The sequence below is a fragment of the Schistocerca serialis genome, chromosome 3 (assembly GCF_023864345.2).
Source record: "Schistocerca serialis cubense isolate TAMUIC-IGC-003099 chromosome 3, iqSchSeri2.2, whole genome shotgun sequence".
Classification (NCBI taxonomy): Eukaryota; Metazoa; Arthropoda; class Insecta; order Orthoptera; family Acrididae; genus Schistocerca; species Schistocerca serialis.
Genome location: NC_064640.1, coordinates 457,620,793 through 457,897,935, shown reverse-complemented (window position 1 = coordinate 457,897,935; position 277,143 = coordinate 457,620,793). Strand labels below are relative to the sequence as shown.

The 277,143-nt window shown below is 42.8% G+C and overlaps 1 protein-coding gene across 1 annotated transcript; it reads left to right on the top strand.

Annotated features, from left to right (window-relative positions):
* The first annotated feature begins 52,295 nt into the window (after window positions 1-52,295).
* On the top strand, window positions 52,296-212,136 carry LOC126470921 (collagen alpha-3(IX) chain-like). The gene is made up of 7 exons (XM_050098952.1): window positions 52,296-52,335; window positions 98,180-98,224; window positions 109,278-109,388; window positions 173,844-173,954; window positions 184,497-184,607; window positions 195,139-195,249; window positions 212,036-212,136. Exons 1-7 carry the CDS (start codon window positions 52,296-52,298, stop codon window positions 212,134-212,136), a joined length of 630 nt encoding a protein of 209 aa, XP_049954909.1.
* Window positions 212,137-277,143: the final 65,007 nt, after the last annotated feature.

The following is a 277,143-nucleotide window of genomic DNA, read 5'->3' as shown; positions in this document are numbered from 1 at the left end:
AAATAAATATTGTTGTATTAGCTATATGTGTCCGTTACATGTTGTGGCAGGGAATATTGTGATTCCCTACTTCTATGAGAATTTGCTTACAATAGAATGCTGAAAGGTTTTCTTCAAATTTCAGTCCGTTGTTAACGGATAACTGCACTCGGAGCAGGTATGGGTGTCGCTCTTCGTGGTCACACCTGATGTTTGCGCTCAAATAACGTCTGATAAAAACCGAGGGTCTGGATCCATTAAGGCTGCGAAGAATTTGTGCTACTTTTCCGTGCTGTATTAACGGCTGCTTTAAGGATATCAATAAGATTTTTCACGATACGTGACCGTGTCATATGTGCTGTGGAACAACGTGGTAGTTTTATCACATAGGACGCGTACACAGCCAGAAAAAAATTATGCAGATATACTCGGGCCGCACTAATCATGCACGTAATGCTTATAACCGAACTGGTCTTTATTGATAAACAGAAACTAACTCTTTTAAAAGTTTGTGAGACTCTGTAACTGACTTTGCTTTAATGTTTCTAGCCCGAAAGTGCAAATTTGTATCTGAATACTGCTTTTGTGGCGTAATTCACCGGATCAAGAAACGGCCGCTAAGCATTTCTTTCTCAAATAGTGCTGTGTTCATTGCTCAGTCAAAATTATGAGAATGGCTCCTAGCGATTCAGGAATTTCTGGGTGAGTATTTAGCAGTGAGACAGGTTTTTCAAAATGATCCTCTTTAGTACTTGAGAGGCGTGGGAAGTAGTAATAACATTGTAGTTTGTGGATTGTGCAGGTTCTGGCTCGCTACTGCTTCATTATTACAGGAAAATTTGGGAAAATCTCACTGCAGTCCGTTTCATTTACCCTCGTTGATACTGAAGTGGTACGTCTGAACTCAGCCTTTCTTACCCTCTACGGCACCTCAGGTCATGGGAGGTCGCATTTGCTTTGTATCCGACAAATGCGCTCATTGTGTTCGTAAATGGATCAGATTACAGTTTACGACAGAAATCTTGTGAGGTTACACATCCTCTTACGGTGACGCTTCTGCAGCTGGCCCAGCGCATCTCGGGATTTGCCAACTAAATAAGAAGCGGAATAGTGAACAAAGGAATCAGGCATTCCGCTTTCAAACAACTATTTAAAACAGCTCGTGTCAATCCTTCTACATCTACATCTACATCTACATCCATACTCCGTAAGCCACCTCACGGTGTGTGGCGGAGGGTACCTTGAGTACCTCTATCGGCTCTCCCTTCTATTCCAGTCTCGTATTATTCGTGGAAAAAAGGATTGCCGGTATGTTTCTGTGTGGGCTCTAATCTCTCTGATTTTATCCTCATGGTCTCTTCGCGAGATATACGTAGGAGGGAGCCATATACTGCTTGACTCTTCGGTGAAAGTATGTTCTCGAAACTTTAACAAAAGCCCGTCCCGAGCTACTGAGCGTCTCTCCTGCAGAGTCTTCCACTGGAGTTTATCAATCATCTCCTTAACGCTTTCGCAATTACTAAACGATCCTGTAACGAAGCGCTCTGCTCTCCGTTGGATCTTCTCTATCTCCTCTATCAACCCTATCTGGTACGGATCCCACACTGTTGAGCAGTATTCAAGCAGTGGGCGAACAAGGGTACTGTAACCCACTTCCTTTGCTTTCGGATTGCATTTCCTTAGGATTCTTCCAATGAATCTCAGTCTAGCATCTGCTTTACCAACGATCAACTTTATATGATCATTCCATTTTAAATCACTCCTAATGTGTACTCCCAGATAATTTATGGAATTAGCTGCTTCCAGTTGCTGACCTGCTATTTTGTAGCTAAATGATAAGGGATCTATCTTTCTATGTATTCGCAGCACATTACACTTGTCTACATTGAGATTCAATTGCCATTCCCTGCACCATGCGTCAATTCGCTGCAGATCCTCCTGCATTTCAGTACAATTTTCCATTGTCACAACCTCTCGATATACCACAGCATCATCCGCAAAAAGCCTCAGTGAACTTCCGATGTCATCCACAAGGTCATTTATGTATATTGTGAATAGCAACGGTCCTACGACACTCCCCTGCGGCACACCTGAAATCACTCTTACTTCGGAAGACTTCTCTCCATTGAGAATGACATGCTGCGTTCTATTATCTAGGAACTCTTGAATCCAATCACACAATTGGTCTGATAGTCCATATGCTCTTACTTTGTTCATTAAACGACTGTGGGGAACTGTTTCGAACGCCTTGCGGAAGTCAAGAAACACGGCTTCTAACTGTGAATCCGTGTCTATGGCCCTCTGAGTATCGTGGACGAATAGCGCGAGCTGGGTTTCACACGACCGTCTTTTTCGAAACCCATGCTGATTCCTACAGAGTAGACTTCTAGTCTCCAGAAAAGTCGTTATACTCGAACATAATACGTGTTCCAAAATTATACAACTGATAAAACTCATTAATACGATTTTTTTGAATGTTGTCTAGCGATCGGAGAAAGCAGGTTTCCTTCGCGTAATCATGCGATCATACGACCATACTCGCTTCATAAACGTATTACCTTCATCCTTTCTCTGCTGTTTCTAGTTCCCTTAACACAATAACAAGGCTGTACGACTGTCACTTACCAGTTGGGATAGAACCCACTTACCAAAGCTGTGTCGGCCACTTGTGCGCTAGCAACAAAAACTTAAAGCTAACAATGTCGTTACAACTATACTATGGGGATACTGTATACATTTTTAAGAGGATATTCTTTTTGTCCTAGTAATTACTTTACCAAACTGGAGGGGTCGCCATTATCTAACACGTGTGAGACTGGTTCTGATCTATCTTCCTACCACAGTTGTGCAAGGACGCTCTGTGAGTGTGTTACGGATTTGGAGTTGAACCTACGGCCTATAAGGTAGGAAGATACCATCTCACGCATGCGGAGTTCAGAAGAGTGCAGCAGTATGGACAGTGATGTCATCAGGCAATAATTTCAATGTCGACCCCACTACTCCGCCCGTAAAGGAAACGTTATCGCTAACAGAAATTAGTGTACGGGTTCAGGCATAACTGTATGTTAGCGAAAATGAAAATCTTAGATTTTCGTTATTGAGTTTTATTTTTATTCTAAGTATGACTTCATGAAATAACAATGATAGCAAAATTACGTACAGGATGGTAAGATATTGCGGTTGACATCTGTGAAGCGAAGTTCCTAACTGTTATAAGGTTCTTTAATGGTAAGATGATTCATGACAGTGTTTGGGGGTCGATACAATACGAGCAAATGAAATACAATTGGGGCCACAGATTTCAATTATGCTAAAATGCACAACGGAAATACCCAAAATTGAATGGGGGTCGGTAAAGAGCAATCAAAAAGAAGTACACAGTTAAAAAAATTCCATTACTTAAGAGTATAAAGCACTCTACCATGGTTGATAAATTCTTTTTGTTAAACTGGGTATGTTGCTCTTCCGCTTCATTTAAGCCCTACAGTCGTGAATATATTTAACTACAGGCCATGGATGAATGTACTAAAATTAGGAAAGACGGAGACGATCGCAGAACTGAGTGTCAATTGAATATCATTTGCTGACGTAGCGCAAGCACTCATGTTTACCTTCCTTCAGTGGTGACAGTGGCTGCTGTTGGAACGAGCTGTGAACCTGTCCTGTCGACTGTTCAACGCCATTTGGATACATTTCCTACATCTTTGGTGAAGCCCAGACTCCTAATTATTTCCTAGCTAAATTAATTGGCATGGTACACGCTATTTGGCTGGAATAGTGCATACGTCGTTGCCCTCAAATCGTTAGCAAGCGTTAACTGTCAAGGCTCAGTGCGATTCTCCATACTAGGAGACTTTGGAGTCTAACTCCTTATGAGTTAAGACGAGGCTGTGAGCAAGTGTTCACATAATGACTCTCGTAATCGTCTCAGGATGGCGCGAGTCATCTTGCACAAATACTGCAAGAGAAGAAGCCAATTAATCTGTCTGCAATTTGCCTATATCAAAGCTGGTGGCCACGCATTTTCTTTCTTGCCAATCAGAGCATTTGTACTTGCTATGACTCCACCCACTAGAGTTTTGTAGCCTATCATAGGCGTCGTTTCTTCTGTAGGGCAGAGTTTAACTTCTGCTACATAATACTGAGATAAGCAGCCTTTTCTTTCATGTGAGTTTAAACACAGATGGCTACAGTGAGTCACCAATGTTTTTGAGTTGGGTTTCTCCGCACGTTTATCTGGCATTTCCCGCTGTGTTCCTGTAGACAGGTTTCCCGAAGTCTCATCGTTAAAAGCAGGGACCATGGATGCTTTTGCTGGCGGCCTACACAGTGGCTCCAGCATCTCATTGTATACGCTAGGTGTCATGCTGTGAAAGTTTCAGCTGAATGTGGGACGGGCATTCACTTGTAACACTTCTCCTTCCCTCAGAAATGCGTCTCATAGCTTGGGACTGGGAAATTACTTGCATGATATTACTTGTATGTGTGTTAGTGGTTTATACTCATGAAATGTCAATTTGTTTATTTGCTTCACTTATCAATAAAATTGACACATTTTCACGTAACTATGTCATGTGACATATCGAGTTAACTGGAACAGTTTCACGAATTCAGTGTAAGGTGTATTACTTGTTTGACACCTTACACAGTTTCAGTCTCTCTAAACTATCGCCTCATCCGGGAAAGAACAGAAAAATTCACGTTAAGTCATCAGGCCCCAAGAGTTTTCGACTCCTCCTTCCATTCTTCCTATGGCCCTTGACCTCAGATTGTCTGGTAGACATCTTATCTGTGCCGTATTGCACCATCTGTGACTGTGTACACAGCGATTGTGGATGTGGGACTACCTGGCAAACAGCACTCCGTTTGACAGGTGCCCCGATATCATCATTGGCGTTGTTTCCCGTTGACTGAAATGCCATTTTCCATGTAGAACACGATCGTACAGACATCTGTTGACAGTTTGTGTGATTGTATCGTGAATTAGACACAGGACGGGGAAACAGCTGTTTGTTACTTTAATTTTTGACTCTAGTGCACGTAAATAGTGCCACTCATATTGCATACTGCACTTTAGCACCAGCGTTTTGAGCGCTTTCAGATTCCGTTATTACATCAGTCACCATCTGGTTCTAAGTCTAAGTTCACACACTTTCGACTTGCTGGAAGGCATGTTGTAAGTATTGGCAAAGAGCAATACTCTGGAACCACTTAATTACACCTTGGCATGTTGAGGAAAAACTGATGGTTGCTGTGGATATTCCTGCCGCGTTTCCTGAACAGACAGTTCAGGTATCTGCTGCTGCTGCTGGTATGAAGGAGACTCGAATGGTAGGTACGATAAATCTGGTGGGCTACTGTGGGATGCTGCTATTGTGGTGGTGCAGACAATAGAAACTCAAACACTTGCTTGTCGTCGTCCACTATTTCTGGTGGTGTCGTGTTAAAGGGCATTGGTCTTTTAAAAACAAAAATATTAAGTAAAGACACATGGAAAAACCTTTCACTAAGACGTACAAACCACCAATGATGAAACTCTCAGAATTGCAATAGTGATAAAAGGGGCGAGGGGGAGGTGGAACTTGACTGTAGTTTTTTTTTACTGCTCTCGAGAAAAAAGCGGAGTTTTCCCGCCATTTTTAAGGCATGCAATTGGCCTGTATGCATGAGTGGACACGTGACAGGTTAAATACTGACCCTGAATGAATTTCCTCCTCTCCTTCTCTTTGTCCATTTTATCCACCCTCCTCTCATTCACCAGCTCCTCCTTTCCACCCCTCTATGTCCATTTCATCCCTCTCGCCTCTGTCCATCAACTCCTCCCACTCTCTCTGACCTTGAGCCTTGTTCTTGCAAATTCAGATTCCGTAATAGTATTCTAATAATGAGCTGATAAGCCATAAATACAATTTTCCTCTTATCTTGCAAACCGTATGTATGGAAGAAACGATTTCTCTAATGGTTTAAATGCCCCACAGTTTTGGTTAAAAAAAAAAAAAAAGCACATATTCACAGCAGAGCACAGCGCGCCACTTCCTTTCTCGCAGTCGGTTTAACGGAAGACGCGTACATTGCTGTTTAAAAAGTGTAACCTATCTGTGTATGAATGTTTATCAGAGTACTTTGTGAAAATTTGAAGAAAATCGGTCATGCAGTTTTCGATACTCGTGGTAAGAAAGCGTCCTCTCTTCATATTACACATTTATTTATATAATAATCATATTAAAAATATATATATAGACTCTGTCTGTCCCAATGTTCATTGGAGTATTGCGTGTATAATCGAAGTAAATTGGTTAAGTACTTTACGAGATTTTTGGTAACAATGTTAAACAACGACTTTTCTTTATATATCAGTACTGTAAATTGTAGCATATAACGTCTTGAACTGTAATTGTGTTTGTTGTTACGGTAGCCTTTGGGTGAAATTAAAGTCCAGTTTGATGGATAAATTTATATTTGAAATACATTTCTACTCATTTGGACAATTTTTGTTACTGATGTCAGTGGCGGTTTGCAACAACACATTCGCAGTTAACTTTGAAACGTCTTGTTTATGGAGATATGTTTACTAGAACGTATTTAATTCTGTTATCGTATACTTTCACTCGGGTCACTTCTCGCAACGAATTATGAAACGCCCTGTATACAGGTTGCCTCTGATGTCCCCCCCCCCCCCCCCTTCCTCAACAACTAGGCATCCCAAGGGCCCGATTGTGTCACTTGAGCCGTATATCAGCCGTTTCTACTATTTATCTCCAGGTGTGCACAAAGGAACTAAAAAATCCGTGTAACCGTAAATATTGTAAAAACAGATGTATGGGTATACGGATTACAAAAGTGCAATCTTCTTCTTAAACGCTTTCATTTGTTAATGGCAGATGGTCTCTTGTAACCAGTCTCTCTGTGTATCTGGTGATTAACTATGCCAAACATGAGCTTATTACATACTGTTACGTTATAACTACCTTTATTTTCAGGTCCAATTGAAGCTGCACAGCCAGCCAGTGGAGGTAATGAAGAAAATCAGGCAGATACAAAACCCATTATCAAAATTGAGCCTGGTAAGTACTGACGATAATTAAATGTGATTTGATAACTCTTATATATATGTTGGTGCAGGGAGTATGAATTAAAATCAGAGCACTGCTGTTCATCAGTTCCTAAAAGTGTAATATTTCGAAGACGGTTGGGATGTAAGGACGGCGGGCTCTTGTGTATGTTAAGAAAATTTATGACATATGGTTGTAGGACCATGCAAAACTAGTAGCCTTCCTTTAAGTTCTGTAGTAAGTTGCATGTTCCTAAATAGTATCAGTTGCATTCTGCTAATGACTGTTTTGATTAATATCTGCGAACAAAAATTACTGAATATCGGAACCATTCTTAGAATCCACTGTATACTGAAGTGATAAATGTCATGGCATGCTTTCTAAAATCTTCTCGGACCTCCTTTCTACTGGCGTAATGGAGCAAGTCCACGTGGCATGACTCAACAAGTCGTTGGGAGTTCCCTGCAGAAGTACTGATCCAAGCTGACTCTAAAGCTGTCCATAATTGCAAAAGTGTTCTCGCTGCACAATTTTGTGCACGAATTGCCCTCTGGATTATGTCTCGCTGCGCAGAGTTGCCATGTGGTTTGAGGCGCCGTGTCACGGACTGTGTGGTCCCTCTCGCCGGAGGTTGAAGTCCTCCCTCGGGCATGGGTGTGTGTGTTGTTCGTAACATAAGTTAGTTTAAGTAGTGTGTAAATCTAGGGACCGATGACCTCAACAGTTTGTCCCTTAGGAATTCACACACATTTGAAGATTCGATTATGTGCCATAACTGGTCAATGCGATTCATGCCGCTCGATTTGGTTGACCAAATCATTCCCTCCAATTTTCCAGAATGCTCTTCAAACCAATAGCGAGCAGTTGTGGCACAGTGAAATGGCCCATTGTCATCCATAAAAAGTGCGTCTTTGACAACATGAAGTCCACGAATGGCTTCAAATGTTCTCCAAGCAGCCAAACATAGCCATTTCCAGTCAGTGATCGTTTCAGTTGGACCAGAGCACTATGTCCACTCCATGTAATCACAACCAACACTGTTACGGAGCCACCATCAGCTTCCACAATGCCATGTTGATGACTTGGGTTCTTGGCATTGGGAGGGGTCAAGAGTTCTACTATCAATACTGAACAACTGGAATCAGGACTCATCTGATCAGGCCACGGTTTTCCAGAAGTCTGGGATCCAACCGATATCATCACAAGCCCAGGAGAGACGCTGCCGGTGATGTCATGCTGTTAGTGAAGGCACTCGCGTTAGGCGATTACTGCGATAGCTCTTGAACGCCAAATTACGCCACACTGACCTAACGGATACGTTCATCGCACCACCAGCATTGGTTTCTGAGGTTATTTCACGCAGTGTTTCCTGTGTGTTAGCACTGGCATCTCTACGCAACTATCGCTTCTCTCAGTCGTTAAAGGAATGCCGTCAGTCACAACATTGTCCATCGTGAGAGGTAATGCCGGAATTGTGGTATTCGCAGCACACTGTTGACTCTGTGGATTTCAGAATATTGAAATCGCTAATAATTTCCGGAACTGAATGTCCCATGCGTCTAGCCCCAGCCACCATTCCGCGTTCCAAGTCTGTTAATGACCTTCGTGCGTCCGTAATCACGTCGAAAACTGTTTTACAAAAAAAAAAAAAAAAAAAAAAAAAGTGGTTCAAATGGCTCTGGGCACTATGGGACTTAACATCTTAGGTCATCAGTCCACTAGAACTTAGAACTACTTAAACCTAACTAACCTAAGGACATCACACACATCCATGCCCGAGGCAGGATTCGAACCTGCGACCATAGCAGTCCCAAGTTCCAATGACTTTTTTCCCCACAGTGTATGTGTTCCTACTCTTCCTAACTTACTGGATCTGAAATACACGCCCATCAGTCCACAAAGTTTAGAGACTGACTTAATAAAAGCTACAGAAAAGTTAAAATGGTGGCTTTGTGCTTCAGGTATTATTCACAGTATCTCGTCACTTGAGTACAACGCACAGAACGTTCATACAGCCATCTGAAACTGTTGTTCAGCTCGCACGTCACATTAAATTATCTGTCGCTTAGCAGTGACCCTTTATGAGAAATTCTATACTTCATCGTTTTGTGGTATGTTCGTATTAACATCATCTAGTCTCTGCTCCCGAGATGATGTTTTTCCAGCAATGAAGTGTCCGTGTTCTGCTTTTGAATCAAATCACGGCGGGCGTCCACGCCTCTTTTTTTCTGCCAGGACTCCATATGAGTCCTGCCATGGTCATAACAGTCTGCATAATGTCTTCAACTCTTGAATTAGAGATACTGAATCGTTCTGATTTGTGACAAAACAATGTTGAGACACTACGGCCTTACGAACGCTGCTTAACAATGAGTGTTCACAATGCTGCATCGCATGCGCATCTGGTGTTTACAGTTGTTAGTTCAAACTGCCACCCTAATTACTGCACGGATGCCACCTATACTCCAGGAATGGAATCACTCTCGGAATTTTTTGGCTGGACGGTGTAAGATGTGTAAAGCTGATGCTTACGGTTTAGCAAAATACAAGTACAGAATGGTTCAAATGGCTCTGAGCACTATGGGCCTTAACTTCTGAGGTCATCAGTCCCCTAGAACGTAGAACTACTTAAACCTAACCAACCTAAGGACATCGCACACATGCAAGCCCGAAGCAGGATTCGAACCTGCGAGCTTAGCGGTCGCGCGGTTCCAGACTGTAGCGCCTAGAACCGCTCGGTCACTCCGGCCGGCCGAAAAGTACATTTTAATATTCGTTATCCACTCTTGTTACCGTCGTGTTCTGTCTTGGATAGCTTAACTGAGGTGTTATATTTTGTTGATACTATCATTGGAACGTTGTGAGCGTAACCGAACCGACTCGGCGTTCTGGGTTTCCCCAGCAGTGCTCTATTCCGATCAGGTGTGTGAGAAGGCAATGTCTCGAAGGCTGCACACGCGCGAAACTTAGGAAGACGTGTTTGTATTACAGTGCAACTACTTCTAAGAGGCAAATACTGCAGCATGTATTATAAGGAAGAGTATATCACTTGTGTTTATTTTCAACTTTTTATTTTTCTACCAAAGCAGTAAGTTTTATAACTTGATTAAATAAATACATTAGATGCGAGGAGAGCTACAAAAATCTTACATCCGGGTATTTGACATCAAGTTATTATGTGTATACTAGTATTTGTTTTAGAGTATGTAATGTAGCTGTAACTGTGGTTCGTGGTATAGTCAAAAGCATGGAGCTACGCAGACTAAAATCTGTTGAATTTGAACGTTGGTGGGACTTCGTCAATTTCGCAACAAGAAAAAAGAAAAAGCGGCTTCTCTGTGCAGTCGAAAATATTGCTCTTAGGGTAACATCTAATACAAATCTTGTAAATTCGTGGATTGGACAAACAGGTCGTTGATCAGGGTGCTACACTATACATCATTCAGCCAAAGTGGGAAGTAATGAGATACATAAGCAGCCAAAAGCTAGAATATTAGACAATAAATCAAAATCCGTCTTCTAATGCTTTAGAATCTGTTTGAGGATTCATCAGGAAATGTTTCAGTTACTGTATCGTAGTCAGTCATGTCTGGTCCACAAATGACTGCATTAAGTTACAGCAAATGTTCCATGTCATGGACTTCAAAGTGAGTTTTCCAGAGGACTGCTTTATATTTGATAGCATCAGTGTTGTCCTCCATATCTGTTTCTAAATGATTCTCCCCTTTGCATTAGGACAGTTAATGAATTCAAATAATTGGTGATGCAGAACATCAAAGATTTCGTCACCACTCAAATTAGCCATAACTCAGTTTTTTCTCCTAATGGGCGCCTTCAGTTCAACCAGCATTCACTGTCATTCGTCAGAAGACAACTACATGATATCGTCTTTCTTCCTGGTGTCGTAATGACACTCCAGTCAGTGTTTTTTCCAGTCGTGGTGTCTGAGCCGTTTACTCTTCGCTATTTGTGGGTGGTGCAAAGGATGTTCACAGGTCCTGTTGCTGTCTGAATGAAAAGAGACAGTCTAGCGAACTATCGAATCCTTTAAAATGGATGAGAATGAGAGAACGAGAGATGAATGAGAATTGTCACTTCTCATAAGGGGCGGGTGCTGCATATTTGCTATGAAATGACATTATAGTACGATGCAGAAGGAATTAAAAGTTTTAGGTTATGTTGAAAGAGCAGAAAATAACAACGATCGACAGACGGGAGTCATAGTTCTGTACATCAAAAAAACACTTTGTGCTGAATCGACAGTCATAGAGCGCGTGAAGAAATTGGTGGTACGAATAGTAAAACTTCTGAATTTGCACGCATTATGCCATTGTCAGTTGCAACCGTTTTCAGTGGAACTGAACGAAGCGTATGGAGACGTCATATATCACTGCAAAATACGATGGTTTAGCCAAGGGGCATGTAAGGAACGATTTTTCTATTTAAAACTCGCTATTGCTGAATTTATGAAGGAAAAAGGAGTGCAAGAACGAAAATCAGAACTCCCGGAATGGATTGCAAATTTCGCATTTTAAGTGGACTTGATTGCCCAGTGCCGAAAGGAAGACATGGCAAGATACTGTAATTTATTTCTAATTTGATGGGGATGCATTTAGAAAGAAACTCGCGTTGTAGAAGTGACACATTCTGACAAAGGCAGTCCAGTTACCTTAGCTCAGTGGTGTCAAAGAAAATGCTTGTTTTGAAGAATTCTTTGCGGCCTCTAACGAATTACAAGGATAATTTTTATAAAGGTTTTGAGAACAGTGTGAGCCTTTAATCTTTTTTCGAGACCGTTTGCCGATTTAGTTGAAGGCGGTGCAATTTCGAGTGGAAAAGTGGTGCAATATTTGTGTGAAAGATCTTTTTTCCATTATGAAACTAAACAAGTCACGATTACGTGAAACCTGAATGCGAAACTCTATGAAATTGTCTGTGTCTGTCCATGAGCCGACAGTTCGTACCAGATAAAAATTATACTATGTCCTTAGCGTGCCAATAATAATTGAATAATAGAGAAAAATTGTTTAGTTTGTTATCTATGTTATTGACAGATGTTAAATATAAAACCAAGTCGTGCGCAGTATGACTGCTGTGCCATTTAAACGCTACGTGTTCGCAGTTCTCCCTTCTTCCCCCTCCACGAGCTCAGATGGTAGGGCTTGTCGTTGAGGGAGATACGTGACGAAATCGTGCAAGCAGGAACGCAATTATCAGGCAGATGCACGGTACTGGCTATGCACTGGATTCACTTTCCAACATCGCGAAAGTAAGAAAGAATGAGAATTTATTCTGGTATAATCAGCGAATGCTGTTAGGTGAACTGATTAATTTGCTTTGAATGCTGAAAGTTGCTTTGTAGCAACGACTATTAGGCTATAAAGCATGTGCTACGCTGAGGGCGTCAACACGTGGTCGATCATATGAGATCAAAGAAACTACCTCAAATTCGTAAAATATTTAGTTAAAAGCACAGTAGCACACTAATAACGGTTAAATATGTCACTGAAAACAACTGTAAGCATACTGAAAACTCGAGAACTGACCGCTTTATCGGATTTTGTACCATTGGCGCCAAAATGAAATGCGAACTAAACTCACAGAGAAAGTACCAAAAGTAATTAAATTTCGCGATAGAGATTTCTCGATCTACCATATGATACGCAAACTGCACTCATTGAGCTAAAAGTGAAGCTTAAAACTTGGGAAATAGCTACATGAACTGATGGTTCCTGTTGCATGCTCACTACCAAAAAGCAAATTTTACAAACACATTTCCGAGAGAACTATTGCAAATAAATTAAAACCGTAACCTGTACCGATGAAGATATGTTGAATGCGTACTATGAGCATACCATGTCGTGAATTTTTTTTAGCCATATTACCTCAGTTTTATCTCACCAAATCTGCGAGCTGTTGTGCTCCCGCGTCCGGTCCGTCTCATGGCTAGCCCCACAGTGCTCTCCACGCGCCGAAATCCGCCCAACGTTCCTATTCAAACGCGGTGGTGGGGAGACTCACCTCACCCCCGCACCAACTTTATAACCTCCCCTCGTGCCTGTTATCATCTTTGCTTGCTGCGCTGGCCTACCTGCCGTTATTCTTGTTGGCACTGACTGCTATTCCCCTAAACTGTTCCCTTTGGTCCATGCTCCCGCTACATTTGACTTCCATTTATCCCCATTCACACTCGTACAGGATAGAATAAGGAGTATACATATAAACGGCGTGTGACTTCTTTGTGAAATGATAAAAAGAAATAAACAAATGCGTTAAATATTCCTTTCGCCCAGCGAAATATTGAAGCTGCTAGCAATCAAAGAATAACTTTTATCTCGATATAGAAAACATAATTACTTCGTACTGTAACTTAAGGCAAAACGAAAGTAACGCGCCGGCCGGAGTGGCCGTGCGGTTCTAGGCGATACAGTCTGGAGCCGAGCGACTGCTACGGTCGCAGGTTCGAATCCTGCCTCTGGCATGGATATGTGTGATGTTCTTAGGTTAGTTAGGTTTAATTAGTTCTAAGTTCTAGGCGATTGAAAACCTCAGCAGTTAAGTCGCATAGTGCTCAGAGCCATTTGAACCATTTATTCTCCAACGCTCCATGCTTGTCAGAACTGTGCTGGTCCCGAGAGGGCATCTGGAGAGGTCTGCACATTGGTTCATACCGATGCTATCGGTGAATGGATTGCTCGTCGTAGCTATTGGAGGCAATAACGATGCAAGTGCAAATGACTTCAGCGATTACCATTTGCAACGTTTGCCTACCTTCATCCAAGCCATTTACTTATGTTTAATTGACCACATTAATTCACCAACGCCCACACCCTTCCTTTCCTCCTTCTTGGGGACTTCAATGCGCACCACCCCTGGGAGGGGTGCTGGAGGACTACCACTTCAGCTTGTAGGGATCTTGGAAACGACCAGCTTTTTGCAGATCATGGTCTGTGCCTCTTCAATGATGATTCTCCGAACCACTTCAGTGCCAATCATGGCACCTTTTCAGATATTGGTCTAACTGTCTCTTCCCCTAATTTTGTGGCTTCGCTGTATTAGTCACTGCACAATGAGTTTTGTGACAGTGACCACTTTCCAGTGACCCTTCGTTTCTTTGCCACTGCCAAACAGACGACTATCACATTTTCCAGAGCCAGTTGGCCTTTGTATGCCTCTGCTGTTACATGAGCTACCACTCTGTCCGATTGCTGTTTAGGAGCCTATAACGTGGGGTGCAGATCGTGCTGTTCTTAGCTGTATTTATTGGGCCTTGCTTTCGCCCCAGTTCGTGTACGGTTGTCGGGTTTGTGGTGTGGCAGCTCCTTCAGCTTTAAAAATGTTAGACCCAGTTCATCATTGTGGCGTGTGTCGGTCCACCAGTGCCTTTCGCACTTGTCTTGTAGACAGTCTCCTTGCTAAAGTGGCGATCTTCTGCCATCATGTTCTTGGTCTCCTATGCAATCGTCATTCGACAGTGCCCTGTTCATCCGATGTATCCCATTCTCGTTACATACAGTGGGTATGGTATTCCTCATTCCTGCCCTTGGGTAAGATTGCCAGTGGGAAATCACCTTGTTCTCCTCTGCCAAGATGTGCTCCCAGTGTTTTCTAGTGCACTCCTCCGTGGATGGTGCTCAGGCCACGCATTAGCACGCTGATGTTGTCGCCTCCTATCTAGCTGACTTTCTACTGCAGAAGCATAAGCTGAGGCGTCCCCTTCTGTTTCACTCCCTACCAACCTGAATCCTACAGTGACCCCCTCACGTGCTGGGAGCAACTTCAGGCTCATGCCTCGTTCTATGACAAAGCCCCAGACCCTGATTCAGTTCACTATCAGGTAATCCAACACCTGAATGTCCTCCAAAGGCAACATCTGTTCAGGGCCTTCAGCCATCTTTGGCTCTGAGGTGTTTTCCCATTGCAATGGCGAGATGTCATAGATGTCCCAATCCTTAAGCCAGGCAAGAACCCAACTGCTCTCGATAATTACCAGCCGATTAGCCCGACCAACATACTCTGTAAACTGCTTGAAAGGATGGTTGTCTGCAGATTATGCTGGAAGAACTGATGAATCAGTAAAGAGACTAACCTGTAGGACAAGACACGGAACAGCTGTTGAACACTGGTGGCACACAAGACCACGGAGATTAGACCACGCCAGAGATTAAGAGGTATACACCTGCAGGGAGGGGACATAGCACTTCCTACATTTCTTCTTTTGGTCCTCCGTGCTCAGTATGGATTTTCGGTTCAATATGGTTCAAATGGCTCTGTGCCCTATGGAACTTAGCATCTGAGGTCATCAGTCCCCCAGAACTTAGAACTAATTAAACCTAACTAACCTAAGAATATCACACACATCCATGACCGAGGCAGGATTCGAACCTGCGACCGTAGCGGTCACGCGGTTCCAGACTGAAGCGCCTAGCACCGCTCGGACACAGCGGCCGGCTGGATTTCCCGACTCGTTGGCTCTAATACTGCGAACGATTCACGAATGGTTCAAGTAGTTCTCAGTGTTCTCCTTGAAAGTGGTTTTAATTCTCAGTTATAAGGTTTTAATCTACCTCGGGAGCAGGAGCAGGGTGGCTGGTGATGGGGCGCCTCCCGCCATATGCTAGGTCCGTGGGATCCCCGACCCTACTACCAGGCTACTTCTTCATCCCTCTTTTACTCTGTTTTAATCGCTGTTAGATTCCGTTTGCCTATTTTCTGCTGGACCCAGTTTTTTATTCTGGGTGTCGAAGTTTGCTGAATAGTTGTCACACTTGACTGTAGTGGATGTGGCTTCCCTATCTCCTTCATCTTGTTTCTTTTATCGAAGGTACACAAGCTATCCATTACGTTTTTAGACTTACCTCCTTTACTGTTACGAATCTCCCGACTAGATCAGAAAATGTTCTCAGTGAACGTCTCTTCTTCCGGTTGCACCACTCTTGTATCGAGGGACTGGTGACCTCATTTTTTTCCCCGTACCTCTCCTACCTGCCCCCCCCCCCCCTCCGCCGGTCAGTCAACCACCCGAAAAGAATAACTAGTAAGTCATATAGTATAACAAGAGGCATATTTATCCTTAAAACATTTTTTTTTCTAAGTTACCCAACACTTTTACCTTTTTTTCCTTTCTCCATGAAATGAAATTACAGTCCACGTAGATCGTTCATCTTTCCTACATTTTACATATAGCAGCATCGTTAGTTTTCGCTATCTTTTGTTGAGAAATGTATCCTTCCTCGTCGCATCAGCATATTTAGTCTTCTTCCCGCCTTGGTTTACGGTATCCGTAATCCTCTGTTTTCATACATTAATTTTCGCAGTTACTTTCAAATGAGAATCTTTGTACTTTCATATTCGCAGATTGTAATATACCTTTCCACAAATTATCCACGAGTAGCAGTGACTAGGCCGGCAGGAGTGGCCGAGCGGTTTTAAGCGCTACAGTCTGGAACCGCGCGACCGCTTCGGTCGCAGGTTCGAATCCTGCCTCGGGCATGGATGTGTGTGATGTCCTTAGGTTAGTTAGGTTTAAGTAGTTCTAAGTTCTACTATGAAAGTACAAAGATGTTGCGACTGAAGAGGACAGGGACAAAATATTAAAACATGAAAAACTCAAAAAGGTTGTCAAGTGTGAACCGCCCAAAAAGCGGAATCCCTTAGTAATCCTATACGACGTACCCACTGCAATAAACGAAAACGACATCTATGAGACAATAAATCAACAAAATTTTGAGAACATGAGTCTGGACAATTTCAAAAAAGAGTTCAAATTACGATTTAGAACTGGACCCAGAGAGCGCGATGTTGTACACCATGTAGCTGAAGTTTCGGGGAATATGTGGCGTAAGCTCACTACTATGGGCAGAATCTACATGGGGTTCCACTCGATAAACGTTAGGGACTACCTTGTAGTTCCCCGGTGTCATAATTGTGGAGACCTCGATCATGTTCACAAACACTGTGAGCGAAAGCCGGCTTGCTCCAGGTGTGGTGCAGAAGATCACACCAGGAAAACGTGTGGCAAAACAGGGATATGTATCCCTTGTACAAGACGAGGAAAAAAGAACTGTAATGCCACGGGAAGAAATTGCCCCACATATAGGTTATTAGAACAAAGACTTATCTCGAGAACTGATTATGGCTGAGTCCATATCAGGCGGCAGGAAGCCTAAGAGAAAGTCTCCGAGTAAAAGGGCGAGGGATGCACTAAGGGCCAGCAGATTTAGGGAGTTCTTACAAGGAGTTACCAATATCCGAATCATGAAAGTAGACACGAAAGATGCTGGTGTACAAACGGACCCCTGTGGTTACATTGGTGCTTCCTCTCCCCCAAGACGGGGACTAGGGTCGCTTAAAGAGCTAGAACGACCAAAAGGGCATCCTGTGGCAAAACCACAGACGAACGTACCAGAGAAACAAGACATACAAGTCAATATAATAAACAGTACATTTTCCTCTACCAACTCTGGCATACAAAAAGGTTTGGGCGTAGATCCCAAAAGGGTATACCCCAACCTAGAACACGCATTACAATTAGCACGCCTGGAGGAGCCGGCGGTCCTCACCACAGCCCTGAGGCATGTGGTACGTGTCGGTCATGAATACGGCAGAGACGTCACCTTCTCGGTGATGGAGGCTGTCGACAGAATACAGCTGAAGACAATGAATCTCCCCACCGACTTTGGAGCCCTGCGTGACCTGATCAAAAAAGTATTTGACAGACGAAATGAGAAATTTGATCTAGATGAACTTTACAATCAATCTGTCATAACAAATGGAAGAATAGCCCACGACTGGAACAAGAACTGGCCCGAATCACATATAAGAACATATTATGCACGAGACCCATTTAAACGTAGGACAGATTAACTCACATAACAGCAAATTAGTCATGCAGGAACTCCGCAGAGTCGTGGAGGAGAGGAGTCTGGATGTGCTCTGTTTGCAGGAACCATACTCCCTGGCTGGGCGAATCCCATTTGCGGCAGCAAGTTGGCAGGTCATTCACAGTGGAGCAGAACCCAGAGCAGCTATAATGATCATCAACAAAGCGCTAAGAGCCACGGTTCTCTCCCAGTTTTCCGACGATCACTGCAACGTCGTGGAACTACAAACACCAGCTGGAGTACTATACATCATAAACATGTATTTCCAGTACGGCCGGACAATAGATGAATTCCTTGACAAGCTTACACAAGTAACCACGGCGTTGCGGGGACGTCGATGTGTTATTACAGCAGACATAAATGCCAAGTCCCCCCTGTGGTTCAGCGGCACACGAGATGACCGAGGAGAAAAGGCTGAAGAGACCATCATGGCGCTACAGCTAATGGTCGCCAATAAGCAAGGAAACCCGCCCACCTACAGAGGAGGTGGGGGCGAGGGCACTAACATTGACGTTACATTGGTCACGCCCAATCTCGCCACCAAAGTAACAAACTGGATGGTCTGGGACCAGGTAACAACCAGTGACCACAATCTCATCACATTCTCATTGGGAGACGAAGAATGCCGCTGGGACATGGGGTGGGAGACACAGCTAAACTACAACAGAGCTGACTGGGATCGCCTGGCAAGGGAGTGTGAAATACCGACATTGCCCGACGGTGACGAAAATGTCGAGGGATACGCAGAGGAGCTGGTGAAAGCAGTCGTAAGGGCGGTAAAGGCCGCTGTACCAACCAGGAGGAGAGCCGTAGCGGCCTCTCCGTCACCATGGTCAACCGAGCTGGGACAGATGCGCCAGTCTGTCAGGAGGGCCAGGAGGTACTACCAGCGAAGTGTCGTCTGGGAAGAAAAGCAACGTTGGCTGCTGAGATATAGAGAGGCCAAGGAGCACTTCCAGCAAGAGCTCAAAGCCGTGAGGCTACAGAGTTGGGAAAAATATGTACAAACGCAACTAGCTACAGACCCATGGGGTGTACCATATAAGTTGGTGCGGGAAAAGATCAGGTCACCCATGGTGTTGTCCACCGTCAGGGATCAGGGCAGGATGACGGAAACCTGGCAGGAGACTGCTGAGGTCCTCCTCCGTGTCCTGCTGCCAGACGATGGCGAAAATGAGGACTCTGAGGCACAACAGCAGATTCGGAGACAAGATCTAGAGGAATACCGAAACAACAATATGGTATATCCCTTCTCCGAGGAAGAAGTAGCTACACAAATAAAAGCCCTTAAAAGAGGCAAGGCTCCAGGCCCAGACGGCATCACCGCAGAGGTGGTGCAATTCCTGGCTCCCCAATTGGTGGCACCTCTCACAAAGTTGTACAACGAGTGTCTGCGGCTCGGGAAATTCCCCCAAATATGGAAAAGGGCTACAGTTGTAATAATCAAGAAAAGTCGAGACAAAGATCCACGAGAACCCAAATCCTACAGGCCCATATGTCTATTAGACACACTGGGGAAACTTTTTGAGAGGTTGCTGGCAGACAGACTGGCAGCACATCGAGTGTTGTGCGGGATGAGTAACAGACAATTCGGTTTCAGGACGGGGAGATCGGCGTCTGACGCCATCGCCCTGGCTGCTGAGGTCTGCGCCTCTACCCCGCACAAATACGTGGTCGGCATCATGGTGGATATCAGTGGCGCCTTTGACAGCCTGTGGTGGCCCTCGCTCTTCTCTCGATTGCGAGAGAAGGAGTGCCCAGCGTCGCTATATGGCTGTCTCAGGAGCTATTGTGAGAATAGGGAGGTCTGGCTATCGTCCCCTAGCGGAAGAGTAAGCAAAAAGATCACCAAGGGGTGTCCACAGGGGTCAGTCCTGGGGCCACTCTTTTGGGATGTTAATATGGAACCTCTTTTGGACAACCTTCAGAACAGCGACGATGTGCTAGAGGGCATAGCCTACGCGGACGACCTCCTTCTGCTGGTTGGTGGCCGTAGCCGCGAAGACTTAGAGCCGAAAATTGAAAGGGCCATAACAATCCTAAGTACATGGTGCCACCTGTCCAAAATGAAGATTTCTCCAACAAAATCTACATATCTACTCTTAAAAGGACAACTAGTTAGAAATCCAACTGTGAGGATAGACGGCTCACCAGTTCTTCGACGCCATGAAGCGCGATACCTGGGCGTAGTCGTCGATGAGAGGTGGACATATACATCACACATAGATACCGTTACACAAAAATCCTTGGAAACATTAAATCATCTCATTGCAATTGGACACAAGCGATTTCACCTACCACCAGAACTAATCAAATTATATCATAATAGCATATTGACTTCAATTGTAGGATATGGATCAGGAATCTGGGCCCACAGACTCACGAGGGTTATGCCTGCCATGGCTGTGAGAAGAGTGCAGCGGAGCATGTTACTAAGATCAGTGGGAGCATACAGAACTACACCTGGAGGAGCCCTAACAGTACTGATGGGGCTCTGCCCGCTCGACATTAAAATCCGGGAACAGGCAGCATGGTACTGGATAAAAAAGGGAAACAGGGACAAAGTAGTTGAATTGATGGGGATATACGTGGGGAACAAAATTGAAATCAAACGAAGGGGGGAAGAACTTTGGCAAGAACAATGGGATAACGAGGAAACCGGTCGGCGAACACATGAACTGCTGCCCAATATTAGGGAAAGGTTACAACTAAAGCACTTCACACCATCACGAGGACTGCTGCACTTCCTCACAGGTCATGGACCCTACCCGGCATATCTATGCCGGTTTGGGAAACAGGCGACACCAGCGTGTGACTGTGGGGCCACACCAGGCACCCCGGAACACGTGGTGTATGAGTGCCACCTCTTCGACGATGTAGCCGCGCAACTTCGTCAGCAATTACCAAATCACGACACGTATCACCTGCTCAGGCATGAGGACCACTTTACAATCTTGAATAAATTATCTAACGAAATATCACTCAAAGTGATAAGGGACTATTTAAGGAACAACAATTAAGACCTAACTATTCCCAAATCAGACTCTGCGCATTCTGACCTGTTCCGCCGAGGCGAGGACTTGGCCAGCCGCTTTACGGCTGGAATCCGCCATGCCTGGGATTAGGAGGTAGGGTGCGCCCAACTACCGATTTGAGACACTCACCAACTTTGACACTAGGTTAAGATAGAGTAGACGTAGGATAAGCTAGGATAGAAACCATTAGTATAGTACTGCAGCGTATCGAAACTCCGGCCAGCCTGGTGCCAGGGGCACGTTCACCGGGATTAGCTCGGTGAACAAGGCCAACAATGTAGGTTTATACTATTCTGGCACAAATGTAAACGCTGCAGGTAGAAGTAGCTTAGCATAAGTAGAATATAACAATGTAGGAAAATAGACAGAAGTGCCCATAGTGTGAGCAACAGAAAAGTAACAAATTGTGTTAGCTGTAGTACTAATATAAAATACAAATGTATCAAATAGGACCCACTAATTGTATAAGGTGGTGGGTTGTTTGTATGATATAAGAATATTGAGAATAAAGAATTTTTTTTTTTAAAAAAAAAAAGTTCTAGGGGACTGATGACCTCAGAAGTTAATTCCCATAGTGCTCAGAGCCATTTGAAACATTTTCAGTAGTAGTGACTACGAGATTCACAGTAGGTAGATGCATGGGATAAGATTTTCGTTTCGTGAAACATAATCGTATGTTTGTTTATCATGCTAACAAACTGGTTCAAATGGCTCTGAGCACTATGGGACTTAACTTCTGAAGTCATCAGTCCCCTAGAACTTAGAACTACTTAAACCAAACTAGCCTAAGGACATCACACACATCCATGCCCGAGGCAGGATTCGAACCAGCGACCGTAGCGGTCGCGCGGTTCTAGACTGTAGTGCCTAGAACCGCTCGGCCACACCGGCCGGCTATCATGCTATCTTCTGAAGCAGCAGAATTATATAAACTGGGATATTTAATGTCGCGTCGGTGCTGTGTGCAGGCCACTGAAGTCGTACGCATAGACTGCCCAATTTTATAAATACCAGGAACACTTAGACCAAGCCTTTATTGGGTGCAACATATCTTTAATATTCTTCGGTGGTCAGAAAAATGATGGAGTTCCTTGTCCGTCCTGGAATCTTCCTGTTTTAATTATTGCTGCTCTGGAGAAAGGATGGAGTGCTGTAGGCTGATAATCTTACGATGTCTACTTCTGTTTTTTCGTTTCTTAGAGATTGTCAACTTAATATTTCGTTCAGTATAGCCGTTCTTCTGGGACACCTTTCCCAGATACATGAACTCGGAATGCAGGTCGTCGTTCTTGTCCGAAACAGTATTAGTTCTATGTATTCAAGTCATTTTTCGAAGACCCAAGAAAATCAGAGACTCTGCATTCGATAAAAGACAGCTTTGCCGTTACCAACTAGCTTAGTAATAAGACAAAGAGTATATTGTACCACTTCTCATGGAGGATAGCCAGAACAATTTCCACTGAACGTCACTATGTAGAGTGCTTCATATTGATTGTTTTGATGATTTTCGCTTTAATGGCTTATTCATCACAAAGGTCCGTAAATTACAGTATATATTCATTTTCGATATGCATTACATTAGCTTGCAAATTGCATTATACTGCTGATGTGTTTCGTGTAACAGTGCTTGCCACTGTCTTGTCGGATTGAGGTATTAAGCAAATTTGCTCTTTGCTATAGCCAACGGTGGGAACAACAACAACAACGACAACAACAACGACAACAACAACGACAACAACAACAACGACAACAACAACAACTGGATTCCCATGCAAGAGATTACCGTGGTGGCACACCGCGCCAACGGCCCTGAAGTCGTAGGGGCTCTCCTTGTACCACAAGGACCTGGTGAGTAACTATCACACTTCTGTCGCTTATATCCGACATAAGGTGAACACGATTTAACTCGGTTTCTTGGTAGAAACAGTTAAGTCGTGGAATCGAATCACACTAGCTTTGAATGTGTTCTTGAGAAGAATCACAGCAAGTAACGGAACCCAGCATGTTTTCCTCGACGGTGAGTGTTCCTCGCAGACAAGGGTATCGGCAGGAGTGCCCCAGGGAAGTATGACAGGACTGCTGTCTACTGCATACACATAAATGACCCGGCGGACAGAGTAATCAGCAGTCTGTGGTTGTTTGCTGATGATATTGTGGTGTATTGAAGGTGCCTGGAGGAGGAGGCAAGGCGGGTTAGACAAAATTTCAGGTTGGTGTGATGAACGGCAGCTAGCTCTGAATGTCGAAAAATGTAAGTTAATGCAGATGAGTAGGAAAAACAAAGCCATAATGTTCGAATACCGTATTAGTAGTGAGATACTTTACACAGTCAGTTAAATATCTAGGCGTAACGTTACAAAGTAGTAGGAAGTGGAATGATCATGTAAGAACTGTAGTAGGGAGGACGAATGATAAATTTTGGTTTATTGGGAGAATTTTAGCGAAGTGTGGTTCGCCTGTAAAGGAGACGGCATATGGATGACTACGGTGACCCAATGTTAAGTAGTCTTCGACTGACTGGGATCTGCACCAGGTCGGATTAAAGGAAGATATCGAAGCAATTCAGTGGCGGGTTGCTAGACTTGTTACCTGTAGGTAGGAACAACACGCAGGTATTACGGAGATGATTTGAGAACTCAAGCAGAAATCGCTGGCTGGAGGGCAACATTCTTTTCGAGAAGCAGTGTTGAGACTGCAGAACGCTTCCACTTCTGCCAACGTACATTTCGCATAAGGACCATGAAAATAAGATTAGAGAGATTAGGGCTGGTACGGAGCCACACACACACACACACACACACACACACACACACACACACACACACACACACAGTCGTTTTTCCCTCCACTATTTGCGGATGAAACAGAAAAGAAAATGACTATAAGTAATACAGGGTATCCTCCGCCACGCACCATACGGTTTCTGAAGCGTTACGTGTGTAGATATAGAAATGGCTGTATGTAGCTATGTAGCTGCTATACATCTTCACGGAACTTTTCGCTGGTCGATATAGCCCTAGTTGTGTTCAGTTGCTGAACTGTTAGTTAAGTGAGGAGCCCAGGGAGGAAGTAATAGCCGTCGTGCTGTGTAATACGTGGGTGAGCATTGCTCTGTACGAATACCGCTCCTGAAATGCATTGAAGGTACGATACGAAGTAATGCTTTACAACATTTCTGATGTAGCGACTGCAGCCGAGAGCACTTGAAACATGATGGAGCCCGAATTGTCCATGATATCCAGTGGCACCCGAAGGCACTTACGCCACTAGCTCGAATAAATCATACTCAGAAGCACTGCGTTAATCATATGCTGTACGAGGCTGTCATAAAGCTTTAATTATCCCCTCGACAAAATCAAGCTGCGACCATGAAACTTAATGATAGTGATATTCTTCTATATATATTCACTCTTCATTAAACACATTTACCGAACGATTAATGGGTTAGTGCACTCCTTAGTTGTAGAAGCCTGCATTTTGACTGTTCAAGAAATGTTCCCCCTGAAAGATCATCTCGTCGCCGTTCTAGGAATCACTGCCACGCAGTTGTTGTTTCTTCATGCCAGGAAAGAGGAAGACGTCACTGAGTGCCGTGTCAGCAGAACGCGGGGTGTGAGGCAAAATTTTATAGTCCAAGGAAACAGCGTGGGTGACTGCGTCCTGCGCGGAATGAGCCGGCGTTGCCATGGAGCAAAAACGTCCCCTTAGATTTCGGTAGTATGTTCTCTAACGATTTACCCCTTAAAACCATAATTCATCAGCATCACGCTATGGCAGTTCCAAAAAAAAAAAAAAAAAAAAAAAAAGCAATTCCAAGCCTAATTAGTCAGGCGAACGAGAGAAAACTGGGGGGAAACATCGCGTAACCCCAAATTTTTGTACAGGGATAGGAGGGGGAGTCATGAAAAACTTATTAAAATCCCTACTGGTGGTGTGTATGCGGAGGGAGGAATTTAAAGTTTTACTTTGTTGTTGTGGTCTTCAGTCCAGAGACTGGTTTGATGCAGCTCTCCATGCTACTCTATCCTGTGCAAGCTTCTTCATCTCCCAGTACCTACTGTAACTTACATCTTTCTGAATCTGCTTAGTGTATTCATCTCTTGGTCTGCCTCTACAATTTTTACCCTCCACGCTGCCCTCCAATACTAAATTGGTGATCCCTTGATGCCTCAGAACATGTCCTACCAACCGATCCCTTCTTCTTGTCAAGTTGTGCCACAAACTTCTCTTCTCCCCAATTCTGTTCAATACCTCTCATTAGTTATGTGGTCTACCCATCTAATATTCAACATTGTTCTGTAGCACCACATTTCGAAAGCTTCTACTCTTTTCTTGTTTAAAATGTTTATCGTCCATGTTTCACTTCCATACATGGCTACACTCCACACAAATACTTTCAGAAACGGCTTCCTGACATTTAAATCTATACTCGATGTTAACAAATTTCTCTTCTTCAGAAATGCTTTCCTTGCCATCGGCAGTCTGCATTTTATATCCTCTCTACTTCGACCATCATCAATTATTTTGCTCCCCAAATAGCAAAATTCATCTACTACTTTAAGTATCTCATTTCTTAATCTAATTCCCTCAGCATCACCTGATTTAATTCGACTACATTCCATTATCCTCGTTTTGCTTTTGTTGATGTTCATCTTATATCATCCTTTCAAGACTGTCTATTCCGTTCAACTGCCCTTCCAGGCCCTGTCTCTGACAGAATTACAATGTCATCGGCAAACCTCAAAGTTTTTATTTCTTCTCCATGGATTTTAATTCATACTCCGAATTTTTCTTTTGTTTCCTTTACGTTTGTAGCTCGAAAACCGCAACTCCTAGCGAAAATTATTCCCACTACAAAATTAAACAACATTAAATTTCCTACAAATGAAAGTCAAATTCATTTCTTCGCTACGATTAATGCACTGACGGGGAAAATAATCGCAACACTAAAAAATAATTATTGTAGAGGAATAGAATTTTGAGAATACATTTGTCCAGGTAACATATTTAAGTGATTAACATTGCAAACGCACAGGTTAATTAAACGCGAGAATGTCATTGCAAATGTGAAATTCTGGTATACTAATAACTGGTATAATCGACAGAATGTTGAATGCAAGAGTGCAAACGTGCATGCATTATGTTTTACTGGTGACGGATGTCAGTTTGTGGGATGGAGTTACATGCCTGTTGCACTTGCCCGGTCAATACAGGGACGGTTAACGCTGTTTGTGGATGACGCTGGTGTTGGCGTCTAGTTATGTCCAATATGTGCTTGGTTAGAGTCACGTTTGGTAATCGAGCAGGCCAAAGCAACATGTTGACACTCTGTAGAGAGCATGGTGGGTTACTACAGCGATATGTGGGCGAGCGTTATCCTGTTGGGAACCACCCCTGGAATGCTGTTTATGAATGGCAGCACAACAGGTCGAATCATCAGACTGACGTACAGTTTTGCAGTCAGAATACGTGGGATAACCACGCGACTGGTTCTGCCGTCATACGAAATCGCACCCCGTAACTCCCGGTGTAGGTCCAGTGTGTCTAGTACGCAGACAGGTTGGGTACATGCTTTCAACGGGCCTCCTCCTAACCAACATACGGCCGTCACCGGAAGAGAGGCAGAACGAGCTTTCGGCAGAAAACACAACAGACCTTCACCCTGCCCTCCAATGAGCTCTCGTTTGACACCATTGAAGTCGCAAATGCAGGTGGATTACGGCCAGTGGAATGGTCACTAAAAGGCGTCTGGCTCGGAGCTGCCCTTGAAGTAACCATTCTGTAACGGTTTGTTGTCACTGTGGTGCCGACTGCGTAGATGTCTCGGTAGTGCCACGCGGCCGTCCGGAGCCCGGTCTTCCTGTGACCGTGCATTCTCGCGACAGCTGCTGCCAGCAGTCATGTGCAATAGATACATTTCTGGCAAGTCCTGCAATATGACAGACAGAAGGAACATCCAGCTTCTCGTCTCCCTATTACACGACGTCGTTCAAACTCAGTGTGGCGCGGATAATGACGTATTTGCTGACTTAAAGGTAGCAACTCACCCCGTCCAACCGCAGAGATAACTAACGCTCACCACTGTTACACCACGTATTTAAAGCAAACGTGATTAACACACTCATAGTGGCGCTACCATCGCCACTCTTTAGCGACTTGCGCGAAATTATGATGGACATCATCTTTCAGATGTCGAAACACGCCTACCAACTTTCGTTAATGTCGCACAACTCCTTCTTGGTGTTGCGATTTTTTTCCCGTCAGTATAGTTTCCGTGTTGCACCGGATTGAAAACTCACAGAATAATAAAAATAGTGTGTCAGTTGTATAAAATTCTTGACAACCCACACAAAAGCCATAAAATCCATCTGGGAAAGGCAACTTTCTGCGCCACAAGTGCTGCTCGCATTTCGTTTTGCAGACACACTACTTTGCTATATGGTTCCTTTGCAGCAATGCCTGTCCAATTCTCTTATGTTAGTAGACAAAACAACTTCACTGAGCTCGTGTTTGTATAGTGGAGTTATTTTCACTTTTTTAAATGAGTACTTATTAGCAGTTGTTAAGTGAACTTTTATGTAAAATCGTTCCGCTAAACAGTGACTGACGTGTGTATAATTCGTAAGTTTGACGTTATCAGTTACCTTTATAGTGTTGGTGGAAAAGAGATGGGATTGGCAAATTTGGCATCTTGCTTCTATGTACAGCTGAAAGCGTATTGTGTAGTTGTGACTCAATGAATAACCAGAGAATTACTGCACTTCTCGTATATTTTATTCTGGTACTGACTGACAGCATAAATCTCTTCCATTCACCAACTGCTGCCATTTGTATAGTGGGCAGTACTGAGTGGAGGAACTTACCACACGTCCGCAGTATATCTTCCAAGGTGGGTGTGGTGTGACTATAGCTGACGGAATGGGACTGATCATGTTCAAGTCCAGAACAGTAGACTTCTGGGATACATTGTTTGAATTTTGTTGAAATATCTGAAGTTCCAAAACACTATGGTGACCTACTCCTGTTGCAGGGGGAAGACATAATCTACGGAAACCTCTGCACAGTCTTCTACATTGCTAGCAGGAAAATTGATTCTTGTCAACCCACACAACAGCCATAAAATTCTTCTGGGAAAGGTAACTTTCTGCACCACAGGTGCTGCTCGAACATATGTTGACAGGACTTTACATTTGGGAGTCTATTCACTGCAGTGCACAGTTGACAGCTCCCACTGTTGAACGTTTTTGCATAATAGCTCAATTAACAGACTGCAAATAAGTACTCATTTAATAAACTGAAAATAACTCCGCTATATAAACACGACACGAGTGGAGCTTTTTGTCTGCTCACGCATGACAACGGGGCAGGAAATGCTGGGGAGGTATCAACTGTCTGCCAAATGAAAAGCCAACTGCGCCTGTGGTGGGGGCCCGGAAGGACGCTAAAGCTGTCGTACAGGATGACTGAGACTCAACTTCCCCTTTAGCACTGTAGAATAGTGTGTAGAGACTTACGTAGATTTTTCCCATATACGTTTCTTATGTTGGCATTGGTAGTAATTCATAACTGTATTCCAATGGGCGGGTCCACATGTTGCCAAGGTTGTGTCGACAATGCTGCAGAAATTTCGCTGCGAAGCTCTTATACATCCTCCATTCAGTCCCGATCTCTCTCTTTGTTTTTGGAGCCCTGATGAACGTCATTCGTTGCCGTCGATTTTCTTCGGAAGAAGTAGTGCACGCCTGGTTACAATCATGGTTCTACAGGCAACCGCAGACAGTTTCCCATGAACACACAGACCGTCTTGTCTCACGTGGGATAAATGTTTTAACAGTTGTGGCGATTACTTCTGAAATAATCAACAGTTTACTTATTTTTTCTACCTGTCTCATTTTCATTTGACTGCTCTTTATTTTTACAACTTTCACTAATTTTGTCTCTCTGGTAGGTCTGAATACAGTTGCGATAACGGGCCTTCAATTTATTGTATTTAATAGATTAAAATACAAGTTCTGTTCAATAAAGAATGATCATACTTTTTTTGGTCAGAATTTCTCGCGCTAAAATTTAGTCTTGTGATATTCTGTTAGCTTAATGTGCAGCAAACACGCAATAGTAGTTTCATTGTTTGGACTCATGGTTCTCGCCTGTGTGAGGCAGGCAACGTCAGACATGTGCAGTATCGCCTACCGCTGCAATGGAGGTAACACGCGAGGAACAATAAGCGGCTTTGAAATTCTGCTTCCGTCTCAACAAATCTTCAGCTGAGGCTTATACAATGTTACAGGAGGCCTATGGAGAGTCTATTCTTCCATACAGCACAGCTCGAAGGCGGTTTACAGCGTTTAAAGAGGGGAGACAATCAATTTCAAAGGGAAGTCTATCCGGTGCTCCGGTTACGGAAGAAAACATCAACACTGCTGCTGTCATTGTGAGAGAGGTTCGACGAATTATCTTAAGATCACTTTCCGAAATACTGAACATTTCATTGGGTGTCACCCACACGTTGGTGACAGAAAAATTACACATGACATGTGTTTGTGCGCAATGGGTTCCAAGACTACTCACTGCCGAACAAAAGGACATACAGGTGCAGGTTTGCATGCAGTTAAAGTTGATGTTAGAGGAAGATCCGCAGTTTCTTTAAAATGTAATCGCTGCTGATGAATCTTGGCTACATCATTTTGATCCTGACAGAAAACAGCAAAGCTCAGTGTGGAAATCTCCTTCATCACCAACCCCCAGATTACAAAATTGGTTGCTTCTGCTGGGAAAGTTATGGTCATCTCATTCTTTGATATTCATGGAATGGTTTATCAGCATGTGCCTGCACACACATCAGTAACTGGACAATATTACAGGGATGTCCTGGAAACATTGCAAGTCCGTATCAGGCGCAAAAGACCATAATTCCGTGAAGCAGGCTGGATGCTGCACCACAATAATGAGCGGCCGCTTATTGCCATTGCTTTTGTTGAATATCTTTCAAAAATCAACGTGAAGTGCATCCCTCACCCTCCCTATAGTCCGGATTTAGCCCCATGTAACTTTTTTCTATTCCCTAACATGAAGAGACGCTCTCGTGGGAGGCATTATCAATTATCAGAAGCAACTGTGAAGGCTGCGACGATTTTGAAGGTCCTCTAAAAAAATGGTTTCCAGCATGTATTTGAAGACTGGCAGAGGTTCTGGGACAAGTGCATCGCATTAATTAGAGACTACTTTGAGAAGAACCATTAGAATCATGAGGATGAGTAAAGGTATGTTGTCAAAAAAATTATGATCATTCTTTATTGAAAAGCTTTGCTTGCCTTAAGATCGCAGTTCTGATACAATATTGGACTGCATTAACTCAAAGATGGGAGGTATTAGACGCCAAGAACTATTTTGGTGTCATAAAACTAATCATTATTACGTTCGTTTCAGTATTTCGTTTCTAATGGATGACCAGAGAATATCAGAGCTGAAGAAATCAGGGAACTAACTATCGACTAACTAAACAAACAGCAATAATTGCGTCGAGTAAATTGCTGCAGCAGGGGTAGTCGTTAAGGCACTGGACTCATATTGCGATTCGAAACCCCATCTAGCTATCCACATTTAAATTTTTACGTGGTCGCCTAAACTGCTGAAGGAAAGCTCCGGAATGGTCACTTTAATATAGACATAGTCGAGTTCTTGCCTCATCTTTCCCCAGTCCAAGTCTGTGCTCCGTCGCCAACAACAACCAAGACCTGATTAATAGAAGCTGTACTGTGTTATAAGAATATTCATGGACCAATAATAAACTCTGAAACACTATATGACTGAGAATTAATCAAAGAAGTGAACACCACAGCACACAAAAATTCTGCTCAATGGAAAACTAACTTGACTAGCATAGCTTTTATAAATGTAAAGTAAAAGCTGCATTGTCACCCTTAAAAGCGTCTGAAAATTACAGGATGTAATGTAGTTAGCTAGTAGCTAAGCACTGTGCTGTGGGATAATTTCACTTGACTGTAGTAACTATACTATAATCCAGAAATGATACTGTGGTATCAACGTTAGATACCACACTTGTTAGGGGTTGCAGTTACCGCCCGCGGTCCGTACTGGTATCGCTGGACACGCGAGTCGAGACTAGCGCCGTTCCGCGGCTTGCAACAAGTCTCTAGCGTCCGCTCTGGCACTCTTACTCGGGACGTCAAGTAGGAAAGTAGTATAGCCTTCAGATAATAGGAAGCAACCTCTATCAAGGCGCTTAGTTAAAGTATGGCCTATGTGATGCCTCTATAGCTCTCTGTTTCTAATTATATTCCTCCTGACTATGAAGACTCCTGTACCACCTGTTATGTACAATATATTATTTTTTACCAACGACTTCTAATTATTTTAGTCGTTGTAGACCCAGACCATGCAGCCAACTCCTTATCGACTGCTGTATATGCAAAGAAGAGATTTGTATGTTTAGATTTAGCATTGGCCACCAGTCATTCATGTTGGAGATTATTCGTTCGTCGTCGTCATAACATGTACAGCATAAAAAACAGTTCACTAAAGTGAATGAATAATGACATCGTCATGGAACAAAATCTACACAGACTACAGCAAAAGCTGAAGGCTTTTCCACTACGTTGTTGTTGTAGTCACCAGTTTGAAGGCTGGTTTAATGCAGCTCTCTACGCTACTCCATCTCGAGCAAGAATCGTCATTTCTGAATAACTACTGCATCCTCTTCGATTTGCTTACTGTATTCATCCCTTCCTCTATAATTAACCCCCCCCCCCCGCACGCACGCACACACACACACACACACACACACACACACACACACACACACACACACACACTCTTCCCTCCAGTACTAATTTTGATGATCCTGAATGCGTCCTATCAACCGATCCTTTCTTTCAGTCAAGTTGTGCCACAAATATCTTTTCTCTGAAGTTCTGCACAGTACCTCCATACATGACCTACACATCTAATTTTAAGCAATCTTCTACAGAAACATATTTCAAAAGCTTCTATTCTCTTCTTGTCAGAGCTGTTTATCGTCCAATTTTCATTCCCAAGGCTACATTCCAGACAAATACCTTGAAAAAAGGCAGCCTAACATTAAAATATATATTAGTCATCATCAAATTTCCCTTCTTCAGAAACGCTATTCTTGCCATCTAACTTATTATGTACACATTATTGGATGAAAATGATCAACATACATTTTATAAAAATCTGCAACAGAAAAGTTCCGTCCCAGCATTCTCGGCGAAACCCACCTTCCGAAGCCTGGAAATTACATATGCAGAGAGCGGGATGTTTATTACTAACTAGCTGAGTAGAAGGCGTTGCTCGGATATGTATTTCTTCCACTCTGCTATTAGTCCATATCCTGTTGCCCCTCCTCTCTGGCCATCTCCTCCTACCCCTCGCTGTGTCCATATCCTCTTCTCTCCATGTTATGACACCCACTGAAATTGGAGGTTGCCAGTTTTTACCCCCAGATAGTAAGTAATATGCGTACCAAGTGTGACTGAAATCGATCCAGGGGTTTACGAGGAGCTCTTCAGCCGTGGATTTGCCCGCGTATGCACATGTCGCATCTATTTCACACATATTTAACATGTTTCACACGCATTTCTACTCGTATTTCACCTGTATCTCTGGCGAATTTCACCCTACAGTTACGTTTTCACACAGCTCATTGATTTATCAAATATCTTGTGAACTACGTGTCGTATAATATTTTTTTGCAAATGTAGTCAGTGGCATATGTGAATCTTGTCTGCAAATGTGTGTAGTATAGAAGTAATAAATTAAAAGTGCAGTTTTACTGCATGAACAGCGAAAATGTAGTAATATACAAACTTTTTTCTTTTCATCATTTTGTGGGCGTATCAGCGAGAGAAATTCTCGTAAGTGTTTGAAATTATGTATAAAGGTAGCTGTAGGTAACTTAAGCGCTCTCATTCTCAAATACTGGTTGGATATAGCCTGGTTACTTGCGTGTCCATTGGGTTAGGAGACGTGGAACGTACATACGTCCATGCACCTTTACAATATACACGGTGTTCGGAAATTCCCGCAACAGACTTCTAGGACTTGTAGAGTGGAGTGAATACATCGTATTTTGAGTAGGAACCCATCTCCGGAAACGTCATCCAACGAGACTACAGAGCGCCAAAGTTACAGGCTCGGGCGTCTGTAAATGTATTTATACACTGGGTGATTCCGTGATGATGATTAAGGCTTTTTCGGATGATGGAGAACGACAAATGTATTAATTTGAAGTAGGGATCCCTGTACCGGAAACGAACGAGTCGAAAGTTATAAACGAAAACCGTTCTGATACCTCTGAAAGTTGAATACATGTACCGGTTCTTGTGTTGCGAAGAGTGTGGTGGTAGTGTGGACAAAAACGAGAAAAAATGTCCAGTAAACGTGGGCTCTAAAGTGCGTACCTTGCTCAGTAAAAAAAATGGTTCAAATGGCTCTGAGCACTATGGGACTCAACATCTAAGGTCATCAGTCCCCTAGAACTTAGAACTACTTAAACCTAACTAACCTAAGGACATCACACACATCCATGCCCGAGGCAGGATTCGAACCTGCGACCGTGGCGGTCGGGCGATTCCAGACTGAAGCGCCTAGAACCGCTCGGCTACACCGGCCGGCCCTTGCTCAGTAGAGGAGATGTGTTTCACATTAGCAAAGATGAACGAATGGTCATAGGTCCTCACGGTGTACTCACTCTCATCTAAAAGTCGTAGAACTCTGGTACGGGAATTTCCGACCACCGTGTATATGGATGTACGAGTTCATGGGAGAAACTGACTGAACTGCAGTGGCCGGGAAAAAATCGCAACACTAATAAATAATAAACGTAGAGTAATGAAATTTCGGGATTACATTAGAGTAGGTAACATATGTAAGTGATTAACATTGCAAGATCGCAGATAATAATGAGCGCGAGATACGCCATTGGAAATGTGAATTGGTGTTACATTAATAACCGGTGTAATCGCCAGAATGCAAGCAGGCAAACGTGCATGCACTGTGTTGTATAGGTGCCGGATGTCAGTTTGTGGGGTGGGGTTCCATGACTGTTGCACATGGTCAGTCAGTTCTGGGACGGTTAATGCTTTTTGTGCATGACTCTGGAGTTGTCGTCCTATGCTGTCCCATATGTGCTCGATTGGAGACAAGTGTGGTGATATAGCGGGCCAAGAAACATGTCGACACCCTTTAGATCATGTTGAGTTAGAACAGCGGTATGAGGGCGAGCGTTATCCAGTTGGAAAACACCTCATGGAGCGCTGTTTATGAATGGCAGCACAGCAGGTCGAATCATCAGATTGACGTATAAATTTGCAGTCTGGGTGTATGGGATAACCACGAGGGTGCTCCTGCTGTCATACGAAATCACACCCCAGGCCGTAACTCCCGGTGTAGGTCCAATGTGTGTAGGACGCAGGCACGTTTGGTTGCTGGCCCTCACCTCCTCCTACCAATACACACTCATCATTGGCGCCGAGACACAACTATCTTTCATCATAAAACGCAACAGACCTCCTTCCTGCCCTCCAATGAGCTCTCGCTTGACACCACTGAAGTCGCAATTGGCGGTTGTTGGGGGTTAGCGGAATGCACGCTACAGGGCATATGACTCGGAGCTGCCCTTGTAGCAACCGCTTTGTAACATAATAAAAGAATAAACTGTCCATTGTAGGCTGTATTGTGCTTTATTAAAATCGTGCTATTAGATAATTTCGACCATGAGCCACTATTAGCTAATAGCACGATTTTAATAAAGCATAGTACAGTCTACAACGGACATGTATTCTTTTATTAAACGCTTAGAGATTGTGGATCGCGACGGAAGAAGAATCTTAACGATTTGTAAGAGTTCGTTGTGTCACTGTGATGCCAACTGCTTCTCAGATTACTGCTGCAGATGTAGTACGATGCCCCAGTGCCATACGCCGGGCGGGATGGTCTTCACTCTCGCTACATCCCTGCCGAGTCTCTGCGAAATATCTCAGAAGATACATTCACCTTCTTGTAGCAGTTTTACACAATCTCGTCGAAACTGAACGTAGTGTTGACTATGGCGTGTTTGTTGCCTTATCGGCATTCTTGACTAACATCAACTCATCACGTCCAATTTCAAAGGTATCTAATGCTCACGGCCGTTTCAGGGTGCTTTTAAAGCAAATCTGATTTGCATCATCATATGCTTATGCGACTGGAACAAAATTTGAAAAGACATCATCTTTGAGTTTTAGAAGAACGGCTGCCAACTTTCGTTTATGTCGCGTAACGCCTCCTTGGTGTCGCGATTTTTTGTTTCCTTCAGTATATTTTAATGTCTGTTTCACGGATTATCAATTCAATGATTAAGGGAATATTTGAAACAGTTATCACCAAGATGGCGTGTGAAACATGTGCTTCAGTGTTATGAGCGAAAATTAATTACGTGACTGAAAAGTGCATAAATGTATAGCCACAATGCTGAATTGGCCCTTTATTAATCTCAAAAGAATCAAACAATAGATGTACCCACGTGTGCTTTATAACACACATGAACATCAGTCGATCTTTCAGCTATCGCATAATTGCAAGTTACTTATACATCTATTCCAACAGTGGACTAAATAAGCTGAAATGCAGGAGAGGATAATTAAACAAATATAATCAGCTTCTAGCTTATGAAAATCAATCGATCTCTGAGTCTTTGTATAAGGGGCGATAAAAAAGTTTCCGTACGAAGGCTGCACAGCTCGCTATCACTAAGCCAATCAGGCAGAATCGCCGTGAGCATTGAGGAAATGCATAATGTTGAAGATACTCGTTTGGTGAAGAAGTCCGTAACTGCCTGCAGTGCATCCTTGTTCGACAGAAATTGCCAGCCCTTCAAGGCCTCTTTCAAGGGACCAAAGTTGTGATAATCGCATGGGGGAGTGATCAGGACTGGAGAGCGGGTGCTCGAGTGTCTCCCACTTAAGTTAGCGTAACTTATGCGTTATGAAATTTGCCATATGAGGACGGAACTTGGCGCACTATTCGGTTTTCGACAGAAATGCTGCCTCATACACATTCTTCATTCTCCGATGGCTGTATACCTGTGTTTGTCCTTCGGCATCCAAGAAAAGTATAACAGCACGTTGGTCCTGTTTGGACACCTTTGGTAGTAATGTCGCCATAATTCACGTTTCCGCTTTTAGCCTATAGCACCTACGCGGGAAAGAAGCGAATGCCACACTAATAGCTAGCCTGCGTGTTGGTGCTTATCTCCCGCATCGGAGTCGCATTAAGTTGCATGTACGCTGCAGCAAGGCCCTCAGACTGAAACTATTTGATCGCCTCTTATATACCACGCGACTGAATAAAAGTCCAAGCGACACAGTTCGTCATTAAACTAGCAGGCGAAATGATAGCTACTTTAGTGTGCACTAATAGCTCTGGATTGAAACATCTCGATTGAAACATCATCTTGAAATAACATTAATAATCCCTGCAAGCAACTATAACGATCTCTCCAAATCTCAAACTGCAGGCAGCTTACGTACAACTCAAGGTCACCGAGTTCAGAACATCTTCCGGTCTATTCAAACTTTATCTACTTCGTAGCCCACACAACAGCTCTCGCGCACGACTGGCCAAACAAAGCTGAACTCGAAAAAGGTGAAAAGCTTAGATACAGCGGTATTTTACGCAGAGATGCCTCAAAGGGCTTGCGTGACCCATCGGTACCGATTAGAGGATCGCTCCGCGAAATGTTCTCAAATATGATTTCACGATTTAAAGAAAACAAAAGTGCGAATGAAATGAAAATGCTGTTTAGCACGAAACTTTCAGTCTTACTTTTTCGTAATAATGTCTTCTTTCCAGCGTTGTGTTATTACAGTTACTTACGGGGAAACTTTAAGAGTTAATGCCCAGTGAAGAATTTAACAATCTCAAAATGACTGAGACGGTTAAAGAAGTGGAAAATATGAAACTGCAATGTGTGACGGTAATTTGCTTTCTTTGAGGGTGTTACATACAACAGAAAAATAATCCAACACACTCAAGGACAAGGTCAATTTATTAACAGGTGGGGTGACAGGTAGTTCAAAAAATGGTTCAAATGGCTCTGAGCACTATGGGACTTAACTTCTGTGGTCATCAGTCCCCTAGAACTTAGAACTACTTAAACCTAACTAACCTAAGGACATCACACACATCCATGCCCGAGGCAGGATTCGAACCTGCGACCGTAGCAGTCGCGCGGTTCCGGACTGAGCGCCTTAACCGTGAGACCACCGCGGCCGGCCGACAGGTAGTTCATCATAGTAGGAGTATACAGGGTGAGTCATCTAACATTACAACTGGAAACACACCCCAAACCACAACAAACACAGAATAACCAATTCCGCAGATCGGAAGTGAGGAGAAGGGCTGGTGTAATTGGTTAATACAAACCACTAACAAATGCACAGAAGTATGATTTTCAACTCATACTTCACGTTTTTTTAAATGGAAACCGCCGGCCGTGGTGGCAGAGTGGTTCTAGGCGCTACAGCTGGAACCGCGAGACCGCTACGGTCGCAGGTTCGAATCGTGCCTCGGGCATGGGTGTGTGTAATGTCCTTAGGTTAGTTAGGTTTAAGTAGTTCTATGTTCTAGGGGACTGATGACCTCAGCAGTTAAGTCCCATAGTGCACAGAGCCATTTGAACCATTTTTAAATGGAAACCTGTTATTACTTTTAGCACAGCTGAAAACATAAAATAAATACTTATTCAGTGCCGTATCTTACTTTGTAAAATGTTAATTACATCCAGAGTGATTTGTTATGTAAAGTTGAAAATGGTTCAAATGGCTCTAAGCACTATGGGACTTAACATCTGAGGTCATCAGTACCCTAGACTTAGAACTACTTAAACCTAACTAACCTAAGGACATCACACACATCCATGCCCGAGGCAGGATTCGAACCTGCGATCGTAGCAGCAGCGCGGTTCCGGACTGAAGCGCCTAGAACCGCTCGGACACAGCGGTCGACATAACGTAAAGTTGACGCTTTAGTAACTTCTCAGCAGTTCAATCGTGTGTATCGGAGAGAACTGAATGAATTAGGGATACAAAAAGAAAGTAGGTACAGAAGAGACTTGAACAGCACGTTACGTCCACATGCAAACATTTTGATTAGTCTTTTTGTCTGAAGAATACAGTACAGTACTGGTTTGTTAGAGAAAAATGAACATTATCATGAGAATTTATTTAAACTTACAAACCTGTTTTTTTTTCAATTACAGAATGTAAAAGAGTGTGTTCTGACATTTCAGGCCAGTAAATATTCAAAGTGGTGACCATCAGGGCTGCACACATTTGCAATCTACCGCGTAATGACTGTCTTACAAGACGCAGTACATCTGGTGTACTGTCGCCACAGCCTGCCTCAATACGATGTTTCATATCCTCTGGGGTTGTAGGCACATCACGATACACATTATCTTTTAACGTACCCCACAGAAAGAAGTCTAAAGGTGTAAGATCTGGAGAACGGGCTGGCCAAATTATGCGTCCGCCACGACCTATGAAACGCCCGTCGAACATTCTGTCAAGGGTCAGCCTAGTGTTCATGTCAGAATGTGCAGGATCACCATCATCTTGATACCACATACGTCTACGCGTTTCCAGCGGGACCTTTTTGTAGCATTGTTGGCAGATCATTTTGTAGAAAGTCGATGTATTTTGCAGCTGTTTAGGTGCCTTCAATGAAGTGAGGACCAATGAGATGGTCGCCAATTACTCCACACCATACATTTACATTCCACGGTCGCTGTCGGTCTAGCTATCGAAGAAAGCGAGGGTTGTCCACGGAACAGAAAATCATGTTTCGTAAATTCACTGCACCGTGGTTTGTGAAACGTGCTTCGTCGGTAAACGGGTAGAACTGCAACACATTCTCTGTTAATGCCCATTGACAGAAATTCACTAGATTATTAAAGTCATCTCCATGTCATTGCTGATGCAGCGACACATGATACAGGTGAAATTTGTGACGATGAAGTATGCGCATTACATTACTTTGACTCATTGCACTGCCTGTAGCGATGCCACATGAACTCATGTGTGAGTTCACGGCATCAGCTGCTAACACACGAACTGCATCTGCTTCTCCTGTGATGGGTTTGTTACGGACCCGTTTGCATGTTACGACCATACCTGTTGCATACAGTTGTTTCTAGATGTTTCCAAATGTGCTGCGCGTTGGATGATCTCTGTCCGGATACATTTCTGTATACAACCTGCAGGATGCAGCTGCGTTTTGTCTACACTCGCCATCGATGAGTGTAATCTCTGCCTTTGCAGAGTTAGAATACACCATTTTCACAGTTCTTACAACACTGTATACCTTTCCACGTTCCTACTATGCGTACTTCCATTCTTACTTGCGTACAGTAAAATACCACAGACGTCCGGTAACACAGTGTACTACAGTTATTCTGAGTACAAGGACTTATTCAGCAAGCGCTACATGCAGACACGGAGACAGCCAAACTCGTAAACATCGTAGCCTTCGTAAACATACCCCTAAAGATCTTGTTCGTTACAACACGCGACTGAACACCTGAGGTTTCAAGCGTCAACTTTACGTCTACATCATACTCCACAAGCCACCTAATGGTCTGTGGTGGAGGGTACTTTCGGTACCACTATCTGATCCCTCCAACCCTCTTCCACTCGCGAATAGTGCGTGGGAAGAATTATTGTCGGTAAGCCTTTGTATTGTCTCTAATTTTTCGAATTTTCTCCTCGTCGTCAATACGCGAGATGTATGTGGGGCGGAACTAATATGTTGTCTGACTTCTCCTGAAAATTGCTGTCCCGAAATTTCAATAGTAAATCTCTCCGTGATGCACAACGTCTCTCTTGTAACGTTCGCGAGTGGAGTTCGTTTAGCATCTCCACAACGCTCTCTCTCCAGCTAAACGATCCAGGGCCGAGCGGTTCTAGGCGCTACAGTCTGGAACCGCGTGGTCGCTTCGGTCGTAGGTTCGAATCCTGCCTCGGGCATGTATGTGTGTGATGTCCTTAGGTTAGTTAGGTTTAAGTAGTTCTAAGTTCTAGGAGACTGATGACCTCAGAAGTTAAGTCCCATAGTGCTCAGAGCCATTTGAACCATAAACGAACCAGTGATGAAACGCGCCGCTCTTCGTTGGATCTTCTCTATCTCCTGTATCAGTCCTACCTGATAGGGATCGCAGATAGATGGACAATACTCAAGTATAGGGCGAACAAGCGCCTCATAAGCCACTTCTTTCGTGGATTAGTTACATTTCCTTAAGATTCTTCCGATGAATCTGAGTCTTGTGTCTGCTTTTCCCACTATCTGTTTTATATAGTCATTCCACTTAAGGACGCTCTGGATAGTTCCGCCAAGATATTTTACGGCAGACGCTGTCTCCAGCTGTTTGTCATCAATAGTGCAGCTGTACAGTAGTGGATTTCTTTTCCTATGTATGCGCAGTGTGTTACATTTATTTACGTTCAGGATCAACTGCCAGAGTCTGCACCATTCATCAATTCTCTGCAGGTCGTTCTGCAAATTCTTACCATCTTCTGGCATTGCTACTTCGGTATAAACAACTGCATCATCTGCGGATAGCCTTAAAGAGCATCCGACGCTTTCTACTAGATCATTTATATATATTGTGAACAACAACGGCCCTATCACACTTCCCTGTGGTACTCCGGATATTACCTTTACCTCTGTCGATTTAGTTCCGTTAAGAGCGACGTGTTGAGTTCTATCTGCAAGGAAGTGTTGAATCCAATCGCAGGTCTGCTCCGATACTCCGTAAGCTCGTGGTGGTGGTGGTTAGTATTTAACGACCCGTCGACAACGAGGTCATTAGAGACGGAGCGCAAGCTCGGGTTAGGGAAGGATTGGGAAGGAAATCGGCCGTGCCCTTTCAAAGGAACTATCCCGGCATTTGCCTGAAACGATTTAGGGAAATCACGGAAAACCAAATAAGGATGGCCGGAGACCGTAAGCTCGTATTTTTTTCATTAAATGGCAGTGCGGGACGTTGTCAAATGCCTTACTGAAGTCAAGGAACACGGGATCAGCCTGAGCGCCGTTGTCCACTGCGTTTTGGATCTCATGGAGGAACAGAGAGAGCTGAGTTTCATAGGATCTCTGTTTGCGGAATCCATGTTGATTTTTATAGAGGGGCTGTTCATTTTCCCAAAACGTCATAACTCTTGAGCATAAAACATCTTCCATAATTCTGCAACAGGTTGACGTCAACGATATAGGCTATAATTGTGTGGATTAGTAATACGGCCTTTCTTAAAAACGAGAATGACGTGCGCTTTTTTCCAGTCGTCAGGTACCTTTCGTTGCTCAAGTGATCTACGATAAATTACTGCTAGAAAGGGAGCAAGCTTTTTCGCATAATCTTTATAGAATCTTATAGGTATCTCATCTAGTCCTATAGCCTTTCCACTACCAAGCGATTGTAGTTGCTTTTCAATTCTGCGATCGTTTATCTCAATATCTGCCATTTCGACGTTCGCACGACGATTGAAAGGAGGGACAGTATTACGGTCTTCCACGATGAAACAACTTCGGGAGACCGAATTCAGTATTCCGGCCCTCTCTTTGTTACCTTCCGTTTCGGTGCCGGTGTGGTCGCTGAGAGAATGAGTAGATTCTTTTGGCCTACTTACTCGCTGAGAGAATGAGTAGATTCTTTTGGCCTACTTACTGATTTTACATGCGGCCAAAATCTCTTACGGTTTTTACTCAGGTTGGCTGACAACGTCTTGCTTTCGAAATCATTGAACGCTTCTCTCATTGCTCGTTTTCGCTTCGTTCAGCTTTAGTTTGTCAGTTAGGTTTTAGTTCTCTTGAAACTGTGATGAAGTGCTCTTTGTTTACTTAGCGCTTTTCTAACACGGCTATTAAACCATGGCGAATCTTTCCCATCCCTTAAAACCTTACCCGGAACATACTTGTCTAGGGCATATTGAACGATGCCTTTGATTTTTTTCTATTTGTTCTCAACATCTTCATCCTCATCACCGAATATTTGATGCTGACTGCTGAGATATTCTGAAGTTTGTATCCCGTCAGCCTTGTTGAGAAAATATATCTTCCTACCTTTCTTAGCATTCCTTGTAGGACCCGTCGTCATAGATGCTGTCACAGCCTTGTGATCACTGATACCTTCCTCTACGTTAACTGATTCGATACGTTCAGGTTTGTTTGTTGCCAGGAGGTCTAAGACGTTACCTTCACGAGTTGGTTCTCTAAGTATCTGCTAAAGGTAATTTTCGGATAAGACATCCAGAACAATGCCCTGTATCTGGCACCAATTTTTATGGCATAGCACTCCCCATCTATACCTGGCATGATCACGAAAATTACTAATGATATTCGCAAACTCTGTCTGAAACGCTCTACAACTACAGATCCTGACCCAGGTGGTCTATAAAAGCATCCTATCACCATTTTTGACTGTTCATCTATACTCAATTTCACCCAGATTAATTCACATTCGGAATCCGTGATAACCTCGCTAGATTTTATCGAATTTTTTACTGCATTAAATACGCCACCACCATTGGTGACCAACCTATCCTTATGATAAACATTCCAGTCTGAACTTACGATTTCGTTGTCATTGACGTCTGGCTCCAACCAGATTTCTATTCCCAATACTATCTGTGCATTATAACCTTCGATAAGCGATACTAATTCTGGGACCTTATGTTACAAATTACTCTGGATGTACTTAACATTTTACAATGGAACAAATGGCATTGATTAAGTAATTGTTTCTGTTTTCGGTTGTGCTAAAAATAATAACAAGTTTCCGTTAAAAAACAAAGGTATGTGTTGAAAATCAAACTTCCGTGCATTTCTCAATGGTTTGTATTAACCAGTTATAACAGCCCCCTCCCCACTTTCGGTCTGCGGAATTGGTTACTCTGTGTTTGATGTGGTTTGGGAGGTGTTTCCAGTGGTAATGTTAGGTGACTCACCTTGTATACTAACAAATTCAGATCAAATGAAAGACGTGTCACAGTAAAGGATGACCAAACAGTCGCATCAGCACACAGTGTACCCCCTCGGGCGTTAACGCAGGCGTGTATTCTCGCATGCAAGCGATCGTAAAGGTGCCGAATGGCACTCGGAGATAGATTGTTCCAAGCATCTTACTCGTTTTGTTGCAGTTCGGTAATGATTTTTGCAGGCCCTGGAGAACGAGTCAGTTCCCACTTCATCATGTCCAATACATGTTCAATTGGCGAGAACTCTGGTTCTTGCTGGCAATCCTATTTGCTGCATATGCGTCGCAGCAGCCGCATGTGGATGTTCTTTGTTCAGCTGAAAAAGGGAGTCACCGTCCTGTCGAAGGAATGGCAGTAGCACGGGTGTAGCAGCCTTTGCAATGCAGCCTTATCCCCTGCGCCACCGCACTTGATGAATCAGTTACAAAGCTTTCGAAGAGATTTATCATTGTGCAATTTGTCTTTAATTGAAGTTTATCGCGTACCCTTGCGTTGTGCTTCTTGACTCATATTTCTACGGTTTTAATCCTGTTCCTGGAGGAAACTTCCATTGCCATCATTTAGCAGCAAGAAGCGGAGAATTGCGGTAGAATAAATTTAAATCGCTGGTCTATGCCCTGTGTTAAAGTAAAAGAATTTATGGATGTGTTTCATTGAGTTAGACCATATGAGATTGCTTGTAATTATGCGTTCTTCAGGACATCACGTTAAGCCGTGCAGCATCGCTGGTCCTCTTGCAGTGGTATAGACCATGTAGTGACACCGGATTACACCCTATCCCTTCATTTTTTATATAACAGCCCAAACGCAACCACACCCAGTAAACCTCTCATCACAGTTGTCTTGCGCAGTTCATATCAGGTTGGGTAGAGATACTGGCGGATCATCCCGCGAAGAAGAGCCAAGCTGAATGAGAGTGCCTTTGACTTTCACCATCATGCGACAAACGACAGATTAATACGTATAGTGAATTTCCTGCCGTTTGGTCTGTTCTGGAATAACAGTCGCTAGATTCTAAGGCTCTGAGGCTCTATGTACAGGGGAAGATTCTGCTAGACGAAAAGGACCATAGTTACCTGGCAATAATAAACAGAATTCCTAGTACGATGCCAACCAATATTTCGTACCTTACTAGACTTAGAGAAAGCTTTTGACAATGTTGACTGAAATACTCTCTTTCAAATTCTGAAAGTGGCAGGGATCAAATACAGGGAGCGAAAGGCTGTTTACAATTTGTACACAAACCAGATGGCAAGTATAAGAGTCGAGGGGTATGAAAGGGATGCAATGGTTGAGAAGGGAGTGAGACAGGGTTGTAGCCTATCCACGATGCTATTCAACCTGTATTTTGAGGAAACAGTAAAGCAAACAAAAGAAAAATTTAGAGTAGGAATTAGAACCCATGGAGAAGAAATAAAAACTTTGGGGTTGGCCGATGAAATTGTAATTCTGTCAGTGGCCTTGGAAATGCAGTTGAACGGAATGGACAGTGCCTTGAAAGGAGGATATAAGATTAACAACAACAATGAATGTAGTCGAATTAAATCAGGTGATGCTGAGGGAATTAGATTAGTAAATGAGACACGTAAAGTAGTAAATGAATTTTACTATTTGGGGAGCAAAATAACTGATGATGGTCGAAGTAGAGAGGATATGAAGTATAGACTGACAATGGCAAGGAAAGCGTTTCTGAAGCAGGGAAAAACATCGAGTATAGATTTAAGTGTCAGGAAGTCCTTTCTGAAAGTATTTGTATGGAGTGTAGCCATGTATAGAACGACATATGGGCGATAAATAGTTTAGACAAGAAGAGGCTAGAAGGTTTCGAAACGATGCTACAGAAGAATGCTGAAGATTTGGTAGGTAGCTCATGTAACTAATGAGGAGGCACGAACAGAATTGGAGAGAAGAGGAATTTGTAGGGAAACGTGACTAGAAGAAGGGTTCAGTTGGTAGGACACGTTCTAGGGCATCACCAATTTAGTTTTGGAGGGAAGCGCCGAGGCTAAATATCGTAGAGGGAGACCAAGGGGTGAATACACGAAGCAGATTCAGAAGAATGTAGGTTGCAGTGGTTACTCGGAGGTGAAGAAGCTTGCGCAGGATTGAGTAGCATGGAGAGCAGCATCAAACTTGTTTCTGGACTAAAGATGACAACAACCAGAACAACAACAACAACTAGAACATCAGAATTCTACGTCGGTCTCTATGGTAGTCATGCAGGGTGCAGGTTTCAGCATACGTCTGGCTCCGTGCCACGTCCCTCACACAGGCACGTCTGTCTGGCCCTTGAGACTTACGGCTGCAGTTATAGCGGACGGCGCGGTACGATCAGAGCAGCGCGGCGCGGCGAGCAGATCAGTGGCGGCGAAACCAACTATTGCTACTCACAAGGGAAACTTCCCGTCGGACCCCCTCAAATTTAGTGGTAAGATGGCCCAGTAGATAGGACGTCAAAAACTGAACGAAGATCAAATTTGAAAACAGGAAGGAGTGGTATTGAACTATGAAAAACCAAAATAGAAACATTGGAGGGCTCAAGCTTAACAAGTACACCATCGAGTGAAGTAAAACGGCTACAGCGTCGTGGTTAAATGGTCACTGTGCTGGACTACAAAGCGGACGGGCTGGGTTGTTGACTCCCCTGCGCCATTTATTTTTATTTTCTTTCCCCAGCATTATGAAATGTCCGTCCACTCACTGAAATGTTTGTTACCTTTCTGTAGTCTTGGCAGTTGTCATACTATGCACTGGTTATAGAATATGAGTCATGTGGTGAGCATACATTACCATCGCAAGTAAATGTGATGAATAGTGAAATTAGGCGAGATACCATATAGACGTCTCACAGAAATGAAAACAACAAATAAATGGGTGTGAATTATGTTACAACAAATGAATTCAAGACTGAAAGCTACCAAAACTGAACGCAACTTCAAAAATGTTAGAACGTTTGTTTTGACAGAGCACAGAGAAACTGTGAAATTGTGAAACTGTTGCGTTTATTTGTTGCAGATTATGTGACAAACATTTCCTTGGGAGTGAGCACATTCACATTAACACCTAAATGTGGCAAGGAGGCATCTCCCACTCACCCGGCGTGCAAATTAGTTGGGTAGATAAGAAATTCCTATCATATGACACATGTACGATCACTAATGCCGTGTATGACATACAAGACGCACTTTCCGGTGGAGGATTTGGTTAACTGGTGGCCTTATCATTAAAGGTTTGCGGTACCCATTCGAAAGCCACTTCCTTTCGGCTGCTAATAGAGTAGTTGGGGAGAATCAGATTTCATTATAGGTTCTTTCCTTACACCTCGCTGCTGCAAACAGACGTTACACCACTACACAGACACCAATTTGAATACAGCAACAGCATGAAAAAAGTTAATACGAGGATGCTTTGAACATGGCTCACCTGCGTTGCAGTCCAACACCGTGACCACTCTACCACGACGCCATCGGTGTTTGATTGCTCTAGGCTACTCTTCTTATACTTGGACCGTTCACTCTTTCTATTTTGCATTTTTTTCCCCACAGTTGAGTACACCTCCTTCCTGTTTTTACGCTTCATCTGCGTTCAGTTTTCGACGGGCTGCCCACTGGGCCCTCTTCACCATTAAATCTGAGAGGGGTACGGTGGGGGGTTTCCCTTGTCAGTATGCGACTGGCGCTGCAAGCAGAGCGGCACAGAGAGCAGCCGAGCGAATGAAACGTGTTTGTTTCTGAGAGCGGTGACCAAAGCGTTCGAGTGACTCCGGCAGCATTCGGTTGTTTCTGCAGTACTGCTGCTGGCGCTTGTGTTTGTTTTGATGCACGGCTGAGAAAATGGCGTCAGCGGAAGCCTCATTTATGGGAGCAGCGAAACAACTGTTATCACAATAGACCATTTTGAGCAAGTTATATGATGATTGGCAGCAGAATTACAAACTACAAGCATATGCATTTTCTTAATTTCTTATTTCTTGAATTGTTTCAAAACGGGAGGCTATAATAAAGTTGAAGTAGCATAGTTCATAAACACATGAAAATAATGTTTTGTTTTGTGAGAAAATGTTTTCAAAACCGTCTCATTTGGACAGCTGCATTTGAAGCTCTATTAGTTTCGCCCTGCCTGATAAGCGCCGTGTACAGAACGGTAGATTTCGACTGTATGTTCTTGATCGACACTGAGGGATCCATCTAGGACAATGACAGTGTTGTGGAGAACACGTACATTCCACAATATAATCAGCAAATTCTAGTAATATTTTAATGGCTTCCAAGATTTGGCCCCAATTAGTGCTCATTAATCCAAAAAGACATTTAATTAATATTTGTGGTCTGGAGAAGCGTTTGTCTGAATGTCCTTTTCCTGTATCTAAAACCAATCGACTGTAAGAGTTGATTTAATACCTCAACAATGGATATGCCTCATCTCCAATGAACACAACAGGCAACCCACGTGATGTCTTTGGTAGTGGGGTATCTGACGGTATATTAAGCTCTCCTTCTTGCAGCAAGCGAAATACACTAGAAGAACGAAATCTGCCACATTCACTTTCTTTCACATATCACGGAATATCGATTACAACGGATTTCTGTGAGGATCTGAAACTGTTTGTCGGATGATTGATTGAAAATATTTTGTAGTAGTAAACATTGTACCACAATTTTCTGAGCATTGTAGACAAATGTGTTTTCTGTCGACGTAACCGACTGCATTTGGAAAGGTCTGTATGTTGTATAAATCATCTGCAGTACTTGGGAAATCATCTTCAGAAGACACTCATATGGGTGGAGGCAATCCCACAACACTTTGGTTGGTGACACCGAATTCTTACAATGGTTATGAATCCTGTTGTGATTGTCTGAGCCCTGTCTCGAAAACATCTTGTGGTTTCGGAGAACCTGTAATTGTCGTTTGATCAGCTGCCGATGACCCTTAGAGAATTGCATTATTCCATGAAAAAAAAAACATGTAGTTACTTGTATATTGCGCTACATAAGGAAGTTACTTGCGGTAACCATATGGAAACATACTCTCGTCTTTGTGTGCTACCATTTGCCAAAATATTGTTTTAAGATATCAAACTGTTTGTGAGATAAAAAAATGTTACGAATATTTCGTTCTCGCTTTATCGTCTGGGCACGCGATCGGAACGGAGTGCGTTATATACGACCCTTTTTCTTGAGAATGGAGTGAGTTACAGATCCCATCCCAAGCTTAAAGACTAGTTCAATATGTTAACTACATTTGATACGCAGCACCATATGGCCTAACATGCACCAAACACAAATTCATAGTGAAATCTATTTTTCGTTGCAATCTATTCGATTTTCTTGCAGTAGCTTGCTTAATTTTGAAATATCTCAATAACTGTGACGACAATTAACGAAATGAGAAGCACTTCATCATGAAGCTGACAAAGCTATGAGATACGCGAGAAGGATGTTTTTAGCGAGTAGTTTCTTGAAAATCTTTCGAGAAAGACTGCAGACTGGCCGGCTTGTGCATTTTCCGTCCATGCAGTGAAGCGAGCCTGCTGGCTGCCGTGCCGCTCCCTGGCCAGGGACCGTAGGCGACTGGAAAACCGTGGCCTGGTCAGACGAGTCACGATTTAAGTTGGTAAGACCTCATGGTAGGATTGGAGTGTGGAGCACACCCCACGAAGCCATGGACCCAAGTTGTCAACAAGGCTGTGTACAAGCTTTTTGTGGCTCCATAATGGTGTGGTCTGTGTTTAAATGGTATGGACTGCGTCCTCTGGCCCAACTGAACCAATCATTGACTCTGTTCGGCTACATGGAGACCATTTTCAGCCATTCATAGACTTAATGTTCTGAAACCAAGATGGAATTTTAATGGATGACACTACGCCATGTCACCAGGCCAGAGTTGTTCGCGATTGCTTTGAAGAACATTTTGGATAGTTCGAGTGAATGATTTAGCCACCCACATCTCCCAACATGAATCCCATCGAACTTCTACGAGCTGTAAAATCTTCCACCGGCAACACGTTCGCAGTTACGGACGGCTGGAGAGGCAACATGGTTCAGTATTTCCGCAGGGGACTTCCAACGACGTGTTGAGTCCGTGCGACGCCTAGTTGCTGCACTACGCCGGGCTGTCTCCCCATGACGTTTGTCACTTCAGTGTATGTTCAAGAATGCGTTTGTCACACACTTCCCATTTTTTTGTCTAACAACTATTTGTAAAAGCATGTGGGCGGCGATTTCAGTTAACGTTTGAACTTGCATGCTTAATCATAGTGCCACTTTATACTTTCTTACCTCGTATCACTTACTGTATTGTTTAGATCAATCTAACAGTGACTAAATTAATGGCCCTGTATTCTGTTAAGTTGAAACGACTGATGATGACAATGTAAGAATCCATTGACACATACTGAACATCAAGTTATACACGACATCAGTGTTATATTTTCTCCGAGAATGTTGCAGACAGGCGACAGTCACGTTAGTCTACAGGCAACGAGCTGGAGCTATGAATCCGTAAGCAGAGTGAACAGAACACTCTTTGGTGAGCTGACAGGCTCACATGCAGCCCACTGTCTGTAGCACGGGGACCAACTTGCGGCTCAACCACGCCAGCGTGCGACACACGTGCTTAGCAGTCTCAAACTTGTACCGTGCACTACTGCAACATTCATTTAGAAGCTTGTGCGGTTATTTATTAAAATTACCTTCCAAATAAATCAGAAAGCTTACCCTTTGTTAAGTGTCTGCACAGGTGCAGGACCATGAAACGAGAGAAGGCCTTGACTAATGGTTGGCTCACCTTTTTGTGTCAAAGGAACTGGTCGCACTCACGTATTGTAATGACCTTACATATTTACAAACTGATCTGTCGGTATAATACTGTATAAACATGTTAGCAATTAATTAGTGATAAAATGAATGGATAAATTCTATCGAATTAATCATGGTAACCATCACAGTAGAATTATAATTTAATTGAAATAAATGTTTGCTATAATCAACAAGTAATAATTGATTGATGACCTTACAACACTGCGGATTCCAAGTAAATATTAAATAATCCGATAATAAAGCACTGGAGTGCATTAATGTATACAAATATGGAACACATCAGTGCAGAATTTATTTATCAAAGGATTAACCTGTGTAAACCAATGTGCAAATATTTGAAGTTTGGAAGCAGTGTTTCCTCACTAGCCATAACGTGGAATACTGTTCATTATTTCAGGTAATCACAGGAAATAAAAAAAGAATCATGTCTACCACGTGCGACAATAAACACAACCAGCAGTAAAATAATCTCTAATGCACTGGTGCTTCGACTCTCATACACGCGAAATTATACGCACAAGCGTTCCATATACAGTCATGAGAACTGTGTTCAGGGTATGGTAAATCCCGCACGCTGTTAATATACCCTGACGGAAAAATCTCTACACTAAGGAATAATTAATATACAGTAATGAAATTTCGGGAATAAATTGGCCAAGATAAGATACAGGGGATAGGCGAAATAATGTGAACAGTGGTAGAAATGGGATGGCTGTGTTTGACGGTCAACAACGCTGGTAAGTCACATGTCGTGTTGGACTGTGCGTGTTCAGTGCGGACTAGGTATCAGTGCAGGTTGTTTACTATTGGTGCACACTTCTTATTTGCATTCAGAGGCCGAGGCCGACGTGCACTGAAAGACCTAACAGAGTTCCAAAGAGGGCAGTGTGTGGGGGCCCGATTAGCTGGAGTTTCAGTAACCAAGACAACCAACTTATTGAATGTTTCAAGAGCAACTGTTTCAACAGTCATGACAGCCAAAGCAAAACATGGAAACACATCATCGTGTAAACGTAATAGTGGGCGTAAATCAAAACTAAATCACAGAGATCGTCGTACGCTAACACGAATTGTGTCAAAACAACACGAAACTACGGTGGCTAAAGTGACTGCAGAGATCAATAGCCATCTTCGAGACCCCGTATCTATCGATACTGTCTGCCGAGAACTCCATAAAGCGAATATTCATGGACGAGCTGCTATACCGACATCATTAGCGTAAAACATGCTGTCAGGAGCATAAATCCGGACGGCTGATCAGTAGAAACACGTCATATGGTCCGACGAGTCAACGTTTTCGTCAGTACCAATTCTGGCTGTTATAGGCTCTTTGCTGTTCCTTATCTATATAAACGATTTGGGAGACGATCTGAGCAGCCGTCTTAGGTTGTTTGCAGATGACGCTGTCGTTTATCGACTAATAAAGCCATCAGAAGATCAAAACAAATTGCAAAACTTTTTATAAAAGATATCAGAATGTTGCGAAAATTGGCAGTTGACCCTAAATAACGAGAAGTGTGAGGTCATCCACATGAGCGCCAAAAAGAATTCGTTAACCTTCGTTTACACGATAAATCAGTCTAATCTAAAATCCGTAAATTCGGCTAAATACCTACGTATTACAATTACGAACAACTTATGTTGGAAAGAACACACAGAAAATGTTGTGGGGAAGGCTAACCAAAGACTGCGTTTTATTGGCAGGACACTTAGAAAATGTAACAGATCTACTAAGGATACTGCCTACACTACGCTTGTCCGTCCTCTTTTAGAATACTGCTGCGCGGTGTGGGATCCTTACCAGATAGGACTGACGGAGTATATCGAAAAAGTTCACAGAAGGGCAGCACGTTTTGTATTATTGCGAAATATGGGAGAGTGTGTCACAGAAATGATACAGGATTTGGGCTGGACATCATTAAAAGCAAGGCGTTTTTCGTTGCGACGGAATATTCTCACGAAATTCCAATCACTAACTTTCTCCTCCGAACGGAAAAATATTTTGTTGACACCGACCTACATAGGGAGGAACGATCACCACCATAAAGTAAGGGAAATCAGAGTTCGTACGGAAAGATATAGGTGTTCATTCTTTCCGCTCGCAATACGAGATTGGAATAATAGGGAATTGTGAAGATGGTTCGATGAACCCTCTGCCAGGCACTTGAATGTGATTTGTAGAGTATCCATGTAGAGGTAGATGTAGATGTACGTCTGAAGAACGCCAAAAGAAGTCTACAATCCTGATTGCTTGATTTTCAACGGTTAAGTATGGAGGTGGAAGTGGGATGGTGTGGGCACCCATATCATGGTATTCTGCTGGTCCCGTCATTACTCACAGCCAACAATTATGAGAACATTTTAGGTGATGAGGTGCACCCCATGATTCAAATGTTGTTCTCCAACGATGATGCCATATTTCAGGACGATAATGCACCCATTCACACAGCCAGGAAAGTGCAATCGTGGTATAAGGGGCATGCAACTCATCTGCAGCGTCTTCCATAAACCATTCCCAAGTAAGTACAGGTGTTCACATTATTTTGCCTATCCCCTGTATTTAAGTAATGTACGGTACAAGTTCACTGGTTAATGTAAGCTTGAGAAAAGCCATTGCAAATGTGAAATGATTGTACATTAATAACTGCCAGAATGTTGAATGCAAGCATGTAAACATGTATGCATTGTGCCGTATAGGTACCGGACGTCAGTTCATGAGACAGCGTTCCATGTCTGTTGCACTTGATCGATCCATACAGGGACGATTAAAGCTGGTTCTGGATGACACTGGAGTTATCGTCCGATGGTGTCTGATACATGCTCGATTGGAGACCAACCTGGTGATCGAGCAGGCCAAGGCAACACTCTGTAGAGCATGTTGGGTTACAACAGCGGTATGTGGGCGAACGTTATCCTGTTGGAAAACAATCATGGGAATGAAGTTCATGAATAGCAGCACAACAGGTAGAATCACCAGACTGACGTACAAATTTGCGGTCAGGGTGCATGGGATAACCACGAGAGTCTCCTGCTGTCATACCAAACTGCAGCTCAGATCATAACCCCAGGTGTAAGTCCAATGTGCCTAAGCCGCAGACATGATGGTTGCAGGTGCTTACCTGACGTCCTCCTAACCAGCACACTTGACTCGCATTCGGAAGGACGACGGTTCAATCCCGCGTCCGGCCATCCTGATTTGGGTTTTCCGTGATTTCCCTGTATCACTTCAGGCAAATGCCGGGATGGTTCCTTTGAAAGGGCACGGCCGATTTCCTTCCCCATCCTTCCCTAACCCGAGCTTGTGCTCCGTCTCTAATGACCTCGTTGTCGATGGGACGTTGAACACTAATCTCCTCCTCCTCCCTAACCAGCACACCACCATCATTAGCAACGAGGCAGAACCAGCTGCTACCAGCGAACAAAACAGACCTCCATTCCACCCTCCAACGAACTGGCGCTTGAAACTACTGAAGCCGCAAATGGCGGTGGATTAAGGTCATTGTAATGCGCGCTACAGGGCGCGTGGCTCGATACTGTCCTTGAATTATCGATTTGTACCACTTCGTTGTGTCACTTTGGTGCCAACTGCTGCAGACGCAGTACGATGTTCCAGAGCCATATGCCGAACACGACGCTCATCCCTCTCGGTGGTGTGCCACGTGGCCACCCGGAGCCCGTCTTCTTGAGTGCATATCTTCCCGTGACCATCGCTATCAGCAATCATATACAGTGGCTACATTCCTGCCAAGTCTTTCTGCGGTATTGCGGATGGAAAATCCAGCTTCTCGTAGCTGTATTACGCGACCTCATTTAAACGCAGTGAGCTTTTGATAATGGCGTCTCCGTTCTCTTGAAGTCATTGTTGACTAACATCAACTCATTACGCCCAATCTCAAAGGTAGCTAACGCTCACGACCTTTACAGAACTAACTTAAAGCAAACCTGATTTGCATCCTCATGGTAGCACTACTAGCGCCGCTCTTATGCGTCTGGCGCTAAATGTGAATAGACATTATGTTGTGTTGGCAGAAGAGCCAACACGGTGTTACGAGAGGAGGCCGAAATACACGCACCTTAGCTCACGCAGGCTGGCGTGAGGAGGGAAGAACTATACTGACGTGAGGTCTGGAACATGACAAGGAATTAGAATTCAGAAAGCGGACGTAATTAGTTTGATACTTAACTTTAATCCATTAATGATGAACGTCGCTCTTGACGGTACGTGATTCATAATATTATCTGTCAGAATACATTCTTCAAGATATGACTTCTAGTAACTGAATATGGCGCCCTGCTAGGTCGTAGCAAATGACGTAGCTGAAGGCTATGCTAAACTGTCGTCTCTGCAAATGAGAGCGTATGTAGACAGTGAACCATCGCTAGCAAAGTCGGCTGTCCAATTGGGGCGAGTGGTATGGAGTCTCTCTAGACCTGCCGTGTGGCGGCGCTCGGTCTGCAATCACTGGTAGTGGCGACACGCGGGCCCGACTTATACTAACGGACCGCGGCCGATTTAAAGGCTACCACCTAGCAAGTGTGGTGTCTGGCGGTGACACCACACATTATCCTTCAGATGCAGAAACATGCCTACCAGCACTTGTTTATCTCGCACAGCTCCTCCTTGGTGTTGGGAATTTTTTTCCGCCATTGTATAACTCCGAGCACTTCAAATCACTCTGAGTCCAGCGGTCTGTACATTCTAACTCACGTGACTGACTTACCTCCCGAGTTTATCTCCACATATTACTTCCTTCGACTAGCGCCTCCTGCGAACTCACCAGAATGACCACGAGAGACTGACCAGAAACTAGTGACGAAGTACCATGAGCGCATGATCCCGAGCTTTTATGTTGTCTCTGTGATATTACAGTGTGTGCCATTGAATCCAAGTTTAATAACGATCGTCTTTCAAAATGGGAGCTATTAACACGTTACATTAAAATAATCTATCTTCAGCAGCCATTTAGCGAGCTCTCTAGACATTAAATGTGCAGCGTAACATAAAATGTTAATCAGAATGTTAATCATACACGTTTGTGCTTTACCTATCACAAAATAAGTATCTAAAATAAACTTATGAAAGTAAAGGTGACCATCTTAAAAGCGGAACCCTTTTTGCCTTCTAGCCATTGGTACATTCAGAATGTAAGTAGCTTTCGTCGTTTTTAAAAAACATCGATATGGCTATTTGCGTCAATATTAAATTATCTATTGATTAAACTTCAAATATTAATAATTCGAGAGTATTTAAAGAATGGGTTGTGGGTAACACACGTTGCTTTATAGGACGTATAACTGTGGAAAACTCACAGTAATGGTACATTTGCATAATCATAATGTTGTAAAACTGAGTTTAACTTTTGCTACGAGTGGAATATTTGAAGCGTGTCTCTTTGTGCTGCTGACAATCATCTTCAGCTTTAATCTGCCACTTCATATGCTATGGTAACTTAAAATATTTGTGGATTATTAATTTTACAGTGCATATCGTAATATTCATTACTAGCTGTGGTACCCGGCTTCGCTCAGGGAGTTGATACGAGATTGTGTGGTAGCTGGAATAAGAGGATAAATTTTAAAGTGTAATAGGTAAAAAGTTTTATTGAAAACATTCTAACTACTTACAATACTTGGGGTAGGAAGAACCGTAGATAGAAACGTTTGACGTTGTTCGGATGTACGGTGTATACTCGGCCTAGTCCGCCAGTTTTCATGATTCCTGGATGATCTTATACTGGAATTCCTTACTTTCGTCGCTGAAAGATTTTTCTTGTTGTGTTCCACGCATAATAGATAGGAACGTCGACATACAGTAATATTTTCGCGAATGTATCCGTTTGACGGAGTTGGTAAAAAGCTGTTGATGTGTTCTGAAGTGGTTCGCTTGCTGGTGTTCCAGCTGTGTCTTTCGTGAAGTAAACTCTCTGTCCATTCTCCACTGCTAGATGTTGCACGGTTGGTTCGCGTTCGTGTATGGAAAAACCGAAAATCCACCACGCTGCTTCGTTACCGCTGATCTATTTCCAAGTTTGGTACATGAGGATCGCGTCGTTTCTGTTTTGTTGTCCGCTGTCTTTGGCTATTTGAAATACTGTCACGTCACTGCCTTTGTTCACAAGCTTACAGATACATTTGTGGATTTCACTGAATTGCAGTATTATACGTTTTACGTGCGCTTGGAACATTTTAGAAAGTGGTGTGTTACATGGTAATATCCACCGATTACCTATTTCCAGTTCCTAGCTGCCTCGTAATCGTACTTTTGCTGTGAAATCACCGGTTTTGGGTGATCGTCTTCTGTATTTGGGACAGCTATCAACTACGGTTTGTGTGATGTTCAAGTATGGTTTTGGGTATTGTTTTGCACATTTTCCATCACTCATACACGGCAAATTGGCGTTTAATGGCCCGCATGATCGCGAATCACGTTTTGCACTACTATGACATACAGTTCTGGATCATCTTGTGGAATGGGAAATCCAACTTGGATGATTTTGTCGATATCCGTTGGATAAATTCTGTCGTGTAGCTATACAAGATTGGGTGAGTGAGGCAGTCCTCGATTTTGCCAGTCGATTGTGTACATCCAGCGTCTAACGGTTCCAAAGATGTGGTATTTTGCGATGACTTCAATAAATCTTATTTGTTTTTGTCGAAAAGCTCAGGCGTCGTGTCGACGCAAGGGGGCTTTTCCATATCTCAGTTGTTCTTTGATTTCTCGCCAGCACGAGCTGCATGCGAAAGTTAAGAAGAAGTCAGGTCGCCTATATTTTCTTATGTAGATCATGGCATTTTGAGTGCATTCGTGCATGTTTCTCAGACTTCCTACACTGAAGCGCCAAAGAAACTGGTATTCAAATACAGGCAGAATACGGCGCTGCGGTCGGTAACGCCTATGTAAGACAACAAGTGTCTGGAGCAGTTGTTAGATCAGTACTGCTGCTACAATGGCAGGTTATTAAGATTTAAGTGAATTTGAACGTGGTGTTACAGTCGGCGCACGAGCGATCAGGCACAGCATCGCCGAGGTAGCGATGACGAGGGAATTTTCCCGTACGACCATTTCACGAGTGTACCGCGAATATCAGGAATCCGGTAAAACATCAGATCTCCAACATCGCTGCGGCCGGAAAAAGATTCTACAAGAACGGGACCTACGACGACTCAAGAGAATCGTTCAATGTGACAGAAGTGCAACCCTTCCGCAAATTGCTGCAGACTTCAATGCTGGGCCATTAACAAGTATCGGCGTGCGAACTGTTCAACGAAACATAATCGATATGAACTTCCGAAGCCGAAGGCCCACTCGTGTACCCTTGATGACTGCACGACACAAATCTTTACGGCTCGCCTGGACCTGTCAACAAAAAAATGGTTCAAATGGCTCTGAGCACTATGGGACTCAACTGCTGAGGTTATTAGTCCCCTAGAACTTAGAACTAGTTAAACCTGACTAACCTAAGGACATCACAAACATCCATGCCCGAGGCAGGATTCGAACCTGCGACCGTAGCGGTCTTGCGGTTCCAGACTGCAGCGCCTTTAACCGCACGGCCACTTCGGCCGGCTACCTGTCAACACCAACATTGGACTGTTGATGACCACAAGCATGTTGCCTGGTCGGACGAGTCTCGTTTCAGATTGTATCGAGCGGATGGACGTGTGCGGGTGTGGAGACAACCTCAAGAATCCATGGACTCACCATATCAGCAGGAGACTGTTCAAGCTGGTAGAGGCTCTGTAATGGTGTGGGAAATGTGCAGTTGGAGTGATATGGGACCCCTGATACGTCTAGGTACGACTGACAGTTAACACGTACTTCAGATCCTGTCTGATCACATGCATCCATTCATGTCCACTGTGCACTCCGACGGACTAGGGCAATTCCAGCAGAACAATGCGACACCCAACACGTCCAGAATTGCTACAGAGTGGCTCCAGAAACACTCTTCTGAGATTAAACACATCCGCTTGCCACCAAACTCCCCAGACATGAACATTATTGAGCATATCTGGGATCCCTCTCTACGAGCCGTTCATTTTCCTCGAGCACTACTCCAGACATTGTGTATTTAAAGCGGGGACCTAGAAACGACGGAGAGGTTTCGTTCCGCCGTAGCCCTCAGTGGTTCACAACCCCACAACAGGCCATAGCAGTCCATCCACCTCACTGCCGCCCCACACCGAATCCAGGGTTGTGCGGTTTGGCTGCCAGTGGACAATTATGTCACCGCTTGTGTTTTCATTGTTCACAGTTAGGATGGCGACTTAGTGTCTCTGATGTGCGTCAAATCGACGTTCGTGATCTCCATGTGGTCTTTTGTCGGCCTGAATTATAACTTTAAAATCATCAGAAATCATTCGGTCTAGCGCTGTTTTGAATCTGTGAATCAGTTGATTGTATTCGTGTAAGATCCTCTGTACGTCTCGGACTACTTGTCGTCTCACTCCACTGATATTTGTGCATCGTTGATCAATTTCTGTTTCTTCATTTCCGATGAAATATTCTTGCAGAAATTTGTGCTCTTAGTTGAATAGTGATAGTAATGGTTCCACGTGGTAGATTGATTTCATCTCTGTTAGTGCTGATCGAAGTGACACCGATAGAAGTCATTTATAAGCAGACGTAGTATGCTTTTATAATTTGAAGAGAGTGTTTTGATTCTGGAATTTCTCCGGCCGTGTAATGTAAAAAATCCGGCGGAGGTGCTTCCAGTGGTGGTAACCAAATTTTTACATTCATGCAGCGGAATCCTAGTGTTTCTCTACCCATTTTTTCTCGCATTGAAAAATTGGCAGATGTTGTCCATTTTTCCGATTACGATGTGTTTGTGTTTGTTATAATCTTTCGTCGGGTCGTAGTAGAATGCTTCGTTTGTTAGGTTGTACAGTATACGTTTCCTCGTCCGCGCTTTTCGTACGTTCATATTTTCGTGGCTGGCTTGAGTTAGCCGTCTATAGTTATAAGATTGTGTCGCAATTCTTGATTCTTCAGTCCGTTCATTTAATTGTTTTTCAGTTTCTCTTCTTTTCACGGTGCTCATTCTCGTTCGTTGGGAAATTAAACTTGCTTCGCGCTCTTAGTCTGTTTCGTAATTTCACTGTTCTTTTTCTTTTCGCCGTGTTGCTTCACAACTGGCAAGATCTCCTCCTCTTTTACGTTTGGGCGTTGTCGAAAATATAAATCAAATCAACTTTTTACTGACAAATACACTAAGTACACACTACACACTTTCCACACTTCATTTTGGATTTATATTCAGTCACTGTATTACTTTGATTGCTCATATTTCATTGTTTGTTTTTATTCACTTACTGTACTGCTTTTTCGGTTCCTCCCTTCGTCAGTAGTAAGAAACTGACGTTAGACCTCACGAGGGGTTTAGCTTTATACATCCCTTTCAATAGGTAGCCCCACGAGGGACGAATTCCAGAACATACGAAGAAGGCTTCGAATGGTCCAAAATGTTCCAGAACAGTCCATAACATTCGAGAGTGTTCTGGAATATTCTACAATGATCTGGGATGTTTCGGGTTGTTCCCGATCATTCTGGATTCCCGACTAATCCCGATCATCCAGATCATCCCGAATCATTGTGGAACATTCCGTAACATTTTGGAATGTTCTCGAATACTGTAAAATGTTCTAGAAGGCTTCATGGGTTTGCCGCCGGATGACGTTGTACAAATTCCACAATATTTCAGGTAGCGAACCTTAATGGTGGCTAGGTAGGACTGACAGTATTCGAAAGTCGACGCGCCTGTACAGAGAACACGCGGGCGAAGAATGGGCAGGCGCACATAGATGGCGCCATACTCAAACGCTCTCTGTCGATAATCGCTGAGGAGCCCTCTTGCGCGTGTGCCGTACGCTCTAACAGAGCGGGCAGACGTTACCCACTAAAAAACCGTACTAGACCAATATTATAAAAGGTCTGTTACCGAAAAAAATGTTGATTTTCTCGTCGTGATTTAATAGCAGCCAATGAAGGTTTTCAGGCTGTGCTCAGTTCAAATCCCGCATTCCTGTTGATGAGATTATGAGCTGTACGGATATGTACTGCTTTCTTAATGACACAATCCTAGAAAGATGATGCCGGGGATAGAACTTTCGCCTTTTCATAAATCATGCGATGCCCTGTATTTACACAGTGTTTTGCAATTACCGACTTCTCCGGTTGGCGTAGATGTATATGACGCTGACGTTCATCACAGTGTTCTTGTTCTGTGCAATATGTCTGACCTATATATGCCGCTCCGCGTTTCCTCAGGCCAAGATCAACCTTAACCGAACCAAACAGGTTCCACAGTTCTGCAGATGGTCGAAAAACGTACTTAATGTCATATCGTCCGTAGACTCTTCCGATTCTTGATGACATGGCACCAAAATACAGCAAGAAGACCAATGTGGTGGATGTCTTCGTATTTTCATTATGCTCCATATATTGAACTCACTTGAGCCTGAATGCATTGCGTATCTGTCTCTCAGAATAACCGTTTTGTCGGAACACTGTCTTCAATCGTTGTATCTCACTCGACAGGCTTTCAGGATCAGATACCACACGCGCTCTATGAACTAACGCATGTAATGCACTACAGCACTGTGCAGGGTGGTGGCAGCTTGTGCCCTGCAATTATAGATCTGTATGTATTGGCTTACAATATACAATGTCCCCCAAGGTTCCATCTGCTTTCTTTCGCACCAAAACATCAAGAAAAGGTAAAGTATCATCTTTTTCCAGTTCCATTGTGAAGTTTGTATTCGGGTGGAGCGAATTAAAGGAAATCAGACGGAAACTTGGAACACAGCATCTACCGCAAGCCAACGCATACAGATCTATATTTGCAGGCCACAAGCTGCCATCTCCCTGCACAATGCGGTAGTGCATTACGTACGTTAGTTCATAGAACGCGTGTGGCATCTCATCCTGAAAGCCTGTCGAGTGAGATACAACATTTGAAGACAGTGATCCGACAAAACGATTATTCTGAGAGACAGATACGTAATGCACTCATGCCCAAGCGAGTTCAATCCATGGAGCAGAATCAAGATACGAAGACACCCACCGGTTTGGCCTTCGTGCTGTATTTTTGCTCCCATATCGTAAGAGTCGGAAGAGTCCTCGGAAGATATGATGTTAGGTGTGTTTTTCGACCATCTGCAGAACTGAGGAAATTGTTGGGTTCCGTTAAGGATGATGTTGGCCTGAGGAAACGTGGTGTGTATGAGATTCCTCGTCAATGTGGGGCGGCATATTTAGGCCGGACATGTCGCACTGTACAAGATGACTGTGATGAAAATCAGCGTCATACACGCCTACGCCAACTGGAGAAGCCGGCAGTTGCACAACACTGTCTAAATACACGACATCGCATGATTTATGAAAAGACGGAAGTTTTATCCCCGACATCATCTTTCTGGGATTGCGTCATATCCGTACAGCTGGTGATCTCATCAACAGGGATGCGCGATTTCGACTGAGCACAGCCTGGAACCCTGCATTGGCTGCTATTAAATCACGACGAGAACATCAACACTTTTCGATAACAGACCCGTCGTAACATTGTGTAGTATGGTTTTTTAGTAAGCAACGTCTGTCCGCACTGTTAGTAAACATAGGTACAGCGCACGCGCGGGAGGGCCACTCTGCGATTTTCGGGTGAGGGCGTTTGAGTATGACGCCATCTGTCTGCAAATAATTGTGCATGCGTGATTTCTGCGCCTGCGTCTTCTATATACAGCGATTCGAAGTACGGATACCTTCAGTGATGCCTAGCCACCGGCAAGGTTCACCACCGGAGGATGTCGGACAGTAGCTCGGAGGAAATATTGTGGAATTTGCAAAACGTCATCCGGCGGCAAATCCGTAAAGACTATTTAGGAGATTTGATGTATTTTGTCTGTAATTTTATAAAAGGCCAAAAGTGAAGCAAAAGAGAAGCACTTCTTTTACAGAAAAAGTTGTAAGCTCATTTGGATTTGTTCCAGCCGCAGGAAGACGCTGGCACAAACTTTGTGACGGTGAGGGACGTGAGCTGTGCCTTCATCATTTCTTAAAATACAGAAAGAGGAAGTGGCGTGCAGTCGACGTACCAGGTGAGGAGTGGAACATTAGCATGTAATTTAAGTTACTTTAAGACAAGCTTAGCTAAAATTTGTTTCCATTCTTGTCTTCTACTAAGTATATTTTCTTAGTATATTTTAAAATTAATCGCTTGCTTATATCATTCCACAGAAACCAGTCTGAAATGCTAACACAGATGAGCTATCATAGGCATTGAAATAAACTGGTGTGTAAAACTTTAAGGACGAAAGTAACTTCCGTATCATGTATTACTGCCAACTAACATAGCTTGATGAAACGAGGACCACGCATAGAAAGGCGTGGTACACTACAGCACAAAAGTTAACTGAAAGAAGTACGCAATGCCACAAACAGGAACGACACTTTCATTCAAAGATAATATTCCCACTGACGTCACCGCCTTCTATAATGGTCCCCATGGACATTAGGAAAGACAGGACATGGTTCTTAACACAGTGCGTGATCACCACGAACAGCAATGCATGCTCTGCAGCGTGCTTACATTGTGGCCACAGGGTTGGTAAGGAATTCTTGTTGTAGGGCGTCCCATTCCTTCACCACCGCAGCTAATAACTGCCGGATGGTCGTTGGTGCACATGGGGAGACGTATTGCACCATGTCCACATGCGCCAACGATCATCCAGCAATTGTCAACCGCACTGGTTGAGGAATGGTACGCACTACCACAAGACTCCTTACCACCCTTGTGGCCAGCACTGGAGCACGTTACAGAACATGCACTGCAGTCCATAGTGATCACACACCCTATGATGAAACATGTCCCGCCTTTTATAATGTCCAGAGCGACATCATTTATAGCGGTGAGTTCAGTGTAAAGACTTTCTTGGAAAAAAGTGTCGTTACTGTTCGTCTCATCGCGTATTTCTTTCGGATAGTTTCTGTATAACAGTACACTACAATGAAGCAGTTCTTTCTCCGTATGGTCCAGATTTCATCGATCTGTGTTACATGGCAGGGAACATCTAGCGAAGTTTACTTTCGTCCTTAAATTTTGCACATAAGTGTAGTATCATTAGCAAATGGGATACACTGATTACCTTTCCAGTCAATACTACTTTATGGCTTCAAACGCTCAGATAAAAATTTCTGGTCGTGTATTATAACTTTTATTACTTTCGCAGAAAGCAAATAACACACAAACTGAAGAATATTTTGTTGTGCTCTCGCGGCACAAGTCACCAACAGTATGAGAATACGAGTACTTGAATTACGAGGGTCACCGGCCAGTGTGGCCGAGCGGTTCTAGGTGCTACAGTCTGGAACCGCGCGACCGCTACGATCTCAGGTTCGAATTCTGCCACGGGCATGGATGTGTGTGCTGTCCTTAGGTTAGTTAGGTTTAAGTAGTTCTAAGTCTAGGGGACTGATGACCTCAGATTTTAAGTCCCATAGTGCTCAGAGCCATTTGAACCATTTGGACGATTACATAGATAATGTGATGGGTAGATCAAACCAAAGGCTGTGGTTCATTGGCAGAACACTTAGAAGGTGCAACAGGTCTACTAAAGAGGCTGCTTACACCAAGCTTGTCCGCCCTATTCTGGAGTATTGCTGTGCGGTGTGGGATCCGCATTAGTTGGGGCTGAGCAGCTCGTTTCGTACTATCGCGAAATAGAGGAGACAGTTCCACAGACGTGATACGTTAATGGGAGTGGTAATCATTAAAACAAAGGCGTTTTTCATTGGGATGGGATCTTCTCATGAAATTTCAATCACAAGTTTTCTCCTCCGATTGCGAGGACATTCTGTTTGCAGATTTTCGCACTCAAATTTGCTATGTAATCAAGGCGTATTTAGTTTCTTAATGGAAAAAAGTCTTCACACAAATATACACATAAAAAAAAGTTTTGCATCACCCCAGTTCCCCTAACTCGTGAAGACAGAGGTTGACTGTCGATATTGTATCACAGACACAGTCCTGACTGTTCAGAGATGTCACTAATCCCGCCCAAAGATGTAAACAACCATGCAAGAACAGCGCCTACTAGACGGAGGGGGTCCGACAGCCGATCAGTTCCAGCCATTCCACCAGGAACGAGGTACATGGCTCGTCTTGACTGTAGTTCAACCATTCCTAGACGGTCAATACCGCGGTTCGATCGCGTGCGCATTGTAACTTTGTACCAGGAAGGTCTCTCAACAAGGGAAGTGTCCAAGCGTCTCGGAGTGCACCAAAGCGATGTTCGGACATGGAGGAGATACAGAGAGATAGGAACTGTCGATGACGTGCCTCGCTCAGGCCACCCAAGGGCTACTACGGCAGTGGATGACCGCTGCTTACGGATTATGGCTCGGAGGAGCCCTGACAGCAACGCCACCATGTTGAACAATGCTTTTCGTCCACCCACAGGACGTGTTACGACTCAAATCGTGCACAATGGGTTGCATGATGAGCAACTTCACTCCCGACGTTCATGGCGAAGTCCATCTTTGCAACCACGACACCATGCAGCGCGGTACAGATGGGCCCAACAACATGCCGAATGGCCCGTTCAGGATTGGCATCACGTTCTCTTCACCGACGAGTGTCGCATATGCCTTCAGACAGACAGTCGACGGGGACCTGTTTGAAGGCAACCCGGTCCAGCGAATGCAGCAAGGTGGAGGTTGCCTGCTGTTTTGGGGTGGCGTTATGTGGGGCCGACGTACGCCGCTGCTGGTCACGGAAGGCTCCATAACGGCTGTACGATACGTGAATACCATCCTCCGACCGATGTGTGTAGTTGGGTAAGGGGCTTTTTTCCCTGATATCACTTCGGAAGTAGGTCACTTGTGCTAAGTATTCAGTGCACGTTCGGATTGCAAAAAATACAATATGACCACTAAGTACATGGCACAACAAAATTAAATGTCCACTTTATTGACATCCCATCATTCACTCCCATCTCGACCCAGATGTTCGAAATTTTGTTCAAAGGTGCCTATAACATTCCTTTGTACTGGTGCAAAAGCATGACTCCCTGTGATGCTACTCTCTGGCTCTGCGACGCTTCAAACAGCAAGGTGCCGACATGTACAAAAAAGGGCAGACTCTCAGAAGTTCATGTGAGTTGTAAAGTTGCTGAGGAAAACGTTGACACAGACTGTTACTCAGAATGAACGATGAAAGGCCTCAGGAGGTGTCATAAAGGGATGAAACTATAATTTCCTTTGGGGCATTCATTGTCACACATTTTGCTCTTTCAAACGACATTTTGCTTTGTGATGCGTAATAGCATAAAGTTCTTGACAACCTTTGACACTGGTGAGGCCCCCTGGATGATACAACCCTTTTCTAGTGACATCAGGGGCCGTTACCCCATCGAACATCGCTTTAGAGTGTGTCGTGAAGACCGTAAAAACACTTTCGACAAAATTTGACCGTGCTCCAAAGAAGGAAAGAGTGCTTATGCTTTCTCAACCCTCCTTTATGGGCTGGCTGTATGCGACAGTACAGCGGGGGTCGAATTGATTGCCTGCTGCGATGTCGGATAGAGATCAGTTGGTAAGTGTTGCTTTACACAGACGTTTTTGAAATGCCCAGTTGAAGTGAAGTGTGCAGGTGGCACCGAAGGTGTTGCCGAACTGGGGTGGCCTTAGAGGGAACCTTTGCTATTTTATTCACTCACATGTCAGTTTAGAATCCTGCACCATGAACACTCCACAGTAGGGCAGGAAAACGTAGAGAGGAACACCCTTACTGCTTTGAATCACTTCCACATTTCGTCGAATTCTTGTGAACAGTCCCTAGTGGTTCCCTCCTTTATACCAAAGTAAAATCTGGGGTCACCATACACTCCAAAGTGGTGAGATCCCTGTCAATGTGGTTTTGGAGTTTCAGCTCTGTGGTGTCCAAAAAAAAAAAAAAAAAAAAAAAAAAAGCATGTGGGATGAGGGAGTTGTAGCCGACCACTGTGGCCGAGCGGTTCTAGGCAGTTCAATCCGCAACGTCGCTGCTGCTACGGTCGCAGGTTCGAATCCTGCCTCGGGCATGGATGTTTGTGATGTCCTTTAGCTTTAAGTTGTTCTAAGTGTAGGGGACTGATGACCATGTGTCAAGTCCCACAGTGTTTAGAGCCATTTTGAGGGAGTGGTGGGGGGGATGTCAGCAGTGTTAAAAGTTGTCGAGAACCTCGTTCTGGACACATCACACTGGAAACTACAGTTTTAGACCGCAAAATGTATGAAAATAAACGCTTCAAAGAAAGGGGTGGTTTTTTCACTCCATTTGACACACCCTGAGGTCTTTTCAAGTCGATACAGAGCAGCTGTCTGTCCGAAATGTGTTCGTCGGCCATCCATAACAAAACGGCGTCATTTTAAGGTTCGATGTCGCCATTCAGACTTTCTTAGCAAAGGAAGAAGAAGGGATGAGGTATGGGTAAATAGAGGTGTTACGACCTTACGGTGCGCCACGTCCACGGTGGCGTTGAGGAGTCTCGTGGTGAAATTTGATGCTAATATGATACCACTGTACATTAACTTCTGAGTTCTGGCCTTTTTTTTTTTGGGGAGGGGGGGCATTTCGACACTTCGATGTTTGATTGAAATGTTGCCGAGCCAGAGACTGATGTCGTATGGTGCCACACTTTTGTGCTGTAACAGAGAAAGACTAGGTGCCTTCAAGCCACACTCTGAACTTGTGTATCACAGTGCGAGAAAGTGGCGGGGTTTTGAAAATATGACTCTCATTTTGTTGAGCAGTGTATAAAAGATTGCAGACCTTAGCACAGCCCTCCGACGTCACAGTGCAAGAAGGTATTCCAAGATGGTTGACCTCGGATGATGGGAACAGCCTTCAACGCTGCCCATACAGAACAGTTCTTCCAAGTTCTGTGATACTACAGTCGTCTACCTACACCACTCATCCACAGCGTCCAGATTTACTAGTTATCAGGTGGACTTTTTACTCTGTATACCATTGTGAAAGGTTGGTCATCATGAAGTGTCATTAGAGATCTACCACTTCTAGACAGAAAAAACTGACATGTACAGTCGATTGTAAGTATTAACCCGTCCTTCTCTCTCACTGTTTATTTTTTACGCCAGTTAACGAAGACAGAAATGTTCGAATAGGAGGAAAAATATTGTAATCGCAAATTTTTGTACAATAGTACGAGGGAGTGTCATGAACAACATACAAAAAGCCGGTCCAGTGGGGTGTAAGTGTAGTGGTGCGTGGGAGTATAAAGGTCACTTTTTAAAGTTTATCGCCGGCCGAAGTGGCCGTGCGGTTAAAGGCGCTGCAGTCTGGAACCGCAAGACCGCTACGGTCGCAGGTTCGAATCCTGCCTCGGGCATGGATGTTTGTGATGTCCTTAGGTTAGTTAGGTTTAACTAGTTCTAAGTTCTAGGGGACTAATGACCTCAGCAGTTGAGTCCCATAGTGCTCAGAGTCATTTGAACCATTTTTTTTTAAGTTTATCTTGAAGCTCGCGCCTTCTAGGAAAAGGTTTGCAAGTACGAAACTAAACTACAAAAAGGTCCTCTCCATTTTTTCACTGGACTAATACTTTACGCATTCAAGCGCATAGAAAACACGCGTATTGTTAAAAATAGTACGAATGCATGCTTTCGCGGCAATATCTATTAATAAACTATTCTTGGATTTTCAGTCGCTTCAAGTGGTTAACTGAAAACGAGCTTTTGGTTAAGATCTGCTCTGCCATTGTCAAGTGGTTGACCATTGTCTGAATGCCGCTGTCGTGCTTACATATCAGCACCGTCGTCAGTGATATCACTGGCCCCTAGTCCCAATATGGCAATGTTTTGGTTGCGCGACCTCACCGCCCTCAACTCCACGATCACGTGATCCCAGGACATATTCAGCTGCAATCCACCTTCTTAATTGAGGGTGTTGTCCGAAATACTGATGACTGTTGCTTCATGTGTTACGTTACTCCAGAAACCAAGTTCCATTTAATAATAGAAGTATCATGGAATGCAATTCGGTGACCATTTTCCAGATCATGCTCCTTTACAGCTGAGTTTTCAGGATAGCGTAGCCAAAAATACCTTTCATGTTCTGTGCGACGCTGTTCAGTAATACGAACAGTCTAACCAACATAAAACTGTCCACACTCACACGGTATTTTGTACATCCCCGTGTTCTGAGGCATACATCATCTTTCACTGGCTTCGTTAGGTGCCGGATCTTTATTGGGGGCCTGAAGACTGTGCCGATTTCGTGTTTCTGCAGGAGCTGAGTAATGTTCCCTGTTATTGAGCCACAAAATCAGTGACTTCAATATTAATTTTGTATATGATTGTGCAAGAAAATGGATGTTGGTAGATATCCTAAACTCATATGATCCGATACAGAATGTTTTTTCCAACTAGGGTGCAGGGGAACAGCAGCACAGCCGTAGACAGTATTTGTATTCATTCTTCATTACTAGATAGGCATTCTGTTAGTAAACGGGCGAATGGCCTTTCAGACCGTGATGCACAAATTTTAACACCAAGAGGTTTTTGTACTCAGATGTCACTTACACTACTGGCCATTAAAATTGCTACACCACGAAGATGACGTGCTACAGACGCGAAATTTCACCGACAGGAAGAAGATGCTGTGATATGCAAATGATTACATTTTCAGAGCATTCACACAAGGTTGGCGCCGGTGGCGACACCTACAACATGCTGACATGAGGAAAGTTTTCAACCGATTTCTCATACATAGATAGCAGTTGACCGGCGTTGCCTGGTGAAACGTTGTTGTGATGACTCGTGTAAGGAGGAGAAATGCGTACCATCACGTTTCTGACTTTGATAACGGTCGGATTGTAGCCTATCGGGATTGCGGTTTATCGTTTCGCGACATTGCTGCTCGCGTTGGTCGAGATCCAATGACTGTTAGCAGAATATGGAATCGGTGGGTCAGGACGGTAATACGGAACGCCGTGCTGGATCCCAACGGCCTTGTATCACTAGCAGTCGAGATGACAGGTATCGTATCCACGTGCACCCACGTCTCGATCCCTGAGTCAGCAGATGGAGACGTTTGCAAGACAACAACCATCTGCACGAACAGTTCGACGGTGTTTGCAGCAGCATGGACTATCAGCTCGGAGACAATGGCTGCGGTTACCCTTGACGCTGCGTCACAGACAGGAGCGCCTGCGATGGTGTACTCAACGACGAACCCGGGTGCACGAATGAAAAAACGTCATTTTTTCGGATGAATCCAGGTTCTGTTTACAGCATGATGATGGTCGCATCCGTGTTTGGCGACATCGCGGTGAACGCACATTGGAAGCGTGTATGCGTCATCGCCGTACTGGTGTACCACCCGGCGTGATGTTATGGGGTCCCATTGGTTACACGTTTCGGTACCTCTTGTTCACATTGACGGCACTTTGAACAGTGGACGTTACATTTCAGGTGGGTTACGACCCGTGGCTCTACCCTTCATTCGAATGCCTCGAAACCCTAAATTTCAGCAGGATAATGCACGGCCGCATGTTGCGGGTCCTGTATGGGCCTTTCTGGATACAGAAAATGTTCCACTGCTGCCCTAGGCAGCACATTGTCCAGATCTCTCACCAATTGAAAACGTCTGGTCAATGGTGGCCGAGCAATTGGCTCGTCCCAATACGCCAGTCACTACTCTTGATGAACTGTGGTATCGTATTGAAGCTGCATAGGCAGCTGTACCTTTACACGCCCTCTGAGCTGTGTTTGACTCAATGCCCAGGCGTATCAAGGCCGTTATTACGGCCAGAGGTGGTTGTTCTGGGTACTGATTTCTCAGGATCTATGCACCCAAACTGCGTGAAAATGTAATCACATGTCTGTTCTAGTATAATATAGTTGTCCAATGAATACACGTTTATCATCTGCATTACTTCTTGGTGTAGCAGTTTTAATGGCCAGTAGTGTATAATTACGAACTATGTAGGAAAGGTAATCCAATGGCAACAGAGTGTTTCTTAAACCTCGTTAAAAAACAATAGTTGCAGGATGTTTATAGTGCTGATAACACGGATGACAAATATAATGCTTTCCTTAACACACTTCTCATGCTCTTTGAGAGTTGCTTTCAATTAGAACGTTTTGAATGATGTACTAGCAGTAAAAGGCAGCCGGGGTAGCTGACTAGTGGTATAAGGATATCATGTAGAACGAAGCAGGAATTGTAACAAAATGTTAGAAATAGTCACAATCAAGCTACAGTAGCCCATTACAAACAATACTGTAAGGTGCTTAAAATGTTATTAGGAAGGCAAAAACTGTGTGGTACGCACATAGAATTGCTAATTCACGAGATAAAATTAAAACCATATGGTCAGTTGTGAAGGAAGTGTCTGGTCAGCAGCACAAGGTCGACGACATATAGTCAGTTCGTAGTAGTCAGAAATATGTACAGTATTTAACAATCATTTTCTGAGCATTACTGGTGCATTAAATAAAAACTTAGTTTCTTCAGGGAATCATAGAACTCTCTTGGAAAATTCCTTTCCGAGACTGATGTCTGAAATACTCCTCTGTGATACTGACAAGGGTAAGATTGAGTAAATAATTATATCACTGAAGACTAAGGACTCTCATGGATATGATGGAGTGCCTAGCAGAATATTAAAGTACTGTGTTGCACATGTTAGCCCTGTACTCATCCATATTTGTAATTTTTTCGTTACGAATGGCCACTTTTCTCAATGATTGAAGTACTCAGTAGTAAAGCCGCTTAATAAAAAGGGAGAAAGGGATAATGTAGACAGTTTTGACCTATTTTTATGCCATCAGTGTTTGCTAAAGTTATTTAAAAGGCTGTGTATGTAAGGATAATTGATCATTTTATATCACATAATTTTCTATCAAATGTACAGTTTGGCTTTAGAAGTCGTTTAACAACTGGAAATGTTATATTCTCTTTTCTCTGTGAGATACTGGATGGATTAATTAAAATATTTCGAACGCTAGGCATATTTTTTGATTTAAGTAAGCTGTTTGATTGTGTTCATCACAAAGTATTGCTCCAGAAATTGGACCATTATAGAATACGGGGAATATTTTACAACTAGTTCATCTCTTACTTTAACAACAGACAGCAAAAGGTCATTATTCGTAGTGTTACGAATGGCTGTAATGTGGGGTAGAGTGAGATACGGTGAAATGGGGGTGTCCCTGGGATTCAATTTTGGGGCCACTCCTGTTCCTTATTTATATAAATGACATCCCCTCTAGTACTACGGGTACCCCTAAAATATTTCTGTTTGCTGATGACACTAGCTTGGTAGTGAAGGATGTTGTGTGCGACATTGGCACAGTTTCAAATAGTGCAGTTTATGACATAACGCTAAATCACAGTAAGATTCAGTTTTTACAGTTCCTAACACACACTTCAGCAAAACCCAACGTTTTAATTACTCAGAACGGGCATATGATTAGTAAAACTGAACAGTTCAAATTTTTAGGTGTTCAGATAGACAGTAAACTGTCGTGGAAAGCTCATGTTCAGGATCTTGTTCAAAGACTTAATGCTGCCATTTTTAGTATTTGAACGGTATCTGAAGTAAGTGATCGTTCGACACGAAAATTAGTCTACTTTTCATTCGCTTATGTCGCATGGTATTATATTTTGGGGTAACTCTTCCCATTCTGAAGGGATATTTTTGGCTCAGAAACAGACAGTTCGGGCAGTATGTGATGTAAGTTCGCGAACCTCTTGTCAACCCCTGTTCACCAGTCTGGGTAATTTGACATTGCCCTCTCAATATACATATTCCTTACTGTCATATCGTGTTAGCAATATCAGCTTATTCCCAAGAATTAGCAGCTATCACTCAGTTAATACTCGGCAGATATCCAATCTGCATTTGGATCGCACTTCAAAAAATGGTTCAAATGGCTCTGAGCACTATGAGACTTAACTTCTGAGGTCATAAGTCCCCTAGAACTTAGAACTACTTAAACCTAACTAACCTAAGGACATCACACAGATCCATGCCCGAGGCAGGATTCGAGCCTGCGACCGTAGCGGTCGGGCGGTTCCAGACTGAAGCGCCTAGAACCGCTCTGCCACTCCGGCCGGCGGATCGCACTTCCTTAACTCTTATGCAGAAAGGTGTGCAGTATACTACTGCATCCATTTTCAACAAGCTGCCGCAAGAATTCAAAAATCTTGGCAGTAATCCACTCCCTTTCAAATCGAAGCTGAAGAGTTTCCCCATGGGTAACTCCATCTATTCTGTTGAGGAGTTCCTTTAAAAAATAAGCTGATTCTTGTGTTACATTGTTCATTGCGTTTACTTAAACTTATGATTTGAATTTTTTTGGGTTAATAAACTCTTTATTTTATCTGTTATAACTTCTATGTTGTAATTCCACGTACTGACATGTTCCATGACAGTGGCGATTTGCTCCTCAGTTTAGTACTACGGGAGTAGATGCATAAATAAAATAAAATAAAAATACGGTAAAAACGCAATCTTCTTCGAGGCTTCTTCGGAGGTCTCCTATTGTTCCCGCTTAGTAGAAACCGATAGTGAAACTTTTCTGTTATTTAAACATATCCTTACGTCATCGTACTTTTTCCACGGTGGAGATTATTTCAACCAGATGGACGGCGTCGCGATGGGAAGCCCATTGGCTCCAGTTGTAGCGAACCTGTTTATGGAGCATTTTGAGAGCCTCGCCTTGGATACGGCTCCTGAATAGCCTACTTGTTTCTGTCTCTCCGTCGACCACACTTTCGTCATATGGATTCATGGACACGAAAACTCGGAGAGTTCCTGTCGTTTCTGGACGTTCTTGTCCGCCGTATTACTGATGTGTCTCGGTCACAGCGTTTACCGCAAGCCCACCCACACGGATCCGTATCTGCACACGACCAGCTACCACCACCCAGTGCTGAAACATTGTTCTCAGGACTCAGGACCTTGGTACATCAAGCTAAAACCATCTCAGATGCCGAAAACCTGCCGAGGGATTAAGTCACCAACGTAAAGGTTTCAAGGAAAACGGTTATAACAACAGACAAATTTCGCAAGCAGTTTCTGCTAAGCCGCGAAAGTAGAAGACGTCAGAAGACAACTCGAGGAAGATAGCCTTTTTGCCGTTGTGTGGCTCAATAACAGGGAAGATTACCTGGCTCCTGAAGAAACACAAGATTGGCACAGTCCTTAGGCCCCCAGCAAAGGTTCAGCAACTAATGAAGCCAGTGAAAGACGATGTACGCCTCAGATCATGGGACTGTACAGAATACTGTGTGGGTGTGGGCAGCTTTATGTCGGTCACACTGTCCATACTATTGAACAGCGTCGCACGGAACATGAAAGGTGTTTTCGCCTACGCTATCCCGAAAACTCAGCTTGCGTGCTTTCAAATTGAAAATGCATGAAATGAGGTGGCCCGCAACTACGTTCCCTCCTACTCAGAGTTGCAATATTAAAAGTTTTGGTTGGCTTTGTTGTTCAGGGACTGGGATACGTAGTTGCCGCATTACAGGCCAAATACTGCTGAGTCTGCAGGATACGATAAGAATACACACATGAAACGAATGGTCGAAGGTTTCTATCACTCGGCAATTGCGAATTACGGATGTAACCCATAAATTTCTAAATGAAAGATTGCAATTAAAGAAAATCTGCAGGTATTATCTTAAGGACTTGTTGAGTACGATAGTAGAAGTACTTTTGAAAATGCGGTATATTTCTGCAAAACAGTTATTGGTGTCGATGGTCCAGCAATTGAATAAAATAGAAGTTGAATAACAGGGAAACAATAGATTCCTACTTCACGTAATTAGTTATGAACAACAACATAGCTCGCGAGATATTCACATCTGAACACATACAACGACTTCAGTGCAGAAGCCACGGAAATCACGCAAGAGCACAGGTCGGCACTCAGAAATATTTCTATCCTCCGCGACCACGCGCGAACTGCTCCACTGTGCAAGTCTTTCCCCCGACTCTGCGTCCGTCGCGCTGTCGCGTTCAGCACTTCCTGTGTCCTGAGCCGTACTCCCGTGTCCTGTGCGACTCTCCCTCACACCGCACTGTCCCAAACTACCTCTTTTCCTCTCCGGAAACGATACTCCACCCCAACCTCCATACGTCTCTCTTAGTAACGAGCGCTGTGATTGGCTAGGGCGCTCGCTTCATGTCTCCAAACCCACGTATCCACACAAACATAATGAAACACATTCGAAACACTTGATTTACATTTAAATAACTTGAAATTAAATAATTATTCCTATGGCTGGACCATAAACACGCTCTAAGATACATTATTAAAAACACAAACAAATTAAATAAACAGTAGGCCAGTAGCTTAATGTCTCCGTGCTTTCTAAAATTTGACCAATTTCTTCATGAATAACATATATCTGATATAAACAAAGACATAGATGAATAAATATATTTATAAGCATGCTGCTACCGTTTTTTCGTGTAACTGTGGACTACATATGACCTGACGCGATCGATACTAATCGGCCGCTTTGACCTCAGATAAATCGTGTGCTATTGAAGTTACATGCCTGTAATTTCTACCAATTTAGCTTTACACTAATAGCTTTCTAATGTTCTGTGCGACGCTGTTCAGTAATACGAACAGTCTAACCAACAGAAAACTGTCCACACACACACACGATATTTTGTACATCCCCGTTTTCTGAGGCATACATCATCTTTCACTGGCTTCGTTAGGTGCCGGATCTTTATTGGGGGCCTGAAGACTGTGCCGATTTAGTGTTTCTGCAGGAGCTGAGTAATGTTCCCTGTTATTGAGCCACAAAATCAGTGACTTCAATATTAATTTTGTATATGATTGTGCAAGAAAATGGATGTTGGTAGATATCCTAAACTCATATGATCCGATACAGAATGTTTTTTCCGACTAGGGTGCAGGGGAACAGCAGCGCAGCCATAGATAGTATTTGTATTCATTCTTCATTACTAGATAGGCATTCTGTTAGTAAACGGGCGAATGGCCTTTCAGACCGTGATGCACAAATTTTAACACCAAAAGGTTTTTGTACTCAGATGTCACATACACTACTGGCCATTAAAATTGCTACACCACGAAGATGACGTGCTACAGACGCGAAATTTCACCGACAGGAAGAAGATGCTGTGATATGCAAATGATTACATTTTCAGAGCATTCACACAAGGTTGGCGCCGGTGGCGACACCTACAACGTGCTGACATGAGGAAAATTTCCAGCAGATTTCTCATACATAAACAACAGCTGACCGGCGTTGCCTGGTGAAACCTTGTTGTGATGCCTCGTGTAAGGAGAAGAAATGCGTACCATCACGTTTCTGACTTTGATAACGGTCGGATTGTAGCCTATCAGGATTGCAGTTTATTGTTTCGCGACATTGCTGCTCGCGTTGGTCGAGATCCAATGACTGTTAGCAGAATATGGAATCGGTGGGTCAGGACGGTAATACAGAACGCCGTGCTGGATCCCAACGGCCTCGTATCACTAGCAGTCGAGATGACAGGCATCTTATCCGCATGGCTGTAAAGCATCGTGCAGCCCCGTCTCGATCCCTGAGTCAACAGATGGGGACGTTTGCAAGACGACAACCATCTGCACGAACAGTTCGACGACGTTTGCAGCAGCATGGACTATCAGCTCGGAGACCATGGCTGCGGTTACCCTTGACGCTGCATCACATATAGGAGCGCCTGCGATGGTGTACTCAACGACGAACCTGGGTGCACGAAGGGCAAAACATCATTTTTTCGGAATCCAGGTTCTGTTTTACAGCATCGTGATGATCGCATCCGTGTTTGGCAACATCGCGGTGAACGCACATTGGAAGCGTGTATTCGTCATCGCCATACTGGTGTATCACCCGGCGTGATGTTATGGGGTGCCATTGGTTACACGTCTTGGTCACCTCTTGGTCACATTGACGGCACTTTGAACAGTGGATGTTAGATTTCAGATGTTTTACGACCCGTGGCTCTACCCTTCATTTGATCCCTTCGAAACCCTAAATTTCAGCAGGATAATGCACGGCCGCATGTTGCGGGTCCTGTATGGGCCTTTCTGGATACAGAAAATGTTCCACTGGTGCCCTGGCCAGCACATTCTCCGGATCTCTCACCAATTGAAAACGTCTGGTCAATGGTGGCCGAGCAACTGGCTCGTCACAATACGCCAGTCACTACTGTTGACGAACTGTGGTATCGTGTTGAAGCTGCATGGGCAGCTGTACCTGTACGCGCCATCCAAGCTGTGTTTGACTCAATGCCCAGGCGTATCAAGGCCGTTATTACGGCCAGAGGTGGTTGTTCTGGGTACTGATTTCTCGGGATCTATGCACCCAAACTGAGTGAAGATGTAATCACATTTAGTTCTACTATAATATATTTGTCCAATGAATACCCGTTTAACATCTGCATTTCTTCTTGGTGTAGCAATATTAATGGCCAGTAGTGTATTATTAAACGGAACAACAGTTTCTGGGACAGCATCAAAATTTCGGACAACACCCTCAATTAAGAAGGTGGATTGCAGCTGAGTGCAGCCTGGGATCATTTGATCGGTGAGTTGAAGCGGTTGGTGAGGTTGCACAACCAAAACATTGCCGTATGTGGCGTGGGACTAGGCGCCAGTGATATCACTGGGACGGCGCGGATATGTAAGCACGGCAGCGGAATTCAGACGACGGTCAACCACTTGACAATGGCAGAGGATATCTCTACCAAAAGCTCGTGGCCATTTAATAACCTCATGCGGCTGGAAACTGGAGATTACTTTATTAATCAAAAATAGTGTTCTAATGGTATAAAATTATCCTTTGCAGCAAAAATGAAATGAGTTAATACTAAATATTCCGTGTTAATATGTGTACAACGTCTAAGTGCAGTAGAAGTGTATTAATGGATAAATTGTGTTCTGGGGGTGTGACAGGGGGGAGGAAGCAGGGGTGGGGGTAGGTGTGCGAGGGAAGGTAGGACGTAGGATTGTAGTAATGCATTTCCATTATTAATAAGTCTGCGAAAGTGTAGAAGTAGCAGCAGGTAATTCCCCACTGCATCTACCCCACTACCACCTCACAAAACAAGCAGCTATAGGGTATTTCAGAAAGTTATACTGAGCCCCAGCAGCGCCGCCTCATGAAGAATCGCTTGTGGAACAATGTGCAGACGTAACGAGGTATTGTTTATTTCCACGATGTACCTTATCACTGCATGGAATCCAGCTGTGAGCTACTAATAATACAAATGCAAGAGACGCAAATAGACAGAATCTGTGTAAATCTCTGCACTCTTTTCTACTCTGGTAGAAGGGAAATTCATTCTTGTCATCGCTTACAGCAAGCGCAGTTTTCTTGTGGGAAAGACAACTCCCGCCTCAAGTGCTGCTCGATTTTCATTTTGCAGACAGATTATTCTTCCCCAGCATATCCTACCTTGTTCTCTTATGCAAGTAGGCAAAATAACATCGATGAACTCGTCTACCACAGTGAAGAGCTTGCTCTAACTGTGACATGCTGTCAATGTGTATTTGACAAAGTCAGTTTCATTTTCTCCTCTGCAAGTGGCAGGAATACGGTATTTTTGCAGCATGAGGGGTATCAAATGCATCACCCCGGTCTCAGCTCTCCCAACATCTAAACAGACCAAGAGGCAGAAATCGGCTCTCTTTGCAACAAAAGTAGGTCACCTACGTGTTATGGAACTTACGATTTTCGTAATAAATCAAGAGATACACCAGAATATTGTTCTAGACTTTGACATGGTTGGTCCTATTCCATTAGATATATTCATACTGGAAAATGTGTGATGTGGATGTGGGGGTAAGTAGCTCCACTCAATTGACCCTACTCTACAAGTGCCAGCAATTCCTGAAAGTAAGTGGTTTATACAATCTACCAGTAACACAATTGATGGCGTGAGAAGTTACTTTCTGGTCATTCATTAATTCACCACGAAGTGACTAGGACACAATTACATGACCTTGCAATATGCTGTCAACGGTAGACAGCAGCAAGGTGCTACATTAATCAGTCAAATCCCATTCAATGAAGATGAACTTCATGTGTGTTTTACGGGTTTTGAATCAAGAGGATTCATATAATAATAACTAATATTTTTACAGGTTGGGATAAGGTTTATTGGATCATACATATCTCCCATAAGACTTAACATTTCAGCTGCTGGAGACAGAGTTTTGGCAGTTTATACATTTACAATGTCCGAGAAATTTTACAGTCGAGTTGTTGCCATGCCAAAGAGCATTTTGTACTTTTACATGAGATGAAGCTGAACAGTTCAGGTATTGCAGTTTCAGAGAGAGAGAGAGAGAGAGAGAGAGAGAGAGAGAGAGAGAGAGAGAGAGAGAGAGAGAGGGGGGGGGGAGACACGTAAGAATTCGTGTCTCTTATTTATTTTGTTGTTGCATATGTAGAGAGACATAACAATTAACATATTTTTCTGTAGTTCTTGGATTTAGCAGACCGTTATTAGAACAGACAAAATGAAGAGTGAATATACATTTTAAAATTTTGTATTGATAAGCTATACATTCATAGAGAATCTAATACGACAAGAACGCTCTGCATGGAACGAGCAGCAGTCCCATCTCTACAGGGAAGCAAATTTTACACAGTTGACCATTGTCGATAACTCTCATAGTCATGTGGCCTTCAGATGACGACGTACTTTATGCTTTACGTTGGAGTTCTTCAATATATGCAGTAAATTTTAAAATAACTTCATACTTTCCTGTTATTGATACATGACTGCTCTGAAATATTGTACTTCTAAAATCTTTGCTGTTCACAAGGGCCACAAACACACACATGAAAAACCAAAGAGCATGATTAGCCAATGGATTCTGCGTTTCCTCCCAAACGTTCAAGCCTCCACTGCAGTGAAAAACGTGGTCTGATCTTCAATACAGCATAAAATAATCCAGCTACACTGAGTTTGTCTGGGAACGGTTTAATAGCTAATGATCACCCATCGAAGGTCTCAAGTGTTCTGTATTTAGGCTGAGCTAACCCAATGCAATGTCTCGCACATTATGTGATGAACTACACAATGGTGTTTTTTCAGGAGATTAATGTGGACGTATCTCCGTTCTTTGATACGTCTATGGAATCGACTATGGTCATATGCCGTCTTTGCCCATGGAGCAGCATGTGCAGTACTATAAGCAAAACCCCAGCAATTGTTTTGTGAAAATTAACTTTTTTATGCAAAATGCTCCTCCTTGTTAGACAAAGTAAAATATACAGTCATGGTTTAAGGCTTCTAGATATTCCAAAATCCAATATGGTAGCACTTCCCATGGCAGATTGTCAATACCATATATACACACAAAAATTAAAGTACTTCTATGTACAGGTGAACTATAACGAATATTTGTAGGAGGGAGGCTACCCTCCTCTAGTACCATAATTAGGCGCTATCTGTTGGAGATGGCATGGCACTATGGGATCTGGAAGGGTTAGTATGGTGCAATTCTTGGAGAGTGCAGAACTGGGATGGGACACTACAGTGTGTCACCCAGATGGCATAATATGGTAAGGTACCCGAATGCGGTAACGTTCTAATATGGCATGGAATGGGGTGGCACTCAAGGAGGATAGCCTTCCTCCTACAGATATCCTGTATAGCTCACCATACATAATTTAACTTTTGAACAGCCTGTGTTAGGTGTGTGTGTTTACAGGAACAATAATAGGCTACAGGAAGTGCTACATTCTTGGATTTTTAAGAACACAGGGTGATTTCTCGACCTCCGCTATCAGGTGGAGAATTGTGGGGTCCCCCTGAATAGGTCAGGCGTGCACTACACGCAGGAAGTGGCTACAAGGGTAGCAGAGTACGTGTGGAGTGAACATGTGGGTTTTTTGGGTTAGAGAATTCCCTCCCTTGGCCCGACAAGACGCCTCCTTAGACGCGACAAGGTAGCAGTAGGCAAAACGCAACAGGGAATGACAATATTAATGTGGTAATAGTAAACTCTGGGAGCGTCTATAGAAAGGTCCCAGAACTGCTCTCATTAATAAACGGTCACAGCGCCCAGATAGTACTAGGGACGGAGAGCTGGCTGAAACTAGATATAAACAGTAATGCAATTCTAATCTCAGATTGGAATGTATACTGCAGAGACAGGCTGGACAGTGAAGGGGAAGGCGTGTTTATAGCGATAAAAGTGCAATAGTATCGAAGGAAATTGGCGGAGATCCGAAATGGGAAATAATTTGGGTGAAGGTCACGGTTAAAGCAGGCTCAAACATGATAATCCGATGTCTCTATAGGCCCCCTGGCTCAGCAGCTGTTGTGGCAGAGCACCTGAAGGAAAATTTGGAAAATATTTCGAGTATATTTCCCGACCATGTTATAGTTCTGGGTGGAGATTTTAATTTACCAGATATAGACTGGGAGACTCAAACTTTTATAACGGGCGGCTGAGACAAAGAATCCAGTGAATTTTTTTAAGTGCATTATCTGAAAACTACCTTGAGCAGTTAAACAGAGAACCGACTCGTGGCGATAACATATTAGACCTTCTGGTGACAAACAGACCCGAACTATTTGAAACAGTTAACGCAGAACAGGGAATCAGCGATCATAAAGCGGTTACTGCATCGATGGTTTCAGCCGTAAATAGAAATATTAAATAAGGTAGGAAAATTTTTCTGTTTAGCAAAAGTGACAAAAAGCAGATTTCACAGTACTTGACGGCTCAACACAAAAGTTTTATCTCAAGTACAGACAGAGTTGAGGATCAGTGGACAAAGTTCAAAACCATCGTACAATATGCATTAGATTAGTATGTGCCAAGCAAGATCGAAAGAGATGGAAAAGAGCCACCATGCTACAACAACCGAGTTAGAAAACTGCTACGGAAGCAGAGTGAACTTCACAGCAAACATAAACTTAGCCAAAGCCTTGCAGACAAACAAAACTTACGCGAAGCGAAATTTAGTGTGAGGAGGGCCATGCGAGAGCCGTTCAATGAATTCGAAAGTAAAGTTCTATGTACTGACTTGGCAGAAAATCCTAAGAAATTTTTGTCTTATGTCAAAGCGGTAGGTGGATCAAAACAAAATGTCCAGACACTCTGTGACCAAAATGATATTGAAACAGAGGATGACAGACTAAAGGCCGAAATACTAAATGTATGCTGTTTCACAGAAGAAGACTGCACTGTAGTTACTTCTCTAGATCGTCGCACAGATGATAAAATTGTAGATATCGAAATAGATGACATAGGGATAGAAAAACTATTAAAATCGGTCAAAAGAGGAAAGGCCGCTGGACCTGGTGGGATACCAGTTCGATTTTACACAGACTTCTCGAAGGAACTTGCCCCTCTTCTTGCAGCGGTGTACCGCAGGTCTCTAGAAGAGCGTAGCGTTCCGAAAGATTGGAAATGGTCAGAGGTCACCCCCGTTTTCAAGAAGGGACATTGAACAGATGTGCAGAGCTATAGACCTATATCTCTAACGTCGATCAGTTGTAGAATTTTGGAACACGTATTATGTTCGAGTATAATGACTTTTCTGGAGACTAGAAATGTACTCTGTAAGAATCAGCATAGGTTTCGAAAAAGACGATCGTGTGAAACCCAGCTCGCGCTATTCGTCCATGAGACTCAGAGGGCTATAGACGCGGTTCTCAGGTAGATGGCGTGTTTCTTGACTTCCGCAAGGCGTTCGAAACAGTTTCCCACAGTCGTTTAATGAACAGAGTAAGAGCATATGGACTATCAGACCAATTGTGTGATTTGATTGAAGAGTTCCTAGATAACAGAACGCAGCATGTCATTCTCAATGGAGTGAAGTCATCCGAAGTAAGAGTGATTTCAGGTGTGCCGCAGGGGAGTGTCGTAGGACCGTTACTATTCACAACATATATTAATGACCTTGTGGATAACATCGGAAGTTCACTGAGGCTTTTGGCGGATGATGCTGTAGTATATCGAGAGGTTGCAACAATAGAAAATTGTACTGAAATGCAGGAGGATCTGCAACGAATTGACGCATGGTGCAGTAAATGACAATAGAATCTCAATGTAGACAAGTGTAATGTGCTGCGAATACACAGAAAGAAAGATCGTTTATCATTTAGCTACAATATAGCAGATCAGCAACTGGAAGCTGTTAATTCCATAAATTATCTGGGAGTAGGCATTGGGAGTGATTTAAAATGGAATGACCATATAAAATTAATCGTCGGTAAAGCAGAAGCCAGACTGGGATTCTTTGGAAGAATCCTAAGGAAATGCAGTCCGAAAACAAAGGAAGTAGGTTACAGTACACTTGTTCACCCACTGTTTGAATACTGCTCACTGGTGTGGGATCCGTACCAGATAGGGTTGATAGAAGAGATAGAAAAGATCCAACGGAGAGCGGCGCGCTTCGTTACAGGATCATTTAGCAATCGCGAAAGCGTTACGGAGGTGATAGGTAAACTCCAGTGGAAGACTCGGCAGGAGAGACGCTCAGTAGCTCGGTACAGGCTTTTGTTGAAGTTTTAACTTCACCTAGGAGTCAAGAAGTATGTTGCTCCCTCCTAGGTATATCTCGCGAAGACACCATGAGGATAAAATCAGACAGATTAGAGCCCACACAGAGGCATACCGACAATCTTGCGAGACTGGAATAGAAGGGAGAACCGATAGAGGTATTCATGGTACCCTCCACTACACACCGTCAGGTGGCTTGCGCAGTATGGATGTAGGTGTAGATATAGATTCAGCTGCTCCTACCGATGGGCTATAAATAACCCACAACACCTCCAAACACCATTCACAAGATTTTCGTATTCTCTCGCTCGCTACGTGCAAACTTTTAGTCCCACAAAAATATTAACAGTCCCTTTTTGTAAGAGATTTAATGTAGTTAAATTTTGTACTTGGATACGTTTTCGCTGGAGGCCGTATTTTTCGAATTAGTTAAGAAAAATGCACAAAAGTGACCTTCAAACATGTTTTCCTTGAATAACTCTTAAACCGTGGCCTCAGCGAAAACGTATGCCAGTAAAAAATTTAACTACAGTGAATTTCCTAATAAAGACCCTGCTAATTTTTTTCTGTACGGCTAATAATTTGTGGATAGCAAAGGAGAGAATATGAAAGGCATTGCAGGTTCCATAAAACCCACCGGCAGTTACAGTTGAATTACCCTGTATAAGAAGCCTTTAAACATCACGATACAGTTCTTTTTTTTTAATAAGAGGGAAGTGCAGTTTACAGAAACAAGGAGTTACTCGGTTAACAAAATAATTGGATGGGATTTTGCTTATAATGCTGCACGTATTAGTCCTTGAGAACATGCGGCACATGATCGTTGTCGTTTCTATCGATGTATCAAAGACCTCTGAAAAAATTTTGTCACCCGTACTGGGCGAATGGTATTGACGTCATCCGGGTCTAAATTTCGGCCGGGGGAGGAACGGAGACAGTATATGCTGAGTCATATGTTATGCCTCGAAGTGTCTTCGTCTGATATTGTAGCCTGCACAGAACTGAAATACATCCGCAATCATGTCCTGAAAAAATATCATTGTGCAGTTCAGCGGATGATGTGAGCGACGTCACCAACTATATTGGGTTAGCCCAACTTAAATAAAGAATATGCACTATGTGATCAAAAGTATCCGGACACCTCAAAAAACATACTTTTTTATATTAGGTGCATTATGCTGCCATCTTCTGCCAGGTACTCCATATCAGCGACCTAAGTAGTCATTAGACATCGTGAGAGAGCAGAATGGCCGGCCGCGGTGGTCTAGCGGTTCTAGGCGCGCAGTCCGGAACCGCGCGACTGCTACGGTCGCAGGTTCGAATCCTGCCTCGGGCATGGATGTGTGTGATGTCGTTAGATTAGTTAGGTTTAAGTAGTTCTAAGTTCTAGGGGACTGATGACCACAGATGTTAAGTCCCATAGTGCTCAGAGCCAGCCAGAGCAGAATGGGGCGCTCCGCGGAACTCACGGACTTCGAACGTTGTCATGTGATTGGGTGTCACTTGTGTCATACGTCTGTACGCGAGATTTCTATACCCCTAAACATCCCTTGGTGCACTGTTTCCGATGTGACAGTGAAGTGGAAACGTGAAGGGACACGTACAGTACAAAAGCGTACAGACCGACCTCGTCTATTGACTGACAGAGACCGCCGACAGTTGAAGATGGTCGTAATGTGTAATAGGCAGACATCCTACCAGACCATCACACAGGAATTCCAAACTGCATCATGATCCACTGCAAATAATATGACAGTAAGGCGGATTTCATGGTCGAGCGGCTGCTCATAAGCCACTCATCACGCCAGTAAATTCCAGACGACGCCTCGCTTGGTGTAAAGATCGTAAAAATTGGAAGATTGGACAGTGAAAAAACGTTGTGTGGAGTGACGAATCACAGTACACAGTGTGGCGATCCGATGTGTGTGGGTATAGCGAAAGCCCGGTGAACGTCACCTCCCAGCGTGCGTGGTGCCAACAGTAAAATTGGAGGCGGGGTTGTTACGGTGTGATCGTGTATTTCATGGATGGGGTTTACACCCCTTGTTGTTTTGAGTGGCACTATCACATCACAGCACAGATCTACATTGATGTTTTAAGCGCCTTCTTGCTTCCCACTGTTGAAGGGCAATTCTGGGATGGCGATTGCATCTTTCAACACGATCGAGCACATGTTCATAAATAACGGCCTATGTCGGAGTGGTTACACGACAATAACATCCCTGTAATGGACTGGCCTGCCCAGAGTCCTGACCTGAATCATGTAGAACACCTTTGGGATGTTTTGGAACGCCGACTTCGTGCCAGGCCTCAATGAGCGACATCGGTACCTCTCCTCAGTGCAGCACTCCGTGAAGAATGGGCTACCATTCCCCAAGAAACCTTCAAGAACCTAATTGGACTTACGACTGCGAAAACGGAAACTGTCATCAAGGCTAAGGGTGGGCCAACACCATACTGAATTCCAGCGTCAGCGATGGAGGACGTCACGAACTTGTAAATCATTTTCAGCCAGGTGTCCGGATACTTTTGATCACATAGTGTCGGAGGCGAGGCTAGCGTCCTACGTTGTTTGATTGTTTTGTATTAAGCAGTGTACAGACACACTCAGTGATGTCGGATTCTTTTATACCAATATCGGCGATCAAACCATGTGTATCTATTACGGTGGAGACTTCGAAATTTGGGAAGATAAACACAATCCATGGGATGAACATGCTCTCTGGTTTTCTAAGTACTGGTTTGCGGATCTTGTGAAGGGTAAGATTTTATGGATACTATGTGTCAGAACAAATATATACTAGTAATAGAAAAGCCTGCAGCTAATATTAAACCTACCATAAGCCTTAAGGAAACTGTAACGGTTGTTTGTCGTAAATGATGTGCATTGTCTTCTGAACACCATGTGAGTAGTAGACAAAGCCGATTCTGGGAGAATATCAAATTGATCTGCTAATTAATTATACTGGTCAGTTAAACTACCCACCTCCTCTTGCTGTGTCGTTCTGCTAAGTGGTTTGTGACCTTCTGGGAAAAATCATTGCTCCTGAGATCCCCCCTCCCCACCCCTCTGGGAAAAGAGATGTCGATTCTGGCACACTTTTGATATCAAATTAATTGACTAATTAATTAATACCCCCTCCCCATCTTGGAAATTCCCAGTTCATCATAGGTCCCTCATCTCATTCTCCATCCCCCTAATGGTAGGAAATCCACAAATCGACGGGAAATTCAAAATTTCATGTTAAATACAAATGGTAATTATATTGTATTGCAGAGGACTAATAATGACAGATTATTTATTTATAGAAATTCAGTTTGCATATCTCTCGTGTGATAGGATGTGGGTACCGTAGTTCATCATCTTTGGAATACTACCATAGTCTACAAAATCACAATCCAAGATGGCCGTGTTGCAGTCTAACGGCCCTAATCCTATTGGCGGGAAAAATTTCGTCAATAACTGCTGAATGTAGAGCACTAGAGAGTTGCTCCAGCCAGTTTAGTCAATAGCCCTGTATGGTAAGGGTGGGTGGTAATAATAATAGAACAGCAAGCTATCACAAAAGTGCAGACGAGTAGCCTCCTGCCGATCTACAAGTGAATAGCTTCTGGGAGGAACATAAGGCTGGGTAATAGTATTACAACAGCGACACTCTGTCCCAGTGTGGCTATAAATCCCTGCCCCTATATACAGAACTCCTGTAGCAACATCATTGGGGAATGAAACACACTTACACTTATTTATGTGTTGCAGTTTGCATCCCAGCCAACAAAAACATGGGAATTCATAATACGATATTTTTTTACAGATGTAGCGTTCATAACCTTAATTTAACACGGCATCTTGCGACGGTACCTAGGTGTCACAGCTGGGTAGTTGCTCTTCCAAACAGCAGTCCATACGAGCAAACCAGGTGCTTCTTTACCTGTTATTACTCGTACTTTAGGTAATTGGGCTATGCGTGGCTCTGTTTGAAAGTAGTAGCTCGATGTAGTCATAGGACCGAGCCGCACACGTCTGGTTTCATGCCCCGCAGCTAATTCCTTTGCAAATGATAACCTGAAGCTATGATCCTGCAACAGATAGTGTATACATTGCCTAAAATCGCGAATTAATAAAATACACAGAAATATCAAAGATAAACGAATAATTTTTTAAAGAAAAAAGGGTCTATTCTAACGTCTGTAATTGATCAAAACGACAGAGAATTACGTTGAATAATGTTCATTTAAGAGAAGACGTCTCAAATAAACCGGAAGTGGTCCTACGATATTCAGTTAAAATACAGACAAAAAATACCCTTATCAAATGCAGTAACGTTACATTGACAGCGTTACGAGAATGGTAACAAACTACCCAAACTAAATAGTTATCTAAGATAACCGAAAACTAAGTGCATTTCGTGTTCACAATACACGAAATCTTCGCCAGCTCAAAACAACTGAGACTTCATCATGCTGAGTCACAAATTATCACACACGATACAAAGAGTAGTAACTCATACTCTCCTCACTTTCAGTTCCGTAATACAACAAGCGGATTAAGTTAGTCCTACTCTGGAGCACGTTTAAACATCTCGAAATATAAAGTCCCTTCAAAAGTTTCAGTGTTATACCGGCCGTTCACTGCCCAGAAACAACCACCCATATGTCTGAATCATGCACGCTATTCTAGACAATTCTGTCTTCTTTCAGAACCCATCAAAGGTGTCCAGAATCGCTTCCTTGAGTTCTTAATTTGAGAAGTCCCAGTCTCCACTTGACTCCAGTAGTGTTCCGCCACCGTCCAACTCTCATTGGTTGAAGTCCATCCCTAACAACAATACATCGTAATTAAGCTCTACAGACATGATTTCATTAAAGTTGCCCACTTCTCGCATTAAACTAATGCATTACGACAATATTTAAATAAAAGAAATGTTATAAACATGCGGTTACATTCAGATCATTTACAACAAATGTAAGGAGTAGTCGGTTCATAGATAAATAACCCAGTATTCTTGTGCAAGTGCGCTCACGTTTAATGACAACGAATTGTAGTTAAATTTTATTTAAACAATTATTTATGCCTTATTGAGTGAAGCGTCTTTCGGATCTCATTTCAATAGTGGTGTCTGCTAACACATGCGATTGACCACATTTAAACTAGCACTGCTTTTTAATACCGCTTGCCCTCAACATTTAAATAAAGTTACTGGAAAAACAGTGAACTGCTCATTAAATAGCTACGTAAGTATTAAAACATGTGAGGTATTCATGCTTTATTCATTAGCCGTGTAAATGTGGAGAATATGACGTTCTGACAAACATCTGCATCATAAAGATATAAAAGACCTAACAAATTAGTAAATAAAATAGATGCTGGTACGCAGCTTTCTGGGATAATAGCCATAGTGCAATGCTATCGTGAGATATCGTTCGCTGAAATCGCATGAAACGATTAAAAGTTGTTAATTCAGAGGTGCACTTGTAAATGTTTATTCACTGTGAAATATTAAGTTCTATAGTTTTAAAGATATTGAAATATTCTTGCGTCATTGGATGTGCCTCATTTTTCTGCGAACGCAGAAGTATTCAGATTTGCATTAATATTTGACATAAGTCATTGTTGAATCTCAAAGAACTGTAACATGGCTATTTTAAGAGTGTCTGTCACACTGCCCTTTCTTGAAGCATATTCTGCAAAAAGGCAATGCAAGCGTCAACCGTCGAAATTTCCAGCTTGAGAATTTTCCCCGCTTCCTGTCCTTTTGCTGACGCCATTGTACTTGGCTCGCCTGGAGCGACCACGTGTCGTCATCCTCCCGCCGATTCGCACCCAGCACAGCAAGCATATTCATCTCTTACCAATACTGGAAGGCCGATTAGCTCGCCTAAATACGTATAACGTTACTATCGCAAGACAAAAAAACTGACTAGTCACGTCCAGTCTAGTCCAACGTCATCTACGAAGTGTATTGCGTACCTGAAGAGATCTAGCTGGCCTAGAACTTTTCTTTTTAACTGCCACTCGCAATAGACTTAAGCCGTGGGTTCCAGTCGCCCACACCTCGTGGCCACTCCTGCCGCTTGCCCCATGGCACAGTGGAAGACAAGCAGGTGCGACTTGGATTAACTGCAGTTCCACCCCTGACATAGACTCCTCATGTTAAAAAATCCGCTTTACCCAATGCGAAATGGGGATTTTGTTTCGTCAATAAACCGCGAATTTCTCACACGAAATGTAGGTCCCTTCTTCTTAAATGAGTTACTTTCGATGACAGAAGAAATCGGAGCATACAGGCATTTTCACATCGGGAAAAGAAGTTGTGAGAATCCTACATAACACTATGGCACAGGATAAATTTTCCCTAAGTATTCCCTCATCAGGTAGAAAAATCTGTTAATATCATCTTATTAGCTGACAATTCCTGCATCACTAGGCTAAAAATTAAGCTCATTTCTGGCTGACGACGGAGTGCTAATATCTGCCTCTGTCACAGGATGCTTCCTCAGTTTCGAATTCTCTTAAAGTAATAAAATGCGTTGTCCTCTACGAGATCTCTCAAGGTAGTAGCGCAAAGGAGTTGTGATGTCAGGTTTTTACTACAGATCACTTTATAAATTCGGTAATGTAGCTGATTTAATTGCAATCATCATCTCTCCCTGTGTAGTTGGGAAATATAAATTCCGTTACGAGATCCTGTCGCAACGAGAAAATGCCAATCACCACTCCAACTGACGAATCATACTTGTGGTACACTCGCCCTCAAAACCACCCACCCGTCGGCACATCAATGATAACAAACTGATTCACTAATTAATTAAATTGATCAAGAGAGTCCCTTTGCATAGTGAGTAATTTTTTTCTTGCAGTTGGGTTACACTCGTCAGGCAACCATTACAGACACTTACGTGACATTTCTGGAAGCTTCCAACAGGCTAGGTAGTCACTTCCTCTACTACCAAAATATGTGGTAACCGTCATCAAATAGCTGAAGATATCCAACGCTAATTGCGTTCTGCCTCTGGGTTGCCTTGTCATGCTGGTGGATGTAAGTCACTTACAATTCTGGAATACTGCTCCCTGCTGAGACCTCTCAGTCTAGGGGGCAGTAGAATGTTTGACTATCTCTTCGATCCCAACGACGCCTCCGCCTTCATCCCCGCCCCCTCCATTGGGTCACATGTGAACAGCTGCCACCACTGCCACCAGTTTGCGATCCTCCGCCCTCGTGTCAAGACTGTATCGCTCCCAGCCGATGACTCACCACTCGCCATGCTGTACAGCTGTTAATGATTCCAGACTGGTAAAAGTTACCCTATCTTTCTCAGAAGGACTGGGTGTTTGAAAGTCACTGGGGTAAATACCTGTACGAGTCTGGAGACCTAGATTACCCTTCGAATACAGCCCCATAGAAGCGTTCCTATTGGTTGCCACTAAATTTGTGAGCAAATGCTCCGAGAATTCAAATGGGAATCCCTGGAGGAAATACGATGTTATTCTCAAGGAACGTATTGAGAACCGACGTTTGAGGCTGACTCTCCCTCTCTCCCCCGGCCCCTCTCCCTCATCCCCCTGCCCCGTTAATCTTATATCATACAACGGATTGAAATTACAAGCTATAAAAATTCGCTAACGTCACCTGATAGAGAACTCAATAAGATTGTACCGCGTCTTTCTCTACTGATACGAAGAAAACATGTACCGTTTGCGTGTCGACATAGAGCATATGTGGTGATCTCATTAAATATCACGTGTTGGTCCACTGGAGCAGGTGACAAGTGATCGAAGTCGCTTCCGCAGGCCCGTATAAAGTTTTGTCGCCTATACTGGAGGAAGACGGTATCCCACAATCTATCATACGCGATAGAGGATTTTTGTGTTGTTGTTTCATAATCAGTTTGATAAATTTTTGCTGTAACACATCCAAGCAGGGTATGACAACAGCTGTGTACACAGCCATACATTAGATTGTGTCAGGTGCTAAACCAACATTAACAAGTTTAGATCGATCGGCTCTCACTGGAAGCTGGCCATCGCCCGTTGTAAGGCATGCGTAAGACAGAGGCAGTGTTTCTTATTGACAATAAAATGTAGAAGCCATCACAACATATGGAAACTGGAGGAGTTTGCTGCATTGTGAAGCGTTTCAAAACATCTATCTGAAGGTGATGATGACTGATGTTCCACAGTGATGGGGGTAGCAGATATCTGTGTTCCATTTTCGAAGAGACCAAGAGCATTGATACCTTATATTAGTGGTGCATAGTGCACATAGGGATATTATAACTAATTAAGCTTGTTCATTACGAATCGCTTAGAACCCGTGACTGTAAATACATAAAACTGCAACCAGTCATTTTTTGAATAGTTCTTCATTATTCCGTGAATCGGTTTTCGAACGTTTTCAGGTTCATCTTCAAAGGGTTTTCTGGAAATTATATCACTATTTCTAGCATAATGCTGCTAGAGTCTGTGAGAAGACGATGAAACATGCTTTAATGTATCGCCATGAGTATTGTTTATCTGACGATATGGACGCAAAATTTTAGTTTTGCCCTTACTACGACAGCACGGGCGGTTTTTTTCTGTTAGTGTCCATACGTCTGCTTCCATTTTGAAGGCCAGTTGGTACATCACTTTCACACAATCTATATGCATTTACACTCTGATAGCGAAACTTCGTCAGCATCCAGCGTGTGCTGTACAGCTGTTCCTTGTAACAAAGATCTTGACAAAAAGATATGGCGTAGACCTACTTTGTTCAGAGATGTGATTTGATTTTGTTTGCATGTATTAAAGTCGATATACAGGCAAATACTTTAATTAGACTGGCATTAACACGAGAACACAAAATAAAACAAATAAATAAATGAATGAAATACTACAAGGACGAAGTGATCTGATATCTTATTCCTACTCGTATATTAACGTATACTACTGTCAATTTATGAGCAAATACTTTAATCAAGATTGACATCAACATGAATGCCCAGGAATAAACTAATACAGAGTTACAGTGTTTGCAAAGAGATGCAGCTGTGCATGAGCCAAAGATGACAATTACTGTGGTTCTGTGATGCAGGACGTGTCAGAGGTTAACCTGATATGAACAGATTTTTCTACGTGATGAGAGAATTCTTAGAGGAAATATATCCAATGTCATAGTGTTGTACAGGATTTCCACAACAAGTAACGATACTTAAGTGATGTGAAAACGTGTGTATATTCCGATTTCTTCTGTCTTCGAAAATGACTCGTTTAAGAGAGAGGAATCTACATTTTGAGTGAGAAATTGTAGGCGTATTGACATAACAACATCCACATTTCAGGTCGATTACAGCAGGTTTTTTTAAACTGAGGAGTCTGTCAGGAGTGGGACTTCTGTTAGTCAAAGTCACGCCGACTTGTCTCGCATTATGCGAAGGCCAGTGGCAGGAGCGTCATAAGTGGTCGGCAACTAAAAGCCGTGACTTACGTTGTCGCGAGTGGCAGTTACAAAGAAATTTCCGGCTGGCCATGTCTTCAGGTATACAATACACTCGGTAGATGGCGCGGGACTAGACGGGAGATGACTTATCAGTTTTTGTTTTGAGATATCGTGTACAAGAAAGATAATAAGCACTACATTTATAAAAAAAAATATCATACAATGAATTTCCCTTGTTTCTGTTGGCTAGGATGCGACTTGCAGCTCGTAAATAGGCATAAGTGTGTTTCATTCCCCAATGAAGTTTCTGCAGGAGTTCTGCATATAGGGGTAGAGATTTATAGGGGCATGGGGACTATTACCAACTACTGTACTTTCTATCCCACTGCCAGCGTACCCCAGGGCTCTGTCCTTTCCCCTCTCCTCTGCATCCTATATACTGCCGATATGGTCAAACCTTCCCTGCCTGTTCATCTCCTCCAGTTTACTGATGACATTGCCTTCCTGGCCATTTATCCTACCCTTCAACAGTCTCAACGTACCCTTCAAAACCACCTCGACCAGTTCATTGCTTGGTGCAACCAGTGGCTCCTTCGCATCAACCCTACCAAGGCCCAGGTAATCATAATAGGTCGTACTACCCAGTCCTTCTGGCTCGACGATATTTACCTCGCCATTTATGATCATCCTATCCACATCACTCCTACCCTGAAATACCTTGGCCTCAACCTTTACCATCAACTCACCTTGACTCACCATTTCTTTACAATCCAACACAAAGCCCACAATAGACTGCACCTCATAAAATTCCTGTCCGGCCGGACATGGGGACTGCATCCTTCCACCATCCCTCACACCTACAAATCGTTAATCTGCCAGTGTCACTTGGATTTCGGTCTGTCCCAGATTCCCTGAAGCACTCCAAATCCTAGAACACCATGCACTCTGCCTCGCCTACCGCATCCGCCTTCCATCCCCTATGTGCATCCTCTACAACCTCATTCCCTTCCCCCATCTTCTTCTTTTCCTCGAACACATCAGCACCCCGTACATCGTCCGCCAACTCGATCCCCCCCACCCACCCAGTGGTGTCCCCCTTCCTCTCCACCCACAAACTGTTGCTGTGCCTTTACTATTGTGCCCCACTCTCTCTCTCTGTCTCCACACCTTACACCTCCTTTGCCAATGCAACTTCCAGCACCTGCCCCACCCAGATGATGAACTTCACCCTGATATCTACTCCTTCTACCAAGTCTAACCCCACCTTTCCCCTCCTCCTCCTCCTCCTCCTCAGGGCTCCCTCTCCCCTCCTCTTCCCTTCCCCTAAGCGATTTTCCTCCCTCCTATGCCCCTTCTTTACCGTTCCCACCCTCTGTATCTCTGCACTCCCTCCTGACTTCAAGAAAATGGTTCAAATGGCTCTAATCACTATGGGACTTCACTGAGGTCATCAGTTCCCTAGACTTAGAACTACTTAAACCTAACTAACCTAAGGACATCACACACATCCATGCCCGAGGCAGGATTCGAACCTGCGACTGTAGCAGTTGTGTGGTTCCAGACTGAAGCGCCTAGAACCGCTCGGCCACCTCGGCTAGCTTCTGTTGCTTACAGTGGTTTTTTAAGTGTCACTTGCTTTGTGTGTTTTTATACTGTGGCAGACATTTGACTTGTGTGGGTGACTTGAGTGTATTTTAAGTGCTCCACAAATCGCCGACTGTGTTGTTTTAATTGTATGTTGACTTTTTAACCATCCCGCAATGAGCATCCCCGTGTTAGTGTATATTTTAACTTCCATTGTCTCCATTTACTGTGTTTTTATATCCTCCTTTTTCCTCCCCTTTTATATGTCAGTTTGCTCTTTTATTAATTGTATGCCACTCGGCTGAAGAGCGGCGGATTGTGCAGCTGCCAGCCCTCCCCTGCCCATAAAGAAGAAAAAAAAACTGCACTGGGTCAGTGACTCTCAGTTCTAATGTTATTACCCATCCTTATGTTCTTCCCAGGAGCTGTTCATTTGCAGATCAGCAGAAGGCCACTCGCCTGCACTTCAGTGGTTGTTTGTTGTTCTATTATTATTACCACCCCTCCTTCCCATACAGGGCTACTGGCGAAACTGGCTGGAGTAACCCACTAGTGCTAGTCTAATAGCGAAAACATCCTGTCAAAGCAGTTATTGACGACATTGGCTGGCCGGAGTGGCCGTGCGGTTCTAGGCGCTACAGTGTGGAACCGAGTGACCGCTACAGTCGGAGGTTCGAATCCTGTCTCATGCATGGATGTGTGTGATGTCCTTAGGTTAGTTAGGTTTAATTAGTTGTAATTTCTAGGCGACTGATGACCTCAGAAATTAAGTCGCATAGTGCTCAGAGCCATTTGAACCATGTGACGACATTGGATAGAGTCACTGTCTAGTGCTCGATCAGTGGTATTTACTCCCCCCCCCCCCCCCCAACTCTCATGCTCCATATACATGGGAAAAAATTTGGATTTTCCCATCAGTTTTTGACCTTCCCGCCAGTAGGAGTAGGAGGAGGGGAGTAGACTGCACCAGTATTCTGTTTCTGCCATCTTGGATTGTGATGCCATAATGTGTGTCAATATTCCTAAATTGATGAAAAAAGAAACTACTCTACACCCTACCACACCAGTGACATGCAATTTGAATTTATATAAATAAACAATTTACTGTTATTATGTCCTGTGCAATAAAATGTAATTGGTATTTGAATTTATGACGAAATGTTGAATTTCCCGCCTATGTATAGATTTCCCGCCAAAAACGGTGTCAGAGAGGGGAGTGGAGGTACTCTCCGATAGGCTGGTGATTACCCATCGGAAGATGGGTAATTAATTTATCAGTTTAATTAATTAGTCAATTAATTTGATATCAGAAGTGCACTGGGATCGGCATCCCTTTTCCAAGAGGGGTGGGCGGGTTTCTCAGAAGGACTGATTATCGCCAGGGGGTCATAAATCAACCCTCAGTGATGATAAACTACTTAGCAGAAGAATAGGTTAAGGGGGAGGTGTGTTTTAATTGGTAACTTTAATTAATTAGTATACAAATTTGATACCAAAAGTTTCCCAGGATTTGCTTTGCCCTACTGTTCATGTGACTGTATTGGTTATCGACACAGTTCACCTGTGTGAAAGTTGCTTCCTTGAAGAGATGGGAGTGCTGTTTTCTGTTCACACACATTCCTCTTTACTCCCCTATCCTCATACCTTTTATGTCGGAATATATTTTAGCTTCAGTAGGAGCATTTTTTTCATAATAAGTTCAGTATCGATGAGTAGCTTTGACATATAAAATGTTTAACTGATTCATTTTCAGTTGTCATTATGTTTTTTCTAATAATGTTCAACAAAAACTGAAAAATGTGATAACTGCTAGGTCTCTCGAACACAACAACAAACGAAACATCTCCAGACACATGCTGTCGTGACAGGCTGCAATCTTGTCGAGGGAAGGCCTTTCTGCACAAGCGCCCTTATAATGCTTTGTCATAGAAGCCTCAGCTGTGCTACAGTCGTTTCAGAAGTACTCACGTTGATGTCTTAGCCATCAAATTCATTTGATCTCAATGTATCTTGGACACTATTGGTCGTCAGCTCTCCACCTGCATCTTGGGGAAAGGGTGAACATTAGATGCCAGATACAGCTGGAAACTTATAAAAATCCTCTGTAGCATTGTTTCATTAGCATGCTCGATCTGCTGACAATCTTAAACCATCATGTGGTGAGCAGTGTAAGTCGTAATAGCAGACCCTCGCTATCATGAACGTAAAAAAAATCTTGCTGATTAAACGACTTCCCACAAAAACTTCCTTTTTCAAGTAACTACACCTTCATTCGTCAGAAATGATTTGTAAATCATATGGAAATAATTGATATCTATTTCTGGCAGTTAATTCACTGCACGTCATCTGCAATACTTCCGAATACGTGTACGATGCCGCCAAATTTCTTCGATTGCAAACCTGTGACTCTTTTCGCTTATCTAGTTTACAACAGATCAAGACCACTTGGCACTTGAATGTTCAAGACGTTCTCGCTATTTCTAGAACGATGGGAAAACGAGGTCTATATGCCTCCATATGAGCCCTAATTTCTCTTATCTTCGTTGTCCTTGCATTAAACGTTAAGTTGGCGGCAGTAGAAACGTTACGCAGTCAGCTTCAAATGCTGGTTCTCTAAATTTTCTCAATAGTGTTCCTCGAAAAGAACGTTGCCTGCCCTACAGTGATTACCATTTTATTTCCCAAAGCATCTCTGTAATATTTTGTGTTGTTGAAACGTACCAGTCACAAATCTAGCAGTCCGCCTCTGAATTGCTTCGACGCCTTCCTGATTAGCATCTGAACTCGCATTCGAGAGGAATATGGTTCAAACCCGCACCCGGCCATCCTGATATAGGTTTTCCGTGATTTCCCTAAATCCCTCCAGGAAAATACCGGGACGGTTCCTTTGAATGATCAAGACCTATTTCCTTCCCCATGCATGACACAATCCGAGCTTTTGCTCCCTCTATAATGACTATATCGACGCGGCGTAAAACACAATCTTCCTTCCTTTCCTTTCGAAGTCTTCCTTTAATGAGACCTGGTGCGGATCCCAAACACTGGAACATTACTCAAGGATGGATCGCACTAGTGCCCTGTATGTGGTCTCTTTTACAGATGATGCACACTTTGGTAAAATTCTCCAAATAAACCAAAGTCGACCATTCACCTTCCATACTACAGTCCTTACATGCTCGTTCCATTTCATATGGCTTTGCAGTGTTACGCCTAGATATTTAATCGATGTGACTGTGTCAAAAAATTGTTCAAATGGCTCTGAGCACCATGCGACTTAACTGCTGAGGTCATCAGTCGCCTAGAACTTAGAACTAATTAAACCTAACGAACCTAAGAACATCATACATATCCATGCCAGAGGCAGGATTCGAACCTGCGACCGTAGCGGTCGCTCGGCTCCAGACTGTATCGCCTAGAACCGCACGGCCACTCCGGCCGGCGACTGTGTCAAGAAGCACGCTACTAATGTTGCACTCGAACAATATGGGTTTATTTTTCCTACTCATTTGCATTAACTTACATTTTTCTACATTCAGAACTAGGTGTCATCCATAACACCAACTAGAATCTTTGTCTAAGTCATCTTACCTCCCCGTGCACCACAGAATCATCAGTAAAGAGCAGCATATTGCTGCTCACTGTGTCCGCCAGTTACTAGTACTACACCATGCGGCACATGGTCCAAATTACGTCTCTCTGTGAATATATTGTAGTCTTACCCAAGAGACTACACTCCTCTTAAAACAAAAAGTGCAGGACACATTTTGGGCGTAAAGTTCTGCTATTAGTTGTGTTCGTATCACCTAAGTATTCAAAGCAGAGTTTGACTGGTTTGCCACACAGGTAGTGCCATTCCATTTTGTGCAGCAGTTTCCAGTACGAGACCATCTTTGTGAACCTGCGAGTACTGCAACACAAAAACTCCAATATTATGAATCGGGCACCTTCTATACTAGTTAAGGGGAACCAAGATCACTTGGACTCTCACTGTGGACTATTATGTCTCTTCCTATTAGTAGTGGACCTGTTCTTGTAACTGAGGTACTACGAAAGACCTTGTGTTTCAATGACGTCAAATTTTCATATGACAAACCACTGAGAGGAACGGGAAGTTGCTCTCCTCTGAGATCACCCTTCATACATTTGAAATGTGTTTTCCACTCTCTTTGACCGAAGTACAAAAAAAATGAACAGACCTTTTTTGGTCCATTATTAAAAGTTTACTAGTCAGTGTAGATAGTAAACGTTTTGAAAGCTACCACATTAATTAAACCAACTTTCGGGGACATTTCAATGCTTAGAACTTAGTCAAAATGTATTTAACTTTCGTAAGTTCTAGAAAGCTTGTGGAAACAATATAGAGTACCCAAGACGAAAGAAAGTTCTACAAAAACTAGTTTGACTTTTTTTTAAAAAAAATGACGCCCCGTAATGTTTTCCTCGCAAAACGTTGATGCAAAGAAACCAAACTGTTGTGGGTTCCCATATAACGAGATTAATTTTCAGGTTAGTAGCTGACAATTAAGGCAATACCTTTAGACACTATTTATATGTCGTATTTGTACCACATTCTTCTTCGCGCCGATGGAGACTTGTGCTGAAACACGCTGGTAATTAACGAACGTCATCTGTTTTGTACTCTAGGTAAACACTCTAATTCTTTTATTTACCTAATTCACTCAGCTCCTACCTCCCCTGTCATCACAAGAATTTGCTTCCCAAATGCATTAACGTGTATACTTTCTCCTAACACTAGAAATGTCTAGTTTGATTTACTTTCGAATTGTTTCAGTTATAACACTCAATGGGTTTTTTGTTTGTTTCAGATGGTGCGGGGCCATCAGGTGGCAACGCCAAAGAAGCAAGACGAGGTATGGGACCAAATCATTTTAATGATTTATCTATTAATACAGTGACGGAAGAAAATCGCAACAGCAAAAAGGAATTTTGCGACATAAACGAAAGTTGATAGTCTTGTTTCTACAACTGAAAGATGATGTCTATTCACATTTCGCGCCAGTTGCGTAAGAGTGGCAATAGTAGCGCTACCATGAAGATACGAGTCAGGACTGCTTTAAATACACGTTGTAGCGGCAGTGAGCGATACTTACCTTTGAGATTGGTCGTGATGAGCTGATGTTAGTCAAGAATGGCTAAAAGGCGACAAAGACGCCATTATCAGCACCTCATTGAGTTTGAACGTAGTCATTTAAGAGGGCTACGAGCAGCTGGTTGTTCCTTTCTGCGATATTGCATAAAGGCTTGGTAGGAATGTAGCCGCTGTACGTGTTAGTTATCAACGGTGGTCACGAGAATGCACGATGGCAAGAATACCGGACTCCGGACGGCCACGTGGCACTACCGGGAGGGATGACCGCCATGTCCGTCGTGGGGCTTGGCACATCCTACTGCGTGTGCAGTTCCGTAGCAATGTGAGCATCAGTCGGGACTACAGTGACAACGAATTTTACAAACGGGTTGCCCCTTCAAAGTGAGCTCCGAACCACAGGCCCCGTAGCGTGCAGTCCACTAACCCCGAACCACTGCCATTTGCGACTTCAGTGGTGTCAAGCAAGAGCACATTGAAGTGCAGGGTAGAGGTCTGTTGTGTTTTCTGATGAAAGCTGATTTTCGCCTCTGTGCCATTGATGGCTGTATGTTGGGTAGGAGGCGGCCTGTTGAGGGCCTGCAACCAACATGTCTGCGTGCTACACGTAGAATTACCGGTCCGGGGTGCGATTTCACATGACAACAGAAGAACTCTCGTGGTTATCTCAAACATCCTGACTAAAGATTTGGACCTCAATCTGGTCATTCGTCCTGTTATGCTGCCATTGATGAAGGGGTATTCAAGGGGTTGGTTTTCAACAAAAATGGTTCAAATGGCTCTGAGCACTATGGGACTTCTGAGGTCATCAGTCCCCTAGAACTTAGAACTATTTAAACCTAACTAACCTAAAGACATCACACACATCCATGCCCGAGGCAGGATTTGAACCTGCGACCGTAGCGGGCGCGCGGTTCCAGACTGGAGCGCCTAGAAACGCTCAGTCACCCCGGCCGGCTGTTTTCAATACTATGTCGGTCGCCTACATACCGCTGTTGTAACCCAACAAGCTTTACAGAGTGTGAACATATTGCCTTGGCCTGCTTGATCAGGATATCTGTCGCCGACAACCAGCATTATCCGTCCCTGTGTTGACCCACAAAAGGCAAATGGCATGGACTTTCATCCAACAAACTGACATCCGGCACCGGTGCAACATAATACATGCACGTTTGGATGCTTTCATTCAACATTCTGGGGATTACACCGGTTATAAATGTAACAGATTTTCACATTTACAGTGGCTTATCTCGTGCTTACATTAACATATGATGTTGAAATGTTAATCACTTAAATATGTTACCTAGAGAAATGTATTCCCGAAATTTCATTTCTCTATATTAATTTTTTTGTGTTGCAATTTCTTTCTGTCAGTGTAGATATGTGGTGTCTTACGCCGGATATGTCCAACAGAACAGGCACAACAGGTACATATATAAGCCACGACGGCTCTAGGTACTTTCAGTGCGGATGCGCCACATCTTCCGAACTCGTGCGGGACTTAGCGAATGCTACTAGCAGTGGGGCTCGCCCTCTGTAATAAAAAACTGAGTAAAGGAATCAACGGTCAACTTGGATGGATGTCTTGTGACGTCAGCCTAGACCAAACGCAACGAACAATACCGAAAAAAAAAATGGCCGAGGTGGTTAAGGCAACCGTTCTAGAGAAGCAGAGCATCCAATTTCGAGACTCGGCTCAGCAGAATTTTAAACCTTCACCACTGACTTATTTCAATTCCTGTAGGCGGCAGAAGTCCTGATTTTTCTTCGTATTATGTCATTTTAATGAAGGGGCCGGTGATTAGTCTCAGCTTTGTAATTTAATTATAGCAGGTTGACTAAAAACGCATTTAAGTTGAGACGAATTTGGGAGAAACTGGAAGTGTATTGAACCCTGTTCCGTTATTTCTGAAGTTTAAAGGCTTTTTTCTTTCTTCGTCTTAATGATGATGAACATAGATCAAATCAAAAATGGTTCAAATGGCTCTGAGCACTATGGGACTCGACTGCTGAGGTCATTAGTCCCCTAGAACTTAGAACTAGTTAAACCTAACTAACCTAAGGACATCACAAACATCCATGCCCGAGGAAGGATTCCAACCTGCGACCGTAGCGGTCTTGCGGTTCCAGACTGCAGCGCCTTTAACCGCACGGCTACTTCGGCCGGCTGAACATAGATCAACACCCTTTTTATTTCCTCGTTGTCAAAGATATAATTATATTATGGACAAGTCTGCATCTCGCATAGTCTACCTCTACAACTACAGTGTGTCTCACTTACGGCCCATAGGAAGCAATACCCACAACGCAGACTGCGATCGTCGCATGACGCTCTGGTTCGTTGTTCAGAGCATTTTAGGTGGCCTATTGATTTCAGTCGATTATATAACTGGACAGCGAAGGAGTGGTCTTAGAAGTCAGAGATAATCGTTGGATCATTTGGTGCTTGACACGACCTCATACAAACTGAAACTGGAATCTTACAAAGTAATAGTAGTGCAGCGGCGATGAAGTCCACTATTACCATTTGACGTCAGTACTGCAACTGACTAATGCAGTCTGTGTGTAATGGAAGCCGGCAGCGGTGGCCGTGCGATTCTAGGCACTACAGTCCGGAACCGCGTGACTGCTACGGTCGCAGGTTCGAATCCTGATTCGGGCATGGATGTCTGTGATGTCCTTAGGTTAGTCAGGTTTAAGTAGTTCTAAGTTCTATGGGACTGATGACCTTAGATGTTGAGTCCCATAGTGCTCAGAGCCATTTGAACCATTTGTAATGGAAGGATAATCTTGAAACGATATCATTCTCTGATGAAGCATGGCTACATTTATCTGGGTACATGAGATCGCAGAACAATCGTCCCTGGAATTCTGAAAACTCTCATCAAATACAGTAAGAGCTTATGCTTGATGTGAAAACAGGAGAGTGTGCGTAGTGCGTGCAATCAGTGCAACCCGAAGAATTGCACCGAATTTTTTCAAAGCCATCTGTACCTTCTGATGGGTATGTCAACAATATACTCTAACTTCTCGTATTACCTATCATAAAAAACACCTCGTAATCGCACTGGCGGCGTGTGCCCATGCAGCGCACTACATGAAATAAACATTGCGCTAGTTCCCTTAAAAATGAGTGCAATATGTTTCTCCAGTTACGTTCCAAGACCACTACAAACTCATCTAGTTTATTCTCGGCTATGACCAGTATGTCAACTGCTACAGTCCGACCAATGGGCCGAAGCCTCATTAGGGGTCCGCAGCTCGTGGTCGTGCGGTAGCGTTCTCGCTTCCCACGCCCGGGTTCCCGGGTTCGATTCCCGGTGGGGTCAGGGATTTTCTCTGCCTCGTGATGACTGGGTGTTGCGTGATGTCCTTAGGTTATTTAGGTTTAAGTAGTTCTAAGTTCTAGGGAACTGATGACCATAGCTGTTAAGTCCCATTGTGCTCAGAGCCATATGAACCATCTTGCGTAGAACTGACTTCGTGTCGGTGTGCCAGTCTGTTTCAAAACAAGCTGCCGACGGTGGCGCGGAGTACTTCTGTGGGCGTGTCTCGCTACTTCCGTCTCGTTGGTGTGGCCAGCGACGCTCCGATAGCAACGAGCATCTTTGTGGTCTCGATAACAGGTGCCAGCGCTACACCTACGGACTACATCACAGATTGTTTCTAAGCAAGCAGCATACGTAGAATTAAGAAAATTCGAACGTTTCCCTCTGAAAACCGATTATTGCAACTTTCCTAGTAGATTTCACGAGATAACAGGCTTTGTTCTACTACTGTCATCCTCTCTGCTACTCTCTCTCTCTCTCTCTCTCTCTCTCTCTCTCTCTCTCTCTCTCTCTCCCTCTCTCCCCCTGCTCCTCCCCCTCCCCCTCCCCCTCTCCCTCCCCCTCCCCCTCCCCCCCTCAACACACACACACACACACACACACACACACACACATACACACACACACACAACGGTTCCCAGCTTGCCTAGAATGCGGACGTGGCGTTCTTTACTCAACTTGCCTGAGAAAGAATGAGCATCTCTGCAGTTTAGGACTTAGCAAATGGAACGATTGAGCTAGGAGATAGAAAGTTATGGTTAAGCTATGTACTGAGCAAGATAGCTACGAGTAAAGAGACGCGCGCAGCCTTGCAGCACCACGAGGTCGGCCGACGTCCACAAAACGACGCCGCTCCGCCACGCTGTATTCGGTGATATTGCGCCCGCTCTGGCCACTGATTAATTTGTTGGATCACGTCAGCGAAGTTTCCACGAGGGTTTCATGGGCCGTGTATTGTAGAATTCTTCTCGCACTTCGCATTACGCCTGGGTCAGTCGATAGGAATTACTTTTGATTTATCGCGCTTTACTCCACGCAAACGCAATTTATTACCACTGCCTGTTAGGAGAGTCATGTAATGTGATGATTGAAGGTCGTGAGTTAAAATAAATCTGTGCTAATCGACTGCAATCGTTTTCAATCAAGTAGTTGAAATCCCAAGTCACTTTCTTAATTAATTTTATGTTACATTTGCATCTGGTGTTCAATAGCTGAATATAACATCAATGTGCACCCCTTTTTAACTAAAAAGGGATCAATTCTGAACCAGTTAATGTCAACACTGCCACCGCAGTTCAATCAGGAGTCACAGGGCCATATTACTTTTTTGCGTTATTCGATATTGCAGCAGTTTTGCACTCTCTGTTGATCTGTTAGTCAATTAGTTGGGGTGAACACACGCCAAAACCAGCTAAGTGGCAGGTGGGGTGTTACAACTTCAGCAACCGCCGATATTGGGACAGGAGCATACCGCCAATTCCAAGGCAAAACTTCAGGAAGTAGGCACTGTGCAAGTGAATTTAAAACCTCGGTTTGCAGAGTAGTTACAGAAAGATAGCACACACACACACACACACACACACACACACACACACACACACACACACACACACACACCAGATCGCGCCCGGACTGTAAACATTAGCGCCACCACACAGCCAAAGATTACAAGCGACACAAATTACCTATAGTGAATATCAGTTACCAACAATTGAGAAAGCATTAACTCTGTCCCTCTGCTTTTTGACAAGGGAGTGAGCAGGATTCTTTGCAGAATTTAAGAAAAAACCTCTACTTGAATTTACAAGGTTATTTGCTAATTTATTTTCAAAAGCTTCTGTAATAACACTAACCTAATAGCTGGAAAAGCATGCAAGAATCTCCATGTTATATTCCAAAGGATGACCGGCGCCAAGATAATGTTCAGCAAAAGTAGATTTGCGCGGCTGTTGTAAGCTTGGATGACGCTTGTGGTCATCCACGGGCGCGATATTCTGGCCAACAAACGAAGTGTCACAACTGGAAGGAACATGTTAGACACACGCCTTACGCAGTTCAAGAACGTCCTTAACGGAAGCTAAAAGGACCCTAAAATTTAGATTGTGGTCGAAAAACACATTTCACCTCATATTTCCGCAAAATACGACGACTCTTGTTGAGATTGATCCCTGTGTAAACCCAAAAGACTGTAGACATTGATGCCAACTCGGTGTTAGTATGCCTCACGCGATGCACCATTATTGTCAAAAGCGCAATGCACGTTTGAACTGCCTGTCAGTATAACTGTTCTCACTAAAGGTCACCTCAAGATGAGCTAACTCACCTGACACTGTCAACGTCTGCGATGACGTTGGCCCTGCAAACCAGAGTACGTAGTACCCCTCACGCTGAGCCGGATGCCGGCCGCGGTGGCCGTGCGGTTCTAGGCACTTCAGTCCGGAACGGCGTGACTGCTACGGTCGCAGGTTCGAATCCTGCCTCGGTCATGGATGTGTGTGATGTCCTTAGGTTAGTTAGGTTTAAGTAGTTCTAAGTTCTAGGGGACTGATGATCTCAGATGTTGAGTCCCATAGTCCTCAGAGCCATTTGAACCAAGCCATCATTTGTCATCACCATCGTGAAACGAATATTCGGAAAGATTGAATTTATATGCCGCTCTGCTGCTCGAGACAATCTCACTCCTTACTGATACAAAATCAGAACCCCTTTCTGTTCAGCACAGACGTCTTCTAATTTGTGTCAAATTCTTTGTATGGAAGCGAATTCTCTTGTTTCGATTGAACCAGGTCAGGAGCTCTACAGTTTAGCGATTTTTTCAGTTTTTTCAGATGCCTTAATCAATTTAATGGTTAAGTTTATCCATTACGGATATTGTAGCATTAGATGGCCGGTGTGGCCGAGCTGTTCTAGGCCCTTCAGTCTAGAACCGCGCGACCGCTACGGTCGCAGGTTCGAATCCTGCCTCGGGCATGTATGTGTGTGGTGTCGTTAGGTTAATTAGGTTTAAGTGGTTCTAAGTTCTAGGGGACTGATGACCTTAGATGTGAAGTCCCATAGTGCTCAGAGCCATTTGGCCCATTTGAACTTAGCATTAATTGAATGCGAATACAGACAACAGAGACCAGCCACTTATGAAATATTTATTTTCTTAAACTAGTTTTATAGCTTTTTCACGCTCGTCTTCTGGTGGAAAACGCAGAAGTTAGATTCGTATACCGGCGTGTGTCAACATGGGCTTTATTTCAGTTAACATCCCGTGGCAGCAAACATTTTAAATTCTTATTATATTTTAAATTCTTATCATATTATAAATTTTTATCAGCCACAGAATTAATCACTTTTCACTCTAAACACTGACAGCCACCTTAAATCCACCAGCATTCATCTGGTTCAGTACAGAAGTGAGAACAAATCTTTCTTAACAACTGTGAATTTCACGAGAGAGGCAATTTTCTGTAAATGCAAACATTTTAGGTTAGGTTTAACCGTGACTGTTATTGACATTAAATGAAACAACAAGTTTACTGTTACCAGTCACCGTTTTATTTATTTCCACGACGCGTTTCAAAGGTTTAAACCTCTCTCTCTCTCTCTCTCTCTCTCTCTCTCTCTCTCTCTCTCTCTCTCTCTCTCTCTCTTCCTCGGCCTCTGCCTCCAGCCTCTCACTTCTGTCTATTAATCCCAATCAAATATTCTCATCTATGTATAATTTTACTGCTGTATCCAATGTGATTATTGTACTTAACGTCTGTAACATTTCACCTGATTTGTTACTAACAAGCATGAAGTTTAAGCCATTTTAACATTTCACTTGATTGTATAAACGCGAACGAAGGTTAAGCTGTTTCAACTTGTCAAAATCGGATTTATATGCCACCTGAAGTACACACACATATATTCGACACCTCAAAGCAAACACCTCCAAATCCTTTAAATATTTATTCTGTAATAATGTTGTTACGATGTATATTCTTTGTACTTTGCGATTATGTCATACTAACTAATGTAAATCCACCCAATGATGGAGGTTTAAACCTTTGAAACGCGTCGTGGAAATAAATAAAACGGTGACTGGTAACAGTAAACTTGTTATTTCATTTAATTAGAGGCAATTTTTGTGTCAGCATATTGTTAAATCGGCATACTACAAAACTACAAATAAGATATATGAATCTGATAACGGTTTCCCCCTAAGCTACACAAGCTCCACAAATACATTTTTATTAATACAAAAACTGACAAGTGCGCAATCTTCCTACATATGTTACTGCTGTTTGTTATCTGATACAACCAGTGTGGTTTCCAACGAGGTGATGTACCATCGCGTTTCATTCTGAAAGCCTCGAAAGTGGTTAACGGTAACTTTCCCCAATAGTTGACTGATAGAAAAACGTTTATTGCCTGTTGCGTGAGCACGGCGGAATCCGGATGTACGTCCATCGGATTATTTTGTAAAGAGCCATGAAAAGAAATTGCTTATTCCCTGAAACTTCGTGATGTAAATTATTTGCGAGGAAGGATAGCACGTCCGATCAAGGCAGTCAGAATCTGTTGTTGTTGTTATGGTCTTCTGTCCTGAGACTGGTTTGATGCAGCTCTCCATGCTACTCTATCCTGTGCAAGCTTCTTCATCTCCCAGTACCAACTGCAACCTACATCCTTTGAATCTACTTTGTGTATTCATCTCTTGGTCTCTCTCTACGATTTTTACCCTCCACGCTGCCCTCCAATACTAAATTGGTGAACCCTTGATGCCTCAGAATATGCCCTACCAACCGATCCCTTCCTCTCGTCAAGTTGTGCCACAAATTTCTCTTCTCCCGAATTCTGTTCAATACCTCCTCATTAGTTATGTGATCTACCCATCTAATCTTCAGCACTCTTCTGTAGCACCACATTTCGAAAGCATCTATTCTCTTCTTGTCTAAACTACTTATTGTCCACGTTTCACTTCCATACAAATGCTTTCAGAAACGATTTCCTGACGCTTAAATCTATACTCGATGTTAACAAATTTCTCTTCTTCAGAAACGCTTTCCTTGTCATTGCCAGTATACATTTAATATCCTCTCTACTTCGACCATCATGAGGTATTTTGCTCCCCAAATAGCAAAACTCATTTACTACTTTAAGCGTCTCATTTCCTAATCTAATTCGACTACATTCCATTATCCTCGTTTGTTTTTGTTGGTGTTAGTCTTATATCTTCCTTTCAAGGCACTATCCATTCCGTTCAACTGCTCTTCTAAGTCCTATGCTATCTCTGACAGAATTACAATGTCATCGGCGAACTTCAAAGTTTTTATTTCGTCTCCATGGATTCTAATTCCTACCCCGAATTTTTCTTTTATTTCCTTTACTGTTTTCTCAATATACAGATTGAATAACATCGGGGATATGCTACAACCCTGTCTCACTCCCTTCCCAACCACTGCTTCCCTTTCATGCCCCTTTCTAAGATTAGTCGTATGGTCAGTATTCCCTCACGTGTTCCAACATTTCTACGGAATCCAAACTGATCTTCCCCGAGGTCGGCTTCTACCAGTTTTTCCATTCGACTGTAAAGAATTCGTGTTAGTATTTTGCATCCGTGGCTTATTAAACTGATAGTTCGGTAATTTTCACATCTTTCAACACCTGCTTTCTTTGGGATTGGAATTATTACATTCTTCCTGAGGTCCAGGGTATTTCGGCTGTCTTATACATCTTGCTCACTAGATGGTAGTGTTTTGTTAGGCCTGGCTCTCCCAAGGCTGTCAGTATCTCTAATGGAATGTTATCTACTCCCGGGGACTTGTTTCGACTTAGGTCTGTCAGTGCTCTGTCAAACACTTCACGCAGTATCATATCTCCTAATTCATCTTCATCTACATCCTCTTCCATTTCCATAATATTGTCCTCAAGAACATCGCCCTTGTATAGACCCTCTTTATACTCCTTCCCCCTTTCTCCTTTCCCTTCTTTGTTTAGAACTGGGTTTTCATCTGAGCTCTTGATATTCATGCGAGTGGTTCTCTTTTCTCCAAATGTCTCTTTAATTTTCCTGTAGGCAGTATCTATCTTACCCCTAGTGAGATAAGCCTCTACATCCTTACATTTGTCCTCTATCCATCCCTGCTTAGCTATTTTGCACTTCCTGTCGATCTCATTTTTGAGAGGTTTTTATTCCTTTTTGCCTGCTTCATTTACTGCATTTTTGTATTTTCTCCTTTCATCAATTAAATTCAATATCTCTTCTGTCATCCTAGGATGTCTATTAGCCCTCGTCTTTTTACCTACTTGATCCTCTGCTGTCTTCACTATTTCATCCCTCAAAGCTACCCATTCTTCTTCTACTGTATTTCTTTTCCCCATTCTTGTCAATCGTTCCCTAATACAAAGATACATTAGTAAACGGCTATACCATATCTCACTACCATTTGCAGATTGCCTAGCTAATGATGACTAGCGCCGAAATATTGGATTTTCAATGTTTAGCGTATTTATCGACCGAATTTAAAAATTCAAGTGCTACATTATTTACTTATTAACAGGTAAAATCTTAAGTTAACATTTTTCCTCAGTAAGGCAAGTAAAAAAGTTAGAAACTGCGTGTTTGTCTTGAGGCAGCGTAACTGACGGGGCCCAAGTTCCGGAGTATATTCAGCCAGTATTTGAGAATGAGAGCACTTAGGAACTTCCAACAAAACTTACACATGTTATGAAACTCTTACGAGAATTTTTATTTCTGACACACTCCACAAAGTGATGAAAGGAAAAAAGTTTAGCGGTTCCTACGTTTTTGCTGTTCATAGTCAAACTTCAGGCACAACACTTTATTACTGCTTGATTGTCGACTTTCTTCGCAACACGGTTTGCAGACAATATCCACATATACGCTACATCCACCTGTAAAATTATATCATTATACGACATATAGGTCAGCAGATATGACGTCAAAAATCTGAGGTGCCTGAAAAACTAGCTTTCGCTTAAAACGGAGCGAAAAGTATCCAGACTCTGCACATGAAACGTTTCATAATGAGTGCCCTAAACTACTTTGGACAAAAACCATACTTTGTAAACTTAGCTGCATATTTTTCTCGGTTCTGTGCTTAAAGTCCAACATTTAACACCTTAACTCATTTGTAAAGTAATTAAACGTTAGAGCTCTCTTACACATGAGATTCGAGTCCTTCAAGAATCGGGGGTTTACTGATTTATAGTAAATTATTACTACTACTACTGCTGCTGCTGCTGCTGCTGCTGCTAGTCGCCCTACATATACAGATGTTTGTGTAATACAACAGAATTCTACAAAAAGCAATTCATAGCTGCGAGAGGATAATAAATGTTTTACTTCACGCATTCGAACAGTGGGAACAACAGTCCTCATGATAATTTGCTCTGTTTAATGTGTCATATGATCACTCTTCGTGTTCTTTCTTATTGTAGATGGGTGTTTCTGGCAAACCACTTTGAAGTGTTGAAGCCTTTTTTCTTTTTCAGAAACAGATGGTGCTGTCAACCGCGGCCCTGTTCCACAGAGGAACAGAGGTCAGGCCCCACAGACTCCAGAAGGACCAGTACAGCCACCTCAGCCTACGAACGCTGAACCTGGTGAGTAGTAATTGTACTACAGACGAGTAACATACATCAATACTTTGACGGTGAAGCGGCAAATCTGTAGCAGATCACTGTAGGCATGGATGTTTGTGAATTCATACCGGGACAGAATGACTTCAGTAGTTAACAATATACGGTAAATCCAAATATTAGTAAATTGTAGAATTTCATAACGTTCAGACTTACGCAATCGTCAACTGTAACAATTACTTGACAGTATTTTATCTCGGCTCATGTTTTGTTGAGCGCTTACTGCGTATTATTGTAATATATATCGGATAACATTTTGTCGTTTTCAATTGGGTTGCTAGGAAAAATCTGATAATACAGCTAATATGTTCACCTAGTCATTCACACACTACGTGAAAAGTAACGCGATGTCACATATCTGTAGAGCAAAGAGGTACTGAGTGATTTTCCGCCTAGTTTGTGCTGCATTCTCACTGTCATGAAAACTCCCTCTGATCATGGCTCATGGGACATCGTCTTTAAATAGTTTGAATTATGTTTCATATGATCACTATTTTCAGAATTCATGTTGTTGGTCTTCGAGAACGTCATTTTGTCTCAGGTACCCAAATACGATAAGACTTAAACCATAGAACAGGAAGGTCGGAAGAAAATAAGGCAGCCATCTTTGTAAATAACGACCAAGATTTCCCCACAAACTAAAAATTTTCTGGTTATATAGGAAATGATTACTACATAATTAAAACTACAAGTGAAGTAAAGATAACGGGAAGCTTCCCTTTAGACGCCTGATATCTATACCGTGCCTGCGTTTTCTCTCTACCATTTGCGAATAGAATGATAAATTGTTTCTGATAACTACGTATATACCACCTCTCACCACCCTGTGGCCTGTGGAGTGGAGAAAAAACTGAGAATGTTTCCCATTATAGAATATCCACCTGCTTTGAAATGGGTCACACATAGACAACATTCTTAGCAGAGTTGAATGTTCATATATTGTCATGTCAAGGTTTCGCTTCGATTCCGATTAACAGAAGACATTGACAGTAGGCCAGTTCATGGTCGACCACAAGAAACCATTTGAAGACATCATCAGTATCTGGTTTTAATGGCACGACGAAATCCAATGTTCCACCCATGTTACACCAGAAGTGCTGTTAGAGAGCTCTTTCCAACGCCACAGAAAAAATAACACAGTGACATTTTCTTAAAAGTCGGTTACTTAATCCCACAGGAGGACATGTTAAAAATATCTTGCGTTCGTCAGACTATTTGACACATTATCCACAGAAACTTGGCTAAAACCGCATCTCGATATATTCTTCTTTTGGATGTATTTAGGATGACCAGTCTTACCTGATTCACGTATTACAGAGAGAAGCAATATCGAAAGGTAGTTCATGAATTGACAGACTTGTCTACCAAAATACATCTTAGGTGTTACAAGCAGTCATTTACACTCCTTGTACATCTTCTCTGTTAAGGTAACCTCATATAAGTTGTGTTGTGTCTAGGAATCCTGCGTACTCGGTTCGCTAGACAAACTAACAAAAAACTCGTATTATTACAACAAGACAAGTACAAATACTTAACTTTGATCTGAGAATTGTTGTAGTCCTTTATACATGATTATTCGCAAGTGTAATTACACAGATTTGTCGCAAAGAAATGGCGACATACAAAATAATCAATGTTCTGAAGAATAGACAAACACAAGTAACACTTCTGGTCCTACCGACCGCTACGAACAAAAGCCTTTCAACTGAACTGCAGTGATTGCTGATCTGTAACTGTGCTATGTAGAGATCGCTAATGAAAAGGCTATGATGCTTCGACTAACCAAGTGGCTAACGTTGAAGCTGCTATCGAAGTGGCCATCCCCCTGAGGGTTCGGGGGTAAGAATAGGTCCACGGTATTCCTGCCTGTCGTAAGAGGCGACTAAAACGAGTCTCAAACGTTTCGGCCTTCTGTCATGGTCCCCTCTTGGGTTTGACCTCCTTTTTTTTCCAAATTTCCCTTGTTAGTGCGTGCCATTTGGGGAAGGACACCTTACGTGGTGTTTTTCTATTGGTCCATCATGCTCCACCATCTTGCATGTTACCTATTGTCGTGTGTGTGGGGGGGGGGGGGGGGGGGACTACGCCCAACATCTTCTGGGTTGTCTCCTTCTCGCCTTGTGCGCACTCTTCTTCTTAGCGCCCACGACAACTGTGGACCCTTTCAACACCTAAAATCCAGCACGGTAGCCAGTCCGTTGTGGTGGGGTCGTCATGTACCCTCTTGGTGGTAGCCCCCTGACCACGCAGGGATCGCACTACAGATGCCAGAGCTGTTTCCTCCCCATGCATGCCAAGGAGTATGTGCCCATCTTGTCTGGGGGCAACGGGATATCGGCCAGGTACCCGTTGCTTTGGCTGGGTGGCGCCCTTGGGGAGAGCCCTCGTTCGGAGTAGGTGGCATCTGGGCGGATGTGGCGCAATGAAGCGCAATAAATCACACCAAGCTGGTGGTCGCACGGCCACCAACGTCTCTAAGCGAGGTAGAGTAGACTTTGATGCTGCGCAATATGACCCTCAGTCGTTCCCCTCGTTGGCTGCGCCATGGGAGGGACGCCGATCTAGTGCCAAGCGGGAGCCTTACGTACCGCAATACCTTGTCTGCAGCAGGACTGATGGTGACTCCTTTCTTACGACGAAGCCTCTGTTTTTTGTGGAACACCTGGAGGATAAGTTTGGGGAAGTGGCGGGGTTGTCTAAAATGAGGAATGGGTCCATCCTCCTCAAGACGTCCTCCCCAGCCCGGTCACGAGCGTTGCTCTTGTGTGATGTGCTGGGTGACGTCCCTGTTACTGTCACTCCCCACAGTAACTTAAATATGGTCCAGGGGATTATTTACCATCGTGACCTCTTGTTACAATCCGATGACGAGCTGAGAGCCGACTTGGAATGACGTGGTGTACATTTTGTCCGTCATGTACATAGAGTACCCAAGACTAACAGGGTGGCCACCGGTGCCTTTATCTTGGCCTTCGAGGGTGATGTCTTGCCCGAGAAGGTCTAGGTGATGGTTTACCGTTGTGACGTCAAGCCATACGTCCCTCCCCCGATGCAGTGCTTCCAGTGCTGGAAGTTTGGTCATATGTCCTCCCGTTGCCCATCCAGCGCTACATGTCGAGATTGCGGATGCCCCTCTCATCCCGATTCTCCATGTGCGCCTCCGCCTGTATGTGTCAACTGTGGGGAGCACCACTCTCCATGCTCGCTGGATTGCCCCGTTCTTCATAAGGAGCGGAAGATCGTGGAATTTAAGACTCTGGACCGGCTTACTTATCGAGAGGCAAAACTGAAATATGAAAGGTTGTATCCTAATTCCATTCGAACATCTTATGCTGCATCCACGTTATCGTCGCCCACGCGAGCGACGGTTGTCGCCTCATCTGTGCCGCCTTCAGTGGGCCCTCGGGGCCGTGTATCTCTGTCTGCCCCCCTCGTGCCTGGGGGCAAGCCTTCCTCTGTTGCCCCCTTAGCAGTTGGGGGCAAACCCTCTTCTGTCGCTCCCCCCACGCTTACTTCGGGAGTGACATCTCCTCCAAAACCGGGGGGCTCGATCCCTCCCCCTCCTTCTCCGCCGGCGTTGCCTCCGCCGGTTCCTCTCTCGCAGAAGGGGTCCCTCGGGGCTCTCCCTTCCTCCGTTTCTTCTCCTACCCAGCCGGATGTCAGCCAGTGGGTGAAGGTTCCGCCACCTGCTGGTCGTAGGGCTTCTGCGTCGTCGTCAGCCTCCGACGCTCCTTCAGAGAAGCTCTCCCAGCCCTCTCACCCTAAGGGCCGACGTGAGAAGAAGGAACGGAATGTGTCCAAGAAGAAGGACGTTCCGGCGGTTTCAGTACCGCCTGCTGTACATAGTCCTGGCTCTGGGGATGAGGTGGAGATCCTCGCCTCTGCCGCGGATCTTGCCCTCACGGAACCCTTGGGGGCCTCTCCTATGGACTCAGCTGACTCTCCCCCAGTGGCGGCGGTTGGCTCTGAGGCGCTGTCTGCCTCTTAGTAGCATTCACGCCCTCCCAGTCCCTTCCTGCTTCCATTCTCCAGTGGAACTGCGGCGGTTATTTCCGCCACCTGCCTGAGCTCCGGATGCTTCTGAGTGTTTCCCCTGTTCTCTGCATTGCTCTGCAGGAAACTTGGTTTCCAGCAATGCGGACCCCCGCCCTTCGCGGTTATCGGGGATACTATAAGAACCACGCTGCCTGTCAATGAGCGTCAGGTGGGGTATGCCTCTTTGTTCACCACTCTGTCTGTAGCTCGCCAGTACCCCTTCTGACGCCTTTAGAGGCAGTCGCTGCCAGGGTTGAGCTCTCGCCGGCTATTACTGTTTGCTCTGTTTACATTCCTCCGGATGGGGAGCTCCCCCGACATGTCTTGGCTGTGCTGCTGGCTCAACTCCCGCCACCTTTGCTGCTTCTGGGCGATTTCAATGCCCACAACACTCTCTACATCTACATCTACATTGATACTCCGCAAGCCACCCAACGGTGTGTGGCGGAGGGCACTTTACGTGCCACTGTCATTACCTCCCTTTCCTGTTCCAGTCGCGTATGGTGGGACTGTCTCCGATGACCGCGGTTGGGCCGTGGAGCATGTGTTGGCTCAGCTCGACCTTAGCCCCTTGAACACCGGTGCTCGCACGCATTTCAGTGTGGCCCATGGCTCGTTCTCGGCCATCGATCTCTCTATTTGCAGCCCTGGACTTGTCCCATCCCTCCACTGGAGTGTGCATCCTGACCTGTGTGGTAGTGACCATTTTCCCATCTATTTGTCACTGCCCCAGTGTCATTCTTCTGGGCGCCTGCCCCGCTGGGCTCTCCACAGGGCTGACTGGCCAGCTTTTACTTCCGCTGCAACCGTTGAGTCTCCCCCACATGGTGACATTGACGAGGTGGTCCGTGTTTTAACCACGTCCATCATTTCAGCGGCCGAGGCTGCCATACCCCGTTCTTCCGGCCTCCCTCGGAGGAAGGCTGTACCCTGGTGGTCGCCGGAGATTGCTGAGGCTATTCGCGACCGTCGGCGGGCTCTCCAGCGTCATAGGCGGCACCTGTCTCTCGAGATCATCATCGCCTTTAAGAGGCTCCGTGCCTTGGCCTGTCGTCTTATTGCATGGCGTAAGCAGGAGTGCTGGGAGAGGTATGTCTCATCCTTGGGCTCCCATGTCTCCCCCTCGGTCGTGTGGTCCCGGATCCGGCGGATTTATGGATACCAGACCCCTATGGGTGTCCCTGGGCTCTCCTTGGACGGCGCTGTCTGCACGGACGCTGCCGCTATTGCTGAACGGCTTGCCGCGCACTTTGCTAAGAGCTCTGCGACTGCATCTTATCCCCCCGCCTTTCGCTCTCTAAAGGAGCGAGCCGAGCGGACGCTGTTCTCATTCCACACGCGTTGTTCTGAAAAATACAATGCTCCTTTCAGCGAGAGGGAATTCCTAGCTGCCCTCGCCGATTGCCCTGATACAGCACCAGGACCAGACTGCATCCACGTGCAGATGCTGAAGCATCTCTCCAGGGACTGCCAGAGACACATTCTCGCGATATTTAATCGCATTTGCAACGAAGGTGTGTTCCCGTCGCAATGGCGAGAGGGTGTTATTGTCCCCATCTTGAAGCCCGGTGCGGACCCACTGGCGGTGGACAGCTATCGTCCCATTACCCTCACCAACGTTTTGTGCAAATTGCTCAAACGTATGGTGGGGCGGCGTTTGTGTTGGGTCCTTGAGTCGCGCGGTCTCCTCGCTCCATCCCAGGGTGGCTTCCGTCAGGGCCGGTCTGCAGCGGACAATTTGGTGCGGCTGGAATCTGCTGTCCGTACGGCCTTTGCCCGACGTCAGCATCTCGTTGCTGTATTTTTTGATCTGTGGAAGGTGTATGACACCACATGGAGGCATCACATCCTTGCTACGTTACATGACTGGGGTCTTCGTGGTCAGCTCCCGGCTTTTCTTCAAACCTTTTTATTGCGCCGCTCTTTCCGGGTGCAAGTCAGTGCCGCATCTAGTTCATCTTATATACAGGAAAATGGGGTCCCGCAGGGCTCGGTGTTGAGCGTCTCCTTATTTCTAGTGGCCATTAATGGTCTGGCTGCAGCCGTGGGGTCGTCGGTGTCTCCTTCTTTGTATGCCGACGACTTCTGCATCTCATTTAGCTCCACGACTACGGGAGTCGCCGAACGCAGGCTGCAAGTCGCCGTTCGCAAGGCAGCATCATGGGCTCTGACTCATGGTTTTCAGTTCTCTGCAGCCAAGACTCGAGTTATGCACTTCTGCAGGCGTCGGACGGTCCACTCTCATCCTGAACTTTACCTCGACGGCCACTTGCTTTGAATGGTGGACACTTGCCGCTTCTTGGGACTCATGTTTGATGCCCGGCTCACATGGGTTCCTCATATTACTCAGCTGAAACAAAAATGCTGGCGGCACCTCAACGCCCTCCGCTGCCTTAGCCACACGTCTTGGGGTGCATATCACTGCACGCTGCTGTGATTGTACAGAGCCCTTGTGCAGTCCCGGCTTGATTATGGGAGCCTGGCCTATGGGTCTGCATCACCCTCAGTGTTGAAGTTGTTAGACCCCATACACCACTGTGGGGTTCGGCTTGCAACTGGCGCTTTCCGTACGAGCCCCGTGGATAGTCTACTGGTGGAGGCCGGGGTTCCCCCGCTGCGGATTCGCCGCCATCGACTGCTCGCCGACTATGCTGTCCACGTGCATTGCTCGTTTGGCCATCCCAATCATCGCCTGCTTTTCCCTGCCGTGATCCTCCATCTGCCCGAACGGCGACCTAGGTCTGGGCTTTCCATAGATGTCCGCGTCCAGTCCCTGCTGTCGGAACTGGGCTCATTCCCTCTTCTGCCTCCCTTCCGGGTCCGTGCACCTACGCCTCCCTGGTGTTTGCCCCAGCCGTCCGTCCGTCTGGACTTGGCACAGGGACCCAAGGACTCGGTTCCGCCTGTGGCCCTCCGTCGCCGTTTTCTTGCGCTCCTCGCCTCATTTCCGGGCTCTGAGCCTGCCTACACTGATGGTGCCCTGGTTGATGGTCGCACTGCCTACGCTTCTGCTCACGCTGCCCATGTTGAACAGCGCTCCTTGCCGGCTGGCTGCAGTATTTTTACTGCAGAGCTGGTGGCCATTTTGCGCGCTCTTGAGCATATGCGTTCCTGCTCAGGTACGTCCATCGTCATCTGCAGTGACTCCCTGAGCAGCCTCCAGGCCATCGACCGCTGCTATCCCTCTTCTCCTCTGGTGTCCTCTATTCAGGAGTCTGTTTCCACCATTACCCGCTCTGGTCGTTCGGTGGTCTTTGTTTGGACGCCAGGTCACGTTGGCATCCCGGGGAACGAACGTGTTGACAGGCTGGCCAAAGGGGCAATCGACGCCCCAGCTTTGGAGATCGGCCTTACGGCTCACAATCAGCAGCTGGTGTTGCGCCGTAATGTGCTTGGGCTGTCAAGGAGACGACCGATGTGTGGCGCTCCTCCCTGCGGGCTTCTGGCAGGGACTCTGTAATCCTGTGTCGGCTGCGCATCGGCCATACCTACCTGATGCACGGCCATCTTTTGCGTCAGGAGGATCCCCCCCTGTGTCGGTATGGGTCCCGGCTGATGGTCGCTCACATTTTATTGGAGTGTCCCCGACTGCGCACCCTCCGGCAGTCTTTTAATCTCCCGGGCACTTTGCCTTTGGTTTTAAGCGACAATGCCTCCATGGCTGATGACGTTTTAAATTTTATCCGTGGTAGTTCTTTTTATGGTTCTATTTAGGGAGGTCCTGCTCCTTTCCCTTTGTGTGTCTCTTGTCCTCGAGTCTCTCATATTTGGTTGCAGATTTTAGTGTGTAGTCGGTTGGTTGACTCTTTCCCTTTTTTGTTGTCGTGGTCAATCAATCAGTCTCTGGCCATCTTCTTTTCTTCTGTTTCCTTTTGTCTGGTGTTCATCTGTACTCTTCGTGTCTGTAGTGTTCGTTACCGCATTTGTGTTCTTTTAGGGCCTGGGGGGGAGTCTGCTTCCCCTGTGGGTTTTACCTGCTTCATGCATTTATGTCTCGCCTGTTTTTGGAATGGGGGACTGATAACCTTAGCTGTTTAGTCCCCCTTAAACATCCCAACAACCACCACCACCGAAGTGGCCACCACCAGTCGGGCGCGGGGCTTATGTAGTCTTCACCTAGGAGCGGCTGCTGTCGCTTTGTCGTCCTGGAGGGAGGTCGGTCAGTGTGCGATTGGCTGACCTCTTCTCACAACCTTCTCGTCTCTGTCGTTGCTGCCTGGCATGCCGGCGCACACTTTACGCCATAACATTCAAAAAATGGTTCAAATGGCTCTGAGCACTATGGGACTTAACTTCTGTGGTCATCAGTCCCCTAGAACTTAGAACTACTTAAACCTAACTAACCTAAAGACATCACACACATCTATGCCCGAGGCAGGATTCGAACCTGCGACCGTAGCAGTCCCGCAGTTCCAGACTGCGCGCCTCGAACCACTAGACCACCGCGGCCGGCAACCATAACATTCCTCCCCTCCAAAGCGACGGACTGTTGTCGTATATGAAGCGTGACAACGAGGGGCTAGGGAAGGGGACGTCGGGGGGTGGGGGTGGGGGTGGGGAGGTGCATGGTCGCTCTTCGCTCTGATGGACCGGCAGCTGTGGCTGCAGCTGACGTCAGACTTCCAGTCGTACATCATCATCCGGCCTTCACTGTGGTGGAAACGTCCCCCACAAAACGCCCAGTAGGATACGTGTCCAACTCCTGAGGCCCATACCAAGATGTAGAAGGCGTCGGTAGGACGAAAGGAGGCAGAGGTCACGAGGGCTGCGTCTTCATGGAGTCGGCCCGCCGTGTCGTGATTACACCCTCTGGCGGCTGCTGTGGCCCCACTGTCCTCGGGATCATTGAATTTAGGGGGGAGAGATACTGAAGGATCACCGTGCATACGACAGTGACGAATTTGATTGTGATGTCGGCGCTGCAATCCGTCTGGGCCTGAAATGAGATACATGCAAGCGCCAAGTCAACGAAGGAACTCGCCCACCGTCTACCGCTGCTGCTAAAAACGCTGAAAAACGCAATATCATGCGGCGCGAAGCGATGCTTGCAGCCTTCCTTCTGCGCCGGATGTTGAGGAGGGTGGGGCAGGCGGGGTAGTGTCCGATTGCGGCGGCCGTAAAGCAATTCCGCCGGCGATGGTCCATCTCGTGGATACGTAGGATAGGAGGCGAGAAACAATTGCAATGCTCGATCCCTGGTGTATGCGGTGCGAAGTTTGGCCATCTGCTGCTTGAAGGTTCTGACAAAACGTTCCGCTTCGCCGTTTGACTTTGGAGTGAACGGCGCACTAGTTAGATGCTGTATGCCATTGTGTTCACAGAATGTTTCCAATTCATTTCACGTGAACTGAAGGGCGTTGTCCGACAATATGACTTCAGGCAATCCTTCGAGGCAAAAGATAGGGGACAACGCCTGAACAGTGAACGTGACGTTGTTGAATTCATTTGCACAGCAAAAGGAAACTTGCTATAATATTGAAATAAGAACACCGTGAATTCATTGTCCCAGGAAGGGGAAACTTTATTGACACATTCCTGGGGTCAGATACATCACATGATCACACTGACAGAACCACAGGCACATAGACACAGGCAACAGAGTATGCACAATGTCGGCACTAGTACAGTGTATATCCACCTTTCGCAGCAATGCAGGCTGCTATTCTCCCATGGAGACGATCGTAGAGATGCTGGATGTAGTCCTGTGGAACGGCTTGCCATGCCATTTCCACCTGGCGCCTCAGTTGGACCAGCGTTCGTGCTGGACGTGCAGACCGCGTGAGACGACGCTTCATCCAATCCCAAACATGCTCAATGGGGGACAGATCCGGAGATCTTGCTGGCCAGGGTAGTGGACTTACACCTTCTAGAGCACGTTGGGTGGCACGGGATACATGCGGACGTGCATTGTCCTGTTGGAACAGCAAGTTCCCTTGCCGGTCTAGGAATGGTAGAACGATGGGTTCGATGACGGTTTGGATGTACCGTGCACTATTCAGTGTCCCCTCGACGATCACCAGTGGTGTACGGCCAGTGTAGGAGATCGCTCCCCACACCATGATGCCGGGTGTTGGCCCTGTGTGCCTCGGTCGTATGCAGTCCTGATTGTGGCGCTCACCTGCACGGCGCCAAACACGCATACGACCATCATTGGCACCAAGGCAGAAGCGACTCTCATCGCTGAAGACGACACGTCTCCATTTGTCCCTCCATTCACGCCTGTCGCGACACCACTGGAGGCGGGCTGCACGATGTTGGGGCGTGAGCGGAAGACGGCCTAACGGTGTGCGGGACAGTAGCCCAGCTTCATGGAGACGGTTGCTAATGGTCCTCGCCGATACCCCAGGAGCAACAGTGTCCCTAATTTGCTGGGAAGTGGCGGTGCGGTCCCCTACGGCACTGCGTAGGATCCTACGGTCTTGGCGTGCATCCGTGCGTCGCTGCGGTCCGGTCCCAGGTCGACGGGCACGTGCACCTTCCGCCGACCACTGGCGACAACATCGATGTACTGTGGAGACCTCACGCCCCACGTGTTGAGCAATTCGGCGGTACGTCCACCCGGCCTCCCGCATGCCCACTATACGCCCTCGCTCAAAGTCCGTCAACTGCACATACGGTTCACGTCCACGCTGTCGCGGCATGCTACCAGTGTTAAAGACTGCGATGGAGCTCCGTATGCCACGGCAAACTGGCTGACACTGACGGCGGCGGTGCACAAATGCTGCGCAGCTAGCGCCATTCGACGGCCAACACCGCGGTTCCTGGTGTGTCCGCTGTGCCGTGCGTGTGATCATTGCTTGTACAGCCCTCTCGCAGTGTCCGGAGCAAGTATGGTGGGTCTGACACACCGGTGTCAATGTGTTCTTTTTTCCATTTCCAGGAGTGTACTTTACCACAATCAACCAACAAATGTTCCAAAAAGGACCCGCAAAGTCTCTGTGCACACGTTGCCTTGATGATTGAGACTTAGGCCAAGCAAAGCATGCCGCGTGGGATTAGCCGAGCGGTTTTAGGCGCTGCAGTGATGGACTGTGCGACTCGTCCCGGCGGAGGTTCGAGTCCTCCCTCGGGCATGGATGTGTGTGTTTGTCCTTAGGACAATTTAGGTTAAGTAGTGTGTAAGCTTAGGGACTGATGACCTCAGCAGTTAAGTCCCATAAGATTTCACACACATTTGAACATTTTTGAAGCACAGCATGTTGATGGTGGAGCGGACTGATTTTCCGCACGTGCAAGACACTGAGACGTCATCTGTTCTATTTGGGTGTCATTACCCTGCCAAGTACAGTGTCGACGCGCTAACTATTTCGTACGAACAATCCGTCAGTGTCCTTGATGAAGTAACTGCAACACTTCTTTTTGCAAAACTTTGGGGATCAACACATGTTACTGTCCACTGTCATTGTGAACAAGAATCCCACATTGCCACATAGCGAGACTATGCCGAAGTGAGAAGAATCGGCGCACTACAGAGTTCTTTATACTATGAAATGAGCGAGGCCAAGATGTGCGAATGTAGTTGAGCAAAATATTCATATCTGAATCAGTTTCCGTGGCCTGTGCAATTTTCGTATAGTTCGGAGGAAGAAGCATCAAAGTCTGTACCAGGGCCAGTCGGAAGACGTGGAAGTGCGTCCGCATTACAATATTGAACTGTCGGACGATACACAATCTCTTACTGGTACTGAGACAACAACAAAGCCCATCTGTGCAATTTTTGGTCAGTTCGTACAGGAACCGGCATCATCATATGAAACAAGGACTGAAATGGCTTTTGATCCGTTACTAAGTAGAATAGTGGTGGAATTTGGTGACACCATACACAGTAGCCAATGACTCTCTCTCTATTTGTGAATAGTTTACACTAAGGTTTGGACAACACTTTTGATGCGAAAGCAGTAGGCCTGTCTTCCGTAAGAGGAAGCGTCAACTTGAAACACAGCTGCTTTGTCAGGATCAGCGTGAACTAAGCATCGATCACTGAGCCATGCATCTTCAAGTTTTTGAAAAGTTTATTGGCACTCATCTGTCCAATCAAAGGGGACGTTCCTCTGACGCAAGTGATGCAATGGAGCTGCGATTTGTGCAGCATTCGGTATGAACCGAACATAATAGTTAATTTTCCCTAAAATGACTGCAATTCTGTGACACTGCAAGGATCTGGCAGATCACGTATGGCTAACAAACGTGACTGAAGGGGATGTACACCCTGACTGTTTGACATGACCAAGATACTGCAACTCCCGTTTATAAAAATGACACTTGGCCAATCTACACTTTAGTCCTGCATCAGATAACGCACGAACCAAAGCACGCAAATTTGCAATGTGTTCTGCTACGGCAGTATCGTCCAATCAGTTTGAACAGTGTGGTACTTGAGCCTTCAGCTGTTCCAAATACCGTTGGAAAATGGCGAGTGCGGGAGCACTGCCAAAATGCAAACTCAAATATTTAAAGAAGATATACGTCACGCAAATAAGTTTTTGAAAAGTAGCGACCCGCGCCTAATCCGGCCATGAGAGCCTCTGGGCGTGGCAATTGATACGTATCAATCACAGTTTGTGGGTTGACTATAGACTTAAAGTCAATACAGAGGCGAATGCGACCTGCAGGTTTGGGGAGAAAAACCAGTGGACTTTCCCATTAACTAGCTTTTACGGGCGCAATAGCTCCGGTATCTTGCAATTCTTTAAGTTCAGCAGCTGCTTTGTCCCTTAATGCAATGGGAACTGTTCTGGCCCGGCAAAATTTCGACTCGGCATTGTCTCTCATAGTAATATGTGCAACAAAATTGTTAGCCTTGCCTAAACCTTCAGAAAAGAGTCCAGGGAATTCTTGCAGGAAGCTAGCTACACTACTTTTGGCATTGAATGAGGTCATAGACAACACATTGTCCTGAATTTGAAAGCCAAAGAAATCAAACTAATCAAGGCCAAATATTTTCTCACAATCGCTTGACTGTAGCACAGGGGAATTCACAGTACGCGTATGCGAGCGCTACGTGGCAGGCAAAATACATTTTTGGAGAAAGGGAATGTCTTGTCCATTGTAAGCCATCAGGTGTGTGCTAGTTTTAGACAGGCATGGAGAGCCTAACGGTTCATATGTGTTTCGATTCAGTAATGTAACAGAGGCACCAGTGTCCAACTGAAATTTCAAACATTTTCCACTAATATTCAAATGAATAAAACGTTTGTGGGATTAGTGTATCACTGAAGAAACTATTTGCATGCTAGTTTTGCGAATGCCTGCAGCAGGCTTTGAATACACTGCATTTATGACATGGGCTTCGTGACTAGATTTTTGTGAGTGGGCAGAATTCTCATGTTTGTTCCATTGCAAAGATACGGACTGTACGTGACATTTCTTGCCACAAACGTAACACAGTGCTAGTCTGGACGGGCAGTTTTGGCATTTGTGCTTTGAAAGGCACTGAGGACATGACAAACAGTTTACACAGCTTGGCACACACATGCTGTTGCTGCCTACTGGACTGGTTGTGAGCAAGGGACTACTCAACCTAACAAATTGGTGGCTGCTCAGATTTATCGGCCGCTACGGCACCTGAATCATACTGATCTGGAATTTGCACTAAGTGATGAAATGAGGATCTGACTGTTTCAAAATCTTTTCTCAAAGTTTGACATAAGTTACATTGTACACACTCACATCATGCAACATAACATCTGAATACAAAGCACTACAAGCACGATAAGTTGGTTCTGACCTTTTGTTGCAATGAAAGAATTGGTACCTAGCTGCCATCACATTCAATTGTTGGTCATAATATACACATCAAAAAAAGTTTTGCATCACCTCGGTTCAGAGAGTTCCCGAACCTGAACAGAAAACTGGACTAGAGATCAACATAAACATCATTTCTGCCCTTTTTATTGCTCATGAAAACCACACATTGCATGCTGTACCACCATACAGCGAGACCTTTAGAGGTGGTGGTCCAGATTGCTATACACACCGGTACATCTAATACCCAGTAGCACGTCCTCTTGCATTGATGCATGCCTGTATTCGTCGTGGCATACTATCCACAAGATCATCAAGGCACTGTTGATCCAGATCGTCCCACTCCTCAATGGTGATTCGGCGTAGATCCCTCAGAGTGGTTGGTGGGTCACGTCATCCATAAACAGCCTTTTCAATCTATCCCAGGCATGTTCGATAGGGTTCATGTCTGGAGAACTTGCTGGCCATTCTAGTCGAGCGATGTCGTTATCCTGAAGAAAGTCATTCACAAGATGTGCACGATGGGGGCGCGAATTGTCGTCCATGAAGACGAATGCCTCGCCAATATGCTGCTGATATGGTTGCACTATCGGTCAGAGGAGGGCATTCACGTATTGTACAGCCATTACGGCGCCTTCCATGACCACCTTCGACGTATGTCGGCCCCACATAATGCCACCCAAAAACAGCAGGGAACCTCCATCTTGCTGCACTCTCTGGAGAATGGTTCAAAAATGGCTCTGAGCACTACGCGACTTAACTTCTGAGGTCATCAGTCGCCTAGAACTTAGAACTAATTAAACCTAACTAACTTAAGGACATCACGCACATCCATGCCCGAGGCAGGATTCGAACCTGCGACCGTAGCGGTCGCTCAGCTCCAGACTGCAGCGCCTAGAACCGCACGGCCACTCCGGCCGGCTCTCTGGACAATGTGTCTAAGGCATTCAGCCTGACCGGGTTGCCTCCAAACACGTCTCTGACGATTGTTTGGTTGAAGGCATATGCGACACTCATCTGTGAAGAGAACGTGATGCCAATCCTGTGCAGTCCATTCGGCATATTGTTGAGCTCACCTGTACTGTGCTGCATGATGTGGTTGAAAAGATGGACCTCACCATGGACGCCGGGAGTGAAGTTGCGCATCATGCAGCCTATTGTGCACAGTTTGAGTCGTAACATGACGTCCTGTGGCTGCACGAAAAGCATTGTTCAACATGGTGGCGTTGCTGCCAGGGTTTCTCCGAGCCATAATCCGTATGTAGCGGAAGGCAGGAGACGAGGTACTGGCAGAAGTAAAGCTTTGAGGACGGGGCCTGAGTCGTGCTTGGGTAGCTCAGTTTATAGAGCACTTGCCCGCGAAAGGCAAAGGTCCTGAGTTCGAGTCTCGGTCCGGCACACAGTTTTAATCTGCTAGGAAGTTTCTGGTTGTAGATTCTTTCACTAACCACACACATGAAAAAAGTTTTGCATCACCTGGTTCCCAGAACTCTAGATGATAGACGTTGACAGTACTAGCCCTTGGGCGACTTGAGGGAGGCATGTCATCGACAGTTCCTGTCTCTCTGTATCTCCTCCATGTCTGAACAGCATCGCTTTGGTTCACTCCGAGACACTTGGACACTTCCCTTATTGAGAGTCCTTCCCGGCACAAAGTAACAATGCGAACGCGATCAAACCGTGGTATTGACCGTCTAGGCATGGCTGAACTACAAACGACACGTGCCGTGTACCTCCTTCCTGGTGGAATGACTGGAAGTGATCGGCTGTTGGACCCCCTCCGCCTAATAGGCGCTGCTCATGCATAGTTATTTACATTTTGGGTGGGTTTAGTGACATCTCTGAACAGTCAAAGGGACTGTGTCTGTGATACAATATCCACGGTCAACGACTATCTTCTAGAGTTCTGGGAACCGAGTGATGCAAAACTTTTTTCATGTGTGTGGTTAGTGAAAGAATCTACAACATGAAACTTCCTAGAAGATTAAAACTGTGTGCCGGACCGAGAGTCGAACTCAGGACCTTTGCCTTTCACGGGCAAGTGATCTACCAACTGAGCTACCCAAGCATGACACGCGCCCCGTCCTCAGAGCTGTACTTCTGACAGTACCTTGTCTCCTACCTTCCAAAATCTACAGAACCTCTCCTGCTGACCATGCAAAACTAGCACTCCTGAAAGAAAGCGCACACTCCGCTGCAGAGTGAAAATCTCATTCTGGAAACATCCCCCAGGCTGTGGCTAAGCCATGTCTCCCCAATATCCTTTCTTTCAGGAGTGTTAGTTCTTCAGGGTCAGCGGGAGAGCTTCTGTAAGGTTTGGAAGGCAGTAAAGCTGTGAGAACGGGGCATGAGTCGTGCTTGGCTAACTCAGTTGGTAGAGCACTTGCCCGCGAAAGGAAAAGGACCCGACTTCGAGTCTCGGTCCGGCACACAGTTTTAATCCGCCAGGAAGTTTCATATCAGCGCACACTCCGCTGCAGAGCGAAAATATCATTCTGGAACCTACAACTTGATCACAGGAAAGTCCACTCAGAGTGGTGTTAGGGGAAAATTTCTGAATGAGGCGAAAGACTGCACTTCCTAACGTTGATGAAAAGTAATGTAGTTTCACAGTACCTGATATTTCATGAGCAGTGATGTGGGATTCATACTGTTGCAACCATTCGAGGCATTCCTCTTCTGTTTCATTAAACTGAGGAAAAGACGGTATGTCACTTGGAGCTACAGTTGTTGCATGTTGGTCCAGTGATCACGCTGCGTTTGTTACTTGGTTGGCCAGTAATTGCTGTGCTGTGTTTTTTAGAAGGGTTGTAATCCGTTGTGTTGAAACTGGAACATCTGTGTTAGCTGCGTTGCATCTATTTCTTGCAGTTGAAGTGCCTGAGCAGGGGATGGGAGATTGGGTTGCTCATTTTGGAATAGGGAAATGCAGTAAACAGACAATGCAAGTAATAAAAATAAGCATACAAGCAAAGAAAATTTCGGCAACGCCTACCTGAAAACACTGAATAAAAAAAAACCACTGTAAGAGGCACTGTTAAAATATGTTAACACATCCCTGCAATAAAAGGACGTGGTAGGTATATGGCAACAGCAAAACACAAAAAACCCGCAGGTTCGAATCCTGCCTCGGGCATGGATCTGTGTGATGTCCTTAGGTTAGTTAGGTTTAAGTAGTTCTAAGTTCTAGGGGACTGATGACCTCAGATGTTAAGTCCCACAGCGCTCAGAGCCATTTGAACCATTTTTGAACAAAAAAACCCATGACAAAACAAAACAGAGACAACCTGTGGCATTTGGTGGCTCTGGGTTGTAAGCGTTAACAGGTTGTCACTGTGTTATTGCTCCTATATCGTCAGAACCATGTTACTCGTACACTCCACCATGTTGTTGTGTCAAGGAATCCTGCATACTCTGTTCGCTAGACAAACAACCGAACAACTCATATTAATGAGTTTTATTATAACAAGAAAAGTACAAATACTTAACTTTAATCTGAGTATTCTTGCAGTCCTTCATACATGATCATTCACAACTGCAATTACGCAGATGTGTCGCAAACAAAGGGCGACATACAAAATAATCAGGCTTTTTAAGAACAGACAAACACAAGTAACAATTTTCATCTTAGCGACCGCTATTACCAAAAGTCTGTCAACTGAATTGCAGTGACTGTTGATCTGTAACTGCACTACGTACAGAGTGCTAATGAAAAGTCTACGATGCGTTGGCTAACGAAGTGGCTAACGTTGACCCTGCTATCGAAGTGGCCGCCACCACTCGTGCGCGGCGATTATGTCGTATTCACCTTGGGGCCACTGCTGTCGCTTTGTCGTCCTGGAGGGAGGTCGGTTAGCATATGATGGCTGATCCCTTCTCACAGCCTTCTCTTCTCTGTCGTTCCCGACTGGCGTGCCGACGCTGACTTTATGACATAACAAAGTATAATTCACATTAGTATTCATTGGCTTGTGAATTCCATACAGAACGAGACAAAGTCTTCGTTGGGGTCAGATGCCTACTTCAAGTTTAAGAAATTTGGCCGCTTTTTCTTTCCAGAAATATTCTCTGTATCATCCCTCTTTGCAGTTACATGCTACGTAAATGGTAACACATTTGTGTGTACTCGTCTAACTTTGGAACAGCTTCATAATGTGGACTTCATATTAGAAATGGAAATAAAGAGTGTTGATATTCCATAATAATATTTGTTTTATACTTTGCTGTGAAAAGCTTTTTTCTGCTTTCTATTCCATCCTCACAAAACTTGAGACTAGACAGGTAGTTCACATATCATCATCGAGAGTTCATAGCTGTACAACGATTGTTTTTCCAGAGATATGTGACATTTTAATACTATATGCATTATATTATATGTACTACGACAAGTAATAAATGTCATACCTTGAGCAGGGCAGGACACAGAAGTGGCAGATCTGTAGAAGATCACTGTATGCCTGGGTGTATTTTTTTTCATACACAAGTAGAATGACTTCAGTAACTAACTATTTATTGTAAAGCCAAATATTAGCACATATTCTCATTCCATGACGTTCAGTCCTACGCGTTCGTCAACATCTGCAGTTACCTGACGGTATTTTATCTTAGCTGATGTTTTGTTAAGAGCTTACTGCATGTTTTTATAATACATACAGCAAAACACTTCGCAGTTTTCAATCGAGATACTAGGAGATTTCTGATATTGCAGCTAATATGTTTACTGAGTCATTCACATAATACATGAAAAGTAATAACGCTATCGCATCTCCGTAGAGCACAGTGGTAGATTCATTCATATTTGGGTGATTCTCAACCTAGTTGGTGTTTATGTTCTGGTGTCAGGTTCCACAATATTTATTAACCGTGGAAGATTGTATTTTCCCATCGACATGAGTTTGAATTATCGTTGTGATATGACATAAAATAGCGAATGTGATATCGACTGCTGCCTTTCTTTTTTCTGTGAGTCTTTTGGGTTAGTATCTGCATTATCCTACGCATCATTCGATAGATCTAGCTTACCGGTTGGGTTAGTATCTGCATTATCCTACGCATCATTCGATAGATCTAGCGGTTAATAAATATTGTAGAACCTGACACCAGAACATAAACACCAACTTGGTTGAGAATCACCCAAATATGAATGAATCTACCACTGTGCTCTACGGAGATAAGATAGCGTTGTTACTTTTCATCTTTCGATAAAAACCAGTCGAATAACTTTCGAGCCGGCCAGTGTGGCCGAGCGGTTCTAGGCGCTTCAGTCTGGAATCGCGTGACCGCTACGGTCGCAGGTTCGAATCCTGCCTCGGGCATGGATGTGTGTGATGTCCTTAGGTTAGTTCGGGTTAAGTAGTTCTAAGTTCTAGGGGACTGATGACCTCAGATGTTAAGTCCCATAGTGCTCAGAGCCATTTGAACCAATAAATTTCGAGACTGGATTCATAAATTGTAGAGAAAAGTCAATATAGTGGTTTTAATGTTTCCGCTGACTACATACTCTTCTACCACTTGAGTACAGGGCATAGCACGTTCACACAAAAATGGTTCAAATGGCTCTGAGCACTATGGGACTCAACAGCTTAGGTCATAAGTCCCCTAGAACTTAGAACTACTTAAACCTAACTAACCTAAGGACATCACACACACCCATGCCCGAGGCAGGATTCGAACCTGCGACCGTAGCAGTCCCGCGGTTCCGGACTGCAGCGCCAGAACTGCTAGACCACCGCGGCCGGCACGTTCACACAACTCTGTGATGCTATCAAGAGAGGCTTCTTTTGAGTGCTGATCAACTCTCACGTGATATTGGCTTCAATTACGGTTGCGCCGTCAACGCATTGATCCTTCATGTTCATTTCTACACATGGTCATTCAGTGGTAGTTTCGTATTGATAACACCAAGTCTCGTCAAGGTGGTAATTTTTTCAGAAAATAGTTGTCCGCGTTTTGCGTTTTAATCAAGTCACGACAGCCTACTTCGTGACGTTGTTTTTGTTGAGATAACCTGAAGGAACGCAGTCGGGCGATGCCATCGGCAACCGTGAATGTCTGGACAGATGCACTCCGTCAAATCGAACGCAAAACTGCAGCAAGCGAGTACTGTGCAAGGGAATTTAAAACCTCGGTTTGCAGAGTAAGTCCGGTAAAACACACACACACACACACACACACACACACACACACACACACACACACTAGCACCACCATGCAACCAAAGATGATCGGAGTTATAAGCTATGATAGCGAAAATTAATAATCAAGGGCTGAGGTAGCATAAACTCTGTTCCCGTGTTTTTTGAAACTGGAGAGAGCAGGATTCCAAGCAGAGTATAAGCTGAAACCTCTATTTCATTTGCAAGGTTACTTGCTAATTTAATTTCAACTGCTTCCGTAGTTACACTAGCTATCAGCTGGAGTTGCGTGCCGGAAATTCCGTGTTTTTACCTTTCACGGGATGACCGGTGCCGAGACAATCTTCAGCAACAGCAGGTTTCCTCGGCCTTTGTAAGTTATTGTGACGTTTATGTTCAGTACACCGGTCGCCCACGGTCCTGATAGTTTGATCAATATACAATGCGTCATACCTGCAATGAATATGATAAGACAATTACCTTATGCAAACCAAGCTGGTGCACAGCGGAACCTAAAACGACTCTAAGCATAGATGGTGGTCAAAAAACCATTTAGCATCACATTTATGCAAAATACGATCAATCCTATTGGAAATTCTCGCTGCGTAAGGCAGAAACGCCGTTGACTTTGGTGACAACTCTGTTTTAGTACCACTCAGTCGAATCACGGCTATCGACGATAGCGCAATGCACGTCTGGTAAGTTTTTCACTATAACCATTCTGACGAAAAGTGACTCCATGATGGGCTAACTCATCTGTTACTGTCAAGACCTCAAACGACGTGGGCCCTTTGAGAAAGAGGTTCTAAGTACCCATTCACTTTGGGCCGAATGGCATCAGTTATTGGCCTGTAGGTAGAAGTGAGTGGTATTATTGTTCCTATAAACGCAGTCTTCCAACGTACCATCAGCCTGCCTTCTCAGCAATACATCAAGTAAGGAAGGGCAGCCATCCTTTTTCATTTCCATCGTGAAACGACGTTGAACACCTGTAAGCGCCACCATCGTGAAACGAATATTCGGGTGGATTACATGTATGTCCTGGTCTGCTGCTCGAGGTAATCTCGCGTAGTATTGATAACAAACAAGAATTCCATTCTGTTCATTGCGAACTTCTTCTAATTTGTATTACATTCTTTGTCTGGAAGAGTGTTCTCATGTTTCGACTGAACCGTGTCACGAGCTCTACACTTCGGGAAATTTTCATCACATTACACAAAAAAGTTTTTTAGTTATCGTTATCATTGTGATGTTCAGCCTTACCCATTATGGATATTGCAGAACACGTGACTAAATATTAACTGAATGTGAGTACAGGTAACAGAGAGCAGACACTTTTAAAACATTTATTTCCATAAACCAGTTTTAGTCTTTTCAGGCACATCTTCTGATGGAACGTGCAGAAATTATATATTTATTTTCGTTATTTGTGCTGGGTACTTGTTTGTGGCAACATTGGCGGTATTTTAGTCAAAATCCACCTGCCAGCTTACATTTTAAACTCGTATTAGCCACAGAAATAATAACTTTTCACTATTAAACACTGACGGCCACCTTAAACCCACCAGCATTCAGCTGGTTCAAGACATCAAGGAGAACAAATCTTTCTTAATACCTATAATTTTCACGAGTGAGGCAACTTCTCATGTCATCAGACTGTTAAATTGGAATGCTTCAAAACTACAAATTAGATATCTGAATTTTTGACCCCCTAAGCTACACAAACGTCACACAAACATTTTTATTAAAATAAATACTGCCAAGAACGATGTCTTTCGAGATATGTTGCAGTTATTTATTATATGGTGCAAGAGGGTGGTTTCCCACGAGGTAATGTACCATAGCGTTCCATTCTGGAAGCCGCATAAGTGGTTAACGAAAACTTTCACGAATAGCTGACGTGAAAAAAACGTTTAGTGACCTGTTGCAAGAGCATGTCGGAATTTGGATGTACCTCCATTGGATTATTTTGTGTGGAGCCCTGTAATAAAATTGCTTATTCCCTGGAACCCCATTATTTAAAACAATTGCGAGGAAGGATAATAGCTGGAATCAATTCAGTCATAATCTGATGAACTCAATAAAAAACATAACGTTTGTTACTAAACCGTTATATCTCATCCCAGTCCCAAATGCAGACTGCCTAGCAAATGGCTTCCAGTGCCTAAAAATTATGTTTTCAGTATTTCTCGTAATAATTGACCGAATATGAATTCCAGTGCTTTCACTATATGCTCAGCTTATCGTATAATTTTAACACAATAAGGCATGTAACACAATTAGAAACTGTGTATCTGTCATGCGGCAGGATAACTGACGGCGAAGAAATACCCGGAGTATATATTCAGTATCTGAGAATGAGAGCACTTAGCGATGTACAACAAAAAGCATAGCTTCTAAATTTCCCTACATTTTTCCTCGCTTCCATGCTTAAGTGATGAGATTAACTCATTTGTAAAGTAATCAAACGTAACATCCTGTTTTATACATGTGGGTTTGCGTCTTTAAAGATAAGTAGTTTTACTGTTTTACAATAAATTATTGCTACTGCTACTACTACTATTATTACTTGCCCTCCTACTCCTCTCTCCTAGGTAAAACATAGTCATTTGTGTGTGTAATACAAGCTGCTGCAAAACACCTTGCCACAATTTTGAGAGAATATTTGATATATTACTTCTAGCACTCGAACAGCGAGAACTGCTTCAGTTGTAAACAGTTTGCTGATGGTAATTTTCTCTGATTCATGAGTCATATGAATGGTCTTAGTTCAAATGGCTCTCAGCACTATGGGACTCAACTGCTGTGGTCATCAGTCCCCTAGAACTTAGAACTAATTAAACCTAACTAACCTAAGGACATCACACACATCCATGCCCGAGGCAGGATTCGAACCTGCGACCGTAACAGTCGCACGGGGTCTTAGTTTATATTCCTAATGTAGATTAGTGTTTCTGGAAGCTCAGTTGGAACTGTTTCTTTCAATTGACGTCTTTTTCAGGGCCAAGTGGTACTGCCAGCCGTGGGCCTGTTCCAAACACCACCAGGGGTGAGGCCCTAAAGATTTCAGGAGTACAAGTCCGTCTAACTCAACGGACAAAAATCGCCCCTGGTGAGTAGTACGTGTACTACAGACGACTAACATATGTGAAGCCTTGGGCAGGGGACAACATTGAGCGGCAAATCTGCAGGAGAACACTGTAGGCTTAGGTTTATTTATTTCATATAAAGACAGAATGATTTCTGCAGTTAACCATTTTTCGTGAAACTAAAGATTAATACATTATCGAATTCAATGACGTTCAAAACTACGCATTCGTCAACATCCACAGTTACTTGACAGTATTTTCTCTTGGATGAAGTTTTGTTAAGGGCTTGCAGCATGTTTTTATAATACATATCGGATAACAGTTCGTCGCATTTCACTCGAGTTTCTAGGAAATTTCTGATATTGCAGCTAATATCTTCACCGAGTCATTCACAAACTACATGAACAGCAATAGCGCTATCACATTTGCGTAGACCACAGTGGTAGTTAAATTTGTAATGCTAGGTGATTCTCCACCTAGTTTGTATTGCGTTCATACTGGGAAGAAAATTACCTCTAATCATGGATCTTCGGACATCGTGTTTAAAGAGTTTGAATTGTGATGCGTATGATCAGTATTTATAGAGTTCATGTTGTTTGTCATCGAGAACGAAATTTAGTTTCAGGTACTGTAGTACGAAAAACCGTAAATCATAAAATGGGAAAATTGAAAGAAAATAAGGCAGCAGTTCCTTACAAACTAGACGTTTACCGTTTATATAGGAAATGATTACTACATAATTCAGATAGATACGTTATAAAAATGTAACAAGAAACTTCGCTTTAGCGCCAGATATCTTTCTTGTGCCTGTGTTTTCCCCTCTACTTTTTGCGAGTGGATAGGGAAGATGTTTCTGGTAAATAAATACTTTCCATCTCTCATCACCAGGTGGCTTGTGGAGTGGAGACACAAATGAGGAGGTTTCCCATCGTGGAATATCCACCTACTTTCAAGTGCCTTACACACATTCCTAGCAGAGGTGAATCATCATAAACTGTCATGTCAAGATTTCTTATCGATTACGAGTAGCAGAAGACATTCCAGTAGGCCAGTTCATGGTCGACCACAAGAAACCATTTGACGACAACTTCAATATCTGGTTTTAGTGTCATGCCGAAATCCGGTGTTCCACACATGTGCTGTCGGAAGTTCTCTTAGAGAGCTCTTTCAAGCGCCATTGGAAAAATTTTACAGCAACATTTTTTTTAAATGTCCGTTTCTTAATCCGGCAGGAACAGATGTTAAAAATTTCTTGCGTGCGTCAAACTATTTGACACAGTATCCACTGCAACTTGGTGAAATCCGCGCCTCGATTCATTCCTCGTTCTGGATATGTGTAGGATGACCTCTCTTACCCTCCTCGCCTTTTATGAAGATACGTGATATCGAACGGTAGTTTACTAATTGACAGTCTTGCCTCCCAAAGTATATTCTAGGTGTCATCAGCAATCTTTTGCAGTCACTTGGATATCGTCTCTGTGAAAGTAACCTGGGATAAATTATAATCCAGACTTGCATTCATTGACTTGTGAATTCCATATAGAACTTGACAGAGTCTTCGCTGGAGTGAGAGGCCTATTTCAGGTGTAGTAAATTTGGCTGCTTTTTGTCTCCACAAGTGTTCCCTGTGCTATTCCTCTTTGAAGTTACATGGTAACTCAGTGGTAACACATTTGACGATTGTCATCTGATATGTGATTTTGGAATAGTTAAAGCTGAAATAAATGGTACTGATTTTCTACAATAATATTTGTTTTATAGTTAGTTGAGAAAAGCATTTTTCTGATTTCTTGGCCTTCCTCAGACAACTGAAGTCTGTCTAGACAGTCCACACGCCATCACAGAGAATTCATAACTGAATGTGAGCAACAGTACGTCTAGTATGGAAAATTGACATATAGGGCCGGCCGCTGTGGCCGAGCGGTTCTAGGAGCTTCAGTCCGGAACCGTGCGCCTGCTATGGTCGCAGATTCGAATCCTGCCTCGGACATGGATGTGTGTGATGTCCTTAGGTTAGTTAGGTTTAAGTAGTTCTAAGTTTAGGCGACTGATGACCTCCGATGTTAAGTCCTATAGTCCTTACAGCCATTTGAACCATTTTGACATATATTTCCTGGATTTTAGTTTGCTAGCAAGTATCTGTGAATTAGTCGATGTGATTTAGTGTCTACTTAGGAGGATACAGAAGTGCTGGTATCCTCACTCTTCTTTTTCTTAAGTTTGTTATCAATTAGGGTAGGACTATAAACAATACTGTGATTAATTGTTTGAGATTCACTTTCAGAATAGGATTTGGTTTCTAGTACAGGTAGAAGATAATGCTCCACCAAGTCGAAGGCTGGATGTTTGTGAGTCAGAGTATGCTTGAAATTGGGAGGTATTACAGTGTCTGTGGCAGTTACTTTTTCTGTATGCCTTAAATAAACTTTTTTTGTTGCTAATGTCTAAGAATATGATTGAGTTTGCTCCCAACGCTACATCAAGCTTAATTTTACCGAAGTGGGTGGGAATTTAAATTTAGTAAAGTTTTTTTGTCTGCTGATATCTGTCTTACTAGCACAGTACATTGTCTGCATACCCTGTCCCGTACTTTATTTTCAAACTCTAAGGGGCTCTTTAACAAAAAATGTTTGTAGAGAATTATTCATAAATATTTAAGGTAATAAGGGTCTTTGGGGACCCCGTTACTAATACATCTGACTGACAGTACAGAACTTGCTGAAATTTGAAATAATTTTGATTTAAGCTTGTCTCAGCTGCCAATCTTATTCCTCTGCCTCAGCATGATTTGGTTTGGTTTAATGTATCAGTTCCTTTAAAATTTCTATAGCCCATTCAACAGGAATATTGGAAAATAGGCTGCTGACTTCACATGAAACAGGCGTAGCAGTAGGTGGAATTGGTGCATCTTTTAGTTGTTCGACTAATGCAAAGAAAAGAGGTATTCCAAATATTGGCCTTAAAAGGTTTTCTTTCGGAAAAGAAACAATCTTCATACAGCTGTAAATTACCATTGGTGTTGTGTAGATTATGGTTTTAGCCTTGCGTTGTCTTACAACGACCTACATGGCCTAAATCCTGTTCACATTGAATAAAAAAGTAAATATTGTGGCGAAACATCAGTACGTGCATTTCAGTTTTTAGTGTTCATAAAGGGTGACAATTATTTAACACGATGAGAAACAATGTATATTAGTTACAAACACTTTATTCAATATACGAGGGTTGTAACTTCAATATTGGCAACTATTTATTTATAGCTCGTACAAAATAGATATGTGTTCCGAAGTTTTACTGACCTTCGAAGTAGTCACCAGCACTGTGTACAACCCGTTGCCAGCGATGTGGAAGCCGTAGAATACTCCTACCAGTGCCAGTTGTGTTGACAACTCGAGTGGCGCAGTCTATTGCCCGACGAATTTGTAGCAGTTCTGAAGCGAATGCCGTGAAGTGTTTCAAATGGCTCTGAGCACTATGGGACTCAACTGCTGAGGTCATTAGTCCCCTAGAACTTAGAACTAGTTAAACCTAACTAACCTAAGGACATCACAAACATCCATGCCCGAGGCAGGATTCGAACCTCCGACCGTAGCGGTCTTGCGGTTCCAGACTGCAGCGCCTTTAACCGCACGGCCACTTCGGCCGGCGCCGTGAAGTGTTTCCTTCAGTTTAGAAATCCAGTTGAACTCACGAGAGCTTAAGTCAGGGGAGTGCAGTAGGTGGTACCGCAGACCCACCTGTCAAACAAATCAGTAACAGCTTGCACTGTACGATCTTGAGCATTGTCCTGCATAATTATGGTCAGGTCCTGCAGAAAGTGCCATCACTTCTGTCTTTAAACTGGTCGTAGGTTGAGTTCCAAAAATGAACAGCATAGAGACAGAAGTGATGACACTTTCTGCAGGATCTGACCATCATTTTGCAGGACAATGCTCAAACACGTACAGTGCAAGCTGCTACTGATTTGTTTAACTGATGGGTCTGCTAAGTGCTATACTACCTACTGCTCTCCCCTGACTTAAGCCCTTGTGAGTTCAACTCGATTTCTAAACTGAAGGAAACATTTCACAGCAGTCGCCTCAGAACGGCTACAAATTCGTCGGGCAATAGACCGCGCCGCTCGAACTGTCAACACAACTGGCACTGGTAAGAGTATCCTACGACCTCCACATCGCTGGCAACTACTGCTGGTGACTACTTCGAAGGCCACTAAAACTTTGAAAGAAATACCTACTTTGTAAGAGTTGTAAATAAATAGTTGCCACAATTAAAGTTCCAACCTTCGTATAAACGTCACTACAGAGATTCCGATTTACGTTATGACATGTTCGATATGGCTGCAATAATTGACAATGATGTGGCGCAGGCAAATAGCGAAATTCTGCATGACTCGCTGAAGTTTCGGAACATTGATGCTGTCGATGACCTCCTTAATGACTGTTGTAACCACAGCGATGGTTTTGGACCTATAGCCCCACAAAAAGGAGTCGCGTGTGTTCAGATCCGGATAATATGGCGGCCAATCGAGGCCTATGCCACTGGCCTCTGGGTATCACAGAGCCAGAATGCGATCCCCAAACTGCTCCTCAAGGACATGAAACACTCTCCTGCTTCGATGGGGTCGAGCTACATCTTGCACGAACCGCATCTTGTCGAAACCAGGGTCACTTTGAATAATGGGGATGAAATCATCTTCCAAAACCTTCACATACTGTTCGGTAGTCACGGTGCCATCAAGGAATATCACACCGATTATTCCGTGACTGGACATTGCACACCACACAGTCACCCGTTGAAGTTGAAGAGACTTCTCGATAGCGAAATGCGCCAATTTTGCTTATTGACGACATTTTCACGTGCCAATGGCCGACAACAACAAGGCGTGTGCCCATGTGCATATTAATTGCTATCGTGCCCGGCGGCCAACCGTGCGGTCTGAACGTCCTAACGCAAACTGTTCGGGAGTTACAATGATTTTATTTCATATAGTTCAAAAGTTATCTCCCTGTATGTTTCTCCAGGTATCGACAGAATACTCCAAAGATGTTAATAGGTGTGCTGACGTCGTGCTGTACTACGCTGGCTTTTGTAGAACTCTTAACTATACACTCCTCAAAAATATAATCTATAAACTAGACGAACCTCCTTATAATTATATGCACTCTATGATTTGGGAGGTAAGCTAGGGAACTCGTTTAACGAGTTGGTACGCAAGTGTTCTGCTAATGACGAAGTCCTTCAGAAGACTGCACAGCATTCATTCAGAAACTTTTTCTAAAGTCCACGTGGTTGCATAGCGAATGTACGTCGATAATAGAGGAGCGTAATAGACGTATGAAGCAGATTTGCTCTGTGACGACTTGTCAAGCGTGTTGTGGTTTAAGGATAAAATGGAATCTCGACGGTTGGATAGCTGGACGGAGATTTGAACCGTCATCCCACCGAATACGAGCCCAGTGTCGTACCGTTGAGCCGTCTCGCTGGTTAAATCGCGGCGAGAAGAAAACGCTAGCGAGGGAGCTGTTCTGTGCATTCCATGGTTCTCATGGGAGCTATCTGCAAACCTGAGCTTGACAGTAGGTTGGTTTATAAACGCGGGAGTCTTGTGCGGTATTGCATCCAGCCTGGTACAATAGTACGCCGAATCATTACTGCTGGTCGGTGGCTAGAGGTGCTCGACTTTGAAATGCTGAAACTTCCAATAAGAGAATTTTTTCCGGGTAGTTTGCGGGCCGATGTAAGCTGTGTGCTTTGTATGCTGAAAATTAAATCATTCGGAAAATGATCTAAAAATATGGTGTGTATTTTCTGGTGTTAGGTTGTAGAATGATTGTTAACGGCGGAAGTTTGTATTCTGCGGATCGACATTAATTTGAATTATCATGGCGATATAGACGAAAATTTGAATGTGTTCTCTACTGTTGCCTTTCCTGTAGCTGTGAGTTTTTGACGGTCAGTGTCTGCGTTATCCTACGGATCATTCTAGAGATCTAGTGCTACAGCCGTTTTTCGATATCAATCACTCCAAAAAGTTTCCACACTAGGTTAGTAGAATACACAGAAAAATTTAAAATAATGATTACAATGCCTCAGGTGGTCTGCATAGTCTCCTCCCACTTGAGTACAATGCACAGAACGTTGATACAAGCATTTTAAACTGTGAAGAAAGCTTTTTTTGGATGCTATTCAACTCACATGATATTTGCTTGAATTTCGGTTATGCCGTCAACGCGTTGATTCTTCAAGTTAATTTATGCTCTTTGTCGTTTAGTGGTAGTTTCATATTGACAACACCAAGTCGCGTCAGCTTCGTGATTTTTTTCGGAAAAGAATTCTCCGCGTTTTGCATTTCAATCAAGTCACGGCAGGAAACGGCGCGCCGTTGTTTTTGTTGAGATAACTTAAAGGAATGCAGTCGGGTGATGTCGTCGAAAGCCGCCGATATCTGGACACATGCATACCCTCCTTTTGAAGGCAAAAACTGCAGCAAGCGAGCGCTGTTCGAGGTCATTTAAAACCTCGGTTCGCAGAGTAAGCCCGGGAAGATCACTCTCACTCTCTCTCTCTCTCTCTCTCTCTCTCTCTCTCTCTCTCTCTCCCACACACACACACACACACACACACACACACACACACACACACGTCGCCACCATACGAACAAAGATGACCAGCGTCCGAAATTATTGATAGTGGAAATTAATAACCAAGGGATATGGTAACGTTAAGTCTGATTTTTGAAAGTGGAGGCGAGGGGTCCTCGCAGAATTTAAGTAGAAACCTCTTTCTCTATTTTCAAGATTAATTGCTAATTTAATTTCAACTGCTTCCGTAATAAAATATCCCATCAGCTGGAAGTACAAGCCAGAATCTTCATGTTGTTAGATTCCATGGGATGACCGGCGCCAAGACAGTGTTCAGCAATAGCTTGGCTCGCCTGTTATAAGCTTGAGTGACACTTATCCTCAGTATGCCGGTCGTCCACGGTCCTGATAGTCTGGCCAATATGCGACGTGCCACAACTGCAGCGAATGTGATAGAAACTCGCCTTAGGCAAACCTAGTTGATCCTGAACGGAACCTAAAAGGACTCTAACCTTAGACGGTGGACGAAAAACACATTTCACTTCATAGTTCCCCAAAAGACAGTCAATGCTTTTGGCAATGCTCCCTGCGTAAGGCAAAACGGTCAAAGACTTCGGTGCCAACTCCGTGAAAATATCGCTCACCAGTTGCACGGTTATGGTCGATAACGCAGTGCACGTCTGATCTGTCTTTCTCAACAACCATTCTGACGAAAGACAATTTCAAGATGGGCCATCTCAGCTATCACCTTCAGGATCTAAAAAATGGCTCTGAGCACTATGGGACGTAACATCTGATGTCATCAGTCCCGTAGAAGTTAGAACTACTTAAACCTAACTAACCTAAGGACATCACACACATCCATGCCCGAGGCAGGATTCGAACCTGCGACCCTAGCAGTCGCGCGGTTCCAGACTGTAGCGCCTAGAACCGCCCGGCCACCCTTGCCGGCAACGAATATTCAGTTAGATTGAATGTATGTGCTGGTCTGCTGCTCGAGATAGTCTCACTTCGTATTCTTACAAAAAACAGACTTCCATTCTTTTCATTCCAAACTTCTGCTAATTTGTGCTAAATTCTTTGTTTGGTAGCGTATTCTCTCGTTTCGACTGAACCGCGTGACCTGCTCAACATTACGGCGAATTTTCAGCACATTGCACACAGAAGCTTTTTTTAGTTATCGTTATCAATGTGACGTTTATGCTTATCCATTATGGGTGTTGTAGAGCACGTGACGGAGTGTTAAATTGAAGCCAGCCGGAGTGGCCGAGCGGTTCTAGGCGCTACAGTCTGGAACCGCGCGACCGCTACGGTCGCAGGTTCGAATCCTGCCTCGGGCATGGATGTGTGTGATGTTCTTAGGTTACTTAGGTTTAGGTAGTTCTAACTTCTACGGGACTGATGACCTTAGAAGTTTAGTCCCAGAGTACTCAAGGCCATTTGAACCATTTTTTTTGTTTGTTAATTGAATGTGAATACAGATAACGGAGACCAATCACTTTTGAGATATTTATTTTTGTAAGCTAGTTTAGCTAGTTTTTGAGACCTGTGATATTCACGAGTGAGGTAACTTTTCATGTCAGCAAATTGTTAAGTGGGCATACTTAAAAACTACAAATCAAGACCACTGATTTTGATAATGTGATTCTTGGGTTTCTCCCGGCGTATTTGAAAATCAAAATATCCACGGGTGTACTGCCGGTCTACAGTGTCCAACGGGCACAATATTTCGGCGATCATACATGTCGCCATCATCAGGTGAACTGACGGACTGAGCTCCTGTGAACATGCCGGCTCGGAGATCCGTACGCTATGGCTGCTCAGAGGGAACTGGGTTCGGTCGCGGCGGCGGCCGATTTAAATACCCTCCGCCCGCGGCGCGCTCCCTCCACTGTCCGCGCCTAGCGCCACGGTCGCGCGGTGGAACAGATTGCGACGGCGTCTGAGATGACGTCAGTGTGATGGCTCTGTCCGCTGTGGTCGTCACAATTATACGTTTGCTCGATTTACTCTTGATTAACCCAATCGCTGGTTCCTAAGCCTTGCTAAGATTATAGCCACAGTCACGGTTTATGAGGTCGTCATTGGTGCGAATTTTGATGGCCTCTCTAACAACGTTGTCCCAGTATCTCAACGTCTGTACCAGAATCCTCGTGCGTTCATACTCCATAGCGTTATTTTCCGACAAACAATGTTCAGCGACTGCCGACTTGGTCGGATACATCAGTCGAGTGTGCCTCTGGTGTTCACGGCATCGATCCTCGACGGTACGCATCGTCTGACCAATATACGACGTGCCACAATGACACGGAATCTGGTACACGCCGGCCTTCCTCAAACCGAGGTCATCTTTGGCGCTAGTAATTTCACTTCTTTTTACTGGGATTGGATTGATGGTGTCACCTGGGTTGCAGCTGATTCCGCCCATAAGAAGGTAACGGGACGTCAAACAGCTAAGTTCTCACGTCTCCTTGACAAACCATCTCTGAAGGTTCCGTGCAAGACTGTCATCAACTTGAGTGGCATGGTGTTGAGTGATGATGCGGTCTCGGTTTTGCAGAAAGGTCTTAACTTCGTTCCCACCCCCAAGTTCACTCCGGTCGCAGAAATTGTTAGCGCTGTTGAACAGGTTGCAGCTCGACTTCCGCCTGTATCAGCTGAGGAAATACGTCGTGAAACTTGTCGTGCGTTGACGAAATCCAAACCGATGAAGTCAAATATCACCAGTAAAGAGAGGGCGGCCATTCGTGATCTGAGGGAGCGCTCTGAAATTGTTGTTTTACCTGCTGACAAACGCAATGCTACAGTTGTTGTCTCCCATAAGGCCTACACTGATAAGATGCAGAGCCAGCTAAATGACGATTCCTACCGGAAGATCAGCGCTGACCCTACAAAGAAGGTGGAGAGCATGACGAGGTCGCTTCTCAAGGACGCAGATTTACCGGAGGGTGACGCTAAGAAATTGTTACCCCAAGGTCCGGTACCGCCTAGACTATGTGGACTCCCGAAGGTTCACAAAGAGGGGGTACCATGACGCCCCATTGTCAGCAGCATCAGGGCACCTACATATTTGTTGGCCAAATACCTGACGGGAATATTAAGTCCTTATGTGGGTAAATGCCCTCATCACATCCGTAATTCCGTGGATTTTGTTAAACGCCTTGATAGCTTCAGGTTGGATGAGTCAGATATCATGGTGAGTTTTGACGTCGTTTCCTTGTTTACGAGGGTACCCCTGCGAGAGTCACTAGAATTGATTACTCAGAAGTTTGACTAGAAGACCACTGAACTTTTTAGGCATGTCTTGACTTCCACGTATTTTATTTTTAATGGAGAACACTACGAACAAACGGAGGGAGTCGCCATGGGTAGCCCACTCTCACCAGTGGTAGCGAATTTGTACATGGAGAACTTCGAGGAGGAAGCCCTGTCGTCATCCGAATGGAAACCTACTTGCTTTTTCCGTTACGTGGACGACACGTTCGTCATCTGGCCACATGGTATGGATAAACTCCTTGACTTCCTTACACATCTAAACTCCATACACCCCAACATCAAATTCACTATGGAGACTGAAGCGGACGGTAAATTGCCTTTCCTTGACGTCTTGGTCACTGACGGCACCCTAAGTCATGGGGTGTATCGTAAGACAACGCACACTGATCTGTATTTGCACGCAGACAGCTGCCACCACAGAGGACTGGGGTACTTAAAACTCTAGTACATAGGGCACGCACTATCTCTGACGCAGAGAGTCTACCCCAGGAATTGGAACATCTGAGAACTGTATTTCGAAAAAATGGGTACTGAGAGTGGCAGACTCAACGTGCTCTCCGCCCAACCACTACAGCACAACCTGTGGAGATGGATGAAATCACGAGGGAGGAGGTAGGCACTGCGTTTATTCCATATACAGGCACACTCTCGATGAAAACCGCCCGCATTTTGAAGAAACACCGGGTCGGAACTGTGTTTGGTCCTCCGAATAAAACTCGTGCACTGTTGGGGAGCGCCAAATATGACCTCGGTTTGAGGAAGGCCGGCGTGTACCAGATTCCGTGTCATTGTGGCAAGTCGTATATTGGTCAGACGATGCGTACCGTCGAGGATCGATGCCGTGAGCACCAGAGGCACACTCGACTGATGTATCCGACCAAGTCGGCAGTCGCTGAACATTGTTTGTCGGAAAATCACGCTATGGAGTATGAACGCACGAGGATTCTGGTACAGACGTCGAGATACTGGGACAGCGTTGTTAGAGAGGCCATCGAAATTCGCACCAATGACGTCCTCATAAACCGTGACTGACTGTGGCTCGGGAACCAGCGATTGGGTTAATCAAGAGTCAATCGAGCAAACGTATAGTTATGACGACCACGGCGGACAGAGCCATCACACCGACGTCATCTCAGACGCCGTCGCGATCTGTTCCACCGCGCGACCTCTGGCGCGGGGCACGGACAGCGGAGGGAGCGCGCCGCGGGCGGAGGGTATTTAAATCGGCCGCCGCCGCGACCGAACCCAGTTCCCTCTGAGCAGCCATAGCGTACGGATCTCTGTGCCGTCACGTTCACAGGAGCTCAGTCCGTCAGTTCACCTGATGATGGCGATATGTATGATCGCCGAAATATTGTGCCCGTTGGACACTATAGACCGGCAGTACACCCGTGGATATTTTGAATTTGATAATGGTTCGCCTCTAAGCTACACAAACTTCACAAAAGCATTTTTATATGACACCACACATTCATATATTTCGATAGGCCTAGCTGGGCAGTAAATCCACCTTGTTCAGTGCGGATGCACAAATGCGTCTGACCTCCTGTGCGAATCTCTGAAGAGCGAATATGCAGGAAATGGACAGCGACTGCGGAGAGGTGGCCCTCGATGGGAGTGTGTATCGGTCATGAGGCGAGCCGACGTTGTCCGTGCAGTTGCGGTAACGCTGTGTCCCGGATGGCGCAGGAGAGCCCGGGTTCGAATCACGGTCCGGAACACATTTTCACCCGTCGCCGTTGATTCCGCGTAATCTCCCAAATCAGCTGACAGCAGTCATTCTTCCCCTTTCCTTCCGTTTCTTGCCCTCTCCATCTTCAGTTTGGATGTAAAAACATTTTTATTAACATAAAAGCTGTCAAGAATGCTATCTTCCTAGATATGTTGCCGTTGTTTGTTATCTGATACAACCAGTGTGGTTTCCCACGGGCTGACGTACCATCGAGTTTCATTCTGAAAGCCTCAAAAGTGCTTAACGATTACTTCTCTGAATAGTTGGCTGGTAGAAAAACGTTTAGTGTCCTGCTGCATGAGCACGTCGGAATCCGGATATACCTGCAGTGCATTTTTTTTGTGCGGAGCAATGTAAAGAAGTTGCTTATTCCGTGAGACTTCGAGATTTGAAACATTTGCGAGGAAGGATAATAGCTGGACTGAAATCAATCATAAACTGATGAAGTGAACAGAAACATACCGTATATTACTAAACCGCTATATCATATCCCAGTACCACGTGCGTACTGCCTAGTTAACGGCTTCCATGGCCAAAACATTGGATTTTCAATATTTCGCCTAGTTATTGACAGAATTTAGAAGTTCAGTGCTGTCACTATCTACTCATCTTGTATTAAAATTTTAACATAGTAGAACAAATAATACGCTTAGAAACTGTGTGTTTGTGTTGAGGCAGCGTAAGTGACGGCCCGCTGATACCCGTACTACATTCATGAAGTATTTGAGAATGTGATCACTTAGCAACTTCCAGGAAAATTTACACAAAATTTCAATTGATAACGAGATATTTTCTCGCAGACATCCTCCACAAAATATTGAAAGAAAAAAGGTTTATCGCTTACTACTTTTTCGTTATTGTTACAAATTACAGCATCAGGCATGCAGTTCTTTATTACTGATATCCTGTTGCACACTTTCCAGGCAGTAGCCACGTATACCACTAAATTTATCTGAAAATTGTATTATTGTACGACATATAGTGGAGGAGACACGTATTTATAAACATTGAGATGCGTGAGAAACTAACTTCGCTTAAAATGGAGCTCAAATTAGCCAGACTATCGTATATCCAGAGTCTCGTGATGACGGTATAATAACTAGACCTACATACATTTTTTTTCGATTCCATGTTTAAAGTCTTATACGTAACACATTAACTCATTGTAAAGGAATAAAACGTTTCAACCCGTCTTAAACATGAGAGTTCGAGATTATAAAGATTAGGAAATTTCATAGTTTATAATAAATTACTACTACTATTAACACTACTCCTGCTGCTGCTACTACTAGTAGTCCTCCTTATCTCTCTGTTGGTGAAACATATTTAGATGAATGTGTAATGCAAGAAGCAGCTGAAAAAAGACATGACACAGTTGCGAGAAAATATAGGATGTCTAACTTCAAGCATGAACACAGAGAGGACAGAGTTCAGTTACCACCATTTTCCTGATGATAATTTTCTCAGATCTGTCAGTCGTATGACCACTCTTCGTTTACATTCTTACTGTAAATTTATGTTTATGGAAGATCAGTTGGGACTGTCGATGCCCCTGTAAAATTGACATCTTTTTCAGGACCAAGTGGTAATACAAATCGTGGGCCAGTTCCGCTGAACGCCAGAGTTGAGGATCCACAGATTTCTGTCCGTCTGACTCAACGTGTGCGTATGGAACCTGGTGAGTATTACGTGTACTACAGACGAGTAACAAACGTCAAGCCTTGCGCAGGGCACGACACAAAAGCGGCAGAACTGTAGGTCACCGTATGGTTGGTTGTATTTGTTTCACACACAGATAGAATGACTTCAATAGTTAACTATTTACTGTAGAGCCAAAGATTAATAGTTTTCGCATTTCATGACGTTCAAAACTACCCATTCATCAACATTAACAGTAGCTTGACAGTTTTTGCCCTCAGATGGTGTTTTGTTGAGAGCTTACAGCATGTTTTTATATAAAATGTCGGATAACACTTTGTTGTTTTTCAGTTGAGTTACTAAGAACTTTCTGATATTGTAACTAATATGTTCACCGTATCATTCACATACTAGATGAACAGTAATAGCACGATCACATTTTCGTAGAGCACAGTGATAGTTACATTTGTATTTGTGGGCGCTTCTCCACCTCGTTTGTACTGCGTTGTTATTGTCAAGAATATTGCCTCTAATCTTGGCTCGTAAGACTTCATGTTTAAAAAAAATTCAGTTGTTTCTTATGATAGATTTCTGTTATTTCTCTTCGAGGACTTCATTTTGTTTCAAGTACACTAGTGCGAAAAGTCGTTTACCATAGAGTAAAAGCAAAATGGTTCAAATGGCTCTGAGCACTATGGGACTTAACATCTGTAGTCATCAGTCCCCTAGAACTTAGAACTACTTAAACCTAACTAACCTAAGGACATCACACACATCCATGCCCGAGGCAGGATTCGAACCTGCCGCCGTAGCGGTCGCGCGGTTCCAGACTGAAGCGCCTAGAACCGCTCGGTCACAGCGGCCGGCCCATAGAGTAAGTAAATCAAAGGAAATTGAGGCAGCAGTTCTTGTAAATAACCACGAAGGTTTCCCCAAAAACTAGAAGTTTGCTGTTTGTATAGGAAATGATTATTACCTAATTCAAATAAACAAATGATAAAAAGATAACGAAAAGCTTCTCTTTCGACGCATGATGCCTCTCTCGCACCCGCTATTGGCGATGGTAATGGAAAGATCTTTCTGGAAACTATGTGCAATCCACCACTCATCATCGTGTGGCTTGTGGAGTGGAGAAACAACTTAGGGTGTTTTCCATTATAGAATATCTATCTGCTTATGTTAAAAATCTCATGCATTCGTCAGACTATTTGACACATTATCTGTAGTAACTTGTCAAAAACTGCATCTCGATATATTCCTCGTTCTGGATATAAGTAGGGTGACAGGCCTTACCTGTCTCACATTTTATAGACATAAGTGATATCCCCAACGGTAGTTAACGAATTGACAGTCTTGTCTACTAAAGTACATCCTAGATGTCACCAGTAGTCTTTTCCACTCATGGGGTATCTTCTCTGTTAAAGAAGCCTCAGATAAATTATAATTCAGGCTATTATTCATTGACTTGTGAATTAGATACAGAGCAAGGCAGTCTTCGCTGGGGTCAGAAGCCCATTACGGGTTTAGGAAATTTGGCAGCTTTTTCTTTCCACAAGTAATCTCTGTACCATTCCTCTTTGCAGTTACGTGCTCCCTAAATGGTAACACATTTGTGTGTACTCATCTAATTTTGGAACAGCTACGTAAACAATGTGTGCTTCATATTAAAAGCGGAAATAAACAGTGTTGATGTTCCACAATAATATTTGTTTTATGGTTCGTCGTGAAAACCTTTTTCTGCTTTCTGTTCCGTCCTCACAAAACTTGAGACTAGACAGATAGTTCACACATCATCATCGAGAGTTCATAGCTGTAGTAAGATCGTCTTCCCAGGGATGCGTCAAATTTTAGGACTATATATCCATACGAAAACCACTAGCATAATCAAATACACAAAGGAGCTACGAACACACGTTAGTTTACTCAAAGATAAAACATGTAAACATGTACAGACCAAAACAGCACACAAATGAGTAGTGGCTTCGACTACTATGTTAACTATAAAAAATAAAAGGTGAATGTTATAAGCAGGCAAAAAGGCAAGGAGGTGGCAAGACAGGTAGAAGTTTTTCATGGTAGTGTAGGTGGGTAATAAGATTTGATGGTGAGGAAGTTATTAACTAGCTTTGTTACTTTAGCAAGAGTGGATAATGGAACTCTATTTGATCCTTGGATATTAATTCATGATTCTGTTGTTCTGTTTCTTGATGGCCAGAATTTCAAGTAATGTATGATTTCTGCATTTATTTTCTTTATGAGTAGTGTCACATTTAATATCATGAGAACGACATTTATTCAGAGCTTGTTCACCAAAAGTGGAATCTTTCTATTTCAGTATCCAGCTCCTTTCGTGTTCATTCTGTCTCGTAATTACAGTCCCACGTAATTGACCCACAAATGATTTGCCTCGCAAATTGCAACAAGTCCTGTAAATAGCACTCTGTACTAAAGGGGTATCTTGTATTTACTGTTGAACACAACATAACTATCAGTATTCCGGGTAAAGAAAATTGACAGATATTTTGTGGCAATTTTAGACATTTTGGAAATTTGCGGTAAGTTCTTATATGTAATGTCTTTAGTTTTTCCCAACAACAAAGAACTGCAACCATTTTTTTCTAAATTTAAAAAAATGACAGTTTAGGCACTTGGGATTTTTAATTAATATACTGGCATTTGATTTCCTTTCCACGTTACTAATTTTTATAAAAATTTTGGTCACATCGATACCGTAAACATAGTACAACAAAGGAGGTCCCTAAACTTACAGGAGGCCAATAAAACGATTTGCACCCTTTCAACGCCGATTAAATTTGTGAGAATCAATTCTGAATCATTCTGGACTTAAAAATGTAAAGATGTTCCCAAAAATTACCACGTAGAAGTAAAATACTTAATAAATACGATGAAAATGGGACCAAACTGCTAAGGTCATCGGTCCCTAAGCTAACGCACTACTTAATGCAACTTAAACTAACCTACGCTAAGGAAAACACACACACACACACACACACACACACACACACACACACACACACACACACACACACACACATGCCCGAGGGAGGACTCGAGCCTCCGACGGTGGAGATGTTTCGTGGATTTTAGTTTAGTAGCAAGTATCTGTGATGTACAACATACAGCATGACAGAATGGGGGCCCAGTCGTTTTTAGACCGATTTAGTACTTACTGAGAAGGGTATTGAAGTGCTGGTATCGTCTCTATTTCTCTTCCAAGTACGTTGTCAGTTAGGGTAGCGCTATAACCAGTACTGACTCTAGTTTCATTGTTGTTGTTGTTGTTGTTGTTGTTGTGGTCTTCAGTCCTGAGACTGGTTTGATGCAGCTCTCCATGCTACTCTATCCTGTGCAAGCTGCTTCATCTCCCAGTACCTACTGCAGCCTACATCCTTCTGAATCTGCTCAGTGTATTCATCTCTTGGTCTCCCTCTACGATTTTTACCCTCCACGCTGCCCTCCAATGCTAAATTGGTGATACCTTCATGCCTCAGAGCATGTCCTACCAACCGATCCCTTCTTCTAGTCAAGTTGTGCCACAAACTCCTCTTCTCCCCAATTCTATTCAATACTTCCCCATTAGTTATGTGATCTCCCCATCTAATCATCAGCATTCTTTTGTAGCACCACATTTCGAAAGCTTCCATTCTCTTCTTGTCCAAACTATTTATCGTCCATGTTTCACTTCCATACGTGGCTACACTCCATACAAATACTTTCAGAAACGATTTCCTGACACTTAAATCTATACTCGTGTTAACAAATTTCTCTTCTTCAGAAACGCTTTCCTTGCCAATGCCAGTCTACATTTTATATCCTCTCTACTTCGACCATCATCAGTTATTTTGCTCCCCAAATAGCAAAAGTCCTTTACTACTTTAAGTGTCTCATTTCCTAATCTAATTCCCTCAGCATCACCCGAATTAATTCGACTACATTCCATTATCCTCGTTTTGCTTTTGTTGATGTTCATCTTATATCCTCCTTTCAAGACACTGTCCATTCCGTTCAACTGCTCTTCCAAATCCTTTGCTGTCTCTGACAGAATTAGAATGTCATCGGCGAACCTCAACGTTTTTATTTCTTCTCCATGTATTTTAATACCTACTCCGAATGTTTCTTTTGTTTCCTTTACTGCTTGCTCAATATACAGATTGAATAACATCGGGGAGAGGCTACAACCCTGTCTCACTCCCATCCCAACCACTGCTTCCCTTCCATGTCCCTCGACTCTTATAACTTCCATCTGCTTTCTGTACAAATTGTAAATAGCCTTTCGCTCCCTGTATTTTACCCCTGCCACCTTCAGAATTTGAAAGAGAGTATTCCAGTCAACATTGTCAAAAGCTTTCTCTAAGTCTACAAATGCTAGAAATGTAGGTTTGCCTTTTCTTAATCTAACTTCTAAGGTAAGCCGTAGGGTCAGTATTGCCTCACGTGTTCCAAGATTTCTACGGAATCCAAACTGATCTTCCCCGAGGTCGGCTTCTACCAGTTTTTCCATTCGTCTGTAAAGAATTCGTGTTAGTATTTTGCAGCCGTGAGTTATTAAACTGATAGTTCGGTAATTTTCACATCTTTCAACACCTGATTTCTTTGGAATTGGAATTATTGTATTCTTCTTGAAGTCTGAGGGTATTTCGCCTGTCTCGTACATTTTGCTGACCAGATGGTAGAATTTTGTCAGGACTGGCTCTCCCAAGGCTGTCAGTAGTTCTAATGGAATGCTGTCTACTCCCGGGCCTTGTTTCGACTTAGGTATTTGAGTGCTCTTTCAAACTCTTCACGCAGTATCATATCTCCCATTTGATCTTCATCTACATCCTCTTCCATTTCCATAATATTGCTCTCAAGTCCATCGCTCTTGTATAGACCCTCTATATACTCCTTCCACCTTTCTGCTTTCCCCTCATTGCTTAGAACTGGCTTTCCATCTGAGCTCTTGATATTCATACAAGTGGTTCTCTTTTCTCCAAAAGTCTCTTTAATATTCCTGTTGGCAGTATCTATCTTACCCCTAGTGAGATAAGCATCTACATCCTTACATTTGTCCTCTATCCATTACTGCTTCGCATTTTGCACTTCCTGTCGATCTAATTTTTTGGACGTTTGTATTCCTTTTTGCCTGCTTCGTTTAATGCATTTTTATATTTTCTCCTTTCATCAATTAAAATTAATATTTCTTCTGTTACCCAAGGATTTCTACTAGCCCTCATCTTTTTACCTACTTGATCCTCTGCTGCCTTCACTACTTCACCCCTCAAAGCTACCCATTTTTCTTCTACTGTATTTCTTTCCCCCATTCCCGTCAGTTGTTCCGTTATGCTCTCCCTGAAACCCTGTACAACCTCTGGTTTAGTCAGTTTATCCAGGTCCCATTTCCTTAAATTCCCACTTTTTTTTCAGTTTCTTCAGTTTTAATCTACACTTCATAACCAATAGATTGTGGTCAGAGTCCACACCTGCCCCTGGAAATGTCGTACAATTCAAAACTTGGTTCCTAAATCTCTGTCTTACCATTATATAATCTATCTGAAACTTGTCAGTATCTCCAGGCTTCTTCCATGTATACAACCTTCTTTTATGTTTCTTGAACCAAGTGTTAGCTATGATTAAGTTATGCTCTGCGCAAAATTCTACCAGGCGGCTTCCTCTTTCTTTTCTTACCCCCCAATCCATATTCACCTACTACATTTCCTTCTCTTCCTTTTCCTACTATCGAATGGGGGACTATTTTACCACCGGAATATTTTACCCAAGAGGACGCCATCATCATTTAACCATACAGTAAAGCTGCATGCCCTCGGGAAAAATTACGGCTGTAGTTTTCCCTTGCTTTTAGCCGTTCGCAGTACCAATCATCCAGACTGTTGCCCCTGCAACTACTGAAAAGGCTGCTGCCCCTCTTCAGGAGCCACACGTTTGTCTGGCCTGTCAACAGATATCCCTCCGTTGTGGTTGCACCTACGGTATGGCTATCTGTATCGCTGAGGCACGCAAGCCTCCCCACCAACGGCAAGGTCTATGGTTCATGGGAGGGGGGGGGGGGGGGGGGCAGTTTCATTAACTGTTTATAATTCACTTTCAGAGACTGATTTCGTTTGTAGTACAAATAGCAAGTAGTGCTTGTAATCTGCCCCTTCTTCCTACTTGCTGCTATTGTCCACATTAGTCTTTTACAGAGATTTGAGAGAAGCGAATATTACAATAAAATTTCTAGTTGACTTATCTTTTCAGTAGAGTTGGCTTCAGTTCTGATTCTTGAAGCTGAAATTCTCACTTTTTAGGTCCGCATGGTTGAACTTATCTAAATAAATGTGAAGATTGTTGTTGCAGAATTTTTGTTGTTACGTTAATATATATTGTCACATTTTTGTGTATCATACAGTCTCTTGATCTTTCACATTAAGAAAGCCGAAATTACATTTTTGCCACAAAATACAAAACCACGTCCGATCACATCAGAGGCATACTTACTACTGTCTTACTCGGCGGCAATAACAATATTCCAAAGGGTTTACAATTTTTCTTAACAAATGAATTTCTATTAGCTTTCATCATTATTTCATAAAGAATACAGAGATAAACATAGTAAACCGTACTAGACTGCGTAATTAATAATAGAACTTTTAAGTGTGGCAAATAATTCGTAATTTCAAATGTCTCTAAAAAATAATTTTAGCTGTACATTAAGAACTAATACTTAATTATCAACATCCAAAATAATGTAATTTTTTCATAAATTATAGCTTGAAATATAACATACTGTATATAAATATATATGAAAATTTTCAGAAAAGCAGCTGAGATAAAACTGACCTGTCCATAATTCGAAAAATAATACTGTTATCGACAACTACTGTCGAGGAAAAGTAACGCTAGAGGAGGATGTCCTGTTAGATGCTCCATCAAATTAAGGCTGCATGTTCGTGTGTCACAGGATGCTACGAATTGGCAGATGTTACCGTGTCTGTGGAAGTTACTTTGCTGAATGTCTTAAATAAATAATTTTTGCTTGCTAATGACGATGGTAATGTCTGAGAAGAGAGTCTCCTCCCAACTTCAGTATAAACTGAAGTTTACTGATGTGAGAATTTAAGTGTTGAAAAATTTGGTTGTTTGGTGGTTACCGTTCCATTAGCACAATACATCGTCTACATACTTGTTGCCGTATTGTATTTCAGAATCGTTTATCCAAAAATCTTTGATCAGAATTACCCATAAACGTTTTAGATAACAAGTCGCTCAGAGGGAATCTCACTTTTAATACATCTGACTGACGGTACAGAGCATGTTGAAATTGGAAATAATTTTGATTTAAGCATGTCTCAGCTGCCAAGTTTATGTCTTCTGTCTCGGCAGGATTTTTTCTGTGATTTTTTTCTGCAATTTTAATGTAACAATTCCTTTAAAATTTATATTGCCATTGTCTTTCTGTGTGTTTCTGTGTTTTGTTTGACTGTATTCATGTTATCATTAAATATTTCAGAGATTTTGATGTGATTTCCTAGTTCCAGGTGAATTTTGAATAGTTCAACTTGGAGGTCCTGCTTTTTTGTATGTAGGCACCTAATTTATTGCTTCAGCCACTCAGTTTCAGCTTTGTGTTTAGCATGTTGGGCTGCAGGTAACATACTGTTTACATTCACATGTATATAGTTAGGTATTACATAATGTGAAAGAAAGATTCTGTAGAATTTTATATTTAAAATAGTGTGGTGTAACTTTGCTGTAGTGTTCCGCAAATTGTTCTAGAGCTTGCTTGAAAATACCAGGCAGGGCGTCGAGATAACCATCTTCAGGTTGAAGCTAAAAGTCGGTGTTTGCTTTAACAACAACATATGATTTAGGACGGTGTCCGCCTTTAACAAAATACAATTTTGTTTTTTGTCCCAGATATGTTTCAATGCAGTTGCAGCATCATCAGTGGCTTTTTTTTTATCATTATGGCCATTAAACGTAAGCAATGTTCTTTACTGTTTAAATACATATAAATATTAGTTTCTAAATCGTAATTACTAATTTTTGAAGAGCACATCAAATTGTGTATTCATACCTTCTTACCACATGGTGTGGTTTTCCTGCTGTATTGCGTTTCTACAGTGTCTTTCTTTCTTTAGCGTTTGTCACCTGCAACTATATACAACTTAATGTAGGCAAAATATTTACGCAAAAATTACGATTTTTATAGTGTTATGGTTATGCCTGAGATTAATAATTTATGCGAAAGGTTGTGTGTGTGTGTGTGTGTGTGTGTGTGTGTGTGTGTGTGTGTGTGTGTGTGTGAAAAAGAGGGGGGGGAGAGAGGGAGGGAGGGGGAGGGAGAGAGAGAGAGAGAGGGAGAGAGGGGGGAAGGAGGGGGGGGGGAGAAAGAGTAGGTTTAAGGTTTATCATTATTATTATAATTATATATACAGGGTGTTCTATTTATCCTGACCACCCTAAATAACAAATTACAAAATTTTTCAAGCAAATGTTCTTTAGCCATCAGGGGGACATCAATCAGCATGATTGCCTTAGTTGTAGCTTTGTTTTTTTACAAAGATATGAACAGCAGTATGACTTTTTTAAGTGGCACCCTGTATTTTTTATTCGGAAATTCATTTCCTCTCCTAAATACCTATTCGAAAATGTATCACAGTGTACCAATCACTGAAACACAACGTTATTAATTACACAACACAACCTTGACGTTGAGGCTCCCAGCGCTTAATGCAGATACTCGGGGTAATGGAACACATCCACTTACTGATGTTGACAGAGGACAAATGTTAACATAAGTAGGATGCACACCAGTCATTCTGTCAACCATCGTCAGTTGAAGGGTTGTGCGAGTAAAAATTTTCAATATTTGCCATAATTATGGACGGAATTTAAAAATTCCAGTGCCCACAGTAAGACAAAAAAAAAGTGTGTTAATTCCTAAGGGACCCAACTGCTGAGGTCATCGGTCCCTAGACCTACACACTACTTAAACTAACTTACACTAACTTATGCTAAGAACAACACACACACCCATGCCCGAGGGAGGACTCGAACCTCCGACGGGAGGGGCCGCGCAATCAGTGACATGGCGCTTCTAATCGCACGGCCACTCCGCGCGGTCTACAATAAGTCCAGTAAAACATTTAGAAGCAGTGTGTTTTTCTGGAGACAGCGTAATAGACTTCGCGCAAATACCTGGATTATATTCATCCAGTATTTGAGCATGAGATCACATAGCAACTTCCAATAAGTTTTACCCATAATTTCAAACCCTTAAGAGGGTTTTTCTCGCTGACATCCTCCAGAAAATAATGAAAGGCGAAAAGTTTATCGCATACTGCTTTTTCGCTGTTTATATAAACTCCAGCATCAGGCATGAAGTTTTATTAAATGTCTGCTACCGACTTTCTGCTACAAACTTTCCAGACAGTACCCACATATACCACTGAATGTACCTCCAAAATTATATCATTTTACGAAACACAGATCAGGACATACGTATTCGTAAACACTGAGATGTGCGGGAAAATAGCTTTTGCTTAAAATGGAGCTCAAATTAGCCAGACTATCGTACATCCAGAGTTCCGTAATGATAGCACTTACCGACTTCCAAAACAAAGTATAATTTCGAAACTTACCTACATTTTTTCTCGATTACATACTTAAATTCCATTATGTAACGCATTAATCCATTTGTAAAGTAATCAAAAGTTTCAACCTGTTTTATACATGAGAGTTCGAATTTTAAAGAATAAGAAGTTTACTGGTTTATTATAAATTACTACTACTGGCCGTCCTAATCCTCTCTGTTAGGTAAAACATATTCATATGTATATGTAATACAACAAGCAGCTGCAAAAACCTTGTCACAGTTGCGAGAGAATATTTGGTGTCAAACTTCGAACATTAACACAGCGGGATTCGCATTAAGTTTTAATCATTTTACTGATGATAATTTGCTCTGATCTGTCAATCGTATGACCACTCTTAGTTTACATTCTTACTGTAAATTAGTGTTTCTGGAAGATCATTTGGGACTGTCGATGCCTCTGTAAAATTGACGTCTTTTTCAGGACCAAGTGGTAATACCATTCGTGTGCCAATTCCGCAGAACGCCGGAGCTGAGGCCCCACAGATTTCTGTCCGTGTAACTCAACGTATGCGTATGGAACCTGGTGGGTAGTACGTGTGCTACAGACGAGTAACAAATGTCAAGACTTGCGCATGGCACGACACAGAAGCGGCAGATCTGTGTGAGGTCACTATATGCTCGGATGTATTTACACACGACAAAAGAAGTTTTGCATCATCCCGGTTCCCAGAATTCGTGAAGACAGATGTTGGCTGTGGATATTGTATCACAGACACAGTCCCTTTGACTTTTCAGAGATGTCACTAAACCCACCCAAAGATGTAAACAACCATGCATGAGCAGCCCCTATTAGACGGAGGCAGCCGATCACTTCCAGTCATTCCACCAGGAAGGAGGTACACGGCTCGTCTTGTCTGTAGTTCAACCATGCCTAGACGGCCAATACCGTGGTTCGATAGCCTCCGTATTTTTAATTTGTGCCAGGAAGGGCTCTCAACAAGGGTAGTGTCCAGGTGTCTCGGAGTGAACAAAAGCGATGTTGTTCGGACATGGAGGATATACAGAGAGACAGGAACTATCGATGACATGCCTCGCTCAGGCCGCCTACTGCTACTACTGCAGTGGATGACCGTTACCTACGGATTGTGGCTCGGAGAAAACCTGACAGCAACGTCACCATGTTGAACAATGCTTTTCGTGCAGTCACAGGACGTCGTGTTACGACTCAAACTGTGCACAATGGGTTGCATGATTCGCAACTTCACTGCCGACGTCCATGGTGCAACAACGGCACCATGCAGCGCAGTACAGATGGGCCCAACAACATGCCGAATTGACCGCTCAGGATGGGCATCAAGTTCCCTTAACCGATGAGTGTCGCATATGCCTTCAACCAGACAATCATCGGGACGTGTTTGGAGGCAACCCGGTCAGGCTGAATGCCTTAGACACATTGTCCAGCGAGTGCAGCAAGGTGGAGATTCCCTGTTGTTTTCGGGTGGCATTATGTGGGGCAAACATACGCCGCTGGTGGTTATGGAAGACGCCGTAACGGCTGTACAATACGTGAATGCCATCCTCCGACCGATAGTGCAACCATATCGGCAGCAGAGTGGCGAGGCATTCATCCTCATGGACAATTCGCGCGCCCATCGTGTACATATTTTGAATGGCTTCCTTCAGGATAACGACACTCGTGGATAATATGTCACGAGTCACGACGAATACAGGCATGCATCAATGCAAGAGGACGTGATACTGGGTATTAGAGGTACCAGTATGTACAACAAGCTAGACTACAACCTCTGAAAGTCTCGCTGTTTTGTGGTGCAATATGCAATGTGTGCTTTTGGGCGGAAATGATGAATATGTTGATCTCTATTCCAATTTTATGTACAGGTCCCGGAACTCTCGGAACCAAGGTGTTGCAAAACTTTTATTGTTGAGTGTGTTTCATACACAAATAGAATAACTTCAGTAGTTAACTATCTACTTTAAAGCCAAAGATTAACACGTTTTCATATTTCGTGACGTTCAAAACTACACATTCGTCAACATCCACAGTTACCAGGCAGTATTTGCTCTTTGCTGATGCTTTGTTAAGAGCTTACTGCATATTTTGATTGTACATAATGCAAAACACTTCGCAGTTTTCAATAGATATACTAGGAAATTTCTGATATTGCAGCTAATATGTTTACGGAGTCATTCACATACAACATGAACGGTAATAACGCTATCACATTTACGTAGAGCACTTTTGGGTGACTTTCCGCCTAGTTTGTGCTGCGTTCTTATAGTCGAGAACATTGCCTCTAATCATGGTTCGTAAGACATCGTGTTTAAAGAGTTTGAATTGTTTTGCGTATGATGAGTATTTGTAGAGTTCAATGAGAACGTAATTTTGTCACAGGTACACTAGCGCGAAACCGCGTAAACCATGAAATAGGTACTTCGAAAGCAAATAAGACAGCTGCCTTTGCAAATAACCACCAAGATTTCCCCGCAAACTGGAAGTTTACGGTTTATGTAGGAAATGACACTTGATGTGTTTCTCGTGCATGCGATTTTCGTCTACCATTTGAGAATAGAAAGGGAATATAATTCTTGTAACCATGTACATTCCACTACTCATCACCCTGTTGGTTGTGGAGTGGAGACACAACTAAGGTTGCTTTTTTCGTAGAATATCCACCTGCTTTGAAGTGGGTCACATTCCTTCTAAGCAGAGATGAGTGATCAAAAACTATCTGTCAAGATTTCGCGTCGATCTCGAGTAATCGAAGACATTGACAGTAGGTCATTTCGCGGTCAACCACAAGAAACCATTTGGGACAGCATCGGTATCTGATCTTAATGGCACGACAAAATCCAATGTTCGACACGTGATACAGCGAAAATTCTCTTCGAAAGCTCTTTCCAACGCCACAGAAAAGGGTGTAAAGTAATAATCTTTAAATGTTGGTTTTTTTAATCCGGCAGGAACAAATGTTAAAAATTTCTTGCGTCCGTCAGTCATACTGACACGTTGTTAACTGCAGCTTAGCAGAAACCGCGCCTCGATATATTCCTCTTTTTGGGCAAATGTAGGACGATCTCTCTTACGCTTCTCACCTTTTATAGAAGTAAGTGATATCGAACTTTAGTTTACGAATTGACAGTCTTGCGTTCCAAAGAACATCCTAGGTGTCACCAACAATCTTGTCCAGTCATTTGGATATTTTTTCTGTTAAAGTAACGTGAGATAAGCTATGCTTAATACTAGTATTAATTGACTTGCGAATAGCATATAGAATGTGACAGCGTCTTCGTCGGGGTGAGAGACGTAGTTCAGGTTCAGGAAATTTGGCTGCATTTTGCCTCCACAAGTATTCTCGTTACCATTCGTCTTTGCACTTACATGGTAACTAAATGGTAACACATGTGTCGATACTCATCTGATATGTAATTTTGGATAGATAAATAAACAATGTGTGCTTCATATTAAATGTTGAAATAAACAGTATTAATTATCCACAACAATATTTATTTTATAATTGGTTGTGGACCGGGTTCTTCTGCTTTCTAGGCCATCTTCAGATAATTCAAAACTAGACATATAGTTCACACATCATCGTAGAGAGCTTATAGCTGCAGGAGGATTGTTTTTCCAGAAATATGTCACAATGTAGGACTAAACATCTACGCGAAACCCACAGGCGTTTTGAAATACACAAAGACGCCATGAGCAGACATTATTTTACGTTACACTCAAAGATAAAAAGTCTAAAAATGTACAGACCAAAACAGTACACAACTGAGTAGTGGTGTGGACTACTAAGTAACTAAGGTAACCTCACAATGTGATTAACTGGCAAAATGGGAGGGGGTCGGGCCAGGTGGGAGAAGTAATTCATTGGAATGTCCGTGGGAAGCAGTTACACTGTCCACAGCAAGCATATTATGTTACGGTGAGAAAATTATTAACTGACGTTTATTTGTTCTGTGGACATTATCACATTTACTGTGACAAAAATGACATTTACTCAGAACATGTTCAGCAAAGGAGGAATCTTTCTCTTTCATTATCCAGCTTCGTTCATGGTCAGTCAGTCCAGTAACCCCCATGTTCTATGGATTATATCGTATTTTTCATCACAAAAATGACATTCATTCAGAGCACGTTTAGCAAAAGTGGAATCCTTCGTTTTCAGTATCCAGGTCCTTTCCTGTTCAGTCAGTCCAGTAACCATAGCCCTAGCTAACTGACATACATATAGTTTGCCACGCAAGTTCCTGGAAATCCTATAAATTCTACTGTGTTGTAATCGTGTAATTTTGGCTTTACTGTTGAACAAAACGTTGGTAATAGTATTCCTAGTGTAGGAACTGGAAGTATGTGAACTGTATTTTAGTTTGATGACAAGTATATGTGAAGTCCCACCTACATACAGCAAGGTGGCCCATTTGTTTTCATTGCGATTTTATGCCTACTGAGAAGGATGCACATGTGCTGTTATCCTCGCGCTTGTTTCTAGGAAGTTTGTTGTCAGTTAGGGTAGGACTGTAATCAATATTGCTATAGTTATTTATCATTCACTTTCAGAATCTGATTAGGTTTCTAGTATAGATAGCAGGGAGTGCTCCACGGAGTCGAAGGCTGTATGTTCGTGTGACACAGGATGCTAGGAATTGGCACGTAGTAATTACTTTACTGTATGTCTTAAATTTATTATTTTTGCTTGTTAATACATATAATAATGTCTGAAAAGTTGATTGAGTCTCCTCCCAATCTCATTCAAAACTTAATTTTATTGAGGTGCGAATTTAACTGTTAGAAAAATTTGTTTGTCTGGCGGTACCAATCAACTGGCGCAGCACATCGTCTACATACCTGGTCCCGTATTTCATTTTGGAACTCTTACGAGCACTTTATCCAAAAATGATTGTTCAGAATTATTTATAAGCATTTCAGCTAATAAGAGGCTGTGAGGAAGCCCTGTCGCTTATACTTCTGACTGACAGTACAGAGCCTGTTGAAATAGGAACTGGTTTTGATTTAAGCATGCCTAATCTGCCAATCTTACACTACTGGACATTAAAATTGCTACACGACGAAGACGACGTGCTACAGACGCGAAATTTAACCGACAGGAAGAAGATGCTCAGATATGCAAATGAATAGCTTTTCAGAGAATTCACATAAGGTTGGCGCCGGTGGCGACACCTAAAACGTGCTGGCATGAGGAAAGTTTCCAACAGATTTCTCATACACAAACAGCAGTTGACCGGCGTTGCCTGCTGAAACGTTGTTGTGATGCCTCGTGTAAGGAGGAGAAACGCGGACTATCACGTTTCCGACTTTGATAAGGGTCGGATTGTAGCCTATCGCGATTGCGGTTTATCGTATCGCGACATTGGTGCTCAAGTTGGTGGAGATCCAATGTCTGTTAGCAGAATATGGAATCGGTGGGTTCAGGAGGGTAATACGGAACGCCGTGCTGGATCCCAACGGCCTTGTATCACTAGCAGTCGAGATGACAGGCATCTTAAGCGCATGGCTGTAACGGATCGTGCAGCCACGTCTCGATCCCGGAGTCAACAGACGAGGACGTTTGCAATACAACAACCATCTGCACGAACAGTTCGACGACGTTTGCAGCTGCATGGACTATCATCTCGGAGATCATGGCTGCGGTTACCCTTGACGCTGCATCACAGACAAGAGGGCCAGCGATGGTGTACTCAACAACCCGGCTGCAGGAATGGCAAAACGTCATTTTTTCGGATGAATCCAGTTTCTGTTTACAGCGTCATGATGGTCGCGGTGGAAGCGTTTATTCGTCATCGCCATACTGGAGTATCACCCGGCGTGATGGTATGGGGTGCCATTGGTTACACGTTTCGGTCACCTCTTGTTCGCATTGACGGCACTTTGAACAGTGGACGTTACATTTCAGATGTGTTACGACCTGCCGGCCGGTGTGACCGAGCGGTTGTAGGTGCTTCAGTCTGGAATCGCGCGACCGCTACGGTCGCAGGTTCGAATCCTGCCTCGGGCATGGATGTGTGTGATGTCCTTAGGTTAGTTAGGTTTAATTAGTTCTAAGTTTTAGGCGACTGATGACCTCAGAAGTTAAGTCGCATAGTGCTCAGAGCCATTTGAACCATTTTTGGATCGTGGGAAGTTTTTTCAAGATGAACTGATTTATTTATTGAGGAAAAATCCGTGTTCTGTTATACTAGGTGGAGATTTTAACTGTGTTTTAAACCAGATAGATCAACAACCCAACTTCAACTACTCGCCACAGTTAAAAAAGTTAGAAAGTGATCTACACCTTAAGGATGTGTGGGAACTTCAGCACCCGACGTCAGTCGGGTTCACGTATATAACCAGCCACTCCCGCAGCAGACTAGATAGAATTTACGTGTCACCAAATTTGCAAAATTATTTATTAAACGTTGAAACTATTCCCGTGTATTTTAGCGATCACAGTACGCTTTTAACTTGCTTTAATTTAAGTTTACAGCCAACCCCTCCATTCAGAGGCCAATGGAATTTAAATATCTCTGTTTTAACTGACGAAGAACTGGAACAGGAAATAAGAGTACCGTGGACTATGTGCCTCCGCACAGTAGACAAGCACCCAACAGTCATTGACTGGTGGACTAGGAGGGCTAAACCAAGGCTGCGGAAAGTTGTCATGCAGCATAGTGCAGCGAGGCACAGGGAGTTGAGGAATACAATGGAGTTTTATTATAAAGTTTTAAGAGACTTACATCAACAGGCCCATGATGACGTAATTCGTCTGAATGATATCAAAAAAATAAAAGCAAAGTTATTAAGCATTAAACGGTAACAGATGGAGTGTCTCAAAATTAAATCGAAAGCCACATCGATCGTAGCAGATGAAACATCTTCTCTGTATCACTTGGTGCGGCATGCTAAAAACAGACGTCTAACTTTAATTGATGAAGTCCAGACGCATACTGGTACGAGGCTCACATGCCAAAAACAAATACCGGACGAAGTCCACAGGTACTATGAAACCTTATATGCCCCTACCACAGTGGAAGATGCAGCTCTCGAGGACTTTCTCGCTATTTTAGGTCCACAGTTGTCGGGAACAGACAACGCTGACATCCTGTCACCTATTACTAAAGATGAAGTGCATGAGGCAGTGCGTAACTCACCTCTCAAAAAATCTCCGGGACTTGATGGCCTCACTGTGGAGTTTTTTGTCCGCTACTGGTCTATAATTGGGGACAAGATCACTTCCATGGCAAATGAGAAACTGAACGGAAAACCGGTCCCTGCAGAGTTTAAGGAAAGTAAAATAGTACTGATTCCTAAGAGTAAAGGCAAAACCAACTTAAACAGTTTTCGGCCTCTTTCGCTACTAAATTCTGATTACAAAACAATTTCGCGTATTATCAACAAAAGACTCTCTGCCTTTTCCAACAAAATATTGAGTCATCATCAATCTTGTTCTCCGACCAGAACGATATTCGAATGTCTATCTGCATACAGAGACGTCATTGCAATTACCTCAGTGACAAGTATAAAATGTGCGTTAATCTTTATAGATTTCAACAAAGCTTTTGACCGCGTTAGTCATAGATACCTCTTTGCGACGCTGTCAAGAATGGCTTTCCACCCCCAGATTGTGAACATGCTAAGGAATATTGCAACAGGTATAAATGCGAAAATAGTAATCAATGGCCAAACATCTAAACCCATACAGATAAGGCGAGGGGTTCCACAGGGCAGTCCCTTATCTATGTTTTTATTTTCCGTATCTTTAGAGCCCTTCCTCCGCACTGTCCACGTAAGATTAACAGGCATAACATTGAGTGGTGAGAAAACTATCATACGAGCTTATGCTGATGACGTGGGCGTTGTAATAAGGAATAAGGAGGAGACAGTTACACTGGAAAGAGAAATCCAAAAGTATTGTCTAGCGTCGGGAGCGACAGCAAATGAAAACAAAAGTCAAATATTGAATCTACGGGGCCTAGATCACCTTCGACTGGCATGGGCAAAACAAGACAACAAACATAAAACTTTGGGAATAACCTTAATGGCATGTTCGATGCGGATGGCTGCTTTTAACTGGACGGAAACTAGGAGGAAAGTTCATGGTGCTGTAATGGAGAACATCCATAGAACTATGGACCTGGTGCAAAAAGTCAGATTCATCAACTCCTGCGTTTTGTCTAAAGCGTATTTCACCGCGCAGGTATTTCCGATCCCTAAACTAGTAGCGAAAGGGATCATGTCCACTGTTACCAATTATTTATGGCGAGGAGACATATTCAGGGTTGGTGCGACTACCGTTACACTGGATGTCAGAAACGGGGGCCTCGGTTTGGTGGATATTCGCAATACAGCGTCTGCTTTGTTCCTCAAACGGACTTTCCATATACTCAGAGAACTTCCACAATGTATAACCGCAAAGCTCTTTGAGGCTATGACACCCCATAGCCTGCAAGCACCGATTGATGTGCGAAGGATTAATGCCCGTCTGCAGTATGTGAGGAACTTTTTTCTCGAAGCAAGTTATCTTAATGACGAAATCAGAAGCAACACACGTATCACAGCGCGCGACATCATACTTGAAAGGAAGTTAAATGAGGGTAGAAACAAAATTGAAACGAAATTTCTAAATTGTGACTGGAAAGCTGTATGGCGGAACATCAACTATGCCGGGCCATCTACAGACGCTATTTCCGCATGGTTCAAAACAGTTAATAATGTCATCAGCACCAACGAGAGACTATATGGGATCGGTTTAAACCAGACACAACTTTGTGGAAAATGCAATCTGGTGGATACAGGCAGCCACAGATTCACCTGGAATTGGATCAGGCAACAAATCGCCTTTCTCACCAGATCCTCTACGGAATATATAACCCCATCGCTCCTCCTGAGACCAGACATGACATACTTTCCGAAATTAAAAACCAACGCCATTAGCTGGTTACTGGGAAAATATGTTAGTTATGTCATCCACACACTTGGGTCGGACAACGAGATAGAATTCCGCGTTTACATGAAGTGTGAATATGCAAAAGTCAGCACGTATCGCAACCACAAGAAGCACTACGGCAACATGCTGAAGATCATTTTTGAAAGAATGGGTGTTGGTTAAATATGTGGAACCACTACACCACCTTGAACGAGAACGAACAGAAGAAAATTAAAAGTCACTTGGTTTCTTATTATTATTTACTATTACCTTGCTTCCGGAACATTTTCTTTTTCAAAACATTTTGTTCAAAATTACTCGTGTTCGACTTCCAAAGTATTTGTGTGATTCGAGAAGAATTGTTAAGTTTCTTTTTTTTTATCAGTGTTCAGTTTCTACTCAGAGAAGAGGTTTCTTTGTCTTTCTTACATCTGAGAATAGGAATATTGTGTTAAGAATTCTGCACACTTAGTGCTATGAACCAACAGGGAACATGAAAAAGGGGTGGGAGGGGTTTGGGCCTCGACGCACTGGCAGTGCCGTGAACAGACCCCACTGCTAGTGCGGCGTGTACCACGCCCTGACCATCCTAAAAATATAAATAAATAAATAAAAAGAAAATAAAAGTGTTAATAAAAATTGGATTGCTGGAAAAAAAGGATGGATAAAAAAAGTGCATAGAGAAAAAAACAAAAACAAAAAAAGCGGTTCTAGAAAAAAAGCGGTGTAAGACGTAAAAAAAAAAGCGGTTGTAGGCGCTTCAGTCTGGAACCGCGAGACCGCTACGGTCGCAGGTTCGAATCCTGTTATTATAGTAGCTGTCCATCCTGAAGATGTGTGCGATGTCCTTAGGTTAGTTAGGTTTAAGTAGTTCTAAGTTCTAGGGGACTGATGACCTCAGATGTTAAGTCCCAAAGTGCTCAGAGCCATTTGAACCTTTTTTTTTTCTCTCTCTTTCCTTCTTACGATCCGTGGGTCTACCCTTCATTCGATCCCTGCGAAACCCTACATTTCAGCAGGATAATGCACGACCGCATGTTGCAGGTCCTGTACGGGTCTTTCTGGATACATAAAATGTTCGACTGCTGCCCTGGCCAGTACATTTTCCAGATCTCTCACCAATTAAAAACGTCTGGTCAATGGTGGCAGAGCAACTGGCTCGTCACAACAGTCACTACTCTTGACGAACTGTGGTATCGTGTTGAAGCTGCATGGGCAGCTGTACCTGTACGCGCCGTCCAAGCTCTGTTTGACTCAATGCCCAGGCGTATCAAGGCCGTTATTACGGCCAGAGGTGGTTGTTCTGGGTACTGATTTCTCAGGATCTATGCACCCAAATTGCGTGAAAATGTAATCACACGTCAGTTCTGGTATAATACATTAGTCCAATGAATACCCGTTTATCATCTGCATTTCTTCTTGGTGTAGCAATTTTAATGGCCAGTAGTGTATATTCTGTGTCTCAACTGCACTTGTTCTGGTTATATGTAACTATTTCTTTCAATCTTCTATAGCTTATCTAACAGAAATATTGGAAAATAAGGCAACGGACGTAGCACTAGGGGAATTAGTACATCTTTCAGTTGTTTGACAACTTTTAGGAAATCAGATATTCCAAATATTAAATTTAAAATGAAATCCAGACCATTAGCTGCTTAGAGGCGTTGATAAATATCATCGGGGACAGTTGAAAATGTGTGCCTCGACCGGAACTCGAACCCGTGGTCGCATGCTTACATGGCAGACGCTGTACCCGACAGAGCCACCGAGGACACAGAGGATAGTGCGACTGCAGTGACTTATCTCAGGCACGCTCCCCGTGAGATCCATATTTCCAACTTACTGTCCACACACTACATTTGTAGTGCACCGCCCACTATACTCATTACTCGCGGCAGTCGGTCTACCGATTCCCGTAAGAGATCGAGCAATGTGAGTGCGTCCGCACTGAAGAAGATCATTGGCTGGTAAGCCTTATCTATATGGAGATAGTATCTGTTCTTTCGGACATGTCTGAAAGAACAGATACGATCTTCATATTCTCATATTCCAAATACTGGTCTCAAAAGGTCCTGTGTATTTTTAAAACAAGCTTTGTACAGGTATAAACTATCGTTAATGTTGTGTAAATTACAGTTTTAGCCTTTCGTTCTTTTATAATGGCCTTACTAGCATAAATCCGCTAAACAACTACCAAAAATAAATATTGTTGTGGATCATCAGCACTGTTCATTTCAGTTTTTAATGTTCCTGTGTTCCTCCAGCTACCGACACAATACTCAAAAGATGTTAATACATGTGCTAACGTTCTGCTGTACTATACTGGTTTTTGTAGAACTCGTAACTATCCATTTCTCAAAAATATAATATACCAACTAGACGAACTTCCTTATATTAATATTTGCTGTGTGATATGGGATGTAAGCTAGGGAAATCGTTTGACGTGTTGGACCGCAAGCGTTCTGCGAATGGCGACGACGAAGTCCTCCGGTAGACTGCGCCATCGTAAGCTGACAGTAGAGGAGTGTAGTAGACGTAGCATGCAAACTTCTTCGGTGCCGACTCGGCAAGCGTGGTGGGGAGGATTCAGAGATTAATCGAAACTCGAAATCTGAATGGTTGGACGGAGGTCTGAGCCGTCGTCCTCCCGAATACGAGACCACTGTTGTATCTTCGAAAATTTAAAATATCCGTTTAATGCATCGCGTGGTCTCCATAGTCTCCTCCCTATTGAGTACAGTGCACAGAACTTTGATACAATTAAGTTAAACTGTGAAGAAAGCCTTCTTTTGGATGTTGTTCAACTCTCACACGATATTGGCTTGAATTTCGGTTCCACTGTCAACTCGTCGATCCTTCATGTGAATTTCTGCACTTTGTCGTTTTGTGGTAGTTTCATATTGAAAGCACGAGGTCTCGTCATTCGGATAATTTTTTTCAGAAAAGAATATTCCGCAAAGAGACCGTCATTTTGAATGCAAAACTGCACAAATCGAGCGCTTGTAACCTCCCCCTCACTTATCGACCTTAATGACAGTGAAAAATTAAACCGCGTGCATATAATGGAAATTTGGGAAAAGCGATCGTCACAGAAGTTAATTTGTCGATAAAGAGGGAGGAAAGGATTACATCTAAATGAAAGGAAAAATGCACATGAAATTGGTGACAATTAATTTTGAGAAAAGGGTAAAATTAATAAAGAAAGTAAATATGCGGTCGTTACGTTAACAATTAATTGGAATTAATTAGATATTTGAGATTTGTGGAAAATTACGGTCGCCAGTTCTATGGACAACTACATAATAACTGAAAATGAAACATTAATGCACATATAATTAGCACTAAAAGCGTGGCAACTTAAGGTTGACACGTGCTGTGTGAAAACTGAATGTTTGTCAGAAGTAATAAATTTCGCTACACTCTGACTTAATTTAGCAAAAGAATTAATAAAACCTGAAAATTGAAAGTTAATTTAGTGACTAAAATTAATAGTGACCTTTGTTTCTGAAGCACTATGAAATTCAATAAAATAAGGTTAGTCTTGGGCTACCTCAACAATCATTTCAAAATCTACTTGAATCTACGCAATTTAGAAATAAGAGATTTAACTTTGAACTTGAATTAAATGATTCTGAACAATTAACAATAGTAAAATTTAGTACGTACCAAGCTCAGCTGCAGTCACAGGTAAGCTAAAAATATGGTAACAAAACTCGCACTCTTAATTTCTGCTTGTGTAATCTAAATATTGTGGCCAGCTATGAATACTTTAACTGAACTTTGAAATTAAAGCAGTGAAATGGAATGATATTACTTTAATGCTGGCGTATGAATTTCAACGAGACTCGGGTTCATTCCGGAAAAGGAAGAGACCCTACTTGGTAATGCAATTGAGACAATGAGCAACAAAGGTTCATGCTAAGTTGCTGAATTTTTGTGATGCAACAGTTTGAAAAAGCTGAGGTCTGCCATACAGTTCTAAAACTTTACGTGCTTTCAGTCTTCCTTGTTGGTTGATTGAAGGTTTGAAGTCGTCGATCAAGGAGGTGGCGACAGTCACTCATTGTCGGCCGTCGCTGTTGCAGAAGCTGGATGTTGGCGCGCCTTCTTCTCGACATGGTCACCAGGCGAAACGGGCTCTTGATGTGCGCCAGCTAATGCTTCCCGTGCGCGACACCGTGTCAGAAACTATCATAGCAAGTCGAGCGCAATTACATGCTGCCAAACCCTGAAAGCGCGGCAACTCGCGGGAGCGTCACACAACATACCTGCTCCACCGCCCTACACCAGCAAGAGTCCCTCTGCCCGCGCTCCATGCGGCAGAGTTAACACTACCAAAGATCCTAAACACTGGTTCTCGACACGACCTATCGATGTAATAGTCCGATAGCACAGTTTTCCCTAGGCCAGACCCAGCATAAAAATACAAATAATATTTACAAAACAAACCAATTATACATCGACATAAATGCATATATATGGCTCTGAGCACTATGGGACTTAACTTCTGTGGTCATCAGTCTCCTAGAACTTAGAACTACTTAAACCTAACTAACCTAAGGACATCACACACATCCATGCCCGAGGCAGGATTCGAACCTGCGACCGTAGCAGTCGCGCGGTTCCGGACTGAGCGCCTTAACCGCGAGACCACCGCGGCCGGCTGCATATATATAGTAAAACAATTACAATATATGAAGACACAGAAATGTCATATCTTCTGGTAACAAAATAAGGAAAAAAATTTATATTACAATAGATGGAAATAGGAGGATATGCATTTCCGGCGTTACACGCAGTGCAAGGGAATTTAAAACCCTGGTTTGCAGAGCAATTCCGGGAAGATCACACACACACACACACACACACACACACACACACACACACACACACAAACACACACACAAACACACACACACACACACACACACAAAATACTAACGCCACCACACTAACAGAGATGACCACCGTCTGACGTTACCGATGTTGAAAATTAATAACCAAAGGCTGAGGTAGCATGGAGAGACCAGGAGTCCATGTAGAATTTAAGCGGAAACTTCTATATGTATTTAATACGTTACTTGCTAATTTTATTTCAACTGATTCCGTAATAACACTGTTCCATCAGTTGGAAGTGCATGCCAGAATCTCCGTGCTTTAGATGGCGGTCGAAAAACACATTTCACATCATCTTTCCGCAAAACACGATCAATCCCGTTGGAAACGCTCCCTGCGTAAGGTAAAAAACTGTAGGCTTTGAGCGAACTCTGTGTTAGCGTCACTCGCCCGTTGCACGGTTACGGTCGGTAGCGCACTGCACGTCTGATTGGTCTTTCATTATAAACATTCTGACAAATGGTGACTTCAAGATGGGCTAACTCAGCTAGCACTGTTAGGAACTCAGATGACGTGGGCCATGTGAAAAAAGATACGAAGTACCCCTTCACGCAGAGCCGTATGGCGTCAGTTATGAACCTGTGGGTACACGTGAGTGGTAGTAGTGTTCCTATAAAAGCCATCGCCCACGTACCATCAACCTTTCATCTCAGCAATACATCAAGTAAGGTAGGGTAGCCGTCCTTTTTCATTTCTATGATGAAACGAATATTCGAGTGGACTGAATGTATGTGCTGGTCTGCTGCTCGAGATAGTCTCCCTTCGTACTGATGCCGAAACAGTCTTCCATTCTGATCATTCCAAAGATCTTCTAATTTTCTGTGAAATTCTTTGTCTTTAAGCTTGTACTCTTGTTTAGACTGGACCGTGTCACAAGCTCTACACTTTTTTTCGACACATTGCACACACAAGTGTTTTTAGTTACCGTTATAAATGTGATGTTCCAGCGTATCCACTTTGAATATTTCAGAGTACGTGACGTAGTACTCATTTTATTCAGATACAATATAACAGAGGCCAGTTACTTTTCATAAACTACGATGGTAATAGCAAAAGTAAGGTCTCCTATTTTTTTATAAGAACATAAACCTGTTTATTTCTACAATGGATTACATCACCGCTGTGGCTATTTTTGTATGCCCATGTCATACCAGCTTGCCGCTATGCTGTTCAGGAAGCTACGAACATCTTTTTTCACCTCGTCGTCCGAGCTGAATCGCTGGGACCACAATTAACGCTGACAGGTACTGTGAGACTCTGAAAAAACTCAAATGGGCAATTCAAAACCGGAGAACAGGAATGTTGAGCAAGGGAATACATATTCTCCATGACAACGCTCGTCCACACATCGCTCGGCATACCGTTGACATCCTGCAACAGTTTCAGTGGAACATAATCACCCACCCACCCTATAGTCCTGACTTGGCACCCAGTGACTTATCACCTATTCCCTAGGTTAAAAGAACATTTGGCCGGAAAGCGATTCAGTTCCGACGACGGGGTGAAAGAAGAGGTGCATAACTTTCTGAACAGCATGGCGGAGGGCTGGTATAACATGGGCATACAAAAACTGCCACAAAGTCTACAAAAATGCATCGAGAGAAATGGTGATTATGTCGAAAAATAGCTAGATGTTCAAGCTGTAAACTGATGTAAACCATTGTAAGCTTTTTCAGGCCCATCTTCTGATGGAACATGCAGAACTTAAATTTTTTATTATGATGCTGCGTACCGGCTTGTGGGAACATGGGCGTTTAGTCGTTAACATCTACTTGGCTGCTTACATTTTAACTTCTCGTGAGCCACAGAATTAATCACTTTTTGCTCTGAACACTGGCATCCACGATAAACCCACCAGTATGCAATAGGTTCCGTACAGCAATGTCAACAATCAGTCTTAACACCTGTGATTTTCACGGGCGAGGTAACTTTTCATGTCAGCAAATTGTTAAAGCGGCATACCTAAAAACTACAAATCAAGGTATCTGAATTGAAAACGGTTCACCCTTAAGCTAAACTACTGGCCATTAAAATTGCTACACCAAGAAGAAATGCAGATAATAAACGGGTATTCATTGGTCAAATATGTTATACTAGAACTGACAGGTGATCACATTTTCACGGAATTTTGATGCATAGATCCTGAGAAATCAGTACCCAGAACAACCACCTCTGGCCGTAATAACGTCCTTTGATGCGCCTGCGCATTGAGTCAAACAGAGCTTGGATGGCGTGTACAGGTACAGCTGTCCATGCATGTTCAGCATGATACCACAGTTCATCAAGGGTAGTGACCGGCGTATAGCGACGAGCCAGTTGCTCGGCCACCATTGACCAGACGTTTTAAATTGGTGAGAGATCTGGAGAAAGTGCTGGCCAGGGCTGCAGTCAAACATTTTCTGTATCCAGAAAGGCCCGTACAGGATCTGCAACATGCGGTCGTGCATTATCCAGCTGAAATGTAGGGATTCGCAGGGATCGAATAAAGGGTAGAGCCACGGGTCGTAACACATCTGAAATGTAATGTTCACTGCTCAAAGTGCCGTCAATGCGAACAAGAGGTGACCGAGACGTGTAACCAATGGCACTCCATACCATCACGCTGGGTGATACGCCAGTATGGCGATGACGAATACACGCTTCCAATGTGCGTTCACCGCGATGTCGCCAAACACGGATGCGACCATCATGATGCTGTAAACATAAAATAGATTCATCCGAAAAAATGACTTTTTCTCATTCGTGCACCCAGGTTCGTCGTTGAGTACACCATCGCTGGCCCTCCTGTCTGTGATGCAGCGTCAAGGGTAGCCGCAGCCATGGTCTCCGAGATGATAGTCCATGCTGCTGCAAACGTCGTCGAACTGTTCGTGGAGATGGTTGTTGTCTTGCAAACGTCCCCATTTGTTGATTCAGGAATCGAGACGTGACTGCACGATCCGTTACAGCCATGAGGATAAGATGCTTGTTATCTCGATTGCTAGTGATACGAGGCCGTTGGGATCCAGCACGGTGTTCCGTATTACCCTCCTGAACCTACCGATTCCATATTCTACTAACAGTCATTGGACGAGCACCGATGTCGCGATAAGATAAACCGCAATCGCGATAGGCTATAATCCGACCTTCATCAAAGTCGGAAACTTGATGGTAAGCATTTCTCCTCCTTGCACGAGGCATCACAACAACGTTTCACCAGGCAACGTCGGTCAACTGCTGTTTGTGTATGAGAAATCTGTTGGAAACTTTCCTCATGCCAGTACGTTGTAGGTGTCGCTATCGGCGCCAAACTTGTGTGAATGCTTTGAAAAGCTAGTCATATGCATATCACAGCATTTTCTTCCTGTTGGTTAAATTTCGCGTCTGTAGCACGTCATCTTCGTGATGTAGAAATTTAATGGCCAGTAGTGTATGTAAACCTCACAAAAACATTTTTATTAAGATAAAAACTGTCAAGACGCTATCTCTCTAGTTTTTTGTTATCTTATGGAACTAGACTGGTTTTCCACGAGGTGACGGACCACCGCGTTTCATTCTTGAAACCTCAAAAATGCTTAGCGAGAACTTCGGAAACAGTTGAATCGTACAAGAACGCTTACTGGCCTGCGGCATGAGCACGTTGGAATGCAGATATAATTCCATCCGGTTAATTTGAATAAAGGCATTTAAAGAAATTGTTTGTTCTCTAAAACTGCGTTATTTAAAATATTTGCGAGGAAGAATAACAGCTTGTATGAAGCCAGCTAAATCTAATAACTGAATAATAGCATCGATTACTAACCGCTATACCGTATACCAGTATCTTTTGCAGATATCCTAGCTAATGGCTTGCAGGGCAAAAAAATTTATGTCAATATTTCGCATAATTATTTACCGAATTTAACAGTTTTAAATGCTTTTATTATATATTCATTAAGAGAGACAATTTTATTTTCAATGTTAGTGTTATGCGAATGTTATGGTTGGAAACTGTTTGTCCTGAAGCGCCCAAATACCCCGTCTACATTCATTCAGTATTTGAGAATAAGAGGACTTATCAACTTCCTCGAAAAATTTAAATATAATTTCAAGCCCTTACGAAACATTTTCTCGCGGACACCCTCCGCAAAATGACGAAAGGAGAAGAGCTTATCTCTCACCGGTCCTACGTTTTCGCTGTTCATAGGGTCAGACTTTAGCATGAAGTATCAAGTTTTATTAATTCTTTGCTAGCTACTTTCTTCGCAACATAGTTTGCAGATACTATCCACATATACTACTGAATGTACTTTGAAAACAGTATCATTGTGAGACACATAGTGCAGGAGATATGCCGTCATAAATACTGAAGTACATGAAAAACTAGCTTTTGCTTAGAATGGATTAATAGAACGTTAAAGCTCTTTTGTACATGAGAGTTCGAGTCTTCAAAGAACCGGGAGTTTACTGATTTATAACAAAGTAATACTACTTGTACTGCTACTTGTAGTCCTCCTAGTCCTCTCTACTACATAAAACATATTCAGATGTTCGTGTAATACAACAAGTTGCTACGAAAAACAATTTCACAGTTGCGAGGGGATATTCTGTGTCATACTTCCAGTATTCGGACAGCGGTAACAGCATTCAGTTATAACCAGTTTTCTGATGTCAGTTTGCTCTGCTCAGTGATTCATATGACCGATGTTCGTTTACACCCCTGCTGTAGATTAGTGTAACTTGACGTTCAGTTAGAACTGTCGATGCCTCTGTAAAACTGACGTCTTTTTCAGGACCAAGTGGCATTGCTAATCGCGGCCGTGGTCCACAGGGCCCTGGAGGACAGGCCCCACAGAATGTAGGAGCAGGAGCACGTGGCGCTCAGCCTACAAATAATGCTGCTGGTGAGTACTGCGTGTACTTCAAACAAGTAATCTATGTCAGGCCTTCAGCAGGGCACGGCACATAAGCGGCGAATCAGGAAACCACTGCTGGTTTGGATGTATTTATTCCATACACAGATTGAATGACTTTAGTTGTTAATCATTTATCGTGAAGCGAAGAAGTAATAAAATTTCGCATTTCATGACATTCTAAACTATGCAATCGTCAACATTAACAGTTGCTTGGCAGTATTTGCCAGTGTTTTATTAAGAACTTACTGCATATTTTTGTAATATGTATATCGGATAATACGTGTCGCTTTTCAATCACTTTACAAGAGAATTTTTAATATTGCAGCTAAATTATTCACCAGGACATTCACACACTACTTGAGCAGTAATAGCGCTATTTCATTTCCGTAGGGCGCACTGATAGTTCCATTAATATTAGTGGGTGATCCTTCACCTAGTTTGTGGTGCGTTCTTACTGTCAAGAAGACTGCCACTAATGATGGCTCATAGGACATCGTGTTTAAAGAGTTTGAGTTGCGTTTCGTATGATCAGTATTTTTATAATTCATGTTGTTTGTCATGAAGAACGTAATTTTGTTTCAGGTACTGTAGTGCGAAAAGGTTAAACCATAAAATGGAAAAGTTGGAAGAAAATAAGGCAGCAGTCCTTGTAAATAGCCACCAACATTTCCCCCCATTCTAGAGTCTGCTGTTTGTACAGGAAATGATTTCTATGGAATTCAACTAAAGTGTTAAAAGATAACGAGAAGCTACGCTTTAGACGCTTGATGTCTTTCTCTTGCCTGTGTTTTCGCTCTACCATCTGCGAGTAGAATGGGAAGTTGTTTCTGGTAACTACGTACCTTCCGCCTCTCATCACCCTATGGCTTGTGGAGAGGATACTCAACCAAGGATGTTTTCCATCTATATCTACCTGCTTGTCAGTGGGTCTCACACATTTTTAGCTGAGATAAATGATCATAAACTGTCATGTCAAGATTTCTTATCGATTGTAACATAAGACTTTCCAGTAGGCCAGTTTATGGCTGGCCAAAAGAAACCAGTTGACGACAGTATCTGTTTTAGTGGCACCACGATATCCGATGTTCCACACATGTTACATCGGAAGTTCCACCGGGGGCCGAATCGCACAATAACACTGAAAGAGTGGTTCGGTGTGGGGCGGCGGAGGAGTGAAGTGGTCTGCCTTAGTCGTTGTGGGGTTGTGGACCACTGCGGCTGCGGCGGGGACGGAGCCTCTCCGTCATCCTAGGCCCCCGGTTAACATACAATACAATACAATACAATGCAATACAATAGGTGTACCTAATTGACCTACATATAATTTGCCACACATATTGCAGAAAATCCTGTAAATTCCACTATGTTCTAAAGGTGCAATTTTGTGTTTACTGTTGAATAGAATGTGATCAACAGTATTCCTAGTATAGAAAACTGACATGTATTACGTGGAATTTAGTTTGCTAGTAAGTATCTGTGAATCTGACCTACATACAGCATGGGCGCACATTTGTTGTCAGTGTGACTTAGTGCCTACTGAGGAGGAGACAGAAGTGCTGGTATCCTCCATCTTCTTTCTCGCAAGTATATCAGTTAGGATGGGACTATAATCAGTACTGTGTGAAATACCAATAATTACTTATAGTACACTTTAAGAATGTGATCTGATTTGTGGTGTAGACAGCATGTAGTGCTCCAGCGAGTCGAAGCCCACATGTTCGTGTATCACAGCATGCCAGGACTTGGTAAGTATTACTGTCTGTAGGAATTACTTTGCAGTATGTCTTAAACAAAAGTTTTTGTTTCCTAATGTCAAGGGTAATATCTAGATAGTTGACTGAGTCTCCTCCAAATTCCACTGTAAAATTAGTTTTACTGAGTTTCGAATTTAAATGTGGAAAAAATTTATTTGTCTGGTAGTACCTGTCCACCAGCAGAGTATATCGTCTACATACCTGATCCTGTGTAGTAGTTTAGGACACTTACGGGTTCTTTATCTATAAATATTTATTCAAAATTATTCGTAAACGTTTCAGCTAATAAGGGACTCAGAGGAAAATCAATTACCATAAATAAATAAAAAGAAAATAAAAGTGTTAATAAAAATTGGATTGCTGGAAAAAAAGGATGGATAAAAAAAGTGCATAGAGAAAAAAAACAAAAACAAAAAAAAGCGGTTCTAGAAAAAAAGCGGTGTAAGACGTAAAAAAAAAAGCGGTTGTAGGCGCTTCAGTCTGGAACCGCGCGACCGCTACGGTCGCAGGTTCGAATCCTGTTATTATAGTAGCTGTCCATCCTGAAGATGTGTGCGATGTCCTTAGGTTAGTTAGGTTTAAGTAGTTCTAAGTTCTAGGGGACTGATGACCTCAGATGTTAAGTCCCAAAGTGCTCAGAGCCATTTGAACCTTTTTTTTTTTTCTCTCTCTTTCCTTCTTACGACCCGTGGGTCTACCCTTCATTCGATCCCTGCGAAACCCTACATTTCAGCAGGATAATGCACGACCGCATGTTGCAGGTCCTGTACGGGTCTTTCTGGATACATAAAATGTTGGACTGCTGCCCTGGCCAGTACATTTTCCAGATCTCTCACCAATTAAAAACGTCTGGTCAATGGTGGCAGAGCAACTGGCTCGTCACAACAGTCACTACTCTTGACGAACTGTGGTATCGTGTTGAAGCTGCATGGGCAGCTGTACCTGTACGCGCCGTCCAAGCTCTGTTTGACTCAATGCCCAGGCGTATCAAGGCCGTTATTACGGCCAGAGGTGGTTGTTCTGGGTACTGATTTCTCAGGATCTATGCACCCAAATTGCGTGAAAATGTAATCACACGTCAGTTCTGGTATAATACATTAGTCCAATGAATACCCGTTTATCATCTGCATTTCTTCTTGGTGTAGCAATTTTAATGGCCAGTAGTGTATATTCTGTGTCTCAACTGCACTTGTTCTGGTTATATGTAACTATTTCTTTCAATCTTCTATAGCTTATCTAACAGAAATATTGGAAAATAAGGCAACGGACGTAGCACTAGGGGAATTAGTACATCTTTCAGTTGTTTGACAACTTTTAGGAAATCAGATATTCCAAATATTAAATTTAAAATGAAATCCAGACCATTAGCTGCTTAGAGGCGTTGATAAATATCATCGGGGACAGTTGAAAATGTGTGCCTCGACCGGAACTCGAACCCGTGGTCGCATGCTTACATGGCAGACGCTGTACCCGACAGAGCCACCGAGGACACAGAGGATAGTGCGACTGCAGTGACTTATCTCAGGCACGCTCCCCGTGAGATCCATATTTCCAACTTACTGTCCACACACTACATTTGTAGTGCACCGCCCACTATACTCATTACTCGCGGCAGTCAGTCTACCGATTCCCGTAAGAGATCGAGCAATGTGAGTGCGTCCGCACTGAAGAAGATCATTGGCTGGTAAGCCTTATCTATATGGAGATAGTATCTGTTCTTTCGGACATGTCTGAAAGAACAGATACGATCTTCATATTCTCATATTCCAAATACTGGTCTCAAAAGGTCCTGTGTATTTTTAAAACAAGCTTTGTACAGGTATAAACTATCGTTAATGTTGTGTAAATTACAGTTTTAGCCTTTCGTTCTTTTATAATGGCCTTACTAGCATAAATCCGCTAAACAACTACCAAAAATAAATATTGTTGTGGATCATCAGCACTGTTCATTTCAGTTTTTAATGTTCCTGTGTTCCTCCAGCTACCGACACAATACTCAAAAGATGTTAATACATGTGCTAACGTTCTGCTGTACTATACTGGTTTTTGTAGAACTCGTAACTATCCATTTCTCAAAAATATAATATACCAACTAGACGAACTTCCTTATATTAATATTTGCTGTGTGATATGGGATGTAAGCTAGGGAAATCGTTTGACGTGTTGGACCGCAAGCGTTCTGCGAATGGCGACGACGAAGTCCTCCGGTAGACTGCGCCATCGTAAGCTGACAGTAGAGGAGTGTAGTAGACGTAGCATGCAAACTTCTTCGGTGCCGACTCGGCAAGCGTGGTGGGGAGGATTCAGAGATTAATCGAAACTCGAAATCTGAATGGTTGGACGGAGGTCTGAGCCGTCGTCCTCCCGAATACGAGACCACTGTTGTATCTTCGAAAATTTAAAATATCCGTTTAATGCATCGCGTGGTCTCCATAGTCTCCTCCCTATTGAGTACAGTGCACAGAACTTTGATACAATTAAGTTAAACTGTGAAGAAAGCCTTCTTTTGGATGTTGTTCAACTCTCACACGATATTGGCTTGAATTTCGGTTCCACTGTCAACTCGTCGATCCTTCATGTGAATTTCTGCACTTTGTCGTTTTGTGGTAGTTTCATATTGAAAGCACGAGGTCTCGTCATTCGGATAATTTTTTTCAGAAAAGAATATTCCGCAAAGAGACCGTCATTTTGAATGCAAAACTGCACAAATCGAGCGCTTGTAACCTCCCCCTCACTTATCGACCTTAATGACAGTGAAAAATTAAACCGCGTGCATATAATGGAAATTTGGGAAAAGCGATCGTCACAGAAGTTAATTTGTCGATAAAGAGGGAGGAAAGGATTACATCTAAATGAAAGGAAAAATGCACATGAAATTGGTGACAATTAATTTTGAGAAAAGGGTAAAATTAATAAAGAAAGTAAATATGCGGTCGTTACGTTAACAATTAATTGGAATTAATTAGATATTTGAGATTTGTGGAAAATTACGGTCGCCAGTTCTATGGACAACTACATAATAACTGAAAATGAAACATTAATGCACATATAATTAGCACTAAAAGCGTGGCAACTTAAGGTTGACACGTGCTGTGTGAAAACTGAATGTTTGTCAGAAGTAATAAATTTCGCTACACTCTGACTTAATTTAGCAAAAGAATTAATAAAACCTGAAAATTGAAAGTTAATTTAGTGACTAAAATTAATAGTGACCTTTGTTTCTGAAGCACTATGAAATTCAATAAAATAAGGTTAGTCTTGGGCTACCTCAACAATCATTTCAAAATCTACTTGAATCTACGCAATTTAGAAATAAGAGATTTAACTTTGAACTTGAATTAAATGATTCTGAACAATTAACAATAGTAAAATTTAGTACGTACCAAGCTCAGCTGCAGTCACAGGTAAGCTAAAAATATGGTAACAAAACTCGCACTCTTAATTTCTGCTTGTGTAATCTAAATATTGTGGCCAGCTATGAATACTTTAACTGAACTTTGAAATTAAAGCAGTGAAATGGAATGATATTACTTTAATGCTGGCGTATGAATTTCAACGAGACTCGGGTTCATTCCGGAAAAGGAAGAGACCCTACTTGGTAATGCAATTGAGACAATGAGCAACAAAGGTTCATGCTAAGTTGCTGAATTTTTGTGATGCAACAGTTTGAAAAAGCTGAGGTCTGCCATACAGTTCTAAAACTTTACGTGCTTTCAGTCTTCCTTGTTGGTTGATTGAAGGTTTGAAGTCGTCGATCAAGGAGGTGGCGACAGTCACTCATTGTCGGCCGTCGCTGTTGCAGAAGCTGGATGTTGGCGCGCCTTCTTCTCGACATGGTCACCAGGCGAAACGGGCTCTTGATGTGCGCCAGCTAATGCTTCCCGTGCGCGACACTGTGTCAGAAACTATCATAGCAAGTCGAGCGCAATTATATGCTGCCAAACCCCGAAAGCGCGGCAACTCGCGGGAGCGTCACACAACATACCTGCTCCACCGCCCTACACCAGCAAGAGTCCCTCTGCCCGCGCTCCATGCGGCAGAGTTAACACTACCAAAGATCCTAAACACTGGTTCTCGACACGACCTATCGATGTAATAGTCCGATAGCACAGTTTTCCCTAGGCCAGACCCAGCATAAAAATACAAATAATATTTACAAAACAAACCAATTATACATCGACATAAATGCATATATATGGCTCTGAGCACTATGGGACTTAACTTCTGTGGTCATCAGTCTCCTAGAACTTAGAACTACTTAAACCTAACTAACCTAAGGACATCACACACATCCATGCCCGAGGCAGGATTCGAACCTGCGACCGTAGCAGTCGCGCGGTTCCGGACTGAGCGCCTTAACCGCGAGACCACCACGGCCGGCTGCATATATATAGTAAAACAATTACAATATATGAAGACACAGAAATATCATATCTTCTGGTAACAAAATAAGGAAAAAAATTTATATTACAATAGATGGAAATAGGAGGATATGCATTTCCGGCGTTACACGCAGTGCAAGGGAATTTAAAACCCTGGTTTGCAGAGCAATTCCGGGAAGATCACACACACACACACACACACACACACACACACACACACACACACACACACACAAATACTAACGCCACCACACTAACAGAGATGACCACCGTCTGACGTTACCGATGTTGAAAATTAATAACCAAAGGCTGAGGTAGCATGGAGAGACCAGGAGTCCATGTAGAATTTAAGCGGAAACTTCTATATGTATTTAATACGTTACTTGCTAATTTTATTTCAACTGCTTCCGTAATAACACTGTTCCATCAGTTGGAAGTGCATGCCAGAATCTCCGTGCTTTAGATGGCGGTCGAAAAACACATTTCACATCATCTTTCCGCAAAATACGATCAATCCCGTTGGAAACGTTCCCTGCGTAATGTAAAAAACAGTAGGCTTTGAGCGAACTCTGTGTTAGCGTCACTCGCCCGTTGCACGGTTACGGTCGGTAGCGCACTGCACGTCTGATTGGTCTTTCATTATAAACATTCTGACAAATGGTGACTTCAAGATGGGCTAACTCAGCTAGCACTGTTAGGAACTCAGATGACGTGGGCCATGTGAAAAAAGATACGAAGTACCCCTTCACGCAGAGCCGTATGGCGTCAGTTATGAACCTGTGGGTACACGTGAGTGGTAGTAGTGTTCCTATAAAAGCCATCGCCCACGTACCATCAACCTTTCATCTCAGCAATACATCAAGTAAGGTAGGGTAGCCATCCTTTTTCATTTCTATGATGAAACGAATATTCGAGTGGACTGAATGTATGTGCTGGTCTGCTGCTCGAGATAGTCTCCCTTCGTACTGATGCCGAAACAGTCTTCCATTCTGATCATTCCAAAGATCTTCTAATTTTCTGTGAAATTCTTTGTCTTTAAGCTTGTACTCTTGTTTAGACTGGACCGTGTCACAAGCTCTACACTTTTTTTCGACACATTGCACACACAAGTGTTTTTAGTTACCGTTATAAATGTGATGTTCCAGCGTATCCACTTTGAATATTTCAGAGTACGTGACGTAGTACTCATTTTATTCAGATACAATATAACAGAGGCCAGTTACTTTTCATAAACTACGATGGTAATAGCAAAAGTAAGGTCTCCTATTTTTTTATAAGAACATAAACCTGTTTATTTCTACAATGGATTACATCACCGCTGTGGCTATTTTTGTATGCCCATGTCATACCAGCTTGCCGCCATGCTGTTCAGGAAGCTACGAACATCTTTTTTCACCTCGTCGTCCGAGCTGAATCGCTGGGACCACAATTAACGCTGACAGGTACTGTGAGACTCTGAAAAAACTCAAATGGGCAATTCAAAACCGGAGAACAGGAATGTTGAGCAAGGGAATACATATTCTCCATGACAACGCTCGTCCACACATCGCTCGGCATACCGTTGACATCCTGCAACAGTTTCAGTGGAACATAATCACCCACCCACCCTATAGTCCTGACTTGGCACCCAGTGACTTATCACCTATTCCCTAGGTTAAAAGAACATTTGGCCGGAAAGCGATTCAGTTCCGACGACGGGGTGAAAGAAGAGGTGCATAACTTTCTGAACAGCATGGCGGAGGGCTGGTATAACATGGGCATACAAAAACTGCCACAAAGTCTACAAAAATGCATCGAGAGAAATGGTGATTATGTCGAAAAATAGCTAGATGTTCAAGCTGTAAACTGATGTAAACCATTGTAAGCTTTTTCAGGCCCATCTTCTGATGGAACATGCAGAACTTAAATTTTTTATTATGATGCTGCGTACCGGCTTGTGGGAACATGGGCGTTTAGTCGTTAACATCTACTTGGCTGCTTACATTTTAACTTCTCGTGAGCCACAGAATTAATCACTTTTTGCTCTGAACACTGGCATCCACGATAAACCCACCAGTATGCAATAGGTTCCGTACAGCAATGTCAACAATCAGTCTTAACACCTGTGATTTTCACGGGCGAGGTAACTTTTCATGTCAGCAAATTGTTAAAGCGGCATACCTAAAAACTACAAATCAAGGTATCTGAATTGAAAACGGTTCACCCTTAAGCTAAACTACTGGCCATTAAAATTGCTACACCAAGAAGAAATGCAGATAATAAACGGGTATTCATTGGTCAAATATATTATACTAGAACTGACAGGTGTCGCCAAACACGGATGCGACCATCATGATGCTGTAAACATAAAATAGATTCATCCGAAAAAATGACTTTTTCTCATTCGTGCACCCAGGTTCGTCGTTGAGTACACCATCGCTGGCCCTCCTGTCTGTGATGCAGCGTCAAGGGTAGCCGCAGCCATGGTCTCCGAGATGATAGTCCATGCTGCTGCAAACGTCGTCGAACTGTTCGTGGAGATGGTTGTTGTCTTGCAAACGTCCCCATTTGTTGATTCGGGAATCGAGACGTGACTGCACGATCCGTTACAGCCATGAGGATAAGATGCTTGTTATCTCGATTGCTAGTGATACGAGGCCGTTGGGATCCAGCACGGTGTTCCGTATTACCCTCCTGAACCTACCGATTCCATATTCTACTAACAGTCATTGGACGAGCACCAATGTCGCGATAAGATAAACCGCAATCGCGATAGGCTAGAATCCGACCTTCATCAAAGTCGGAAACTTGATGGTAAGCATTTCTCCTCCTTGCACGAGGCATCACAACAACGTTTCACCAGGCAACGTCGGTCAACTGCTGTTTGTGTATGAGAAATCTGTTGGAAACTTTCCTCATGCCAGTACGTTGTAGGTGTCGCTATCGGCGCCAAACTTGTGTGAATGCTTTGAAAAGCTAGTCATATGCATATCACAGCATTTTCTTCCTGTTGGTTAAATTTCGCGTCTGTAGCACGTCGTCTTCGTGATGTAGAAATTTAATGGCCAGTAGTGTATGTAAACCTCACAAAAACATTTTTATTAAGATAAAAACTGTCAAGACGCTATCTCTCTAGTTTTTTGTTATCTGATGGAACTTGACTGGTTTTCCACGAGGTGACGGACCACCGCGTTTCATTCTTGAAACCTCAAAAATGCTTAGCGAGAACTTCGGAAACAGTTGAATCGTACAAGAACGCTTACTGGCCTGCGGCATGAGCACGTTGGAATGCAGATATAATTCCATCCGGTTAATTTGAATAAAGGCATTTAAAGAAATTGTTTGTTCTCTAAAACTGCGTTATTTAAAATATTTGCGAGGAAGAATAACAGCTTGTATGAAGCCAGCTAAATCTAATAACTGAATAATAGCATCGATTACTAACCGCTATACCGTATACCAGTATCTTTTGCAGATATCCTAGCTAATGGCTTGCAGGGCAAAAAAATTTATGTCAATATTTCGCATAATTATTTACCGAATTTAACAGTTTTAAATGCTTTTATTATATATTCATTAAGAGAGACAATTTTATTTTCAATTTTAGTGTTATGCGAATGTTATGGTTGGAAACTGTTTGTCCTGAAGCGCCCAAATACCCCGTCTACATTCATTCAGTATTTGAGAATAAGAGGACTTATCAACTTCCTCGAAAAATTTAAATATAATTTCAAGCCCTTACGAAACATTTTCTCGCGGACACCCTCCGCAAAATGACGAAAGGAGAAGAGCTTATCTCTCACCGGTCCTACGTTTTCGCTGTTCATAGGGTCAGACTTTAGCATGAAGTATCAAGTTTTATTAATTCTTTGCTAGCTACTTTCTTCGCAACATAGTTTGCAGATACTATCCACATATACTACTGAATGTACTTTGAAAACAGTATCATTGTGAGACACATAGTGCAGGAGATATGCCGTCATAAATACTGAAGTACATGAAAAACTAGCTTTTGCTTAGAATGGATTAATAGAACGTTAAAGCTCTTTTGTACATGAGAGTTCGAGTCTTCAAAGAACCGGGAGTTTACTGATTTATAACAAAGTAATACTACTTGTACTGCTACTTGTAGTCCTCCTAGTCCTCTCTACTACATAAAACATATTCAGATGTTCGTGTAATACAACAAGTTGCTACGAAAAACAATTTCACAGTTGCGAGGGGATATTCTGTGTCATGCTTCCAGTATTCGGACAGCGGTAACAGCATTCAGTTATAACCAGTTTTCTGATGTCAGTTTGCTCTGCTCAGTGATTCATATGACCGATGTTCGTTTACACCCCTGCTGTAGATTAGTGTAACTTGACGTTCAGTTAGAACTGTCGATGCCTCTGTAAAACTGACGTCTTTTTCAGGACCAAGTGGCATTGCTAATCGCGGCCGTGGTCCACAGGGCCCTGGAGGACAGGCCCCACAGAATGTAGGAGCAGGAGCACGTGGCGCTCAGCCTACAAATAATGCTGCTGGTGAGTACTGCGTGTACTTCAAACAAGTAATCTATGTCAGGCCTTCAGCAGGGCACGGCACATAAGCGGCGAATCAGGAAACCACTGCTGGTTTGGATGTATTTATTCCATACACAGATTGAATGACTTTAGTTGTTAATCATTTATCGTGAAGCGAAGAAGTAATAAAATTTCGCATTTCATGACATTCTAAACTATGCAATCGTCAACATTAACAGTTACTTGGCAGTATTTGCCAGTGTTTTATTAAGAACTTACTGCATATTTTTGTAATATGTATATCGGATAATACGTGTCGCTTTTCAATCACTTTACAAGAGAATTTTTAATATTGCAGCTAAATTATTCACCAGGACATTCACACACTACTTGAGCAGTAATAGCGCTATTTCATTTCCGTAGGGCGCACTGATAGTTCCATTAGTATTAGTGGGTGATCCTTCACCTAGTTTGTGGTGCGTTCTTACTGTCAAGAAGACTGCCACTAATGATGGCTCATAGGACATCGTGTTTAAAGAGTTTGAGTTGCGTTTCGTATGATCAGTATTTTTATAATTCATGTTGTTTGTCATGAAGAACGTAATTTTGTTTCAGGTACTGTAGTGCGAAAAGGTTAAACCATAAAATGGAAAAGTTGGAAGAAAATAAGGCAGCAGTCCTTGTAAATAGCCACCAACATTTCCCCCCATTCTAGAGTCTGCTGTTTGTACAGGAAATGATTTCTATGGAATTCAACTAAAGTGTTAAAAGATAACGAGAAGCTACGCTTTAGACGCTTGATGTCTTTCTCTTGCCTGTGTTTTCGCTCTACCATCTGCGAGTAGAATGGGAAGTTGTTTCTGGTAACTACGTACCTTCCGCCTCTCATCACCCTATGGCTTGTGGAGAGGATACTCAACCAAGGATGTTTTCCATCTATATCTACCTGCTTGTCAGTGGGTCTCACACATTTTTAGCTGAGATAAATGATCATAAACTGTCATGTCAAGATTTCTTATCGATTGTAACATAAGACATTCCAGTAGGCCAGTTTATGGCTGGCCAAAAGAAACCAGTTGACGACAGTATCTGTTTTAGTGGCACCACGATATCCAATGTTCCACACATGTTACATCGGAAGTTCCACCGGGGGCCGAATCGCACAATAACACTGAAAGAGTGGTTCGGTGTGGGGCGGCGGAGGAGTGAAGTGGTCTGCCTTAGTCGTTGTGGGGTTGTGGGCCACTGCGGCTGCGGCGGGGACGGAGCCTCTCCGTCATCCTAGGCCCCCGGTTAACATACAATACAATACAATACAATGCAATACAATAGGTGTACCTAATTGACCTACATATAATTTGCCACACATATTGCAGAAAATCCTGTAAATTCCACTATGTTCTAAAGGTGCAATTTTGTGTTTACTGTTGAATAGAATGTGATCAACAGTATTCTTAGTATAGAAAACTGACATGTATTACGTGGAATTTAGTTTGCTAGTAAGTATCTGTGAATCTGACCTACATACAGCATGGGCGCACATTTGTTGTCAGTGTGACTTAGTGCCTACTGAGGAGGAGACAGAAGTGCTGGTATCCTCCATCTTCTTTCTCGCAAGTATATCAGTTAGGATGGGACTATAATCAGTACTGTGTGAAATACCAATAATTACTTATAGTACACTTTAAGAATGTGATCTGATTTGTGGTGTAGACAGCATGTAGTGCTCCAGCGAGTCGAAGCCCACATGTTCGTGTATCACAGCATGCCAGGACTTGGTAAGTATTACTGTCTGTAGGAATTACTTTGCAGTATGTCTTAAACAAAAGTTTTTGTTTCCTAATGTCAAGGGTAATATCTAGATAGTTGACTGAGTCTCCTCCAAATTCCACTGTAAAATTAGTTTTACTGAGTTTCGAATTTAAATGTGGAAAAAATTTATTTGTCTGGTAGTACCTGTCCACCAGCAGAGTATATCGTCTACATACCTGATCCTGTGTAGTAGTTTAGGACACTTACGGGTTCTTTATCTATAAATATTTATTCAAAATTATTCGTAAACGTTTCAGCTAATAAGGGACTCAGAGGAAAATCAATTACCATAAATAAATAAAAAGAAAATAAAAGTGTTAATAAAAATTGGATTGCTGGAAAAAAAGGATGGATAAAAAAAGTGCATAGAGAAAAAAAACAAAAACAAAAAAAAGCGGTTCTAGAAAAAAAGCGGTGTAAGACGTAAAAAAAAAAGCGGTTGTAGGCGCTTCAGTCTGGAACCGCGCGACCGCTACGGTCGCAGGTTCGAATCCTGTTATTATAGTAGCTGTCCATCCTGAAGATGTGTGCGATGTCCTTAGGTTAGTTAGGTTTAAGTAGTTCTAAGTTCTAGGGGACTGATAACCTCAGATGTTAAGTCCCAAAGTGCTCAGAGCCATTTGAACCTTTTTTTTTTTCTCTCTCTCTTTCCTTCTTACGACCCGTGGGTCTACCCTTCATTCGATCCCTGCGAAACCCTACATTTCAGCAGGATAATGCACGACCGCATGTTGCAGGTCCTGTACGGGTCTTTCTGGATACATAAAATGTTGGACTGCTGCCCTGGCCAGTACATTTTCCAGATCTCTCACCAATTAAAAACGTCTGGTCAATGGTGGCAGAGCAACTGGCTCGTCACAACAGTCACTACTCTTGACGAACTGTGGTATCGTGTTGAAGCTGCATGGGCAGCTGTACCTGTACGCGCCGTCCAAGCTCTGTTTGACTCAATGCCCAGGCGTATCAAGGCCGTTATTACGGCCAGAGGTGGTTGTTCTGGGTACTGATTTCTCAGGATCTATGCACCCAAATTGCGTGAAAATGTAATCACACGTCAGTTCTGGTATAATACATTAGTCCAATGAATACCCGTTTATCATCTGCATTTCTTCTTGGTGTAGCAATTTTAATGGCCAGTAGTGTATATTCTGTGTCTCAACTGCACTTGTTCTGGTTATATGTAACTATTTCTTTCAATCTTCTATAGCTTATCTAACAGAAATATTGGAAAATAAGGCAACGGACGTAGCACTAGGGGAATTAGTACATCTTTCAGTTGTTTGACAACTTTTAGGAAATCAGATATTCCAAATATTAAATTTAAAATGAAATCCAGACCATTAGCTGCTTAGAGGCGTTGATAAATATCATCGGGGACAGTTGAAAATGTGTGCCTCGACCGGAACTCGAACCCGTGGTCGCATGCTTACATGGCAGACGCTGTACCCGACAGAGCCACCGAGGACACAGAGGATAGTGCGACTGCAGTGACTTATCTCAGGCACGCTCCCCGTGAGATCCATATTTCCAACTTACTGTCCACACACTACATTTGTAGTGCACCGCCCACTATACTCATTACTCGCGGCAGTCAGTCTACCGATTCCCGTAAGAGATCGAGCAATGTGAGTGCGTCCGCACTGAAGAAGATCATTGGCTGGTAAGCCTTATCTATATGGAGATAGTATCTGTTCTTTCGGACATGTCTGAAAGAACAGATACGATCTTCATATTCTCATATTCCAAATACTGGTCTCAAAAGGTCCTGTGTATTTTTAAAACAAGCTTTGTACAGGTATAAACTATCGTTAATGTTGTGTAAATTACAGTTTTAGCCTTTCGTTCTTTTATAATGGCCTTACTAGCATAAATCCGCTAAACAACTACCAAAAATAAATATTGTTGTGGATCATCAGCACTGTTCATTTCAGTTTTTAATGTTCCTGTGTTCCTCCAGCTACCGACACAATACTCAAAAGATGTTAATACATGTGCTAACGTTCTGCTGTACTATACTGGTTTTTGTAGAACTCGTAACTATCCATTTCTCAAAAATATAATATACCAACTAGACGAACTTCCTTATATTAATATTTGCTGTGTGATATGGGATGTAAGCTAGGGAAATCGTTTGACGTGTTGGACCGCAAGCGTTCTGCGAATGGCGACGACGAAGTCCTCCGGTAGACTGCGCCATCGTAAGCTGACAGTAGAGGAGTGTAGTAGACGTAGCATGCAAACTTCTTCGGTGCCGACTCGGCAAGCGTGGTGGGGAGGATTCAGAGATTAATCGAAACTCGAAATCTGAATGGTTGGACGGAGGTCTGAGCCGTCGTCCTCCCGAATACGAGACCACTGTTGTATCTTCTAAAATTTAAAATATCCGTTTAATGCATCGCGTGGTCTCCATAGTCTCCTCCCTATTGAGTACAGTGCACAGAACTTTGATACAATTAAGTTAAACTGTGAAGAAAGCCTTCTTTTGGATGTTGTTCAACTCTCACACGATATTGGCTTGAATTTCGGTTCCACTGTCAACTCGTCGATCCTTCATGTGAATTTCTGCACTTTGTCGTTTTGTGGTAGTTTCATATTGAAAGCACGAGGTCTCGTCATTCGGATAATTTTTTTCAGAAAAGAATATTCCGCAAAGAGACCGTCATTTTGAATGCAAAACTGCACAAATCGAGCGCTTGTAACCTCCCCCTCACTTATCGACCTTAATGACAGTGAAAAATTAAACCGCGTGCATATAATGGAAATTTGGGAAAAGCGATCGTCACAGAAGTTAATTTGTCGATAAAGAGGGAGGAAAGGATTACATCTAAATGAAAGGAAAAATGCACATGAAATTGGTGACAATTAATTTTGAGAAAAGGGTAAAATTAATAAAGAAAGTAAATATGCGGTCGTTACGTTAACAATTAATTGGAATTAATTAGATATTTGAGATTTGTGGAAAATTACGGTCGCCAGTTCTATGGACAACTACATAATAACTGAAAATGAAACATTAATGCACATATAATTAGCACTAAAAGCGTGGCAACTTAAGGTTGACACGTGCTGTGTGAAAACTGAATGTTTGTCAGAAGTAATAAATTTCGCTACACTCTGACTTAATTTAGCAAAAGAATTAATAAAACCTGAAAATTGAAAGTTAATTTAGTGACTAAAATTAATAGTGACCTTTGTTTCTGAAGCACTATGAAATTCAATAAAATAAGGTTAGTCTTGGGCTACCTCAACAATCATTTCAAAATCTACTTGAATCTACGCAATTTAGAAATAAGAGATTTAACTTTGAACTTGAATTAAATGATTCTGAACAATTAACAATAGTAAAATTTAGTACGTACCAAGCTCAGCTGCAGTCACAGGTAAGCTAAAAATATGGTAACAAAACTCGCACTCTTAATTTCTGCTTGTGTAATCTAAATATTGTGGCCAGCTATGAATACTTTAACTGAACTTTGAAATTAAAGCAGTGAAATGGAATGATATTACTTTAATGCTGGCGTATGAATTTCAACGAGACTCGGGTTCATTCCGGAAAAGGAAGAGACCCTACTTGGTAATGCAATTGAGACAATGAGCAACAAAGGTTCATGCTAAGTTGCTGAATTTTTGTGATGCAACAGTTTGAAAAAGCTGAGGTCTGCCATACAGTTCTAAAACTTTACGTGCTTTCAGTCTTCCTTGTTGGTTGATTGAAGGTTTGAAGTCGTCGATCAAGGAGGTGGCGACAGTCACTCATTGTCGGCCGTCGCTGTTGCAGAAGCTGGATGTTGGCGCGCCTTCTTCTCGACATGGTCACCAGGCGAAACGGGCTCTTGATGTGCGCCAGCTAATGCTTCCCGTGCGCGACACCGTATCAGAAACTATCATAGCAAGTCGAGCGCAATTACATGCTGCCAAACCCCGAAAGCGCGGCAACTCGCGGGAGCGTCACACAACATACCTGCTCCACCGCCCTACACCAGCAAGAGTCCCTCTGCCCGCGCTCCATGCGGCAGAGTTAACACTACCAAAGATCCTAAACACTGGTTCTCGACACGACCTATCGATGTAATAGTCCGATAGCACAGTTTTCCCTAGGCCAGACCCAGCATAAAAATACAAATAATATTTACAAAACAAACCAATTATACATCGACATAAATGCATATATATGGCTCTGAGCACTATGGGACTTAACTTCTGTGGTCATCAGTCTCCTAGAACTTAGAACTACTTAAACCTAACTAACCTAAGGACATCACACACATCCATGCCCGAGGCAGGATTCGAACCTGCGACCGTAGCAGTCGCGCGGTTCCGGACTGAGCGCCTTAACGGCGAGACCACCGCGGCCGGCTGCATATATATAGTAAAACAATTACAATATATGAAGACACAGAAATATCATATCTTCTGGTAACAAAATAAGGAAAAAAATTTATATTACAATAGATGGAAATAGGAGGATATGCATTTCCGGCGTTACACGCAGTGCAAGGGAATTTAAAACCCTGGTTTGCAGAGCAATTCCGGGAAGATCACACACACACACACACACACACACACACACACACACACAAAAATACTAACGCCACCACACTAACAGAGATGACCACCGTCTGACGTTACCGATGTTGAAAATTAATAACCAAAGGCTGAGGTAGCATGGAGAGACCAGGAGTCCATGTAGAATTTAAGCGGAAACTTCTATATGTATTTAATACGTTACTTGCTAATTTTATTTCAACTGCTTCCGTAATAACACTGTTCCATCAGTTGGAAGTGCATGCCAGAATCTCCGTGCTTTAGATGGCGGTCGAAAAACACATTTCACATCATCTTTCCGCAAAATACGATCAATCCCGTTGGAAACGTTCCCTGCGTAATGTAAAAAACTGTAGGCTTTGAGCGAACTCTGTGTTAGCGTCACTCGCCCGTTGCACGGTTACGGTCGGTAGCGCACTGCACGTCTGATTGGTCTTTCATTATAAACATTCTGACAAATGGTGACTTCAAGATGGGCTAACTCAGCTAGCACTGTTAGGAACTCAGATGACGTGGGCCATGTGAAAAAAGATACGAAGTACCCCTTCACGCAGAGCCGTATGGCGTCAGTTATGAACCTGTGGGTACACGTGAGTGGTAGTAGTGTTCCTATAAAAGCCATCGCCCACGTACCATCAACCTTTCATCTCAGCAATACATCAAGTAAGGTAGGGTAGCCATCCTTTTTCATTTCTATGATGAAACGAATATTCGAGTGGACTGAATGTATGTGCTGGTCTGCTGCTCGAGATAGTCTCCCTTCGTACTGATGCCGAAACAGTCTTCCATTCTGATCATTCCAAAGATCTTCTAATTTTCTGTGAAATTCTTTGTCTTTAAGCTTGTACTCTTGTTTAGACTGGACCGTGTCACAAGCTCTACACTTTTTTTCGACACATTGCACACACAAGTGTTTTTAGTTACCGTTATAAATGTGATGTTCCAGCGTATCCACTTTGAATATTTCAGAGTACGTGACGTAGTACTCATTTTATTCAGATACAATATAACAGAGGCCAGTTACTTTTCATAAACTACGATGGTAATAGCAAAAGTAAGGTCTCCTATTTTTTTATAAGAACATAAACCTGTTTATTTCTACAATGGATTACATCACCGCTGTGGCTATTTTTGTATGCCCATGTCATACCAGCTTGCCGCCATGCTGTTCAGGAAGCTACGAACATCTTTTTTCACCTCGTCGTCCGAGCTGAATCGCTGGGACCACAATTAACGCTGACAGGTACTGTGAGACTCTGAAAAAACTCAAATGGGCAATTCAAAACCGGAGAACAGGAATGTTGAGCAAGGGAATACATATTCTCCATGACAACGCTCGTCCACACATCACTCGGCATACCGTTGACATCCTGCAACAGTTTCAGTGGAACATAATCACCCACCCACCCTATAGTCCTGACTTGGCACGCAGTGACTTATCACCTATTCCCTAGGTTAAAAGAACATTTGGCCGGAAAGCGATTCAGTTCCGACGACGGGGTGAAAGAAGAGGTGCATAACTTTCTGAACAGCATGGCGGAGGGCTGGTATAACATGGGCATACAAAAACTGCCACAAAGTCTACAAAAATGCATCGAGAGAAATGGTGATTATGTCGAAAAATAGCTAGATGTTCAAGCTGTAAACTGATGTAAACCATTGTAAGCTTTTTCAGGCCCATCTTCTGATGGAACATGCAGAACTTAAATTTTTTATTATGATGCTGCGTACCGGCTTGTGGGAACATGGGCGTTTAGTCGTTAACATCTACTTGGCTGCTTACATTTTAACTTCTCGTGAGCCACAGAATTAATCACTTTTTGCTCTGAACACTGGCATCCACGATAAACCCACCAGTATGCAATAGGTTCCGTACAGCAATGTCAACAATCAGTCTTAACACCTGTGATTTTCACGGGCGAGGTAACTTTTCATGTCAGCAAATTGTTAAAGCGGCATACCTAAAAACTACAAATCAAGGTATCTGAATTGAAAACGGTTCACCCTTAAGCTAAACTACTGGCCATTAAAATTGCTACACCAAGAAGAAATGCAGATAATAAACGGGTATTCATTGGTCAAATATATTATACTAGAACTGACAGGTGTCGCCAAACACGGATGCGACCATCATGATGCTGTAAACATAAAATAGATTCATCCGAAAAAATGACTTTTTCTCATTCGTGCACCCAGGTTCGTCGTTGAGTACACCATCGCTGGCCCTCCTGTCTGTGATGCAGCGTCAAGGGTAGCCGCAGCCATGGTCTCCGAGATGATAGTCCATGCTGCTGCAAACGTCGTCGAACTGTTCGTGGAGATGGTTGTTGTCTTGCAAACGTCCCCATTTGTTGATTCGGGAATCGAGACGTGACTGCACGATCCGTTACAGCCATGAGGATAAGATGCTTGTTATCTCGATTGCTAGTGATACGAGGCCGTTGGGATCCAGCACGGTGTTCCGTATTACCCTCCTGAACCTACCGATTCCATATTCTACTAACAGTCATTGGACGAGCACCAATGTCGCGATAAGATAAACCGCAATCGCGATAGGCTATAATCCGACCTTCATCAAAGTCGGAAACTTGATGGTAAGCATTTCTCCTCCTTGCACGAGGCATCACAACAACGTTTCACCAGGCAACGCCGGTCAACTGCTGTTTGTGTATGAGAAATCTGTTGGAAACTTTCCTCATGCCAGTACGTTGTAGGTGTCGCTATCGGCGCCAAACTTGTGTGAATGCTTTGAAAAGCTGGTCATATGCATATCACAGCATTTTCTTCCTGTTGGTTAAATTTCGCGTCTGTAGCACGTCATCTTCGTGATGTAGAAATTTAATGGCCAGTAGTGTATGTAAACCTCACAAAAACATTTTTATTAAGATAAAAACTGTCAAGACGCTATCTCTCTAGTTTTTTGTTATCTTATGGAACTTGACTGGTTTTCCACGAGGTGACGGACCACCGCGTTTCATTCTTGAAACCTCAAAAATGCTTAGCGAGAACTTCGGAAACAGTTGAATCGTACAAGAACGCTTACTGGCCTGCGGCATGAGCACGTTGGAATGCAGATATAATTCCATCCGGTTAATTTGAATAAAGGCATTTAAAGAAATTGTTTGTTCTCTAAAACTGCGTTATTTAAAATATTTGCGAGGAAGAATAACAGCTTGTATGAAGCCAGCTAAATCTAATAACTGAATAATAGCATCGATTACTAACCGCTATACCGTATACCAGTATCTTTTGCAGATATCCTAGCTAATGGCTTGCAGGGCAAAAAAATTTATGTCAATATTTCGCATAATTATTTACCGAATTTAACAGTTTTAAATGCTTTTATTATATATTCATTAAGAGAGACAATTTTATTTTCAATTTTAGTGTTATGCGAATGTTATGGTTGGAAACTGTTTGTCCTGAAGCGCCCAAATACCCCGTCTACATTCATTCAGTATTTGAGAATAAGAGGACTTATCAACTTCCTCGAAAAATTTAAATATAATTTCAAGCCCTTACGAAACATTTTCTCGCGGGCACCCTCCGCAAAATGACGAAAGGAGAAGAGCTTATCTCTCACCGGTCCTACGTTTTCGCTGTTCATAGGGTCAGACTTTAGCATGAAGTATCAAGTTTTATTAATTCTTTGCTAGCTACTTTCTTCGCAACATAGTTTGCAGATACTATCCACATATACTACTGAATGTACTTTGAAAACAGTATCATTGTGAGACACATAGTGCAGGAGATATGCCGTCATAAATACTGAAGTACATGAAAAACTAGCTTTTGCTTAGAATGGATTAATAGAACGTTAAAGCTCTTTTGTACATGAGAGTTCGAGTCTTCAAAGAACCGGGAGTTTACTGATTTATAACAAAGTAATACTACTTGTACTGCTACTTGTAGTCCTCCTAGTCCTCTCTACTACATAAAACATATTCAGATGTTCGTGTAATACAACAAGTTGCTACGAAAAACAATTTCACAGTTGCGAGGGGATATTCTGTGTCATGCTTCCAGTATTCGGACAGCGGTAACAGCATTCAGTTATAACCAGTTTTCTGATGTCAGTTTGCTCTGCTCAGTGATTCATATGACCGATGTTCGTTTACACCCCTGCTGTAGATTAGTGTAACTTGACGTTCAGTTAGAACTGTCGATGCCTCTGTAAAACTGACGTCTTTTTCAGGACCAAGTGGCATTGCTAATCGCGGCCGTGGTCCACAGGGCCCTGGAGGACAGGCCCCACAGAATGTAGGAGCAGGAGCACGTGGCGCTCAGCCTACAAATAATGCTGCTGGTGAGTACTGCGTGTACTTCAAACAAGTAATCTATGTCAGGCCTTCAGCAGGGCACGGCACATAAGCGGCGAATCAGGAAACCACTGCTGGTTTGGATGTATTTATTCCATACACAGATTGAATGACTTTAGTTGTTAATCATTTATCGTGAAGCGAAGAAGTAATAAAATTTCGCATTTCATGACATTCTAAACTATGCAATCGTCAACATTAACAGTTGCTTGGCAGTATTTGCCAGTGTTTTATTAAGAACTTACTGCATATTTTTGTAATATGTATATCGGATAATACGTGTCGCTTTTCAATCACTTTACAAGAGAATTTTTAATATTGCAGCTAAATTATTCACCAGGACATTCACACACTACTTGAGCAGTAATAGCGCTATTTCATTTCCGTAGGGCGCACTGATAGTTCCATTAGTATTAGTGGGTGATCCTTCACCTAGTTTGTGGTGCGTTCTTACTGTCAAGAAGACTGCCACTAATGATGGCTCATAGGACATCGTGTTTAAAGAGTTTGAGTTGCGTTTCGTATGATCAGTATTTTTATAATTCATGTTGTTTGTCATGAAGAACGTAATTTTGTTTCAGGTACTGTAGTGCGAAAAGGTTAAACCATAAAATGGAAAAGTTGGAAGAAAATAAGGCAGCAGTCCTTGTAAATAGCCACCAACATTTCCCCCCATTCTAGAGTCTGCTGTTTGTACAGGAAATGATTTCTATGGAATTCAACTAAAGTGTTAAAAGATAACGAGAAGCTACGCTTTAGACGCTTGATGTCTTTCTCTTGCCTGTGTTTTCGCTCTACCATCTGCGAGTAGAATGGGAAGTTGTTTCTGGTAACTACGTACCTTCCGCCTCTCATCACCCTATGGCTTGTGGAGAGGATACTCAACCAAGGATGTTTTCCATCTATATCTACCTGCTTGTCAGTGGGTCTCACACATTTTTAGCTGAGATAAATGATCATAAACTGTCATGTCAAGATTTCTTATCGATTGTAACATAAGACATTCCAGTAGGCCAGTTTATGGCTGGCCAAAAGAAACCAGTTGACGACAGTATCTGTTTTAGTGGCACCACGATATCCAATGTTCCACACATGTTACATCGGAAGTTCCACCGGGGGCCGAATCGCACAATAACACTGAAAGAGTGGTTCGGTGTGGGGCGGCGGAGGAGTGAAGTGGTCTGCCTTAGTCGTTGTGGGGTTGTGGGCCACTGCGGCTGCGGCGGGGACGGAGCCTCTCCGTCATCCTAGGCCCCCGGTTAACATACAATACAATACAATACAATGCAATACAATAGGTGTACCTAATTGACCTACATATAATTTGCCACACATATTGCAGAAAATCCTGTAAATTCCACTATGTTCTAAAGGTGCAATTTTGTGTTTACTGTTGAATAGAATGTGATCAACAGTATTCTTAGTATAGAAAACTGACATGTATTACGTGGAATTTAGTTTGCTAGTAAGTATCTGTGAATCTGACCTACATACAGCATGGGCGCACATTTGTTGTCAGTGTGACTTAGTGCCTACTGAGGAGGAGACAGAAGTGCTGGTATCCTCCATCTTCTTTCTCGCAAGTATATCAGTTAGGATGGGACTATAATCAGTACTGTGTGAAATACCAATAATTACTTATAGTACACTTTAAGAATGTGATCTGATTTGTGGTGTAGACAGCATGTAGTGCTCCAGCGAGTCGAAGCCCACATGTTCGTGTATCACAGCATGCCAGGACTTGGTAAGTATTACTGTCTGTAGGAATTACTTTGCAGTATGTCTTAAACAAAAGTTTTTGTTTCCTAATGTCAAGGGTAATATCTAGATAGTTGACTGAGTCTCCTCCAAATTCCACTGTAAAATTAGTTTTACTGAGTTTCGAATTTAAATGTGGAAAAAATTTATTTGTCTGGTAGTACCTGTCCACCAGCAGAGTATATCGTCTACATACCTGATCCTGTGTAGTAGTTTAGGACACTTACGGGTTCTTTATCTATAAATATTTATTCAAAATTATTCGTAAACGTTTCAGCTAATAAGGGACTCAGAGGAAAATCAATTACCATGACAACTGACATATTGTGCAGTCTACAGGGTCTCTTGAAACTGGAAATAACTTCGTTTATAACATGTCTCAGCTTCCATTTTTATTTCCTCTGTCTCCACTGCATTTGTTCAGGTTTCATGTAACAATTCCTTTGAAATTTCTGTAGCCTATCGAACAGGAAAATTGGAAAATAGGCTGCTGGCTTCAAAAGAGTCAAGAGTGGCACTATGTGGAGCTGATGCATCAATTACCATGACAACTGACATATTGTGCAGTCTACAGGGTCTCTTGAAACTGGAAATAACTTCGTTTATAACATGTCTCAGCTTCCATTTTTATTTCCTCTGTCTCCACTGCATTTGTTCAGGTTTCATGTAACAATTCCTTTGAAATTTCTGTAGCCTATCGAACAGGAAAATTGGAAAATAGGCTGCTGGCTTCAAAAGAGTCAAGAGTGGCACTATGTGGAGCTGATGCATCTTTTAGCTGTTTAACTAATGCAACAATATTAGTTATGCTGAATACGTGCCGTAAAGTGTCTTATATCAGTGAAAAAAGCAATTTTGTACAGTTGTACAGTCTCATTGACCTTGTGTAGATTATTATTTTAGTTTTACGTTGCCTCACAGTTACCTAGATAGCCGTACTATAAAATAAATATTGCTGTGCAAGATCCGTACAGTGCATTTCAGTTTTTAATGTTCCTACTTTTCCCGAAGTACCGACAGAGTACTCCAAAGATATTATTAAATGTGCTGACTAATTACTGTACTATGCTGGTTTTTCTAGAACTCATAATTATCCATTCCTCAAAAATATAATATATTAACTGGAGGAACTTTCTTATACTTATATTTTCTGTGTGATTTGCGATGCACGCTGTGGAAGTCGTTTGACGTGTTGGGCCACTTCTGTTCTCTGACTGACCACGACGAAGTCTTTCGGTAGACTACATAGCATTCATTCAGGAAACTTTTCTGGACTTCACAAGTCCACGTAATTGAGTAGCAGATGTGCGTTGACGGTAGAGATGTGTATTTTATTTATTTTATTTACACGCCAAGTTCCGTAGGACCAAATTGAAGAGCAAATCTCCAAGTTCATGGATCATGTCAGTACATGAAATTACAACATAAAAGTAATAACAGGTAAAAATAAAGTGTTTATGAACCCGAAAAAGTCAATCCATAAGTTTAAATAAACGCAAATAACTATACAACAAGAATCAGCTTAATTTTTCAAGGAACTCCTCGAGAGAATAGGTGGAGTTACCCATGAGGAGACTCTTCAGTTTCGATTTGAAAGCGCGTGGATTACTGCTAAGATTTTTGAATTCGAACGGTAGCTTATTGAAAATTAATGCAGCGGTATACTGCCCACCTTTCTACACAAGAATTAAGGAAGTACGATAAAAATGCAGGTTTGATTTCTGCCAAGTATTAACTGAGTGAAAACTGCTTATTCTTGGGAATAAGCTAATATTGTTAACAAGAAATGACAGTAAGTAATATATAACTTGAGAGGCCAATGTCAAAATACCCAGATACATGAACTTACACCACTTATTGCCCGAACCGCCCATTCTGAGCCAAAAATATCCTTTTGGGATGGGAAGAATTACCCCAAAATATAATATAATACCATACCATATAAGTGAATGAAAATAAGCAAAGTAGACTAATTTTCTTGTCGAACGATCACTCGCTTCAGATACCATTCGGATAGTAAAAATAGCAGCACTAAGTCTTTGAACAAGATCCTGAGCGTGGGTTTTCCACGACAGTTTACTATCTATCTGAACACCTAGAAATTATAACCGTTCAGTCTCACTAATCAAATGCCCATTCTGTGAAATTAAAACGTCAAGTTTTGTTGAATTGTGTTTTAGAAACTGTAAAAACTGAGTCTTACTGTGATTTAGAGTTAGTTTATTTTCTGCAAACCATGAACTTAGGTCATGAACTGCACTATTTGAAACCAGGCCAATGTCGCACATCCTTCACTACCAAGCTAGCGTCATCAGCAAACAGAAATATTTTAGAGTTACCTGTAATGCTAGAGGGGATATCATTTATATAAATAAGGAACTGGATTAGCCCCAACACTGATCCCTGGGGCACCCCCCACTTGACTGTGCCTCACTCAGACTCCACACCACAGCCATTCTCAACATTGTGAATAATTACCTTTTGCTGTCTGTTGCTGAAGTAAGAGGTGAAACAATTTGAGCTAATCCCCGTATTTCATAATGGTCCTGCTTCTGGAGCAATATTTGGTGATCAACACAATCAGACGCCTTAGTTAAATCAAAAAATAAGCCTAGCGTTCGAAACCTTTCGTTTAACCCATCCAGTACCTCACAGAGAAAAGAGAATATAGCATTTTCAGTTGTTAAATGACTTCTGAAGCCGAACAGTACATCTGATAGCAAATCGTGTGATATAAAATGATCAATAATCCTTACATACACAGCCTTTTCAATAACTTCAGCAAACACTGATGGCATAGAAAAAAAGCGGCTTTACTATTCAGTACTTCAATCGTTCAGGAAACTGACATTCCTAAAGGAAAAATTACAAATGTGGCTAAATACACGGCTAACATGTGCAGCACAGTACTTAAGTATTCTGCTAGGCCCTCCATCATATCCATGAGAGTCCTTAGTCGTCAGTGATTTAATTATTTAATCAATCTTCCACTTGTCACTATCACAGAGACATCAGTCTCAGAAAAGAGTTTTCCAACAGAGTTACATGATTCCCTGTAGAAAGTAAGTTTTTACTTAATGCACCAGTAATGCTCAGAAAATGATTGTTAAATACTGTATATATTTCTGACTTATCAGTAACAGAAATATTTTTACTACGAACTGACTATATATCGTCGACCTTGCGCTGCTGACCAGACACTTCCTTCACAACTTACCATATGGTTTTAATTTTAATTAGCTATTCTACTTGCGTACCACATAGTCTTTGCCTTCCTAATAACATTTTAAGCACCTTACAGTACTGTTTGTAATGGGCTACTGTAGCTTGATTGTGACGATTTCTAGCATTTTGTTATAATTCGTGCTTTGTTCTACATGCTGCCAGTGTCGTCGTAACTGCCGTCTGCTTCACATCTCCTGTGCAGCAAGCTACGTAAATTTAAGTATTAACTGTGTTTTTCTTACTTGTCACTTCTTTTTCCGTGTGTTTTTGCTTCTAGGAAGCTTTAATTTTCGAGTACTAGTAATAGTGTTCCATAGATTTCGTGTTTGTTTTGAATAAAGTCCGGAGACAGTTAGTACTTATTTTCATTGTTTCCAACAAGAAGTTCTAGAAACCACAGTTTAGTCAGCTATCAACCGCCTTTAGTGAATTAGCAGTCTAGTTAAAAGTTGATTACTTAGCTCTCTACAGTAAATTGTTGATTTCTTAGGATGGGTAGGATGTGTGACTGCTGTTTACGGACGCAGGAGGAGCTGGCCACTGTTCGCGAACAGCTGAACGTGCTGATGGCCGCGATCAGCCGTCTTCAGGCTGCTGCCTCGGAGTGTAGCGGCAGTGGGGAGTCTGGTGCGTCGCATGGTACACCCCAGGTGTTACATGCTTCACCCACGGTCCCTGCTGTCGAGACATCTTCACAGGTACCGGGAGCGGTTGGGCCACCCTCTCCCCAAGAAGATTGGAGGGTTCAACGGCGTTCGCGTCGCACGAGGCGGAGGGTCAATGTGGAGGCTGGCCGTGTGGCATCTCCCGCTCTGCCTGTGAGTGGACATCTGGCCGCTCCTTCAGCAAAGTCCAAGCAGGCACATGGGGGGAGGGGTTTATCAGTGATTGGGAGCTCCAATGTTAGGCGGGTGATGGAGCCTCTTAGGGAAATAGCGGAAAGGTCGGGGAAGAAGGCCAGTGTTCACTCTGTCTGCTTGCCGCGGGTCTCGTACGAGATGTGGAGGAGGTCCTGCCGGCGGCGATAGAGAGCACTGGGTGCACCCGAATGCAAATTGTTGCTCATGTCGGCACCAATGACTCCTGCCGTCTGGGTTCAGAGGTCATCCGCAGTTCATACGGGCGGTTGGCGGAATTGGTGAAGGCGGAAATCCTCCCTCGTGGGGTGGAATCTGACCTAATTATTTCTACTGTCGTTCCCAGAACCGATCGCGGTCCTCTGGTTTGGAGCCGTGTGGAAGACTCAAACCATAGGCTCAGACGATTCTGCGGAGATATGGGGTGCAAATTTCTCGACCTCCGCTAACGGGTGGAGAAATGTAGGGTCCCCCTGAATAGGTCAGGCGTGCACTACACGCAGGAAGTGGCTACAAGGGTGGCGGAGTACGTGTGGAGTGCACATGTGGGTTTTTTAGGTTAGAGAATTCCCTCCCTTGGCCCGACAAGGCGCCTCCTGAGACACGACAAGGTAGCAGTAGGCAAAACGCAACAGGGAATGACAATATTAATGTGGTAATAGTAAACTGCAGGAGCGTCTATTGAAAGGTCCCGGAACTGCTCTCATTAATAAGCGGTCACAATGCCCACATAGTAATCGGCACAGAAAGTTGGCTGAAACCAGATGTAAACAGTAATGAAATTTTAAATTCAGATTGGAATGTATCCCGCAGAGATAGGCTGGACAGTGAAGGGGGAGGCGTATTTATAGCGATAAAAAGTGCAATAGTATCGAAGGAAATTGGCGGAGATCCGAAATTTGAAATAATTTGGGTGAAGGTCACGGTTAAAGCAGGCTCAAACATGATAATTGGATGTCTCTATAGGCCCCCTGGCTCAACAGCAGTAGTGGCAGAACACCTGAAGGAAAATCTGGAAAATATTTAGAGTAGATTTCCCGACCATGTTCTTGTTGTGGGTGGAGATTTTAATTTGCTAGATATAGACTGTGAGACTCAAACGTTTATAACGTGTGGAAGGGACAAAGGACTCAGTAAAAATTTTTGAGTGCATTATCTGAAAACTACCTTGAGCAGTTAAACAGAGAACCGTCTCGTGGCGATAACATATTAGACCTTCTGGTGACAAACAGACCTGAACTATTTGAAACAGTTAACGGAGAACAGGGAATCAACGATCATAAAGCGCTTACAGCATCGGTGATTTCAGCAGTAAATAGAAATTTTAAAAAAGGTAGGAAGATTTTTCTGTGTAGCATAAGTGACAAAAAGCAGATTTCAGAGTACTTGACGGCTCAACACAAAAGTTTTATCTCAAGTACAGATAGTGTTGAGGGTCAGTGGACTAAGTTCAAAACCATCATACAATATGCATTAGATGAGTATGTGCCAAGCAAACTCGTAAGAGATGGAAAAGAGCCACCGTGGTACAACAACCGAGCTAGAAAACTGCTACGGAAGCAAAGGGAACTTCACAACAAACATAAACATAGCCAAAGCCTTGCAGACAAACAAAAATTATACGAAGCGAAATGTAGTGTGAGAAGGGCTATGCGAGAGGCGTTCAACGAATTCGAAAGTAAAGTTCTATGTACTGACTTGGCAGAAAATTCTAAGAAATTTTGGTCTTATATCAAAGCGGTAGGTGGATCAAAACCAAATGTCCAGACACTCTGTGACCAAAAGGGTACTGAAACGGAGGATGACAGACTAAAGGCCGAAATACTAAATACCTTTCTCCAAAGCTGTTTCACAGAGGAAGACTGCACTGTAATTCCTTCTCTAGATTATCGCACAGATCACAAAATAATAGATATCGAAATAGATGACAGAAGGATAGAAAAACAATTAAAATCGCTCAAAGGAGGAAAGGCCGCTGGACCTGATGGGATACCAGTTCGATTTTACACGGAGTACGCGAAGGAACTTGCCCCCTCCTTTCAGCGGTGTACCGTAGGTCTCTAGAAGAGCGTAGCGTTCCAAAAGATTGGAAATGGGCACAGGTCACTCCCCGTTTCGAAGAAGGGACGTCAAACAGATGTGCAGAACTATAGACCTATATATCTGTAATGTCGATCAGTTGTAGAATTTTGAAACACGTGTTATGTTCGAGTATAATGACTTTTCTGGAGACGAAATCTACTCTGTAGGAATCAGTATGGGTTTCGAAAAAGGCGATCGTGTGAAACCCAGCTTGCGTTATTCGTCCACGAGACTCAGAGGGCCATAGACACGGGTTCCCAGGTGGATGCTGTGTTTCTTGACTTCCGCAAGGCGTTTGATAAAGTTCACCACAGCCGTTTAATGAACAAAGTAAGAACACATGGACTGTCAGACCAATTGTGTGATTGAATTGAATAGTTCCTAGGTTCCTAGATAACAGAACGCAGCATGTCATTCTCAATGGAGAGAAGTCTTCCGAAGTAAGAGTGATTTCAGGTATGCCGCAGGGGAATGTCGTAGGACCGTTGCTATTCACAATATATATAAATGAGCTTGTGGATAACATCGGAAGTTCACTGAGGCTTTTTGCGGATGATGCTGTAGTATATCGAGAGGTTGCAACAATAGAAAATTGTACTGAAATGCAGGAGGATCTGCAACGAATTGACGCACGGTGCAGTAAATGACAATAGAATCTCAATGTAGACAAGTGTAATGTGCTGCGAATACACAGAAAGAAAGATCGTTTATCATTTAGCTACAATATAGCAGATCAGCAACTGGAAGCTGTTAATTCCATAAATTATCTGGGAGTAGGCATTGGGAGTGATTTAAAATGGAGTGACCATATAAAACTAATCGTCGGTAAAGCAGATGCTAGACTGAGATTCATTGGAAGAATCCTAGGGAAATGCAGTTCGAAAACAAAGGAAGTAGGTTACAGTACACTTGTTCGCTCACTGTTTGAATACTGCTCACTGGTGTGGGATCCGTACCAGATAGGGTTGATAGAAGAGATAGAGAAGATCCAACGGAGAGCAGTGCGCTTTGTAACAGGATCATTCAGTAATCGCGAAAGCGTTACGGAGATGATAGGTAAACTCCAGTGGAAGACTCGGCAGGAGAGACGCTCAGTAGCTCGATACAGGCTTTTGTTGAAGTTTCGAGAACGTACCTTCACCTAGGAGTCAAGAAGTATATTGCTCCCTCCTACGTATATCTCGCGAAGAGACCAAGAGGATAAAATCAGAGAGATTAGAGCTCACACAGAGGCATACCTACAATCTTGCGAGACTGGAATAGAAGGGAGAACTGATAGAGGTACTCAAGGCACCCTCCGCCACACACCGTCAGGTTGCTTGCGAGGTATGGATGTAGATGTAGATATCCTTATACCACTAGTCAGCCACCCAGTCAGAGTTGAACAAGGAGGATTTCTTGAATGGTTAACAGGATTGTTTGAACGTTCTCTGCAATTCACTCCGTTTTCCCCTAAATTCGGCGTGTAATTGTGCTCTCTCCCTTGTCAAAAAACTGAGGGACAGAGTTGATTGTACCTCACATATTGTTTATTAATTTTCACTATCCATAACTTCTCAGGCTGGTCATTTTTGTTCGTGTTCGTGTGGTGGCGCTAGTATTTAGTGTGTGTGTGTGTGTGTGTGTGTGTGTGTGTGTGTGTGTGTGTGTGAGACACCTTCCTGGAATTGCTCTGCAGAACAGTTTTAGATTCTCTTGAGCAGCACTCACTTGCGGCAGTATTGTCTTCAAAACGACGGTGTGTGCATCGGTCGCTATATCGGCGTTCCTCGGCGACGTCACCAGACTGCATTCCCGTAGGTTGTCTGAATAAAAACAACGACGGTTGAGCTCTTGTCGCGTCTTGAGTGAAATGCAATAAGCGAAAAATTCTGTTCTGAAAAAAAATCACCAAGGCGACGAGACTTGCTCTAATCAACACCAAGCTACCACCAAACGACGAAGAGCAGAAATGCACATGAAGGACCTACGCCTTGACGGCGTAAACGAAATTCAAGCCAATACGATCTGAGAGTTGAACAAGAAGGCTTTCTTGAATGGTTAACAGGATTGTATGAACGTTCTCTGCATTTCATTCAGCTGGGAGGGGTCTACGTAGATCTACTGAGGCATTAACACCACTGCCTTATATTTTGTCTACATTTCATTAATCCAGTCTCGAAACATATTGGACTAATTGATATCGAAAACCTGCGTTAGCACTTGTTCTTTAGAACGATCCGTTGGATTATGCAGATACTTACCACAGAATACTCACAGAAACAAGGAACAGAGCAGTCGAGAACATATTCAGTTTTTATATCGTCACGATCATTCAGATCGATGCCCATGGGAGAGAACATCCTTCCACGGTCAATAATTACTCTAACCACAAGGTAAACATAATATTCTCATATAATTTTCGAATGAATGTATTTTAATCGCACACCGCATACAGTTTCACATCGGCCCAGAAACTATCCTCGAAAAAATCCCTTTATTAGAAGGTTGCGGCCCTCTAAGTAATGAATCAGTGTACCACTGCACCAGGGCGGAGGTGGTACCTCAGAAGACTCCAGTGTTTATAGACCCACCCATTGCCAAGCTCCGGTTTGCAGTTGGCTTCCATGAGAACCGTGGTACGAATAGACGAGCTCCCTCTCTAGCGTTTTCTTCTCTCCACTCGTGTAACAAGTGAGGTGATGCAACGGTACGACACTGGGCTCGTATTCGGCAGGACGACGGTTCAGATCTTCGTCCAGCCATCGATATATCGAGTTTCCATTCTATCAATAAACCCCCCGCGCTTGACAAAAACTTGACATGATTGTGCAAGAAAAAGGATGTTAGTAGATCTCCTAAACTCATACGATCTGATGCAGAATGTGTTTATTCCAGCTAGGTGCAGGGGAACAGCAGCACAGCCATAGACAATATTTGTATTCATTTTTCATTACTAGACGGGCATTCTGGTAGTAAAAGGGTGAATGGCCTTTCAGGCCGTGATGCACAAATTTTAACACCAATAGGTTTTTGTACTCTTTTTCTTCTTTTTGTTCAACTCTCACATCGTATTGGCTTGAATTTCGTTTACGCCGTCAAGGCGTAGGTCCTTCATGTGCATTTCTGCTCTTTGTCGTTTGGTGGTAGCTCGATGTTGATTAGAGCAAGTCTCGTCACCTTGTCGATTTTTTCAGAATAGAATTTTTCGCTTATTGCATTTCACTCAAGACGCGACAAGAGCTCAACCGTCGTTGTTTTTATTCAGACACGGGACTGCAGTCTGGTGATGTCGCTGAGAAACGCCGATATAGCGACCGATGCACACACCGTCGTTTTGAAGACAAAACTGCCGCAAGTGAGTGCTGCGCAAGAGAATCTAAAACTGTTTTGCAGAGCAATTCCAGGAAGGTGTCACACACACACACACACACACACACACACACACACACACACACACACACACACACACACACACACACTAAATACTAGCGCCACCACACGAACACGAACAAAAATGACCAGCCTAAGAAGTTATGGATAGTGTAAATTAATAAACAATGTGTAAGGTACAATGAACTCTGTCCATCTGTTTTTTGACAAGGGAGAGAGCACAATTCCAAGCCGAATTTAAGGAAAAACCTCCCTCTCTATTTAAAAGTTTATTTGCTAAATTAATTTCAACTGCTTCCGTAATAACATAATACTAACAGCTGGAAGTGCATGCAAGAATCTCTTTGATGTTATTTCCTTAGGATGACCGGAGTCGAGACAATATTCAGCAGTAGCAGATTTACTTGGTTGTTGTAAATTTGTGTGACGCTTATGCCCAGTGCACCGGTCGTCCACGGTGCAAATGGTCTGACCAATATACAACATGCCACAACTCCAAGGAATGTTATAGACACCCGCCTTAAACAAACCCTGATCGTCCTTTACGGAGACTAAAAGAATTGTAATCTGAGATGGTGGTCGAAAAACATATTTCACATCATATTTCCACAAAATATGTCCGATCAAGTTGGGAATGCTCCCTGCGCCAGCCAAAAGGCCGTTGGCTTTGGTGCCAATTCGGTATTAGTAGTACTGGCGCAGTGCAAGTCTGATATGTTTTTCACTATAACCACTCTGATGAGAGGTGATTTCAAGGTGGGCTAGCCCAGCTGACACTGTCAAGGTCTGCTATGACGTGGGCTCTGTGAACCAAGGTACGAAGTACCCCTTCACGCTGAGCCTAATGCTGAGAAGTACCAGCCTGTGGATACAAGTCATAGAGTAGGGGTCCTATAAACGTCATCTCCCTACGTGCCATTAGCCTTCCTCCCCAGACATACATCGAGTAATGGAGAGTAGCCATCCTTTTTCCTCTCCATCGTGAAACGAATATTCGGGTGGGCTGAATGTACGTCCTGGTCTGCTGCTCGATATTACCTTACTACGTGTTGATACAAAACCAAACTTACCGAGTGAGGTGGAGCAGTGGTTAGCACACTGGATTCGGGAGGACGACGCTTCAATCCCTCGTCCGGCCAGCCTGATTTAGATTTTCCGTGATTTCTCTAAATAACTTAAGGCAAATGCGGGGATCGTTACTTTGAAAGAGCACGGCCGACTTCCTTCCCCATTCTTCCTTAATCCGAAGACACCGATGACCTTGCCGGCCGGTGTGGCCGTGCGGTTCTAGGCGCTACAATCTGGAGCCAAGCGACCGCTACGGTCGCAGGTTCGAATCCTGCCTCGGGCATGGATGTGTGTGATGTCCTTAGGTTAGTTAGCTTTAATTAGTTCTAAGTTTTAGGCGACTGATACCTCAGAAGTCGCATAGTGCTCAGAGCCATTTGAACCATTTTGAACCGATGACCTTGCTGTTCGGTTACCAAACTTCCACTTTGTTCATTACAAACGTCTTCTAATTTCTGTGGCAAATTCTTTGACTGGAGGCGTGTTCTCTTGTTTTGATTGAGCCGTGTCACGAGCTCTACACTTAGGTGAATTTTCATCACACTATAGAAACAAGTTTTATGAGTTATGGTTATCTACGTGATGTTCAAGCTTATCCATTATGGATATTCTACAACGTGTGAATGTGCATACATGATAATACGTCTTGGCATAATAGGTGGTAAATGAGCTAAAAATGAAGGCAGTAGTTCGCAGTTGGTCCCGTTATGTACCGTAGACGTGCAGGTCAGGTAACATTTCACTGTGCCTGGTAAGCCAAGAACCACACTTTCAGTAAACATTTTGTTACCTGCATCTCTGTCCAAGAACTCTCAGTTGGTCTTAAATCAAGTAAATCATTCTCGCGAAAACATAATTGACTCAGTGTATTGGTCGATAAAAAGTAATATTTCAGCTATACAAGGTCTCTCTCCGAAGAGTGGTTAGGCGTATTTTTTCTTGTGTTTCGGCAGCTATTTGCAGTTTCGCTTTTGAAATATGTGTCTGAAGTCAGCCCAAATAAAATACAACTCATCACATCTTTCATGTGACGCCCAGTGTCAACAGAAAGCGTCGGTTTGCTTGCTATTACGAACAAAATGATTTTTAAAGCTAAGTTTTGCGTGCCCATTCGATAGAGCGGTCCAGAATTAGCCTAGTGCGATATTTGTTTTATCGATGTAAATTAACAGGGTCATTAAAACACGAAGAATATTCAGTACTCAAGCAGCAACTGAGCAGTGCTGCTACATAGCGTTAGTAGTCAGCGTAGGCCAGGGATCTGGTGTCACTGTTGGAGTACTGCTTATTCTTCGTGTTTTAATATCTTCGTTAGTACAGTGCACACCGTAAAACGAGTATCGATTTAGACTAATCTGGGGACTCGCCTATCGAATAGGCACCTAAAATTCCGCTTAAAAATAATTTTGTTCGTAACAAACCGACGCTTTCCGTCGACAAAGGGCGTCACATGTAAGACCTGATGGTCAGTATTTGCGATAACTCCATATACACATTACAAAAACGACTTTGCCAATATATGCCAAAACAACAGAGAAAAAGCGTCTGACACCCGTTATAGAAAATACTTGCCCCTTTGCGTTTATCATTTTACGAATATTTTCTTTCGATATTTATTAGATATTTAGGATATTCACAGTCTGTTTGGGGGGGGGGGGGGGAGGGATTATCCTGTGTATTGCGCAACTGCCATTGACGACAGCTCATGGCAGCAACTTAAATCCTGTCCTCTAGCTCTATCCGGATAGGACGAGTTCTCATTGTTTCCACACATGAAAGCCACTGTCCCATCTAATCCAAGTCAACGGAACTTCATAACAGTGTAACACAATGTACTAACCGAAGCATTCAGAGACAGACCGCTAAAACAAGAAGGTGAAACTACCCGACTGTATAGCTGTAGGTCTCGCAGAGATACGCTACTAAAATTACTAACTACAATGACTGAAAAAAAAAATCTTCTAGTCGTCTGTACTGGTGGTAATAATAAAGTTTCACAAAAGAAGGAGGAAGTTTTGTAATTTCTCTTGGGTGTCCAGACGAGTCCAGTCGTTTACATAAAACGACATGTCGACTCCGTATCTCGGTGTCATCTTCAGAATGAGCTGTTTCTGCTCTTTCATTCTGTGAGACTCACTTTCAAGGCTGATTTTGTTGAAGCTTCTTGTCTACTGTTTGGCAGCATCCCACCACCTTTACACTCTTGTCGCTCCCCACTCCTTTCCAAACAACCTGGTCGCACGCCGTGTAGGAAGGAGCAGTGAAGAAACCCAATTGTGGAATTTGTGTGCGGATTCCGGCCCTCAGTGCTTCTGCAGCCACCGCCGGACGCGGATTTCGCTCTCGGCTTATGTTGTCTGAGCGCTGGGTCCCACGCTTTACTGAGAACGAAGCAGCCGTCTCTGTTGATCAGAACGTCGGACACTCGTATTTCAATAGCCTCCTTCAGAATGCAGTCCAAAAGCTACGAGGTTTATTTGAACATCTCCGTTTCTTCATATTTCGTTGGGTCCCCTGTATCACACAAGCGGCTCGTAGTGAAATTGCGTGCTTATGAATAATCGTTTCAGTTATGTGACTGGATTTGTGATTTCCTGTCAGAGAGGTCATAGTTCGTAGTAATGACGGAAAGTCATCGAGTGAAACAGAAGTGATTTCTGGCGTTCCCCAGGGTAGTGTTATAGGCCCTTTGCTGTTCCTTGCCGGCCGGAATGGCCGAGCGGTTCTAGGCACTACAGTTTGGAACCGCGCGACCGCTACGGCCGCAGGTTCGAATCCTGCCTGGGGCATGGATGTGTGTGACGTCCTTAGGTTAGTTAGGTTTAAGTAGTTCTAAGTTCTAGGGGACGGATGACCTCAGAAGTTAAGTCCCATAGTGCTCAGAGCCATTTCTTTGCTGTTCCTTATCTATACAAACGATTTAGGAGACAATCTGAGCAGCCGTCTTCGGTTGTTTGCAGATGACGCTGTCGTTTATCGACTAATAAAGTCATCAGAAGATCATAACAAACTGCAAAACGATTTAGAAAAGATATCTGAATGGTGCGAAAAGTGGCAGTTGACCCTAAATAACGAAAAGTGTGAGGTCATCAACATGAGTGCTAAAAGGAACTCGTTAAACTTCGGTTACACGAAAAATCAATCTAATCTAAAAGCAGTAAATTCAACTAAATACCTAGGTATTACAATTATGAACAACTTAAATTGGAAGGAACACATAGAAAATGTTATGGGGAAGGCTAACCAAAGACTGCGTTTTATTGGCAGGACACTTAGAAAACGTAACAGACCTACTAAGGGGACTGCCTACACTACCGCTTGTCCGTCCTCTTTTAGAATGCTGCTGCGCAGTGTGGGATCCTTACCAGATAGGACTGACGGATTACATCGAAAAAGTTCAAAGAAAGGCAGCGCGATTAGTATTATCGCAAAATATGGGAGAGAGTGCCACAGAAATGATACAGGATATGGGCTGGAAATCATTAAGAGAAAGGCGTTTTTCTTTGCGACGGAATCTTCTCACGAAATTCCAGTCACCAAATTTCTCCCCCCAATGCGAAAATATTTTGTTGACACCGACCTACATAGGGAGGAACGATCACCACGATAAAATAAGGGAAATAAGAGCTCGTACGGAAAGATATAGGTGTTCATTCTTTCCGCGCGCTATACGAGATTGGAATAATAGAGACTTGTGAAGGTGGTTCGATGAACCCTCTGCTAGGCACCTGAATGTAATTTGCAGAGTATCCATGTAGAGGTAGAATTTCTCTGCCACCTTTCCTTCCGCCCAAAAAAAGTTCTTAAGGAAACGCTTTTTCCTTAGGCCTTTACAGTAGTGATAACCCTTCATCCATTACGGTATGTGGTGGGGTGGTTCCTTGTCGAATCTGAGGTTGTTCTCTGTGTCCAGCGACCTCGTCACAGATGAGACGTTAGAGCCTAAACACCATTACGTTCTTCGTATCAAAATTCTGCTCAGATAGCATTGGTAAAGATACGGAATATACCACCTGAAATCAGTGCCTCGTCTGACGCCTAGAAATTGTGGTTCGCATTTATTCTAAATGATTTCGTTGCTCGTGGACGACTTTCGTGGAATTGTCGCAGAACCAGACAAGCAAAAATATGTAATCTCGAAGACTAAGAAACGCACATGACTTCGTTTATCTGACACATTATAGGTATCTTACCTTATAATAATAATAATGATGATGATGATGATATTCGTATGATATATTTACTTTAGCGAAGCTGGATGTATTCTTTAACCTTTGACGTGCCTGGTGCCCTGTTGATAAATGACCGCTACTATTTCTATAAATGTCGGTCTTTACGAAAGATACTTCTGCACCCACAGTACAAACACTACGGTCGAAAAGTTCACTCGTCTCTTTATTTTCGGTTTCAGGTGCAACAGGTGCTGCCAACGGTTCTCGACCTCTCTGCCCCAATTGTCGTTTGCCTCTTCCAGAACATGGAAAGCCAGGAAACCAGAAGAAGGAGAATTAAGGTAGGTGAATACATGCCTGCTGCAGCGAAACTACGTATTAATGAACTGCTGACGTATTTTGAGAACCGAGCGACTAGCTTCTAGTGCGCTACCCAGTGTAGTCCGGTATTTTTCATCAAGGATTAGCGCAACACCTGGAAAGATTAAGTATAAATTTGTCGTAATTGTGTTACTCTGGTGACACAGATGTAAAATTATGGTCTCTTGGAGAAACGTTCTAAAACTGTTCTATTGTGTCCTGAAATCTTTTGCAGACAGTTCTTCAACTATACCGCAGTAAATTTGTTACAGTACTTGGATTATTTATTTACTACTTTATATCACGTTCTTTTTAGTTAAAACTTCTACCGTTTCCATCTTTACTTGCTGAAAATGTAAATAGCTAACTATACCTATACATATCCATATCCATATTCATGGTTTCGTGGCGATATGGCTAAATGAAATTTTCTCGGGCATCCAGCCCCGTGAAGGGTTATACAACCACTATCATCCTGCCGACTGCTGTCAACTAGTGAATGACAGCCAAGGGGTAGCTTTCCTCCTCGTTACGTAGCCAATATACTGATTGAGTTGTCACTGGCGCCCAGTGCATCACCGTATAGTGTATGTCCGCCGTGGCCGCTTTAACCTCGCACGAGCCGTGCGTCACGCTCTGCTCAGCAGCAAACTCCGGTCTTTGCTGATGTTACTATGTGATATTTTAATCTAATTAGTTTCCTTAATTACGCATCGCAGGAACCGTTAGCTTTTGTGATGATAGAGATTTCTCTGAACGAAATTTTACGTCCGTTTTTCAATGCAGGTTCAGCTACCGTCGATTTCTCTCTATAGCACAGCCGCAGACACTTCTGATGTTCAATCTGGCGTTGTTCTGTCATGCACACGGTATTTCCGACGAAATACTGTCCACCCTCTCACGGGTTTTGTAAATGGCGGGATTTGAGAGGCCTATGCTGCCTTTCACAGTCTTCATGAGCAGGCGTATTTTATTTGGAGGCCTGAAGTTATATCTTATGTATGTCTCTCCAGGAACTTACTAATTTTCCCCTTTTACTGATCGCTGGCCAGAGTGGCCGAGCGGTTCTAGGCGCTACAGTCTGGAAGCGCGCGACCGCTACGGTCGCAGGTTCGAATCCTGCCTCGGGCATGGATGTGTGTGATGTCCTTAGGTTAGGTAGGTTTAAGTAGTTCTAAGTTCTAGGGGACTGATGACATCCGATGTTAAGTCCCATAGTGCTCAGAGCCATTTGAACCTTTTACTGATCCACAGAATAGCAAAAACAGAAGCGTTTTTGCTCTAGTCTTCGCTGTTGTTCTGAAAACACTTGCGATACTTTTTGTTGTTGTAGCCACTTCCAAGAAAGATTTTCCGTAGTTGGTTGTTATCTTCATGTACAGATATACTTCGCAAGGCACCATACGATGCATGGAAGAGGTTACCTTATACTACAGCAAGTCTGTGCTTTTCCTGTTCCACTCGCAAATGGTGTGAGGAAAAAAGATTCTCTATATACTTCCATAAGAGCTCTTATTTCCTTATCTTGTCTTTGCGGTCCTTACGCGACTAGTATGTTGAAGGCAGTAGGACCGTCGTGCAGTTTCAGATAACAGTTTTCTTAACGTTCTCAACAGTTTTCTTCTCTCCAGGGATTCCCATTTGCATTCACGGAGCAGTTTCGTAATATTCACGTGTTGTTCTAGGATATCGGTAGCAAATCTAGCATCTTGCTTCTGAACTGCTCCGATGTGTCTCTTTGGTTCGACGGGGTAGGAATCCCAAACACTCCAGTAGTACTCAAGAATTGGCCAAAAACTGTCCTGTACATGGTCTCCCCTATATAAATCAGCTGAACTTCCCTAAAATTCTCCTAATAAACCAAAGTCGACCATTATCCTCTGCCGGCCGGGGTGGCCGAGCGGTTCTAGGCGCTACAGTCTGGAACCGCGCGATCGCTAAAATCGCAGGCTTGAATCCTGCCTCAGGCATGGATGTATGTGATGTCCTTAGGATAGTTAGGTTTAAGTAGTTCTAAGTTCTAGGGGACTGATGACTTCAGAAGTTAAGTCCCATAGTGCTCAGAACCATTTGAACCATTAACCTTCCCCACAACCGACCTCACGCGCTCATTGCATTTCACATCGCTTTGCAACATTAAACCCAGATATTTAATCGAACTGATTGTAAAACAGCACACCACTAATACTGTGCACGAACATCACAGAATTGTATTTCCTAATTATCTGCAGTAACTTCAGTGTTTCCACATTTAGAGCAAGCCGTCATTCATCACACCAAACAAAAATTCTATTCAAGTCACCCTGTATCCCCTACAGTAATCAACTGTGGCAATTTCCCGTTCATTAAAGGGTCATCAACAAACATTAGCAGGTTGCTGCTCATCCTGTCCCTTAGATCACTACCATTCGACGACAACAGATGCAAACGCTGCCCGTCGCTACTATACGCTGCATCTAATTGAAATTTATTGTAAATAGTAACAATATCTTTTTTCTGTGCCAGATTCCGTAACTTTCACTTCTATTCCTTAGGGACGCCCTGCCAGTTGCTAAGGTGCTGCAGAGAGCGTTGTCGTAGAACCGATCTCTGCTGTTGTTTCGTGACTCCCTAGTTGTAACAGAAGACGTTGCTGGCTATAGAGCGCATTGTTGTTGCTGATATGAACTGCTGACTCATTTTGTTCCGTGTCTCGCCGGCCATCGATATCAAGCTGATAGACGTCGTGGTAAGATGGAGGGCGGCTGTTCAAATCGTTCCACCATCCAGAGTTAGGTTTTCCTTTATTTCCCCAAATAGCTTAAGTTAAATGCAGATTCCTTTGAAATGACACAGATGACCGTGTTCCCCCACCCCTGCTTTTGCCGCGTCTCTAATGACATTATCTTTTACAAGTTCAGAAATAAGGCCACGTGGGCCTGTGGAGAGGACCGGTGAACTTAACAACGCATTAAATTATATATTATCCGTTTATTAAAATTAATGACCGGTCTCTGTTTTGCAGCCATCGTCAGATCCAATGAGAACAGCAGTGATACATGGACGCCTATTGACTACGCGCTGATGTGTCACTGCTGTACTCGTTGTATCCGATGATGGCCACAAAGCTGAAACCGGTCATGAATTTTAACGAACTACACCGTCCAGCCGCATTAAAGTGACCACCTGTCAAAAGCCTGAAGAACCACATATTGAAGCTCGAGACGTGCTGGAAGAGCGTCAATGAGAGGCCACGACAGGGATATGGAGCCATGGCGACCCCAGTGCCGTAGCCAGCTGCCCTAGGTCTCCCAGTTGAGGATCCACAGAAATCGTCCACACAGGAGAATCGTACAAACGTACCACCATTTGACCATCGGAATGACATAGTAATAAGCATCTCTGGCGTAGAGAAACAACTGGAAGATCTGAAGGCAAATAAATCACTACGTCCGGATGGAATCCCAATTTTGTTTTACAGATAGTACTCTACGGCACTGGCTCCTTACATAGCCTGCATTTATTGTGAATCTCTCGCCCATCAAATAGTCCCAAGCCATTGAAAGAAGCACAGGTGACTTCAGTATATAAGGAGGGCAGAAAAACGGACCCGCAAAATTCAGACCATTGTCCCTAACTTCGGTTTGTTGTAGAATGTAGAATCCTTCAACATATTCTCAGGTCGAAAAAATGATCTTTCCTGAGACTGAGTATCTTACGTCCACGAAACAGCATGGTTTTAGAAACCATCGCTCGTGCAAAACTCAGCTGGCCCTTTTCTCATACGATGTACTGCGAACTTTGGACGAAGGCCAACATGCAGATTCCATGTTTGTAGATTTGTAGGCTGTTAACGAAGGTACGAGCACATGAAATAAGTTCACAGATATGTGTGTGGCTCGAAGGCTTTTTAAGTTATACAACCCAGTATGTTGTCCCCGACGGCGAGTGTTCAGCTGAGGCAAGGGTATCGTCAGGAGTTCCCCAGGGAAGTGTGATAGTGCCACTATTTTTCTCTATATACATACATGATTTGGTGGACAGAGTGCGCAGCAATCTACGGAACTTTGTTGATGCTGCTGTGATGTACGGTAAGGTGTCGAAGTTGACTGATGGTAGGAGGACGCAAGACCACTTACAAAAAATTTCCAGTTGGTGTAATGAATGGCTTGGCAGCTAGCCCTAAATGTGGAAAAATGTAAGTTAATGCGGATGAGTAGGAAGAAAAAACCTGTAATGTTCGGATACAGTAGCCAAGTCATTTAAATATCTTTGCGTCACGTTGCAAAGCGATATAAAATGTAACGAGCATGTGAGAACTGTGGTAGGGAAGGCGAATGGTCGACTTCGCTTTATTGGGAGAATTTTACAAATGTGTGTTTCAATTTTTTAAAGGAGACCGCATATAGGACACTAGTCGACCTGTTCTTGAGTACCGCTCGATATTTTGGGATCCGTACCAAGTTGGATTACAGATGATTATTAGTGGTTTAGGGCGCACAACAGCGAGGTTATCAGCGCCCGAAGTTGGATTAAAGAGCGACATCGAAAGAATTCAGAGGCGGGCTGCTAGATTTGTTAGTGGTAGGTTCGAACAACACGTAAGTGTTGCGAAAATGCTTCAGGAACTCAAATGATAATCTCTGGGAAGGCGACATTCTTTTCGAGAAACACTGTTGACAAAATTTAGAGAACCAGCATGTGAAGCGTACTACAGAACGTTTCTGTTGCCTCCAATATACACTGTGCGTAAGGACCACGAAGATAAGTGAAATTAGAGCTCTTACGGTGGCATATAGGCAGTCATTTTTCTCTCGCTCTGTTTGCGAGTGGAATAGGAAAGATAATGACAAGTAGAGGGTACCCTCCGCCACGTACCGTACGGTGGCGTGCGGAGTATTTATGTAGATGTATAAAACTAGTCTCGCTTGTTAAAGGTAATAATGCCTAGGTGGTATCTGGAACCAGCAGTGAATGGAAGAAATACAGAATTCCGATTGGAATGCATACGGCAAGGGTAGGTAGGCGCCAACGGTGGCAGTGTATTTATTGCCATAAAGAATCCGATAGTATCTAGTGAGGTTATTACAGATTCCGAACGTGAATCAATTTGGATGAATTGAAGCATCATAGGTATATGAAACGTGGTAATCGGTTGCTTTTGTAGACCACATGCATCAGGTATTGGAGGAGCGCTGTGGAGAGATCTTGCAGATAATCGTAAGTTCCCTAATCGTGCTAACTGGAATAAGGAAGACTGTCTCACGAAAGTTCCCCCCCCCCCTTCCCACTCTCTGGACGTGCCTATACAGCCATCTCTACAGCGTAGTGTCAGTTACGACGATACGAACGTAAGGGCAACACAGCATCCAGTCCCCGAGCGGATAAAATCTCCCATCCGGCTAGGAATCGAACCCGGGCCCCCTTCGGATAGGCTGCCGTGGGACGTCGAGCGGCAACGGTAAAACAGAGCTCAGAGTATTCACGATGAATAGCGACGACCGGGGGAGTCGACTAGTGTAGGCAGCAGGCACCAAGCGAGTGCTCAAAGGAAAAAACCCGAGCACGCGAATACGGAAGCGTGATTGTAGAACGCGGGAAGTGGTGGCTTTAGTGACCTAAAATGTGGTGATAAAGTTTAAAATTTACGGAAAATACATAATGCTCTGCAGGCATGCGATGGGAAAGCTGTTGTAGTGCAACAGGATGATTCCATCCGACAGCATTCCTGGTCGTTTTGAATTTATGGAGCATCGGAGTTTCTAACCTTACCGGAACTTGTGTGAATAATGTTAGATTCCTTTGCCGGGGGGATGTGGGCTGCTTCCAGTGCTGACGTTGCCGTTTATCCTCGTACTGTAGGGCGGAATTGTCCTGTTGCACGATCAAGCAGTTAAATCAAATTTTGTACTGAAATAAAAGAAGACAAATCACAATGAGAGTAAAATAAGAGTTTAGCATTAAACAGACGAAAAGGTATAGTAAAATCGATATAAAGACGGTGGCCGTTGTGACCGAGCGGTTCTAGGCGCTTCGGTCTGGAACCGCGCGACCACTACGGTCGCAGGTTCGAATACTGCCTCGGGCATGGATGTGTGTGATGTCCTTAGGTTACTTAGGTTTAAGTAGTTCTAAATTCTAGGGGACTGATGACCTCTGATGTTAAGTCCCATAGTGCTCAGAGCCATTTGAACCATTTTTTATATAAAGACTTGGTGGAATAACCCTCTGATCTTGATGGGAAACTTGCGACTTAAAATTAATGTTAAGACTTTTTTAAAAAAAGTTCTAACCATTATTAAAAGCTTGAATTATCATTTTCAGTTTCATTTACAATGTATTGTATTAAATACCAAAAACTACATGCTATGTAACACAAGCATATGAACTACATTTTCATGGCTGTTGAGAGAGAAATTGATGTACAATAAAGCAGCCTGTAAAGGATGTATTGACAATTCAGTGAATTACGTATATAATATAGTGAATTGACGTTAATAACATTATAATCAAGGATAATGATAACGCTTACAGGAAAACAACAAAATTTAAAAGCGCAAACTTTGTTCTCATTTGATTATTATCAAGCGTTACTACATGAGAAGAACATCGTACGCAGAATACCTCCCGCCTGGGTTTAACTATCTCTGCCACCAAGTAGGTGACTTTTAAAAAGTTCTCAAAAACAGTCACTACTTACTGCCACCTGCTCATTGAGCAGAACAATACCAGAAGACTTTAGATGACAAAACATTTCGATCTCCTCAAGGAGGTTCGTAAGTGTGCCCTTCTCACCTCAATGCAGCAACTTCAGATTCGAAGTCAAAGACGGAACACTGTGTCCACTTTTATTTAGGTGGGCACCGAAGCTACGCGTTCACTGAACCTAACTCTGAATCGCCTTCCCGTCTGCCCCACATCACAGGCATCGCAATCTCGACATTCTAACTTATAAGCACCTGATTCGTGATAAATGTTTCTTTTGTCAATATTAATAATTAAAATACGACAAAGACTACCGTGGATATAAATGAAACTACCATTTTATGCTTTTTAAAAGCTGATGCCACTGTCGTACTAATTTTACCGTACTACGGCAAAGAAATGTATCTGCTACTGCTGTCTATTAATTTATTGTTCACTAGGGGTAGAACTTCTTGTATACTTCTAAACTTTTAATGACAATTTTATCGTAAAGATTACTCGCATAATATGAGTATGAAGGATGACGATTCACTTTAGCATTGTATTTAATGGAATTTAACTCTCGTTCCTGCTCAGCCTGTGATAATGGAACATTTAAAAAGTCTTTTATACACTGACTTGAGTGGTTTGAACGGAATTCTACAACACCATCAGTACAGGTATTTTTCCGGAAAACCCCAACAGCATAATTCCTATTTCGCTTCTAATAACACCGAGCGAGGTCGCGCAGTGGTTAGCACACTGAACTGGTATTCGGGAGGACGATGGTTCAAACACGCGTCCGGCCTTCCTGATTTAGATTTTCCGTGATTTCCCTAAATCGCTTCAGGCAAATTCCAGGATGGTTGCTTTGAAAGCGCACGGCTGACTTCATTCTCCATTCTTCCCTAATCCGTCTTGACGAATGACCTCGCTCTTTGGCTCCTCCTCCAAATCAACAAACCAACCAACCGACGCCCCTAATATTGAAATTTAAAATTTTACCAAGATATTAATTTCCACTTCATAGGTGATTTTGTTTTTTTCATACAAAACATTAAACTTAGTAACATTGTACTGATGGCATCACCATTACCGTTAATCAACAACAGCTTATCATCAACGAACCTGAAGTAATACACTGTTTTTTTCTGCCAATCTTATATTTTCGAGAAAAATCTTTTATTCAAGGTAAATAATAATAATATCGGCTATCCGGCCAAAAATGTAAGTTCCATACCCAGTCCATCATTTTTGGGGGTATATTTCATTTTCATATTTAAAGTAATGGTATATCAGAATTCAAGACAGCAATCAATAAATTCATTAATCTTATCACTGAATATTCTATTCTGCTCAGTTAAATTTCTCTTAAGAATTACAACAGTGCTGTCAATGGCGTATTAGCATATAAGTTTACTATATTCAGTGACACAAATTACATGTCTGCGTTTACTGGTACATCATGAATATTATTCGTCAACTCATAACTATTCTTCACTGCATACTGGTGATTATACTGGAAGCGTTTCTTTAGTAGTTTGATGAATTTTCTAGCAATTTCACTGAAAGAACCACCTCTCCCATTATCGACCTGACTGGCATTTCTTTTTTATGAACCTTAAGCTGTAGCGTAAGCATAATGTACATGGGTTGATAACTTTAAGCTGTTGTGTTTTCTCTTGGAGGAAATATTTCACTACATAGTTTTAGCTTTTCACTCAGTTATCTCTGTGCTTTTGAAGTTATATCCATATGAATTCTTTTCATCTTCTTTTCCACAAAAATAATTTTAGTTACGTATTCAGCCTTCTCCACAATCAACGCCTGATTCCCTTTATCTGCCTTAGGGGTTATCGCATCCTCATCACTAAGCGTGTTGTTAATACTATCCACAATATTTTTTTTAATATTGGAAGAACTGTTGGATTCACTATTAATGGCTTTGTTTACTGCTACAGTAATCCCATATTGTTCAAGCTTTGGATTCTTTAAATAATCAATTCTATATTTTACATGCATGATAGTATCTTTGATAGCCCTACCATCAATCTGCTTGCTAAAATTATATTTTAGAACATCACTTAACATCAGTTTTCCCCGCTCATTGAAATGGATTATTGTCAAATTTAGCACCCTAAGGTAAAAATTAAATTTTTGGCTCTTTATTTGCCCTAAAATTAGCAGACTAACCTACTAATCTTATAATATTGTTATTATGCCTTAGCCTTGTTTCAGTAGCTGCTTTATTCAGTGTCACAACAAAAAATGAAATGCCAAATATTAGAGAAATTACAAGCCTTGAGAAATGCAACCTATATAAATTATAGCAAATCATTTGCTTCTTACTAAACAACTCCCTAATTTCACTTCTCATAAAGAGCACTTCACACTTTAGCACTTGTTTGTCCCTGATATTGCTGCTGAACGATGTTTGTACGTATCTTGGTGTCAAATTCTTTGAAATACATAATTTATTAAGAATGATGTTCCAGATGGTAACTGCAAGCCTGACCCTGAGATTCTTTTATTTTTAATAGGTAGCACATGCCTGGCTAGGCACATGCCCACACTATTTCAAACTAACGATATGGTCTTGTGCAAATCATCATTAATATTTGTGGAAATGTCTATGTCTGCTATGTAATGGCAGTTATTATATCCGTTAGCTGTAAGTTATAGATAACTGTTTGATGTGGCTGACCTTTGTTTCAGGACACTCATTCAAAACTGAAGAGGAGAATAATTCTACATTTTTTCCATAACAGAGAGTTGATGAAAGTTGCAGTGACGTATCACACCAACTATGAACACGTGTGACATAAAGAAGTGAGAAAGAGAGATTATTAATATAATTGTGCAAGATGTGAAGGAAATGGATTCCTGGAGACACTGTACACAAAGATGTTCATTTAGGATATAGACGAACATGATAAGCATAGCGATATACTCCTAAACGTCTTTTTTAAATATTGGTAGAAGTAGGGCCCTAGAAAAGTAGTAATTGACATAAAACAGTTGTAGTATAAGTATTTCTTTCTACTGATATAGTATTTCTCTGTACTGTGTGGAAATATATTAATTTACTGTCCTGTTGTTATGCAGGCACTTATTAAAAGACTGACTTTACAAATGTAACAAATTACATTGTTTCTTTAAATAAATAAATGAATTATCTTCAACAGTTTGGTTCAATCTAATCTGAAATTTTAAGTCTTTTTTTAAATCAGTCAATTCCAAGTTATGTAGCCTGACAGAACTCACTCTCTCTCCCTGTGTGTGTATGTGTGTGTGTGTGTGTTTGTGTGTGTGTGTGCGTGCGTGCGTACGTGCGTGCGTGTATGTGTGTCTTCACCAGTAAAGAAGAGCTCGATCCTAAGGTTTTTTTGACATTATCTTAGAATACTGGTTTATTATAGTCAGTTATAAACTACATCAAGCAGTAGGCTATATCCAGTACTAACATCATGTAATACTACAATTAATTATTAATCACTTTCATTTATTAATAACAGGAACTGTTCGCTATATCTGCTATAGTGGTTCATATTGTTTTTAGATAAGAGGAATTCTATGATAAAGTTGGCTACCCTCAAGACTTCCAAGGAATTATAATTAAGTGACAATGTATACGCTTATTTTTGTAACTGGGGCTAATGTGAAAGCACAATATGATGGTAGGTTAATGTTTGCAGGCCGTGATATTTCTCACCTAAGGGAGTTCACCATACATTGCCATACACAGAGCCAAATTTTGCGTCTGAACAGTTTTTCTGATTCATGTTTGTAATAATATCTTGTATCTAGCATACAATCAACAATTTTATTTATCTGAAACTTTACACTAAGAGAACATGTAGCAGTTCCTACCCTTTCTTAACTAATGGGGATGAGATGTATGATCTTCCTGCTGTGACACATACTGCTTCGAACATGCTGGAAGTTCTTCTTCGTGAGTTGTTCCATATGGAGGGCTACGTTGACCAACTCTTAATGAGAAGGTGCAGCAAACGTCTCGCAACTTCTCTAGCTCAACAGGAAGAGATATGGTTACATCGTGTCTCCATCGTCTTTCTTCGCCACCGATTGAAGATTCTAACATGCTTACAATCAACTCTGAATAATGGAATGGCAAGTGGGAATGTCTCAACGCCACTACAGTAAAAATCTAGAAATAGAAAGCTGCAACCATATTTTATTAAAAAATAAAAAAAATATCTTTAGAGCCAGTCTAACGGCAATACGTGAATCTAAGTTCACGGTATCTAATCTTCAGTTCCAAGCACCACTGAAAGTTTACTTAATTATCGCCATAGGAGAACATCCACACGCTAGATCGCGTATAAACGTTTCCTGAGGCACTATTAACAACTAACTCACTTTAATGTGGAAATACAATCGGTCCACCACACACACACACACACACACACACACACACACACACACACACACACACACACACACACATTGACCCTCCGGAAACATGTTCCAAGAGTGACTCCTAAACTTTTTCTGAGGCTGGTTAGTAGTTTGAATAATATAAAAATCAACTCGCATAAAAGCATAGTGTTGCAGTGAAATTCAGTTGTAGACTGCCTGCATACCAGTCGAAGACTTCGTGCTGATGACCTAGCTTCAGTTTTTTGCACCTACCTGCACAGATCACTTTTCTGAATGGTCAGTTTAGCCGCCCAGTGACTGACAACACTAGATAATGTTCTTATTAATACTTGAACTTTATTTTGGAGTTTCTGAATTTATATTTGGGAGGCTATCAGTGTGTATACTGTCGACGGTCTAGTTGGAGATATATATAAATGTTTAAATTAATATAGTAATATATTAATTAGTGTCCTGTTGTGAATTAAACTGTCACGTAATCCTAAGTTATTTACTTCTCTTTATGTCATGTCCTTCTGACTTTCTCTGAATGAATGGTAGAGTCTCAACGAAGACTGACTTTTGACGACAGGCACGATGCTCATCTTATTTAAATGAAAGTCACCACCAAACGTGGTACTGGAAAATAAAGTTTCCACAAAATGGTATCTGAAACACATTTTCAACACTTACATACCCCAAATGGTCAATATTTGTTAGGCTTCCCCTTTTATTAATCTCTAATACGTAAATCCAAATCTGTTGGTAATCCACTAATTGCTAATACAACAATTACTAAAATTTTCGTTTAGAAGTTGCACACTGAACAGCGAAATTTCTTAACTGGATACATTAACTGTCAATGTATGGAATAATTGTAGTGAATCCAAGTCATTAACTAAATAATCTGTTAACATTGTAACCCAGAAACATCATCACAGTACCATAGAGATCTATACTTCATACGCACAGCGCACACTAAGGGATTTCCTAGGGATGTCGTGGCTGTGGTCATTCTTCCAAAGGGAGTGGGAGGAAACAGTCTAGTCGGAGCAAATGGTGAAGTCAAATTATCCCATGTGTTTTATAATGTCATACCTCAGTGTCACCAAATTACATCACTCCAACGTTTACAAGAGTTCACTCCAATGTTACCAAAGTTTATCACTATAATCGTCACCAAAGTTAATCATCGCCACCAGTGTTTCCAGGTAGGAAATCTGCAAGGAGACGAGGGACTTGCCTACTCATTGTTTCATTACTACCACTCAACTGAGATACTAATTTATTTATCGTCCATTAATCTCCCCCACGCTATTCGCAACACTAAGCAATGTTTTTCACTCTACAAAATTCCCAAACACGACTGCTCCTCCAAGTTTCTCATCCTTAACTGATAAATCACTCCGTCTACTAACGACGCTCTTCAGAGAGATTTTGTGTTCCTCTAAAGCTAAATCAATTCTGCAGTATTCTATGGGACATTCCAGTTGCCCATCTGCATGTGTAGTTCATAGTATGATAGTAAACTGACATCATGATTGTAGCGTGCAAACAAGCACAACACTGCTTCAGGGCCACGCCGTTCCAATGCGTAATGTTGTGTTTTCATCCAGCTGGCTTTTGTTATGGCCTAGGTGAGATCATCGTCCTTCTCCAGCAGGAGCCTGGCCCGTCTGTTGGGTAGGAAATACGTCCAGGGGTTCCGGCTTACAAAAAATATTGGGGCGGGGGGGGCATACTGGGGGTCTTGCCCCAGTAAATTTCCTAAATTTTAGATGGAAAAATAGTTATAAAGTTTTTTGAAAGCATTTTAGTGAAATGATCAACATTAGAACCCCGAAAACTGGACTCTCCATAACTCTAACTTGACAAGCCTGAAACACTTTTTGGCTTTGAGAAAAGAAACAAAACATAAACACGCAAGGTATTTTCGTAAAAAGCTAATTTAATTCACAGGAATAATCATGCTTCTAGACTATTACAGAGCAGTGAATATATAGCTCTGAAAAGATTAAAATTATATTTAAGTAAATCCTGAACTATCATTAAAAGAATAAAACATAAAATATTGCTGTCACACAGTAATAACACTTTGATTAATAAGTGAAATAGCTAATTTAAGCTTACTTTCGAATAAGGCTTAGGGTTCATTAAATAAAAACAGTTAATAAGGTTATTACAGTATGCCTAATACTTTCAGTCAAAAAGTACGTAAATAGCGAGTTTTAATTTGTCTTACACTCTAAAAATAATTCAGTATTTGAAATTAACTAATACAGTGCTATAGTAATACAGTACTAAACTAGTACTAATATTTCGAAACTGAAAATTAAACATTATGTATGTGTTTAATTCTCTATTTTATAAAGATTTTTAATATTGCTCTAAATGCCATTATTAGGTCTAGAGTGTCTTTAGAAAGGTGCAAATGTCCACCGTCCGACTGGATTACTGAATATCAGGTCGCTGATGACTGCTCGGATATCCAGTTCATCCAAAACATCTCGGTGAGCATGAAGAACAGCCAAGTTGTTCAATCGCTTATGTCCCATTGTTGATCGGAGATATGACTTCAGACGTCTAATGGCGCTAAATAACCGTTCTGCTGTTGCTGTCGTGACTGGAACTCTTTGGAGAAGCTTAATGCACTTCACATAACATTTCTCCAACTGAAAGCTCGTGTGTAAAGTACTTTCTTAAAACACGCATGTTTTTTGAGACCATTTGTTTTTTATTAGCGATATCGGCTAACATAGTCAAGTGTAAGCGCAGTCTCTCAATGTCTAGGTCATTTCTGAAAAACTCAGTTGATTTTTCCAAATGTGTTTCACCTCTGTTTACTAAAATCAAGCACTCTTGTTCAACTGCAATGACCTGTGTGAGTCCAGTTGAAGCAAACAGCTCAGTAATGCAAGATTGCACCGTTTCACGAACTTCAATGTAAATAGCTTTGTAGTATTCCTTTGGGGCTTTGAAAATGTGCAGTGAGCTGGCTTCGTTGTTTTCATACTTCTTTGGTATACTTCGATTCCGGGGAAGCGAAGGATCATCAACTCGGGAAGGATTTTCTTTTAAACACAATTCCCAGAAGTCTTCAAAACTATCATGCCTTCCATTCAATATACAAATCAAGCCCTCATATATTTTTTCCAGATCAGCAACAGATGAGGGCACTGAAATTTTTCATTGTGATCTTCTACTGGGTTCGTTGCATGGCAATGAAGATGTAAAAAGGAGTTTCAACGTTTTTAGATATTCTCAAGATATTAGATGCTTGCATAGTCCATCGAGTCGGACAATGGGGTCATAGACCAGCTTGGTTGTTGGCGCTCTCACAGCGTATGCTTCCGAAAAGTCCAATCCTTTTGTTGGATTCCCTTATAGCGTTTATTAAGTCCTTGGCTAAAGCCATAATATCCTTCATAGATGTAAGATGGCGAAGACTGTCTACAACTGCCAAGTCTAAACTGTGAGCAGTACAGTGCACATAACGTGCTTTTGGTTGTATATCCAAAACTAACTTTTTTAGTCCTTTGAACTTACCTCTCTTATTCGAGGCACCATCATAGCACTGTTGTCTTAAGTTATCCATTGACAAATCAAGATGAGCAAAAACGTCTTTTAAAATACTAACCAGAATTTGTGATTCAGTGTTGGGGGTCTCTTATAAGCCAATAAAGTCTTCGTTGATATTTAAGGAATCATCGACAGTACGAATACAAAGTGACACTTGTTCGTTAACCGAAGAATCACTTGTTTCGTCAACCATAATAGAAAAATGTTCAGTCTTTTTGATTGAAGCCAATGCCTTTCGCAACATAGACTTTCCTGTAAGATCAATGATATCGTTTTGAATAGTGTGGGACGTCCACTTATACCCTGAACGTCCTAAGCAATTTTCAAACTCAGGTATGTCATTCTTTCAAAGTTCTAAAAATTGAAAAAAAATTGAGTTAACATCTTCGTGCCCTCTAATTGGAGCTAAACGGCCTTTCTTCATATCACTGTCTAACTGTTTATTCAGTTGGGAAACCACACTTCGATTAGTGATAGGATTTAGTTTCAGAACACCTTCCTTATGCGTAAACCTATTTTTACGAAGAATGAATTTTTCCAAAGCCTTTTTCCAGTTAGAAAACCCTACGGAAGTAAATGCATCTTCTTTTTTGGAAGAAAATTGTAATAGATTTTTAGGATCTGCCTCTTTGCAGGATTTGCAAAAAACTTTTTCCTTAGATGCTTCATATTCTAGCCATGTGTATTTGATCAACCAATACTCCTGATATGATCTTCCCTTACTGGATTGTCCTGGTTTCGGCTGTGAACGGTTCTCGCCTGAAGATGATGAATCAATTGACGACACAATAATTGTTGGAAGATGACTTGCAGTATCATCAACTTCTAAGCGCGCCTTTTTGGTAACAAATTTATCCATTGCATACTTAATTTCCAATACACGAAGAGACTAAAGTAAACGAATAAAATATATAAAATAGCCCACTAGACACTAAAGTCGGATCACTAAACACGTCTGCAGCATGCATTGAACGAAACTATCTACACTGAATGACTGCGACAGCAGCGTCGTAATGTCTCGAAGTGTCAAGGCGACACGAGGCAGAGGTTTCCAGGCGCTTCCGCTCCAACCCTTTTGAAGTCGCCGCGGCCGCAGCGCTGACCCGCCGGCGCCAGACTTTACACAAAGGTTCGCACACCAGGACAAGTTCTAAGTGCGGCCACAGCACTGTAACGATGTCCGGACATTTGCCACGCCGGACATTTGCCACGATTTTACCTGCTACGAAGGGATGGGTCCCTTGTCTCCTCCTCCTCCTCCTCCTCCTCCTCCTCACCCGCCCGCCCAGATTCCTTTCGAAGTTCCTAACGTGACCATCAGTATAGAAGTTATTACATCGAACAAGGGCAGGCCTCCTGCTCATTACAAAAGTTACGCGTATCTTAACAGAGGGAATCTAAAGAAGGTGCTGTTACATGGATGTACTTACGCCGAAAAGCGGATCATTGCAAGGGAATGCTGCTTTCGAGGAACGGATAAGTGTTGAACGTATTAGAACATCTCTGTGGAGCACCTGACGCTGCGGCTCTGTAAGTGAGAAAGCAAGTGGAAAGCGCGAAGAGAAGGTCTCGAGAAGAAACTACACAGTTATCGGAGATATACGCGGATGAAATGGGAAATCTACATAATAAAGTTTATGACTTTGTAACAGTGGTGCCTAATTCAGAATCTATAAAGAGAACCATGGCTCGTCGATGGAGTCAAGCGCGGGGGGAACCAACAAGAGCCTAAGAACTCATATGAAATTAATCTTCATGAAGATCTATTAAAAATGGGAGATAGCTGTAATTTTCTACTGGAAGATGATAGTTTAGAGGAGAGAATAATGATTTTTAGTGGAAGCAAAGGAAAAGAAAGTTTAAAAACATGTTACCATTTTTTTATGGATGTAACATTTAAGAGCTGCAGCAAACAGTGTGCATAAATCTACACCATACACGTAGACTTCGGAGGTCCGATTCAAGAAACAAACATTCTTCCTACTGTATTTGCACTGCACCCTAATAAGAAGAAAGACATATATGTTCGTCTGTTTCGTCTGATAAAACAGACCATCCCTGAGCGGTGTCCTAAACAAGTAAAGGTCGACTTTGAGGCAGCTGCGATATCGGCCATTCGTCAAGTTTTTCCCACAATTCAAATAAATGGATTCTATTTCCATATGAAGAAGAGATTATGGAGAAGAATTCGAGTTCTCGGTCTAACTGAGGAGTACCGCCAGAACGAGGATTTAAGACCACGCCAGGATGTGTGCATCGCTGGCATTTGTAAAATCGGAGGACGTAAGCGATGGATGGATTGAGATTCACGCAGAAGCTCCTGATAACGGAAGGTTCTCTCAATTTTTTGACTACTTTGTGGATAGCTGGCTAGAGAATGAGGATATCGCAATAGAAATGTGGACTGTTACGGAAGAAGGCACCGTACGACGAATGCTGTCGAAGGGTGGCACAACAAAATAAATAGTATTATTGGATACCCTCACCCTAGAATCAACTATTTGGTGGAGTACTTGAAAAAGGAAGCCGAGCTCAAAAACTGCATGTACATGAAATTGGAAATGAATCTTGAAGGTAAGAAGAGGCAGAAGGAGTACTTGAAGCTGGACGACAGGATAGAGAGAATCATAAAGAATTATGAAGAGACTGGCAACATTAGGCCTTGCTTGAAAGCCATTGCCCATATTCAGAAACTGGACTAAAATACGTTAAAAATAATGCATTAAGATACTATGAAGACTACTGAGTCCTCGCAGATTACTGAGTTACAATTATCAAAACACTGAAACAGCATTATCGGAGCTAATATTAAGTTGTAATTGTAAGTAGAGTGTACATTAGTTCAGCGTGTTTAGGCTGATTTTACACACGCCAGAATGGTAAATGATAATTTATCATTTTGACGGTCCAACGCTTGTGCAAAGTGTGATGGGAATCGGCCTTTAATGTAAAAATTAAAAAGTGTTTCAAGCCTCACAGAAGTATTCCTATTGTTGTCACGTTAAGATAACTTTTTTTTACCTTCCAATATTATGGCCATACTATTATATAATCGTGAGTTCTAAAATTATTTTCTGAAGCTTCAGAGTCGCAACTATCACCTAAAATATCATGGTTTGTTACACTGATAGTATACGCTTTTGTAAAAGAAAATGGGAACTGAACCTTTGAAATGCACCTAAAATTGACATCCCAAAACTGATCTGATCCTAAGGTTGACAATTTTGGCACCTCAGATATTTTTTTTAATTTACGTTTAGCTGCAAACATTTATAGCAGATGTAAATCTACTTAAGTACATGTAGAAATAGTCCTTTAAAAATTAAAATTTCTTACTAAATTGTTGATTATCTCTAAACAGGCCAGTTAAAGCAAGGAGCTTACTACTGAAAATTAATTGTTACTAAAGAGCATCAGAAACAAATGTATTAGACCTACTTTTCTTATACATTAGAGACTTTTTGAAAAGATATTTGATCATTTCCTCTGTCACTGACAGTGTAATTTGAGTTGCTTTGCAACACCAGGGATATCTACTTGTAAATTGTGTTTGCAGCTGTTCTCATTTCGAATTCTGGAATGTTTACTTCGGCCTCCTTGGTGAAGGAATTTCGGAAAACTGCATTTAGTAACTCCACTTTAGTGTCGCTGTCATCAGTAACATTACCGTCGCTGTCGCGCAGTAAAGGTACTTACTGAGCCTTTCCGCTGGTTTACTTAACATAGGACCAGAATCTCTTTGGATTTTCCGCCACATTTCTAGATCGAGTTTCGTTGTGAAAACTATTAAATGCATGTCGCATTGAAATCCGCCCCAAATTTTGAGCCTCAGTAAAACTTCACAAATCTTGGAGATTTGGCATTCGTCTAAATTATACGTGACTTTTGCGGTGCTCCTGCAGCAGCTTTCTGTCGTGTTTTGTGTACCACGGGGGTCAGTTCCGTCTCTTATTACTTTATTTCGTATGAATATCTCGAGTGCTGTTGATACTATTTCTTTGAACTTAAGCCACATATGGTCTTCATTTACATAGTTTGGAAGGATTGGAAACTATCTCTTAGAAAGATGTCAACCGAATTTTTAGCTGCTTTTATAAACAGATATATTTCGCGTTTAGTTTTGGTGAATTTCTTTGTTACGGAAGTGAGTCTCGCTAGACTGCGTGTTCACTAATCCCTGTAACCGCCGTGATGCTCAGGATTATTTGTGGCTAAGAGGTCAAGAGTGTTTTCGTAACCATTTAAAATTTGAATGGCCTTGTGAACTAATTGTTCAAAATAATTTTAAAAAGGCATTTAGAACAAGTTGTTTCCTATTTAAAATAGGGTATGAAAATGTATTTTTGTCAACATGCGGAAGGTAGATTGAAGTCACTGCCAACTATAGTTGTATGAGTAGGGTATCTATTTGTGATGAGACTCAAGTTTTCTTTGAACTGTTCAGTAACTGTTTCATCTGTTGTCGAATACAACCTCTGCCCATACTAAGTTACAGGAACTATCTGCTTCAATGTCGATTGTGAGCTTGAACACACATTACATTATTTTTCCTTAAGTTGTCCTTCTTGTTTCTGTTGTAATGCAGATAATTACAATTATGGCTTTTCCCTCCAGAACCTAGGATGCTTCCTCTGTGACCCTGTAAATACCAGAGCTAAACAATGTAGAACAACAACGTACGTTACAAGAGTAGCATTCTGTATTACTTCATTTCCTTATTTCTAACATTTTAAAATTGCACGTCGTCTTTAGATGACATGTCAGTCATAAAAGTTCTTATCTCTATTTAGTGAACGTAGTCATGTTTTGAACATCGTACCACTACACTTTATTAACTAATGTTTCACCGCAAGGGATATCAGATTTTAGAGAGTAAATTAATATGGAGTATGTCGTTCGTCTTTTCAAACATTCAAATCCCCATTTATTCTTTCCTTATTGTCTTTTGGGTATGCAGTTGTAATAATTAAAGCAGGCACAAATGCAGTGACCAAAAAGAAATCATTAGCGTACATTCGCATTCTCGTTACATCGTTCCTCTCTTGTTGTCACCATGGCGATGGACTGTTTCTACGGCAATCAGTAAGCGTGAAAGGAAGCTACCGTACAAACAGAGGGGTCTATATTTATACTAGGCAGAACTAATTACATACTGACATAATCGTCGGTATTGCTTTCGTTTCCCAAAAGTTGTAAATATTTCGATTTCGGAAAAGAAGCTCTGTATTTCGCCAAGATGAAGAAGAAGGTCCCTTACGTACTGGTTGTATCGAGTAAGATGTGGAGACGGCTGTTTGAAATCGGACAGAAGAAGTACGGGGAAGGGCGTCCCTTACCTGAGGGATCGCTACTCAAGCTACCTGGCGAAGGGGCAAGTGTGGCAAATGTCCGGCGTGGCAAATGTCCGGCATTCACTGTAACACTATCTTGATCACACCACTCGTTTTCAGTTAACCTGCTTACTACGGTAATAATTATTTATTTTAACTCATTACTGAATGTATTTTAAAAGGTAACTATCATCAGACAAGGAAGATAAAAAATTCCAACGTAATTTTGTGATTTTACAAAGCATAATATAACTAATAATTTTCTTAAATTATTGGGGGGGGGGGGGCGGATGCAGAGCGTGAAAGGAAGCTACCGTACAAACAGAGGGGTCTATGTTTATACTAGGCAGAACTAATTACATACTGACATAATCGTCGTTATTGGGGGGGGGGGGGGCTCTGCATCCGGCCCCCCCCCCCCCCCCCCCCCCAATGAATTTTTGAAGCGTCCTGGGCCCCTCGGGCCCAATGGAGTCGCCGCCTGTGAAAATGTCTCACCCAACACTCCACTTTGCGTCGTTGGAGCCGTGCCTTGACTGCTCCTGGATGCCATTGTCCTGCAACGGCTACACAAGGCATTGCACACCAGTGCCCGCTCTTTGTGCATTGCTGTGTTCCCTGGAACGCCGCCTTCATTCGATGACTTCCGGAATACTTGCAACAGTGGATATAACACTATTTTCTAACACTGATAGCATCGCATCACACACACACACACACACACACACACACACACACACACACACACACACACACACACATCGTACATGGTCTGTTAACAATTTCTTTCTACTTTAAGTCCTGTTTATCTGCAACTGGAACGACACCTCACGATCAAAGTCTTCATGTTCTGTCATCAATAGATCCACGTCATTACTCAGAGAGAGTCAGAGACTCCTCGTTCCTAAACACTCCATTATCATACCCAGTACTTATAAGCTTGTCTTTAAACGTGCAAGGTCATGTAGCCTAAAAATAGTAACACAAAAAAATCTTGATGCAACTAGTTACACAGGCACTCATCCTCAGTAAAACAGGTGCCAATACCTAATTGTAAGTTCTCGTATCTGTCTAATTCCACATTAATTGTTAATATGATCACAAATTTGATACTGTATCCAATAAGACTCATGCAAACTAAGAAAAAAATTTGTCTCTCAAGTATTTACTATAAGAACACGAATCTTCAACATTTCATCAACATTTTGCTGTATACACAATTACTCATATTACGACTATATAATTTATTCCTATAGCACATCACCACGTCTCTGAGACTTCCTCTACAAGACACACGTATTCTACATCATATTGACATCGCCCCAGTGGTACTGAAAGTTTTAAATTTGTCAGCTTCAGGATTCGTAATTAGTATTGGAGCTGCAGGTGAATTTTATTATTTTTAGGGTCAACACAACCCTATGCTATGCTTCTAACTTCACCTTCTGCATAACACAACACTAAACAATCGTAATTTCATTCATGCAAATAACTGCCTAGCCTGCTGTCCCGAAGAGTGTGTATCAGTGTATGACACAGCTCGGCGCTCTCTCTCTCTCTCCGTCTCCCTCTCCCTCTCTCTCCCTCCTTTTTTTCTTTTTCTTTTTTTTTTTTTTTTTGCAGTAAGATAACTTTCCACAGAAAATAATTCAGCTGATCACATCAAAGAGACAAGTCATCCATTTCTGTCACAGCGTCACAGCATTAGGAGATTAAACATGTTATTACTTTTTTTAAGATATCGAGGAAAAGAAAATTAAGTACCATCTGTAAATACTTCTTTCCCAGAAGCCTCTCAATTTGTGCCTGTTAACTTCTAAGACTTAATTCATTTTCAGACACGAATGAATGATACTTCAACATCATTATCGATCCATCGAACATACACATTCTATTTGCCCTTGGATAGACTCGCCTTGCATTTATCTATGTGTGTCTCCCTCTAGTTACTCCTTTTCATTTATAATCTCTCATCCTTCCTCGGCACACGGTATCCAGACTCCCTATCTTTTAGGGAACAAAAATTGGTCACGAAAATTCAAAGGTTCTCCATTTCTCTATGGACAGATTAGAATTCACAAAATTAATAAACATACACCATTAACTAACTCAACATTAATCTTATATGGATATGGTGTTTGTTCTTTCGGGCATGTCCGAAAGAACAGACATCATATCCCTATAAGTATATAGCTCTGACAATACCGGCCATGACCTTCTTCTTCTGTGCGGATGCACACATATTCCCCGAATTCTTACGGGAGTTGGTAAAGAATGTCTTCGACGAGTAATGAGTGTGTTGGGGTGGGACACTACGAATGTAGTGTGTGGACATACAAGGTGAGAATGTGGGTCTTAGGGGAGGCGTGCACGAGATAGTCTCTGCAGTCACACTATCTTCTGTGCCCTGGGTGGCGCAGATGGATAGAGCGTTGCCGTGTAAGCACGAGATCCCGGGTTCGAGTCCCGGTCGGGGCACATATTTTCACCTGTCCCTGTTGATATATATCAACGCCCGTCAGCAGCTGAAGGTAGTAATATAATTCTAATTTCAACATTAATCTTTCCTACTTTACATGCTAATTGGGTTACTTTAGCCATCATCATGTCACACTCCCTATTGTTACGTCTATCTTCTCCCGTGCCAACCACTTCTTCTGTCTTAGGGCTCATTGTCACCGCATTATCAAGGTACTCCATGGTCCTCTGACTTCTCATATTCATACTTCATTCAGTACACACACTATATCTCATCAGTGCACGTGCAACTCGGCATCTTACATCTGGATCCTCATCCATGAGGGTACCGAGAATTATATATTATCCACTGGGAGACAAAAATCACAAAGCAGAATAAAACAAAAAAAAACAAAAAATCCCAGGTGTTCCTTCGGCGAAAAACACTCAATAGCCTGTACTGCTCGTTTAATACATAAATCATCTACAGTTGACCATTTCAATCTTTCAAGCTTCTGGCACTTAGCACACAATTAATCAAGTTAGGACCTAAAAATACACAATCTCACACGACTCACATCCATTCACAGACACACGGACGTAAGATACAGTTACTTTACACTAATTAGAATACACTCACAAACTAACTTTCCACAACCTCATGTGAGGAATATGATGTAACTCTCTCGATTTTCGCCCACGAACTGATTCAATTTCAATTGTGTTAGCATGGACTACCCTTTGTCCTTCGTACTCTGAGTGGTCCGCTATAGACCGAGAAAAACTTACTCGTGAGGAACCTATGCTTTCTGGACAGTTTCTGTGATTTTATTAATACTTCATCACCAACAGCCAATGTCAGCCTCCTAATCTATCCTTTTTGACTCCTCTGTCGATTCGTTGCTTTCTTTTTGGTATTTGATATTGCTCTTTTTATTACATCACTGTGGCGCTGCTTACAGGTGGGTGGGAAATCGGTTAGCTCTGGAATACGGTCTGGCGTTGGAACGCTCGTAAGAGATAGACCTGTTGTTCATGTGGCATCTTATTTATGATATTCTTAAAATGATTCAAAAATTCGTTTCATCTCCTCTAATGTTTATTGCAATTAATTCTGCACAGTTTCTTTAACCACTCTGTCACATGGGTTCGGAGCCAGGTGGTAGCATCATACAAAAGTGGCATAAACCTTCTCCCTCTCAATGCAAGAGACCACTGTTTTGACCTAAACTGTGGTCCAGACTCAGTTATTATTTTCTCTGCTCGTACCACTTCTATTAAGCAATTATTTATGAAGGCGGCTGTGGCCATTCTTCCCAAAGCTTTACATGGTGAAGCGGATGTCATATATTTCGAAAAGGGTTTGACAGCCATTAACACATACTGATAATTATCCACCAACTTCGGGAGAGGCCCAAACAGGTCTGTTGCCCCATACTGTTTTAGTCTGGCAGGTACAATAGAGAATATGGCGATACTTGGCACGAAAAACTGAGAGATTTTGCTACTTGATGTGCCTTGTAACTGCTCAGCACCCGTTTTATCCTTCTCGCCATACTCTTAAAATACGCAGAATCTCTAAGTTTCTGGAAGCATTTACATGCCCCAAGATGCCCATAACTGAGATGCTCATACCATGTAAGTCTGTTGACCTACTCATCTGTTATGAACTCAACCCAATCATTTGTTGCTGCATTCCAACGATAAAACAGCACACCTTTTTTTGTCATGTAGAGTATGGCAACCTTTGGCCACTGTTGACTCTTAAATTCTCCTAATCGATTTCCACACAGGATTCTTATCCTACTCCCTGCCTATCTCACTCAAAGCCGTCCATACATAATTCTCGAAACTCACTCAACACAAATATAGCGAGTTTTATTTATTTTCTCCCAATTCCTCATCACTCTCTTCTATCTGAGCAGTCGGATTTCGTGCGTCTGCCGTTACATTTTGTGGACCAGGTAGGTATCTACACTACTTCAGAACGAAATGCGTTAACTTCGCCGACATAAGGAACTTTAAGGCTCTGTGATCAGTGTAGATCATTGTCGTTCTACCAAATAGGTAACATCTGTTCTTGTCAAAGCCAAACACTATTGCCAAGGCCTTCAGCTCAATGATAGTCTAGTCTTTCTCACCCTCAGTGAACACACGACACGCAGAGGCAATCAGTTTCTGAATTAAGTCTCCTCCTCGCTCTTCCTTCTAGGATAGCGTGATGCCCAAGTCATAGCCTGAGCTGTCAGCAGCCATACAGATATCCTTAGCGAGTTCTGGGTGCGCAAGTAGTGGCGCAGCTAACAATGCCTTTTTTAACTCATCAAACTCTCTCTCTGCGCTTCGCTGTCCCAGCTCCACTTCGTCCTTTTACCAGTCAAATAGCACAAAGGTGGCATTTTCACACTCTTTATCTGAATGAATCATTTACAGGAATCCACCATCCTAAATATCCTCATTACAATTTCTTTCTCTTTGGGACTGGAAAATTTCTTACTGTATCATGTTTGGCCGGGTTTGGTCGAATACCTTTCGGGTTAACGAAGTGCCCCAGAAAATCCAGCTCCTTCTTTCCAGGCCATAGACGTAGCAATGTTGCCGTGACGTCACGGCGGAAAGAACAAATTTTGGCTGGAAAATAGGTCAACTGAGCTACCTCCACTAACCTAACTCCAACTCTCCTCACCCGAGGTATCTGCCACCACCACCACCACAACCACTACCACACTAGAACACCGCATCTAAAGAAAGATCACAGCCCATGTTTGAAACCATCCTTGAGACACTTCTCGCGCTATTGTGGAAAATACCACATTCATTCCTTGTCTTTGAGCACGAGCTAATTCAGGAGTTACTAAATCAAATTCAATATGTCTCTACATACACTTTCAAAAAGATCGCTGCACAGTAGATTGCTTCAATTTTGCGATGTATACCGCCATACCTGAACACAGACTCTAAAAAGACCGCTGCACACTTGTGAAACCTCCCTGAGACATTTCACACTCTTTTGTGGGCAACAAATTGAAACATCCCCTTTGTACAATTATACAAGACTGTCCTTAAACTGACACACAATATTTCGTTAGCGCAACGCAATCTGACTTTCAAAATTCCCTACAAAAGAATGGCCCTGACTAACATTAAACTTATACCTTTCACAAATCACTTACCTCACAAAAATCTTCGCTGCTCAAGCTACTGCAATACAGCGAGCGCCACTACTGCCAGCTAAATAAAAAATTCAAACTATGGAAGGCACTAACTACTGATAGGGATAGTTAGCAAATGAAAGATATTAATAGAGAACAAACAATGTATTTACCTTGATATCATCATATATAAATATAGCAGTTCATGACAAATTACAAATCTCAGCCATCTCTCTCCCCACATCCACCACTGCTGGCGGCTCACCTCCAACTGCGCAACGCTACGCGCTGTTCACATCCAGCTGCCCCTCTACAATGGCAGACAACAATGCAAACTAGCCACAGACTGCACACAGCACAGCCAGTGATTTCATTTTGAGCGCTACGTAACGTTGCCAATAAGAAAACATAAACAGCCTACTTACATAGAGAAAACATAAACAGCCTACTTACATAGAGAAAACATAAACAGCCTACTTACAAAATCCCAAAATCAATATCAGCTACAATATCTTATTTTACAGGCCAAAAGCCAAATCCACGATATTTGGAAGTCGAAAGAAATATCTCTGTGACTCTAAACAGGACGCTCACCACTTTTCGAGTTTTAGCTGCTTGTTTCAAGGCACTGCCAGAGAGAGAGAGAAAAATTTCTGGGTCTTACAGCTGCTGTGGTGTTCATCAGTTTTCTGAAACGGTGAGTGGGATTAGTCTATATTTGCTGCTTGAATCGGGGACGTTATTTCCCTCAATTCTCGAAGGCACACTGATGTCTAAGCACAGACGATAAAATCAAAACACTTACACAAACAGAATTCGAAGCACTTTACAACAGACGAGAAAAATGACTGTTATTTTCGGTGAATTTCCGATATTCTACAGCTGCTGGTCTGGAGATGATCTAAAGCCACAATGACGGTTCTGTCTGTGCAAACCAGGGGAGGATGGTCTGCTTGGACTTGTCTCTGAACACTCGAACAAAGAAGACATCACGTGACTCTCAAACGTCACAGAACTTCCCGTAGATACTTTGCCCCTGTCTTGTTCAAACCAGTCTGTAGAGGCTCCTATTCCCAATACAAATGATTTCCTGTGACTCTCTGGCGTTATGGAACTTCCTGTGAATGGATGGTTCAAATGGCTCTGAGCACTATGGGACTTAACTACTGAGGTCATCAGACCCCTAGAACTTAGAACTACTTAAACCTAACTAACCTAAGGACATCACACACATCCATGCCCGAGGCAGGATTCGAACCTGCGACCGTAGCGGTCCTGTGAATGGAGCATTCTGATTGTTTCTTATTGATTTACCCGCCAAACTGCTGATGCCACCAGTGTGGAGCACTGTCCGCCATTTTCTACAGAAAGACGAATTAAGAGACTTTCAGTGGCGAAGCTATTTTGTACTGGGTGATCAAAAAGTCAGTATAAATTTGAAAACTTAATAAACCACGGAATAATGTAGATAGAGAGGTAAAAATTGACACACATGCTTGGAATGACATGGGGTTCTATTAGAACCTAAAAAAAACAAAGTTCACAAAATGTCCGACAGATGGCGCTGGACAGCAAAACATCAGTGACTGTGCATGACAATCGTGTATGAAAGGAGCTGTAATGAGAGAGAGAATCAGATGCGCCAGCAGTCGCAGCATGTTGACGTTACCTGAAAAGGCGCTTTTAGTGAAGCTGTATTATCAGAATGGGGAATGTGCTAGTTCAGCGTTACGGTCCTATCGCCGTAGGAAGGGGATTCGAACGGGTAAAGGTCCGTTGACAAATGCAGCAGTGGCAAGGAGACTGTAGCGGGTTCGTCTATGCACGGGGAAGTCAGCGCTCGTGCAGTCGCACGTCGCACCGGCATTCCATACACTACTGTTTGGTTGGCACTTAGGCGTACCCTCCGATGCTATCAGTACAAAATCCATCGGCATCATGAACTGTTACCTGGCGATTTAGTGAAGCGGAGGGCATTTGCAGTGTGGGCGTTCCAAGAGGTGGCTGAAGATGACGATTGGTTGAGTAACGTGTTGTGGACCGACGAAGCTCATTTCACGCTCCAAGGGTTTGTCAACGCCCACAACTGCAGAATTTGGGCTACCGAAAATCCTAGAACTGTCGTGGAAACTCCATTGTAAGACGAGAAAGTCACGGCAAGGGTTGGGTTTACCACATTTACCGCTATAGGGCCTTTTTTCTTCGAGGAAATGCGTGATTCTGGTTTTGCAACTGCTACCATGACGGGTGAGAGGTACCCCGATATGTTACAGAATCGCATCATCCCTAGCCTGGCTGATAAACACCTGCTGGAATGTACGATGTTTATGCAGGATGGTGCTCCACCCCATATTGTTAGACGCGTGAAAGATCTCTTGCGCGCGTCGTTTGGTGATGATCGTGTGGTCAGCCGCCACTTTCCTCATGCTTGGCCTCCCAGGTCCCCAGACCTCAGTCCGTGCGATTATTGGCTTTGGGATTACCTGAAGTCGCAAGTGTATCGTGATCGACCGACACCTCTAGGGATGCTGAAAGATAACATCCGACACCAATACCTCACCATAACTCCGGATATGCTTTACAGTGCTGTTCACAACATTATTCCTCGACTACAGCTATTGTTGAGGAATGATGGTGGACATATTGAGCATTTCCTGTAAAAAACATCATCTTTGCTTTGTCTTACTTTGTTATGCTAATTATTGCTATTCTGATCAGATGAAGCGCCATCTGTCGGACTATTTTGAACTTTTGTATTTTTTTGGTTCTAATAAACCCCATGTCATTCCAAGCATGTGAGTCAATTTGTACCTCTCTATCTACGTTATTCCGTGATTTATTCAGTTTTCAAATTTATACTGACTTTTTGATCACCCGGTACATATTGAAATAAAAAACATACATCAGACATATTACACAGATAGTTAAACCCTAAAAAGGTGGTCTACCGATCATGAAATACAGAAACTACCGCGAAAGACACTTTCTCAATTAGACTGCTCTGCTACGGTCGAGGAAAGCTTGAATTTTTCAGCGTGAAAGCTATCGCCAATCGGGCTATATCACCACAAACGATTACCATGTCAATGCAGTAAACACAATTCGATTCGTATTCTGCACCATATAAAATCATCACCTCTGCATCCTGCGTAAAGCTATCGACCACCCCACACACACATCTTTACGGCAAAGACAGATAGATCCCAAAAAAATATAGGCACATGCTCAGTATACAGTCGCAGCACTAGATATTTGCCGCGAAGTCGGTCGGTCATCCATCGTGGCCAATGGTTACGAGCCACATGCCCCCGCGCACGCTTCCCTGATGCGCTATCAGTGCGCCCTCCACGGACTGTGGTCACCCTCCGAACTGGTGTACAAAGGCTGGGCTGGTTCCCCTGACACAAAGGCGTTACTGTTTGCCTGCTGCCATGCTTTTTACACTGATTTTCAGACGCTGGGATCATAAGAACATATGTATTGTCACATGATTTTACAGTATGCTACTGATCGCTTTCACAGTATATTTCCGAACATAACGACCGTAGCGGTCTCGCGGTTCCAGACTGCAGCGCCAGAACCGCGCGGCCACTTCGGCCGGCTAAGGTGCCAACTGATCGCAGCGAATTGATCACACATTCCCTACTAATAATTGAATGCTGGTGACAACAAACAATACTGAACGAAAATCCGCGGTGGATGGACATGCCTCATTTGTTTTTGTTGCGAGTTGTACCAGTACGTCTCAGGAAGAGAGATATAATCGTCTTATAGGCGACCAGCTATAAAAAAACACGAGCGCAACGACTGTGTTACTGTTGCCCTCCATGAAAAGCAGGCTTGGTTCTACAGCACACGCAAGCACCACTAATTAATTCCATTTTAAAAATCATACAAGCGTCGTAAATCTAGATGTGGTATTGCCTCTGAGTGAAGTGGTTTTCCACGCAAATACCGCGACATTGAATATAGAGGGTGATCGCCGGGGTGTGTATTAACAGACTGTCGCCGTCGCTGTCGCTGTAAGCTCGTAATAAAATCACCGAATTTAGAAAGTGATTCGGCTAAGAAACGTGGAATTAAGCTGGTATTTGCAACTCCCTCATGCCACCGCTAGATATTTCTCATGCTAGCAAACAGTATTTGCAATACATTTATCTCGATGCCATGTCACAGGTTCTGTGATATTGGCACTGGGTTATAGGCAATGGAGGATGATGGTTGATTGAGAATGATCACATACAGTAGATGGCATGTTATGTGACGAATCACTTAAAAATGCAATGCTAGATTGAGGTCATAAGAAATGTACAAAATCCTATGACCAATACAATGGCCTCTCGGATATATTGTGTTACATTTTCTGATAGAAATACTGTTTTTGATTTAGAATAAAGCCTTCCCATTCACCGAGCGAGGTGGCGCAGTGGTTAGCACACTGGACTCGCATTCGGGAGGACGACGGTTCAATCCCGTCTCCGGCCATCCTGATTTAGGTTTTCCGTGATTTCCCTAAATCGTTTCAGGCAAATGCCGGGATGGTTCCTTTGAAAGGGCACGGCCGATTTCCTTCCAAATCCTTCCCTAATCCGAGCTTGCGCTCCGTCTCTAATGACCTCGTTGTCGACGGGACGTTAAACACTAACCATCACCACCTTCCCATTCAATCACATAGCCCAGTTGTATCCTATGGAGACGTCTTTTAATGATTACAGCCACTATTGAATCATATTTGTGGCAGTCCCATATCTCGAAACGAGTCACCTTTTTCGAACTTATCTGCTACAGTAAAACTCCAACGTGGTTTTAGACAGCCCCTATGCATCTTGTAACTGTTCCTCGGTATCTGTCCCGTTCTCCCTGCAGCTTTGTCCATGTGATCGTTCCAATTTAAGTCGGAACTGGGTAGAAGTTGGAGAGCGCTATATCGAAGACCTTCTGCAATCTGTGGTGAAACAAGGTGAGCTGAGTTAACGCGACAGGACCGTCTTTTTTGGCCACATGTGAAACACCTCTGCTGTGTGTCTGCTTCGTTGTAAGAGGCATTCTCCGTTACTAGCAATCATTTTGTAAGACTGACGCAAGCATAGTACAATTTCTGAACCATGATCAGATGTGAACAGTGAGCACTATACACGTCTGGAAAGCTATATTGTGTATGAATCACAAAGACTCTACGTTTTTTTCTTTGGTGTAGAAGGAAGTAGTTTTATCTTCTTGAAGTTTATCACCCCAGCGAGTGAGACAGAAAGCTTGCAGGGTGGATGTATGTCAGATGTTGAACATTTATGTCCTGAATTAGTGTGCATGTGTTTATGTTCCACTATCATTTCTCTCTTACCAGTACCTTCTTGTTACTGACCCGAGACACTAGAACAATACTTTATAATTGATAGCTCACTTAATTTACGTAAAATACTTCATACTCCATCTGTATGGAGCTCCATCATGCATAAAAACCACACGCTTCTTCTTAACCGTCTATTATGTCATTACAGCACTTCCATATCTATCATCGCTCGATAAGGGGTGCTAACCTCCTCGATATGCGCGCATCTGGAGAGATTTTGTACACTCGGATGGTTACTGTGAATAAGATTGGTGCAGAACAGTCTTCACTGAACAGCAGTTAATGGACTCGGCTCGCTCTGTTCCTTCACGAAACTTGGAATGTAGCACTCTACTTATAGTCAGCTGTATATTAAATTGGTGACAGTGATGCAGCGAGGGATGGTTAAAAACAATGCAAGGAGATCTTTCAATCTTTAATGTTACCCTAAGCGTGCGAGAATGCTCTGTGATTCCTATCTGCATAGGGAAAGGTGGGCAATAATAATCGTAAATTACACACTGTGATCGAAGTCCTAGAAATATGTAGATAGGTATAGGATTCTGTCTAGCATACACTGGTGTGTGGTGTGTACATAAACAGGATGAGTCACTAAGTATTGCTACCAAGAACAACTCCGAAAGGATGATTGGAGCTCAAAAGTTTGTGGGACAAAAGTTGCATGGGACAACGGGGGCCATAATATGACGGTTTTTTGTTGCTGGGAGGTGTCGCTTCAGAGATATGAAGGTCAATCTTGTTTGTTTTTTTTAATGGGATGCTATGGTTTGGTATTTATTTTCTGATAGCGGCTATCGAGACGAATTCAATGACGTGTAACAGTAAGGTCTTCGAAGGTTAACGAAGGTCACAAAGGTGGCATGAACGTCCATTTACAGAAGGTGTTCGAAGTGATGGCCATTGGTATCAATGCACTGCAGAAATTTTCTTATCATGGATTGAGTGGTATTCCTTATCACATCGGCACTTATCGAAGCATATGCTCTGACAATTCTCTCCCACATATATTCAGGTGTAATTGGAACGTCTTTATAAACAATTCCTTTTACGAATCCCTACAAGGAAAAATCCAGAGGCATCAAGTCTGCCACGACATATCTCCTCCGCGTCCAATTCAACGATTTGGGAACTGCTCTGCAACTCATTTCTAGCCATCAGCGAAAAATATGGCAGACACCCATCGTGTTGATACCACATTCTAAAAATGGTTCAAATGGCTCTGAGCACTATGCGACTTAACTTCTGAGGTCATCAGTCGCCTAGAACTTAGAACTAATTAAACCTAACTAACCTAAGGACACCACACACATCCAAGCCCGAGGCAGGACTCGAACCTGCGACCGTAACGGTCGCTCGGTTCCAGACTGCAGCGCCTAGAACCGCACGGCCACTCCGGCCGGCGATACCATATTCTGTTCCTTGTTCATAAAGGTATTTCTTCTAGTAACAGACCTAATGTTTCTTGCAGGAATGTGGTGCTCTTCCTACCATAAAGATTTCCTTCGATGAAATAGGGGCCTATAATTCTGTCTTCCAGAATCCCACAGCATACATTCACCGACCACGGTTTTTGGTGTGCAAATTGCCACAGCCAACATGAATTTTCAGTTGGCCAATAATGCATGGTATTAAAATTAACATTTCCATGGTTCATGAATGTAGCCTCGTCAGTAATTAAAACCAAATTAATAAATGTGTCATCCGTCTAAAAGTGAAGTTAAGCCCATCGGCAGAATTCGATGGGATGCATACAGTCCATACCAATTAATTCTTGGTGGAGACTGATATGGTAAGGATAATGTTTATGGCGATTCAGAACACGAACAACACTACTCCGACTCATGCCAGATTCCCTTGCGGTTTGACATGAACTAACACAAGGACCTCGAACCACAGTGGCAAGAGTACCAATCTCTGTTTCCTTGTTAGTAACTTTCCGTTGCTGTATATGGTTCCATTGTGTTAAAGATCCAGTTGTTCTCAATTTATCATACACATATTTAAATGTACGACATGTAGGGTGAGTAATTTGATGATATGTTTCAGCGTATAAGTCTCTATCTCTCACTGAATTTCGATGGCATTCTCCGTAGATGAGAAGCATATCGATTTGTTCTTCAAAGGAATACATCATTCACATTCGCTTGATTCGACGATACTAGTCTTACCGTTCCTATTAGTGTTGTATTGCGAAACCGTCGAATGGTGTTTACATGTCAATGGCACGTTAGATGTATACGCCGTATATAGGAGAGAATGGTCAGAGCATGTGCTTTGGCAAGCGCCAAATTGATAAGGAATACCACTCAGTCCATTATAAAAAGAGTACAGCACTGCATTGATACCAATGGTCATCACATCGAACACCTTCTGCAAATGGACGTTCATGCCAACTTTTTGACCTTTGTTGGCCTTCAAAGACCTTACTGTTACACATCTCTGGCTTTGTCTCGATAGCCACTATCAGAAAATATGTACGAAACTGCATCATCTCATTAAAAAAAAAAGTTGACCTTCATAGCTCTGATTCTGATACGACCCTACCTAGCAACAATAAACCAATGTCATATTATGGCCCCCGTTATCCCATGCAGCATTTGTCCCACAAACTTTTCAGCTACTATTATACTTTCGGAGTTACTCTACGTGGCAGTAGTTAGTGACTCACCCTGTATATTTGACAATGAAAGGATGTATTGCACAGTCATCTACCTACATTCGCGATCTAGTATATGGTACTTGCAAAGTAGTGGAGGGGTGGTACAGAAACTGGTAAGCACGCTGCCGTGGCAGCACGGTTTGACTGTCAGTGAAATATGGCGATCTGTACATAATAGTTTTGCCACTGAATGTCTCGTCTGCAGAAAAAAAAAGCGGACAATGTTTCCACGCAGGCAGCATCAGTAATTTGGTGGGTAAATTCAGTAAGAGCCAATCAGAATGCCCCATTCATTCACAAGATATCCTTTGTTCTGGGACACAGGAGCCTATACGGACTAGTTCGAACAAGACGGGGGGAGTAAAGTCTAGTCTTCTTTGTTTAAGTGTTCAAAGACAAATCTAAGCAGACCATCCATCTCTAGCAGTATGCTGATCTTCACCCACCATTGTGACATTAGGACATTTCGAGACCACTAGCTATAGGACACCGAAAATTCCACCCATTTTTCTCCTCTGTAGGACAGTGCTTCGAATTCTGTTTGCATAATTGTTATGATTTCGCCCACCTCTGTTTCCAGACAACAAGAATGCTTTTATGATTAATGGTGTTTTTGGATGTGTGCACTGACATGATGAAGGTTTTTAGCAGTGAGAACGTTTACCATTTCTGAGACGTATGTTGAAAGCAATACGTCACTATTTCCAGGAATGGAACACATGACGCCTCATTAGGACCATCGGGAAGAATGCAGTTGGTGTTATTCAGGGCTGTTTTCACAAACAGGTCCTGTTAATACAAGGATTTCCATGCACACAAGCTGAGACATCACAAAAGCTCTTACAACAAGAAAAGCGACCGTTAACTATTTCTGCAACAGTGTACGATTTCTGGGTAGGGTTGATATATAACGGATGGGCTGTCCCAGTAGGATCACTAGGAGGAATGCATCCTGTGTTATTCTTGGAAGCGTTGCAAAAGATTTCTATAGTGCATCCAGAGGGGGGACTCAGCTGTTAGTTACATAGACATGTGACATCAGTATAACACTTGAAGGATTCTAACTCGAGTTGCACCTGCTGGCTGCAGGAGGCAGCAGTATGAGAGCAGTGGTTCGTGATCCGACATTCATCTCTCCGGTGGTGGCTCGCATCCGGCTGACCATGCAAAGCGCGTGTGCAGAGTCGGCGGCGTCAGTGTCGATTGTCGGGTGGCAGGATGTCTTTTTTACTAGCGATATTTTGTTTAAACTATATTCCATCGATTTCCCCCGCCAATAGGATGCTGGGAATTAAGAGAATTATCCCATAGATGTGAAGGATATCGACTTAATTAATTTTCATAATAATTTGTATAAATTATTTATATCAATGTGGTGGTAGCGGTACAATAGATAAGGGGGTGGGAGGAGGGTGTGTGGGTGGCATGGAGAAGAACAGCAAGTTAAGTGCAGAACACTATGTTAATTTGCACAGTTAATTTGCATAATTTTTTATGTCAAATGCAGTACAGTGGTTTATGGGGGTGGGGGTGGGTGACAAAGAAGAATGCGCTAGAAATGGCATTCAAAAGCATGTGAAATTCGAAAATTGTACCAGGAAATGATGGGTGGACATAACTAATTATTTAAATTGGTATCAAAGGTGGTACAGTAGTTTAAGGGGATGGGGGTGACATGGAAAACCACTTAACAGAACTATAGGTTAAGTGCCGACAAAGGGCCGAACATTAGGTTACCAGAATACAGTTCCGAACATTAGGTTATGGAACATAATTGCCCCTTATGCTTGTCCCTGACGGATAGGCAACCCGAAAAATGGGGTAGTACGCAGTTAGACCTACTACTTACATCAGGCGAATTTAGTCACCGAGACATCAACATGAGTTCACTATAATGCTCCTCAAACCACTGTAGCGCAGTTATGGCTACGAAACGTGGAGTTATACTGCTGAACGATGAAATCACCGTCGGGGAAGACATCAAGCATGAAGGGATACAGGTGGTTTGCAACTGTCAGCGCGTCTTTGATTACTATTACAGGTCCCCACGCAAGGGCAGGAGAATGTTTCCCACAACATAATATTTCCCCCACCAGCCTGCATCCGTGGCGCGCCGCATGTTTCGAGCAACAGTTCACCTCGATGCCGGCGTCTGTTGACGTGACCATCGACCTAGTATTGCAAAAATGTGATTCAGCTAAAAAACCGACACGTTTCCATTGATCGACGGTCCAATCCAGATGGTCACGTGCCCACTGCAATCGTAATTGAAGATGTCGTTGGGTCGACATCCGAACACATAGGGGAGATCTGCTTCAGAGCTCCATGTTCAACAATGTACGATGAATGGTGTGCTCCGAAATTCTTGTGCATGCACCGGCATTGTGTTCTTTCGGCAGAGATGCCACAGATCACCATCTATCCTACTTTACAGAGCAGGCAAACCTCGGAACCCCACGTTTCTGAAGAGTCGTGACCGTTCTACCATGTAGCGCGTAGTGATAGTTTCAGTGTCCTATGTCTTTCCGTAGGTACTCACGAGAGTAGCAGGTGAACATTCGACCAGCTTCACCGTTTTTTAAATACACGTTCACAGGCTCTGCGTAATAATAATCTGCCCTTCGTCAAAGTCGCTTTTTCCAAGGATATCCCCATTTGCAGCCCATATCTTCACTGAGGTTATCTCCCACCAGTGTCTGCTCCGCTTACATACCCTTCACGTGCCAGCAACGCCATCAGGCGGCATCCAGCGACGAGTTGGGCAGTGGTCACGATGTTTTGACTTTAACAGTGTAATCTGTGCCTTATTTCATCTTGCGCTCCCGTGATGTCATCAAACCTGCTCTTAATTTCTTCGGTATTACTTGTCAGTTGTTGGTGATACTCTGCATCTGTGCATTCCGGCACCTCTGCAAGCTCAGCCTCCGCCTCGCGTCCTGCAAAATTGCCGCCGAGTAACGGTTCTGTGTGTGCAGCTGCGCTCTGTCTCAAAGAGTTGTTTTTTATTATTCCACATAAACAGTAACAAAATTGCTAGCTTACAATGAAATGACATAAATAAAGTGACAGATAATTGCAGTCATAAGTTACAACATTCAAAGACTGAGGAATGATATTCAGTCTTTAGCAGCAGCATACATTTAGCACCTTTACTGTCACCTTCAACTGATGGCAGTTCAGCATTCACATTTTCTTCTTCTGCAGCCTGAGGCTCCTCATCATCATTTCCCAGACCCAAATTAATTATTCAGTAAATCCTTTATGTGTGTTCCTTCAAGGGTAAATTACGTGGTCAGAAGAGCAGTCCCGAACAGCGACATCGCAAAGTCCTTCACTGCATTGTCACTTTCGTCAGTTCCAGCCTTCTAAACGCATCCTTAGGGAGTTAAAGATCTTCCTTTATAACAGACACCAGATGTTTGCCGTCATGTTCTTGTATCTGCTGTACTACTGATTTATTTTTCATGTGTGACTTGCTGGTGATGTTAGGGCCGGGAACGTGACACAACCCATCCCCTCTCCACGAGGAATTCAGTTCCTAACCTATACCCATTCTGTTGAAGACAATTCGGAGCATGTTACCATATTTCTTATTGTGATTCTGATACTTAAGTGTTTTCTCGAATTCATTTTCCATATACATATTGTATTCAATATGTTCCTCGCTCCCATTATTGTTAAAAATGTAACTTGTATATTTGCCCATTAACCAAACCACTGCGTTGTTTTTTGCCTGAGGGCAGTAACTTTCTTTTGGTCTCAAGAAAATGTTAGTCGGTACATTGTTTGCTGAAGTTCTTGTCAGGCACCTCACCGCAACATATTCCCTGTGGTCGGCCCAACTCGCCTGCCCCGGCATGTTACTCGTCACCGGCGGCTTCTGCTGTTATACCTCCATCGCCTGTACCTGCGGCCAACTTCCCATTGTCCATGGCGGATAGGCTTTTCGATTGCGCTCTTGTCACAATCGACATGCCGAAAAAAAATTATTCACTCACAAACTCGTTCTTTGTAACGGCGTACGTAATGGCGAAGTTAACCAATACAAAACCAACTCCCTAACAAAATATAAATAAAAAATACAATGTAACCAACTTTCACACTCACAATAGTAGCAATAATAATATGATTCAGAGCAGAGCACAACTAAATGACTTTGGTTAATGCACATGCAACAACAAAACATTTAATTGAACAATTACTGGAAAGAAATAAAAAAGCCTGAAACAAGAAAAGAAAATCATTTTTCACTTTACTTTCCTAATAGTTCAAATGGTTCAAATGGCTCTGAGTACTATGGGACTCAACTGCTGAGGTCATTAGTCCCGTAGAACTTAGAACTAGTTAAACCTAACCAACCTAAGGACATCACAAACATCCATGCCCGAGGCAGGATTCGAACCTGGGACCGTAGCGGTCTTGCGGTTCCAGACTGCAGCGCCTTTAACCGCACGGCCACTTCGGCCGGCCACTTTCCTAATAAGCTCTGATATTTATCTCTCTGCGTTTCTATCCGATTCCGCGATAACTTTAACATCCTGCAGCAGGGTTCTTTAGGTTTGGAAGAAGCTTTCGCTACTTATCCCTATGTTTAGGGCTCCGATTATCGAATTCAGACTACATTTTGGTACTCCTACTCACGAGCATCAGAGGAGGACGCCTCAGATATATGACAAGGCTTTTGTAAGTAATATATTATAATCCATAATATTAAATACTTTCAGGTGCGTTCACGCAACATCCTCTGTTCAGGTATGTCGATAAACTTACAAACCATCAGAAGTCAAAATATGGTCGCCGCTATGAGATAATTCAGAAGTTAGTTTTACATTACATACTTTGATTTTGCTTCTTATTGTCTGTTACGCAACGGATAAACGCTCTTGTTACATACTTCACAACCTAAGACGAGAATTTTCCTTGAACCACTCTGTATTTACTTTAACCAAGCCAAAGTCACTGTCAGTGATGTTAAATGACGGACCTCTCAACCATTAACTTAATATTTTGCTCATGGCAAATAAACATGATGGGAAATGGAAATGCTATTGAATTATTAATACCGACAAATTCTCGTTTTCAAAATCATCCAAAAATTTATTTTACAGCCTTTCACCTAACTGCTACATTTTATTACTGGCTGTGTAATTTAACATTCTCTGCCTTCATCTCACATGATGCGAGGCGCCTGCGGTCAAATATGATTCACTACGATATAGCGCGACGTGAAGAATCCATACTGTATCAAAGACCTGTGCCTAACTTTATTATATTCAATTATTTATTCTTAACATTGTCTATAATCTCTCTTTTCTTATTCCGAAATCAGTGTGCACGTGGGATAAGGTATGACTGTGCCCTCGCAACCTAAGATTTAAAATACTTTCAACAACCCACAAACTAAATCAAAACCAGATTGGCCACCTGAGGATGATGTAACATCGCCACCCACGTTTTTGGTTTCTGTTATGAAGCTGCAGGGTATCGACCCAGTAAACTTCCGACTACACCTGTACTACCTTTGGCATATCCCCCATCTCACTAGCACAAAACTCACTCACACAGAGTCAAACCTGGTAAAAAGTAAGCAAAATTAAATTATTGAATGAAGACACAACAAGGAAAATGTTAGGAGGTGCATACATATATAAGAATAAAACATGCAACTGAAACGTCCACCTCTTCTCTCAGTGCATATGGTAGTACCAAGTGTACGTTAGATGTCATTACAAGTATGACTGGATACCAAGTGAATATTACATTACTTGAAATAGTGAAAGGGAATGTACAGTACCCTTTCAAAATGTCTCACAGGAAGTATACGAGTGCAGGTTAGTAACACATGACAACAACACATAGCAGTTTGCGTCTGTCCGTGAAGCACGCACATGCCAATTCCTAGTATTTAAATTAAATTCATGGAATCAGTAAAACACGTAGTTCAATGAACCATGAGGTCTTTATTAGGTTGTGGATCGATGGCATATGTACTCACCGTACAGTCATGCTCAAAAGTATCCGAACGACCTGAATTGCATTTCGCCTTATTCGAATGCAACCCGCATAACGCAGCTGTCTGGCAGGTCCTCTAATCGCTCCTTAGTACAGTCGTTTGACTATTGAAAATGGTCCCAACAAGTCACCACTAGAAAACGCTGCTCTGTATCGGAATAACTCAAGATGTAAAGTTATACCACGATACTACAAATATTAGGAAACACCTTATCACAGATAATACTGTCCTTAAGGCTAGTAAGCTCACATTTATTACAATAAATGATATACCTGACATTTTCCCACTCTCATTATTACGTCAGATAAGTAATGCACGTAGTGAGCTCGTCGTATTCATGATTTCCTCTTCAAAGTAACATGCCGTACTTATTATTTAACACAAAATGACATTAAAAATTTAAGTTATTCACGAGCAGCTAGTTGAGAAAATGTATGACACGACAAACCGTCTCGTTCTGCATAAGGATTCAAATCTAGGTCATGCAGACTAAGCAAAGATTTCGTGAGTGACTGAAACTAACAGTCATTCCTGACTAGGCATACAGAGAGTGATATACCTCGATTTTAGACAGTATCAGTTAGCAAATATCAACTTTACATAACGTAAACATTTTTAACGGACGAGAATTCCTACCCAGCATCTATTGTCCCTGTTAATGAACTACGAGAGATGTTAACTATTGCTTCTTCACAAGTAACTTACTTGAAATGCCGTGAGGTAAAGCTTTGTGTTGGACAGGGATTCGAACCCAGAACCTAATCGGATTGTTATCAGAGCACAACCAACTGTGACATATCGGATTTTCTCGGCAGTAGCTAGATGTTTTAACTGAAATGACGAGACGAAACATTAATTTTTTCCTTCCCAGGATTCCGACCCGGCACCTTTCGCTGTTGTATTCTAGAGAAAACGAACGTTAAATATGGGTTTGTTACACCAGCAGTGACATGTGAGCATGTTTGAACTAGAAATAATATGACGAAGAGTTCAGTGACAACAACGGTTGACTACCCACAAAGGGACGTCAGTTACCGAATTTTCCTCCACCAGCAGCTCGGAATAACATCCTTGAACTTACAGTGATCTTGCAAATAGTTCTGTGTCTCACTGGGAGTCAAAAACATCAGATATCGTTAGTGTTGACAACGAATGAAAATACATTAAAAATCATAATTATTATCCACCAGCAAATAGATGTTCTCATGCTAGAGCTTGATAATACATAATGAAAACCTTAGTGCCAGGTCAGGATTCGAACCCATTCACGCGCAATATGTGGTGATGTTGAGGAATCTGCAGTTTTGAACAAACAACAAATTGTAGTCGAGCTGTATTGTAACTAATGGATCAAATTACGCGTTAAGGGTGCTCTGAGTAGCATTCCCAGTTCAGAACCAATTTTGTTGACATACAGAAGCTCAAATAAAAGATGGGATAAGTGTCCTGTGACCCTACATAGCGTTTGTAAGGTTACTGGTGATACAGTTTCTACATGTCGCCACTCCTGACTTTATTGTGGTTCAAACTAACGTCTACTTGGTAGAGAAAGAATAGTTTGTTTAATGTGAATTTCAGACCACAATATCATTATACCTTCTTCACTTGGCGTAGCCAGGAGAGAATAGGATCTGTCTCTCCATATCAAAAATCAATGGCAGAAGTTGGAATCAAACCCAGCCATAAGTATATGAACTTATCATCAATCCAACAGACCACCAAATCCTCTTCTCTATGATTAATTATTCTATCACAACGCCGTTGCGTGACACTGGATGAGAGTTCTGACACTCAGGCTCCATGTAGTGGTACCCAGTGCATACATTCGCCTCTATTTTGTAATCACCGAAATAAAATCACGTAACTGCCACCTACACAGAACTGCGAACAGTGTAGGACGCAGAAGTTTAAATAGGAAGTGTTCCTTTCCACTTGAGCTACTCTATTGCGCTATCTCTTTGTTGAAAACGTCGTGCAGTGCAAAAGAAAAGCTGTAACTGTCTGTCTCTCAGAAGTCTAGATCCGACCATATGCATTATCTCACAGCACTGTGGAATGCGGAAGTTCTGGAGGATTACTATTGACTTCTGGAGCTGCTGTAACTACATGTCAGTTAGTAGTGTAACGGTAAGCATTGCACACCGTAGATAAGACGTCGAGAGTTCGAGTACATTCACTGCTACATTTTTTTAAACGCAATTCTGCTGTCTGCTGAAGTTATCAATCTAATGGAACTTTGAACATAACTCCCTTCACTTCTCAACCCAAAATAGTCGCATGTAGAAAAGGGCTAACTTCTGCGACATTTTGTTCTTTTCAGGTTTAATAGACGGCCAGGCAGCAGATGCATCACGAAACTTGTGTATTATGTATGGGGAGAGCGCATCGCACCAAAATACGTCATAAAAGTATTTTCTACATTAGCTATCGTGTCGTAGTGGCATTTAATTCTTCTTCAAAACTTGTTTGACAGCTTTAACCCAGAACAAGTTTACTACATGCATGTAATCTATAAACAACATGTGCACTGTCACACTGTTATAGATAACGTCAGAGAATTCACATACATCGTTGATGATTAATTTCTTTCTGATGTTAACTATTGTTTTAACAACACTAAAAGAAACCTTACGATAATTGTGCACTGTAATATAAGAAATGAAATAAAACCACCCACGATAACCTTACAACGAAAGTCTGACTTAATAAAGCTGAATTTCTGTACACAAGCGTGCCTCTATCAGCACGAATTAGTAAAATACTGCTCACTTAGATTTCGATTGGGTCTGTGTTTATTTGGTATGCTGCGTCATAAATGGCTCTGACCACTATGCGACTTAACTTCTAAGGTCATTAGTCGCCTAGAACTTAGAACTAATTAAACCTAACTAACCTAAGGACAACACACACATCCATGCCCGAGGCAGAATTCGAACCTGCGACCGTAGCGGTCACGCGGTTCCAGACTGAAGCGCCTAGAACCGCACGGCCACACCGGCCGGCGGCTGTGTCATACTCAAGAGGTATGCAAATGTGGCATTTCATAAACAAAGTTATGTGTTCCTAGAAACCCAAAATTTGCTTGTCAGCAGCGGAAAGAGGTGTTACCTGTTGTGAAGTTTTTCACCACTTCATTGTGAGCCGAAAGTATTTTCTTGCGATTTCCTTATCGATGTTTGATCAGACTGCTTGTAGCTCTTTCCCAGGACGGATAAAATCGTTACAGTCAGTGAGATTGGAACCACGAACAATAACAGACGCTTTTTCACAGGTCATCAAGTTACCGTAGAGATAGCGAAGAGGTATGTGTCGTGGCTTCCTACTATGAGGCCAATAGTGACTAGAACTCGTAAACCGCTATTTAAAGGTCGAGATTAGTTGGGATTTCCGCGTGCAATGACTTTCCTGGGCTGAAAACCGTAAATTTACAATCTTTTGTTACACATCAAGCGATAATAATTCAGGTTATTCAATGGAAATTACAGGAAAAATCAAGTGAACTTTGAGGCTTAGTTCCGTGCACACCAGGAAGTAACTCGTCGATCACAGAGTTGCCAAACATACCTTGCCTTGTTGCCAAATCTCAGTTACAGTACCAGCAAGAAGAATACGAACCGATGTGTTCCTACAGCGGGCTGGGAAGTGACCATAGCTGGCGTCTCAAAGATGCAGCTCCCATGGTCTGGAATACGTAATGCATCTGATAGTTGTTTTTATATTTCTTTCGTAAGTGTACTGAAAACTAAGAAAGTCATTCACAGACGTTTTCGGCCCTGGCCGATAGTCGAGCATAACAAACAAATAAAAAAAAAGGATGCTTGTGTGTATGTGTGTGTGAGAGAGAGAGAGATAAATATGGAAAGAATGAGAGAGAGAGAAAAAAATTGTTGTAAAGAAATTTAATCATGGTATGTAAAGAAGTCTTTCATTAAAATGACACGTTACACATCATTACGAAATGTCGTATTCATGAGATATGGAACAATTATTAATCTAATCAAATCTAATCTAATCTATGCAAATTGCTGAATAGCCATGAAGAGTCATGAATTACCGAAATTTTCGCCAATATCAGCAACCAGATCTAAACTTGAAAATAAAAGACGACTGTTTTTGTAATAAACCGGGACTACTATCAAGACCCTTACGTCCCTGTTAACTAACCACGAAAGATGTCTAATATACCTCCATTCAGAAGTAACAAAGTGTGCATGCATTTAAAGATGAAGCGCATGATGTGAAGTTCTGTGATGAAGATACGAACCCGTCACGTAATCGGATTGTTAACTAAGTAAAATCAAATGTTACGTATCGGTTTTTCTTACCAGCTGCTGGGTGTTTGAATCTAAAATACGCATACAAATTTTTGTGAGCAACAATCGATCCCCACACCTACCATCCTTCTTTATCATCCACAAATATAGCTTAAGTATCAATTGCTTACTCACCAAAAGTAAGATGTGTGCGTGTTTGACCAGAAATAACGACACCTATTGCGATTGTTCGAAACGCATGAACAGACATTAAAAATGCACATTAATTTTCACACTCACGCCAGTGTGCACGTGATAGGGTTTGAAATGAAGTTACGAATATTTTTGTACTGGATCAGGATTCGGACCCATAAACGTACCTTTGGAGGAGACCTAGAGAAGATTGCAGTCTTGGGAAAAGGAACGAAATGATTGAACAATACCTTTTTCGAGAGATTCAGATCCTCGAAAGAGGAGATACGAATCCGAATCACAGTCCAGCACCAAATTTTTCAATGTCTCTAGTTCAATCAAGTACAAGTAAAATAAGAGCCCTGTTCCTTTAAGTGGCCATCGGTTCATCAAACAAAATAAAATTTTCTAATGTAAATAAGTTTACTGGCGACATTATTTCTGTTTACCATGACTTCCGCCTATGGCATTTACCAACGTAAACCGGGTCTGCCCAGTTGGTAATGAAGGAATGTGATGCTTAATGCGGATTCTGGATTATAACGTCTTTCTCTTCAGGTTACCAGAGGTAAAGTAAATTTGTTTGTGCTTCTTAAGAGTAAATGCCTGAACCCACGCATTGCACCTGTGAGTTCGTTCCACCAGACCATTGTGGCGACATTTCCCAGCCCCAGGATTGTGCTGTAACGGATGATGTGCTTAGCTTACAAAATTAGTCACAGTGGAAAAAATGCGAGTCTATTAAATGGTTAAGTAGAAGCAAGCTTCTGACACAGAGATTATGCTATTTACATGTCAGCAGGATGTAAAGGATGTAGGCATCACTCATAGCCTCGATGTGAAGCCCTTTTTAAATTTTTACTAATTCAGCAAATTTCTTAGCTCGAGAAAATCCACTGTGAAGTGTGAAGTTAGCGGATAATTCGATTATTACCGTCATTTTTACTATCATTTTCTTCATACCGCTGCTGGAACACATGTGCTTGAAGATCATTTAATGCCTTTTGGTCATTACAGAAATAGTTGCCAAAGAACAGGTTCTTTCCCTGTCTACGGAATCCTTTTCATGTTAATATCAAACATCAGCAATTACTCGTAGATTACATTAAAAATAAAGTAATTGATGAAGATGTTATTTGATAACAAAAACCCGCTGCCTTTCTTCATTTACTTGCGCCTAGAAATAGCTGTCAAATACTGCAAAACCAAAAGCCAAGGGATCTTACCGACTTCCGATATACGTCGCTGTCGGTTCTTCCATATGGTTTGGTCGACGTGACCTGTTTCAAGTTGTGTATGACAGAGGATGTTTTAGAAAATCAATTGTTTTCCTTTGCAGTAAACAGAAAGATTTTCATTCTAAGCTATCCAAGTTCAAAATTTTCGCAATAGTAGTTCAAATTTAATATTCGCTTCTATAATGTAGGAAAGTATTTCACAGTTGCAAAACCCGCATCCGACTCATTGACCTTACACTTAGTCGCTGACCATAAATTCTAGCTCAGAGTGACACCAGTTTAAGTAACCTAATGTAGCGAAGACTGTTTGCCAGTGCTCTTTCTCACCGGAAAATACGCAATTCACTCATTGGGCTTCATAAGTACACTGTAACAGTAATATCTGTGTGTATGCAATGCATACGGATTGTAGAATTTAGTGGTGCTCTTTCTTCCACTTCTGTATACAAAATGCCTGATCTAAACGCCCCTTTATCATTACAGGCCCTGGGCAGTGCAACACCATACTGACAACTGTAATGTGCTTATACTGACAACCTCACCGTTCGTTTTACCTGATTTTGTAATCATTTAAATAAAACAACATGACCCTCCAGTGGGAGACATTTCGTCCCCCTTTTCATTCTGAGAAATTTGTCAGTAAGCTTTCTGCCTTCCAACCACCGAAATGCGGCAGAGTACGGCCGGTAAACGATTCACAAACCACTATTTAGTGCCATTAAGACGTTTTCTTTAAACATTGTCGAAGCTGAAGGAATTTAGTTTCTTCTTAAATCGTCTTATGCAGCAACATTCACAGATATCTCAAAGAGGAAAAGCTCTTTATCCAGGTACGAAGGTTGTAAAACAAACTTCCCGCAGTTTGTCAGGTTGATCTTTTCGTCTGATAGAACTGCGGAAGTATTTTGTCTAAGAGGTGTCACAAGTAGTGATCCTGTAGCTGTGGTAATCATTGGTTGAAAACGAGTTTAGCACCAATGGGTACAGCACTGCTAAATATTCAAAATGATTATCTACCTAAATCTGAGTTCATCCACAAATTGAGGCGTATTTATAATACTGAAGCTTGACTGTGTATCCTTGTCTTACTTGAGTGGGCACTGGAAGTCGTTTACACACACATATACAATACTATGAATCCTTCGAACGCTACAGTTAACATTTCTCTCATAAACTAATTTTATTTTTTTAATTCCCCTGGGTCTTCATCGTGCAGTATGTGTTGCAGATACAGTCTTAGACAAAGAAATTGAACGCCGAATCGTTCACGTAAGGTGGACAATACAGTCGTGCTCCCCCCAGAATGCTATGTCCGGAAATATACTCGATCTGGAAACATTCTAGACTGTGGCCCTTCCCGGAGGAAGTCTTGACAGAGGTCTGAGTACATCACTCTTGACTACGACCGTAGTCTTGAGGTAAAACGCGGGACTAGCTAATTCGATATATGGCAACTGAAAGCACACGTCGACAAAACTTTTATAACCCCTTTCCTCTCGGTGCTGAAGCTATGAGTGTAATTCAGGCGAATGTACAGTATATTTCGCTTTCTTTTACATTGGTAATAACAGTTTGTTTCAACAATATTTCAGCGAGAGATTTCTTGGCCGAGCATCTGCTCCTGAACACCGCGTAGGTCTGAGTTCTCTGGGACCCGTTTGCTGCCTACCGGCAGGGGCTGAGGCACTGTGCTGTCTCGCTTACTGGCGATAACGTCTACTCCACTCCTCACTCTCAACGGTGTAAAATGCTTTAATGTAGTTGAGTGGTGACCCATAAAATCTGTCTACGATTTGTGTTCCACTCTCGATTGCAACGGAGGCACAAAACCGTTTTTATTTGATGAGTATTTTATTACACTAGTATGCAATACATCAGTGTGGCACAGAATTAATTTCATTGTTTCTGATCCAGTGCGCTATAATTAAAGCGTCACATCCTGTTCTTTTTCCTTTCACAGGCGATTCTTCAAATAATTTATTTTTGTCATGGATTCATATGTGTTAATCAAGGCACAGAGAGTAAATGCAGTGTAATGTGTTTGGTTTCTTCAGAACCTGCTCTATAGCTACTCAGGCAAATAGCGTCTTTTGAGGTCCATACATTGATTAATGGAGGAGTGAACGCTGTCCAAAAGTACTATTTAAAACATTCAATTGGATTTAAGGCGACAAAATTGCCCATATTTGAAGCAACCCAGAGAAAAAGTAAGTTGCTAGAGCCGCTGTTAGTAAATGTGAAGAACAATATTGAAATTCGTATCGTTGACAGTAGATCTGAATTTCTTCAGAGATGCTTATATTGTGAAGCAGTTTGGCAGTCAGAAAGCTGAGATCTATGACTTACTGAGTCGGTCTACCAAGACTTCAAATACAAAGATTTCAGGTTCAATTCCTGGTCAGTCCCACGATTTTTATCTGCCATTTTACACTTATTTCCCTCGGGCAGTGTTCGTTGATGTGAAAAATGACGAGATGCACTGTGGTCCAAAATGTTCAAATGTGTGTGAAATCTTATGGGGCTTAACTGCTAAGGTCATCAGTTCCCAAGCTTACACACTACTTAACCTAAATTATCCTAAGGACAAACACACACACCCATGCCCGAGGGAGGACTCGAACCTCCGCCGGGACCAGCCACACAGTCCATGACTGCAGCGCCCTAGACCGCTCGGCTAATCCCGCGCGGCCACACTGTGGTCCGAAAGCCACATTAAACTGTAGGTTCCCCTATTAACTGGCTAGGTAAGTCAACTCAAAGGTTGGAGGAAAGCAACGGCATACCACCTCCAACAGGACTGTGCCTATTAAAGCATGTGGTGTTCAAACCAATCATCCAACTGATGACTGCTTTACTTAACTGTGGGTTCCAAAGTTAATTATCTTCGGGTTATTAACATTTTTGTGTTTTCATGCTGTAGCCTTGATACCAGTAGACGTAAGTAACCAGCCGAGCACTGTCACTGTTCGAGTTGTTAAGGTGGTAGACGACGATGCTCTGGAGTTCGAGTCTCGATCCGGCACACAGTTTTAATCTGCCAGGAAGTTTCAAGAACTTTTCTACTTTATATGTTCGCGATCGTGGATATTCAGCTAGGAATAGTGATCTTGATAGTGTTTTTCCTATAGAAATTCGCCATATGGTTTCAGCGAACTCGTAGTAAGCGATACTTACTAGCGGGGAGTAAACAAACTCGCCTACACCATTAGATCGGTGGGACGCTAAGCACAGGCCTTGCCGCTCCGTCGCCGACAGAAAACTGAAGCGCTTCAGCTATCCGAGCATGCTTCTCGTCCAGCCAAAATCCCTATCTTGTCGCACAATGCTTACGTAACCCCCCCTTGTCTACCGTACTCACTGCTCGCAGCCTGACGCTGACTTCCGCAAGAGTTCGGGAGAGAGAGCGCATCCGCACGGAAATGATCTTAAAGGCCGTCAAGGCGTATATATTTATACATGTGTGTGGTGCCTATTCTTTCGGACTACAGCCGTACTTATATATAATGAAATGAAATAGGAATTCTGATGGCAGCCGCGATCTACTTCTACATGATTAGTCTGCAATTCACAATTAAGTGCCTGGCAGAGAGTTCATCGAACCACATTCAAGCTACGTGTGAGTGCAGGCTTTTTCGGCGAATTTCATATATGAAGTCTTCACGGGTTGTCAGCCGAGTAGCGTCGTCGTCTCGTAGCAACGTTATGATGGAATGCGTCTCCATCATCTTCAGGCGAAGATGATGGAGACACATTCCATCGAAACGTTGCTACGAGACGACGACGCTACTCGGCTAACAACCCGTGAAGACTTCATACATAAAAAACACCTTCAAGTTGTTTCTTTACCGTTCCACTCTCAAACAGCGCGCGGGGAAAACCAACACTGAAATCTTTCCCTACGAGCTGTGATTTCTTTCATTTTATTATGATGATCATCCTTCCCTACGCAGACGGGCGCCAACAAAGTATTTTCACACTCTGAGAAGAAAGTTGGGATTGATATTTCATGAGTAGTTCCTGCCGCAACGAAAGATGCCTTCGTTGTAATTATTGCCACTCCAAGGCGTGTATCTAATCCGTGCCACTCACACCCCTATTTCGAGAACATGCAAAACGAGCCGTCCTTTTTTGAGCTTCTTCGATGCCCTTTGTCGATCCTATCCGATGCGAAACCTACACCGCACAGCAATACTCCAGAAGAGGGCGAACAAGCGTGGTGTAAACAGTCTCTTTTACAGACCTGTTTTCTTTCCTAAGTTTTTTACAAATAAATCGCAGTCTGCGGTTTGCTATCCCCACAACATTATCTATGTCATCGTTCCAATTTAACTTATTCTTAATTGTTATCCCTAAGTATTTATTTGAATTCACAGCATTTATGGTTCAAATGACTCTGAGCACTATGGGACTTAACATCTGAGGTCATCAGTCCCCTAGAACTTAGAACTACTTAAACCTAACTAACCTAAGACATCACACACATCCATGCCCGAGGCAGGATTCGAACCTGCGACCGTAGCGGTCGCGCGTTTCCAGAATGTAGCGCTTAGAACCGCTTGGCCACTCCGGCCGGCTCACAGCATTTAGATTTGTATGTTTCAGCCTGCAACCAAAATTCAGGCGATTTATTTTAGTACTGATGTAGATGACTTCACACTTTCCATTATTTAGAGTCAACGGCAACTTTTTGTACAATACAGAGGTCTTCTCTTAATCGTTTTGCAATTTGGTTTGATCATCTGATGACTTTATAAGACGGTAAATGGCAGCATCATCTGAAAACTGTCTAAGAGAGCTGCTCAGATTGTCTCCTAAATCATTTGTGTAGATCAGGAACAGCAGAGGGTCTATTAACACTTCCTCGGGGAATGGCCGGAAATCACGAAGCCAGTTGAACAACTGAGACGATACTCCAAAGGCTCGCAATTTGATTAGAAGTCGCTTGTGAGGAACAATGTCAAAAGCCTTCTGGGAATCCAAAAATATGGAATCAATTTGACATCCCCTGCCGGTAGCGCTCATTACTTCGTGATAATAGAGAGCTACTTGTGTTTCACAAGAACGATATTTTCTGAATCCGTGTTGGCTGTTTGTCAATAAATCGTTTCCTTCGAAGTAAATTATTATGTTCGAACACAGCATATCTTACGAAATGCTACTGCAAATCGATGTTAGTGATATGGGTCTGTCATTCACTTGAGCAACTTTCCATTCTTTCGGTACATATCTTACGATGAGCGAGCAGTTGTATATGATTGCTAAGTGTAGAGCTATTGCACCAGCATAGTCTGAAAGGAATCTGTTATACGGTCTGAGCCGTAGACCTTGACTTTATTGAGTGATTTAAGCTGCTTCTCTACACCGAGGATATTCTTCCAAGTTACTCATGTTATAAGTTGTTCTTGCTCGAATTTTTGAATATTTTCATCGTCTTCTTCGATCCGGAAATGAATTCAGTGGCGGCAAGTGAAAATTTGTGGTGGACCGGGACTCGAACCCAGATTTCCTGCCTTACGTGAACGGTCCTCTTAACCGCTTCTTCTATCCGAGCACCCTTCCCGTCCACCCCAAATTCCCAACTTATCGCACACTACTTACATAGCGCCCCCTGTCCTTCATAGTCATTGCTTGCAGCGTCAGGCTGTTGTCAGTACCAATTGCGTGCCCTTACATCTAGTATACAACGTATGCCAACAGTGTACTGTTAGTCATATTGTTAGTCACGCATATTCTTGCACCAAATTACCAGTTTCTCGTTGAGCTTCAAATTCGGTTTTAGTGCCATCGATTGAATACTTAGAGATTGGCCAGTCAGGGCTCACCTGCACACGTCGGGAGTAAACGGAGTCACTACCCCAAAAAGCCTGCCTTGAAGTCTTTGGTATGATGCAACAACATGCAGAAACTGCGCCTCCAGTTCGTGATGTGTTCACAAAGTACATAAGATTCACAGACGTTTCTAAGAATTGTCTTAAAATTCCTTCTTGGTGCGGTATTTTTTTCTGTATGTTCGTGTATTACCAAAACAAGCATATTCCAGCTGCTAATTATGCGACATCTTAACTCTACGTTGAGATAAATCCTTCAACGATTCACGGTGTGTCACCACAAGGAAAATATTTCAAACTCATTTTACAATTCATGTAGCGCTGGACAATCGCTAAACATCCGTGATAAGGTCTGAAATGCTTACGGACCGACTCTGGAGGCTGAGGTGTAAGAATATGGTTTATAGTGTTTGCTTCATATGTTTATCTAACGTCTGACTATAGTCAGCAGTATCAGTATCTATCCAGAACCGCCTCCGTAGCCAAACCGCGTCTGTGGGTGGCGCTCAACTCGGAGGTGAACGGTTTGAATACTGATCGTATAAGAAACGTTCACCACCAGTATTTGACCGTAAAAGGTAGGACAGGTACTACCGTTAAGTAACTGATCATGAGACTTTGCGAAGAGGTTTGAATTTGAATCCAAGACACTAGGCCGGCCGTTGTGACCGAGCGGTTATAGGCGCTTCAGTCCGGAACCGCACTGCTGCTACGGTCGCAGGTTCGAATCCTGCCTCGGGCATGAATGTGCGTGATGTCCTTAGGTAAGTTAAGTTTAAGTAGTTGTAAGTCTTGGGGACTGATGACCTCTAATGTTAAGTCCCATAGTGCTTAGAGCCAAGACACTAGCACAGTGTCCCGTGAGATGACGGCATGTCTCGCTGTTGTCGGTTGTCCGTTTGTCGGAGTGGAACTTTATGCCCGTAGGTCCCCTTGGTGAAGTTACCCGCCGGGACATTTCTCCCTCCCTTTGTTCTCTTCATTATGCAGTACAAACATGACACCACGTTTCTATCGTAGTTTGAATCTGTTGTTTGTTTCCACATTTAGTATTGTATACAGGACGTTCAGAAACTATTCGATCTAATCGAATACAGGAGGTAGAGAACATCAAAACAAATATATTTAGCAATGGTACGTATGATCCCAAACGGCATATTTCTGTTGCTAAGGATGATTTACACAGAAGGTAGTTTCGCATTCTAATTATAGTGGCATTGACAGCAACTGTTCGAATGCACGAAGTACAACGTCGTACCATTGATTGTAGTGTCCGTCCGAAGATTCCCGGCATGTCCCCAATGGTACCAGCAGCGACAGCAATTGTAGCCGCGAGGTCTTCTATTTCCATAAGATTTCATACACCAACTGTCACAAGAGAAAGAAATCCAAACATGTGAGGTCAGGTGACATGGATGGCAAGGCCACAGGGCACACCGGCCGATACATCGATTCCCGAAGGTGGCTCTCAGATAGTGCCTCACAGCAATGTTGAAATGGACTGCGCCCGTCGTGTTGGAAATACATCCTGTTTCTAACATTCAGAGATACATCCTCTATCAGTTCTGGCAACACATGTTCCCCGAAGATGCGATATCTCCGTCCTGTGAAGCGTAATGAAGAATGTATGGTCCAGTCAACCTAAACGGTTCAAGTAACTCTGAGCACTATGGGACTTAACTGCTGAGATCATCAGTCCCCTAGAACTTAGAACTACTTAAAACTAACTAAGGACATCACACACATCCATGCCCGACGCAGGATTCGAATCAGCGACTGTAGCGGTCGCGCGGTTCCAGACTGTAGCGCCTAGAACCGCTCGACCACTCCAGCCGGTCCAGTCAACCTATCACCGTGAATGCCGGCCCACATATTAAAACCGAATCGCTGTTGATAAACATAAGGTTGAGTACCTCGTGGAGTCACATGTGCCCACACACGCGAATTGTGGCTATTGAAACAGTCTTCACGAGTAAAAAAAGCCTTGTCGGTGGGCCAAAAAAAAAAAAAAATGGCTCTGAGCACTATGAGACTTAACTTCTGAGGTCATCAGTCCCCTAGAACTTAGAACTACTTAAACCTATCTAACCTAAGGACATCACAAACATCCATGCCCGAGGCAGGATTCGAACCTGCGACTGTAGCGGTCGCGCGGTTCCAGACTGTAGCACCTAGAACCGCTCGGCCACCCCGGCCGGCATCTGTGAACAGGATATCGGCTGACAGTAAAGTGTTCATGGCAGTTTGTTGTAAAAAACATTCGGCGAACCGCACGACTAGGAGAAGTCTTCAGGTGCTAGGGCTGCCGCACACTGAAGATGAAAGGGCGGAGCTCCTGGTCATGTAACACATTGTACACGAGGCTATGTCTGACGCCAAGGATGTGTGCAATAGGTCGTGTACTTGTAGAAGGAATGTCGTCAAGATGTTACAGAATCTCGTCTTCAATTTCTGAAGTTCGCACTGTTCGATTCCAGTCGGTTTAATGGAACGGAAGGTGCTTGTTTCAAGTAGCAGGCGAAGCACACATCCGAATGTTTGGCGTTGTAGAACCCACTGGTTGTGAAAGCGCTGTCGGTACTTATAACACTACCGGTTCTTACTAAACTAGCACTATAGCGATAATGTTACTCCTGTGAAAGGACTTTCATTTCACCATGACTGCATGTAATGTTTAAGTTATCGGACTAATTTCGTTACTCGAAATCTTACTACTGAAAGGAAGCAAACGTTATTTGAACCAAGATTCTATTAGTTATAAGCACAGTTGTAAAAATACCGTAGGCTACCACATACTGTCACAAGTACGCGTAGACCGTGGTTGTTTTCCTGGTAGCTTTGGTCATGTAAGATGGTAACCGCGTTACCTGTAAGACAGGTGTGTTGCTTACTTATCGGGCGTTACCTCATTTCGATCGCTATCTTAGCATGTAAGATCCGTATCCTATTAGATTCACTAACAAGCCGGAAGCGGTCATGCGTCTAGAAACTGAGTGAAGGGCCTCGTAACTTACTGAACATTTTCGTCCAATATAATTGCCTCCCGTCTTACTTAAAAATGAACGGTTAAAGTATCAATATTTTATTCAGGTTTTATCCAAAAATTATTGATTTGTAACGTGAAACAGATGAATGTTGTAGAACAAATTAAAAAAAAACAGTACAGGTTTATCACTTAGCGCTAGGAAACGCGATTTCCTCAAAGAAGGTAAAATTTAAAAAAAACGCAAAACAGAAACAAGCTTATGTAAAGCATGTTTACGTTCTTTATAAACAACTTTCGCACTTATCAATAATAACAGGAAACTCTTTCCTTTGATCATGACGAAGAACTTTCTATTGTGTACAAAAACAAGAATAATAACACAGATTTTTTATGTTTGTGTATGGAAACCGTACTTACATGAAAAGTAATTGTTTTTGTTACATAAAAGCGCTGGACTTACGAAATTAACTAATTTTTGTTACTTAAAAATGCAATTTATATTTCGTAGGGATATAGAATACACAATGGACTAGCGCTCAACAATGTGCTGTTCTAATTATGAGCAAAACAAACAAACTGACAAAAACCATTGAGAAGTCGTCAGCAACCCGTCTCTCTCTCTCTCATACACATATTCTTCATGTTTCGTTCCCTAGCAATGCTACCAATAATAACTGTAATTCCTACCCTTTACCACGTCATTTATGTGTTATGCTAAGATGATTGAACTGTAGTGTTCGTGGAGCGCGACTCCAGTTATAAATAAACTGCAATTACGGTCGCTAGCCTAATTACGCACAGTCGTACCAAGTTCAGATGGTTCAAATGGCTCTGAGCACTATGGTACTTAACTTCTGAGGTCATCAGTCCCCTAGAACTTAGAACTACTTAAACCTAACTAACCTAAGGACATCACACACATCCATGCCCGAGGCAGGATTACAACCTGCGACCGTAGCGGTCACGCGGTTCCAGACTGAAGCGCTTAGAACCGCACGGCCACACCGGCCGGCTTAACGTACCAAGTAGTAGCACTGTTCGTGAACTAAGTTAGCTATTGGAATTGACTTTCTTGATACTGAAATTCTGTTTTGCAAATAGGATACAAGAGAGTAGCGTAATTTAGCAATCAATGTAACAATAGTTCAGCATGAACAACACAGAAGTAACAGTAAACGTTTTGGGAACACCTGGCTTTCAGTAACACTTAGTAACTGTACATTATAGCAGGAAGCTAATGATGATTATAGGTAAATGTTTACTGATGGTGGAGAAATTCTAAGGTGGATACTAGGTTCTTCTGTCAGCTTAATTATTGGAAAATACTGTCACTGAAATGGTTTTCAGGTAATTCTATTCCCTGTTTTTATTACTATTTGTTTTATCAAGGAGATTTCACTTCTTTATACTATATTGCTCAAATAAAACATGTGGTCCCCTAGGCCTGTTACAGTTTGAACTGTAGTATCCAGTTACTTACTATAGCACACGCAAGTTATTAGAATGAAAGTTACACTTCTAAAGTACTGTTATTGTAAAATGCAATGCAAAACTGGCTAGGGAACACAGAAACTATTGTATAAACTGACTCGGACCAAAACTGAACAATTTAGTTAACACATAATACGAGAAATATCTTCTAAGTGTATACGCATTAAAATATAAACAGCACTGCAAATTTGCACAGTAATTATTGCTACTGCTGGCACTTCCGTTATACTAGCCAGTGACTAATCTGAATAATCCCAGTTTTATGGTCAAAGTTTATTAAATGTAGATAAAGAAAGCACTTACTCTTCAGTTCAATTAAATAGGATATTCGGAAGCAATGCAGCACTTGTAAAAGGACGCTGTCTCTGTGAACGACTATTGATTAAATATGGGTCTTCGAAAGGAAAACAGCATTATTATTTGGATAAGAAACCAGATAACTGCTCAATGTAAATACTGACTCAACTTATAATTTGGGGCGAGGGTGGAGATTTCTTGTGGATACTCAAAAAGGCGACAAAGGTACCCATGGCTCTTGCTGCGTAACAAGTTCTGAAAATCCTCTTATTAGCGTCGGATTTTCATAGTACAGAGCTAAACAATGTATTTTATGAATAATGAGCCAAATTTTTTCCACATCCAAGGATGTATTGAATAATCTTGCTGGTGTTCTTGCCTCATTCAGCACACATGATGCGAACACTGACTTGCCAAAAAGGTGCAGGGGAGTTCGTTCAGCAAATCCAAGCTTTCTATTCCCGCCAAGTAAGTTTCGTTGCAGAGGGACTTCCCTTCATGTTTTATATGATTACAAATTTAAGTACTCTACACATTGTATCGGGACATCCTCCTCTAGCATTACTTTTCCTTAAAAGTAGTTGTCGATACCAGTATTATTTTTCGACTTGTGGGCAAGTCAATATTACCTCAGTTGCTTTTCTGAAAATTTTCATGTAATTCTATACACAGCATGTTATATTTCGAGATAAAATTTATGAAAAGGAATTACTTTATAAAATATTTTAGTTTCGATGTTATAATCGATGAGTACTGGTTCTGAATGTACAGTTAATTTTTTTTAGAAGCATTTCAAATTACGAATTATCGGCACACTTAAAATTTATATTATTAATTACGCAATCCTGAACTATTTACTGTATTTATTTCTGGGTTCATTTATGAAATAGTAATCGAAATTAATAATGTAACGGAAACTAGTAGAAATTCATTTTTTAAGAAAAAATGTAAACCCCTTGGAATGTGGTTGTTTCTGCAGAGTGTGGGAGTCGTAAGCTTAGCTCTGATGTGATTGGACGTATTCTTGTGCGAACAATGTAATTTCGGCTTTGTTAATGTGAAAAATCAAAGTACTATATAAAATGTGAGAAAATACATTTATGTAAAAAAATGCTCCCACAACTAATTTCAGATTTATTAATGCAAACCAGCCGTGAGGACCTGAAGTGAGATTTTCAGCTTCAAGAATCAGACCCCTAGACAAGAAAAACTGGAACCATCTCAACATGACAAGCTAAGTAAACTAGAAAGTTTATTGTAATCTTCAGTCCTCTCAATTCATCACAAAAGACTTTGCTTATAAATTACTTGGACTGGACATTGTTTAATGTGAAGAATAGATGGAAGTAGGATGGAGGGGGGAGATTACAGCATGAACCAGTTTTACAAGTAAAGTTTTAAAATTTCTTTTCGTTTACAAAACATTACTTTTAAAATTGCATCCATAGATTAATTTCACTGACGTAAATAATAAATAAAAGTTCACATGGATCTTACGTCAAAGAGCAAGAGAGCAAGGTTATACAGATGTTTCATTAAGCAAAAACGACCGAGACGTTATATAAGAATAGAGAATATCGATACTGGTGTTACATACTCACTCTAGCTGGTCCATTCCCATTCACAGACCTGTATATCAAATTCATGTCAACTATTTCAACATACGAAAACCGCTCCATAGCCGCTGTTACCACAAAGCTGTAATGACTCCCACTCAATCGTTGTGTTTGCAAGGAAATCACCGTTGTTGACAGAAGACAGTGATGATTGGGTGGTTGTTCCAAGGCGTGGCAGGCAGCGAAAGACGTCCCCGGAGGCTGATCAGAAAGCCTTCCCGGTGCGTCTGACAAACAGGTTTCAGGTACTGTCTCTGGCTGAGCCAGATGCAGCTGCCTGCCCTGTTTCAGAGGATGATTCTCAGCCTTCAAGGTCCGGGCAATCGCAGAGGGTGGGCTTATTGGTAGTTGGGAGCTCCAATGTTAGGCGCGTAATGGGACCCCTTAGGGATATGGCGGCTAAGGAGGGGAAGAAATCCAGTGTGCACTCCGTGTGCATTCCGGGTGGAGTCATTCCTGATGTGGGAAGGATCCTTCCGGATGCCATGAAGAGCACAGGGTGCAGCCAGCTGCAGGTGGTGGCACATGTCGGCACTAATGACGTGTGTCGCTTTGGATCTGAGGAAATTCTCTCTGGATTCCAGCGGCTATCTGATTTGGTGAAGGCTGCCGGTCTTGCTTACGAGATGAAGGCAGAGCTCACCATCTGCAGCATCGTTGATAGAACCGACTGCGGACCTTTGGTGCAGAGCCGGGTGGAGGGTCTGAATCAGAGGCTCAGACGGTTTTGCGACCGTGTTGGCTGCAGATTCCTTGACTTGCGCCATAGGGTGGTGGGGTTTCGGGTTCCGCTGAATAGGTCAGGAGTTCACTACACTCAGCTGGCGGCTACACGGGTAGTGGAGGCTGTGTGGTGTGGACTGGGCGGTTTTTTAGGTTAGAAGGCCTCGGGAAAGTACAGGGTGGGCTGCAATCTCAAACGGTGCATGGCAAATACAGGACGTGCTTGGATCAAGGAACAGTCGGAATTGTAGTTGTAAATTGTTGTAGTTGTGTTGGGAAAGTCCCTGAGCTTCAAGCGCTAATAGAAAGCACAGAAGCTGAAATCGTTATAGGTACAGAAAGCTGGCTAAAGCCTGAAATAAGTTCTGCAGAAATTTTTACGAAGTCTCAGACGGTGTTCGGGAAAGATAGATCATGCAGAATTGGTGGTGGAGTGTTTGTGTCTGTCAGTAGTGGTTTATCTTGTAGTGAAGTCGAAGTAGATACTCCATGCGAATTGGTATGGGTGGAGGTTATACTTAACAGCCGAACTAAGTTACTTATTGGCTCCTTCTACCGACCCCCAGACTCCGATGATATAGTTGCGGAACAGTTCAGAGAAAATTTGAGTCTCGTAACAAATAAATACCCCACTCATACGGTTATAGTTGGTGGGGACTTCAACCTTCCCTCGATATGTTGGCAAAAATACTTGTTCAAATCCGGTGGTAAGCAGAAAACATCTTCCGAGATTGTCCTAAATGCTTTTTCCGAAAGTTATTTCGAGCAGTTAGTCCATGAACCCATGCGAATTGTAAATGGTTGCGAAAACACACTTGACCTCTTAGCCACAAACAATCCAGAGCTAATAGAGAGCATCATGACTGATACAGGGATTAGTGATCACAAGGTCGTTGTAGCTAGGCTCTATACCGTTTCTTTCAAATCCACTAGAAACAAATGCAAAATAATTTTATTTAAAAAAGCCGATAAAGTGTCACTAGAAGCTTTCCTAAGAGAGAATCTCCATTCCTTTCGAACTGACTATGCAAATGTAGATGAGATGTGGCTCAAATTCAAAGATATAGTAGCAACAGCAATTGAGAGATTTATACATCATAAATTGGTAAGAGATGGAACTGATCCCCCGTGGTATACAAAACAGGTCCGAACGCTGTTGCAGAGGCAACGGAAAAAGCATGCGAAGTTCAGAATAACGCGAAATCCCGAAGATTGGCTAAAATTTACAGACGCGCGAAATTTGGCACGGACTTCAATGCGAGATGCCTTTAATAGGTTCCACAACGAAACATTGTCTCGAAATTTGGTAGAAAATCCGAAGAAATTCTGGTCGTATGTAAAGTACACAAGCGGCAAGACGCTGCGCAGTGCCGATGGTACTGTTACCGACGATTGTGCCGCTAAAACGGAGTTATTGAACGCAGTTTTCCGAAATTCCTTCACCAGGGAAGACGAATGGAATATTTCAGAATTTGAAGCACGAACAGCTGCTAGCATGAGTTTCTTAGAAGTAGATACCTTAGGGGTTGCGAAGCAACTCAAATCGCTTGATACCCGCAAGTCTTCAGGTCCAGATTGTATACCGATTAGGTTCCTTTCAGATAACGCTGATACAATAGCTCCCTACTTAGCAATCATATACAACCGCTCGCTCACCGATAGATCTGTACCTACAGATTGGAAAGCTGCGCAGGTCGCACCAGTGTTTAAGAAGGGTAGTAGGAGTAATCCATCGAACTACAGACCTATATCATTGACGTCGGTTTGCAGTAGGGTTTTGGAGCATATACTGTATTCAAACATTATGAATCACCTCGAGGGGAACGATCTATTGATACGTAATCAGCATGGTTTCAGGAAACATCGTTCTTGTGCAACACAGCTAGCTCTTTATTCGCACGAAGTAATGGCCGCTATCGACAGGGGATCTCAAGTTGATTCCGTATTTCTAGATTTCCGGAAAGCTTTTAGCACCGTTTCTCACAAGCGTCTTCTAATCAAGCTGCGGGCCTATGGGGTATCGTCTCAGTTGTGCGACTGGATTCGTGATTTCCTGTCAGGAAGGTCGCAGTTCGTAGTAATAGACGGCAAATCATCGAGTAAAACTGAAGTGATATCAGGTGTTCCCCAGGGAAGCGTCCTGGGACCTCTGCTGTTTCTGATCTATATAAATGACCTGGGTGACAATCTGAGCAGTTCTCTTAGGTTGTTCGCAGATGATGCTGTAATTTACCGTCTAGTAAGGTTATCCGAAGACCAGTATCAGTTGCAAAGCGATTTAGAAAAGATTGCTGTATGGTGTGGCAGGTGGCAGTTGACGCTAAATAACGATAAGTGTGAGGTGATCCACATGAGTTCCAAAAGAAATCCGTTGGAAATCGATTACTCGATAAATAGTACAATACTCAAGGCTGTCAATTCAACTAAGTACCTGGGTGTTAAAATTACGAACAACTTCAGTTGGAAAGACCACATAGATAATATTGTGGGGAAGGCGAGCCAAAGGTTGCGTTTCATTGGCAGGACACTTAGAAGATGCAACAAGTCCACTAAAGAGACGTCTTACACTACACTCGTTCGTCCTCTGTTAGAATATTGCTGCGCGGTGTGGGATCCTTACCAGGTGGGATTGACCGAGGACATCGAAAGGGTGCAAAAAAGGGCAGCTCGTTTTGTCTTATCGCGTAATAGGGGAGAGAGTGTTGCAGATATGATACGTGAGTTGGGATGGAAGTCATTAAAGCAAAGACGTTTTTCGTCGCGGCGAATTCTATTTACGAAATTTCAGTCACCAACTTTCTCTTCCGAATGCGAAAATATTTTGTTGAGCCCAACCTACATAGGTAGGAATGATCATCAAAATAAAACAAGTGAAATCAGAGCTCGAACAGAAAGGTTTAGGTGTTCGTTTTTCCCACGCGCTGTTCGGGAGTGGAATGGTAGGGAGATAGTATGATTGTGGTTCGATGAACCCTCTGCCAAGCACTTAAATGTGAATTGCAGAGTAATCATGTAGATGTAGATGTAGATGTAGATGCTTGCAAAATGAATCGGTATGTTTACAGGCAGACCTCGCAGCCAACCATCCGTAAACAGAGCAGTTGTGATTGTCAGTACATATTTCCAGTCAGCTATATAGAATATAACAGCAGCACCTAAAAGTACTCGCTGTAAATGTGATCACTGCCATCTTGAACTGAAGGGACGTACCTTAAGGTTGTTTCAAAAATATGTAATTTATTGACTCTGTTTATAAGTATTACAAACTAAAGTTTAACATCACACAACATTGCTTTGGACTGTATAATACAACACAGACACTGCATTCCACTACAGTAGAAAAAATGGTTCAAATGGCTCTGAGGGCTCTGAGCACTATGGGACTCAACATCTGAGGTCATCAGTACCCTAGAAGTTAGAACTACGTAAACCTAACTAACCTAAGGACGTCACACACATCCATGCCCGAGGCAGGATTCGAACCTGCGACCGTAGCGGTAGCGCGGTTCCAGACTGAAACGCCTAGAACCGCTGGCCACTCCGGCCGGCAGTACAGTACAAATATGTTCAAAAGCAGATGAGCATGTTTGATCACAAGGAGTGGAAAGCGCTCTATAACCAACATTTTAATGCTAAAGATCGTAAGGAGAGAATTCCGAAAATATGATGCTTATACACAAACTGTAGAAATTATGCACTGCGCTGTCAAAGCATCTATGAAACGTCAGAAAGAAAGTGATTTGTTTACACGTCTCAACGAGCATCTTTTCTGGCTCAAAGAAAAAAATACATTTATATGAAAATGTGGTCACTATCAATTACTCCCCTGCATCCTAAAAGCACCAACACACTGTATGCACAGATCATAACGGTATAGGTTCAAATGGCTCTGAGCACTATGGGACTCAACTGCTGTGGTCATAAGTCCCCTAGAACTTAGAACTGCTTAAACCTAACTAACCTAAGGACAGCACACAACACCCAGCCATCACGAGGCAGAGAAAATCCCTGACCCCGCCGGGAATCGAACCCGGGAACCCGGGCGTGGGAAGCGAGAACGCTACCGCACGACCACGAGATGCGGGCTAACGGTATAGAAAAAAAGAATTACGAGAAGTACTGCAAGGAAGAGAATGCACCGCTGCATTATAAAGCCGTTAATGAATTCCGCAGCGACAGCAAAATCGTTATAGTAGAACTCATAAACACGTAGTTCACTGTGGTGCGATATATGTCAAGGTAAGTTCTATACTGGATTATCACAAGCTTCGACGCACAGTTTACCTATCTGCTGAAAATATTGGTTCATTGATTTCTTTCGCCGGCTGCGGTGGCCGAGCGGTTCTAGGCGTTTCAGTCCGGAACCGAGCGACTGCTACAGTCGCAGGTTTGAATCCTGCCTCGGGCATGGATGTGTGTGATGTCCTTAGGTTAGTTAGGTTTAAGTAGTTCTAAATTCTAGGGGACTGATGACCTCAGGTGTTAAGTCCCATAGTGTTCAGAGTCATTTCAACCATTTTGAACCATTTGATTTCTTTCCATTACGAGATGCATTTCTTGAAATACCCTCAAAGAGAAAAAAAAAACTTTTCGGCTAAGTGCTGGAGTAATCCGATTGATACATCACATTTCAAACACGTACGTACTATTTAATCGTATGGCGATCCTCAAAATGTCCATGATGAGTATCTAGGACGGACAACAGACTTGATTAATGATAAAGCGACGAAATTGTAATCAGGCCTAACTAGATAAAATATATACACATCGTCAATGATTAGTCAGTATAGTGAAGTAATACTGCGACTGGGCAGCAGACATAGCACAGAATACACAACTTAAGGAAGAACAGCACGATGATGATGAAAAGCAGTAGACAGAATAAATCGACTTGCTTAACAACAGAACTGGGAGCGACACAATAGTGTTAGAAGTGAAAGAATCCTATCAACGAAGACTGTGGCACAGGCGTAATAACGAGCTGTACCGGTATCAGATATCGACGTGAAAAAGATAAAGAATTTCGTGAAAGCGTACGTCTGGGGTCGGCATTTTATAGGAGTCACGCATGGATCATAGGGAATCCGAAGGAAGGGACTGGAAGCATCGTGTAAACGTAAAAGAGGGCACAAATCAAAACTAAATGACAGAGATCATCGTACACTAACCCGAATTGTGACAAAACAACACAAAACTACGACAGCTAAGGTGACTGAAGAGCACAACAGCCATCTTCGAGACCCCGTATCTATCGACCCTGTCCACCGAGAACACCATAAAGTGAATATTCATAGACGAGCTACTATACCGAAACCATTAGTGACGACAACCAATGCAAAGAAGCGTAAAACGTGGTGTCAGGAGTATAAAGCACGGACGGCTGATCAGTGGAAACACACCATATGGTCCGATGAGTCAATATTTTGGTTATTTCCAACATCGGACAGGGTTTACGTCTGGAAAACTCCAAAAGAAGTCCACAATACTGATTGCTTGATACCAACCGTGAAGCATGGAGGTGGAAGTGCGATGGTGTGGTCAGCCATATCATGGTGTTCTGCTGGTCCCATCATTACTCTCAAAAGCCGTGTTACAGCCAACGGTTATGTGGACGGTTAACGGTGAACGGTGCACCCCATGATTCAAATGTTGTTCCTCAACAATGATGCCATATTTCAGGACGATAATGCACCCATTCACACTGCCAGAACATCGTGGTATGAGGAGTATGCAACTGAACTGCAGCGTCTTCCCTGGCTAGCACAGTCCCCGGGCAAAAACATTATCGAACCCTTGTGGGCGGTATTGGAGCGCAGACTCCTGAGCAGATTTCCGCCTCCCTCGTCATTACAGGAGTTAGAAGAGTTTCTGTTCGAAGAGTGGCATAACATAGCACTGGAGTCTATACAACCATTGTAAGCCAGAATTCCAAGAAGAATCGCAGCTGTATTTCGGGCAAATTGGGGTCCAGGTGTTCACATTATTTTGCCTATCCCCTGCACCTTGAGATTAAAAATATCAGTAGAGGGGAAAATACCAAAGCTGGAGTCGGCAAAACAAATTTTTGATGATGTTGGGTGTAGTAGTTCCACTGAGCTGAGAAGATTCTCATAAAATAACAAAATATGGCCAACGGCATCAAACTATTAGAAATACTGATGACTTAAGATCTATGAATACACTCATACTCGTTAAATACCATTTACACAAGTAGATAGTTGCAAAATCCGCATTATCATATAAATACAGACCCTGGGTGGTCCTAGCAGTATGCCAGTCTGCCAGAACTGACACACTCCATTTAATGTGAGTCTGTTTGTCCCAAAAACGCAGATATACAACCCATTATGATGCGTGTTTTTATTTTGTATCTACTATTTTTTAACTACACTGACTTAAAAGGAAAGTGTCACACAACCAGTAACCAGTGCGATATATATCAAATTTTGTGGAGATGTTCATTTCATAACAGGCAGCTAATGATCAAGTTTTCATTAAATTTGGAACGAATTTTTTTTCTTTCTTTCTTTATTGTGATTTTAAAACCCGTAGAACAGTCAGGCTGGCAGCAGCACAATACACCGCTCTTCAGCCAAAGATAGTACAATGATAAAAACAGAGAAGATACATGACTTGGAACAAAACGGCGGGAAAAACAGTAGACACATGAACATAAAAAAACATGAAGCCGTTCACACTCGATGACAATCCACACTACAAACTGTTGACACGAAGCACAAACACTGAAGATGTCGATGGCACTGGTGAACGATGGAGTGT

What these genes read in the sequence shown, in the direction of transcription:
- LOC126470921 (XM_050098952.1), top strand. Translation starts at nt 52,296, where the DNA reads ATGCAACTCATCTGCAGCGTCTTCCATAAACCATTCCCAA. An exon ending in CTTCCATAAACCATTCCCAA is followed by an intron (nt 52,336 to 98,179) that starts GTAAGTACAGGT and finishes TGTTTGTTTCAG; the next exon opens with ATGGTGCGGGGCCATCAGGT. An exon ending in GCCTACAAATAATGCTGCTG is followed by an intron (nt 173,955 to 184,496) that starts GTGAGTACTGCG and finishes CGTCTTTTTCAG; the next exon opens with GACCAAGTGGCATTGCTAAT.